The 202546-nt window shown below is 40.5% G+C and overlaps 2 protein-coding genes across 4 annotated transcripts; both read right to left on the bottom strand.

The window, feature by feature from the left end:
* Nucleotides 1–16939: 16939 nt before the first annotated feature.
* On the bottom strand, nucleotides 16940–74760 carry LOC125455707 (5'-3' exonuclease PLD3-like). The gene is made up of 11 exons (XM_048538045.2): nucleotides 74699–74760; nucleotides 51417–51497; nucleotides 46782–46933; nucleotides 44287–44470; nucleotides 40013–40136; nucleotides 32223–32350; nucleotides 26413–26613; nucleotides 23293–23432; nucleotides 23035–23197; nucleotides 22481–22577; nucleotides 16940–17528 (listed from the first exon to the last, which is right to left on the bottom strand). Exons 1-11 carry the CDS (start codon nucleotides 74714–74716, stop codon nucleotides 17323–17325), a joined length of 1494 nt encoding a protein of 497 aa, XP_048394002.1. The 5' UTR covers nucleotides 74717–74760; the 3' UTR covers nucleotides 16940–17322.
* Nucleotides 74761–78938: 4178 nt separating this feature from the next.
* Nucleotides 78939–196362, bottom strand: LOC125455549 (centrosomal protein of 170 kDa protein B-like). Of its 3 annotated transcripts, XM_059649140.1 has the most exons (21): nucleotides 196255–196362; nucleotides 192188–192349; nucleotides 161037–161180; nucleotides 153360–153449; nucleotides 152634–152712; nucleotides 150367–150425; nucleotides 150134–150284; nucleotides 136018–136134; nucleotides 126982–127464; nucleotides 123737–124521; nucleotides 116879–117073; nucleotides 113463–113583; nucleotides 111485–113359; nucleotides 104979–105195; nucleotides 96666–96795; nucleotides 92903–92941; nucleotides 92646–92786; nucleotides 87385–87473; nucleotides 84941–85034; nucleotides 82567–82618; nucleotides 78939–82314 (listed from the first exon to the last, which is right to left on the bottom strand). In XM_059649140.1, exons 2-21 carry the CDS (start codon nucleotides 192233–192235, stop codon nucleotides 82016–82018), a joined length of 5208 nt encoding a protein of 1735 aa, XP_059505123.1. In that variant the 5' UTR covers nucleotides 192236–192349; nucleotides 196255–196362; the 3' UTR covers nucleotides 78939–82015. The 3 variants fall into 3 exon arrangements, with proteins under 3 accessions (XP_059505123.1, XP_059505124.1, XP_059505125.1); XM_059649141.1 differs by lacking the exons at nucleotides 192188–192349; nucleotides 196255–196362 and adding an exon at nucleotides 162767–163057; XM_059649142.1 differs by lacking the exons at nucleotides 192188–192349; nucleotides 196255–196362 and adding an exon at nucleotides 162556–162732.
* Between the last annotated feature and the right edge of the window lie 6184 nt (nucleotides 196363–202546).

The raw sequence follows: 202546 nt of genomic DNA, 5'->3' as shown, positions 1-202546 counted from the left end.
GGAGCAGGCCCCCAGTGTTAGCAGTGCCATGCTATCTCTGGTATATGTGTGTCCACCTGCCTCCATGGACAAGTTAGTGGCCACTCTGGAGAGTGAGGTCCTGCAAACTCCCTCTCTGCCATATATACACATGGACCTGCACTCCATCATTCTAACTATGGATGTTCAATGGTGGCATAAGAGATTTCAACTTCACTCCAGAAGCCTCTTTCTCTCAGGGAGAATGGATGCTGCCAGTAGGACCGGCATAAAGACTGATCCACTTCAACTTACAGACATGGCCATTTGGCTGAAGCACATGCTGTGCGTTTGCCATATAAACTACATGTTGCGGGTGTGAGATAAATGTAGCATGGTGTTGTATAGCAACATGTCTACTTCCTTAACTGTTTGTGGATAACCTCCATGACAAGTTGCCTGCCTCTCCCTTTGCACTAAAGAGCAATGCCAGACACAGAGTCTGGCAACCTCCAACTAAGTACAAAGTGTGTGAGTGTTACATTTGGAAGTTAACAGCCATTAGCTGTATACATCTTGTTTAGATGCATATTTATCTCTGCACACAAAGCAAACTTGTAGAAGAGTGCAGGTCCTAGGTAGCTCTGAACTCCAAAGTTAAGCACAGTATTCACAGCACAAAAACTCTGCCAATTTGCATAGACTGTGAGGTACCCAATTACCAGTGGACAATATGTTATGCTGAATTCTGGGGGAGAAAGCAGAAGCAGCACTCCATGATCCATTACATGTACACATATTTCGACTCCAAGATTATTTCCCTTACCTGCCTTCCATCGAATTAGTGTGCAAGTAGGCCATTTAGCCTATCAAGTCCACATGGACCCTCCAAAGAGCATCCCTCCCAGACCCACACCCCCACCCTCATGCTGTGGCCCCAGATTTCCCATGGCTAATCCACCTAGCCTACACACCCCTGGACACTATGGGCAATTTAGTATGGCTAACTTGCACATCTTTGGTCTGTAGGCATAAACTGGAGCAAACCCACACAGACACAGGGAGAAACTCTACATAGACAGTCACCTGAGGGTAGAATCGAGCCCTGACCCGTCACACTGTGAGGTAGCAATGCTAACCACTGAGCTAGCATGCCACCCTGCTGACTGGTTTTGTGTGGTATCATTTCTTTTCAAGGCCAAACTAATCAAATTTGTTTGGATCTCCTACTGTCGGTTCCTTGACTTTGTGTCCACTAATCCTACCATTTACAAAGGTCCATTTGTTTGAATTGTGACCAACAGTAAGTAACATAAGGAAAAGACTAAACTTTTTGAGCACTGAAATACTATAGCTGCAACTCAATCCCTCCAGATTCTCAAATTTTTATTTACCTGAAAGAACACTGATTAGAAAGAAAAAGAAAGAACAAGTGAAACAGTTTTCATTCCCGAAGAATTCAATAAACAAAACAAATTTTCTACCATTATCAGAGAGGCTAACATGACTTAACAAATATTGTAATGTGATTTCATCAATATACCTCAGAAAATGGCTCAGATCTTGAGTCAGTTCAGAAAAACATCAAATCATAGCAGCCCTGACCAATCAGATGCCCTGCTTTGTTTAGAATATTTACTGTAATCCTTTGAACTGTATCGATTTGTATTCATGCCTAATATGGATTGAAGTCCAATAGACTGCTTTTCATGAGTAAACTTGGCAGGCTTAGGCAACATGCATCATGTAAAAATGTTGGACTCCTCTGCATCTCTACACCAAACTATACGGGCCTCTGTTCTGTTGTGGATCTTTTTCAGAATGCTTGTCACTACTATCAAGTTGGAAACACTGTAAAACTGCAAACAGTTGCGAAACTTCTAATATGCCCATGTTCTTGCACAAAAATGCTAAATAAGGAAATTGAGAACTGCATTCTGAAGAGCTGTTGCTTCTTTTATAAATGGGCAAGTCCATATTTAGCAATGAGTGCTTTTCAAACTATTCTCAAGCTGTTACATTTGCTTTTTGTTTAAACGGCATTGTCGGTAAATGAGAAAGCCTTCAAGAATGAAACTTCTTGTTGTTGATTCGCTCCCACATGCGCCAACTACTCAGTTAACGCTGTATATTTGTAGAATGTACAAAGTGAGTGGAATTGTAAAAAGGCATTAAACTGGAGGATATACACATTTTATTAATCATTTGTGTCACTCATGACCAAATTAGGTATGTTACACTTCTACTAATATTTACTCATTGTAATTTGTATGAGCTTCCCTCAAGATCATAGAAAATCAGAATCAACCCAAGGCTTCAGGTCTCTGGATTGTCAAAGACAGGGTTTACAACTGCAGACATGCTTCAGGGCTCTATGAAGGTACTAATGTTTGGACAAGTGTAGGAATTGCCCAGAACATTTCAGATTGGCAATATTTCCAAATCAGAGATTTGGGACAGTACTTATCTTCATAATGGCCTAAGAAACACTAAAGTTTAGAACATGGTCTGACATCTGAATCATCTCATTGACTCCTTAACCATCCCCACTCTCCAACTGGCCCCTAACCTGACCTCCATTTCAACCACCCAACTGTCCACTCGCCCACTTCAGGCATCTTCCCACTCTCACATTTAACCACATCCCTTACCTACCTACTACTCCCAGCTACCCAATGACCCACCCATCTACTATCTCACCCATCCACACACAAAAAAAACAGTCCAAGTACCAACATAGACACCTCCTCATTCACACTGACAGAATTTAAACAACCACTGCCATAGAAAGGATCTGTATTTTGTCTTCCCTTGACAATTTCCACTCCCTTGGGGATGTGAGCTAAACATTTTTTACACATCCAGAAGATTACATAAGAAATGTGCAGCAGTGTTTGTCTCGTCAGCAAATATGCTTTAATAAGCCAGCGCTCATTCAGGATGAATTAACTCGGTGGCCTGGTTTCTTTAGGACAGCAAAACACCTTGTCAGTATAATGCAGACACTTATAACAGGGCAATTGGATCCTGTGTGTGCTGCCTACTTAGGCTGGCCAGACTGGGAAGTAGGTGGAATTGCAACATTGCACATATGCAGCATTTCGAGTCAGTCCTTAGAGATAAAGTCTCTTAAAGGTAAATACACATAATACATCCACCTTCCTTCCAAAAAACATTAACTGGTTTAAAGAACAAGGAGCTTATTACTCTGTAGAATATGTTCGTGGTTCATTAATATATCTGGATCTCATGACAATGATTTTGTCTGGAGGTGCTGTTGGCTCCCATAGCCATCTGTGATACTGCCTTTTCTTTCTGATTGCTTTGCAATCTGTAACATCTACAATGCCCATGTGAATCGATTGTATTTGTATACCAGCAGTATTGATCTTGCATATAAAATCTGTGAACCATTGTATTCTGGTGTTAGATAAGGTTGAAGATAATAGGAAGTTAACAGGCACTGACAGAAACTGATAACAGGCCAAACAATGGGCTGTTTTGTGACTGAAAAGAACTGAAGGAAGTGCTACACCTGTCCCTACACCTCCCCCCTCACCTCCAACCCAGGCCCTAAAAAGACCTTCCACATCAAACAGATGTTCACCTGCACATCTGCTAACGTGGTATACGGTATCCACTGTTCCCATTGTGGCCTCCTCTGTATCGGGGAAACCAAGTGGAGGCTTGGGGATCGCTTTGTGGAAAACCTATGCTCAGTTCGCAACAAACAAATGCACTCTCAGTTATGAACCATTTCAACCTGCCCTCCTTGGATGACGTGTCCATCCTGGGCCTCCTGCAGTGCCATGATGATGCCACCTGAAGGTTGCAGGAACAGCATCTCATATATCGCTCGGGAACTCTGCAGCCCAATGATATCAATGTAGACTTCACAAGCTTCAAAATCTCCCCTCCGCTGACCAAATCCCAAAACCAGTCCAGCTAGTCTCTGCCTCCCTAACATGTAGTTCCACCTATACACTCCTCCCACCTCAAGCCCCACCCCCATCTCCTACCTACTAGCCTCATCCTGCCTCCTTAACCTGTCCGTCCTCCCTGTTCCCTCCCTAACTCCCCACCTACACTCAGCTTTACTGGCTCCAACTCTGCACCTTTGACCTGTCTGTCTCCTCTTTTACTTTTCTGGTGAAGGGCCTAGGCCCGAAACTTCAGCTTTTGTGCTCCTAAGACGCTGCTTGGCCTGCTGTGTTCATCCAGCCCCACGCTTTGTCCTCTCTAGCTATCTTCTCTTTTATCCATCTTCTATTCGCCTCCCCCTCTCTCCCTATTTATTTCAGAATCCCCTTCCCCTCCCCTATTTCTGAAGAAGTCAGTTTTCCTGCTCCTCTGATGCTACTTGGCCTGCTGCATTCATCCAGCTCTACACCTTGTTATATCAGATTCTCTTGCATCAGTAGTTGTTACAATCTCTGAGTGAGTCAGACCTGCCAAGAATTTAATCTGTGGGAAACCAGGAACTGATGGCTATATCTGATAAGGTATACATTTGGACAAAACATTTGGGATTGCTCACATGCACAGATAAGACCAAACAAGGTATACATTTCGACAAAACGTTCAGGATTGGTCATTTGTAACTACAATTCCAAGTAAGAAACATACGTGCCTTGGAGATTTGTAAGGCCTGAAGAAATCTCTTTGCTCAACAGCACTTTGAAGACTCACGTTCTAAGAAGGTACCTTGCATCAGAAGGCATCGTGCAGAGGTCGAGCAGTTTAAAGCCTGGCCAGTTGCAAACTTTCCCAGGTAATAACAATTGGGTTTAGTCACAGAAATCAGGGTGGTGAAAGACAGTGATTGAGATATCTCTAGTAGTTAAAAGTGTGTTATTCGTTTAACTGCTTATTAAATGAATTATAGTTTTATAGAACTCTTAAGTGTCTCTGCTGTTTCTTCATTTTTGTATTCAGTCTCTCGGAGGCGTGCAGCATAAATTTGGCATTCCTGGGTAGGCGTCTGTAAGAAGTAACTTTAAGTTACTTTGAGGCCCAACCAAGTAAGTTCTGAATTTTCCAACACCCTGCGTGAGCCTGAAATAAAGAGGGCAGTGACTTCACTTTAGGGCGAGGATTAAGAGGGTGCCAGGAGGGAGGTGGTGGAAATTCGGTGGCGAGAAAGACAAAAAGAAGAGTGGACACCCTAGGAAAGTTAGCACTAACAGAAAACGGTGGGTCCAGGGAACTCTGACTGGAGAGGATTTCTCCAACAATATGTGGCTGGGGATTGGCCGAAGTACTGTGAGTATACCATTTGGACCGGTACGGGAATGGAATGTGTGGGGTTATTCTGTGGAGTATGACAAAAGATGGTATGGGAGAAAGGAACTTTGAGAAAGTGCAGAAAGCTGTAGCAAATAGGAGACTGTTAGAAGACTTGGCAGAAAAGCTACAGCAAGAGCTGAAGCTGCAAACAGAGGGAACTGAGCTTAAAAAGATAAAAAAAAACTGACTGAGAAGGTCAGGAATTTAAAAAGCCAGAGAGATGTAGCCCCCTATGTGTATGACATAGCATCATATGCAATGTGAGAAATTGATAAAGGAAAAGGAGATAGGGTTAGGGTTAGGAGAAAAGTGAACAGGAAATTAAAAGGGATCATATGCAGAGCGAAGAGTTAAAGAAACTGGGCAGCAATTTGAAAACAGCTATAAACGTAGTGCATAAGTCAGCACAAGAGCTGTTCCACGCCACCCACAAGCAGCAAACAATACACAGGTTAGATGATGAGGATGAGAAAAACATTAATACTGATGCGTCTCCATCCTACTGTACTTTGCCTGAGATACAAAATGAGGGAGGGGGAGTAATTGATGAGTTAAAGGAGGCTGTACTAACGGCCATGGAAGTTAGTACAGGGAAGCCAGTGGAAGCTTTGAATAAGCGTAGACAGAAGAAACAAGGCTATGGCTATTTTTCCTGAACAGACACGGCACTGGGTGAGACCGGCAAAATGTAGCTGCACCTTTTGACAATCGATGGGTCCGTACACTGGTGGCCCATGGGACACAGGAGTCACAAAAGGTGGGTGACGTGTTTGACCCCTTCGACAACACACACACTGAGGCATGGGTTCTACAAAAAATGGTCAGTAAATGTAAATGAATACATTTACTCAGTCTGCAAACCTGATCCTGTTCTTTTAGTCACTTGCCATTTTAATTAGACTAGGTGACCACTTTGTGGAGCACCTTTGCTCCCTGTTTAAGCATGACACCCATTGCTTGCCATTTCACTATACCATTCTATTTTCATGCACATATTTTCTGCATTTTCTGTTCTTATTACTTATCTGCAGGTACTGACAAAGATTTTTGGGGACAGCAGTATCCTGACACAGTTACTGCAGTCCAAAGTACAAGCAAGGCATGTCCCTGGAGCTGCTGAACCGGTTTGACTGCATTGTTCTCCTCGTAGGATTTTTACAGTGCAGAAAGTGGCTTTCAACCCATCGAGTCTGCACCAATGCCCTGAAGAGCATCCCAACCAGGCTAAGCCCTGATCCTATCATCACAAGCCTGCATTTACCACAGCCTTAAAATTAGAGGGGGTAAATTTGAAACTGAAATGAGATGACATTTCTTCAGCCAGAGAGTGGTGGGCTTGTGGAATTCATTGCCACGGAGTGCATTGGAGGCCGGGACGTTGGATGCCTTCAAGGCAGAGATTGACAAATTCTTGATCTCAGAAGGAATCAAGGGCTACGGGGAGAGTGCAGGGAAGTGGAGTTGAAATGCCCATCAGCCATGATTTAAATGGCAGAGTGGACTTGATGGGCCGAATGGCCTTACTTCCACTCCTATGTCTTATGGTCTTATGGCTAACCCGCCTAATCTGAATATCATAGAATCGTAGAATCCCTACAATGCGGAAAGAAGCCATTCAGCCCATTGAAGAACATTCCACCCACTACCCTATCCCTGTGACCCTGCATTTCCCATGGCTTATCCATCTAGCCTGCACTTTCCCATACACTATGGGTGTATTTAGCATGACCCAATCCACGTAACTTGCACATCTTTGGACTGTGGGAGGAAACCAGGGGAGCTGGAGGAAACTCACACAGACAAAGGGAGAATGTGCAAACTCCACACAGACAATTGGCTGAGTCTGGAATTGAACCACTGTAAAGCAGCAGTGCTAACCACAGTGCAACCATGCCACCCCTGGATCCCTCCTTCAAATCGACTAGGGCCAGGATACTGAATCATAGAATCAAAAAATCCCTACAATGTGGAGGTAGGCTATTTGGCTCATCGAGTCCACAGCAACCCTCCAAAGAGCATCGCAGCCCCACAACTTCCCCACCCGGTCCCTGTAACCCTGCATTTCCCACGGCTAATAAACCTAACCTGTACATCCCTGTACACTATGGCCCATTTAGCATTGCTAATTCATCTAACCTTCACATCTTTGGACTGAAGGACTGTCAGCAGACACAGTGACAGGTAGGAATGTCTACAAAGAGTAAAGAAGTCTTAACAGTGACAAACATGAGCTATTATTCTTTGAAGTGCAGGATCACACAGTCTGAATCATGGGAATGTTTGGACTCCCAAGATCTGAAAAGAGGATACCATAAAGGAAGTAACTGTCAGAGTGGTTGGGGATATGATGTCAAGATGAAGGATGCTGCACAGCAAGTACCAATACAGTCCTTGCTGTCCTTTCTCCAGCCAATCCCATGCAAGGGGTCTTCAAAAGAGATATTGGAATTGTAACAGAAGTGGGCATTTCAAATGAGATTGCTCTCACTGACCAGGAGCACTATAGCCATTAGGCACAGAGACCCCATCCAGAGCACTGGTCTTCCTTTCTCATGATGATATACTGGTTGATCTTCCCACAGAGAGCCAGTTGGGTGGCAAGGTTCATTCAGGAAAATCTTAGTCTTCTGTAGATCGACAGGGATTTACCCCGTAGTGAGTGTGAAATTTGGGGAAAATAAAAAGGTTGTGCCAAATTTATACAAGAGTGAAGGTATCAACCACTAATCACCAGTTCTTCTGCGAACATCATGCTGAGGAGTGCAAGCTGATTGATGTCTCTTTCTTTACATGGGTCCCTGATTTGCACTGTTCCCTTGTACGGATATGTCCAATCACAGCTACATCAAGCTCTCCCTACATGTAATCAATCACACTTTTCGTTGCCTGGGGTTTCTGTAGTTTATGACCTGACAGATTCTCCAGTGGAGGAAAGAAGTTGAGAATACCCGTGACGTTGGAATTAAACGTACTGAAAAGAATTGTGACATCCTTGGACAGGAAAAATGGTGACTGCTGTGAGCTGCATTTTAAAAGGTTGGCAGACAGAGCTTGCTGTACGCATTCAAGATGTATCAACCTGTACCAGACCCCTGAATTAGCAGAAGCACCATTCCTATTCTTGAAGACTCATGCCAACCATCTTCAACTGGCCAACATGAGGCCTTGATAGATTGTCTCGTGTCACATATAACAGAGATCCCACTTGGTGTAGGCTTGGGAGCCACCCTCATCACTGTGGAAGAAAAGAGGGAGGAAAGATATTGCATGGAAAGTGAGATGGCTGCAGCTTGAGACCTGGTTAGTGAGTGCAATGGGAGTGTTAGGTAGCATAGAGATGATTGTGACACTTATCAGTGGCAGAGCAGAGAAGAGAAGATCATTAACCTTTTTCTTGTATTGCTGGGTATTCTGCTAGTTGGTTGAGAATGCACTGACTTGGGTAGCCACCTGAGTCCAGGTTGGCAGGATCTGCTGTCATGTCCTTTTCTGGCAACCTGAAGGCAAAAGATGGTCTTCCACTGCACCAACCCATCCACCAGTTAATTATTCCACCAATTTCCACTTGTCTGCATTGCAGTGTGGAAGTGAAGCCATAGTTCTTACAGCTACAGTGAGTGGAATAATTCAGCTGGCATCAGACGAAGAGGCACCATCAGGATGGGAGACAATTTTGGGACAGTTCTGATGCAAGAAAACTTGCTAGACCTCATAGAAAGGTGTCCTTTTTGAAATGCGATGAAAATAACACTTGCCAAAATAAGATGAGATTCATTTCTTTATGTCTGCCACTTAAAAAGTACCAGTTCCAATGTGGACTCCCATTCCTTAAAATTGTAGTAGTTGGGAAAGATTTTATAAAAACATCTGTCTTCTTTGCTTCTACTTTCTGTCTGTGTGCAGGATCTTATTGAGGTTTCCAGGGTCTTGCCTATTGGTTACAGAGCTGGCAAGAGATCGATGCTTCCTCTTCTAGGCAAGGCCCACCGAACTATATGCAGAGCAAGACCCTAGAAGCAGACGTCCTGTCCATCAAGGGCAATCCTTGTGTTCAGCATTGACAGACTTTGGCCACTTCTGGAATTCACAACGAAGGTAAGTGACATGGAGGTTGGCAAAGTATTTACGCAGAGGGGAGATGGGGCAGATTTGGTAGACATCCCCTGCTTGAAGTCACTCAGTTGACCCACAGGATTGGCTGAGACCACTTACAGAAGGGGTAGGCTGCCCATAGGCTAACAGTAATCACATGCCTTGCATGTGTCAGGCCAATTTTCATCTGCATTAGTCTCAAATTGAAACTCTAATGTGATCTTTAGCAGGCACTCAAGGCCCGCAATTAATCTAATTCTGTGCCCTGCCTGCCTCAAAGCTCACCAGCGCCAGGAGTTGAAGATTCTGCCTGCTTTCTTTTCTCACATTTCATCAAATGCTTGCTTCTCTTTCCTCTGCACCTGGTTTGACCAATGGACACTTCCTTCTCAGACCTTGAGAGAGATAGTAGGAACTGGAGATGCTGGAGAATCCAAGAAAACAAGGTGTGGCGCTGGATGAACACGGCAGGCCAAGCAGCATCTTAGGAGCAGGAAATCTGACGTTTTGTGCCTAAACCTTTCATTAGAAAAGGCCCGAAATGTCAGCTTTTGCGCACCTAAGATGCTGCTTGGCCTGCTGTGTTCGTCCAGCTTCACACCTTGTTATCCTTCTCAGTCTTTGCACTCAGCCCATCAATCCGATTGGTTAAGGAGACACATGGTTGTTTCCCCAATTAACTCAGGTTCCAGATGTTGCCATAGCATTATCGGCTCACACTTTCACTATCTTACGATGCAATAAAATCTCTGAACTTGCAAGACCAGGGGCTGAATGTTATCAGGCTTTTCTAGGTAGACTGGGAGATGGAAGGGCCTGCTCACTTCTTAGCGGAATTTGTTGGATAGGGGTGCCCAATGTTGGCAGCCTTTGTGTGATATATTACCAGCAGCAGAAGCTAGCTGAGCCCTGCACCTCAATGACAACGGTCAGCCAGGCCAGAGCTATTTTAACTTGCCTCGTCTTTGAAGACACCTCACAAGGTGTGTAGAGATAGTAGAAACTGCCCATGCTGAGAATCTGAGATAACACATTGTGAAGCTGGATGAACACAGCGGGCCAAGCAGCATCAGAGGAGCAGGAAAGTTTGACATTTCAGATCGAGACCCTTCTTTGGAAAGGGATTCTGAAATAAATAGGGAGACAGGGGAAGGCGGATAGAAGATGGATAAAGGAGAGGGGTGAACTGAGGTTTTTTTCGGTGGGAGGAGGGTAACTTCTTTAAGTTACCCTCGTCAAGCAGTCAAATGAAATAGCCAGCAGGTGGAAGGTCAGGTCATGCTTGTGGATAGTTGAGAAGGCAAGCAACAATTGCTCCAGTGAAATCCAGTGTAGATTAATGAAACAGCACCTCATTTTCTACTTAGGCCATTTACAGCCTTTGAGACTTACCACTGAGTTTGACAACTTCAGACCTTGAATCCTGCCGTCCATAATGATTTATTATGGCATCAGCTCTGCCCTTTGTCTTATTGTCATGGTATTGCTTCCGGCTGGTAAGCAAACAGTAAGATGCAGTTTTGTAATGACAACTGCAGGGGGACTGCAACATAGACAGTGGATCTCAGATATTGGAGCTTGACTGTACACTTGCCCCGTGCCTGGAGAGATTGCAGCATTTCTGCATCAGTAACAATGACATTTCCTTCGTTATTATTTGGCAACAAATTATGGTTCATAGACACTTCTATTATTTTGACAATATGTAACCACATAACAAAACAATCATTTCTCGTTAGACTTATGATTCAAGGTGCTGAGGGAATAAAAACAAGTCCCGCTTTCCCCACTTGAAAGTGATTGGGCTGTAGTGGGGAGGGAGCTGCAGAGATAGATAAAAAAGCAATAGCTATACCACATATGTTGCCTAAAGCAATCAATAATTCTTTAGTCTCAGGAAAAAACTGCAGTATCTTACTGCAGGGCTCACTTTAATGTATCTGTCGTTAACTTGAAACACTAATGCAGTTAATATGACAACAAAGGCTCATACTTATATTAATTAATCAGTCCTTGTAAAGAAAAAGCACTTCCAAAATTTATTTAATGCAACCTCACTTTCCTTCCATTGATTTTAAATAGATATTCACAATTTCATTCCCGTAAGTGCTTTAATTCAGAACAGAGAAGCTGGTTTCCTAGACAACTAATGGATATTAGTAATGGAAATGAAACAAGAAGCTGACTCATCTGATCCCCACAATTGCAAAGGTCACGTGCATACTCAATGTCTGAAGAGATATTGTTCACATTCGATTAGTGTTCTCCAAAGAGTTTTAAATATCTGTGATATTTTTGTTTTAAATCAAAAGGTGGAATATGATTTATTCAAACTGTGGTATAAGATCAGAAATGACAATGCTACTAAACTAATGGCAACAATAATGGTGATTTTGTACAACCAAAAAGAATTTGCATCTTATAAAGTGAATTGCAAAACACTGAAGACATTTGCACAATTAGAATGATTGATGTGCTGGTGGCACTACCACATGATTAAATGCACTGAAAGTAAAATCCAAGAAAAGAAATTGACTAATCCACACATTTGAAACAATCCTGCTCTGTGCTGCAGCCAAAATTGTGTGCCTCAATTACCAGGCTCAACCGTCATTGCAGTTAATCTATACATAGTACATACTCATAGGGTCCTCTTTTGCCCTCAGCATAACTTATAACTTTACATTCTATCCATCTACAAAATGATTTTCTTCCACCAGCCTTCACATCTATTTTCTAAGAATTATTTCTAATAATTTTCTTGCAACCTTTCGGGTATGGCCCTTCACAAATATTAACTTATGAAAACTCCACTGTTTGCATGTTATCTGACATTCACAGAATCACAGGACTGTAATGGCACAGAGAAAGCCATTCACCCTTCTGTGCCTGTACCAGTTCACCAAATGAAAATCTTAACCTGGTGCTAATCTTCTGCCTTTTTCCCGTAACTGTGCACATGATTTCAACTTAAATAATCATCTAATGTGTTCTTGACTACATTGATTGAATCTTCACATCCACACAATCCGCACTCAGACCACTCGGAGTAAAAAAAGATTTTTCTCACTTCCCACTAGCATCTTTTACAAATCATTTAAATCTCATCCCTTTTATTCTTGATTCTTTTTAAGAAAAGGAATAGTTTCATCCTGTCTACTGTACCCTGTTATGGTTTTGAAACTTTTTATCAAAGCTCTTTCCTCTCAAAGAAAAATAATTTCAAATTTTCTGATTTTTCTTCATAAATAAAGATTTTCATCCCTGGAGCTATTAATAGAGTCATAGAGCCATACAGCATGGAAACAGACCCTTTTGTCCAATCAGTCCATGCCAAACATAATCCCAAACTAATCTAGTCCCACTTGCCTGCTCCTGGCCCACATCGCTCCAAAACTTTCCTATTCATGTACCTATCCAAATGTCTTTTTTTACATAATTGTACCTGCATCCACCACTTCCTCAGGAAGTCCATTCCACACACGAGCCATCCTCTGTGTTAAAAAATTGCCTCTCATGTGTTTTTTAAATCTCCCCCTCTCACCTTAAAATATGCGCCCTTGTCGTGAAACCCCACCCTACAGAAAAGACAACTACCATTAACTCTATCTACACCTCTCATTGTTTTATAAACTTCTATCAGGTCATCTATTCTCATAAACCACTTCAGCATTCTCTCCAACTTGTTCACATCCTTCAAAATTGCAAACGATGCTCCAGCTGAGCTAACTAGTCTCTGATACAGGTTCAGCATCACCCCCATACTCTCTTACTCTTTGCCCATAGTAATGAAACCCACGATACAAGTTCCTTATTGACTGCTCCCTCTACCTTTCATGCCACCTTTAGTGACTTATGCACATATCCGCCCAGATCTTTGCATATCATTTAGAGTAGCACCCTTTATTTTATACTTTTTAACATGTCCGTTCTACCAAAATATATGTTCCATCACTGCTCCTCATTGAACTTCCTCTGCCATGCATCTACACACTCCATCAACTTAACAAAATCGTTTTTGAAAGCCAACACTGTCCTTCTCACAGTTTATAATGCTCCCAAATTTTTATCATGTGTAAACTTTGGAGTTATCCCCTCCAATCCAAAATCTAGATCATCAATATAGTCAGGAAAGAAAGGACCAAAACATCAATATCTGGGGAACTCCTGTGCAAACCTTCCTCAAGTCTGAAAAAAGGTCCATTAAGCATTAATCTCTGTTTTCTATTGTTACTGTCTCTTTTATTCCATGAGCTCCAACTTTTCTCACAAATCTGTTGTGTGGTACTGTATTGAACACCCTTCTGATGCCCATGTACACCCCTTCAAAGGATTTAAACAAGTTAATTAAACATGATCTTTCCTTAAGAAATACATGCTGGCTATTCCTAATTAACCCATACTTGTCTATGTGACTATTCTTTCTACTTCCAATTATATTTCTGGAGTTTTATCACAACTAACAGGGGACTGACTGATCTGATCTTTACAAGGGCATAATGTTTGCAATTCTCTAATGCTCCAGGACCACTTCTATTTGGGGTAAGACTGAAATATTATGATCACTGCCACTACAATATCCAGTCTCATTCTCTTCAATGTACATCACATTTGGCCCAGGTACTTGCCTACCTCAAGTACCAAACGCTTATTCAGTAGATAGTAAGAGCTGCAGATGCTGGAGAATCTGAGATAACAAGGTGTAGAGCTAGATGAACACAGCAGGCCAGGCAGCATCAGAGGAACAGGAAGGCTGATGTTTCGGGCCTAAACCCTTCTTCTGACATTTGCTTCTTTCATAAAAGCAGATGCCCTTTAGCCCTAAACCTCCTCTTACCAACCTGTTATTATTTGACAGCCCACAGAAGACTTTGGCATTTCCTTTGTGTTGGCTGCCAGTCTTTTTTCATCATCCCTCTTTGCCTTTCTTAGCTACTTTTTCTAAACATTTTGTATTCAATTTGATTATCAATTGTATTTTTCCCTCACACTAATCAGAATTGTATTTTTTCTTCTTATGCTTTAATTTCTCTGTCCTGTTTAATACAAGGAGCTCTGAAATTGTTTGCCCTTTCTTTCCCTTTTTGAGGGAATATATCTTGACTCTATCTGAAACATCTCTTCCTTGAAGGTAGCCAATTCATAGCATTTCCAGGTAACTATCAGCTTGAGTCTATCCAAGCCAATTCCATTTTTACCCCATTGAAATCAGTTCTCCTCCAGGTAATTATTCTTGCTTTGGATTGTCCATTACCCTTTTACATCATAATCCTAAACTTTACAGAATAATGATCACTGTCCCTTAAATGATCTTCCAGTGACACTTGCTCTACTTTGCCCAAGTCAATGACAAGAACCAAGTCTATCAGTGCCACCTTTCTTGTTGGACATGACATATTCTACGTAAAAAATTTTGCTCTGAACACAATCTAAAAAGACTTGTAAGTACACAGCAAACCAGGCAGCATCAGAGTAATAGGAAAGCTAACATTTTGGGGTGGGACCCTTCTTCCTCTGGTGCTGCTTGGCCTGCTGTGATCTTCCAGCTCCAAACATTGTTACCTCTGAATCCAGCATCTGCAGTCCTCGCCATCTCTCTAAAAACATGGTCCCTCTTTGCCCTTAACGCTACCACTAACCCAGTCCATATTTGGTTACTTAAAATCCCCCATTATAACTACTGTAAGATTTATGCACCCATCTGTAAACTCCTTCCAGATTTATTCCTGTTAATTCTTCCCACGAGTTGGTTGTCCATGTACTACATCAAACAACATAATTATATCTTTCTTGTTCTTTAGATAAAGCTATTTATTTTCCAGTCATTGAACCCTCCAATGCATCCTGTTTCTCCAGTACTGCAATATTTCCCCTGACCATCCAGATTCCATGCATTGTTCTGATGGGGGCCTGCAAGGAGAAAGATGGATAAAGAAATTGAGATTGATGGATTAGGGAGATATGTGGTAAAGGACTAGGGTAATAGGGTGGGAAGGGATGGGGAAATAGAGAATGCTCAAATTCCCTCAAAGCTCTACTCTCCTCCACTCGAAACTGAAACTTCCCTCTCCCCGCCCACAGATCTTATCCCAAATTCACCCTAAATCTGGTGCATTAATGGATGGTCACACCTGGAATGAGTTTGGAAAGCATTGAACAGATAATTTTCTTCAGCAGCACTTGTTGATGGATGAAGTATAACCAGAATTTTAGGTGAACTTTCAACCTCTTTTATGTCCACATTTTGCTGAACACAATTCATTTAATTATCAATTTAAGATGATGTCACTGTTAAAGCAATATAAACACAAGGACACAACATAAGGCCTCTGAATGAACTGAAGCTGATTTTAAAGATGATGTCATAAATGACACAACATAAAGAATAGTGTCACATCCTAAAAATAAATGTGATTCAAAACACAGAACCTGCTAATAGGTTTTATATATTTTATACTTTGCTAAATATTTAGGGGCCAATATATGTTTATTGCAATACACTGTATTTCCTCAAACTTACAAAACTTACATATTTTAGAGAAGGGAAAAACTTGCATTTATACAGAGGCCTATGCTTTTCTCAGGACACCTTAAAAGTCATAGGAATTATGTTAGACGTACAATTATTATTGTGTAAGTAAATATGTTAGCTAGCTAACTTTGTACATGGACGCTCCATATAAACAGTGAATGAAACGATTGACCAGTTGTACTATCAGGTTACGTGAGGGTCAGTTTACTGATGTCATTGGTTGATATGATTATATTTATGATCAATCTTTTAAAAAAATTACAAATCACATAGCATACTTAATTCATTAAACAGAGGTCTGTGTTAGTGATTAAGTTGCTGTTCTGTATCAACAACCCTATAGAGATTGGTTTCACCTCAAACCAATAACATTTCTGTTCTTCCTAACAAAAAGGTAATCGAATGTGAGCCTATGGGATGAATCATTGCATTAGAAAAGAACACACTGGACACATTCTTTCCATTCACATCGCAGTGGATAAACTGACAGTGAATCAAGCTCAACTTTGTAGAGTTTGGAGGTTGATCTACAATGATTCACGTCTAACTTGAATTTGATATATCTTGCAGTGGAACTGCTAGAAATGACAAATTGAAAACACCCACATCACCATTACAGAGCAAAGAATGCAGTCACCAGAATTTATGTAGCATGCAAAGTGATGGTCAATGGTGAAGGAAAATTGCTTGACACTTTTTTGGGGCCACATGTTGTATTCATGATTATCCTTTTAGCAACAGCTAAAAGGAGCTTGGCCAGATGATCAGCTCACTACTCCATGACACTATAATGTTTCAATTTCACCCCATCTTTTCCTGAACCTGAGCTGCTGAGGATGGTTTTAAATTTAATTGCCAGGGGCTGGGATGTGATCTGAGGTTAGGATTGTCAGTTTTTGGTCATGCAACATTTTAGAACTTCACGACAAAATGGGGATTGTTTTGATGCAACATTATTGTCGGTAGATAAATAACCTCAGGTTAATAAAACTGTGGACACTAGAGATCTGAAACAAAAACAGAAAGTACTGGAGAAACTCAGCAGGTCCAGCAGCATCAGGAGACAGAAAATGTGAATTGATTTTCAGATGCTACCAGATCTGCTGAATTTCTCCAGCACTTTCTGTTTTTGTTTCAAATGACCTTAGATTGTCTGACTCAGTGTTTAATTTGTAACTTCCCATCAGTGTGAACCTAAAGAAAATAATTCAGATAATTAATCTTAATTCACAGGGGTTGTGCTAAATGAAATGCAAAATTACATTAACAGCTTAGTTTATATTTATGCATAGTGCTGGGTGTTATTTCAACATATACCTGCCAGAGATTGCTTACATACAACAATATAATAGCTTACTTTTAATTTGCTTTCTTTATCTTCCAAAACAAAATCCTTCCAGATACAATTATAAGTGTGATTGTGAGATTAAGATGATTCTTTTTTCCTAAAGGCATCATTCTAGCCCATTTATTTTAAATGGAAAACCAGATTTATCTTTCAAATCATCCAAAGTTACAGAATAATTGGAATTCCAATCTCTTTGAAACAGATTCCTTAGCTGATGGTGAGCTGTATCACCAGCCTCTTCTGAAGTCTGATTAATGAGTAGACCCACTCCTGTTGTAGAATTGAAGTAATCAAAAGACCAATTCGAAGTACCTGGAAGCCAAGAAGAATTATTTAATCGTTTAAAATGGTATTTACATTTTGAAGCAAAGTAGAAACCCAGACCAGGCCAGAATCCAGTTGATGCGCACTTACAAATATAAAAACATTGAGTTGTAGAGAATCTGTTTTGCAAACTGAATGATTTTGTTTTCTACCACATAATGGCTGAGTGAAAATTCCACAATTTCAGAAAATGAATCCAATTTCAAACCTCCACCTTGACTGACAATTAAGCTAATTGGTGCTCATCGTTCATTTTTAATCATTTTCAGTTAAATGATCAGGCAAAATACATTGTAATAACATCGCTGAGTAAGTTGATTAGAAAGTAGGTTCAAAAACAATGGTTGGAATTTTTATGGTGGTGGTTAACACTTTTAAAAAATGCGAAAAGAAAATCACAGTGATTTTGGCGGTGGGGAAGTCATTCAGTTGTGAAAAAAAAGGGTGGGAGAGTGCTCTTATGGCACAGTGGTAGTGACCCTACCTCTGAACCAGGAGGCTTGGCTTCAAGTCCAATTTTATCCAGGGATGTTGGAATACATTGATTATAAAATACCTACATTAGGTTGAGTCATAAAACAGCAGCAGGGGACCTGGTACAAAGTCAAGATAATTAAAAAGAAAGCATGTGAAAAGGACTGTTGTTGTAGACTTGTAGTGTCCCTACCTCTGGATCAGAAGACCTCGGTTCAAGTCCCAGCCTGTTCCAGAGATTTGTGATGGCACCTCTGAACATATTAAATAGAAAATAAGAAGCACTGATTGGGAAGGGGCTCTTGTGGTGCACTGATCCAGGAGGTTCAGGTTCAAGTCCCAACTGCTGCAGAGGTGTGTAATGACATTACTGAACAGAGAAAGTAGAACATCTAAAAGAATAGGAGGAACCCCTTCCCATTTCCCTAACTGTCCCTCACGTTTGATGGCCTGCAACGCCTTTAACAGTCTTTGCATGTAAATTACCCAGTTGGTTGTGGTTAACAGATGAAAACAAAGATGAGAAATTTGATGATAGACAAAAACGTTCAGTTGTGGACATAAAAAGAAAAAAAATTGGTAAGAAAGACAGGGCTAGCTGTGGGGGTGATAAGGATTGAATATAGATTAAAGATATGAGCAATGAGGAGATCATGGTTCAGGGAGATGACATCAGGCAAATTTGAGCAATGAAGTTGCAATTCTGTACTAATAACTGCAGCTGTAACATTGGGACTCATGAATGGGTGATGGAAATTCTCACCTTGTCACTAGGAGAGCCAAGGATTACAATGCTGCCAAATGCAGCTTCCCTACTGTCACATTGCACTGTAAGGAGTTCTAACTAACTGCAGCTGAGGCTCCTGCCCCTCACTCAGAAGGAAATCCTGCTGCATAAAGCTGCTGGCCAATCTGGTGGCCACTGATGGTATGACACACTGTCCCAGGGATCCAAGTCCCAAAGCCAGGCCAGAGATAAGTGTTGGGCAATGTCAGAGCGATGATGGGCTGGGTGGCCCTGGGAAGTTGGGGAGCAGCATTAGCTGGGGGTCTTGATGGAGAGGCCTGAGTGTAGGAAACACCATGGGGATGGGAAGATGTGGGAAGAGGGGTGTGATGTGAAGAGATGTGAATGAGCATCCCCGACTTTAACACCTGAGGACTGAAGAGACTGACATACTGGATGCCCCTTCCCACTGACACCCTTTCCCTGGCCCTCATGCCAGCCTCAAAACCAAGGCCAGGCAAAAGCAGCCTATAGCTAGCCATTAGTTGGCCATTTATAGGCCTCAACTGGACACCCTAGGCATTGCATGTCCCCCATAAATTAAGGACACGTCACGAGCAGGCAAAAGGCCACCCTCGGAATTTATGTGCCCGCTCCACCCAGAAACACAATGATGCCAATCACAATATTCTGCCCTCAAGCAGTGGGTTTGAAGACGATGGGTTGAATCTTTCTATATTTTGGCAAAGTGTCAATTTGGTCAGGTTTGATGGAAGGTTTTTCTCCATGAGGGCCAGCAGGATTTTTCACGCTATCGTACTAAACTTGTTTCATTAACAACCTACCCCAGCCCTTTGATGATCCTCTTGTTCAGTGCTAGCCTGATTCTCCAATTCACCATAGCTGGAAATATTCACCACTGCCAGGGTATTTCAGGATATCCAAGGATTCCTGGCCTCAATGCATCTTTAAAAGTCTATAATGTCAATGTCAAGCACTGTCAGCTCTGCATAGACATTTGCCTCAGACATGGGTAAATTTCCACCCTGCTTTATAGACAGAGACTTGAGGTCTTGATCGATAGAGTGCTACAAAGAAAGGAACATTCTCTTCCCCAAGGACCAGCAGATCCTGACAGCCTGGCCTGAGGTTGCCACCCAGGTCAATGCCACCTCGACCATCTGGAGGAACATCCAATGTTTGAAGAAAACTAATGACTTTCTCTGCTTCACCAGGGTAGGTGTCACCATCTTCTCTCTGCTACCTCACTCTTACTCTATATCTTCTATTGCATATACACTACCATTCTCAGTATTGCCGACACCATCTTCCCTGAATAACTAGAATGTACAAAATTCCCTCACCATTAACCCTCTGCACCGTCTGCTTACTCACTTGTGACACCTCAGCACCTTTCTGCTACTTGTACCAACAGTAACAGCTGAGCACCAAACCTTCTTCTTTCTTTCTCTCAGTGCATCCCTTTGTCTGCATCCAGGCGCAAACATCCCAGAATAAGGCAGTAAAGAGCAAAGGTGGGTGGTGGATCACACGAGATTTGTCTGCTCAGTCCCTTCAAGGAGATTATCTTCGCCTGTGCTGAATAGGAACATGACTGTTCATGTTGTGATGCCTAAACCTCTATGTCCTGATAAGAATCATTGTTCATAGCTGTGTTTTCTTCAATTTTAGCTAGATTAGTTAGGACACTTGCTGATGAAGACATCACTACCGCATCAGTTGGTTGAGGAAGAAATATCCCAGGTGGCTGGCACTCAGAGTACTGCCAGAGTCCAAGTCTTCTCATGCCAGGATCTGAAGAGGTGCTAGCTTGTGTCTGCCCTCTATCTCCAGGCAGGTCTTCAGACAAACAAGCACTGCAGGGCAGCTCTGAACTGGCAGAGGTTGACCTGGTGCACAACGACATTTTTAAATAAGACGCTGGCACAAGGAATCCCAATTTCAGCAAGTACTTCTACCTCTGGAAGGGAACATAGATGGTACAGGTAGGACACCATAGAGGCTTTGTGCATAGGTACTAAGGTGAGTTTTGGAGAATATTATTAGAAATTTCACTTTGGCATGTGGAGAGAAAAAGTCCCTGAAATGTGCTAGAGTTGACACAACCAGTTCAGGTAATATTCAGCCCAATGATTTGAAGTTTTTTTTAAGATTAGATTCCCTACAATGTGGAAACAGGCCCTTTGGCCCAACAAGTCCACACCGCCTTGTGAAGCATCCCACCCAGACCCATCCCCCTATAACGCACACACCCCTGAACACTATGGGCAATTTAGCACAGCCGATCCGCCTAGCCTGCATATCTTTGGGCTGTGGGAGGAAACTGGAGCACCCGGAGGAAACCCACACAGACAGGGGGAGAATGTGGAAACTCTACGCAGACAGTCGCCCGAGGCTGGAATCGAACCCAGGTCCCTGGTGCTGTGAGGCTGCAGTGCTAACTACTGAGACACTGTACCGCCCCTAACCAAGACAGAAAAAGATTTAACCAAGATAGAACAAGCTGTAGATATTTGAAAAGAAAAAAAAATGAAAAATTATAAAAAAACACCAGATTGATTTGGCCAACTCACATTCTTAGGACTATTCTGAAGAATGCCACAGAAAAATAGATGCATCCTACCAACAGCTATCATCTATATACATATACATATATATCACCATTAACTTAACAAAATATTCTAATGTGTTTTGCCAGAGAATTATCAAACAAAATTGTACATTGACCCACTTTAACAGACACTTGGGTAGAGTCTAGGTTTGGGGGATCTTAAAGTCTAAACTATCAAGGTAGAAGGTTTAAAGAAGGAATTTCAGAGCTTGAGGTCCAGGCTATTAAAGGCTCTGACAAAGTTAAAATCATGGATGGTCAAGAGGTTGTAACTGGATGATACAGTTATCTCACAGCAATGTCAGGCTGGCGGAGACTGCAAACAAAAACAGAAATTGCTGGTGTTTTGATCTTTAGAGAACATCAGATGCAATAGTGTGGATGTGGGAACAGAAAGTATTGTGGGATGGGCCTGTGGCATCAATAGGTTTGGTAAGAATGGAACTGGTCAAGTGCTGTCCCACTCAGTTCAGGAAATGGTGAAGAAGCTTTAGAGAAGGATGTTGTGCTCAGTCACGTTAAAGGCTGAAGACAGGCTGAAATGGAGGAGAGATAGTTTGCCACTATTGCAGTCACATGGGATGTCATTTGTAACATCCTAAGTGGTCAGTACGACAGGAGTGGGAAAGTTCATATTTACCCACTTTATATGCCATCTGACAAAATTTTGTGCAATTCACCTAACCTTACATCCTTTTGCAAACTCTCTGCCTCATCTTGACAACTTAATTCCAGTAAATATAAATATCAGTAAATATAGCTGTAGTAATTTTGTTCCTCTTATTCAAATCATTTTTTGATTGAAAATAGTTTACGGCCCAGCATTGATCACTATGGCACTCCACAGATTACAGCCTGCCAGCCTGAAAGAAAGACACAACCCTACTCTATATTTCTTGTTATCAAATTAATCCTTACTCCATGCTGGTATGTTATCTCATATACCATGAGCTCTTATACAGCAAACTTTGGTGGGTCACTTTATCAAGTGCCTTTTGGAAATCCAAATACACAACTAAGGTTCCCCTCTTTCCACATTGCTTGTTAATTATTCATTTCTTTATTGCTTAGGATATAGAAGCATTGAATGGAAGATAATGCTCTTACCAATATAGGCAATGCTTTCTGTCACAAAGTATTTGGTGTGACACACTCTCGCATAAGGAATATTGCTAAACTTTCCCACAGGAACGATGAATAGTTTCTAAAAGAAGTGATAACATTTGTGAGTCACGTAACAGTTACTCAGGATACATGTGACAACAATAAATTGAATCAAAGTCAAATCTGATCTAAAAATCAACTCATTATTATTTTAAAAATGTACTTTCATTATAAAATAAATAAAATAATCCAAAGCTTAACAGAACAAAAATAAACCCCTCAAAAGTAAGTAAGCATTTGTTAGAAATTATGGAATACCCAAGAATTGGAATGAAACATATTTTTGAATAAAGCTCAAGTAAATACAATTCCATACTGTAACTTTTGAAACATTTTTATTAGCATCAGTTTCCACATCAATTTATTTCAGGGTATGAGTTAATAGTTTAAGTTTGTGTTTATCCCCACAGATAATTTGGCCTTTATTAAAACATTAGCTGAAAACAAATAAACTTACAGTAAATATTAATTATTAGTAAATATAAAACATTATTCACCACATCAAAATGGACTTTCCTGATGTTTCTTAGAGCTTGCAGTGACTGAAGATAAGCCAGCATGGATTTATCTGTATGTTTCCAGTAACCCACCAACATTTGGATATGAACATGACGTTCAATAGCTGCTTTTCTCAATGAGTCATCAATATGTGGCCAATACCTAAATAGCAAAGTCAGATTCAGCATTACACTTTTTTAAGGTTTCCAAATAAACATTGAGGATTCCTGTTGCATAGGTAAAACTGCTTTACTTACAATACATGTCGTAGAAAACGTGATGTTGGAAAATATTCCATGACAGAAATGTACAGAAACTTCTTTGCAGCATTGATACCGCTGAGAATAGCATCAAGATCAGTAGTCCGACCTTTTGGGCATATCTTGGGAGGTGAGCTCTAGATAGAATAATAGTTTCAATTGCATTTTTCCATCCAATCACAAAATAGTGACTGATTATTAAATAGCTTAATGTCATGGTCTCGGTGTAATGTAAAGGTTTTTGGTTAGGCAGTATCCGTATAAATTTCTGTCTCCATATTCTGTTTTAAATACAGCTCCTTCAAGGAACTGATCAACTGAGAGACACTAAAAAGTGTCACATCATTCATTATGCAGGATTACACACTTCCTAGTAAAGCTCTTACAGATTACTCCAAATTCACAGGGAAAAGAGCAAGGACAGGTCATGAAGGAGAAAAGGAGCAGGGAAGGATGAGAAGGAAAGTGAAAGAGAGCAAGGGAATAGAGTAGGAAAAGAGAGCAGGAAGAGGGGGTAAATGGTGGGTGTATGAGAAAGGGAAGGGGGAGAAAAGATCGGTGAAAAGGAGAACTGATGGGACCAATGGGAACAAAAGTGGGAGGGGTAGAAAGGGTTGACAGTGCTGAGCCAGGAATGGGATGGGATGAGGAGAAGGAAAGAGGAGGGCACAGAAAGAGATTTGAGAATGATTAGAAGAGTAGAGACAGAGAGATAAAGCAAAGAAACTACGCAAACAATGGGGCAGACTGGAATCATTTACAATCAAATCTTAAGTGCATTTCTTCCACTTGAATTTGTGACTGACTAAGGTTGGTAGAGTTCAGATTGTAGAGAGTTGAGCACAGCAATACCTTTTCAGAACATCTGTCTGGTACACATGGAGTTACGTAAATTATGTGGCATAAAACACACCATTCAACCCATCTATTGGTCTTTACCAATATTTATACTCTCCAATGGCCTCCTCCCAATATGATTTCCTTCTCCTGCCCTGTTTCGATATCTGAGGGTTTTCCCTTTACTATTCCAAGGCAAGTGTCATGTGAGAGAAAATATCCAGTCTGCTTGACAGGTAGCAGCTGGTAGAATTAATGGCTCGCAACACTCAGATATACAGAGCATTGCACAGAAATGTGTATCCTCAGCATGATAAAGTTAGCCAAGAGAAGGCTAGCCAGCACTGCCCTGTATCCAGAAGAAAAGTATCAAGCCCCCTCATTACTTCTTCTGACAATTTAGCTGAAGCCGAATGCTCAAACCTCTGAAAGCAACTTTTGCTCTGGCTTCAGAAGCATGTCTACATCATAGCAAAATATTCTTTTCTAATGTCATGCAAAGCTGCACCTTATGCCTTGCCAATTTAGAATCCCATAAAGCAGTCTTCATATATTACACATTTGTAAGATGAATGACACAAAATAGCCACTTGTTTCTCAACAGCCCAAGTCTGTCCTGACACCTATATGCGAACAAGAATAGGGGGGAGGAATACATGGTTAACTGAGTTGGTCAAATGGCTAGCATGTGGTTCAGAATTCAGTCCCAGTTCCAGCTCAGGTAGATTTAGGGTCTGCCTCCTCACCCTGTTCTGTTATGAAATCAAGGGATTAATTGTCATTCAGCATTTCTTGAATAATTGTGAATATTACTTGAAGGAGAAGAGCATATATAATGTTACTTATATGTTGCAGAAAAAAAGCCGCTTTTAACACCAGAGAATGTAAACTGGAAAGGACTCCTTCAGGTGAAATCCTTTACAAGAAACAGCCTGTCATGTTGAAAATGTGGCCAGAATCCAATGTGAAGTCTAGCAGGCTGGGAAATGTCAGAATTAGCAGCAATAATTTTCTTTTCTCACTAACGTGAACACTTTGCAACAAAATACCATTCAAAATTAGTTATGTTAGCTTTCCTTCTAATGATGTTTCTCAGCAATCTCTGTCAAACAGTTCAGGGCAGGACTTACACACTTAATGCTAAGATCCTGTGGAGTGTTGCTGACCAGAGACCTTGGAGTGTAGATTCATAGTTCCTTGAAAGTGGAGTCGCAGGTAGATAGGATGGTGAAGAAGGTGTTTGGTATGCTTGCCTTTATTGGTCAGTGTATTGAGTTTAGGAGTTGGGAAATCATGATGCAGCTGTACAGGACGTTGGTTAGGCCACTTTTGGAATGCTATATTCAGTTCTGGTCTCCCTGCTACATGAAGGTTGTTATGAAACTGAGAGGGCTCAGAAAATATTTACAAGGATATTGCCAGAATTGGAAGATTTGAGCTAAAGAGAGAAGCTGAATAGGTTGGCCCTATTTTCTCTGGAGTGTCGGAGGCTGAGAGGTGGCCTTGTAGAGGCTTATAAAATCATGAGGGGTCTAGATAGGGTGAAGAGCCAATGACTTTCCCCCCAGGGTAGGGGAGTCTAAAACTAGAGGGCATAGGTTTAAAGTGAGAGGGGAAAGATATAAAAGGCACCTAAAGGGCAACTTTTTCATGCAGGGGGTGGTGCGTGTACGCAGTGAGCTGCCAGGGGAAGTGATGGAAGCTGGTACAATTATAACATTTAAAAAGCATCTGGATTGATATATGAGTAAGAAGTGTTTAGAGGGATATGGGCTAAATGCTGGCAAATGGGGCTAGATTTATTTAATGTTTCTGGTTGCCATGGACAAGTTGGACTGAAGGGTCTGTTTCCATGCTATATAGCTCTGTGACTATATGACTCTGAACATAGTTTCTCTTTCATTAGCACTTGGAGGAGTTGGAGCAGGCTTACATAACAGCACCTTGAAACAGCGATTAATCTTATAATAACCTCTTACACAGATACCTCCACTACAGTATTTACATGGTCTATGTGAGATCTGCTGATCAGCTGATAAGCAAACTTGAGCTATGCAAACTACAAATGTCTCTGTTTAAAGGAAGAAGCATACATTTCTTGCAGTAAGGGGGTGCCAAGTGAAATTTGATGACCAGTCCCCAATGAGCCTCAGCAGTTGGTAATTATACTTTGAATGTTTTGGAGTGCAGTATATAAATACCATCATTTTCATGAATGTTCCAGATCATATTGTGTAAAAACTACACTTACTTGGAAACTTAATATTTACATTAACTTACTGAAAAGTATACTTTTGCAGCAGTTCCATTCAGTTTCACTTCTAGAGGTGTGTCTTGGTTAAAATTTGTTGAATAAAAAGGCGGCCATGGTGAAGGGATAGTGGCATTTGGTAGTCCGAGGCTCCAGTAAGCTTCAAAGATTTTGGAGAAATCATTGGCAAGGCAACTGCAATTGTAAATTACTGCGCCCAGTTCTTTCACCTGTAAGAAATTATAGTGAATGATCCATGACTACATCTGGTAATTTAATAAGAGACAAATAACCCACAAAATTAGATTGGCTAATATGGCAGTTATATTACCAGACCACGCTTGTAACTGATTCAAATCTATTCTCATGTTCACTTTTCACAGTATGATACTTGGGTGATCTGTTTTTACTGGAGGCATACAGAATGAGAGTAAAACATTTTACATCTGCCTGATTCACATCAACTGAAGTAAGATCAGATTTAAACAATTTGAGGGTTCCCTTAAACTTTTAACCATCATGTTGAATTGCTGCGGGCATAGTTGATGCAGAGTTGCATCTCTAATACTGTTAGGCAATGCCAATGTTTATTTAACAAAAAAATCTTTCCTACTATCTGCTATAATTAAAGATGTCTAAACAAATCAATTACTGATCTCAGGAAATATGATTTTATGTTGTAGCATAAATGCTTATTTCTGTCTGTTTAAAATTACTATCACAAATAATATAACCTGTATTTATAGCATTTTGGCAACACCATTCATGATCCATTCAACTCAGTACTTTTTTTCCCTCAATTACATTTAATGCTCAGGCAGTGTGAGGTCTAACATTATTAGAGGTGGTCAATTTCAGGAACACACATACAGTTTGCATGCCAATGTGCTTTGATTTTCAATGTAGGGTTTGGAGCCAGGTGCCAAAACTGTGCCATATCTGTTTTGCAGATGTTATGATTTCTTGAAATGCAGCTTACCCAATTGGATTGGAGGCAAGCTCAGCACACATTTATTGGTGGCAGAACCAACTCCTGAGTTCAATCCTCAGAAGCTGTTGATGGTTCTGACTGGTCATGCGATTGCTTTGCAGAATAGTGAAGGCAGGATTGTAGAGGGCTGGCCGCCTGATGGTGCAGCGTAGTGGCCAAACAGCTTACAGAAAGATACTGCATTCTCTCTAGCACAATAATACTCTCTGGCAAAAAAAAATTAGTTGCACGTTATAGGTATGTCGGTTCATGTTCACCAATCTGTGCTTTCAAAATCACCTTCTTGCCCTCCCCAGAAATGAACTGTTCACGGAGCTTAAGGACAGTTACTTGAAGGTGAGTGAGATCCCATTTTCCACCCACTGAAAACAATAATACACCCTGACTGACATCAGGGCAGTGGCCCACTTTCAGGAGCTATTTGCAAAGCACATCCACACCCATGTGTGCAACTGAGTAGCAATCATAAGAGATAGTAGGAACTGCCGATACTGGAGAATCTGAGATGACACGGTGTGAAGCTGGATGAACACAGCAGGCCAAGCAGCATCAGAGGAGCAGGAAAGCTTGATGTTTCGGGTCGGGACCCTTCTTCAGAAATGGGGGAGGGGAAAGGGATTCTGAAATAAATAGGGAGACGGGGGAAGGCGGATAGAAGATGGATAAAGAAGACGATAGGGTGAGAGGAGACAGACAGGTCAAAGAGGCAGGGCTAGAGCCAGCGAAGGTGAATGTAGGTGGTGAGTTGGGGAGGTGGGGGAGGGGGATAGGTCAGTCCAGGGACGACGGAGAGGTCAAGGAGGCAGGATAGGTTGGTGGGTAGGGGATGGAGGTTGGGCTTGAAGTGGGAGGAATGGTTAGGCAGGCAGGGACTAGCTGGGCTGGTTTTGGCATGTGGTCGAGGGAGGGGAGATCTTGAAGCTTGTGAAATCCACATTGATGCCCTTGAGCAGCAGAGTTCCCAAGCGAAATATGAGATGCTGTTCCTGCATCTTTCGGGTGGCATCATTGTGGCAATGCAGGAGGCCCAGGATGGACATGTCGTCCGAGGATTTGGGGGGGAGGGGGGGGGCGGGTGGGATGGGATTGAAATGGTTCGCGACTGGGAGGTGCAGTTGTTTAGTGCAAACTGAGCATAGATGTTCTGCAAAGCAGTCCCCAAGCCTCTGTTTGGTTTCCCCGATGTAGATGAGGCCACAATAGGAACAGCGAATACAGTACATAACATTGACAGATGTGCAGGTGAACATCTGTTTGATGTGAAAAGGACCTGGGATAGGGGTGAGGCGGGGGCAGGTATAGGGGCAGGTGTAGCACTTGCTTCGGTTGCAGGGAAAAGTGCCGGGGGTGGTGGGGCTGGAGGGCAGTGTGGAGCGGACAAGGGAGTCACGGAGAGAGTGGTCCCTCCGGAAAGCACATAAGGGTGGGGAGGGGAAAAAGGGATTTCAAGCTTCAAAATCTCCCCTCCTTCGACCACATGCCAAAACCAGCCCAGATAGTCCCCGCCTCCCTAATCATTCCTCCCATCTCAGGCCCCACCCCCATCCCTTACCCACTAGCCTCATCCCGCTTGCCTGACCTTTCTGTCCTCCCTGGACTGACCTATCGCCCCCAACGCCCCACCTACATTCACCTTCACTGGCTCTAACCCCGCCTCTTCCTATCTTCTCTTTTATCCATCTTCCATCTGCTTCCCCCTGTCTGCCTATTTATTTCAGAATCCACTTCCCTCCCCCATTTCTGAAGAAGGGTCCTGAACCGAAATGTCAAGCTTTCCTGCTCCTCTGATGCTGCTTGGCCCACTGTGTTCATTCAGCTTCACACCGTGTTATCAAATCATAAGCTTTCTTTTTGATAACTGAGTTCAGGATCTGAGCGTGAAGAAATTAATAAAACCAACATGAGACATATGAATTTAATCTCCTGTAAAAATGTGAATCTGTTCATACCAGAGGGCCCAGTAAGAAAATAATCTTACAGTAAGCTCCTTTCTAAACTATGGGTACTCAGCGTTTGAAGAATAGTTTAGTTTAGTGTTTGCCAAAATTTACAAGAATTATAATTTGATTTTCTTCATAATGTTGCATCTTCCATATGACATTTAAACCTGACCAATTAGCACTGAGAAGTGAGGCACTTGAACTGACTGATTGAATTACACTCAGAATGGATCAGCAAGTTGCTGAAAAGTTGCTAAAACTTTGTTGTTGCCATGGAAATAGCCCTGTCAATGTTATCCAGGATGACAGCTTGTGGAAATTATGACAAAGTTGGAATAATCTTTGATATTATCAGGAAAGATTTACAGTTCAGAAATCATTTGTCAGGCCAGAACTTGAGAGCAGTTTAGAATAATGAGGGGCCATCTCATAGAACCAGACAGGGAAAACACAAGATGGATGTCCCAATGACCTGGCAATACAAAACCAGGGTCACTGTTTAACAGTACACATCAGCCATTTAGGACTGAGATGAGAGAGATTTCTTCACCCAGTGAGTAGTGAGCCTGTGGAATTATCTGCTGCAGAAAGTGTTTGAGGCCAGAAGTTGTTTCAGTTGTTTGGGCTAAAGGGATCAAAGTGTATGGGGAGAAAGTAGGAACCATGGCAGACGTGATTGACCAAATAGTCTACTTCTCTTCCTATTTTCTATATTTCTATGTTCCTGCACCTCAGCTAATAAAGGAAACCATTCATTATGTCTTTTTATTTACCTGTCAATATTCACTCCAAGGTCCCTTACTTCCTCTCTGCCTCTTAACATTCTTCCATTAATTGTGAGTCCTTTTATCTTATTAATCACTCTAAGGGCATTCATGTCACACTTTCTGAGCTGATTTCTATTTTCTACTTTCTGCCCACTGAATCAGTCCAATGATACCTTCCTGCTGTCTTTAGTTTGTTATGATGGGAGTAAATATTGGCTATGGAATTACAACTTCTATGATCTTATTGTTACACCTGATGCCATTCAAGGAAAAAATGATTTTTAAAGAGGAAAAAACATGGACATCAATAGGCTGCAATAGTCACATGAGCACTGCATGCGACACGCTTTGTGAGATACACATGGAATAAATGAAGCTATATGCACTGGTATGGCAATTGTTATCAACTGACAATGAATGAGGCAATTAGGTCAGCTCTTTTTAAAAAGTTGCATCTCCTGTTTTAAATCATACATGTATGATAATTTACATATTGAGAGATGAAAAGCTTACCTAACAGATAACCAGTATGAAAGAAAATGAAGCTAGACACAGCATTACATACTGAACTATATTTCAACATGTGCTTTTGAGCAGCAGAGTAGAGACAAGGAAAACTGGGTTTGTGAACAAGAATTTAGAGACATTTTCTTCCCCCTGCCATTTCTCTCAACAGTATAAAGCTGCATACCATGAAATCACACCTAATCATCAAAGAATTAAAAATACCTACTGATTCTGCTACTGCTGATGATACAACTCAACCATTAAACAACTGTGGTCTCAGGTTAAGAAGCTAATGCCTCAAGGACTCTAAGCCTTTTTTAAAAAAACGTTTAACCTTTATTCTCCATGCTTATACTATATAATCACCTTATTTTTAAAAATCTATAACCTGTATTCTTGTCCATGCACGTGACATTGCATTTTCTCATATCTTCTCAGGATTAATAGATGATAAAATTTCTTTGCCTTTCAGTCAACAAAACTTTTGTATTTGGTTCCTTCATTTTATAACAAGCTACTATTGAGGTGTGACAGCTGTGTGATAAAAAGAGATGAAAATATTTGCCACAGAGAGAGTTACAAAGAGGGAGGTGATTATCCCTCCTCATCTCAGCGTAACAAGCCATCCACTGGAAACAGCCTTCCATGCATGAAAACAACCACCAACAATTCCTCTGAGCCAAATTCGAATCCAGCTTGCTATATTCCCTGGATCCCATGTGTTTTTATTCCTTTAGCCAGTCACTGACAGGGCCTTGTTAAAAACCTCAGTAAGTCCAGTCGGACCCCCTTCCGCTCCTCTGCTCTTATCAGTCCTTTTTACTTCCTCAAAAAATTCAAGTGGATCAGACACAAGCTTCCCTTAACAAATCCATGCTGGTTGCCCTTGATTGATCCATGCCTTCCTAAGTGACAGTACATCTTCTGCCTCAGAATTGATTCTGATCATATTCCCATTGCTGAAAATAGACTGACTGGTCTATAAGCATTTGGTCCATCCCTCATTGCCTTTTGAAATGAAGGTATAATATCTGCAGTCATCTCATCCTCCGTAACCACGTCCACATCTAACAAGGATTGGAAAGTGATGGTCAAACCTTTTTTTCTTCAGGGATGGATGTAGGGGTAGGGGAAGCTGCAGATAAAGGTGGGGGGATAGCAGAGTGCTGGTGATAGGCGGACACTGGCAGTAAGTGTGATCTGATTGGTCAATGGGACGGATGAATCCCGTTAGCGGCTGGAATGACGGGTCAGAAGGTGGAAAGGGAGGGAGGGGATGTGGCTGGAAGGCGAGCTGGGGAATGAGTAGAAAGGTTATTTGAAATTGGAGAAGTCAATGTTGAGTCCTCCAGGCTGTAAGGTGCCCAGGTGGAAGATATGGGGTTGTTCTTCAAATTTGCATTCTGACGCAAAATAATGTACTATACAACATAATGTACTACACAAACATTTTGATAACTAAAGACAAGACTTGGGTAAGACTCCTGCCTTCCTTACATCAGAATCAGGGATTGAGATTATAAAGATGTAATATCCTGTTATAAAAATTAACACATTATTAACTTGAAGGTATAAGTATTAGAAACACAATACTTAACAGGACTGCTTAATCACAGATTAGATGCTATACTTGCCTGAGTTAGTGCTCTCCAATCCATATTAGCACTGCCAATATAGATATGTTTCTGATCAACAATCCAGAGTTTTGTGTGAAGCACACCACTCAATAACTTTTGAAAGTTTACTTTTCTCACGTGGATTCCTGTAATTTAAGATCGAACAAAATATGGAGCATCAGTTCCAAAGTCTACATTATTTGACCTCCAGACAGCATCAAATAAATATAGGTTTTCAGGAAGAAGAACACATATAAATAATATTTATCTGCGATTAAATTACTTTTCTTATTTATTGTCTTTTATTAGTTAATGGCCAGAACTTTATTTTTGATATAATTTTACTACATTATGAAAAACTTTCTCCCAAATTCAAACTTCTCCCTGACTAATGTTACCATAATAATTTATCAATAAAACCGCAGCAAATTGTTCAGCTAGTTTATCATAATCCTTCTCCATCCAGGCTCATGTAGAAGGGAAGACTTTTGATGTTAAAGGTTCTTTGATCATATCTCTCCAGAAACAGAACATCAGATAAAAATGTGAATGTGCAATTTCATTTACACCTATTAATGCAGAAATATATTGTTTTCTACAAACCTGGAACTCAATTTAAAAGAAGGAAAGAATTTAGAATTATATATTGCTTTTCACAACCAATGAATTACTGTGGATGCATAATCACTTTTGTCATGTTGATGTATAATAGCAAGGTTCCACCAAGTGCAATGTGGTAATAATAGCATGAGAAATAGAAGCAGGAATAGGCCATTCAGTTCTTTGAGCCTGCCCCTACCATTCCATAAAACCATGGCTAATCTGCCCCAGGCCTCAACTCTTCTCTTGTGCCAGCTTTCTTGGTTTCAATTCCAACAACACTTCAAAAATTCTTTTATCATCTTTTTAGATACTTTCAGTGATGTAACTTCCACCATTCTCCAGAGTTGCGAATTCCAAACATTCACTACCCTCTGAGAGAAGGCCCTTCATATCTCAATATTAAATGATGTCCACTTCTTCAATAACTGGGTCCCCCACTTCAGATTTACCTATAAGTGAAAACATCTACCCTCTCAAGCCCCTTCCGAATCTTGTAAGTTTCAGTTAGATTGCCTTTGATTCTTCTAAACTCTAAAGAACATAAATCTAACATGTAATCTCTTCACCTCAGTAATATGTTTAATGAATCTCTTTTGAATTGCTTCCAATGCAAGCAAACCCTTCCTTAGAGGTGGTGATGAAACCGTACATGGTATTTCAGTGCATGCCCTCACCAAAACCCTACAGTTATAACAAGTCTTAGAGATAGTAGGAACTGAAAAAGAGGACTTTCTTTGAGGAAGGGTCTAGGCCCAAAATGTCAGCTTCCATGCTCCTATAATGCTGCTTGGCCTGCTGCGTTCATCCAGCTCCACACCTTGTTATCTATAACAAGTCTTTCCTGTTTTTAAATTTTTTAAACACCTGAGCAATAAAAATCAAAATTAAATTTGCCTTCTTAACTACTTGCTGCACTAACATGCTAACTTTTTGTTGTGCTTAATGTACAAGAATATCCAAATCACACTACACTGCACTTTTTGAAGTCTTTTTTCATTTAAATAATTATCCTTCTTTTGATTCTTCCTACAAGATGCATGACCTCTTGCTTTTGTATTTAAACTCTATCTGACAAGTTTTTGCCCATTATTTCAAACTATTTATATCCCTTATAGAGTTCTTATATCCTCACCTGAATAATCCACCCTGCCATCTTTTTTATATCCTCAGAAAATTTGACTGTATTACACACTTCCCCTCCACCAAATCATTAATATAGGTAATGAATAATTAAGGCTTTAAGACTAATGTTTGCAACACTCCACTAGTTATAAATTTCTAACCTGAAAAAGACTAATTAATCATGTCTTGCTCTCTTCTCTGTATTGATAAATCCCCAATCCACGTGAGTACATGAGTCCAAAACTGAGCTTCGATCTTGTGCAATAACCTTCTAGTGACACCTTATAGAATGGCTTCTGGAATTCCAATACAGTATGTTTCCTGGTTTCCCTTTATCGACTCTATTTGTCATGTCCTCAAGAAACTCTAGCAAATTTGTCAAATATGATTTCCCTTTCACAAAACTATGTTTGACTCTGTTTGATCGTATCAAGCATTTCTAAATGTCCTGCCATTTTCTTCCTTCATCATGGATCCTAGCATTTCGCCAGTGACAGATACAGACCAACTGGCCTTTAGGTTTTTTTCATTCATTCAAGGGACATGGACATGATTGGCCACTGTCTATTGCCCATCCCATTCCTGCTCTTTGCCTCCCTCTCTCCTTGAACAGAGGCATCGCATTACCATTTCTCCAATCCACTTGAATCCTCTTGGAATCTGGTACATTCTGGAATAGTTAATGTCTCCACTTTCTCTGCAACCACTTCATTGGATGCAGGTCATCAGATCCTAATGATTTGTTTGTCTTCACATTAGTTTGTCAGATACTTTGTTATTTGTGATAGAGACTATTATAAGAATTGTCCTGCCATGAGCACTTTGCTTATTTTTGATCCCTTTGGGATGTTTACAGTGTCCTCCATGAGACTGATATAAAATATTGGTTTACATTATCTGCCATTGTTTTTTGTTCCCCCTTATTAATTCCCAGTCACATCCAAGGGTCCCACACTCATTTTGGCTGCTCTCTTCATTTTCACTTATCTGTAGAAGCTCTTGCTGTTTGTTTTTATATTTCTTGTCAATTTGCTTTCATAATTAATTTTCTTCCTTTACATTGGCCTTTTGATCATGGAGTCAAACAGTACAGAAAAAGACCTTTTGGTCCAATTTGTCCGTACCGACCAGGTTTCCTAAACTGAACTAGTGTCATTTGCTGGTTTCTAAAACATTCCCAATCTCATGGTGTACCTCTGTAGCAGCCTTTGTAAATCATAGGTAGTTCAGCTTTCTCATCTTTTGACCCAGAATAAATTTTGCCTGAGCAATCTGAATTATCTGCTTAAATTCCTGCCATTTTCAGCTCCTGCCCTTCCTCTTAAACGATTTTCATAGTTTGCTTTAGGCAACTCTTTATACATTCCTCTGTGATTCCCCTTATCTAGGGTGAGGTCACTGGTTTGAGACCCAAGTTGCTCTCCCTCACGGTGAATTTGAAATTCCACAATGCTGTTACTGTGAACCCTTTGAGGATCCTTAACAATGAGATCTCTTATCAACCTTACCTCATTACACATTACTGATCTAAAGAAGCCTGTTCCCAGATTGTGCAATGCACTGCTGTAAGTAACAATTCTGGATGCACTCATTAAAATTTGTCTTGCATGTTATCATTGCCCATCTAATTTGCCCAGTCAATATGCAGATTAAAATCACTGATGATAATTGTATTGCCCATTTTAAACACCTCTATGATTTTCGGATTTATACTTTGTCTTACAGTGCGATGGATCCTTGGAGGACTATAGACCACTCCCATCCTGATCTCACTCTCTCACTGTATAATTTGCTTTCAGCCAAACTAATTGCCCATTGCAATCTATAGTAATTTAACAATGCACTAATGTCTTATTTTATTAACAATGCTACCCCACGCCCTTTTCCTTTATGCCAATTTTTCTACAACAGTGCATACCCTTGAATGTCGAATTCCCAGTCCTGGTCATCTTAGAACCACATTTCTATAATAGCCTTTGATGTATTCATTTTTAGTATTTTGTGTGCCATCAACCCACCTCTTTTGTTTTAATTGCTGCATGTATTCAAATAAAGAGCCTTATGCTTTAACTTTTTATATTATCCCCTATTCTGATTCTCGTTTCTGCTGCAGTGTCTGCTTTTGATTTCTGACCCTTCCTGTCACACTTTGTTTGCTTGTGTACGCTTCCCTTCAATTGAAATGTCCCACTTACTAGTTACCTTAAAACCTTATCTACAACTCTACTGTCATATTCACCAGGATACTCATTCCCTCATGATTCAAATTAAGTCTGTCTGAATGGTACAGCTACCTTTTGTTCCAGCACTGAGGGCAGTGCCTTGTCTGAATGCTTGGTACACCAACCTATCAGTTTGACACTGACAGCATGTGCCAGCTGCTAGTGGATCAGTGCCAAATGTGATCGGGGAAATCGAGACTGGCAGGGAAAACTGAGGCAGTTGGGGAGGTTGGAACAAAGATGGAGAAACTCACAATGTATGGGAGTGCTTGCAAAAAACAGCATGCTAGGCTACAAGGAGATGAATGAACATAGCAGGCCAATCAGCATCAGAGGAGCAGGAAGGCTAGGCTACAGATAGGGTGATATTGGCAGTGACCAGCATCATGCCTCCACAGGGGACACATAAAGGAGCTGGGTGGGAACAGTTCAGGACGCAATGAGGTGATGTTCAATGTTGTGTGTTTCCACATGGGGTGAATGAGTGGAAGTGTGCTGTTGGGATTGTGTGAGGTAAAAGGGGGCATGAATGTTTGATGGGAAGGGATTGAAATTACCTGCTGAGAAGGTGCAACCCATTGCTGATGGTGCCCAGTGCATTTTGAATTCCATGCCATCTCTAGCTCCCACCTAAATGTGCAATGCAAATATAAAATAGCTGGGACAATGCCTACAGTGAGCAGAGTCAGTGTTAGCTTGACGGTTGAAACCATAGGATCCATGTGTGCTGGACTTTCAAGGCATTGAAATAACAAATACATGAAGCATGCAATTGCAAACTCCAACAACATTTCATTTGCAAACATTTCCTTGCCCATTTACAGCGCATGCAGAGCGAGTGTGTTTATGTCAAATATTCATCAGTGGTGGACTGTGCCATGCTGCAGGATACGCTAGATACACTAACATTGTCATTTCAGTGACTCAGAAGTTAGCTGCAAAAACTTAAAAGGTGGTGATTGTAGCCCAAAACTCACCATCATTTTTGAAATTTGCAAGGTTGCTGTGGGATGAGGAGGACATTATTGTATCATATATCGTGTGTGTATGGCAATGGATTTTAATGAATACAATGGAAAGTTGAATGGTTGAGGTAAGTCTAGGTTGGGAAGGGGTTTGGAGCCTAGCAAAAATGAACAAATGAAAAAGTATAGCACAGGAGCAGGCCTTTCGGCCCTCCAAACCAGTGCCGACTATCATGTCCTAATTAATCTAAAAACAAACCGGACATTTTTCGATCCGGATCCCTCTATTCCCTCCCTATTCATGGACCCATCTAGGTGCCTCTTAAATGTCTTCAATGTGCCCACTTCCACCACCTCTTCTGGTCGTGCATTTCAATTGATACCACTCACTGTGTAAAAAACCTTCCCTCACATTTCTCCCTTAAACTTTCCCCCTCTCTCCTTGGCCCTGTGCACCCTTGTAATTGAAATTTCAACCCTGGGAAAAAGCCTCTGACTATCCACCCTATCTATGCCTCTCATCATTTTGTAGACCTCCATCAGGTCTCCTCTTTTCTCAGTGAAAACAATCCTAGTCTTTTTAACCTTTCCTCATTGTAAATGCCCTGGAGACCATGCTACATCCTGGTGAACCTTCTCAGTACTCTTTCCAAAACTTCCACATCCTTCTGGTAATGTGGTGACCAAAACTGCGCACAATACTCCCAATGCAGTCTAACAAAGGTTTTATATAGCTGCAACATGTTTTGCCAACTCTTCTACTCCATGCCCCAGCCAATGAAGTCAAGCATGCCATATGCCTTCTTAATCACCTTGGCTCTCTGTATTACCACCGTCAGGGAACTATGGACTTGCACGCCCAGATCCATCTGAATGTTAGTGTTCCTCAGGGTTCTGCCATTTACAATATAATTCACACCTAAGTTTGATCCTCCAAAATACGTCACCTCGCTTTTGTCTGGATTAAACTCCATCTGCCACTTCTGTGCCCAAGTCACCAATCTATCTATATCCTGTTGTATGCTTTCACAATCGTTGGCACTACCAGCAAGTCCACCAATCTTTGTGTTATCGGCAAACTCGCCTATCAGACTGCCCACAGTTTTCTCCAAATCATTTATATATACTACAAACAATGAAGGACCTAAGACTGACCCCTGCAGAACACCATTAATTACCAGACTCCATTCTGAAAAAGATCCTTCCACCACTACTCTCTGTCTTCTATGACCAAGCTAGTATTCTATCCATCTAGCCAGGCCACCCTGAATGCCTTGTGATTTTAGTTTTTGTACCAATCTGCCATGTGAGAGTTTATCAAATGCCTTACTAAAGTCCACAGAAACTATATCCACAGCTTTTCCCTCATCAATTATCCTCGTTACCACTTCAAAAAATTCAAAAGAGCAGACGCTCGCTTTTTGATGTTATATGTTGGTCACTTAGCCAACATGGCACCTTCACCAAAATGGTGCATATGCTGTGAGCAAGACTTTGGTGAAGCAGCAGACAGGCATCCTGAAGGTTTGGTTCCACAGCTTGGAGCTGTCTTGGGTTGCCCTCCAGTTTAGTCTGTACAGAGAGTTCTGTAATATCCTAGAATACTGTGCTCTGCACAGTTGGAGCAAGAAATGAGGTGAAGTGATAGATGCTCAGGAGCTGGGAAACAGGACCAGTTATCTGAGAAGGACGTGGACATTGGGCTTGCAAAAAATTCTCTTTGTGGATGATAGTGCTCAATTGCATTGGGCCCTACAAGGCAGAGAGGGTGTGACTGACACCCAGTTCCAGTAGCTGCAAGCTGGGTGGAGTCTATCTTGACCTGTCTTGATTCATCTGTCATTTGGTTCGCACTGTGATTACAAACTATAGGCTGTACCCATTTCCTTTGTGCTTTTGTTGGCTGTCAATGAAAGCTCATATTTGGACTAGTCTGATTGCTTGTGGGTGTCTGATATTCCCTTACTGGACAATGAAAAGGTATGGGTGACCCAATGCAAGAGTACTGCAAGAGTACTGAAGACTCAGGCTGTTCAGACAGTAAGCAATAAAGTGTGTGGCCTGGTGGTTAAAGAGTGACTAGTGTGAGACATTAGTGGGATTGCACATGCAAGAGTGTCATTAATGTTGACTATCTGTGTTTACCTGACTACTGTGCCAATATGTTGCCAGTTCAGGGCAATGCCAGATTACCAAAGCTTATCTGGTGGCCTCTCATTAATGACGCAAGCCATCTTTCAGCAGATATCCACTGAGTGCTAAGTTATCCCAGGAAGGATGTGTAGTAAAATGCGGGTGGAATTAAATGTGAGAGATACCATAGGGGCAGGGTGGGTGGCTAATGAGTTTCGGTCAGAAATCATGCTAAGCCTCATGATGCGAATCCTTCCATAAACATAATGCAACTTGCAATTAGGCAAAAAAAGGTAGGATTGAGCCCAAAATGTGTAAAATGTATAACTCATTCATATTATTTGCACGTAAAAGCAAGAAAAGGTGCAAATGCTAAAATCCTAAATTAAACAGAGATATCTGGAAATAAACAACAGATCATGCAGCCACTAATGTAAACAAAAAGAGTTACATTATGCAAACCTTTCTCAGAATGTGATCTTCGGAAGGCCATTGTACCTGAAACAATGGATTAAATCTTCTGCTGCACTGATTGTCAGAAGAACTAGAAACACTTAACAATGTATAACTTCAAAACACCAACGTCTGCTGGGTTCCAATCTCCTTCCCAACCCAGATTCCTCACCCATTCCACTTTCCATTGTAATCATTAGTCCATTGTCATACTTACATGACACACGATGTAACAATGTTCTCTTCACCAAACATACATAGAAACATACCAAAGAAAATTAAATGAGTTAATAAGTATTATAATTCTTACCTTTCTCTTTTAGAATTTTGAGATCAGTGGAAAGTTGATGTGGAAAGGATAGTGTACTTGAAGCAATGCGCACACTAACATTTTTTAATGGCAATTTCCCCAATTCACGAAGCAGGATTTCACCCTGCAGTAGCATAATATAAAGAAAAAATATTAAGAGCATAACATGTAAAAATAAGTCAGACGAAGTATAATATTCATGCATTGGAAAGACAAAACTAACACAATAGCAGAAAGAAGATTAGAATAAAAGCAAAATTAAAAATATGAAGGCAAGTGGAAGTGAACTGCTAGAATTTACCACAATTTAATGCAACCCTTAAGATAAGTCCGTGGTAATTCTTCAGTGATAGAGCTTCCTGGGAGCTTGTTTAATTTATATGCCTAGAGTCACCAACAGCTTGCGTTCAGCTGATGTAGTTCTTGGGGACTATCTCTTCACCTTTGATTCAAGGTGATTGTTGTGTTCTGATGGCAGTAGTTACAGTAAACCCTTAAGATTTACTGTACTTAAAAGTTCACTGCACTCCATTTTGCTATTATTCCTACCAAAATAGATGACTTCACATTTACCAACATTGTACTGCATCAGCTAGACTCTTGTCCCCTCACTTAATCTATCCCTCTGCAGACTTTCAGTATCCTCTGCACACTTTGCTCTGCCACTCATCTTAGTGTCATCTGCAAACTTTGACACACTACACTTAGCCCCCAACTCTAAATCATCGATGTAAATTGTGAACAATTGGCGTCCCAACACTGATCCCTGAGGTGCACTACTAGCCACTGATTGCCAACCAGAAAAACACCCATTTTTCCCCACCCTTTGCTTTCTGTTAGTTAACCAATCTTCTATCCACATTTGTACATTATCAGTAATGCTGCGCACCTTTATCTTATGCAGCTGCCTTTTGAGTGGCATCTTGTTGAATGCCTTCTGGAAATCAAAGTGATCAAAATGTGGTACCGTTTGCAACTGAACAGCTTAATATTAGGCCAGACACCTACATGCCTGTGATTGTAATATATACATATAAGTATATCAGGAGACATAGTAAATATCTGTTGAATCTTTCAGTACCATGGTCCCATGTCTGCTTCTTATGTTAGGTGAACCTGTTGAAGGTAAAAACGGTCAACACAATTATTGATCACAGTGATAGATCAATAACAATGCAGAATAAGTCGCAATCATCAACCCTCAGACAACAAGGACTCCACATGAAGAGAAAACCTTGTTCCACATCTTTGATAGTGTAACATTAAAAATGTTCAGTGTCAGCACAGCTGCCTCCTCGCCCAAACAAGTTGTGGCACTGGGTTGGACTGGCCTTTGGGCAGAGAACTGAGGAAGACCCAAAATCAAGAAGTACCGGAGAAACTCAGCATGTCTGGCAGCATGTGTGGAGAGCAAAAGAGTTAACGTTTCAAATCCAGTGACCCCTCATCAGAATTGAAAACAACTGGGGAAAGGGATGTGTTTATGCTGAGCACTGAGTACTGGGAGCAACACATACAAGACAAAATTTAGAGGTGTGGGGAAAGGATAACAAATATAGACAAGGGAGCTCACATTCTGAAATTGTTAAACTCAGGGTTAGGTCCTGCCTGTAGGATTCCTCAACAGAGGTGTAGTTCCTCCAGCTCATATTAAGCCTAACTGGAATGCAGCATCAGGCATGAGACAGAAATGCTAGCCAGGGACCACAGTGGTCTGTTGAAATGGCAGGTAACTGGAAGTTCAGTGTTATTTTTATGCACCAAACACAGGTGTTCCGCACAATAGTCGCCCAGTCTGCATTTCATCATCCCAGTGTACAGGAGACTACATTGTGAGTGGTGAATACTGTAGACTAAATTGGGCAGATAAATCACTGTTTCACCTGGAAAGTGTGTCTGGGACGTTAGATAGTGAGGACGGCAAGTGATGCACATTCTGTGATTGCAGAGGAAGTTGCCATGCAAGGGTAAGGTGGTATGTTGGGAGCAGAGGAGGAACGGACCAGGTGTCCCAGAGGGAACGGCCTCTGTGAAATGTTGCCGAGAGGGAAGAGAATATGTGACGGTAATGATATCCTGCTAGAGGTGCCTGAACTGGCAGAAAGAAGTCCTAATATTAAAAGGATTATAATCTGAATGCAATATGTTTTGTTAAATGATAATAGGGACATTGAACATGGAGCTAATGCTACCTAGTGGTGGAAATACTTCATTGCCATGCAGTGGAATTTTTGATCTTGTGTAAAAAAACATGCTGAGCAGTTAGAAAGACTAGACCAATAAAAGTAGTGCTAATTTCAGTTTATTGACTTACTTTGTTATCCTTATTGCATAGAATATTATAACACATTCACCTGGGCAGTCTGTGCTAACTACGTGAACAAGCTGTCTCATTTAGTTCCATTCTCCAGCTTTATTTTCAAATGACCCTACAAATTAGTACATTGCAGATTTCAATGTTTAATTGCTTTTATACCAATCCAATGAAAATTCACTTGAACCACACCTTCAGGCAGTGCATTCCAGGATAATAACTGTGAGATCAAAATTCTACTCTTTTCTCCTTTAGTTCTTTATTGCCAATCATATCAGATACAGGCTCCTTGACGATCATTTCACTCACCAGAAGAAATGTTTGCTTAGTCAAAATCTCACACACGGTGAGCCACACATACACAAAAAACAAGCCTCCTAAAATGTGGTGCCAGATTTGTAAAGACAACCCCAGCTTAGAAGTATCCAGAACTCTATACAGATATCCTTATGTTTTATATTCAGTGCAGCTTCTTACAATTTTATAGATGTATTTAGCTGTACAGCCAACCTGCCATTCACCTTCAGTGATTTTGGAATATGCACCTCCCCCATTGCTTCCTTAGCTTTCCTCCAGGTGGTACCATTCAGATTATACTGTTTCTTTCTATCAGAGTGTCTCACCTCACACGTAGCTGTATTAAAAGCATCTGTTACTTGTCTGTGCACTTTTCCATGTCTCCTGAGTCTTCTGCTATCCTGTTCACTACTTACGGTGTTGCCAATTTTGGAACCTTCTCAAATTTCAAAATTTCACTCACTAAACCTATACACAACAAGAAGTACTGTGGTCACAATAGGGAGCCATGGGGATCCATAGTACCTGTCTAGAGATAGTAAGAACTGCAGATGCTGGAGTCAGAGAAAACATAATGTGGAGCTGGAGGAGCACAGCGGGCCAGGCAGCATCAAAGGAGCAGGAAAGTTGATGTTTTGGATCGGGACCCTTCTTCAGAAATGGGGGAGTGGCCTGTTCCCCTGATTTTGCCTGGCCTGCTGTGCTCCTCCAGCTCCACACCGTGTTATATCACCGACCCATCTACAGTTTGAAATGCATCTAAGTCTTTGCCTGCTATGACTCAGCCAACTTCAAACGTAAGAGAACATCATCTGTTTAATGCCATCTGCTTCTATTTTCTGAGTAAGTCTTTTGTAGGGTACTTAATCAAATTCCTTTTGAAATTTCATATCCATAACAGTGACTACAGCCACCCAAGTTGTTACACACTTAACGTACTTAAAGTCTTTGACAAAGCTTGTCTTTGGCAAATCTATGTTAACTGTTCTGAAATAACTCCACAGAAGCTGGTATCCTGTCACCCTTTAATTGCATGTGGAAAGTCCCTGACATTGGTCGAGCTTTCTCAGAGCTAGATCTCAGAGAGATCGGAACCTCTGACACTCCTGTTCATATCTGTGAGCTGGGGCTACCTGACTGGTCCAGATTAACAGTCCCAGTCATGTAACTCATATTCTCTGATGTCCACCTAACAGCCCTTGTTACACTCACGACATATCCCTGATTAACCCATGCCTCTTCAAGTGAAAATTGTCTTGAAAATGTCTATGGTAGCCTCCTACCGCCACCCATCCCACCCCCACCCCCCCCCCCCAATGCCCCTGACATCAGCCTGAATAGTCTGCATTTACTGTATGTACTGTGTGCCCATTTTGAACAGAAGTATGTCATTTAAAGTCCTCTGGCAGAATCCTTACATTTAAGGAGGATTGAAGGATTATGGTCAGAGGATCCATGGTTTCCACACCAACATCTTTCAGCAACTAGCGTGTATTCCATTTGGTCTGTTTGATTTGATAACTTTGCCATCTGCCGTCTCCGTTCTGTCTTTCTACTTTCATCCGAATACAACATTACATTTTTGTTGAGCTCAAAGCACAGTACAGAACACAATATACATTATAGAGCTAAGTACAAGGCAAATCAGCTCAGTTTTACTTACCAGCTTGGAGGAGGGATCAGTTACATTAATATCATGACCAGTAAGAGTCCAATAAAATGAGGCAATGTCCAGACTGCTGTTTGCTATACTGATTAGGTTTAACCAGGAGTCATACGTCAATTGATACTTTGTAGCATTTTCACCATAAACTACACCATCTGGCACGCTCTCTACAACCACAAATCTGAAAAAGTAATGCAATTTTCTGTTAGATTTCTGTGTTATGGAGTGTTTTAATCCATTAAGTATATTTACCTGGATTTCCTATGACCCAACGTTGGACCACAGAGGCAAATAACCATTAACAATCCCTGGGAACAACTCCAGCTCCAACCCACCCCTGACAGGATAATTAACTTGCAGAACAGGAACAGTTTTAGGCCTCTGAGACCTGCAGCTGAGTGTTAGCTCTTCAAGAATGAGGCCTTTGTGCTGATTGTGTGCTGTTGATGGAGAAAAGCCAGAAAGCCTCAGCTGATTGGTGTAGACTCAATTGGCTAAAGGACCTTTTCTCCGTGCTCTGGATCTCTATGAATTCCAACATACTGAAGGAATCAGAAACTAGCACCTGTCCTTCTTTAGTGTCTGGCCTAAGGAACTCCGGGAACAGAGCACACTGCCAAAAGCTGCCCCTACACATATGAATACACGAAAATAATGGACGGATAAAGACAACTGCCATAATACTGAGCACCAGCTGATTCCTTTGATTTTCTTTTACTATTCATTAGTGGACAACTGTGTTCGTTGAGGAATATTCATCCATGGAATGTATGCAAAGCAACAGACACATAGCAGACATCAAATTCTAGTTCAGCTGTCACCGCATCTGTCTATCTAAGTGATCTTGCTATTCACAATGATTTGACTTTTATAGCTTGCATCTTCGAACTCAACATACAAGTAAGCAGGATGTCCCCATATTCAGTCTCTCATTTCAAAACAAAGGACTAGAGAATATGGCAAACCACAAAAAACAGCGCAATGGGTTGGGGAAGGACAGAAGAAAAAGGTTGAATTAAACCTGAACAAAAAGGTGACACTTTGAATGTAATTTAGAAAAAAATCAAAATGACAACTTTTGGGAAAAGATTTTCAAGTGAAGATATGAAAGTTTTAACTATTGGAGGACAGGATTGAAAAGGCCATATAGTATAGCTATTTCTAAGTTTCGTTCAGAGGGGCATGAAAAATAAAAGTAAAGAATTGATTTTGATTGTATACTTTGTAAAGAAACATAGAAAGGAAAATATGATATTTCAAAATCTTTGAAAGCTTTTGAGGGGATGAGCTTTCTTTTCTATTAGTTAACAAATCCGTAATGGGCCATATGCTTTACAATTGCTGAAAGAATAGTGAAGAATCTTAAAAGACCATTGTTTTGCACAGCGGTATTGAAACATTAAACACAAGTGGTTACTGAGGCAAAGATTATAAGACCAATTTTCTTGACCTTTGACACTCCTTCAGTGAATATTGGTTCTCCATGGAAAAAGGGCAAAAACATCGGAGCACAGCCTTGTTCTGAAAAGCTACTATTTCCTTTAGATTCCATTTGCATTTCTGAAGAGGAGGAGGTATGGAATGGAGTCTGAGTGGCTCAACATTATTGTGGAATTCTGTGCTCTCCTGGCTCAAAATGCAGCAGTTCAGATCTACATTTGCACCCAATGTACCTTCCCATTTTCCATGAACAGGTCCACATTAATGGCAGAGATTCCAAAATCATCCAAAGATTTGCAGGCTTTAGGTGTACTGATCTTGTCTAGTACTAGAACAGAAAGACACCAGAAAAACTGGTCCTTTGAGATAAATCGATAGACACATAATTAAGATGGAGGTGAAGAGAATTTATCCTCACATAGAGTCACTTGTGGCCAGAATTCTCATCCACAGAGAACAGTGGAATCTGAGACACATAGTATATTTAGGGCTGAGTTGGATTTTTGATTGAAAAGAGTAATAGAGGGGGCAGATAGAACGTGGATGGATTAAGGCCACAATCAGAATCAGTCATGATTTTATTGAGTGGCAGAGGTGATTCAAGGGGTCAAATGGACTAGTCCTGCTCCTAATTTGTATGCTCTTATGCAAATGCACGAGAAACATGAGAGATCAGGAACTGATTAGAATAGCTAGAACTAGTTAAGGAAAGGCACACGAGAAAGTGGAAGGGCTAAATATCCTTTTTGTTCTGCAATTTTTATGATGACAGAAAAAGATGAATTTTCTTCAGAAAGAAAGAGAGAAATTACTGGAGAAACTCAACAGGTCTGGCAGCATCTGTGCAGAGAAAGCAGAGTTAATATTAACTCAGTTCTGGTTCCACATGTTAACTCTGTTTTCCCTGCGCAGATGCTAACAGGCCTGCTGAGTTTACCCAGCAATTTCCGTTTTTGTTCCAGAGTTTCAACATCAGAAGTTCCTTGTTCTAATTACATTTTCTACAGGTTTTGTTTTGATTTCATAGTTAACTTTCAGTTGGATACTCTTACCTACAGGGATCATCACAGGTTGTACTTTGCAGCTCTTTCCAAGCTTTCTCTTTGCCTGGTAAATCATCGAGTAGTTTGCGAACCGATTGAATAAGTGCAAAGAATGCCAGGCAGACAGTCATAAGTAATACGAAGACAATTGGTCCTTTCCACTGAGAAAGCAATCACAATACATAGATACCCTTTAAAAGCAGAAGCAAGTGAATAACAAGAGCTGCAATCAACCATCTTAAGTTTATTTTTTCCTGTGTTTTTTCCCATTCTCTTACCTTGTTTTACGGCCATGTTAGTCAAACATTAATGCACGTCACTCAAGTATTAATGAGATAAAACATTTATTAATTTGTTTTAAATGCAGGGTGGAATAAAGACAAGGACAAAGCAGGGTGGTACTCTATATCGTCTCAGCCTTTCCTTCATCTGCACAGACCTCTGAGATTCGTGTGTGCCAGGAACATCTGAAACTGGAGGTCCATGCAACTTAGAGGGGATGTTGGTTGCATTGAAAGTTTGAAAAGACTATATACCCAAGTTTCATGTTGAAAATCCTGACCAAAATGAGCAGAGAAAAGGCGTCAGCTTTTGTGCTCCTGAGATGCTGCTTGGCCTGCTGTGTTCATCCAGCTTCACACTTGGCTATCTGAGCAGAGGAAAGGTTCAGTTAAAGAGAATATAGAAATTGAAAGAGAACTGTGGAGGTGACAGAGCAGTAGAGAGATTTGGATGTTCAATCGCAGTGGAGCAGTAAATGACGGAGGTCTTAATGGTAATAACGCATCAACAATGCAAATAATATTAATAGAAAATATTTAAAGACTCTGTATCTGAATGCTTAAAGCATTCACAACAAGGTAGGTTAACTTGCAACTTAAAGAGAAATAAATGGCTTGGATCTAATGGCCTTTTGAGACATGGTGGACAATTAATTCGGGGCTGAGGGTGGGGGTGGGGAGTCAGGGGAAGTGGGTAGGAGCTTGTCTGCTCAACCCTTCTAACTGTTACTCCAGAAGTCCCATTAAACTCAATATTGGCTGCTGTCAGAGCTGCAGCCAGTCTCAAATAACGCCTTTTAGATTCCCAGCCCCCTGGTAAGTAAGGAGCCTATCAAATACTGCACCATTTATTTTTTGGGGCTGAGCTTGGAGATGGGTAGGAAGGTATTTTACATGTCCCAATCTCCTGTAAAGTCAAGCCCATCGTTATAAATCATCTAAGGTTAGAAAATAAATGCTCCATTATATTATACATTATATTTAGAAATGGTAGATAGATTGGAAAAGGAAGAGGAGTAGCCTGATAGTAAATGATGCAATAGGGAAAGAAATGAGAAAGGATCTTGGCTCAGAGGATCAGGAAGTAGAATCAGCGTGGGCTGGATTTTAATGCCCCACCAGAAGCAGACTTACAGGCCAGGGATCCTCAAAAATTCCATGACACCAGATCTGTCCATGGCCCACCACAATTTGACCAGTGACAGGGAAGGTACAGGCAGTTGCCAAATTGTGGGCCTCAAAAGGGCATTATCTCACTGCTGCTAAGGTTTAACCAGTCACATGGTTTTGGGGTTAGAGTTATGCCTGCAGTTAGGGTTAAAAATAAGGTATCAATCTGATGAAGCTATACAACCAACGACTTGTGTGACAAACAGCATAAGCAGCGAGTGATAGATAGAGTTAAGCAAATCCACAATAAATGAATCAGATCTAAGCTCTGCAGTTCTGCCACATCCAGCCATGAATGCTGGTGAACAATTAAATGATGACAGGACCAGGTAGATCCTCAAATATCCCCATTCACAATGATGGTGGAGACCTGCACATCAGTGCAAAAGATAAGAGTGAAGCAGCAGTCTTCACTTAGAAGTGCCAAGTTGATGATCCATCTAACCTCCCACTGGGGTCTCTGGTAACACAGATGCCAGTCTTTAGCCAATTTGATTCACTCCACAAGATATCAAGAAGCAGTTGAATCCCTTAGATACTGCAAAACTAATGGGAGGTCTGCCAATTCCAACAATTGTACTCAATACTAATGCTTCACAACTTGCTGTATCCCCTGGCAAGGCATCCCAATACTGACGGCTACCCAATAAGGTGGATAATTGCCCAAGCGTGCCCTGTACACAGGAACAAAGGACAAATCCAACAGTCAACTACCATCCCATCAGTCTACTCTTGATCATCAATAAAGTGATAGAAAACGTCATTCTCAAATACTGACAAACAACACTTACTCAACAATGATCTGGTCACTGACACTCAGGATGGGTTACACCAGGCACACTTAGCTCCTGATCTCATTACAGCCTTGGTCAAATATGGACAACTAAGCTAAAGTACAAGGGGGAAATGAGCGTAACTACTCTTGGCATTAATTTCACATTTTACCAAATGTGACATCAAAGGGTTCTAACAAAACTGAAGTCATTGGAACTAGGGAACATCTTTATTGTTGGAGCAATACCAGCCATATAGGAAGATTGTTGTGGTTGTTGGAGGCCAGGCATCTCACCTTCAGACCATCTCTGCAGGAGTTCACCAGGGTTGTATCCTATACTTAAACATCTTCAGCTACTTCATCAATTAGCTTCCGTCCATCATAAGGTCAGACTTTAGCATTTTCTTTGATAATTGTCCAATGTTCACCACCAGTCCTCCTTTCCCAAAAGCATCAAGACTGTGTAATACTCAGGTTTGGAATAATAAATGGGAAGTAACATTCTTGCCTCATAAGTGTTAGTTAATAGTCACCTCCATGGCCAGAAGACAATCATCAGGCCTGAATATCCAAAGGTAGTGTCATCACAGAAACACCCACTATTGACATTCTAGGTGTTGCCATTGACCAAAAAATGAACTGGACTAGTCACACGAATGCTATGTCCTTAAGAGCTAGTTAGAGTTCAGGCACTTTGCTCAGAGTAACTCATCTACAGACTCCTCAAAACCTGCCCACCATGTGCAAGGCACAAATCAGGAGTGTGGTGGAATACTCACAATTTGCCTGGATGAGTGCAGCTCCAACAACACTCAAGAAGCCCAAAATCATCCTGGACAAAGCAGCCTGCTTGATCAGCACTCCAACTAATACCTTCAACATTTACTCTCTGCACCACTGTTGCACAGTGGCAGCAATGTGTACCATACATCTGTCAAGAGGACCTGTCAGAGGGAAATATCAAGAGGACTGCTCAGAAGTGTAAAATGATCTGTCAAAAGTGGCAAGAGGACATGAAAAAAATCTCCTGAGAAAGGGACTGTTAAACTGTCAAGGCGTTTCAAATTCGTGTTCTTTTGAATCTTGGAAAAAATGTCTGGTGCCTTTAAAATAAAGATTTTTTTTATTTCAATCTGTCTGTCTGTGTGTATAAGCCTGAGGCCTTCCTTTACTGGATTACTCCAGCGTGACCTGTTTTCACAATCATCCATCATCAGAATGAGATGGCTTCCATTTGGGTTTTGTGAACAGCTCTAATCAGTTATAGACTCAATGAAGTGCAAGAAGAAAGAAATTACATTGTTAGCTTTCTTGTTTTGATAAGGGATTGCGCACTTGAATGAAATATCTGTCATTGGAAGGCTTTATTTTGTTGAAGGAATATAAACGTTTTATGAATGAGACTTTTTTTGACACTGCAATGTCAAAATCAGACATATACTTTATTTTATAGACCTTTAACTCATCTCTGCATGGATCCTGGGCCCTGTCATGGTGAATGTTAGGTGAATTATTATGGCAGTGTGATGGTGGTTTTGTTTGGATGGATTGATTTAGCATTATGAAGGGCAGAGGGATATAGATTGGTCTGGAAGTTATTAGGGGCCATGGGTGATGGACAAATGGACATAGATTGGGATGAAATGCGTGAGATGCAATGCAGAGTGGTGGGTGGGCATAGGTTGGCACAGAGAGTGTGGGGTCCTGGGGTCAGCAGAGGCATTGGCATGGAGGCAAAGAGTGACAATGGCTTGATATAGATGGAGCATGGTGTGTGTGTGTGTGTGTGTGTGTGTGTGTGTGTGTGTGTGTGTGTGTGTGTGTGTGTGTGTGTGTGTGTGTGTGTGTGTGTGTGTGTGTGTGTGTGTGTGTAAAGTTCGGAGTATTCAATGCAAGAACGTTTCAGGTTCTTGTTTTTATTTTTAAACTTCACACAGTGTCAACTGACCAAGTCAAACCTCCTGTGCAGCCCACCTCCTCAGTTAGCAGCTTCCACTTTCATTCTGAAGTAGTTTGGCCTGTATCTCAGGGAATCCCATCAGCCGGAGTGAAAATCCGACTTTTGGGCCATTTTTAACCTCGTTCAGCTTTGCAGAGCTGGAAAATATCTCTACTCGTCCCTGTCAACCCAGGAAGCAAAATTCAGGCCTCCCTATCATCACAATGAAGCTTTCATTAGCACTGGTAATTGTCAAATTATAGGGTACCTCCAAATTTTAGTCATGCATTTGGGACAGGAAAAGCCTAGGCATGGAAACAAAGCCAAGTAAATTAAAAACAAAAAGCTTTCCTGTTAATCCGTCAGGTTATTAGAATAACAAATAACTGACATTCAAACAATGAAAGTGCTACTCTATTTTGTAAACATCTATCTGACTCTTAAAATGACAGTGCGTGATATAAGCCTTGTAATCTTACCCATTTGTGCTTGCATTTCCTATGACTTTTAATATACGGCGTATGAGAGATTTGATGCTCTATGTTTCTCAGGGGCTTCATCTGTAAAGCAAAAAAGGTCAAGAGTTTCAGCAATGCTTATGTTTTTCTAACACAAGCAAGGACACAAACAAAAGAACTCTCTGTTACTCTAAGTAGAGAAATATATTCCACCATTGAAAGTATTGTCTTCATGGTTCTGTCAAACAGTTCAATTTTATTCCACCTCTCAGAAACAAAAGGGCTATGCTATCCTCTAACACCAGGCTGCAGCTTGGTGCCATAAAGTATATCAGACAAAAATCTCCCAACAGGTAGAAAAAGGCCTAAGTTTTCACCTGGTTTAATGGTATAACATATTTAAAATGAACACGTTACTCAATCATCACTATTACCCATAAGACTTGGTATCAACAGTCTATTCCTGATAAATTGAAGTTGCTTAATCTAAAATTTTGTCATATATGTATTTAAATATATTTTCATTATCCTGAAAACTCAATTTCAGACAGTAGAAATTTTACTCACTGAGGAAAATCATACATGAAAAATGTTTCAATAGACATTGTGAACATTTTAATTGGTTTATTGAGCAATGTTTGGCCAAGTACAACTAACGTGAATTTTCCTATTGTAACATTTTCCATTCTGACCTATTAACATAAGATTTTGTTGGTAAAATAAAATAAGAACAAGTATAGTTATTCTGTTCAGAACAGCACAGTGGCTCAATTGTTAGCACTGCTGCCTCATGGCACCAGGGACCCAGGTTTGATTTACACCCTCGGGCAACTGCCTGTGTGGAGTTTGCGCTTTCTCCCCATGTCTGTGTGGGTTTCCTCTGGGTGATCCGGTTTCCTCCCACAGCCCAAAGATGTGCAGGTTAGGTGGACTGGTCATGCTAAATTGCCCATAGCGTTCAGGGATGTGTAGACTAGGTGTGATATAGGGGGATGGGTCTGGGCTGGATGATCCGATGGTTTGTGTGGGCTCGATGGGCCAAAGGGCCTGTTTCCACACTATACGGACTCTATGAGTGTGCACCATACAGAAGATAATAATAAACCTGTAGCATTAATCACAGTGAGTCAAAGGAAATATGGTAATATTAAATATATTCTAGAGTTATTTAATACTAATCTTAAATGTTGGTTGATCTGACACATATTTTCCCATGAGTTTCATGATTAAATATAGAGTTCATGTAAATTTGGATTAGAGATTAGAGGACATTGGAACATTTAGATAAATTCACTGATAATGGGAACTGCAGCTGCTGGAGAATCCAAGATAACAAAGTGTGAGGCTGGATGAACACAGCAGGCCAAGCAGCATCTCAGGAGCACAAAAGCTGACATTTCAAGCCTAGACCCTTCATCAGAGTGTCTATTTTAAAATCATTTTGATGTACATTGATTTATTTAATAATTACAGAAACTGAGATTTTTGAGCTACAGACAAATAGAAATGCTTGGGCTCTCTCTGCTGCACAAGCTAAAGTGCAAACCTGAGATGCTATCACTGATCCTAGGTTGCAATTACACTTGGACATGTTCAAATAAACACTTACCGTTATGAATGCAGACAGAAGATTTTATAAAGGAAGAAGTGACAAAGTTATCATAAAAATGTGTGAACATAAAATTTTGTGGATGGGAGGCATCGATAAAGTTTTTAGACACTTAGAATAATTACAGCACAAATGAAGACATTTTTCTCCTTGAGTCCGTAAATTATCTAGTTGATATTTAATTTAAAAAGCACACATATGTTATGTATGGCTTGTTTAGGATTTATGAAATGGACCAAGGATGCCATCAAAAATCATGCAGTGGAGTGCATTAAATTTCAATAGAAAATAAAAACACAATTTAGTCAGCATACTGGCTAGCAGGAGGTCTAAGAATTTAAGAATTGGCTGTCCAAAACGATCACCAAATTGACTGAGATAGCCAGGAGTGGCTTGAAATCCAAATGGAGGAATCAGAGAAAGTCAGTTACAGTAGAAAATAAGACAAGGTTGCAAAATTCAGTCCATAAATTTTGCTTACAATCGTAGAGAGAGGCATCACCCATTCTGGCTGGACTTGATGCATGGCCCAAAAGCTAAAGGTGGCTGAGCACCAAACCATCAACTAAACAATTCTAAGCCAATAAATCTTAAAATCTTTTGTCGCAATTGTAATATAACAAAGCTACATTCTACTTATGTGTCATATTCCAGCTGAATATATTGTGAAATAAAAATGAACTCCTGTTAACTGTAGCCTAAAAATAATGCTTCTTATGGGAAATGAAACAAGGCATCAATATTATCTGGGGAAATCTGGGCAAGCGACATGGGAGTGGGACTAGTTAAATTGCACTTGCTGAGAGATGGCATGGCTCAATGGAACAAATAGCCTCTTCATGTGCTTTAACCATCCCATAATTCTATATCTGATCCAGGCATCTTCCTAGAGAGATGTGTCGTCGCATATACTCATAAGGTAATGGCTTCAGCCATTTCCTAGTGTTTCATAGTTAATGCAAAATGTATACTAGATGCTTAGGATTGCACATGGAGATAAACTGATGACAGAAGAGAGCGGGAACAAAGTAGTGTGGAAGTCAGGTATCAAAGGAACATGAAATCATAAGAATGGCTGAAAAACTGCTGTTACAACCCCGCTTCTTCATTTCTAATAGTAAACAATAGAACTGAAGAATCAATTTTCTTTCTAGCAGAAAGAACTCCTTTGATGGCTTTTATGTTGAAATCTATATTTGGAGTTACTGAGATGAGTTTTCCCAGTATTATCAGTTGAATATATATTGACTGATGCAGCGGTGCGAGGAGATTTGCTACATCATCCATATACCCATTTAAAATTTTATCGTAAGATTATGATAGATCTATTAAGACCTTAAGTGGTACAGTGGCTCAGTGGTTAGTGCTGGAACATTACAGCACCAAGGGCCTGGGATCAATTCTACCTGTATCTACATGGGTTTGCTCCAGTTTCCTTCCACTGTCCAAAAATGTGTAGGTTAGGTAAATTAGCCATAGGAAATACAGGGTTACAGCAATATGTTGGGCGAGTGTGTCTGCGCAGGATGTCCTTTAGAGGCTTGATGTGGACTCAATGGGCTGAGTGGCCTGCTTCCACATGGTAGGGATTCCATGATGTTACTTTCTTTTGTTTCTGGCCAGTTTAAATAACGTGCAAATAAAATATTGGTTATTATAGTTAAGAATTAGATGCCACTTGCGTTTCTTATGTTCTGTGTTTGCATTCATTGTGAATTAGTTTGACCCTTTCTTTAACCTGAACCACTTGGTGTAGCACCATAAAATATTTTTCGTCTTGCAGTAAACTGGATTGCATTGCAGAAGATTCAGTAATCTCTGTTGTAAAATGTTAAGGTTATCGAGCAACTGAATTACATATGAAAATTAGGATAAAGGAATAGTAGGGTTTGAACATGAACATCTTCAAACTATGTGTCAAATCAGTGCGGAGATTTAACACAATCTGTTGATTTTCTTGCAGGCTGAAGGGATTAATAGTAGCAAAAATGAAATCATGCATTTTACTATCCCTAACAGTTTCTTTTTGTCAATTTTCTCCCCATGCCCTGGCTCTTTTTTTCAGATTTGATTCAAAGTTCTCTATTTTCCCTTAATACATCATCAAATTAGCCATTATTTCATCGCTTTCAGCAGAATACTCAATTTTTATGAGCTATTCATAATTGCCGCCTCTTTAGGCAAATGGTTAGAAAGAACATGGAATCCAATGTGGGTATTTGCAACCAATTGCCCATTTCACTCCAAGAGGCAAGACATGTGATAAATAATGAACAAAATATTGCTGACTGTCTTGCTGTAGTACGGTAGTGACCTTGTATTTGTAAACATTAGGGGCTATCACTATTTTGGAGAAATCACCAATAAGAGCTTAACCGTGTTTCATCATATGCACGTGATGCAAATTTTGCAACTTTGTGAAATTGGTTAAATATTTCAATCGAAAATAGAGAGAAAATACTTTGCTGGCAATCTTGAAATAGCAACTTTAGAGCTAAAATAAACTATGTAGGGACATGCAGCCTTCTTGTTTGCAGTACTCCAGAACGTGCAGTGCCAATGCTACTTTCCATTTGATACATGATAGGTCCTGAATATTTTTTGACTGTAGGTCAAATTTTCTACTTGTTTTTAAGTAGAAACACCGAACCAACTCGACATTTTATTTAACTCCCTTTCAGCAACAGGAATCCCCTGCTTTAATCTACACAGCAAATGTAGAAACATAAATAAGGTTTAACAAAACAATTGCTTCTGGACGACAATGTTCCCAGCACGCTTGTTGACTAACTTCTTCCCCTTGCTGAATCTATCTGTCTGTCTCTCTTTCTCCTCTCAAGTCTCTGACCACCAACTCAAAAGGCTTTCAGCTCTCTTCCAGACATTAGACCCATTCTCCCACTCACTTTCTGTTCTACAAATCCATCTTTTTACATAGTCTTAAAGCTTCACTTCTCTAAGCAAACCCATGGAATATATGTTGTCTTTTAAACGAAAGGTGAACTCAAAGTTCTAAGAAATAAGAAAATCTGCCTACCTTGTGACATGCACTTTCAAAGCAAAACCCTGGGGTGGAAATGAAGTCTGTGATTCTTCGTTGCAAATATGAGAACTCCTATAATATCTGAACCTCTCCATGAGAATGTTGAAATGGAAATAGTAGAGACGTACAAACAGCAAAACTTGTACTGCTTGTGGAGGACAGAGATTTAGAAATCTAATGGCTCTGGAACAGTGTCTCAGAATGAGTCAGTGTCTTCAAGACACCAAATTAGCAAATAGAGCTCCAAACTGTTACATAAAGAATAAGAAATGCCTGAGTCTGAATTACATGCTGAATGGATTCTAATAATAAAGTGAATTATCTACACGTAAGATAGGACATTCAAAATAGAAGCTTTTTATATACAGTACGCTGATTCTTAATTTGCCAGGGAAAGCAGATGTAAAACGATCCTTTAAAAAATTCCAAATGGATGTGGATTCATTTCGAAGGAAATTTGGAGGAAAAGTATCAGCAAACATTCCTTTATACCGAAGACTAATAACTGAAATGTATTCCCTAAGATCACTTGAGATCAGGGCAAAGGGTGTAAAGGGTAAAAACCCTGTAAATATAATACCTTAAGGATAAAAATAGGCTCAGCAGCCTTCTTTCCAATCCACCATGAACAGCATAGTTAAAGCACAGTATAGATTCACAAGAGCACACATTCCATCCAGTCACAGGCTGCTAGATTTTGTTTACATCTTCTAGAACTTGCTTGTTATAAGAGTAACATTTCCAGTTTCTAATCCAGCTGTTCAGCTATGCTGTGGCCTGTGGTTGGATTTGGAAGGTACTGTTCCTTACAAAATGTTGGCATTGGACCCATGTTATAATGTCAGCACACTGGAAGGGTTATGGATTTAAGGGGTTAGGTTTTTATTTCAAAACAACACTATTGCCAATTTTTGAAAGGCTTTGCTGCTGACATGGAGCTTCATCAAACACAATCAGGTATTATCCAATTATCCTGACTATCTAACCAACAATGTCTGATCAGGAGGCTCTGAATCAGTGGCTGAATCTCAGCTAATTTCATGTTTTATGAAAGAAAAAAGATGATGGATAAAACATTGCAAACAGTCCCTTGCAATGCAATGTTTAAAATCATTTATTCTAAATAAGGCAACATAAATGTCGGACAAACAGAACATACATTTTAGAGAGGAATAGTATTTTCAAGAAGATATTTAAAAGAAAACATTCATTTGACATAGAGGTTTTCAAAAGAAAGGATGGCCTTAGCAGACAAAGGGAGAAAGACAAAGAAGAGAGGGAGAAAGTGAGAGTTTTTGAACTTCAGAAGTCGGTAATGAAAGAGGAAAGTCAACTTAAACTGACAAAGGTAGAAGGGAAGAGTAGTGATGAGGAGTAAATTTTCTTATAGAATTTACCTGTGTGTGCAAGGCTTATTCGTGTGCACCAGTAGGAGTAGGTAAAGAAATTAAAATTTTAAGAGATAGAAGAGAAAGGCAATCTTTGATGGTGAGAGATGGGGAAGTGTGTACTTTGGAAAGAATATTGCCAGGAAAGGTGGTAATATGTGGAAGTCATGATTAAAAGAATAGATTTCCATTGTATAAAGTGAGTTTGGAGAGTCCGGTGAAAAGTGGTGAAGTGGTGGTCGGACTAATAGATAAAATCTCTGTGCCGGAGATACAGTTTATCCATGAAAATGATATAGCTGGATCACAGGTGGCAGTGATGCTTACTGTGGTCAAAAGGCCAGTGGGAAATCAGGCAACTGAGATGTTACAAGGAGTATATCCCGGGATATATCCTTCCTGAACAAAGTGGATATTTTTAGTTGAAAGAAGTTGGTTGAATTGCAACAAAGAAATCAGAAAATGAAGCTGTTTTAGCAAAAAGCATACACCAAAGATGAATCTGAAAATATGCCAGAATGTTACTATGTCAAAAATTAAGTCTTGGTGAAGAAATGGAGACAATTACATATTCAGGCAAATGAAAAATTGGCAGATGTTTATCAAGTTGTATTACCAGTGGGCTATAGAAAGGAGGTGTTTCAGATAGGACATAAGGTGTTACCAGTAGATTCAAGAACAGTTTCTTCCCTGCTGTTATTAAACTTATGAATGAACCACTCATAAATTAGAGTTGATCTTTCTCTGCACCTTCTCTGTAGTGTAACATTATATTCTGCACTATGTTCTCTTACCCTGATGTACTTATGTAAGGTATGAGTTGTTTGGTTAGCACACCAAACAATACCTTCACTGCATCTCAGCACATGTGACAATAATAAATCAAATCAATGTACCAGTATGAGGTCATTTGGGAGTCAGGAAACCTCAAGGCAAAACACAAAAACATTCTTACTGACCTGGACTACACAGAGATAGAACATAGAACATAGAACATTACAGCACAGTACAGGCCCTTCGGCCCTCGATGTTGTGCCGACCTGTCATACTGATCTGAAGCCCATCTAACCTACACTATTCCATGTACATCCATATGCTTATCCAGTGACGACTTAAATGTACATAAAGTTGGCGAATCTACTACCGTTGCAGGCAAAGCGTTCCATTCCCTTACTACTCTTGACTTTTGCTGGACATGTCACACATTTCAGTTAATAGGAAAACCTCTGGCAGTGACAAAACCGCCACTATCAGTATGTATTCCATATTTGAGGGACCTTTTATAAGAGTCGTAATTAATTGCATGGGGCCCCTCCCCAAAACAAAATGTGGGAATTAATATTTGTTGACCATAATGGATGTGTCTATTGGATTTCCAGAAGTCATTCCATTACACAATATCACAGCTAATAGGATCGTAGAAGAGCTACGTAATTTTTTCGCTAAACACAGAATACACGGAGACATACAATCAGATCAAGGGTCAAATTTTGCGACAAAATTATTCAAGGAAGTTGTAGATTGCTTAGGAATAAAACATTTTAAATCAATTACATACTATCCAAAATCGCAAGGAGCGTTAGAATGGTGCCATCAAACTTTGAAGACCATTTTGAGGGCATATAGTCAAGACTATCCAGAAGATTGGAACAGAGGAATTCTATATCACTTAGTCCATTCAGTCCAATTGAATTAGTTTTCAGAATGAGGTGGGAGAATGACTTAAAATAGCTAAGGAAATATTGTTAAGTCAGTGTTCAAAGACTACATATTTGGGACAATGTGTCAAATTTTAGGGAAAGATTAAATAGAGTGGACGAATTGGCAAGTCAACATTTCAAAATAGCGCAGCATATAATTAAACAGGAAGCAGGCAAAAAGAAATCAAGAATTTGTAGTTTCTCTAGAAGAGATAAAGTGTTAATATTTTTACCAGTGGTAGATGAACTTTTAAAAACAAGGTTTAGTGAGTGTTAAGAAATTGAAACGAAATTGAGTGAGGTAAATTATTTGATAAGAATGCCAGACAGAAGAAAAACTCACAGAGTGTGTCACGTGAATATATTTAAATGGTATTTTGATAGGGAAGGGAAGGAAAGCAAAGGACAATGTGGAACAGAAACATGCATTGCTTGAAAAGCTCGGCAGGTCAGGCAGCATCTATGATGAAAAAAAATCAGAGTTAATATTTCGGGTCTGGCGACCCTTCCTCAGAATGGGGTGAGTCTGAGCCGGAAGTGGTCTTGAGGAATGTGATATGGCTGTGGAAACAAGTTTTAGCAAATACTTGATCGAAAATTCCTCAGAAGCTCAGAATTTCCTCAGGGTCACCGGACCCGAAACGTTAACTCTGATTTTTTCTTCACAATTGCTGCCAGACCTGTTGAGCTTTTCCTCAAACTTCTGATTTTGTTCCTGGTTTACAGCATCTGCAGTTCTTTTGGTTTTTATTTAGTATTTAACTCATTGCCACGTCTCTTCCAGGCATGGCCACCTTGAAGAAGTTCTACTCCTCTCTCTGATGGGATTTTCGGGACAATCTTTCTTCTTGGCCACTGACATTAATTTTCCTCATGTTTGACCAGGTATTTGCTAAAACTCGCTTCCTCAGTGACTGCCTCCAATTCAGACTCACCCCGTTCTGAGGGAGGGCCACTGGACCCAAAAGGTTAACCCTGAATTTTTCTTCGCAGAAGCTGCCAGACCTGCTGAGCTTGTCCAACAACTTCTGTTTGTGTTCCTGATTCACAGCAACAACAGTTCTTTTGGTTTTTATAAAGGACAATGTGGTTTTTGTTACCACTTGAAGTAAAGAACCAAATCTGGATAAATTTGAATTGGATATTCCTTAAATTAAATTGGATAAGGAGGAACTACTCAAAAATTAGATTTACCTTAATAATTATTGATTTACCTTCCAGAAGAAAATTGAAATGATCTGAGAGAGTGATTACAATTACATGGAGAGATCTGTGGGAATAAGCCACAAGTACTAAAATGATAACGCCTGATGTAGATATAGGAAATTCTGCTCCAATTAATTAACATCCTTATAAACATAACCTTCTAAAATTAGCAAATGTTCAAAGAGAGATTGAAACAATGCTCAAATATAACATAATCAAACAGGGTTATAGTCAAAGGACTTTACCCATAGTGATGGTGCCAAAACCAGATGGTACACAACATCTATGTATTGATTACTGCAAAATCAAGGCAATGACAAAATCTGATTCACATCCTATTCCATAGCTGGAAGACTGCATTGAGCAGGTGGGACAAGCAACTTATACTTCAAAGTGGACTTGCTCAAAGACTACTGGCAGGTACCTTTATCTGAGAGAGTAAAGGAAATTTTGGCCTTTTGCAAGTTTTGGGTCCTATGGCCCTTCCTCAGAACAGGGTGAATCTGAGCCAGAAGCAGTCACTGAGAAAACAAGCTTTAGCAAATACTCGGTCAAACATCAGGAGTAACAGTGAAAGTCATGTTGGTAGTCAAGGAGAAAGATTGTAGCGAAATTTTGGCTTTTGTGACACCAAATGGAGTTTGCCAGTTTAAAATTATGCTATTTGGTATGTCAAATGCATTAGCCACATTTGAAAAACTAACTAATAAAGTCATTTCAGGATTACCCAATTGTGTGGTGCGCATAGACGATCTGGTTATTTTTAGCCACACGTGGAAGGAATATCTACAGCAATCAGAAATGTTTGATTGACTTCAGAAGGTAGTTTAGTGATAAACAAGGCTAAGAGTGAGTTCACAAAAGCCCCAGTCATGTTCTTAGGCCATAACATTGGACATGGATAGATGACGGTATAGGATGTGAAAACGAAGATTATTGGGGATTTCCCATACCATCAATGAAAAGGGAAATACTACAATTCCTGGGACTGAGTGCTTGTTGTAAAAAAATTGTGCGGAATTTTAACAGTGTGGTTGGTCCATTGACTTACTTGTTGAAGAAGTATAGAAAATTTCTGTGGGTGGAAGAATGTCAGAAAGCATTTGACAGCCTGAAAGCTGTGTTAACCTTCATGCCAGTGTTAGCCACACCTAATTATTCAAGGTGGCTATCAATGCAAGTGATGTGGGTGTCACTGCTTAGTCTTGCATGAAGACAATGAGAAAATAGAAAGGCCTATTAGTCATTTCTCCAGAAAGTTGAATATTTACCAAAAGAAATATTCCACAATGAAGAAAGTGACCTTGGGTTTGATGTGACCATTGCGACATTTCAACATTTATGCTGCCAGTAAAGTGCCTGATCATAACCCCCGAAACGTCAGCTTTTGTGCTCCTGAGATGCTGCTTGGCCTGCTGTGTTCGTCCAGCCTCACATTTTATGATCATAACCCCTAGTGTTTTTGGAACGATTTAAATATAAAAATATCAGACTGTTTAGATGGAATTATAGAGTTTGTTACAGCCATTTAATTTGAAGATTATACACATGGCAGAACAAGATAAAATGTTTGCTGACATGTTGTCACATCTTTGATGAAGGAAGGTGGTGGGAGAAATGGACTAAAATTGACTAATATTGAATGCTTACATGATTAGAATCAGTGTAATGTATATGTTTTGTAGTGTACTTACAGCATAAGACTGAATATTTTTCAAAATGAACCATGTTTATAATAATAACAAAGTGTAGAGCTGAAGGAACACAGCAGGCCAGGCACCATCAGAGCAGCAAAGCTGATGTTTCGGGTCGGGACCCTTCTTCAGAAATGGGGGAGGGGAAGGGCGCTCTGTAATAAATAGAGAAGGAGGGGTGGTGATAGAAGGTGAATAGTGGAGCGGATAGGTGGGAGAGAAGACGGACAGGTCAAGGAGGCGGGGAATGAAGCCAGTAAAGGTGAATGTAGGTAAGAAGTTGGGTGGGGGTTAATCAGTGAGATGGGAGGACCGGATAGGTGGGAGAGAAGGTGGAAAGGTCAAGAAGGCGGGGTTGAGAGGGGAGCTGGTCTTGGGGTGAGGTCGGGGGGTGGGGAGACTTTGAAGCTATTAAGGTCCACATTGGGACCATTGGATTATAGGCTTCCAAGGCAGAATCTGAGGTGCTGTTTCTCCAGTTTCTGCGTGCCATCGCTGTGACACTGAGAGTGGCCCAGGATAGACATGTTGTCCAGGGAGTCAGAGAGGGAGTTGAAGTAGTGTCACCTGCACATCTGCTAATGTGGTATATTGCATCCACTGCTCTCGATGTGGCTTCCTCTACATTGGGAAGACCAAGCGGAGGCTTGGAGACCACTTTGTGGAGCACCTACGCTCAGTCTGTGATAAACAACAACACCTTTCAGTTGCAAACCACTTCCAGCTCCTCAGATGATGCCTGGCCTGCTGTGTTCCTCCAGCTCCACACGTGGTTATCTTAGACTCCAGCATCTGCAGTTCCTACTATCCCCATGTTTGTTTATTGTTGGTTTGCTTTTTTAAGGGGGGCAAGTGTGATGATACTAAGATAAGTAGTGTTTTTTGTTCTAGTTTTTTTATGAGGGGCTTTGAGACAGAGATACTGAGCTGTTTCTTCCAAGCCAATAAGTAAACAGCTCATGAGACCCTTTTTTTTAAAATTTACAGCAACAGAAGCAGCAAGAATGGGTGGAGTGAGGCTCCCATAGAACCAGGTTTTAATTTAGCTTTCTGTAGTTGTGGTTTTGAAGTTGGCTGTGGAAGTTGCAGCAATAAGCTAGAGTCCTCTCTCTGTCTGCCAGAATTTTCTCTTGATATTCTTTTCTCATGGACTCATCGCATTTAAACAGGACAATAGAAAACAGAAAGAAATCCAAAATAAATCCATGTTTTTACATTCTAAAGTACTACCATACCAAACTCAGTTAGCCAACTAAATAGTTTGTGTCACAAATCATCAATAAGAAACCATGCAAAAGAAGAATTAAGATTTCTGCTCAGTGCTCATTAGGGCTGGGTGTCAGAGATAGCAAAGCACTTTTCTCTTCACGCAAATTAATGTTACTATTGTTACTAATAATCTAACTTGTTATATTGAAGTCAACACCCATACTAAGAAACAAAGTTATATTGAAGTCAACACCCATACTAAGAAACAAAAAGACACCATCCATAATACTATTGGAAACCATTCAACCAACAAAACTTTATCGCAACACACTTAGCAGTTATGATTTTTCAATAAAGGCATTTTGCTTTGATCAATAGACCAGTGCTAGATTAAGTCTTTATTTATCTTGAATGGTGCTGTAATTTTGTGTTAAACAATGACTGTGTTTTTCTCCTTTACTACACATCCTAATCCTCCACTCCCACGTAATTTTCTCTCCTTTGCTATAGAAAGCTACAGCGAAGTTTCAATAGTTGCATGCAGTCCTTCCATATTTTAAGTAGCAAAGGAATGAAACACGTCTTTAGGGATCACCGGAAGAATCAGAAAATTGGGCAGCCTGTTGCCAATTTTGGTCACTAAAGCTAAGTAAGTGTAGTTGAATACTTACATTTAGAATCATATTGCTCTGCATAACACAATGGCAGAGTCCAATAGTCTGGAAAATATTACAGATCTACTTGTACAAGTTTCAAGATGAGTGAGAATGATTGAAAATGAGAGTGAGATCCTTGAAAGTTGCCACCCAGGTTGACAGGGCTGTTAAGAAGACATACAGTGTTTTAGCTTTTATTAATAGAGGGATCGAGTTCCGGAGCCAGGAGGTTATGCTGCAGCTCTACAAAACTCTGGTGCGGCCGCACTTGGAGTATTGCATACGGTTCTGGTCACTGCATTATAAGAAGGATGTGGAAGCTTTGGAAAGGGTCCAGCGGAGATTTACTAGGATGTTGCCTGGTATGGAGGGAAGATCTTACGAGGAAAAGCTGAGGGACTTGAGGCTGTTTTCGTTAGAGAGAAGAAGGTTGAGAGGTGACTTAATTGAGACATATGAAATAATCAGAGGGTTAGATAGGGTGGATAGGGAGAGCCTTTCTCCTAGGATGGTGACGGCGAGCACGAGGGGGCATAGCTTTAAATTGAGGGGTGAAAGATGTAGGACAGATGTCAGAGGTAGTTTCTTTACTCAGAGAGTAGTAAGGGAATGGAACGCTTTGCCTGCAATGGTAGTAGATTCGCCAACTTTAAGTACATTTAAGTTGTCAATGGACAAGCATATGGATGTACAGGAATAGTGTAGGTTAGATGGGCTTCAGATTGGTATGACAGGTCGGCACAACATCGAGGTCTGAAGGGCCTGTACTGTGCTGTAATGTTCTATGTTCTATGTTCTAAATCAGGTGTAGCTATAAAACTACTTTTACTACCTTGTAACTCAAATTCTGTTTCAGATTACTGAGTTTTTATAATAGATAGAATCCTACAGTGTGGAAACAGGCCATTTGGCCCATCAAGTCCACATCACCCTCCATTTCCCTTGGCTAACCCACCATGTCCTACACATCTATGGACACTATGGGCAAATTAACATGGCCAATCCACCTAAACTGCACATGTTTAGACTGTGGGACAAAGCCCACATAGTCAGTCTCCCAAGGGTGGAATTAAACCTGGCCCTGTGAGGCAGCAGTACTAACCACTAAGCCACCGTGCCTTGCTTGTACTGTCCGAAGTCCAGTGAGGCCTATCTCAATATCAAAAGAAATGACATCTTTTATGCATCAGCCAAGCATTGAGGTGAGTTTCTCTTTTGGCACCAGAGAGTTACTAATTCAAGGGTATTATTTCTTGTTAAACACCTTATTAATGCTACAAAACACTTCATTAATATTCACCATCCTAAATTACCAAATGCATCAAACAAGTTAGATGTGCCGATTTTCAAAATGGAAGTCAAAACCTGGCAAATACAGCTCGCTAGTTGTCCTAAAAGATGTCCGTGTCTGATATTGGACACGAACATGCCCAGAGCACACAAATGGACACTGGCCACATACACCCCCACGTCCACACACATTGGCTCCTGATATGAGCCAGCCTTTAAGAATCTTTGTGGCACAGCTTCAATTCACTTATAGGATGTTTCTGCACTTCAATGCAGCATCTCAGGCTGTATTGGTAGCTACGATTGTAATTCTGCAGTAAGGGACACCGAGCATCATGGACATGCCCCCAGTTCATGGACCAGACCAGGCTGCATCTCCAGTCTGTTTGTTTATTCTCATAGTGCTCATTCATCCTGAGCATACATGAACTTCCACAGCATCTCTGCCCTTTCCTGCTTTTTTGCAGTCTACCCTCTCAGCCAGCGATACCAAGCTGATATTACTTCTATCTTGCTTTATCATTTAGCTCAAGTACAAAGGTGGGGAGCTTCTCATTGCTGTCAAAAGTCTTCAGTCAATTCAAGGCAAATAGCCTTCACTAAGGGGATGCTGGCACAGTAAGTCAAGGGCAGCCTTTGATACTAGTTTAGGGACTTGAACACAGTCAGTCAGCTGCTTGGAGTGGTCAGAGTCAGAATGTTCTGCCGAAAGGGGTGATGTGACGATTAGCTGATGTCATGCAGTCCACTATCTCTCTTAAGTCTTTCTGCCCTATTATGGGTATTTTCTTCCCAGATCAAAAGAGAGGCAGGGTTTTAAGGAGGCTGAAAGTGGTTGGCATATCTGTTACTTAGGGTGCAGTTAGGAAGTGTGAGTGATAGGCAGCACAGAGGGCACGTGGGGTTTCTCCCAATTTCCCATGTTGGGTCAAACGTCATGAACTGTGCAGGGCAGTTCTGAACTGAGTGATTGTCTAGGTGCACTAACTCCACCTATGCTAGCACGAGGGAATCCAGTCAATTCCAGGATATCTGGTGACTGGCAGCTTGTTCACTGAACTACACATGGTGGGATGGGGCTAGAATTGGATAAGAGGGATGCCATGTGTTTGGGCTAGATAGTTGATGAGGTGAGTTTGATGAGAGCTGGCAAGAAAAGTCATTAGGTCCTTTGGCAAAAACCCTACAAAATGTCTGTCTTTTCCAGGTATTAGTGCAGTAAACATTCTCTGAGCTATTTTCAATGCATTTACATCTACCTTAAATAAGGTGACCAGTGTTGCAAGTGTGGCCTCTCCAGTCTCTTGCATAACTGCAGGATATCCTCCCTACTTCCGTGTTCAATTCCCCTTGCGATAAATTAAAGCATTCAATTAGTTTTCTTCTAACTTGTTGTACCCTTCTACCTGTATTTTGCAATTCTTGAACGATGACACCTAGATTCCTCTACATCTCAGAGCTCTGGCGGTTGGCTGATGAGAATTTATTGCCTGTCCCTAGATACCCTTTAGAAAGTGGTGGTGAACTACCTCCTTGAACCATTGCATTCCACATGCTATAGTTGACCAATTCCAGGATTTTGATTCAGTGACAATGAAGGCACAGCAGTATATTTATGAGTCAGAACGGTGAGTGTTTTGGAAGGAGATTTGTAGGTGGTGATGTTCCTGTGTATCTGCTGCCTTTGTCCTTCTTGTTGGAAGTGATCATGGGCTTGTAAAGTGATTTCTAATGATCTTTTCTAGAGTGCAAATTTCTGGAGTGCATCTTGTAGATAGTACTCACTGCTGCTACAGGATGTTGGTGGTGGAGGGAGTTGATGTTTCTGAATATGGTGCCAATCAAGCAGGCTGCTCTGCTTTGAATGGTGTCAAGCTTCTTGAATATCATCCAAGCAAATGGAGAGTATTCCATCACACTGCTGTTTGTGTCTTTTAAATAATAGACAGGATCTGGGGAGTCAGGAGGTGAGTTAATTCTTTGATCTGCTCTTGTAGTCCCTGAAGTTAAATGGTGAACCCAGTTGAGTTTTTGGTCAATGGTAACCCCAAGGATGTTGATATTGGGTGATCCAGTGATAGTAACACCACTGAATATCAAGGGGCAGTGTTTAGATCGTCTGTTATTGGAGATGGTCATTGCCTGATATTTCTATGGTGCGAATGTTACTTGCCACTTGTCAGCCCAAACTGGATATTTTTCAGGTCTTGTTGCCTTTGAACATGGACTGCTTCAGTATCTGAGGAGTATTGTCTGCCTACACTGTGCTTCCTATTAGCCAGCCAGTCGTGTATTCATTCCAAAATGCTACTCCCACAACATGATTATTCTTTGTTTTATTTTTAAATTTCTATTTTTGTTGCAGCATTTTACAAAATGCCTTCAGAAAAGTGTTGAACATCCACAGGTTCCCTTTCAGTCACTGAACACACAATTTTTTTTAAAAACTACAACGGATTTTAAAACATGATTTCCCCTTCACAAAATCATATTAACTCTACTTGATTACCTTATCTGAGTGTGCTGCTATAAGTTTGTTAATTAAAGCTTCTAACATTCTGCATATGTTAAGCCAACTGGTCCGTTGTTTCTTGCTTTTTGTCTCCCTCTCTTTTTGAACAAAGGAATTACACTTGCTATTTTCTAATCTAATAGGACCATCCCTAAATCTAGAGAGTTTTGGAAAACTAAAACAACTGCAATGATTGTAAGACTCTAGGAGGCATTTTATTTGGATCAGGGCACGTGTAAGCTCTAGTCATCTACTCAGTAACACTTCTGTAGTGATTGTCATATACCCGAGTTCCTCTGTCATTTTCATATCTGAAATTATTGCTTCTTCTGAAATGCTACTTGTATTCTTCACAATAAAGTCTGGGACAAAATATTTGTTCCAATCATCTGATATTTCCTTATTTTCCATTATTAATTCTCTAGTCTCATTCTCTACATGATTCAATGAATTCTGGAATTAAAAGCTAGCCTATGATCACCATGTAATCACAATTGTTTGTAGAAAAAAATCCATTGGATTAGTATTGTCGTTTCGGGGAGAAAATCTGCCATTCTTACCTGGTCTGACCTACCTGTTACTCCAGACTAACAATGGTGTGGTTAACTTTTAACTGTTCCCTGAAATGAACTACCAATCAACTCAGGGCAATTTGGGGTGGGTAAATAAACGCTAGCCTAGCCAGCCATACCTACATCCCATCCCAATCAAGACAAAACTATTCTGTGTTTTTTAAAAGTCTGCCATTGCATCTCTATTGACTTATCCTTAACCTTTTGCCTAATCTACCAATTCACTCCAGCCAACTCTGCTTTCATGCTCTCATAATGCCCCTTATTTAAAGTTAAAAAGATGTCTTGAACTCACACCACTCATTCCCAAACTGAATGTAAAATTCAATTATATTAGGTCACTGCTATCTAGCTGCACTTTCACCATGACATCAACATTATTACTTGGTCCTATCTTGTTGCACAGTGCCAGGCCTAGCTTATTTCCTGGTCAGTTCAGAATATGCCGTCATAGAGTCATAAAGCATGGAAACAGACAAATTCATCCGTGCCAACCAAGTATTCCAATCTAATCTAATCCCATTTGCTAGCATTTGGCCCATTTCGCTTTAAACCCTTCCTAATAATACCTATCTGCATGCCTTTTAAATGTTGTAACAGTACCACTTCCTCTGGCAGCATAATCCATACGTACACCACCCTCTTCAGGTCCTTTTTGCATCTTTGCCCTTTCACCTTACACCAATGTCCTCTGCTTTTTAAGAAAAAAGACCTTGGCTATTCAGCCTACCTATGCCCCTGATGATTTTATTTATGATTTTATTACATTCATGTCTCTGTAGAGTCACTCCTCAGCCTCCGACATTCCAGGGAAAAAAGCCCCAGCCTATTTAACCTCTCCCGATAACTCAAACCCTCCAGTCTCAGCAGCATCTTTGTAAATCTTTTCTGAGTTCTCTCGATTTTGCAATATCCTTCCTCTTGAAGGGCCACCAGAATTGTACACAGTACTCTAAAAGTGACCTCACCAGCATCCTGTACAGTGACAACATGACGTCTCAACTCCTACACTCAATGTCCTGAACAATGAAGGCATGCATGTGAAATGCCTTTTCACCACCCTGTCTACTTGTGACTCCACTTTCAAGGAACTGTGCATCTGTACCCCTAGGTGCTTTGTTTGGTAATGCTCCCCAGAACCCTATCATTAAGTGTATAAGTCCTGCCTTGGTTTACCTTCCCAAAATGCAACACCTCACATTTATCTAAATTAAACTGCATCTGCCACTCCTTAGCCCATTGACCTACCTGATCAAGGTCCCGCTGTACTCTGGGATAATCTTCTTCACTGTCAGTGCACCACTTATTTTGGTGTCATCTACAAACTTATTAACCATACCTCTATTCACATCCAAATCTTTTATATAAATGATGAAAAGCAATGGACCCAGCACTGATCATTGTGGCACACACTGGTCAGAGATGTCCAGTCTGTAAATGAACTATCCCTAAATTATTCTATGAACTCCTCATGTAGCAATCTTTGCCTATTTGACTTTTCTTGTCTTACATAGATTAAAATCTCCCATGATTGTTGCCATGCCTTTCTGACCAGCTCCCATTATTTATTTCCACTCCCGCAAGTAACTTTTTACCTTTATTATTTCTCATCTCAACCTAAGCTGTTGCCATACCTGCATTAATAACCTTAGACCATCCTTCACATTGTGCTATATTCATTAATTTAAAAGGACCACCCTTCTATCTTCTCCTAGCTTCCTTTCCTTCAGGAATGTCCTGTATCCTTCAATGCTCATGTCTCAATCAATGTCATCCTGCAGTTCTCTCTCTGTCTTCCACTCTATGTCTCTCTCTCTCTGTCTCTCTGTAATGGCTACCAAATCGTACTTATTCATTTCCATTGGAATCTAAATTGTATTGTTTTATTTCAAATTCTGTGTGGATTCAGATAGTCATTAGTTTTACCCTTTTATTCTTTTTTGTAATTTCACACCTTGTTTAATGAGTGACTCTTACGTCTGCACTGTCTATCCATTCCTGTCACAGTCTGATAACATATTTTCTTTTGTCTTGTCTCTACTCTTTAATTAGCCACAACTTCCCAAATTTGACCCTTTGCCCCTCTGTTCAGTATACAATTTTCCCTATTTATGCTGTTGGCTAGAACACCAGTCCCACCCAGGTCAGGTGGAGGAGACCATTCCATTGGTATAGATTTCACTTTTCCCAGTACTAGTGCCAATGCCCCAAAGTCCAGACCCAAATTCTCCCATACCAGTCTTTGAGCCATGCATACATCTCTCTGATTTGGCCAATGTCAATGTGCATATGGCTTATTTAATACTGCAGAGGTTATGACCTTTTAAGTTCTGCTTTTGTATTTGGCACCTGGTTCCACATACTGACTACACAAAACCTTATTCTTTGTTGTACCTCTGATGCTGATTCCTAATGGCCATGACAACTAGATCCTCTCTCATTCACTGAAAACTCCTCCCCAACCTTGAGCAGATGTCCCATATTTTGGTGCCAGACAAACAACACCTCTGCCTGGGCTCTCACTCATTGCAGCAGAAAACAGTGTCACTCCCAATGACTATGCTGCTTCAATATATTGCTTTTCACTATCCCCTACTTGAATGGTTACTGTACAATGATGCTATGGATCAGCTAGTGCATCCAACCTGCAGGCCCCATCTCATCCAGCCAACAAATTGAAAGAACTTCAAACTTGTTGAACAATTGTAAAAGCCGAGGCTCCTCTTGCCTCTTTATATGCCTCACTTGCTGTCACACACTCCTGCCCCTGGATCATGACAAATCCATTTGGTTCTAAATGCAGTTCATTGAGGAAATCATTTACACACCATTGGAAATTATTTTCAGCAAGCCACTAACAAGTGCACCACGTCAACCACAACAATTTCTGATAAAAGTATAGAGATACGACTTTGATGTCTGCTACATGTGACCAAAATGGTCAACTCAGTTATGGTGAGCAGATTGCTAAATCTGAACAAGGGCATGGACATTCCACTGGATCTACAAATCAACAGCATGAGCATTCAAGAGGAAAATATGCTCAAAATTCATCTATTGCATTTTGGTCAGCATAAAGATACTGAACGTCAATTGGAAGCAGCTGATGGAAATTATCACCAGAGTGGCTTGACTTGGATAAAAAAGGGTGCCAGACACCTTCAGATATTTTTGTCCTTACAAAGGTGAGCTTGGCATCTTAAAGAGGCATTATCTTCAAAAGAAAATAAATGCTTGTGCATGGAGCTCTCTGCTATGACATATTGATACAACTATGCCAATGAAATATGAGCATAGAATGGATGAAATGATGGCATCTGAAGCAATCTATTGGCCAGGCATTAATAGTACAATTGAAAGATTGGTGAGAATTTGTAAGGCATGTCAGAGCCACCAGTCACAATAACACAGATAACTTCATACCCTAATGAGATTCTGTCGATCCCTTGGTCCACAATCATCATTGTTTGGTTTACTGTGTATAAAGCAATAACTTCATCTTAATCACTGATTATTTCTCCAAATTTCTAATTGTCAGACAGGTAAGGAACAGCTCAGCCATGGCTGTGGCAGATATATTTGAGTGTCATGTTCAGTCTGTTCAATGCACCTTTAGAAATTATTTCACACATATGGTCAAGTATATAAGGCAGCCTTTTCAAGGTTGTGTGTGCCAAATGGGGCCTGAAGCATCTGACGTTCTCACTACATTACTCCAGATCAGGCTTGCCCAGTTAATGGTTCATAGTATCAAATCATTTATCCTGCTTTGCCATTTTAAACCTTAGAGGTCCACCTCTGGATATTGGGTTAACATTGCGAGCAGAGATCATTTCCAGAAGGCACTGAGAAGTACATTGCTAAGTCGCCGCCTTGTCTATTGCTCCAAGATGTAGGACACACTTTTCAACAAAGGATGAAGATAATGTATAAAAGGCAAGCATGTAGAAAGAACTGCATGTAGGGCAAAAGGACAGAGTCACACCCAACAAGAGGATCATAGTTAATCTACACAGGTTTCCAAAGTGTGCAGTGAGTTCAGTCATGGAGTCATGGCACCTAACAAAGCAATGCTGAGGAGATACAAAAGCCAGCTAGGGAAAATACACAATATGCTAAATGTACACAGCAACCATGGATTACTGCGCCCAGATGGTGACTGTAATAAAAGACCAGGACAACATGAGATCAGGTTGCAGCTATACAAAACTCTGGTGCAGCCACACTTGGCGTATTGCGTACATTTCTGGTCGCTGCATTATAGAAAAGATGTGGAAGCATTGAAAAGGGTGCAAGGGAGATTTACCAGGATGTTGCCTGGTATGGAGGGAAGGTCTTATGAGGAAAGGCTAAGGGACTTGAGGCTATTTTCATTAGAGAGAAGAAGGTTAAGAGGTGACTTAATAGAGACATACGAGATGATCAGAGGATTAGATAGGGTGGGTAATGAGAGCCTTTTTCCTTGGATGGTGATGGCTAGCATGAGAGAACATAGCTTTAAATTGAGGGGTGATAGATATAGGACAGATATCAGAGATGTTCTTTACACAGAGAGTAGTAAGGGCATGGAATGCCCTGCCTGCAACAGTAGTAAACTTGCCAACTTTAAGGGCATTTAAATGGTCATTGGATAAACATATGGGTGTAATGGAATTGTGTAGGTTAGATGGGCTTCAGATTGATTTCACAGGTCAGCGCAACACCGAGGGTCGAAAGGCCTGTACTGCGCTGTAATGTTCTATGTTCTAACATTGGTTCACTTCCTGTTTCATGAATTGCAGGTGCTATGTGATAAGAAGAATGATTTTGTTTGAAAAGAGGAAGTAAGTGGCCTGAAGTTAATCATGAATGTTATTCTGGGGATGCCTGCAACTTTAAATTAGAAACATAAAAAAAAAATGAACCAGCAATGTCTAAAACTGCTGGGTGCATACATTCAGAAAGAATAATCTTCAGTGGCGAGTCCAGGGAGGACAGATAGATCAAGGGGGCAGGATGAGGTTAGTAGGTAGGAGATGACCTATGTCTTCCCTAACTCCCCACCTACGCTCACCTTTACTGGCTCCATCCCCGCCTCTTTGACCTGTCTGTCTCCTCTCTGCCTATCTTCTCCTCTAGCCATCTTCTGCCTCCCCCTCTCTCCTATTTATTTCAGAATCCCCTTCCTCTTCCTCATTTCTGGAGGGGGGTCTAGGCCCAAAACATCAGCTTTCCTGCTCCTCTGATGCTGCTTGGCCTGCTGTGTTCATCCAGCTCTACCTTGTTATTACACCTATGAGGGATTGTGAGAAAATTCATTTACGTTTATTCCTCAATGCATACAGTACAAGGTATTGCGGCAAAATGCTACAGCTCACACACAGTCAGTCTTTGAAAAGATTAGCAATTTCTCCCCATGTTGTAAATCATTCAATATTACTTCTTAACATTGATACAGAGATATGTAGAGCAACAGAGATCTCATTTGCACAGTTCAAAATAAGCTACTGTAAGAATGTTACTGAACTGTAATAAATTGATAGTCAACTTTTAAGCCATTGGTAGATCTAAAAGATTTTCTCAATCATTTTATTATTTTTAGAAGTAAATCTTGTTTTGTTATGCTGAACAGAACACAGGTCCTGTTCTCTCCCATTACCAGATTGTTAAATTGTTAAATAACAACCCACTGGTCGAGATTGGTAACAAATGGGGCTGATTACAAAATGAATTATCAAGGAAGGCACACAAGCCAAGTTAAATAACTTCACAACTGAAATGACAATTAACTTTTGGTCACAATTAATAGATAATACTGAAATTTATGTAATAATGCTAAGTAATTAAAAAATGATGGATCCACATGGATTTGTTCTAATCAGCCATTTGTCGGTTCACTGCATGGGTTTTGTGCCTTAAAATAGCTACTTTGGGTTGCAATATTACTTCCTTTAAGCTTACATTCCTTTTCCTTGTACCATTTTCAGCAGAGGCATTAATTGCAACTTTCAGGCTCTGCTGGAACATCGTATTTAACATATTAAAACTGAGCACCCTACTTGGTCATTTCTTTCTTTGAAGACGTCAGCAAGTGAAAAGGAATGAAAACATGAGTGCTTTAAAAGAGAGGTGCCCTCTCTCCATCCTGTTGAAAGTTACCTTCTTCAGGCATTGTGCAGGTGCTGCAGTGCCCAGGTAAACTGGAGGGGCACCTGAGACTGCTTGGATTATTGGGACCCTTGAGCAATGCTCATAGCCTGTCTTCACGAGGTTAATCTGGTTCCCACAACTTCAGTTGGCAGACCGAAGAAAGGGCAAGTGAAGCAGCATCAGAGCACAAGAAAAAAAAATTATGCAATAATTGTTTTAAGAAAGAGATGCATGGAACAGAATACCAACAATTCAAAGCAACTTTGCAAAACTAAAAACTAGCACTTCAACTTACCAGTTTTGAAAACAGCATGGTGGCCTTGCTGGTAACTGTGTAGCCGAGAATGACTGTTGAGTTCAGACCAAATCAGCTGTTGTGACGTGATGTAACTGTCAGTAAAACTACCACTCACATTTCCCTTACTTCCCTTTTAGGTTTATGATACTTCTCTAATATGACACCACATTACTAGGGTTCTATTATTATTACTATGACTGTTACTATTGCTATGGGCTGAGGATGGGTCACTGGACCTGAAACATCATCAACTCTTGATTTCTTTCCATAAATGCTACCAGACCTGCTGAGCGTTTCCAGTATTTTTTGCTGATGTACCATGTTACTAGAGTTCCACTTAGTTTTTTGGTATTTAGCTTCTTACTGTGTTTTGGGCTAAATCGCTGTGTCAAAGTTTCCCAAAAGACAATGGTGTCAATTTTGGGGAGTTTCACGGAGGTGTGAGTTTCAGCAAGTTTTCTCACATATCATGTATGTACCATAACTCTATGGTGCCCAGCTTGTACTCACCAGTGGCAAAAGTACTCACCTCTGCCAGGATCTCCCAAGACACTGGGCACCAGCACCATATTTGCAATGTAGCTATGTGCCAGGACAAGCTCTGTCAGTGAGGAGCTGTCTTCACAGGTCACGAGAGTGAAACCTTCATAGTTTTTGTGTGTGAATATTTCAATTGTCTGATGGGTGAAGACCTGCCTCAAAGATGACCACGAAGAGGATTTTGGTATTCTATGTCACTGACTTGAATTTGGGCAAGGTAGTAGAGAAGAGGGATATGTCCTATCCTCAGGACTGTCAGAGGAGACCATGGCATCACACCCTGCCAGCATGGGCCAAAGTTGTTACCCAGGTAACTGCAGGGATGGCAGTGCTGAAGAATTCCCAGCAGCACAGGAGCAAGTTTAATGACCTTCTGTGCTTCCCATTGGTAAACGCTACCATTCCTTCTCCATAATCTCACATTCACTCTATCACTGCTACTACTGCATCCAGCTCCCACCAAGGCTCAGTCTATTACTTATATTATCACATTCAATGCTTTCCTTCACTCACTCTCATCCAACTCAATCACCCTCACCAACAAGATCATTGCATATCCCCTGCACTGAGCACATACTCACTCAGACACCTCACCCCTTTCCCACATCTGTGCCAACATCAACAGATGTGCCAGTCTTTTTCATCTCACTCAGTCCCTTCTTTTTGTTCTTTCTAAGGGAAAATGGCCCACAGTAGGTTGGTGGACAACCCTGGGGTATTCATGACAAAGGGACCTAGATATTCTGAGTGTGTCCTGCCCAGATGGAGGTTCATCCTAATCAGCTTCAACTTCCAAAAGATAGGAGGTAGTAGGCAAGGTGGAGCCACCTCTGGAGTGTTCTAATAGGAAGCATCTGAAGGGCCCGTATGTGCTTCCTCTTCTGGCTGCATGCTTGGTGCCACCCCGTCTTCTTGTGAGGAAGTGGCCTCTGGAGTAAGGTCAAATCCCTCTTGTTGTCTTTTCACTGGTGCTGAGAGTCAATGGCTATAATGGTGGAGTGCAAGTCTGTGTTTCTAAGCAGATGAAAGAACAGGCAGATAAACAGTAACTTTCAATTGGAAGATGAAGTATTGGTATTGCTGGCTCTGAAAACAAAATCCAGTGGTCCATACAGGTCATTAGGTTGTTTAGTAAAGCGACTTATCTAACAAATACTTCAGATGATAGGAAGCAATATCAGTTATGTCACATAAGTATGTAGAAAAGAGATCATTGCAAGGAAGAGGACAAGTTGGAGCACCTGCATCATGTGGTAAGAGCCCTACAGGAGAGGTAGGTAGCTCTAAGAGTGAACCTCCCACAGTTTAAACAAGCTAACACAGAACTACTGGGATGGTTAAATACAAGAAGGGCAACCACAGAATCTTATCAGATCACTAAGGGAAGGTGATTTGTGGATGTGCTATGTTGTTGGGACATGACATGGATCTAACACCAATAAAACAGTATCTTTACTTGACTGAGCCCAGAAAAACAAGCTCAGGTAGAAATGGAAATTCAATACATGCTGGAAAATCACATGACTTAACCTACTCAAAGTAACTGGGGTTCACAAATAGTGTTAGCTCCTAAACCAAACAGATCAACCTGATTCTGTATTGACTATAGAACGGTTAGAATTCAGTACTGATGGAGTTGGCAACTGCTTATTCTTTTTAAGATTAATCTATTGAAGAGTACCGACAAGTGCTGTTCCATCAATGGCTAAAGAAATATCTGCTTTTCTCTCACCAAAGTGAGACACAAATGTTGAATTATGCCATTTAGGCTTTTAAAAAGTCTCTGTTATATTTCAGAGACTTAAGAATCAAGTCATAGCTAAGGTTTGTAACCATGTAGTCACAAACTGGGAAGAGCACGTAACCTAATGTGAAGACCTATTTAAGGAATGACAGCTGGCCGGCTTAATAATAAATTTATCCAAAAGTCAATTTGTGAAAGCAAGGATAATTTAGCAAGGGCAACAAAAATGAAGACTCTGCTAGAATTCCCAGTTCATAATAAATATTGGGAAATCATGAGATTTTTAGGAATAAGTATTTTTCTGGAAATTTGCACATAAAATCAGCATTATATTATTAAGAAATCTGTTGAAGAGATAAGCAAAAGTGGTACAGTCAGCAGAATGTCAGCCAGCCTTTTGTAAACTGAATGTTAGCCACCTCTGATTTTGCCAGATCTTTTAAAATCGCAATTGATGTTAGTGATTTATTCATGGGAATGTGGGGGTCACTGGCTGGCCAGCATTTATTGGCCATCCCTAGTAGCTCAAGAGGTGGGCGATGAGCTGCCTTCTTGAACTGTCACAGTCCTTGTGCTGTAGATTGACCCACAATGCCCTTAGGGAGGAATTCCATGACTTTAACCCATCAACAGTGAAGGAACAATGATATATTTCCATGTCAGGATGCTGAATGGTTTGGAGAGGGACTTACAGGCATGGTGTTCCCATGTATTTGCTGCTCTTGTCCCCGATGGAAGTGCTCGTTAGTTTAGAAGGTGTTGTCTAAGGATCTTTGGTGAATTTCTGCAGTGCATCTTGTAGATAGTACATACTGCTACTACAGAGTTGACGTTGGAGGGTCTAGATACTCGTGGATGCGGTGTCCATCAAGCGGGCTGCTTTGTCTTGGATGGTGTTGAGCTTCTTGAGTGTTGTTGGAGCTGCACTCATCCAGGCAAGTGGGGAGTGTTCCATTACACTCCTGACTCATACCTTGTAGTGGACAGGCTTTGGGGAAATCAGGAGATGAGTTACTCACTGCTGTATTCCTAGCCCCTGATTTTTTTTAAACCGGATGATGAGTTGGCTTCTCCCAGAAATTAAGCCTATATCAAAAGTAGTACTCCACTGTAGATACTATGAGCAATTTAGCATGGCCAATCCACCTAACCTGCACATCTATGAATCATGGGAAGTAACTGCAGCACCCAGAGAAAACCCACACAGACACGAGGAGAACGTGCAAGCTCCACACTGGCAGTCGCCTGAGGGTGGAATTGAACCTGGGTCCCTCGCACTGTGAGGCATCAGCGCTAACCACTGTGCCACCCAGTTGGTATCAAAAAAGACCTTTGGTCATAGTTAGTTCATGGTAACAGTTTCTGCTGAACCAGTGTGAACTTTCCACTTCCTTTATTTCTGGAACTCTAAGTGAGGCGAGCAATCAGGCTGCAAGAGGTTTCAGTGGTTCACTCTCAAACAAAACTAATTTGGTTTATGTTGCTATAATTATTACATTATGGAGTTTTGAGTTATAAAAGTGAAAACAAGCTTGCAGTCAATATTCTGAGCCCACTTATAATTTGGATCACAGAGCTTAGGAAACAATGTTCAAATGGATGCACTATTATTGGTTTTTGACATAAACATACCAAGTCTGTGAAGGTGATTGATAAACTAAACTATGGGTTTTTTTCCCTTGTTGAACAGTAGCAAGAGTCCAGTACAGCTCTTCAATACAGGCCAGGATGACCAGCAAAAGAAAAGGCTCATTTCAACAGAAGGAAGGGCTGGTGCGCCAAAGGGATCAGTGCTGAGACCTTAGCTTTTCCAATTTATAACAACGTCTTCAATGTTGATACTGGGGAATGCCACAGAACATTGTGGCACAGTAAGTAGAGTGTCACTGTTAACTGTAATACTATGACGCAGACATTTCACTGCTATGAAGAATGGTTTATTATAATCAACTTCCACAAAAACTTAAATAATTAATTATTCAAAACTATACCATGATGTGCAAAACAATTAAGAATCAGAAGTACTTTCATCCTAACAAAATTTACATGTCATTCATTGTAAGGCGATAAAATAAATTACACCTTTGATGCCAGCCACAAATGAAAGAAAGCTCATTATATTCAGCTATATATAACAGTGCAAAAAGTGAAATATACACCAAATTGAAAGCTGGACAGCATACAGAAATACAATAGTACAAAATTGGCATGATCCAGCTGGAAATAAGAGCTGTATGTTTTGCATTTCTTATGTAAATACGCTATTACACACAGAATAATGAATGAGTCACTAAAGAAAAGGAACATCAGCCGGCTAACAGGCGCTTTGACAATTCAGCACCAGGACACCACTTATGAACCGAGTACGGTAATTGTAAAGGAATTGCATTCACCTTCATTAGGAAAATCTAGTGTACACAGACTACAATCTGACTTTAATATCAACTAATCAATTTCAGATATATGCTCAAGTTCTTCCAGATTGTTTGGCAAAATTGTAATGTACTATTAAAATTACGATGTCCTCAGAAGCTTAAATTATGAACACACAAGAGACACCTTTTTGTTAGCAACATACAGTATGTTCCCAAACAGCTGAAGTAAGCAATACGAACCTCTCATTTAAAGCTGCTGACAATCACTTATTAATAAAGTCACTGTGTTTACTGTATGTATTCAAAGTTATCAGGATCAGGCCAAAAAGGCAATTTTTAAAAAAAACTGACAGGAAAACAAGGTACTTGGAGCACATAAAAATCAAAAATGAACCAAACTGGAAGAATAAAATTCCACTACTTTGTCACTATTTAAAACAATACCCTGGCAAAAGTGGAATATGAGAATGATAAAAGGCAATATCACTCAGTAGTTTTAAAGCCACACCCTTGACATAATGTATTCTTGTATTAACACACATACCTCAGATTCCCACAGTACACATTTGACAAAAGGGAACACTGGTAAGTGCAGAACATTAGCTACATACTGGAAGAGGAGGCAAAGAATCCACATCAAACATATAGTTGCTGTACATGTAAAATGTTAGACCCCTATAACTGCTGTCCTCCAAAATAACATGTACCAGCTCCTGTGCTATGATAAATACAAAAAATTGCCTTGACACATTGTATATGCAGCTTAGGAACTGATAGAGACATGCACAATGCATACAGTACATAAATGCAATGTGTGTTCCAAAGGTAATCTCAAGCTATTATTACTCAGTTTTTAGGTCTAGAAACTGGTGTATAAAGATGCTTAATAACTACAGAACTGTTCCATAGATCTTCGGAAGTTCTGTTAAATCATATTGATTTGAAAGGCAGACCGATTAAATAAATACGGATGCAAAGCTAAGAGCATGTCATTTGATCTTTGGCTCTAGTATTGTCTCAGGTGAGCTGTTCTGACCTAATGATAATAAGAACCAAGCATTTGAAATAATTGTGCCACTAGGTAGTATCATGGTATGTACAAACTATCAATCCAACTACATAGATTTTGCCGATGTTTAGACAATGTATTGACCATACCAATCATGAGGACATCATGAGATATTTGTAACCAATTATGACCAATCATAATGTTTACCTTTCAAAACTCAAATTGCTTTTTTCACTTATTTAGACAATAAACCCAGAAGTCATTTTAACTGCTTTGCACTGATCAACAACTTTAAAGATGGCAAATTCCCTTCCAAGTTCGGCATCACTAATGTTAAAGCATAAATGCAAACTTATATGCTTAAGCCATTAGAGGAAATAATTCTATGGCATAAATAAAACATATTTTCTAAGATCTATACCAATTTTGTTACTTTGCAAACATGAAACATTATAACACAATATTTACATGTATTACAGCACTATATTTTCATTTTCAGTTATTTTAAACTTCAACCGTCTTTGAGACAAACTCTTCCCAATTCCTAAGAGTTGGAGAGAATCCTGTGATCTTAAGCATGATAAATTAGTGGAGAAGTCACTTTGTGCAGTGCAGCAAATTTCCAGTTAAGTAAAGATAATGCTAGTAGCAATACTGACTGGAGAAGCTCATTAGCCAATGTGTGGGGTCTTCCAGCTGGTGGACGGAGATTATGAGGTCAAAACTAAGCAGACTGGTGGGAAAAATAAAATAAAATATACTTTAAATACAGATAACCTAAAATAATTCCAAAGGCAGTGTTCTGCTCATTACACCTTGACATTTTCAAATGTGACATGACATATATCTGTGAATCTCCATTTCTGATTGGAATATGTCTAATTTGCTCTCTTTTGGAAGTGATGGCTGGAGCAGCCATGTTTGTCTGAATGACTTATAGCTTACAGTGGAAAATTGCTTTAAAGGTTTAGAATTGTTATGCCATTGAAGGGATGTGGATGGACTTCATTTCTCAAAATAAAAACCTGTTCACCATCATAAAGGGTTACAAAAACCTTAAGCATGCATAGTACTATGTGACAAAATAATACAACATACTTGACCTGAATACATTTAATCACCTATTCCATAAATATTTAAGAAACTACATAAAGTTTTGGTAAGAGGAAAATTTCTCCATTCCAGAATATTTAATCAATATTTAACCCACCAACATGAGTTAAGTATTAGGCTGTCCCTGTTCTAACATTGATATAAAAAAGCAACAACTTACTAAATATGCAGCCATTGTTCAATTAGGTTTGTGCTGAATCCTGGCATGCAACAACTGTACAACCTGTGCAACTAGTATACTCTTCAGTGCATGATAATGTTATATAGTATTCAAATGGTACAGTTTGGCCTAAAACTGAAATGTTCTCAGTTTAATCATATTTTCATTTGCTTCTATGCTGAATGGATGTGACTAAAATGTTATAGCTTAACTAAAATAAGTTTTTTTGCCAACTTCTATTTTTTGAATAAGCTTTTTTGTGCAATAGATCAGTCGCACACAGCATTATTTTATACACATTTTTCACAACCACACTCTCACATAGCAACAACAATGCACGTTGGTCAAATAATGGCCAAAATAAATAGCTCTTTCAAAGCATAGTGACTGTATCTTCCATTTTTGGCTCAATCGTGGTATATTGAGTATTACACTCTGACTCAGAGTCAATGCTGTCTGCATCTGAAGACAACTGGCATGGTTTAGAATCTTGCTGGGCACATTCCTTCGGTATCTGTGCTGGTGATTTTGGCAAATCTTTTGAAGAGACCACAGTATTAGCAGTCCTTTCTTTCATATTCATTGAAGAAGTTGAAGAAGTTGAACTTGGCGAGATCTGATTACCCATCAAGGCATCCAGAGAGCCATCAGGATCAATGATCGTATTGATTGCTGTGAAAAAGTAAACACTTTAATCCATCTACACCTCTTACAAGATAGCAAATTGGTATCTGAAGAAAGTCAATCGCTACGTAGCACATATTACACCACATTGTCCATCAGATGAAGGACTTTTCAAACAGATCTTAAACTAACTAGTAATTTCGACGCATACAACTCTTAAAGGATGCCAGTTGATCGCAGAAAATTGGTTAATGTAGCAAACCATCAATTACAACAACAGTTTCAATGAATTTCACTAACCATCTAATTGCTTTTGAACTCTTCTCAAGTCCTTAAAAATTGAGGATATTTCCTGGAACAGAAAGTAAACACAGTCAGAACATTTGTTGCTACTGAAATATTTTAATGAAATTGGAATTTGAACCCAGATTTGAGGAGAAATTACTCATTGTAATCTACCCATCAGTTTTCTAGGTTATAAAATTGTGTACACCTTGCTTCTGACACACGCCAGTTCATACAGTACATATGTGGTGCTGTCTCTACTATGCAACCTTGATGCATTTCACAATTAAAATGATCCCAACCAAAGTGTGTGCTTAATCATTTAAAATAATACCACATAATCCTAATGAACAAAGAAGAAACGGCAACAGAGCTTAAGAGGGGCACCAGAGGTTAGGAGAAAAGAAAATTAGATAAAAATCACAGAATGACTGCTGCCAAGATGTTTACCACTCAACCATATCCTTACTATCAAAGTGACAAGCTCATATTATCGCAAAATATACTCCATCTGCCTTCTTGATACCCACTCACATAACACATCTATATCCCTCTGTAGCCCCTGTGCCTTCTTGAATGTCTATTAATAATCACCTCATATCCCCTTATACTATCAAGTTGTTGAGCCATCTGCAAATTTTGAAATTAGGCCATGCACAAGTCAAGGTCCAAATACAAACCCTTAGGAAGCACCTGCATAGCTTTTGAAAGTCTGAAAAAACTGCTGCTCACTAGTCTGCTTCCCATCACTCAACAAACTTTGGCTCCATGCAGCCACTTTCCCTTTCAACATGGTTCAGCTTTGCTGATGAATTTTGGGTTTGATGAAGATTGGGTTTCACTTCATGTATGCACTTTGGAAATCCATGCACGCCACATCAATCACATTATCACTCAACAAAAATTGAATAAACAGGTTAAGTGTGAGGGCAAAGCCATGGGACCAGATGCCATGTTACATTTCTCACATTTAACTAGATTGAACGGGACCCATGATTAATCAAAGAAACTAAGGGAAGATATAGCAGAGGGACAAGTATCCCTTTTAGAGTAGAAATACTGCATAGATTAGTTGGGCTGAATAGATGGTTTCTGTACTGTAGATTTTACAGAATTGAAAATACAGCAAAATTTGTTTTAACTGGCACATTATGAACCAGCACTCCCGATAAGTTTACTGTATAATCACAAACCCCACAAAGTCCAAGTAGTGCGTTGAGGGTGCGAGTAGGAGGGCTCTCTTCCGTTAAGTTTCTTAAGTGATTTATACTGTAAATAAAGTATGACTGTGATGTATCTATCCCCTGCATTATGTTTTCACTACCTAGTATATGTTTTACATTGAGCAAGAGGTCCATATAATCAACCGCAACATTTGATCAACCATCAAGCTCCTGTTCCCACAGGTGCCAGTTAAAAAACAAGTTTGCTGTAATAACGTTGTCTGTATTATGGACCATTCCAATATTTTTATTCACCCTGACCATTATGAAGAGCACGTCACCTAAAAAAGGAGCAGCACTATGAAAGCTTGTGATTTCAAATAAAACTGATGGACTATAACCTGGTGTCTTCTGATGTCTGACTTTATCATTGTGAGAGTTAGATAAATAATGAGACATCATCCAAGTGCAATGTGGTATCTGCTCAAATTAATTATTAATAAACATGACCAACATATAATCTTACAAACAAAGGTAATGTCACCACAGTCTTACCAGACAATAGGACTGCTCTTCCATTAAATAGAACTGATTGTGGTGCTTTAATGTAGGGGTCACCATGCCTAAGGCAGGGCAAGGGGCTGAGGAGAGAGTCCTTGATGTTAACTTCAGCCAGTGTGGCAACTGAACCCATGGTTTTGGCAACACTCTGCATTATAAACCAAACTGTCCAGCCAACTGAGCTAACCTAAAGTTATGAGCTCCTTAATTGTTATTTGATCAAAGTAGCAAGCAAATTAAACCTACAAAACAGAGGGCTACGGGTTTGAATACTGTTCTGTGCTTAGTCATCTACTTACAAACTCAGTGATGGAGGGGATGCTAGGTAAAAGAATAGAACACAAATTGTGAATGGCAACTGAGGAGAGGATTATCAGCTATTGCAGAGGTGACACTGGTTATCTAAACTGACAGATTAATGAATATTCAGTTGGTGTTTCAGAGACGGCCTGTGGAAGCTAGCACTTTCACAAGAGCAGGCACGTCCAGGCACAGAATAATAGTGATCAACTCTCGTGTTAAAAAAAACAAATTTGGAATCTGGATTGAGTACAGGCTTGCAACATTGATGTGGGCTAAGACCTTTTCTAAGCCACCTCAGAGTAGTGTATGAGCGTAAAATGGACAAAAAGTAAAAACAGAAAACTACATTTGAAAAAGATTACCTTATTTGATGTTTTGAGAATTGGCACTTCATTTTCAGAATTTATTTTGGCCTCAATATCTTCCCAATTTCTATCCTTGTTTTGGAACAGAATTCTATAAACAAATGACAGAAGTACATTTTACACAAAATAATAACATAATTCAGCTATAAATAAACATTTACACAATTTATTGCTATTACTACACCTTAGTACTAAACTAATCTCTAACTGTAAAAGGTACATTATGATCATGTCAAAGAAATGTAACAAGTTGGTCAAGGAGTAAGTATGAATTTGCAGCTTTGGTCTAGGGTAGCTTCCATTGATAAGAATGGAAAAGAAAATTGAGCAGCACTACAAATCATGTCAGATTCCACACTGCAGACTTTATCCTATTAGAACCAACAGCCTTGATGGGAAGGAGAAAAGGAGAAAATTTGCATACTTCGGTCTGGTCTACAGAGAAGCAAAAACTAGAAGAGGGAAGGACAATACCTTGTGTCAAATCAAGTGCCTGTCCCAATAGTCATTTCTAAGATCTGTCAATGAAGTTTGGAAAACAGGAAATTTTACATTTTGCACAGTTAAGTATTTAAAGAGACTGCAATAACTCTGCTTGGAAGTGCCATATTTGAATATAAGACAGTTAGGGTGTGTCTTTAACAATATAAAGGTGAATATATCTTCCAGCACGTGATCTAATGTATCGCTGGACGTTGAGAGAATTTAGGGAAGAAATTGCAGAGCCCCTTCCAGAAATACCTATAATTGTCAATAAGAGGCGAGGTGCCAGATGACTGGAGAGTGGTTAATGTGTGCCTTTGTCTAAAACGGGATGTCAGGAGAAACCAGAAAACCATAGACTTGAGTCTGACTTTGGTGGTGGGTAAATTGTCAAAGGTCATTCTAAAAGATAGGATTTATGCACATTTGGAGACACAAGGAATGATTAGGGATAGTCAGCATGGTTTTGTGTCAGTGAAATAATGTCTCACAAACTTGGTTTTTTTTTTCAGGAAATAAACAGAAAGATTGAAGATACAGAGGAGTAGAGGTTGTGTAAATTGACTTCAGTAAAGCTTTTGACAAGGTTCCACATGGTAGACTAATTAGTAAAATTAGATCACGTAGGATTCAGATTGAGCTTGCCAATTGGATATAAATTTGGCTTAACGGCAGGAGACAGAGTGTGGTGGTAGAGGGCTGTTTCTTGGGCTAGAGGCCTGCTACTGGCAGTGTTGCACAAGGATCGTGTTCTGAAGAAGGGTCACTGGTGGTATAGTGGACAGTGAAGAAATTTAACTAAGATTACAAAGAGATCCTGATCGACTGGGTCAATGGGCTGATGAGTGGCAGATGGAGTTTAGTTTGGATAAATGCAAGATTTGTATTACCAAAATGCAATACAAGGGCAGAACTTATATGATTAAAAGTAGGGCCTTAGTTAGTGTTGTAGAACAGAGAGACCTAAGGGTTGAGACACATAATTCTTTGAAGTTTGCATCACTTGTAGATAGGGTGGTTAAGACGGCATTTAGCAACTTTGCCCTCATTGCTCAGACCTTGGGTGCAGGAGTTGGGACGCATGTTGAAGCTGTACAGAATGTTGGTGAGATTTCTACTGGAGTACTCTATCCAGTTCTCGTCACCCTGTTACAGGAAGGTTATTTTCAAGCTGGAGAAGGTTCAGAAAAGGTTTACCAAGATTTTGCGGGAATGGAAGCTGTGGGTTATAGGGAACGGTCAGATAGGCTGGGAGTTTTCTTTACTAGAGTGTACAGGATTGAGGGGTGACCCTTAGAGAGGTTTTTTAAGATCATGAGGGGTATAACAAGATGAATGACAGGTGTCTTTTTGCCTATGGTGGGAGATTTCATGACTAAGGGATATATTTTTAAGAAGTGGAGGATGTGGGTATAACGTTTAAAAGACATTTGGGTAAGTACATGAACAATCGAGGTTGAGAGAGATATTAGCCAAGTTCAAATAGGTGGGACTAATTTGGTTTGGGATTACGGTTGGCATGGATAGATTGGACTGAAGGGTCTGTTTTCGTGCCATGTGAGTATAATTCAATTTTGCTAGTAAACTACTGAATTGGGTGAATTAATGGACAACCCAGACATCATACCATCTGGATTGTTCCTATAATATGTAAACTTCAGGAGCTTTCACTGTAACTTTGCTATGAAAGAGAATTGAAGAACAGCCTGCTAATGGCTTGTAAAATAACCTTCTCTTTGCCAAATATGCTACCATAAGTTAGAGGTACATCTTTAAAACTATGTTAATGAACATTGCAGACAGCAGGGTAGCGATTACTTCATCTAGCCTAATCTGAATACTGCCAATGAGATTACGTAACAGATTCATGCTTTGTCATCAGGGTTTGGAAGAGTATGGACTATAATTATCTACAGTGACGTGTCCTAAATCAACAAATATGGCAGTAATTTACTCACTTTATTTTTGAAGCAGTTTGCTCCATATTTTCTCGTATGAACTGTGACAGCTGGGATACTGAGTTCCACATCAGGTTATCTACTATGACCTAAAATGTGACACATGCTCAATATGTGTAAGGTAAAAACATTCAGTATCAGTCAAACATTTCAAAAGGAAATATTGCAGTAACCAAGAACTACAGGATAGTTTTAATTTAATACAGATTTCAGAACAGCTTAAGACACCATGTAGCTTTCAAAATATGACAGGGATATTGCATGGAAGCATGCAATCACAAGTACACAATTAACATCTAAAACTGAAGACATGAGGGCTAGCTCAAGATGAAACACTAAGTAGAGAGTACTCTACCGATGTTTTGCAGATTTCATACTTTCTCTAAAGTAGTTCATGAAGCTACGATTCATATCTCTCAATCTCAAAAGAACACAGGCCTGCCTGCAGGACCTGAATAGTGGGATGGAAGTCTCTTTCCATAATGCAAATGTTAGCACAACCACAAGCTGCAAACTACATTGTGCTCACAACAGACTGATGGTGAAATCTGTCAACAGAGGTCCGTCAAGAAGGGACTTCACCACGAATGCAAAACGATACTGGTAACGATATAAGCATTTCCTGACATGGAGTGGGGCACCACTCAATGAACAGCAACACTACCTAGCTGCGATACAAGGTCTTTGATATCCCTTGATTCAGTTAATTTCTAGTGCTCTTCAAATTAAAGACACCCTTTAAAACATTCAGTTCCCAGTGAATGTGCAACCAAATGAATAAAGTTGCCATAGTCCTACCAGGCCATAGGGCTGCACTTGTTAGAGAGACACAACTGGTGGTGATTTATCCTGAGTGACACCTCTCCCCAGGCAAAGAGAGAGGTTGAGAAGGAGAGCGAGTCCTTCATGGGAGCCTCAGCCAGTGCTGGAATGGATCCAATGCTTGTTGGCATCACTGCTTCACAAACCTCTTGTAAAGCCAACTGAACTCAATTTTCAAAATATAAATTATATTTTAATGTCTTAAAGAAGGAGTGCTTATAACCAAAGTAAGTACTTGAGAGTTGCATTAGTTTTCTAATTTTTGTAATTAACATAGTTTGAGTCATGAAGAATATTTTAAAACTTGACAGTACCAACTTAAAGTTGAACACGGTTAACTTTTGCAAATTCAATTTGAGTAACTGTATTATTCATGTGGAAATTCCAAACATAACCTTTCATGTTTGAATGTGAAAAAGTTGAATTTAAATAAATGTGCAAATCCTAATGTTAAACAGAAACTTAGAATTAGTCATTGACAATCCTTAAAACAGTTCTTAAACAAATTAATTCTGGCTTAGAACTCCTACACCATCAACTAATGATTAGAAATATGACTTTGATTAATATTTGGTGCACTTTCCTAACATAGTGAATCATAGTATTTATTCCTAACTCTCCGCAAAAATCATATTCTGAAATAACCTGTTTCAGGGTTTATTTACAGGGGGCGCAGTGTTTCAGGGTTTATATACAGGGGCTCTGTGTTTCAGGTTTTATTTGGGGCAGCACGGTTCCACAGTGGTTAGCACTGCTGCCTCTCAGCATCAGGGACCTGGATTCAATTCCATCCTCGGGCGACTATCTGTTTAGAGTTTGCACATTCTTCCCTCGTCTGCGTGGGCATCCTTCAGGTGTTCTGGTTTCCTCCTACAGTCCAAAGATGTGCAGGCTAGATGGATTGGCCACGCCCTTCGGCCCAACAAGTCCACACCGCCCTTGAAGCATCCCACCCAGGCCCATGCCCCATAACCCACACACCCCTGAACACTACGGGCAATTTAGCACGGCCAATCCATCTAGCTTGCACATCTTTGGACTGTGGGAGGAAACCGGAGCACCGGGAGGAAATCCACACAGACACGGGGAGAATATGCAAACTCCACACAGACAGTCGCCCGAGGCCGGAATTGAATCCAGGTCCCTGGCACTGTGAGGCTGCAGTGCTAACCACTGAGCCACTGGGCTCAGTGTGTTTGTGTTTATATGGAGGGGGCTCAGTGCTTTAGGGTTTACTAACTGCATTGTGGATGTACCTACACCAAATGGACCACAGCAGTTCAACAAGATGGCTCATCACCACCAGCTTCTCAAGGGCAATTCAGGGTGGATTACAAATGCTGGCCCAGTTGGTGATGCCCACATCCCATTAACAAATTAGGGAAAAAAAAGTTATTACACATGCCAAAAATCTGTCAATAACTGTCAAGACATGAAATCTCATGAGGAATTAAGAGTCACCCTGTGAAAATGCCTTCTTGCATTTAACCTCCCTAAGATTTTCAATAATTGTTGCAGTTACACACTGGTCACACATTAAACTTGCTCCAGAAAAATTAAGTTCAGAAATTATCAGATTTTCAACGATGCACTAATTTTTAATGAGCACCATTAACATCTCTTGCCCAGAGAGTAAATAATAGGGAATCTTCAGTTTTTTTAAAAGAAGTCTTTAAAATTATAAGTTTAAATTCTAACGATTTTCCTTAATCCATCATTTTTTTTCTCATTTCCTTCTCATTCTTCATCGTTCCACACCAAATTTGACATTGAAGGATGATGAATTAGGGTGAATTCAAGAATGCTTTTTGTGTTTATTTCTCAATCCTTTAAGTTTAATGGTTAGTGGCAGACACTATTGGCCCCATTATCACCAAGGTTCCAGCCATCTGCTGTCCTTACTGCATCGTTGTTAGCTCTCGATTTCAGTGATTTTATGTACAGTTTATTTTTAACAACCTAAATATGCAACTTTTATCCAACAGGAAACATTGCAAAATGTCCTAATAAATCTGGATTGAGGTTTGGAATAGCTAGTAACAATAAATTAGACAGAAATAAAGTAGTTAAAATAAAGAGCAGAGTGGAGACAGAAAACAACCATATGTATGAAAAGCATAGAGGTAAAATGGTATAGTTACTGCACAAGTTTGTTTTATTACTATAACATTTATTTCTGACACCTTCATTTTTGTCACTTCGGTTTACTTCCAGTCTAGATTTTCAGAATTAATGTATGCTCTGTCTATTGCCTGTAAAATTCTCCAATCTCAGCTGACGGTACATACTCAATGAAGTGCCCATAACAGCAAATTGTCTCCCATTTGACAGCAATCGGTTTTTGGTGGACGGTTAGATGGTTGGTACAAGTGCCATTCTGAGATTGGGCTGAGTCATTTTTTAAAATTTAGTCTTGGATGTGGTTGGCAGAGCCAGCATTTGCTTTCATCTTTAATTGCTCCTAAAAAGTAATGAACTGACTTCTTGAACTGCTGCAGTCCATGTGGTTGCACTGTGTTTCAGGATTTTATCCCAGTGACAGGGACTGGAAATACAAAGTGAATGTTCAATAAGCACCTAACCCTACTATTAGCACCACAATTCAAAGAGTGCAATTCCTCAATACAAGCATCCAAGAGATTGTTTTTGTTCTAAACTGAAGATTAAGCATTCACCTCTGTGCTAGAGGGTTAGCAACGAATTAATACTGCTAAACTTGCAAGCAGCTTATTTATAGGAGTTTGTTTTTGAATTGCAGTGTTAAAATTAACTCTATAAATAGCTTAGGATCTTACAATATGTATGGTAAATCATACCCTTGATGATGTAATAGAAAAAGCAGCACAATTAAGGTTGTTGGTATGGGCCTTCCAATCATTTCATGAAGTGCCCTCAGAATAGACTGTTTAACAAATTTGAACCCCACGAGCAAAAGCATTAGGAGCACGGACACTAGATTGGCCATGGTATAAAAATAGAATGTCATGATGAAAGGCTGTTTTCTAGACTGGATAGTGGTAAAATATAATTTTACCTAAGGTTCAGTACTCAGACCACTACACAATGGAATCTTAGATTTAGAATTAGAGGACACTATTTTGGAACATGCAGATACCACATAACTTGGAAGTACTGTAAACATTGAGGAAGATAGTAACAGACTTCAAATGGACACAGGCAGGTGATGAAATCAGAGGTGATAAGGCAGGTAAAAATGCAAAAAGTGTGATGTGACACATTATGGTCAGAAGAACGAGGGTAGACAATTAAATGGTACCATTTGAAAGGGGGGAGTGATATGCAAGAAGAGAGAACCTGCAGAATTTATTCTTGTGTGCAAATCTTTGCAACTGGCAGGACACATTAACAAAGCAGTTAACAGGGCATATAGATCACTAGGTTTTATAAGTAAACATTACGATGTTATCTTAAGCCTACAGAAAACGCTAGTTCAACACCAGCTGGAGTGTTCTGTCCAATTTCGGGTAGCAAGCTTTACAGGCGGCAAGAAGACTTTGGGGAGGATACAGAGATTAGATAAACCTTTACAGTTACATCACTAAATTGTAGAAACAGAAGTGCTGAAATACTTAGCAGTTCAGGCAGCGTGTATGGGGAGAGTAACAGACGTTAAATTCACTGACCTGAAACATCAACTGTTTCTCCCTCCACAGATGTTGCCTGACCTGCTGAGCATTTCCAGCTTTTTTTCTGTTTTTATTTCAGAATTCCAGCATCTGCAGTAATTTGTAAGAAGACGGGATTGCTTTCTTTAAAGCAGAGAAGGCTAAGAGAAGGTTTGATAAAAGTGTTTAAAACCATGCAAGGTTTAGATCGAGTAAAAGGAATTTTTTTGAAAACAGTTGAAGGGACAATAACCAAACAGACTTGAAGAGACTGGCAAAAGAAGCAGAAATGACAAAAGAAAAACAAACAAACTATGATGCAATGAATGGCAGGATGGTGGAATGAGATTCAATAGAAAGGAATAGCTAAAAGAGGAAAGTGGGGAAAAGGCTAGTGAGTGAGATTAACAAGATTATTTTCGAAAGAGCTTACACAAACTTGACAAGTGAATGGCCTCTTTATGTGCTGTATTCTTTTATGATTTGACGCTACAATTTTCCACAAAGTAAATCAGTCATTTATATGCATGAATCATACCTACATATATTTGCATTTATAAGTGCACTTCATTCTACACTTTGCTACCACAGTTCATGATTGACATGTGCTTCAATAGATTGCAAATATGGATTTTATATATATACCATTTTAAAAGCATTCAAGGCTTCACATAACAAACATTATCATTAGCTTCACAATTCCTTAAAAATTTAGCCCACCACTATAGTCATCAGTATAAAATGATGCACCAACACTTCTGAGAAACAAAGGCAACTCATGTCATTCTCAAATATATAGAAAACAAAGATAACCTCTTCTCTGTTCCAGCTTCTTCTTTTTGAATCTGGATCTTTGCTATCATTCATATTTTGATCCAAATCTTTCTTAATTCCTGAAGAATCTGGGGGAACCTTCTGAAAGTTCAGACTTGCTTCAGGAATGTGCTGCACCAACTAAAAAAATGTGTAAACTATGTTTAAAATCTTAGTTTAACGATGTGTGTTCTAAATGTGTAAACATATATGAAATCACATGTTCTAAAATGAAAGATGGAAACTGAATGATGCACCTGAGAGTTAAGGGATGTCCGTAATGATGATTTTGGAATCTGAGTTTTGAACAAAAAAATTTAAAAAGAGATAACAACACATTATTTAATGAGAAGTTCTATTAAAACTTAGTAATAAAAAGATTTGAATGGAATCAAACTGCCTCACAATTTGAAACATATATGCAAAACACAGACAGACTATAAAAAAGCTTTAACTCTTCTTACAGGAAGAGATTCAACAGTAAAGCAAGACAAACAACAAACTACAAAACAAAAGTCATCCATCTGGTTTCTCTTATTTGGGAATTTTAAAAAAGTAGCCCACACAGAAATGAAAATGTTTGCAAGACACGTACAAAAGTCTCTCTGTAAATGAGCACAGTTTATTAATTGGTTCTGCTTCAAATTTATTTTGTGGTACCAGTAAAGATGGTGGTTAAGAGGGAGAGGTAGGTAGGCCACAATCTGATCATCTATGGCATGTTTGAAGCTCTTCCTCAATGGGGGAGAAAAACAATTAGACAGATTTTACTTCCAATATCTCCAAATGTCCAATTCCCAGAGAATAACATTCACCCACATAAAGGCCCAGAATGTCCAGTTTCTGGATACTGGACACCGAACATACTCCAAAAAAAATTCACAGCAGTAATCCAGAGAAGTCCTGCAAAAAACCTCCACAAGAATTGTTCAGAAGCTTACACTTCCGATACACAGATACTCATATATCTGAAATGTTCCGAAAAAAAAGGGGAAAAAAGGTCTCCAATTCAGGCAGTCAGAGGCTTCAGAGGGTTCAATCGCTTTGTTTTTTGTGTGTTGAGGATATCACTGGCTAGGTTAGCATTTATTGCCCATTCCTAACATCCGTGGAGGTGGAAATGCCTTATTGTACTGCTGCAGTCCTTGAGGTGAGAACAAGAAGTTTGACCCAATGTAACTAAAGGAATGGTGACGTATTTCCAAGCCAGATTGGTGTATAACTTGGAGGAGAACTTGCGGGTAGAGAGTTCCCATAAATCTGCTGCCCATGTCCTTTGACTTGATAGGAGGAGATTTGGAAGGTGCTGCCTGAGGAGCCTTGTACAGCCACTGCACTGCAGCTGGCACATGGTACACACGGCTGCCACTTTGCATTTTTGGTGCAGCAAGTGAATGTTGAAGGTGTAGGAGAACATCAAGTGGGTTGCTTCTCTTGGGATGGTGTAAAACTTCTTGAATGCTGTTGGAATTGCACTCATCCAGACAAGTCAGAAGTATGGAAAGCTGATCACGCTCCTGACATGTATTTTGTTGGTGGTGGATAGGCTTTATGGAGTCAGGTGGTGAGTTACTCACTGCGAAATTCATCATCTCTTTGCAGCCACAGTATTTGTACATCTGGTTCCTTTGAGTTTCTGGTTAACAGTAACCCCACCAAAAATGCTGATATTGGGGAATGCTGCAATCAAGCACCCAGGTTTATGATGGTTACATTCTCTCTTGTTGGAGATGTCATTACCTGGCCCATGAATTGTTTACCTGGATAGTTATCCGGGGAATGTTAGATGGATTAAAAACAATTCTAATTTCCTGGGCAACTATACAGTTGACCCTCCATGTGGGCGACATGGTGGCTCAGTGGTTAGCATTGCTGCCTCGCGGTGCCAGGGGCCCAGGTTCAATTCCACTCTCGGGCAACTGTCTGTGTGGAATTTGTACATTATTTCCGTGTCTGTGTGGGTTTCCTCCGGGTGCTCCAGTTTCCTCCCACAGTCCAAAGATGTGCAGGTTACGTGGATTGGCTAAGCTAAATTGCCCACAGTGTTCAGGGGTCTGTAGATTAGGTGGGTCAAAGGGGGATGGGTCTGGATGGGGTGCACCAGGGGTCAGTGTGGACTTGTTGGGCCAAAGAGCCTGTTTCCACACTTGTAGGCGTTCCATTTCTAATTCATTTCCAAACACACTCTCTCTTGCCATCCTCCTAATTCTCTCATCCACCTCCATATCCTCAACGACACACCCTCCTATCCTAGCTCTCTTATTCACCTTATCCCCGGCACACTTCACGCTCTGATTCCTACATCAGCCTCTGACGCTCTCATGTCCCTGACCTGATCATCCTGCCATCTTGCCCACATTCATTCACATACGCACTATGGAAAGCTGCTTAAATATTTCAGAGCTTGATTTAAAAATAGTTGGTGGGGCCCAATTTCATCTACATTCCTCAGGCCGGCAACTTTCCCAAGGGCCAGATAAGGATGGGGGTTTAAAAAAATCTGCACCCCTGACTTGGCTGGCACCGTCACAGGGATAGGCATCTAGCATCATATATTTTTGGTAGAATCAGGGTCAGCAACTTCAGGAGCTGTGGACCAGAATTTAGATTCAGGGACCATTTGACGAATTAGTTCTAAAAGTCTTATCCCCATGTCCCCTGCCACTCCTCTTGGTTCCACATACTCTCCGTGCTATCCACTTCCACTCTGTTACTTGTATCATCAAAAGAAAGTCCAATAGGTTATCAAACGTGATTCCCCTTTCATAAATCCATGTTGATTCTTCTCAATCTTACCTTAATTTCTAAGTGTCCTATTATCACATCCTTTTTATTAAAGATTCTAACATTTTCCCTATGGCTGCCTACTTCTGTGCTCATTCACTCAGTGTACATAGCCAAACTTCAACAAGGTCTGGTTAGAGGCCAGACCAATAAATTCCAGCTCAGCAGGTATTCTGTTTTGACAAGTGAAATGAATTGTCCAGAATAGTATGAACTGCAGATGGTGGAGAATCTGAGATAACAAGGTGTAGAAACTGGATGAGCACAGCAGGTCAAGCAGCATCAGAGGAGCAGAAAGGCTGATATTATGCCTTTTGTCTACTGTGGCCTGCTGTGTTCAGCCAGTTCTACAGCTTGTTGTCTAAAATGAATTGTCAACTTTGTTAAATTGTTATGTTTAAAGTGGTTGTAATGAGTTTAGCCTCTTACGATCTCTTTTCTTAATGTCTTAATATGTATTTCCCTAAATTAAGTGTTGTGAAGTGTTTCAAACTTCTATGGATGATACTTCAATAATAAACAGTGTTTGGCACTTTTGGAGGGTTGTAAGAGCAGCATGATTTTTCTGTTCAGAAATGTTCTTTGCAAGAAGTGTTTTTCTCAGCAATTCTGAATGTGCAACTGGTATTATCTGATTACATATACAGTGCATGCTGGTGAATGCCTTTGGAAAGGATACGAGTTTGCCTGGAGAGTCAGGCACCACAGAGAGTAGGTACGGGCATAATTTGGCATGGACAATGAGGAGCCATGGAAACTGGCTTGGGGCATGAGTTGGCATTGAAGTCATGATTAGGAAGGGTAGGAGTGATGGGGCATAAGGGTGAGAATTAGAGAGCCTAAAAGATTTAATTACAACAGGGACAAAGTCTGAAAGAATTGAGATGGGCCTTTTTTCCCTGCATCTACCTCTCCCGAGGGGATAACACAGCTTTCAGGGCCCGTTAAACTGAGTCATGTTTGCAAAATTGAGAAATTACCTGACTGTCTCTGCAGTGATAATCTGAGCCTTTTGCATCAAGTTTCTGAAGCCTTTTGCAAATATTTTTGTACGGATGCTTTCCAATTTCTTTGTCCTAGTTATGATTCTAGTAACACTTTAATATTGATTATTGTTTAATCATAGAATGTGGGCATCTTAACATATTCAATGGTTTTTATTAAAGTTTAATTTTTTGACATACCTATCTGCTCTTCTGTCAGAGCACATTGGAAATAATTTACAATTGATCTTACCTCTTCCCTGGCTGAAATTGTGGAGCCAAGAGTAGATGGTGGTAACGAACTGAAAGAGTCCCCGTCTCCTGCTACATCATGAATCTCCCTCGCAAGGATCGCCAAATCTTTGGCTAAATCTTGGCTGAGTCTAAAATGCAGAATAAATGATGTTTAATATTAAACAAGAGATTGTCAGTAGACATATGTAGAATCTGGTAATGAATTTATTCAGGAAAACCAAGATGACTAACTTGATTGAGTTTTTTAAAGAAGTGACGAAGTGGACTGATGAGGGTAGAGCAGTGAATGTGACCTATATGGCTTCAAAAAGGTGTTCATCAAGGTTCCTCATGGTAGACTGGTTAACAAGGTCAGATCACACAGAATACAGGGAGATGTAGCTGTTTGGATACAGAACTGTCTCACTGGTAGAAGACAGAAGGTGGAGGAGAGTTGCTTTTCAGACGGGATGCCTGTGACCAGTGATGTGCCATAAGGATTGGTGCTGGGTCCATTACTTTTCGTCATTTATATAAACGATGTGGGTGTGAACATAGGAGGTATGGTTAATAAGTCTGCAGATGACACCAAAATCGGTGGTGCAGTGGACAGTGAAAAAGATTACCTCAGAGAAAAAAGGGATCTTGATCAGATGGGCCATTGGGCCAAGGTGTGACAGGTCGAATATAATTTATAGAAATGTGAGGTGCTGTATTTTGGAAAGGTAAATCAGGGCAGGACTTATACACTTAATAGTAAGGTCCTTGGGAGTGTTGCTGAACACTTTGTACTTCCTTGAAAGTGGAGTCACAGCTAGATAAGATAGTGATGAAGGTATTTGGTATGCTTGCCTTTTTTGGTCAGTGCATTGAACGTAGGAATTGGAAGGTCATGTTGCAGCTGTACAGAACACTAGTTTGGCCACTTTTGGAGTATCGTATGCAATTCTGGTCTCCCTCCTACAGGAAGGATGTTGTGAAACAAGAAAGGTTTCAGAAAAGATTTAGGAAAATGTTGAGAGGTTTGGAGGGTTTGAGCCGTAGGGAGAGGCTGAATAGGTTGGGGTTATTTTCTCCTGCAGTGACGGGGGCAGAGAGGTAACCTTATAGAGGCTTATAAAATCATGTCAGGCATGGATAGGGTAAACAGACAAGGGCTTTTCCCTGGTGTGGTGGAGTTCAAACCTAGACGGCACAAGTTTAGGATTAGAGAGAAAAGATTTAAGAGGGATCCAAAGGGGCAACTTTTTCACGCAGAGGGTGGTGCGTGTATGGAATGAGCTGCCACAGGACATGTGGAGGCTGGTACAATTACAACAATTAAAAGGCATCTGGATGGGTATATGAAAAGGAATGGTTTAGAGGGATATGGGCCAAATTTTTCAGTTCTGAGGAAGGGTCACCGGATGCAAAGCATTAACCAACATTGTGTAACCGTTTGAGAAAGGTGGTAAGGATAAACCAGGGAACTATAGACCAGTTAGACTGACATCAGTGGTGGGCATGTTACTGGACATAAATCCTGTCCCTCAGGATTCCATGTATTTGGAAAGGCAAGAACATGGCTTTGTGCTTGGGAAATCATGTCACACTAACTTAGTTGAGTCTTCTGAAGAAGTGATGAAGAGGACTGATGAGGGCGGAGTGGTGGATGTGATCTATATGGACTTCAAAAAAGCGTTCGACAAGATTCCTCACAGTAGGCCAGTTGGCAAGTTTAGATCACAAGGAATACAGGGAGAACTAGCTATTCAGATACAGAACTGGCTCAAAAGTAGAAGACAGAGGATGGTGATGGAGGGTTGCTTTTCAGACTGGAGGCCTGTGACCAGTGGTGTACCAGTGCTGGGTCAACTGTTTTTACCATTTATGCAAATGATTTGGATGTATGAGGTATGATTAATAAGTTTGCAATGTCACTACAACTGGAGGTATGATGGACAGCAAAAGAGGTTACCTCACAGTATAACAGGATCTTGATCAGATGGGCCAATGAGTCAAGGAGTGGCAGATGGAGTTTAATTTAGATAATTATGAAGTGCTGCATTTTGGAAAGTCAAATCAGAGCAGGACTTGTACACTTAATGGTAAGATCCTGGGGAGTGCTGCTGAACAAAGAGACCTTGAATTGCAGGTTCATAGTTCCTTGAAAGTGGAATTGCAGGTAGATAGGATAGTGAAGAAACTGCTTGGTAAGCTTGCCTTCATCAGCCAGTGCACACAGCATAGGAGTTGGGAGGTCATGTTGCAGCTGCAGGACACTGGTTCAGCCACATTTGGAACACTGCATGTAATTCTGGTCTCCCTGCCACAGGATGTTGTGACACTTGAAAGGATTCAGAAAAGATTACAAGGATGTTGCCAGGGTTGGACGTTTGAGCTAAAGCGAGAGGATGAACAGACATGGAGCTATTTTCCCTGGAGCGTTGGAGGCTAAGGGGGTGACCTTATAGAGGTTTATAAAATCATGACAGGCATAGCTAAGGTAAATAGACAAGATCTATTCCCAGGATGGGGAAGCCCAAAACTAAAGGGAATAGGTTTAAGGTGAGAGAGGAAAGATTTAAAAGGAGCCTAAGGAGCAATTTTTTTCAAGCAGAATGTGGTGCGTGTTTGGAATGAGCTACCAGAAGTAGTGGTGGAAACTGGTACAATTACAACATTTAAAAGGCATCCAGATGGTTATATGAATTGGGATATTGGCCAAATGCTGGCAAATGGGATTGGATTTATATAGGATATCTGGTCGGCATTCAGGGTGAAAGAGAGTAATGGTTTTATTGGGAACACGGGCATCAAATGTGAAGGGGAGGCTGCAGTTGAACAATCAGTCATTGCAGAAGTGTTGTGCTGAACAGAGGATGAAAAGTTTGACAGTTAAGATGTTGAAACTGCAGTTGTAAGTGAAATGGAGAACAGCTTTTCAGGCAGCGTGCAAAAGGATGCAAAGGAGTGGGAGGGGAATGTAGATGATGGGTGATAAAACTCAGCGATCAGAGATGGCCTTAAATGTCAGATTGATATGATGGAACCAGCAAAATGATGTAACATGTCAAACCACGTCAACAGGTTGGCTGTGAACATGTGTTAGGCTTATGTGGAGGGAGAGTCAATTCATGTGAAGCTGGAAAAACACAGCATGTCAGTCAGCATCCGAGGAATAGGGAAGTCAATATTTCAGGCCGAAACTCTTGGAGAGAGGGAGAGACTGAAGGAGAGATTGAGCGAGGATAAGAAGACAATGAACTCCGAGGAGACAGGTTACGAGTTGAGATTATGTTTAAAATCACAGAGGCTGAGAAGTTAACATATGCAGAGGCTGAGGGCGTAGAGCAGTAAAGATCCTCTTGGTGAAATATCATACTCGAGTAAAGCGGATGAGGGGCATACATGAGGAAAATTGCCTAAGGAAGACAGACGTAGAACACAGTCCTCTCTGTGACAGACTTAATGGGGCAACTGATGGAAAACACGGCAACTGAGGAAGGAGGCTTCATGAAGGGGAACGGTGTCATCACCATGAAGTCATGTTTACATTAGGACTGTGACAGCAATACAATCATCCACAATCAGTTCATGTAGATAAAGGACTTGTGCACAAGTGAATAGGTATTTTGAAGGGAGATTTACAGTTAGGTGGAGTGAGTTGATCCTTCGGGTCAGCTTTGAGAGGGTTGAGTTTTTAACTGCGTGTTGATGAGACGGCAGGATGGGAAAATTAGGGTTCCTGATCAAAGGGAGACAACGTTTCGAAGAATACTTTGATGGAAGCTGAGAGGCATAACTGGAGACTGAGGGCTTCCTGCAGTGGGAGTCAAGATTGGAACAGCAACAGAAGAACTGGAGTACTGAAAGATTGTGATGGGGAAAATGGGAGTGCACATTACCTGAGTATGGATGAAGTAAAAGAATGTACGATGAGGTGTCTCAGAGAGGCAAAAACTGGAAATAAAATGTCCGACTCAGGTTAAGGAGTCATACAGTCATAAAGTATGGAAACAGGCCCTGCAGGCTAACTTGTCCACGCTGACCAAATTTCACAAGCTTAACGAGAGCCAACGGCCTGCATTTGCCCCATATCTGTCTAAACCCTTCCTATTCATGAACTTATCCAACGTCTTTTAAATGTTGTAACTGTATCTGCATCTACCACTTCTTCTGGCAGTACATGCTACACACAAACCACTTGCTGCATGGAAAAAGTTGCCCCTCAGGTCCTTTTTAAGTCTTTCTCCCTTCACTTTTAAAATATGCTGCTTAGTTTTGAACTCCCCCACCCTAGGGAAAAGACCTTTGCTGTTCACCTGATTATACAACTCATGATTTTAAAAATGTCTATAAAAAGTCACCCCTCAACCTCCTAAACTCCAATGAAAAAGTTTCAGCCTACCATTATAACTCAAACGCTCCAGTCCCAGCAACACCCTGGTAAATCTTTTCTGGACCCTCTCCAATTTAATAATTTCCTTCCCGTAGCAGGGCAACAGAACTGTACACAGTACTCCAAAAGTGACTTCACCAATGTCCTGTACAACCTCAACATGACCTCCCAACTTCTATACTCAAAGGTCTGAGCAATGAAGACAAGCGTGCTAAACACTTTAACGTCTACCGCTCTGCCCTCAATCTTTTTGTTACATCCTCAAAAAACTCAATCGAGTTGGTGAGACACGATTTCCCACTTACAAAGCCATGCCGGCTGTTTGTAATCAGTCCTTGCCCCTCCAAATGCTTGTAAATCCTCTGTCAGAGTCTCTTCAAACAGCTTACCCAGTACTGATGTCAAACTCACAGGTCTATAGCTTCTCCTCTCAGCCTTTCTTAAATAAAGGCACAATATTAGCTACGTTCCAGTCCTCTGGCATCTCACCCATGACTGTAAATTATACAAATACCTCTGCTAGGCCCTACGATTTCTTCCTTAACTTCCCATAACATCCTGGGATAGGCTAGATCAGAGAATTACCAAAAACTCTCACATGAACAGACCCTCAAGATTGCATAAGTCACAATGGAACTTGAATACTATGTCAAAATAATATTCACAATTTATTAACTCCATGGTAAATTATTACAATCAAATTACAATTGGCATTTTTAAAAAGTCAGATTCTGATTGTTCACTTTCCATGAGCTGGTTCCCAGTGTTTATTCTGTTATGTCCAAATTATTTTTTCCAGCAGTAAAATCAGTTTAGTGTTGTCTTACAACTCTGAAGCTGGTGTAAGGGAGTTGGATAGAGTATTCTAAACAGTGGAATTATCTGGCAATGCCAACCTCCTGGAATCCAAATGAAGATAGCCTCAGGTTGAAAACAACAGCAAGCTACAGCCAGGACTTCTCCAAAATATTCAAATGTTTCCCATATGTTCAAATAGTGCAAGCTTGGAAGTCTAAAACTAGATTTAGTTTGGCTATTATTTCTAAGAATAAGCCAACAATTTGAATTGCTACATTGGCGCAAAGATAGAAGATGTTTCAATGTACAGAAAAATGCATACCTAGTCAGATATGAAGTATGAGAATATTAACCAAATCTTTACCCAGAGACTAGTTTTAAAAGGTCTTTTAAAGGAATGATGGTGCACAAGAAACTAGGGTTGTGGAAACAAGAGTGTTCTCGCAAAATGAAAAAGAGCATGAGGAGAATACAGAGAAAAGTTGGCTTAAAGCCTCTTCTGTTTTGACATGATGCTACAAAGTATGGCTTAAGCCTCAAGCAGTGTGTAAATGTTCAGATCAATGTCACAGCTATAATAATTTGAAATGTTGTTGTTCCTGTACAAGAACCTCTTGTTTCCCCCATTTCAGAAAATGGTCACCATTACCAGTGAGGTGGCATGACATTGTAACAAATAAAATTTTGTCATGGTTAGCTACAACATTGAAAAATAGTCTACCATCTGTTAAACTGCATCATCAATGTTGCACTATTTTAACTTCAGCAGAACGATTACAATTGTCACCTAAAATCAAAACTTAGATTATAAGATCATTACTATACTCAAAGCACAGAATTTATATCAATGTGATAGATCATATTATTTTTCATTTCTTACAAAAGGCCATCTTATTCATGGAACTATTTTTTGAGTTTAATTTTAAGAACGTCTGTATATATAGCATACTAGAAATGTATCAGATAATGGATTATGTGGCACCAATTAAACTTCAATTAAATTTAAATTCACTAGAAAAAGTATCCCAGAAATAAAAAGATTTATATTCTATTTGACTGTCTGACTTTAACCTGCAATATTGTTGCCTGCAAGTTGTCTGAAAAAAAAAAGTCACTTATGCGTTAGGGGCCTTTTAGTGCAACCTCCACTTACAAACATAATGCTAATGGGGGGAGTTTATTCCATTTGGATATATTGAGACCCCCTCTGGCTGTCATGAGAGATTCCAAAATATCAGAAAATTCAAACTGTCATAATTTTTAAAAATCTGAACAATCAAACAGGTTTCATTAAATGTAAATGGTTGAATGTCTAGTTTGTCAAAATGATAGTTGAAGACATGGAATAGTTTCTGAAAGAATGAATAATGCCAACATGTATCTGTGATGTATTTATCACCTTTGATCTATGATGATTGAAATCATGAATAAGCTATCAATAAGCAAAACGCCAATGACCAAAACCCAGCAGCCATTAAACAAGGCTTCATCGCCAGGGATTTAACAAGCCAATGATTTCTTTTTTGCTCCTACTGCTGTAAAAAAATTTTTAACAGCATTGAAACAACAAACTTCTTTACTTTCTGTAGAGAAAGTCCGTGTCAGTTTGGAAGCAACTTTAACTAGGGAAAAGAATCTGTACCACTATTGGTTGAATTACATTCTGCAGCTCTTTACATGGCAAGTTTCATCTGGGGGAGAACACACCACGAGGGAGAAACCAATAGTGCTGTGTTCCACAGTTAAAGTAGTAGTGATAGATCTCAAGATGATGTGTGCAGGCTGCTTTGCTCATCCAGTCTGAACTCTATGCGAAATAATCAGTCATAATAAAAGAAAATTATTTTTGTTCAAAGTACTCCCTTTTCATAAAACATACGAAACTTAATTCACTTAGTCTGAATGTTAGCAATGAAACAGCAGGAATCATAACTCCAAACAAGCATATGAATCCCAAACTGTGAGACCCCTAAGAAACCATTCTTTGAATCATAGCATGCCCTCCAGTACAGAAAGAGACTATTCAGCCCATCGAGTTTGCTCTGAACCTCTGAAGAGGGTTCCACCAGACACAGCTCCTCACACTATTCCTGTGGGACACCATGGCCAATCCACGTAACCTGCACATCTTTGGTCTGTGGGAGAAAATCACAGCACCAAGTGGAAACCCATACATATATGGGGAGAACATGGAAACTTCACAGAGTCATCCAAGTGTGGATTCAAACCTGGGTCCCAGGTGCTGAGAGGCAGCAGTGCTAACCACTGAGCCACAGCCCTGTCCTGTTGAGTAGGACAAGCAAAGTGATATTCAGCCATGTTCAAAGTTACAACCATTGTAAGCCCTAACGACAAGCCTATTCCAGGATATTTTCTGCAATTGAAGCCAACCTAGAAGCCTTGCACTGCAAGGTCTCTGCATCTGCAATAAAACTGTTGTTTGAAAAATTATATTAAGTACATCTTTTTGAAAAAAAAAGTTCTCCAACTTAATTAATTCAAGAGTAGGAAAAATCTAACAGCTGTAAGTATGTACAGCAGGCAGCACGGTACACATATCCTATATGTATGTACTCCTATGGTTATCTACAATAGATCAAGTTCTTGATGTCTGCCTTGCTACTGTGGCATTCTCCAGCAGATGTCAGTGCATCATATCAGGAGCTTGGCATTTCCTCAAAGAGGGAGATTTCAGAGACAAGCATTTTTAACAGCTGGTTCAATAGCAATGTTAATGACAAGCTGCAAACAGATCATCAGTCTGTGGTTTTGACTTCAGCAAGTGGCAATAATAAGCAAGGCCGAAGAGGAGAAAAACATGCAAGTACAAAGTCAAAATGATCCGGTGAACTACAAGGATGCTGGTGCGGTTGGTGACGAAGGTGAATCGGAAGAGCGGCAAAAGATGGTGCCTGAGGATCATTAGCTGGATCTGGCAAGGTGGTGGCTCAGAACTCATATGTAGATGGATTTCTGTTTAAGCTATATCTTTTCATGTCTCTTATTCTTAAACTATCAAATTGGTGCTGGAGTATGGTGACAAATGAAAGCTTTTCATTGTATTTCACTGTAAAATACATGTGACAATAATTCATTCATTCATTGTTCTTCGCACTTATATGCTTCACAGTATAAAGTACAATTCTACAATACCTTGCAATTTCAGCACTGTGCGTCGTCCAGTTTTCATATGGATCTTCATCATCATCCACATTTTGCCTTGTTCTTCCTGAACTCAAAGACTGGCCTCTACCGCTGGGTGTGGCTGTTGAAGCATGTAAGCGGTTGTGTTTAGGAGAGGTGTGGTTTGAATTATACTCTTCCTCTGAAGTAGAAGTGTAATCTGAAGTTTGTTGTCTCCATCTTGAGTCTTGTAAAAGAATTAGTTTCAAATAAAGGGAAAGGTAATACTACAGTAACAGCAATAGGCAGAGCAACCCAAGGTTTAAGACAAAGCAAATGATTCCTACAAAGGGAGACCGTTCAAAAACCTGGAGCAGAGGTCTGTGCATACTTAGCAAGAGGTGAGCTCTGAATATAAATAAAATAATGATGTTTCTTTCTGAATATTTTATAAGTTAATTTCCCAATTGAGAACATATGATAGGACTTGACCTGTGCAATAAGCCCAAGCTTACAAACAACACTTTGCTACACGTGAAAAAGATTGTTCCAGCTACTTTCTCCTATACGTTCGCAGGTTCAGAACAACTTCGGTCCAAAGAACATAAACAGGGGCGGGAGCACGTAATACTAGCCCTCTAGACTGCTTCACCACTAAGAAAGATCATGGCTGATCTGATTGTAACTTCACTTTCTTATCTGCTCCCCATAAGTTGAGCCTCCCCTGCAGTTTAAGATTTCCAAGAGATTTATGAATTTGTGTGTGTAGATCACTAGGCGGTAGTAATTATATACAGAAATAATCAAAAATACAATTTTAGCATTTACAACTAGTGCATTAGATGATACAACAGCCCTGGCTACGTCACATGTACTGTTCTGGGAAGTGCGCCTTCAAAAAGATGTACCTATTTTGATTTTGGAAGGTGTGCTGCACAGATTCAACAGTACATTACCAAGATTCCCAAGGTGAGATTATGAGGATATTAGATAAGCTAGGCTATATTTTGTGGCAAATAGTTATTTGAATTAAGTTTTATTTTTCAGGATTTGAAATTAATGGATGGGACAGAAAGTGAGAAACATTTTCTGCTGAGCTAGGCAGGAGTATGGGGATGTGGAGCTCTCTGACAAGGAAGCATAACCTTAAAGTCAGAGCAATGCCATTCTGGTCAGCAGTTGCAAAACACTTCTTCATACACAGTAAGACGACAATGTAGAATTTTCTCCCACAGGATGCAATGGATGCTAGCTCAATGAATAATTTTAATTCTTGGATTGATAAGTTTTTGTTTGCCATGATGTTAACTCACAAGGAGGCAAGGAGGTGGCTGCAGTTAGGATTATCAACTATGATCAAATTGAATGGCACGGCAGGCTCGAAGAAGTGAAGTTGTGCATTCAGTCCTATGTTTCAGCAATGACTCAGCATTTCATTGCTACAAGCCAGATGCCAAGCAAATTAGAGACAAATGGATCACAATGTTAGTCATAGAATCATGAAATGGCACAAAACAAGTGGTCATTTAATCCATCAAGTTTATGCTTTCTCTAAAACTTGGAAGCTTAAGGAAGAACTGATCAAAGTCCTCAAGATATTAACAGGAAAAAACAGGCTAGATAAAGTTAAACTATTTCCACTGGTTGGGAATTCTAGACCTGGTGGCATAGTCTGAGAATAAGAATCAGGCTATTCAGGAGAAATGTTAGGAAGCACTTCTCCACATGAAGGGTAGTGGATATTTTGAAATCCCTCCCACAAATGACAGGTGACACAAAATCAGACTTTAATTTTAAATTTGAGATTGTTTAACAAAAATTTATCTAAGGTATTAAGGGATATGAGCTAAAGGCACGTATATGGAGTTAGGCCACAGATCAGCCACGGTCTCACTGAATGACAGAACAGCTCTGACGGGTTGAATGTTCCTTTGTTCCAATGCTAGGCCTTTCAAACAGCAAATCAGTTTGCTTCAATCGCCCAATCTTCCCAGATACCCCTGTAGCATTTCACTTTTAAGTATTTTTCCCAATTCCCTTTGAAACTTAATACTGAATTTGCAATCAGCAGGGATTTGAAAAATTGTCTTTTTATGTCTGGATCTTTGGACCAATCACCTGAAATCTACGTGCTCTTTAAAACATACTCTTTTCGCTTTGTCTATGTTAGGGAAAATAATGTAACTTCTCCAGTCCAGCTACATAATCGTAATCCCTCATCTTGTAACCTTTCTATCAAACTCTCTCTGTACCCTCTCCAAAACCTTCACACACTTCCTAAAATGTCACATCTAGTTAAGTACAATAATCCAGCTGGCACTGAACTTGTGTTTCATATAGGTTCAGCCTTAGTTCCTTAGCTTTTCATACAGTTCACGTCTGTTTGGAGACTCCACAAACCCATACAGAATCCCTAAGAGTGTGGCAGAAGGCCTTTGGCCCATCAACTCTACATCGACCCTTTCGAAGTGCATCCCATCCTACCATATGCCTGCGTTTCCCACTCCTCAACACTTCAGGCAATTTAGCATAGCCAATACACCTAACCTGTACATCTTTAGATTGTAGGGAGGAAACTGGAGCACCTGGAGAAAACATGCAAACAGACACAGTCGTCCAAGGTTGGAAGTGAACCCAGGTCCCTGGCATTGTGAGGCAGCAGTACTAACCACTGAACCACAGTGCCAGCCACCTGATTTTTTACTGTTTCATTAGCTCGTCTTCAAAGATATATGCCCGTACACTTGTAACAATCTTTCTTCTTGCATCCCCCTTAAAACTGAATGAGAAAGAAATAAATTGCATTTGCATGAATCTTTACTTCCAGTATTTTTTAAAAAATTGAACCAACTGTGAATTGCATAGCTGTTGAATTAGCTAGAACAGTATTTTATAAAGTTACTCATATGGTCTAAACTTCTTTTCCCTCTCTCAATTAACCCCGGACAAATGAGGCATTTGAACAATATTTTAAATCTCTGAAGAAGAAAAGCTGCATTTAAGTCACACATAACAAGGGGGCATTGTTTTTGAAGCACAAGACCGATCTCCATTTAATCTCCAGTTTGTAGTAATCTGGTTATAAAATAGCCGGAGGAGTTAACATATGTCAGTATAAGAGAAAGCAAAACATCACACTTCAATCAAACTCCTTAAACACCCCACAGTGATTTTCCCTAGTAAGAGAATTCCAGGAACGCCCCACCAAAAGAAAAGTTAATAAACATACTTGGTCACACCCAAATCTGATTTTGTTAGTAGACCAGACATCATAAATTTGATTCAATGGTAGCATAATAAGATTAGAAGTGAGTAAAATAAAATCTTAATCTTTAACAAGACAGCTGCTAACATCCACCTTTTTGGTTTGCAACAATTTTGTTTTACAGACGTTGAAAAGATGGAGTCAATTACTGTGCATATTTATGAAGTTTTTACGCCATTGATTATAAGATTAGAAAATAATATCTAATGACTACAGAATTCAACATATATTTGTTATTTCATCCTTTACAATCATCTTCTCCACACATCATTCTCCAACTGAGACCCACATTTAGACAACCTCCTCAAAAGTCTGTTTCAGCTGTATTCTGGAATTGACAATACTCATTTATCTCTCTCCCTGTTAAGAGATGATTATGATAAATGATAACACTCCCAACAGTACTTTGGCAGGTGAACCACTACGTAAATGCATCCTACCGCTTCAGTGTACGGAAACACTGCACAGAGCCTCCCAGAGGTGCATTGTTAAGATTTAGTGTAAAATTCATCAAAATAGAATAAGCAATCCTCTCAAAATCAAAATACCACAGATGCTGGAAATCTAAAACAAAAATCAGTTCCAAAGAAGTGTTACTAAACTCAAGATGTTAACTATGTTTTTTTCTCTTCCATAAATACAGTCAATGCCTCCTGAATTTTTCCCACACTTTTACATAATGCTTTCCGTCTTTTGCTTAACTTTCCCAAAATTGATAAGAAACTAGGAGTGATGCTAACGAGTGTTAGGAAGACATTGTGGGTAACATTTTCTTCCTTATGGCTACTAAAAACAGGAAATTCTAATGTGATGGTCAATCAGACTTGTGGAAGTTAAATGACAGGTTCTGTCATCTCTAACAGCCCATGAACACCCAAACAATGCACAGGAAGGTATTTCTCAAACAGAGTCAGTACAAACAGAGATGTTGAGTCACAATTTCAGCTGCCCTCAAGAACTACCCCGAACACTAGACTTACTCAGAACTTTTAAACTGAGTGATAATTTGTTTGTCATATCAAACAGTAGCAGCTTTGAGCCTCTGTCCAGCATCAGTGTATTCCAAAGAATAGTCAGACATTCTAGAGAAAACATAGAGTAAATTTTCTTAAGGAATCCTCTGACACAGGCACAAGAAAATTTCAGATGCTGATAGAGTACCTTGCACCACGAGAGGAGAATGGCTACTGAAAATTAGTTCTCAAATGAGAATTCACTTGGGTCTCTAAGGTTCAGTGGAAATGTCATAGCATTCTGTTACCAAACCTGACATGAGCATGACTCATCAGAAGTTCTGAATTAGGAGTTCATCACGCTAGTTAACTGACAAAGGGTCAATATTATGACAAAAAGTGTCATCATAGACAAGCATAGTCATGAAAAGCAAATATTGCTTGACCAGAGAATTTCAGATTTATTTCTGGGTATGCAAACTAAAGCTGGAGAGGCAAGAGTTATGGATTTCTGTTTTATGAAGAAATTTTAAGTCATCTTTGAAAGTTAGGGTCCCTTTGAGGCTGTTGTGGATGAAATAAAGGTGCCAAGGGCCTTTGCTTGATATTTCAACATTTATTCATTAAAAGCACCTTGTTGGAATTACATCATCTGTTTTTTTGTTCTTTGCTGTCCTGAGCTAATTCCTCTCACTCCTTTACACATTCTTCATGGTGTTGGGTTGGAAACACATGCCAGATAACTTATAAAGCCCTTTATTTCTGAAATAAGTAAGCCTATCAGTCTGATATTTTGCAACAGGCAGTAAATTGCAAAGATGCTGGAGACTCCAATTGGGCTATACTACAAGGGTCCACTAGCTTTATCCAGATTGTCAACATGAGGCTCGACAAAGAGTGTGCTTAATGACAATTCTTTTGGTTGAAATTGCTTTAGTTTATCTTTTACATTGTTTTCTGTAATTTCTTGTCTCATTGGACATTGCTACAAAAAATAATCTTGATTACTAAGCTACTATCCTATGCCACCCTCATGTCTTTGGAGCACCATATGGCAGATTGTGCAACAATGCAAAGTCATAATTTCTGGGGTTGCAGGCATTCATCAGTATAATGTGATTCACATCTTACACAGAATGCAAACCTTTTACACCCAAAAAATTCCAGTTTGGTTTTTACATCTCACATTCATCTTGTTAACTGAAATGACAATTAGGAGAAAACTTCGGAGTGAAGCAGATGAGAAGAATTTTGAAAGACAGATGAAAAAGTGAAAGTCATTTAATGACATCAGCAGTGAGAGAAATACTGGGAGAATATTGTGACAATTTCTCCGCTTTTATTTGAAATATCGCAAGGAGATCTTTTCTCCCTCTGGGACTAAACACAGCCTCGGTTTAATGTTTCACAAAAAGATAGTACAAAATGGTGTACACTCTGTACTTCATTGGAGTGTCAGTTTAGACTGTATTCTCACATTTCAAGTGGGACTGGATTTCAACTTTTTGACTCAGATGACACTGTCGTAATTTAATTTCAACTGGCACCTATAAATATCCATCTATGATTTGGTGTTAAGACACACTGAATCAAATTGTCAGTGCATGTGGTAGAAATTAGAGCCAAGCGCTGAGGGGAAATATCTTTCATGAGTTCAGATATGGATGCATGAACTGTTGTGAGCAATTGCCGTGTGTTGATGAACGTACAGACAAACATTCTCAATGGAAATGCCGAGGCAGAGAACAATCACTGAATGCCAGCAAAATACAAACAAGCAGTCAGCAGTGTGTGTTTGAGCACGGCAGAAAGGCAGATGTTGAGATGGTCCTGAAAGGGTGAAGTATCAACATGAGAGGAGAATGCCAAAGTGGCCAACATCTTTTAAAAACACTGCAAGAGGCAGAGAGAACTCGCAGACATACTCAAAAGGACTCTGAAATCTACAAGAAATACATGAAGGCCAATGAGCAATGATAAGTTAAGGGAGGAATTGGTGTGGCAAGGTATCACGATGGGAGAGAGCAGATGGTGACAGGGCAGCCAGTGGTGAAGATAAAAGGATTGAGGGGGCCTGGAAAAATAAAAAGGGAGACAGAGGTAATAAACTTAGATCCAAGTGAGAAGTTGCCACCAATGCACAAAAGAAAACATTTTCTTCAACTTGTACATTAAGTGCATTAAACTGAAGTTTTTTTGTAATCCTAAATTTTCATTATGAACATTTAAACAATTCTTCACTGCGAGTTCACTTTTGAAAAGATATGCCTCAACAGTGATGTATCATCTCACGAGATGTTCTCGTGATGTATACTCACTAGAAGACGATTTTGCAACACTAGCACGGACTCGTGGCGTCTGCTTCACCGAACCTCCTGCACTTTTCTTTGATGTGGCTTTTGCGTCAATGCTAGCTGGCTTTCGACTGGTGCTTGTCACATCAATACTTCGGGCACTGAAACTGCTTCTTGTCATGGAGGTTTCTGTGTCACTGTTTACGGTGAGAGACCCTGCTCGTTTCCGCGGCAAAGCCAGCTGGTCGAGCCGTGACAACTTCTTATCTGCTGGCTGCTTGGAGGAAGTTGAGCTTGTGGTGGATATTTCTGAAGCTAACGAGGCTTTGTCCACATCAGCACTTTCATTATCTGACGCATCTCCCAGGCGAGCCCTCCGCAGTAACGAAGCTCTGGTGGGCCTGGGTGTGGACAGACTGTTGGAACGGGTCAACGTTGTTTGAACTGAAGATTTTGCGGTTTTGCTCAAGTCCTCTTTTGTGCGCACCGAACTAGAAAACTTTTTCCGTAGCAGAGATTTGCTGGTCTGAGATTGCTCCTGATCAGAAGAGCCTATATCAGCAATTGGTAAATATGGAAGGCTAGAGGATCTTTCATCATCTGTAAAGTCTGTGGAGCCGCGAGAACCTGTGCTGCGCTTCAGATGAAAGCGCCTGTTGTAATCTGGTTTGCTGGACACATCTGACAGCTGGGCTCTACGCTTCTCTGTCAGCCTTTCCCGAGCGTTGGCTGGCTGAGAGTGATCTTGTACTGATGGAGCCGTTTTCCCTTTTTGTACACTGCTCTGTCGCTGTGCAGAACTTGTGACACTTTTACTTTTCAAGCTCACAGAGCTTGTGGTGTCATTGTCTGATTCTCCAGAGGGCGATTCTCCTTGGGCGTAGGAATGACTTTCTTGTTGGCCAAAATGGTGATCTTGAGACTGGAGTTTTGCTTCCAAGGCTGCCACTGCAGCTTCAGTGTCTTTCAGAATGAGGTGCGTTTCCTCAGTGTAATCTATATTGTAGGAACCTGGTGCGTGGTCTTTGAAGGGTAGCTGGCTTGAAATATTAGGAATTTTATTGATCATGTTTTCAATACTTGGCCTGTCTTTAGTAAAACTCTCTTGTCTGATAACAGGTGCTCGAGATTCTTTTGTAAATGTTTTCTTTCTTTCTTGGGAGGGGCTTCTATGAGTTATTTGACTCACTTTACTTATGGAGTGGATTACATCTTTATTTCCCACAGCAGGCTGGACTGCATCAGGGACAGATGACCATCTTGCAGATGATGTAATAATTGTTGATTTTGATCCAAACTCATGGTCCTTTGGCTTTCGCTCAAACTTTGCTGGCATTTCTTTAGCTCTCAATTGTGCTGAAGAGCTTTCCAAATCTTTTACGGTGCCATAGGAAGCTGCTTTTAGATCACATTCCGCACCACATACTGTACTGTGCAGAGCTGGTAACTCTTTGGCTGCATTTTGCGCATTTGTTTCTGTTACCCATTGCCGAGCCTCAGATCTGCCATGATCATTCCATGTCTGCCCTTGGTGTAACTTTCTAGTGACCTTTGAAATTCTACATTTTCTACCCTTCCCCTTTTGAACATGTGAAGAATCATCAGATTTGTCATCACTCAAACTGTCAGGCTCCAAGTCTTTGTCTTCATGTATATGCAACTTTTCATGATTCTGTGGAAAAGAATGCAATTCCAGGTCCAACTTCTTTATTGATTCACTGCTGGGAAAAGCGCGTTGCTGAAGGAAATCTTTCGATCTTGGGCTATCGAGCTTTTCACTTCCTGGCAACTGTGGAAGTGTTCGCCGTTTTCGGGAAGACTGGCTCGTTGTTGATGCTGCATCTGAATCCAGAGTTTCCATATTCTTAACATAATTCCCAAGATCAACCACGGCTCCAGCTTTTGAGAGAAAAACAGAAAATCGTAGATTGCCCAAAAAACAAGGCAATATTTTATTTTACAACTTTATCAAAAACACTTTAGTGCCAAATTTAATACTCACTCCCCTGTTGAAGGTCACGCAGCGTACTAATGGGCCCAGCACCATTATAGCCATCAGCAAGACTTGCCCATCTCGAGACCCATTTTTGACTCCCCTGGGAGATCGGACCGCCTGGACGCATCTAGATGTTTGTATTGAGAGAAAATAATACATTTATTTTAAGGTTTCTATACAGAAGTTGCATGAGAAAAGGGGATTTGTGATTACATCAGATTCTCATTCATACAGGATCAAGAATTTCTTGAACTGGAATAATGTTAAAGGCAATTTCATTTTGGCAAGATCTCAGAATGTTGCTGATACTTAGCATATTCTACAATGTGAAAACAAAACAGTGCAAAACTGGTAGAAATCAGTATAAACAACTGGAACTCCAAGAAAGTGTGAAAAACACACATTGTTTCGGACTATAGCCCTCCATGCATGAAAACTAAAATTTGAAGCTAACTAGTATTTATGCACAATCTTTAACAAAATGCAACTGTAAACACCTATCAATTTCTCATACAAAGAATCAGATGTCATAAGGAAGCACACAAAAATACAAAAAATGTTGTAAAAGAGATTTTTTTCATAAACAGCACATACAAATAAATGACACTGCCCATGGATGTGAAGTAGTGCACAGGTGTCCAAAGGAAAATAAAACAGAACTAATGGAGAAGAAATATCTTTATTTTGTTCTACATTAATGTTTTCTTTTTCTTCATTCTTTGATGGAACATAGGCATTGTAATCAATGATACCAATTATTACTCATTCCTAACTGCCTTCAAACTGAGATGCTTGCTTGGGTTGGTTCAGGGGATAGTTAATAATCAACCATGTGACTGTAGGACTGCAGACACAGGGGAATCAGATCAGGTAAGATTCATAAAATTATTTCCTTCTCTGAATGGCATTAGTGAACCAGAATTATTTTTTTTTTTAATGACAATTGACAGTGGTTGAACCAGTTTCTTTTTCAATTCCGGGTTTATCAAACAAATTGAAATTTCGCCACCTGCCACAGTGGATTTGAATCAATGCCCCCACACCAATAATGGGGCACTCATCCAGTGATAACACCCCAATCAAATCCACCACTTCCCTACAACTTTACTCCAAATATTCACTCCTGTGGATATGATGCCTGCAATCACATTGACAGTGGAGAAGGCATGGAACCTCATAACTGTCTGTAGTTCAAAGGTCACCTACTTCCATCTCTGTAAGATCATCACCAACTGCTTTACCTCAAATCTTAACTTGCCAAACCTTCATCCACTCCTCCTTCATTTCTACATTAATATTCTACATTATTGTACCATCCTAAACTCTGCTTCCATTTATTATCCCAAAGCAACTCCATAAGACCATAAGTCCATAGACATAGGAGTGGAAGTAAAGCCATTCAGCCCATCAACTCCACTCCACCATTTAAATCATGGCTGATGCGCATTTCAACTCCACTTGCTTGCACTCTCCCCGTAGCCCTGGATTCCTTCTGAGATCAAGAATTTGTCGATCTCTGCCTTGAAGGCATCCAACGTCCCGGCCTCCACTGCACTCCATGGCAATGAATTCCACAAGCCCACCACACTCTGGGTGAAGAAATGTCATCTCATTTCAGTTTTAAGTTTACCCCCTCTAATTTTAAGGCTGTGCCCACGGGTCCTAGTCTCCCCACCTAACAGAAACAACTTCCTAGCATCCACCCTTTCTAAGCCATACATTATCTTGTAAGTTTCTATTAGATCTCCCCTCAACCTTCTAAACTCTAATGAGTATAATCCCAGGATCCTTAGCCGTTCATCATACGTTAAACCTACCATTCCAGGGATCATCCGTGTGAATCTCCACTGGACCCTCTCCAGGGCTAGTATGTCCTTCCTGAGGTGTGAGGCCCAAAATTGGACACAGTATTCTAAATGGGGCCTAACTAGAGCGTTATAAAGCCTCAGAAGCACATCGATGCTTTTATATTCCAACCCTCTTGAGATAAACGACAATATTACATTCGCTTTCTTAATTACGGACTCCACCTGCAAGTTAACCTTTAGAGAATCCTGGACCAACACTCCCAGATCCCTTTGTACTTGTGCTTTACGAATTTTCTCACCACTTAGAAAATAGTCCATGCCTGTATTCTTTTTTCCAAAGTGCAAAACTTCACATTTACTCACATTGAAATTCATCAGCCATTTCCTGGACCACTCTCCTAAACTGTCTAAATCTTTCTGCAGCTTCCCCACCTCCTCAGTACTACCTGCTTGTCCACCTATCTTCGTATCATGGGCAAACTTCGCCAGAGTGCCCCCGGTCCCTTCATCCAGATCATTAATATACAAGGTGAACAGCTGCGGCCCCAACACTGAACCCTGCGGGACACCACTCGTCACCAGTTGCCATTCCAAAAAAGAGCCCTTTATCCCAAATCTCTGCCTTCTGTCAGACAGCCAATCCTCAATCCAAGCCAGTAGCTCACCTCGAACACCATGGGCCCTCACCTTGCTCAGCAGCCTCCTGTGAGGCACCGTATCAAAAGCCTTTTGGAAGTCTAGATAGATAACATCTACTGGGTTTCCCTGGTCTAACATACTTGTTACCTCTTCAAAGAATTCTAATAGGTTTGTCAGGCACGGCCTCCCCTTACTAAATCCATGTTGACTTGTTCTAATCTGACCCTGCACTTCCAGGAATTTAGAAATCTCATCCTTAGACTTCCCGAGGCTGAGCACTAAACTGACCAGGAAATAGGCTGTCTCCAAACTTGAAGTCGGATCGCAGCGGTCAGAATCCCGCATGCTCACCATTACGCCGTGGCAACTGACACTCACTTATCACTGCTCTTCATCGATCTGCATTATTTTCTGTTCTCCCAGAAACAATCTGTCCCTGTCCATTTCCCCTTTAGATCTCTCCCACTACTGGAGACTGTAGACCCCAGGCTCCAGGACTCTCTCTCTAAACGTTGTTAGCTTTCCTCCAAGAAAGGCCTTAAAAACCATTTACTCTGAGCTTTTATTTTCTTTTTAGATGCACTTTTTTATGGGGTGCCTCAACATGCTTTTATACATTAAAGGTTTCCATAAGTAGGCTGCTACTGTTGGTTCATAAGCAAATGAGTGGTAAATGTGCACAGGATCCCAAAAAGAACAAAACTGACAAGTGTTGTTGATCTGTTTTGATCGTCATAATTAAGGAATAAATGTTTGAAAACCCAATTCCAGGCAGAACACTTCGCTATAATGGCAACAACACTGTCTGGCTTTCCTGTAAAGATGACAAGAGTATTATACATTAGATATTTAAGTATTATTGATACATTAGCTTTGCAATCTTTGCTGTCTCCCTATTCAATCATCACATGGTAATTGTTAGTTTAATGGCAACATCTCCAAAAATGAACTACTAGTAATTTTATTATCCATTACCTGTGCCACTGTATCTGAGCCACTAATGGTTGTATGATATGCCTGTAATGAAGCAGCTTGCTGGTAAGTGCTAGCATTCTGGTTGCACACAATATGTTCATTCTTCACTGCAGGATAGCTTTCATCATTTATCACAGGTCTATAAATTTCAGTGTTAATCCGAGAAAAGTCCGATGATTCAAAAACACCAAATACCTGGTTAGAAATTTTTTAGAAAGATTTAGAAAGCCACTAAGCATTTCAAACTAGCAAAGTGTAACACTGTAGACAGAAAGACCAATCAATCATAAAGAATACACAGTGTATTGTAATCTTTTAGGAATATAATAATTTTTTATAAGTTTATATAAAAGTCATTCTGAATTCATACTTCCATTTTTTGTAATGAAAACATACCCGAAATGTTTAAAATGTTTAAATATTACAGGTCAGGCCAGCTGTTTGGATTTGAAAAGATTACAAAATACTCATCAGTGCTCACTACTAATACGTTTCAGAATCTGAAGTTACATAGCTCTAAATTTAAAATATATCAAAACATCCACAAAATCAATGATTAAAATTTTCAAGATAATAAAGTGTGAAGCTGGATGAACACAGCAGGCCAAGCAACATCTCAGGAGCACAAAAGCTGACGTTTCGGGCCTAGACACTTCAGAGGGGGATGGGGAGAGGGTTCTGGAATAAAAATAGGAAGAGAGGGGGAGGCAGACCGAAGATGGAGAGAAGATAGGTGGAGAGGACACTATAGGTGGGGAGGTAGGGAGGGGATAGGTCAGTCCAGGGAAGATGGACAGGTCAAGGAGGTGGGATGAGGTTAGTAGGTAGGAAATGGAGGTGCAGCTTGAGGTGGGAGGAAGGGATGGGTGAGAGGAGGAACAGGTTAGGGAGGCAGAGACAGGCTGGGCTAGTTTTGGGATGCATTGGGGGAAGGGGAGATTTTGAAGCTGGTGAAGTCCACATTGATACCATTGGGCTGCAGGGTTCCCAAGCGGAATATGAGTTGCTGTTCCTGCAACCTTCGGGTGGCATCATTGTGGCACTGCAGGAGGTCCATGACGGACATGTCGTCGAAAGAATGGGAGGGGGAGTGGAAATGATTCGCGACTGGGAGGTGCAGTTGTTTATTGCAAACCGAGTGGAGGTGTTCTGCAAAGCGGTCCCCAAGCCTCCGCTTGGTTTCCCCGATGTAGAGGAAGCCACACCGGGTACAATGGATACAGTATACCACATTGGCAGTTGTGCAGGTGAACCTCTGCTTAATGTGGAAAGTCATCTTGGGGCCTGGGATGGGGGTGAGGAAGGAGGTGTGGGGGCAAGTGTAGCACTTCCTGCGGTTGCAGGGGAAGGTGCCAGGTGTGGTGGGGTTGGAGGGGAGTGTGGAGCAGACAAGGGAGTCACGGAGAGAGTGATCTCTCCGGAAGGCAGACAAGGGTGGGGATGGAAAAATGTCTTGGGTGGTGGGGTCGGATTGTAGATGGCGGAAGTGTCGGAGGATGATGCATTGTATCCGGAGGTTGGTGCGGTGGTGTGAGAGAATGAGATTGGGGCAGTTGTGGCGGGGCAGGGTGTGAGGGATGTGTTGCGGGAAATGCCACCCGAAGGTTGCAGGAACAGCAACTCGTATTCCGCTTGGGAACCCTGCAGCCCAATGGTATCAATGTGGACTTCACCAGCTTTAAAATCTCCCCTTCCCCCAACATCACAAAACCAGCTCAGTTCGTTCCCTTCCCCCACTGCATCCCAAAACCAGCCCAGCCTATCTCTACCTCCCTAACCTGTTCTTCCTCTCACCCATCCCTTCCTCCCACCACAAGCCGCAACTCCGTTTCCTACCTACTAACCTCATCCCACCTCCTTGACCTGTCCATCTTCCCTGGACTGACCTCACCCCTCCCTACCTATCTTCTTTTCTCTCCATCTTCGGTCCACCTCCCCCTCTCTCCCTATTTATTCCAGCTCCCTCTCCCCATCCCCCTCTCTGATGAAGGGTCTAGGCCCGAAACGTCAGCTTTTGTGCTCCTGAGATGCTGCTTGGCCTGCTGTGTTCATCCAGCCTCACATTTTATTATCTTGGATTCTCCAGCATCTGCAGTTCCCATTATCTCTGATTAAAATTTTCACCAATCTTCTGATTTTATTTCATCATCTTCAGCAATTCTACCCGATATCAATTTATCCATAAAATCTCAGAATTGCATTCACCATCCCTTTATATATAAAGGAGTTGTCATTACTAATTTTGGCCTAGATCGTTATTGTAGCCCCAGGCTTCACTACACAGTTTTCATTAGGCAGAATTACAGTACAGTACTTTAAGAATATAAAACAATGGCATCACTAACAACATAAGGCACTTATTTGCACAACATTTTTAATTCATTCACAGGATGAGGGTGTCACTGGCTAGGCCAGCATTTTTTGCTCATCCCAGAGGACAGTTAAGAGTCAACCACATTGCTATGGGTTGGACTCACGTGTAGGCCAGACCAGATAAGGATGGAAGTGCCCTCCCTAAAAGGACTTTAGGTGAAGTGGATATGTTTTTTCAACATTTGACAAGGGATTCATGGCCATCATTCGATTGTTAATTCCAGATTTTTAGTGAATTCAAATTCCACTGTCTGCCATGGGAGGATTCAAACCCGGATCTCCAGAACATTACCCAAGTCTCTGGATTAACAATCAATTAATAATACCACTAGGCTGTCGCTTTCTTGTTTCAAGTGACCTACAATATACTTGTGTCGGTTATGCATACAGCCATGTGTGGAAATTTAGGATACTGTTACTGTGAATATGGAATTAATTTTGAACTAGGCTGTATAGTTCATTGTGCTTTCTTGATGATCTATTTAATCGTGCTGTTCAGCTACAAAATTAAATTGCAGTTAGATCTTGTGGTGGAGGTACATAACAAATGTTAAAGCTGGAGTCCTACACAAAGTTGAAGAGATGTGAATAGCCTCTTCAAGAAAACAGGCATTTTCTCGCTACAATGTAGTGAGATGTGACTAAACATAGAGACCTTGCTAGTTTCTCCTATTCTTACTTGTTTATACACAATCATTGTGCTTATACTGTTTGGTAGATGCATTTGTTGCGTGATTTATTAAATATTTTTCTTCTCCAAACAATGCTGTGTGTGGAAGGACAGTGTGAAGTTAATTAAAAAGTTGAATATGCATTCCACAGCAGAAAACAAGAACTAACCTCAGCAAGGAAATGGGACAGTTAGGCACTGGTTAGCTGTGTTGTATGAAGATACACCTTAACATTGCTGCCTCAAAAATAATTGTACCTGTTCTGTTAACTAACCAAATCCATTTCTGTGCATAGGGTGATCCAGTTTTGATCATCCAATTATCTAAAGAACATAGAACATTACAGCACAGTACCGGCCCTTCGGCCCTCGATGTCGTCACCTCTCAACCTTCTTCTCTCTAATGAAAACAGCCTCAAGTCCCTCAGCCTTTCCTTGTAAGACCTTCCCTCCATACCAGGCAACATCCTTGTAAATCTCCTCTGCACCCTTTCCAAAGCTTCCACATCCTTCTTATAATGCGGTGACCAGAACTGTACACCATACTCCAAGTGTCACCGCACCAGAGTTTTGTACAGCTTCACCATAACCTCTTGGTTCCAGAACTCGATCCCTATATTAACAAAAGCTAAAACACTGTATGCCTTAACAGCCCTGTCAACCTAGGTGGCAACTTTCAAGGATCTGTATACATGGACACCGAGATCTCTCTGCTCATCTACACTACTAAAAATCTTACCATCAGCCCAGTACGTTGCCTTCTGGTTACTCCTACCAAAGTGCATCACCTCACACTTGTCTGCATTAAACTCCATTTGCCACCCTCAGCCCAGCTCTGCAGCTTATCTATGTCTCTCTGCAACCTACAGCATCCTTCGTCACTATCCACAACTCCACCGACCTTAGTGTCGTCTGCAAATTTAATAACCCATTCTTCTACGCCCTCATCCAGGTCATTTATAAAAATGACAAACAGCAGTGGACCCAACACCGACCCTTGCAGTACACCACAAGTAACTGGTCTCCAGGATGAACATTTCCCATCAACTACCACCCTCTGTCTTCTTTCAGCAAGCCAATTTCCGATCCAAACTGCTATATCTCCCACAATTCCATTCCTCCGCATTTTGTACAATAGCCTACTGTGGGGAACCTTATCAAACGCCTTGCTGAAATCCATATACACCACATCAACCGGTTTCCTCTCATCTACCTGTTTGGTCACCTTCTCAAAAAACTCAATAAGGTTTGTGAGGCACGACTTTCCCTTCACAAAACCGTGCTGACTATCCCTAATCAATTGATTCTTTTCTAGATGATTATAAATCCTATCCCTTATAACCTTTTCCATCACTTTACCAACAACTGAGGTAAGGCTCACTGGTCTATAATTACCAGGGTTGTCTCTACTCCCCTTCTTGAACAGGGGAACCACATTTGCTATCCTCCAGTCATCTGGCACTATTCCTGTAGACAATGAAGAGTTAAAGATCAATGCCAAAGGCTCGGCAATCTCCTCCCTGGCTTCCCAGAGGATCCTAGGATAAATCCCATCCGGCCCAGGGGACTTATCTATCTTCACCCTCTGAAGGATTTCTAATACCTCTTCCTTCTGAACCTCAATCCCATCTAGTCTAGTAGCCTGTATCTCAGTATTCTCCTCGACAACATTGTCGTTTTCTAGAGTAAATACTGTTGAAAAATATTCATTTAGCACTTCCCCTATTTCATCTGACTCCACACACAACTTACCACTACTATCCTTAATTGGGCCTACTCTTACTTTCATCATTCTTTTATTCCTTAAATATCTATAGAAAGCCTTAGGGTTTACCCTGATCCTATCCGCCAACAACTTCTCATGTCTCCTCCTGGCTCTTCTGAGCTCTCTTTAGGTCTTTCCTGGCTACCTTGTAGCCCTCAAGTGCCCTAACTGAGCCTTCACATCTCATCCTAACATAAGCCTTCTTCTTCCTCTTGACCAGAGATTCCACCTCCTTTGTAAACCACGGCTCCCGCACTCTATAGCTTCCTCCCTGCCTGACAGGTACATACTTATCTAGGACACACAGAAGCTTTTCCTTCAATAAGCTCCACATTTCTAATGTGTCCATCCCCTGCAGTTTCTTTCCCCATCCTATGCTCCCTAAATCTTGCCTGATCTCATCGTAATTGCTTTTACCCCAGCTATAAAGAATTACATTTCTACTGGAATTTTTAAAAAGCTAATTCACATGTTTTGCAGTTCTCCAATTTAGAAAACAAACTGCCAGTGAAGGAACTGGGATATTGGTAATGAACTGAGAATAAGAAGCAGGGCAGAGGGATAGGTTAATTAAGTTTCACAACACTACTCATGCATGACTGTGCAAATAGATATCGTCAACAAATCCTATAATTTTCAAAATCCTCTGAGCCTTTCCTGCCGCATGGCAACTGTCAGCAGAACAAGAAGTCTTATTTTCAAAATATTGTGTCACTAAAAAAAAAAGAGTTCCTCAACAGCGTCAATATGCTGACTATTGTAAAGGCTGTGTTATGAAACAAGGGGGCTGGAGTCGAAGCCTGGAATCTCTCAAATTTCTGATCTTATATCATTCCAGTTTTCTGAACAAGGCTCACATGATCAATCCTGCAGGAAGGAGAAAGGGAACATTTGTCGAAAAACTAGCAGCTTGTTACACAGAATAATTAGAGACAGGTTTGCAAAGTTATTTGACCTTTCTTCTCCTTTGGGGAAGGCATAGAGCACAAGACAATACCAGAGGGAAAGGCAGTTAAAATAAAAATGTGTCCTTTCAGTTCAATTCATCTTGGTTTGGACCGATTCCAAATGAAAAGAAAATGCTACCAATCACCAGCTACTGATGAATGAGCTGTTTGATGAATCTGCAAGAACAACTTACAGCTCATTACCTAGTCACAGCCTTGCAAATGACATGTGGCAGCACTTCAACTGGATTTGCCAGTCTTTGTCACCAAAATTGGAAAACAGGGTTAAGCAGGGGAAGATAATCGCTCGTTATCCAAAAGGCACACCATCCTAATGTAAATAAATATAACGGTTCATTCATTATTGCTCAGAAAAAAGGCCATTTTCCCTTATTTTACCACTGCAGGAGCACCATTGCCAAGAAGACTGCAACAGTTCAAGAATGGAACCCACCAGCAACTGAACAGAAAGAATAGCTGTGATATTTTCACCACTGTTCACATTCAGCAAACAAGCAAAAAATGTTATTCAAGTTATCGGCAAATGCTGACCAGTCCCCAGTTTGTGACAGTCTAAGGCCACTTCCTGAACTGGGATAATGTAAAGTCCCATAATCCTAGGGGACCATAGAGCTGCTCTCTCATTACACAGCAATGACTGGTGGTGCATTTAACCTGAGGGACATTGCACCTCAGGTGAGGGACACAGTTGAGAAGGTGGGACCGTTATGGTAACTTCAGACAGTACAAGAATTGGACCCACACCGTTAGTGTCACTCGACATTGCAAACCAACCGTCTGGCTGAGCGACCTAACTGACCCCTAGAATTATGCGTGTTGTTGGAATTGCTCAGATGGCGTCACAACTCAGAAAATAGATCAGGGGCAGTATTTCTCATTGGTATTATCACTGAAGTGATGGAAAATCAGTTTATGACAAATTCCCACGTACAAATGCTTTCCCTGGCAATTCCAAAGCATGAAGCAGGATAACCAAGAAAAACTAAAAGTTACATTTGCACAGGATACAATAACATGTTTCATGCTGGAACATTTCATATTCTCTTCAGGCAATATGTTCAAAAGACATGTTCATTTCTTACCTGGTCTATCATTTTACGAGCTTCTTCAACCTCTTTGTCCTGTGCATCTGTTTCAATGGTATATGTACCTGTATCACTCAGGCTATCTTGATCACCTTGTTTGGAGGCTGGTTTTGTTGAAGTTGTTGGAGATGATACTTGTGGTAGTGCTGTTGCCAGTATAGAGGGTGCTACCGTCACTTGTGCAACTGTCACTGGGAGAGACTCTGGAGATTTGTCCACAACAGTAAAACTTTTTGTAGTTTCTTTCAACAGTTCAGCAGCAAACTCTTGGCTGAGCTTACTCTTTCGGCCTACACTCCCAAAACTTCGAAGTAAACCTTTGGAGCTCGAAGTAGCAGAGGTACTTAATCGCTCTTCTGTCTTTTCTCTCTTTAGTGAGTTAGACCTCTGGGGAGCTGATGAACTAGTTATAGTCTTGTTTGATTGGACCAGAGATTGGACCTGTTGTACTGACCCTTTCTCACATGCAGAAGTGCCTTTGCGTTTTTCTAGTTTAGCTCGAAGGGCAACATAAGAGTCAGTTTGCATAGCATTTGCATTTTGAGTGAAAGAGTGTGCTCTACGTTTGCGAGGATTATCATCAAAGAATTCAATAACAAAAGCTTGTTGACCAATGGGCATATCTTGGCCCTCGTGCTGGACCTGACAGAGTTTGGAGGTTTCATTATTGTAACTTTGGAATTGCTCCAGTTGTGATTCCAGAGCAGAACCGTTTTCTTTCTGCTGCTTAGATGCAACTTGATCTTCTGAATCACTCTGTGTGCCATCTTCATGTCTACAACCTAATAATGATACAGTAAAATAATTTACTTCTAGTTAGTAAGAAGCTGTTTTATTAGATTCAAATATTGTCATTAGAATGGAAAGAAGATCCTCAGATCATAATAAGTCACTTTGAAAGTGGTGTTTGATAAAATATCTTCAATAAAGTAAACTATAGTGGTTACAAAAATGAGTTGTGGAAATACATGACAACAACAAAAAAGGCCAATGCTACACATTTACCTGAGAGTAGATGAAAGCCCAAAAATGAAAAGGTTGCATAAGCTGGCATGTTGATGAGAAACTAATCTTTGAAAGCATATTGCTACAATTTTAGTGAATGGTTTCTTGACAGTGAAGTATTCTTCTTTTCATACCTTACAAATACAGAAATGGAGTTCCCACAAGATTTCTGCCCCGATAACAGCAGAATGTAGCAAGGACACAATTAACTAGTATAACAACTCATTGAATTTTATATTACAAATTGTTCCTATAAACACTTCCAAGTTGGAATTCTGGTGACTTTTTAAGATGTTTTAAAAGTCACTTCATCACAAGCAATTTCCCGCAAAACTGGTCATTGTCTCCAGGCCAGAGTTGCTGCCAATTTCTTCCAATCAGGGTTGGTCCTGACTTTATGCCCAGATCTCAGGCACTATATGTCCCAAACCAAAATTTTAATTTAAATTCTAATCATTTTAAGTGCAGAGTAGTGAGTAGATTGAATTGACCAAATTGATTCATCGATTTACCTACCTGTGTTATACAAGGCCAGCAGTCGACTGAAGTCATACAAGTGCATTCTACTCTAATTCAGTGTATGTGACTGAAGACTGCAATGACTAAAATTAGCATAAACAAAAATGTAAATCAGTCAGCCACAGAACATTTAATTGTCTGAGAATTCTTCTCCACTTCATGTTCCTGAAGAAAGTTCAGGTTCAGTCTTTAAATGAATCAAGACTGAGAAAACAGGTTGATTTTGTTTATTTGTGTAAGTTGTGTCGTTTGGGCTTACACACGAGCTGCACAGAACATGAGTACGATTTTATCCTGTTCAAACTAGTATGGTCCAGCACATGTTCCCACTTGCAATCCAAACAAATCAATACCTTGTGTGGTAGCAGTTTAAAAAGAGGCCAAATTAATTTAGACTCTGATTGATATTAACACTTACATCTTTATACCACATTAGCTACAGTCAGTGGCTAATGACTAAGTGATAATCAATAGATATGGACAGATATAACTTTTCAACTCATTAACTCAATGTCATCTGATCGAATTGGCTGAAGCAGAACATTGATTACAGAAAAGTCGCGGCGTGAAATAGCTTGTTTCCTGAGAGAGCCTTATTTATCAGACTTCTGTAGTGAACCAGATCACTGAAAAGCAGTGAACCCACTGAGACACCTTCAGCTAGATTGTGCACTTCAGCTGTAGTAAGAAAGAGACTTCAAAAGTACCTTGTTAAAGAAGAAGTCAAACTAGGGAAGGTTTCTGTAAACTTTAAAAGCCAAGCTGACAAACAATATTGCTTTTTATGCTATTCATATTTGGTAGCAGGCTTCTGTTGTAAATGTCTGAAAGTTTTGTATTAATTACTAACCAAGAGAAACTGCCAAATGTATGAAGCACACAGAATATCTGAATCGCTAAGTTATTAATCACCTGCACATAACAGGCCAGAAGACGACATCATTGAAGAATAAATATTTACTCAGTCTCAACTGTATTTGTTACAGTTTATTTCTACACAGTTTGCAACATGCAAACTTTTCACTTTCTCTGATTTAAAACTTCATCGACGTGTGTTCTGAATTAGTCACTGGACCTGAAACATTTAACAATGCTTTCTCCACAGAGATGCAGACAGACCTGCTGAGTTTTTCCCAGCAATTTCTGATTTTATTTCATCAATATGTCTCCTTACTAAGCCACTTTCTTTGCAAAAGTGTAATTTGTAACAACAGCCAAGCATACACAAGTAAACCTTGGCAAACAAATTCAACACACTATGCGGTAACATTGAAAAAGAAAGATGTGGGAGGTTCTCTATAAATCAGTAAAATTACCTCAAAATAATTAAAAAGGTCAAATTTCAAGTAACTGTCTTGAATATTCACTGGACATTTTGTAAACAATAAAAAAATGGACAAACTCTGCAAACAACCACAATTTCTCTGGGAATTCTCTGCAGTGGAGAACTGGGAGAATATCTACTTTCAAAGCAACAGTATGGTAATATTCTTGATTTTAAAAAGATGTATGAATTATCATAAAAACAAAAACCTAGGGCTTTCATGGCACAGTGATAGCGTCGATACCTCTGAGCCAGGAGACTCAGGTTCAAGTTGCACCTTGCTTTAGACACATCTGAGACTAATATATCTAAAAACAAACATCCTATTGGTATTTGAATGCAGGATGTACTTTAAACTCTTATGAGGGTCAACATAAGAAAAGATATAAAATACCTTTCAAAGTCTTTATGTGAATCTGGTGATCACTCTTGGTGCTATATTCATCCCTTTGAGTCTGCCTTTTCAATAGGAGGCTCGGATCATTCTGAACCAGCCAGTCAACTACTTTATTCTCTGCTGACAGTGCATCCCCTTGCACAGGTAGTCTCTCTACTTGTTGTGCCTTTCTTTGTCTCGATGGAAATTTGGTCACATGGTCCTTTATTTTCATTTTGCCTGGGCTACAGTCATCAAATTCAATCGTGAAAGAAGCATGACTCTGAACTCGTGGGGACTGGATTGTATCTGTATCCTTTGTTGGAATTTCGTGAACCTCGCAGTCCGGGGGCTTGGATGGCTGTTGAAATTCTTTCGTTGGAATTTCAAAATAGCTGGGCTCTCTTCGAAACGAATAAACAGATTTTTCTCCAAAATCTTTATAATCTGAAATGTTCCCATTGATTTCCTGGTCACTTCTTGGCACATCCTTGGAATTATCTACATAATGAATAAATAAATGTAAATTAATTTCCCACGTAGCACAGGTTTTTATAGAGTCAAAGAATCTCTTCAGTGCGGAAGCAGACTATTCTGCCCAGTAAGGTACATCGACCCTCTAGATAGCATCCCACACGGACTCACTTACCAATCCTAACACCCCGTCACCCTGCATTTTCCATGGCTAATCCACCTAGCCTGCACATCCATGGAAACTACGGGCAATTTAGCATGGCCAATCCACTTAACTGGCACATCTTAGCGCTGAGAGAAGAGACTGGAGCACTCAAAGGAAACCCATGGGGAGAATGTGCAAACTCCACACAAACAATCACTCAAGGGTGGAATCAAACCCGGGTACCTGACACTGTGAGGCAGCAGTGTTAACCCTGGCTCATCATTAACTATGTTGTTCACGGACTAGGAAAATTCTGCCTGAGGGGTCAAAGTAACTACTGAGCCACGACGCCACCCCCATGCCATATTGATTTAAAATCAATTCTTCCCATCACTCACTCTCTGTACAGAACTTACTTTCTGGATTTTACTCCTCCAATCCCTTTGATACTACAAGTTTCTAAAAGATGACCAAACGGAAACAGAAAATCACAAAATACTGTGATGCTGAAGATCTAAAAGTAAAAATAGCAACTGCTGGCGAAATACAGCAGGCCTGACAGTATTTGTGGAGAGAGAGAGAGAAACAGAGTGAACATTTCAAGTCCAAAATGACCTGACTCTTCGTGGAACTTAGAACACAGTTCTGCAGAAGAATCACATTCAACTTGAAACATTAATTCTGGTTTCTCTCTCTGTAGATGCTGCCAGATCCACTGAATTTAACCACCATTTTCTGCTTTTTTACTTGTCATTCAAATAGTATGCTTTCTACATTCATTATGTCAAAATGCTTTGCAGGAGCATCAATGAATTCATGTTGAAAAAAGCACTAAAAACTTAATCACAGGAGATTGAGGAGGAAGTGATAAGTAGAGGGGTTTGGAGAATTGCGATTTACACAGGGTTGAGGATTACAGGCCAACATAAACAGCAATGGAATAGTTGAGTCCTAAGCTTACAGAAAGCATGGGTCTGACTCAAAAACTCCCATTGACAATTGTTGACTCCAAGAGCAACACACTTGGACAATAAGCATGTCGAATGCCTATGAAATGAACAGGGATGCAATAGCAATTGGAATAGTGATTTGCTTAGGTTATAGTTAACATTTGTTTCTGGCATCACAGCACATTCAGAATGACAGCTGTGTTTGTCGCATCATGATGTGTGTAATATGTTCAGCATTCACCTTTGTACCTAACAGGATGTGTTTATCATTAGGTTGTTTTTAACTGGTCGATCACATGCAGTTATTCCCAGAGGAAGTGAAAATAGGAAGTTAAAAGTAGTTAATCTTTCACTTTTAATTTAAACTCTCAGTGGGAAAAATAGACAACGATGATTGTATTTAAATACAAACTAAAATAACAATATAAATGAACATTTATGACTTGTTTTATAAGTACAGTACTTGGAATTATCATCATGTCGAAATTTGATGTTTCATGAAAGTAAAATTAGCTTTTCAGGGTTAGTGAGTTATTTGGACGTGATCTGAACTGAGTACAGAACACCTTTGAACATCCAGTTATATCTCATTAAATAAAGTGGTCCATTTTCATAAGTTTTAAAGCATATTAATAATAGAAGGGTTGAAGTTCTCATCAATTCATTGATTTTCCGTTAATTGCCATCTAGAGTGTCTCAAAGCACATTCCCTGGAGAAATGTGGTATTGTTGGGTGACTGTCTGTGTGGAGTTTGCACATTCTCTCGGTGTCTGCATGGGTTTCCTCCAAGTGCTATAGTTTCCTCCCGCAGTCCAAAGATGTATAGCTTAGGTGGACTGGTCATGCTATATGGTGTCCAGGGACATGCAGGTGACTTGGATTAGCAATGGGAAATGCAGGGTTATAGGGATAGGATAGGAGTGGTTCTGGGTAGGAAGCTGTTCAGAGGGTCAGTATGGAATCAATGGGCCAAATGGCCAGCTTCGCACTGTAGCAATTCTGTTATGACACAAAAAAGCAATTCATTCCATTCCATCAAGGCCTTGCATTGCTCTATAGAGGGGTGACAATTAGTTTCATTCTCCCGTCTTATCCCTGTAGTCCTCTATGCTTATTCCAGTCAAGTGCCTAGCCAATTTTGTTTGAATATCACTCACCACTTCCGCCACACAAAGTCATCAAATTGCAGACCATTACTGCATTCTGCATAAAAAACGTTCTTCCTTCTTTTCCCTGCCAAAAGCCCTTAAACACTGCAACAAACTTTACATATGAATCAGATCATTGACAACAGTACTGCTGAACACACATTCAGGGGTACCATGAGAATTTACCTTTAAAATGGCGTGCACAAACATTACTACAATTCATTGTCTCTGTAGTTGATGCAAATTTTCCAATGTATGCAAAGTAATTTTGACTCATTAATATTATTGATAGTCACCCACAATGCTATTTCAATACATTTAGGAAACACACATGAAATTTCTGAAATTCCCCACTTTTGTCGGATTATTCTATTTAAGATGCTTGCCCAACCAACGGAATTCCACTAGTACATCCATTTGAGTCATACTTGCATTGAAAATGTAATCAGGATTTCAAATGTGAGGTATCAAAATGCTATTTTAGTCTCTTAAAATATTTTGATACTATTAGCATGGAAGTAATTTTTAAAATAATTTAAAGTAGAAATTAAGTTACAGCTAACATTGCAAAAAGCTTGTGAAACGGAGAGTCTTCTAAAAAAGAAAATTTGGCTTTAACTGCTTTTGGTCGAAAGAAAATCCACATGTAACTTGTAGCCCTAAAACCACTTAAATAACAGGAAACCACAACCACTTCAAACAAAACATTTTTGACATACATTTTAAAAATAACCAACCAGAAATAGACACCCCTATAGATCTATCTATATAAGTTACTGAAATTATAATGGCTATTTTGCAAGCCTCATCAACTAACCAAAAAATAATTTTCAGTATGTTTGTTCAAAAAACAGATGTTCTCATTAAAAAATATGTACGGTTTACCTCAAATTTTTATTATTTTGAGAATAATAAACTGTATCCTTTAAAACTCTCTCAAAATGATATAATTAACTACATGCACCTTAGATATGCATGTGGAAGACAAACTGTTTGCTCAACATTGAATTATGACAACAGATAACTCCAGGAACTTTGGAGAGGTGACTGAGGTGGTGGTCAGGGGAATGTTTATGGATATTGTGTGCACGGGCTTCCAGAAAGCATAAGAGACTGTTAACTGACATACAGCCCACAGAATTGCAGGCAATTTATTGACAATGGCTTGGAAATTGATTGTGTGACGGGTGACAGAAAATACGGATAATGGGTAAATACTCAAATTGGCAGGATGTAGCCAATGGTGTCCCACAAGGATCTATGTTTGGGCCTCAATTGTTAGCAACTGGAAATTGGCATTAAAAGTCACATATCCAAATTTGCTGATGACGCAAAGTTCTGCAGAACCTTAGACATTATGGATAATAGCATAAAATTGTAAAGGAACATTGACAGGCCAAGTGAATGGGCAGAACTGTGGCAGATAGAGTTCAACGTAAGCGAGTGTGAGGAGATCTGTTTTGAACTGAAAATAGGATGACTATGGATACTTTCTACATTGTATGAAGTGAAATACAGCGGATCTCCAAAACAGACTTGGGGGTCAGACTGTTAAAATACATGAACAGGTGCAGAAAATAATGAAGGTGGCTAAAAGGATGCTAGCTTTTTAATAAGAGACAGAAGTACAAGGATGTGAAAGTATCCTTGCAGCAATACAAAACCCTGGTTAGGCCCGTCTTGCTGTACTGAGCAGATCTTAGGAAGGATATATTAGCCTTGAAGGGAATACAATGTAGGTTTAAAAGAATGATACCTGGACTTCAGGGGTCAGATTATGAGGACAGGATATACAAATTAGGTCTGTTTTCTCAAGAATTTAGAACATTAAAGGATGATCTGAAGAAAATCATCAAGATACTAACAGGAAAAAACAGTGTAGATAGAGACAAACTGTTCCTACTGGTTGCATATTCTAAAACTAGGCTGAATGGTCTAAAAATTAGAGCTAGACCATCCAAGAGAAACGTTAGGAAGCACTTCTACACAAAAAAGGTGAGAGGGGTTTGGAATTCTCTTCAATAAACAGCAGTTGATGCCCGATCAGTTTTCAATTTGAAATCTGAAACATAAAAGTTTTCATTAAATATTAAGGGATATGAGCCAAAGGTAGTTATTTGGAGTTAGGCCACAGAACAGTCATGGTCTCACTAAATGGCAGAACAGGCTCGAGGGACTAAATGGCCTACTCCTGTTCTTATGTTCAACTATTGTACTGATTGCAATGTCACCAGCATTATTGTATTTTGGGCAAGCATTTTTCATGTGATGAATGCAAATGATTTAATGGCACAAATGATAGCAGAAGTATGTTAACTACATGTTTCAGAAATAGTAGAAACTGCAGATGCTGGAGAATCTGAGATAACAAGGTGTAGAGCTGGATGAATACAGCAGGCCAAGTTGCATCAGAGGAGTAGGAAGGCTGACATTTCAGGCCTAGACACTTCTTCAGAAATTTCTGAACAAGGATCTAGTCCTGAAACGTCAGCCTTCCTACTCCTCTGATGCAACTTGGCCTGCTGTATTCATCCAGCTCTACACCTTGTTATCTCATGTTAACTACGTGTCTTGTCACCAAGACTTTTGATCATCGAAAAAGAGACATCTGGCCATTTATTTAATTTAGGCATTTACAGATTAAATGTTGTGTTTGTCGCAGTGACAGTTACATCACTGAAAAAGCATTCTATTGATTAAGTCCATGAATGCTGGCACAATGATCAAGTTGAATTTCACTAGGTTGAGATGCGAAAGAAGAACTAAACAAAATTTAACCAAATTTCTAAATAACGTATTCAGTATACACTGTACAATTGTTCTCCAGTAGAAATATTTACCAGATTACAACATTGCCCATGTTTATATAGATGCAGTGGATGATGGTAGAACTGTGTTTAATGTACACAAGTTTACCCATTTACTAAAAAGGTCATTATTCAAGGGCAACCTTTAGAAAGGATGCTCAAAGAGATGGCGCGATAGCATTTATCATTGTGCTTACTGTATCCGCAGCTTTATTAATAGAGGCATGGAATTCAAGTGCAAGGACGTTATGCTGTGCTTGTATAAAACGCAGGTGCAGTGTCAGCTGGAGTAATGCACCTAGTTCTGGGCATCACACGACATTTTAGGAAGTTTTCCTAGGTATGTGAGTGCTGAAGGCATTAGGTGAAGCTTCCAGTAATGAGGAACTTCAGTTATGAAGGGAACTTGGAAAAGTTCAGACTGCTTTGGAGGAGAGAAGGTGGAGAGGTAATTTGATACACGTATTCAAAATCATGAGGCATCTGGTTTGGACAGAGTGGATGTGGGGAAATCTGTGTCCATTCATGAAATAATTGAGAACAACAAGGTATAGGTTTAAAGTGCTCAGACAAAGAAGCGAAGACAATACAAGGAAAACATTTTTCACGCAGGAAGTGGCCACTGTCTGGAATGCTGTGCCTGAGAATGTGATGGAGGCTGTTTCAACCAAAGCATGTGAAAGGAAACTAAACTGTAACCTGAAAAAGGAAGAATGTTCAAAATTAAGGAGGGAAGAGGGGAATCTGGAACAAAGCGAATTGCTCATTTGTGGATGAATGCAGACAACAATGGGCCAAATGGCCTCATGCTCTGCTGTAGTCATTATGCGACTGAAGAAAAATCTGCTTCTATATGTTTACAAATTCACCTGCTTAATGTTTAGTATTAATGTATGGGGATGGAGCCAGGACAGAGGGGGAGAAAAAAAATGACGTCTTTAAGAGCTAAGATAATACAAGAGAAAAAGGGTATCTATTTATTCCCATACACGGTCCAAGAAGCAGGGGGATAACAAAATAATAATGTGATGAAAGAGGCACAATATATAATATATTTTTGGATTTGAATTTCAAAATCAGAGATAGATGGATCTTGCTGTGTTTTCTGAAGATTTTTCTAAAAATAGCTCAAATTCATTTGAACTGTGACCGAAATACATTACTTTCAAGAGAGCACAGTTAAATGCCTGGGAGAACCTGTGTAATATTAATGGATAAAATGTTGTTATTGTCGGATTTATGGCAAGCAGATATTGTAAAAAATTTTTTCATGGGAATGTGAACGTCACAGTCTGGCCAGCACTTATCGCCTCTTTAATCATGCGGTTTGCTAGGGCCATTTCAGAGGGCAGCAAAGAGTCAACCACATTGCTGTGGATTTGGAGTCACATGTAGGCCAGACCAGGCAGGGCCAGCATATCTGCTTCCTTGAAGGACATCAGTGAACCATGCGATTCTTACAGCAATAACAATGGTTATCAATGTGGTCACCATTAGGCTAGCTTTTTATTTCAGGATCTCATTGATTCAGCTATCACCACCTGCCTTGGTGAGATTTGAACCCAAGTCCACTGAACATTAGCCTGGGCTCTAGATTACTAGTCCAATAACAATACCAGCACACCACCACCTGCCCCAGAATAAACATGTTACAACAAGTTGAGGTCAGAAAGTAGAACAATTTCTCCCGGGAGGAGAATCAAATCATTCCAGGGAACCAGTCACCTCGGCCGAAGTAGTTTCTAGATAATGGAGTTTCTGCATCAGGAGAATCTGGATAGAAATCTTCGAGTCGTTAGAACTAAAAAAAGGTTATGGCCATCAGAATTATGACAGGTCCACCTGAATGGACTCAAAGAAATCATAAGACATGGTCTCGACAGTTTAGAGAGTACAAGCGCAGTGAAGTGATGTTGAACTTGCACAAAACACTTGTTAGAACACAGATGGGGTGCCGTTTTCAGTTCTGGATGCCACATCATGGCAAAAATGCCAATGCATTGCAGGAAGCACGGAAAGAATGTATAGAATAGTTCCAGAAATGAGAAACTTCAGTATTAAGGATAGATTGAAGAAATTGAGAATATTCTCCTTGGAGAGAAAAAGGCTGAGAAGAGATCTGATTGAGATTTTCAAAGTAATGAGCAGGCTGGACAGAGGAGATAGGATGGGGTGGTTTCCACTTGTAAAAGAAACAAGAATGAGAGGTCATATATTTACAGTCTTGTGCAAATGAAGTAAGCATTACGTGGGGGGAGAAAAAGCTTTTTCACACAGCAGCAGGTTGTGAGGATAAGAAGTGTACTGCCTGGAAATATTATGGAGCCAGATTCAACTGAGGCATTCAAGAGGGCATTGGGTGGTTACTTGGATAGTCATGGTACGCAAGGATTTGGGGGAAAAAGGGAGGAGATTAGCTTTAGGCACAATGTGTTGAATAGTCTCCTTCTGCACTATTAAGGAGAAGCTGTGATTACAAATTTGAGATAGGAATGATATTTCTCCATGATCGAGTCTCTGTAATGGATGGTGTTGGCAAACAGGCTGCTCTGACCCTCGTGCTAAAATCTTTTAACTGTTTTCTATACATAACTTTGTGTTCTTTATTCTGTAACAAAGTTATGTTCTGTTGTTAAAGAATATTTATTGTCTAGTGTGAATATGCTTCAGTGACTGACCGACACATTACCTAATTGCAAAAATTAAACAGATGATCTATTAAACCAAGTTTCATTGAGGATCTAACTTACCCAATAGCATCATCAGCAGGGATCCTACTCATATACAAATCATAAATCACTAGTGAGCTCCATGCTGCACAGGACCTGCTTGAATAATGGTTAAAACTCTCCTCCTTGAAAATTTTCTGACACTGGTTCTCACCTACAAAATCATTTCTGACTGTTGCTTTGTTTCAGTAGGAGATTATATGGTATTAACAGCTACTTGTCTCTCAACAGATCTGGAATTTCTATTTGTGACAGCACAGCTAACAACAGTGTAAAGGGCCTGTCTGGTAAGAGATTATGAAGAAGAGACAGAACCTTGGTCAGCAGGTGGGGTAAAAAAGTGATTCAGATCTTTTACAGTATCTCTTGAGCTGGAGTGAAGGAATTGCAGAAGAATTACAAATTGTGCCTTTGAATTGATTGTGGTAGGATCGAAAGAAGAATATCTCTGAATTTACACAAAAGGGATGCATGGCTGGCTGGGTAGTTCTTAGTTAAACAAACTGTTCAATGCGTGAAGATCCAAATACTATCTTTTTAATTAAATTTAATTGAATTTAAAAAGTAAAACAAAAGCATGTTTGAAAACAGCCCTAATAGATCAATCTACTTTTTAAACATTCATCATATAGCCCCTTGAGTGATAATTGTCTAATGGCTCCTCCTCCTACTTAAACTGATAGCAATCTCAACTTTAAAATGATGAACATTTGTTGAAAAGATTCTCAGTAATCAGATGCAATTTTGCAGAACTGAAGATTACAAGTTGATTTGACTTAATTTTATAAACTGTCAAATACCATTGCTGGGATCTTCTGCTTTCTTGGGTTCATCTCTTTCTCCTTTGTTATCCATGTCATCATCGCCCCACCATGATGGCTGGCCATATAGAGGCGTGGGTCTAAGTGTGGCACTGTCTAAGGCAAAAAAAAAACACAAAAGCACATAAGCAAAACATACTGGCGTTCATAAAACAAGAAATCTTAAGAGCTTATTCTAAATTAAAACCGAATAAACCTTGCACTTTCCCAATTTTCATTTGAATATTTGAAATGACTATATGAGCTAGCAATTGCTTTTTTAAACTCAGAATTCACTAATAACAGCCAAACATGATACATCTCTTTATATTTCCCTCCTGTAATAAGCAAAGATACACAAATAGAGTCTCAAACAATGCTGATAAAAGGCACAAAATGCTTTGATTTGACAAGAATTAGCATCACACCCACATGGGGTCATTACCTCTGGGCTGAGTGAGCTTTACGGAATGTCAGGTCAGCATGTTAATATAACGAAAGAAAAGGTCATTTGTAATGAAAACATCGTCTGACAACATAAAGTTGGGTGAGTCTTGTGATGTGGATTAGATGCCTTCTTAATTGGACTGCTCATCTGTCTACTGGCAAAAAGTAACCTTATGATGCAAGAATGCAGGCATAAAACACCAGTAAAATAAACTCCCAGGCTTGCACAATCGCAATCTGTCTGCTCCAATTTCTAGTTTTCTATGTGCTGGCTACATGCTATATTAATCGATAAGCCAAATGATCAGTCTACTATCCCTCAGAAACAAAAGGGACCACAATTTTAAAATGCAGTTTTACAATTTATGATATAATTGAGGGACAAAGTTACAGAGGTCCTTCTTGATCTCCTGGAATCCGACGAATGTTACAAGTTCCATGGGATAATTTATATTCCAAAAGAGATAAAATTGCAAAGAGTGAAAAGCTAATCAATCTTTTCAAAGCAGGTACACTCAGCATAAGAGAAGCAGGTTAGCATTTTTCTGAAAAAGCTCATGTGCATTTTTGGCAATTTCTACGTCTGATAAAATTGCCTAGAAATTTGAGCATGTCTGCAAAGGAAATACCTGAGAATCCAAATGGTAAGGTCCAAGGTACACCCGATAATCAGTTTAATTTCCACTGAGCCTGCTCTGGAAAAAGTGGTGGTTAGGGGAAGATACAGGTGAAGGGGAAAGAGGACAGCAACTGGAAGGAGATGAGAAATAGCAACAACATCCAAGAAATGGTGGACTGCAGCAGTCGACGTTGTTTGAAAGTGAGGCTGTGGTTGTTCGTTTTATTATTGTTAAAAATAAATAGACAGCTAGTATTGAATGATCAAGTAACTTGAGCACAGAGATAGAGAGCGACTTGAACGGTCATTGTACAGAGGAACATAACACGGACGTTAACAGACGATATAAAAAGATTGCAGATTCTACAATCAGTACTCTTACGTAAGTTGCTGGATTTTGTTGCGCTGCTACATACAGATAGGACTACAGTCTAAACAAGCATGTAGTTCTCAGAAAGAGATATTCTTGTTGCATCAACTACCCACTGCTTTAAATAAAAAGCAAGGGGAGGCAGTCACTTCCAGAAGGTGTTGTGGTATAAATGGGACATTCCACAGTGGCACAAAGGATGGAGGGCTCAATGATTGCAACCTTTTGAAATCAGCTACTGGATGCTGGCATCAGTACCATAGATGTGTTACAAACAGAGGGAATGAGGACAAAGCTATTTTTAGTAGATACAGATACCATACCAGGTAACAGGATTGGTTGACTCATACTCAGGAATGCTCAGGGAACAGTTAATCAGTGCTTCAGATATTTTGAGTCATATCATAATGAAATGAACAGCCAAAAGCTGAACTGTACAGTACTGAAAAATGCATGTTACACAGTTTTCCACACAATTTGAGGAAATAGAACTGATCAAAGAAGCTTTATTTTGATTAGTTAACACTTTAATCCCAGATTCAACTAATTGCACTGCGTTAGATAATGGCTCAGCCTCAATGGTCTGTGGAACAGGTTAAAATGTTACTTGATCCAATATTGTGAAGTATGAAATTTTCACTTGTTTCACAGCCGGGGATAACAATATATCAAGGTCACTAAAAAATAATGGTGATTCTATGCAAAATTGCCAGAATAAGCTATTTCCTATCGATGTCTCCAGTGAGAGACATAAACTTGCTGAACAAGCTTGTCTTAAGATACATACAAACTGCACCTGGAATATGGTAAAACAATTGTTCTTGAAAAATTCAGTGAATTTTCAGTTTACCAAATAAGAGCATAATTGCTTCCTCATGACAAATCCTGACATTCCTATTCAGAATTCTAAAGAGGTATCAATAGCACAGAGAGAAAGAGGCACAGTATAGGGATATCATGTGTATTTAGATCAGGTACTAAGATGACATATAGTGGCTAGTGAATGGAGAGATGTGACTAGTGTATGGAGAGCAATGAAAATATTAGTTGAATGTCTAAGATGGCAGAGATCAGAAATCACACAACACCATTTTATAGTCCAACAGGTTTATTTGAAAACACAAGCTTTCAGAGCCTCAGTCCTTCAGGTGTTAGTGACAGAGGTAGTATCAGACACAGAATCCATAAAATGGCGGACAACAAGCAAGACTTAGGTATTGGTAAAATGAGGTGAAAGATTCAGAAGAAAGAAAACATAGTGCTAGTTTTCATTGTATCCGGATTGACTCTAGCACCAGCAACTGATCAAGTAACAACAACAGGGTTTTTTGTGGTAGGAAGAGATCCTGTCATAACAATCCAGAATGATAGCAAAGTGCAAACTGGGGCAGTAGCTTGGTCAGATCATGCAACAAATTAAGATTTTGCTGGACAATCTAGAAACATTACTAGAAGTGGAAGTCCTTACAATCAGGAATGCTCGGTTGCTGCCATAAATTAGAATAAACTATTTTTGAAAAAAAGACAAAACCAAAATTTTTGATAGTTGAAGGGAATATATATGTCGACTCTCAAGTGCCAACCTCAGCATGTAGATGCACAGAGGAAAATGTTCTGCCAGGTCGGGCTTGAAGGATCAAAATGAAATGTGAGATTCAAAGAGTGAGTTTTGGGGATTGAAATAGTGGTTTGGGCATCCCCCTGGCAAGAAAAAATAATCCAGAGTTTTCTTTGTTCTGGTAACTGCGTGTTTGCGGGCAGGGCCCGGGACTGAAACCCTGGGTCCTGGGGCTGCTGCTGGCTCAGGTCGACCTTTCCCCTCATCCGAAACCCATGGCTGTTTGTGGGCCCTGATGTACCCTCAAACCACAGCCCAGACCAGGCCAGGCCAGGTGAGTAGAAATTTAGGTTGATTCATACAAAAGCTGCATCATTGCACGGAGAAAAAATTCGTAGAGAGGTGTTTGTAAAACCACCTAGAGGCAGGCGTTACAGAGGGAAGCTGTGGAAATTAAACAAATGTATTTATAGATTGAACAATACATGAAGGATATGATACCCTCTTACTAAAAGTAGACTGTGCTCAATAGGGAGTAGATCCCGCAATGTTCTGCAGCTATTGAAAAGGAAAATTGTCAGGTATCTTTGTGATACCTGGTCGTGAATGGTTCTGCAGAATTTGAAGAATTTGTTAAGCACAAGACGAAATGAAAACTAATGACTGGATAACCAGGTGTAGAGGTGGATGAACACAGCAGGCCAAGCTGCATCAGAGGAGCAGGAAAGCTGACGTTTCGGCCAGGGAATTGAAAGTCTTGGAGGAGGTGGAGGGAATAGGTAGTGTCCCGAACGTAGGTGGGGAGTTCCTGGTCCGGGGTGGAAAATGACTGGATGCCTGGTTTCAGGAGCCTTTAAATATAATCGGTTCAGGGCATTATGCAGAATAAATAGTGTGGAGCTGGGGGAACACAGCAGGTCAGGCAGCATCACTGGAGCAGGAAAGTCAGAGCTCTAAGGACAAGTTTCGTCAGACAGATGAGGGTGTTGGTGGAGGTGGGCCTGCAAGAGAGGAAGAAGCGGAGGGCTTTCAGACCATCTGCATGGGGGGATACAGGTGTGACAGGGACTGGATGTCCATGGTAAAGATGAGGGTGTTGGGGGCTGGGGAATTGAAAATCTTGGAGGAGGTGGAGGGCTTGGGTAGTGTCCCAAACGTGGGTGGGGAGTTCCTGGGCCTGAGTGGAAAAGACAGAGTTGAGTTAAGCGGAGATGACATCAGTGGGGCAAGCGCTGGCAGGGACAAAGGGCCTACCGGGGCAGTCAGGTTTGTGGATCTTGGGAAGGAGGTAGAAACGAGCAGTGCAGGGCTGGAGAACAATGTGGTTGGAACCTGAGCTGATGAGGTTATTGACGGTCTGGTGCTCAAGGGTAGGGTCATCGAGGGGGCAGTACGAAGTGGTGTCAGAGGTGTTCCTCCAGCACCACACTGTAATGATTCTGGCTCCAGCATCTGCTGGTCTTGCTATCTGCGATTAAGCAGAATAAGTCTAGAGTAATCTTAAATTAACAAACTTTTTTAGAAGACAATAACACATCCTGATCAATCACGCTAGATCATTATACAATGATGATTTTACATGTAAAGAAGAAATAGAGCAGTTAAGATGAATAGACAAGGATACTGAACTGGCTCAAAGGTGAAAGGGTGGTGGTGGAGGGTTGCTTTTCAGACTGGAGGCTTGTGACCAGCGATGTGCCACAAGGTTCGGTGCTGGGTCCGCTGCTTTTTGTCATTTATATAAAAATACTTTGGATGTGAACATAAGATGTATGGGCAGTAAGTTTGCAGATAACATTAAAATTGGAGGTGTAATGAACAGCAAAGAAGGTCACCTTAGGGTACAATGGGCTGAGGTGTGGCAGATGGAGTTTAATGTTGATAAATGTGAGGTGCTGCATTTTGTAAAGTACATCAGGGCAGGACTTATACACTTAATGGTAAGATGCTGGAGAGTGTTGCTGGACAAAGAAATCTTGGAGTGCAGGTTCATAGCTCCTTGAAAATGGATTCGCAGGTAGATAGGGTAGTGAAGGCATTTAGGATGCTTATCATTATTGAAGAGTGCATTGAGTTGGAAGGTCACATTCCAGATGTACAGGACATTGGTTGGGAATACTGTGTGCAATTCTGGTCTCCAGAGTAGAAAGGATGCTGTGCAATTTGAAAGGGTTCAGAAAAGATTTACAAGGATTGTGCCAGGGTTAGAGGGTTTAAGCCACAGGAAAGGCTGAATAGGCTGGGGCTATTTTCCCTGGAATGTTGCAGGCTGAGGGGTGACCTTATAAAAGTTGATAAAATCATGAGGGGTATGGATAGCGTAAATAGACAAGGTCTTTTTCCTGGGGTGGGGGAGTCAAAAACTAGAGGGTACAGGTTTAAAGTGAGAGAGGCAAGACTTAGAAGGGACATAAGGGGTAACTTTTTCACGCGGTGGGTGGTGCTTGTATGGAGTAAGCTGCCTGAGGAAGTGGTGGAGGCTGCTTCAATTACAACATTTAAAAGACATCTGGTTGGGTATAGGAATAGGAGCATGGGGCCAAATGCTGGCAAATGGGGTTATCTAGGATGTCTGGTTGGATGAGTTGGATGAAAGGGCCTGTTTTCATGCTGTATGTCTCTCAGTCTCAATGATGGTATAACTGAGTTGGCCATACATTAGAACTCACATTCGACCTTGTCTGAAATCAACGGAAGGAAGTAAAATGATTAAACACACTACAGTTGAAAATGGCCTTCAAACTTTTTTTTAAAATATCATGGATAAATATGCACTCAATTTCCAGCACTGGGTTCACCTGAAGAACGTGAAATTAATCATTTTAGTGGCATTTCTGACACCAAACATCTGAAATGGTAAGCATGTTTTTCTAATATTCTTGGTGGGTGAAAATGGAAAATGTTAATTCTTGGCCCGGGAAACTAAAGAAATGCGAAGATTTTGCTAAAACTACTTTAGCAGTGGAAACATTGGCTCTTGTAAAAACGATAGATGTGGGGCTTTACTTGTCAAATATTTTAAGGAATATTTTATACAAGGGACATTCTGAGAATAGTCGATTGATGTTACATAATTAAATCCTTCCTTGTACAGTACGTACATTCAGCAAAGATTGAGAACTAACTTTGCTAGTGTAAAAGAGATTCCAGAAAGAAAAACAAAACAAAGCAGTCTCCAAGATCAAATAGGAGATACAACCATTGGCTTGCTTTACAAAAGAAATGCTTGCACAAAAGGACTACCTGTAGATTCCAAGAAAAGGATCATCTTGCATCCTGATACAATATAACAAATATGGAAAAATATCCTTCTCCCTTTACCTTTGTTTTGAAACATCATTCACTCTAACATTTCAATTTAGATTCAGGGGTATGTTAAATTAGATTACAATGGTTAAGGATGTACAGGTGGAGAACACCGATCGATTAAGTTTGTACTACAGCCTTTCAATTCATCTTGGATATCTATGTGGTGCTAATATACTGGAGGTTTGCAAGTCATACACCCTAATAAAAAACAAAGAGAAATTTGGTGGTTGTCATTCAGTGATATGAAAACTACAGGAGACCACAGTAAATAGCAAAATGAATTCTGATTTGGAGAAAAGTAGATTAGCAAGGGACAGTTAGCACAGATTTGTTGTTGGAAAATAGTGCTTAACTAACTTAGTTTAATCCCTTGATGAAGAAACTGAGGGGACTGGTGAAGGTAATGTGGTGGATGTTTCATAAATATGTATTAAAAGTAAATAAGAGTAAATCACAGCAGAGGTGGTGTTGGACATTTTAGAACGTATGAAAGTGGATATATTGCCTTGTCCTGACCAGATATATCCAAGAATGCTGCAAGAGGCTACAGAAGAAATTGCGGGGACCCTGGCTGATATTTTGCATCATCGTGAGCTAGGGGTGAGGTCCTGGAAAACTGGTAGGTAGTGAATGTTGTGTCCTTATTCAAGGAGGGCTGCAAAGATAAATTTAGCAACTATAGACCAGCAAGCCTCCTCTGTGGTAGGTAAGTTATTTGAAAAGATTCTGAGGGATAGACATACAATGCATTCGGAAAGACGGGGTTTAATAAGGAGTAGTCAGCATGGTTTCCTGCTTGGGAGATCATGCCTCTCAAATTTGTTAGAGTTCGTGGATGAAGTAACCAGAAAAGGTTGATGAAGGTGGGGCAGTAGGTATAGTCTGCGTGGCTTCCAGTAAGACCTTTGATAAGGTCCCGCATGGTAGGCTGCTCTGGAAGGTTAGATTGCATGGAATCCAGGGAAAGCTGGCAAATTGGATACACAATTAGCTTGATGGTAGGAAGCAGAGGGTAATAATGGAAGGACGCTTGTTGGACTGGAGGCTTGTGACTAGTGGTGTGCCTTAGGGTTCAGTGCTGGGCCCATTGCTGCTTGTACCTGTATTAATGATTTGGATGAGAAAGTACAAGGCATGATGAGTAAGTTTGCAGATGACACTATAATAGGCAGTATCATGGACAGTGAGGAAGGTGAACAGAAATTGCAGCAGAATCCTGATCAGGTGGGCAAGTGGGCCGAGACATGGCATATGGAGTTTAATCGAGATAAGTGTTAGGTGTTGCATTTTGGAAAGTCAAATCATGGTAGGAGTTTCACGGCGAATGGTAGGGCCTTAACGAGTGTAATTGAACAAAGGGACTTTGGTGTTCAGCTGCACGGTTCTCTGAAAGTGGAGCCACAGTTGACAAAGCAGTGGAAAAGGCTTTTGGCACACTGGCCTTCATCAGTCATGGCAATGAGTGTAGAATTTGGGCAGTTACGTTGTAATTGTACAGGACATTGGTGAGGCCACACTTGGAGTACTGTGTTCAGTTTTGGACACCTTGCTACAGAAGGATGTTATTAAACTGGAAAGAGTTCAGAAGAAATTTGTAAGGACGTTGCCAGGACTCAGAGGACTGAGTTGCAGGGAGAAGTTGGACAAGCTCGGACTTTTTTCTTTACAGTGTAGTAGACTGAGGGGGGGGGGATCTTGTAAAAGTATATTAAGATCATGAGGGGCATGGGTAGGGTGAATGCACTCAGTCTTTATCCCAGGGTTGGGGAAATCGAGGACTAGAGGGCATCAGTTTAAGGTAGGAGGCAGCCTGACGGGCAACATTTTTACACAGAGGGTGGTACACATATGGAATAAGCTGTCAGTGAAAGTGGCTGAGGCAGGTACATTAACAATATTTAAAAGGCATTTGGACGAATAATACATGGAAAAGGACAGGTTCAGAAGGATATGGGCCAAGTGCAGGGAAATGGGGTTGGTGTGGATGGACATTTTGGTTGGCATCGATCAGTTTGGGGAGAAGGATCTGTCTCTGTGCTGTAGGAGGCTATGACTCTATGGCAGACATATTTGGAAAATAAACACAGCGTGCCAATTTACACACAGTAACATCCCACAAACAGCAACATAGCATAAATCTGTTTTGTGATGTTAATTAAGAGATAAATATAATCAGCCAAGACAATGGGAATATCTCTTGACCTTCTTCAGAATAGTGCCAATATAATCTCTTACATCCATCTGAGAAGGAGTAAAGGGCCCTGGTTTAACATCCCAATGAAAGACAGCACCTCTGATATTATGATACTAAGGAGTGCCACACAAGTTTGAAAGCATGTCAGACAGGTTTGAAAGCTCACACCCTGCAGTTAAACTTGAGCAGCTAACCTGCTGATTCATAGGCAAGATTTCAAACGATTTACATTGAGTAAGCCTCAGAAGCTAGCACTTTTTACATCTGATACTCACTTGCACTGACCTTTTCTAGACAGAACACTTGATCCTAATTCAAACAAAAGACTTTGACCTTAAATGTCAGCTCTGTGGCCATCCCCACTTGCCTTCTGACTTACTGAGTGTAAGATGCAGCAGCAAAATAGACAGAGAGCCAACTGAATCTAACCATTTAATGAGATTATGGCTGATCTGATGATTCTCGACTCCATTTTCATGCCTTTTCTCTATAACTCTCAATTCCTTTACTGATTAGAAATCTGGCTATTTCAGCCTTGAGATGTTTAAATGACATAGCCTCAATAGCTGTCTGCAGTATAGAATTCCATGGATTCACTACCCTCCGAGGAAAAAAATTCTCCTCCTGTTTTAAACGTGCAACTCCTTTATCTGAGATTATGCAATTGGGTCAAACACACTTGCACATGGAGAAGCAACTGTTCTGTATGTGCCTTGCTAAGTCCACTAACAATCTTCTGTTTCAATAAGGTTACCTCTTATTCTTCTGAATTCCAAAAAGCACACACCCAACCTTCTCAACTTCTTAGAAGACAGTCCCTCCATATGGGGTGCAAGCCTAGTAAACCTTCTCTGAACTACCTTCAAATGTCAGTTTCTGTTCCTTTAGGTAAAAGGGATTAAACCTGTTTGCAGTACTCCTGCTATGGTCTGACTAGTAATTATATGCAATGTTCGCAAAACTTCCCTATTTTGTACTATTTTCCCTTTTGAAATAAATTGCCTTCCCTATTAATCCTCAAAATTCATGAGCAAGGATTCCCATGTCCCTCTGCTTTGTAGCTTTCTGCAGTTTTTCTCCATTTAAGTCATATTCAGCTCCTCTATTCTTCCTTCCAAATTCATAAACTCACATTTTCCCACATTATATTCCATCTGCCTAATTTTTGTCCCCTTAACATATCTATATCTATGTAAACTGTTTATATCCCTCTCATAATCTGCCTCTGGCTTCTATTAAATAGCCAATCCTCAATCCATGCTCATACAATACATCCAACAATATGGGCTCTTATCTTACTAAGTAGCCTAATGTGTGACATCTTATCAAATGCTGTCTGAAAATCTAAATATGTTCCCCTTTATCTATCCTGCTTCCTACCTCCTCAAAGAATTCCAATTAATTTAGCATGCATGACTTCCCCTTCATGAAGCCATCTTGTTGTGTATTTCTAAATGCTATGCCTTTACATCCTTTAAAATCAAGTCTAACATGTTCCCAATAACAGATACTAAGTTAACTATGAGCCAATTAGCTTTTTTTCTTGACTGCTTTCATTTTCAAATAACGGTGTTGCACTGGTTGTTTTATAATCTTCTGACTTTTCCAGAACCTAAGGATTTTGGAAAATTACCACCAGCGCATTCATTATCTCTAGAGCTACTTCTTTTAGTATCCTAGGATACATCCCATTAGGTCCAAGGGACTTATCATTTACCCCCATTAGTTTCCCAATGACATATTTTTCCTAGTCATAGTTATTATATGTATTTCCTTTCCTTATTTTACTGCTGGGTTATTTAATAATTTCAGAATGCTATTAGCGTCTTCTGTTATGAAGACAAAGTGCTTGTTTGCATCCTCTGCCATTTCTACATTTCCCAACTTCATTCTCTTAGAAGCCTACAGTCACTTTGGCTTCTCTCATCCTTTTTTACATATTTAAAGAAGCTTTTGCTGTCCGTTTTGATATTACTTGAACATTTACCCTCAAAAGTTTACCATCTCCCCCTTTAGTATTTTTATGGTCAGCTTCTGTTGGTTTTTAAATTTTTCCCAATCCTCTGTCTTACGACTCATCATTACCAGATTGTATGTTTTGTTTTCTTCAGTCTGATGCCAATCTTAACTTCTCTGGTTATCTATGATAGGTTTATCCCCTTCCAATAATCCTCCTTTCTCATTGGAATATGTCTTGCTGTAAACTATGATCTATTTTCTTGAATGTGCATGACTATTCCTCAACCATCTTTGTTCCTTAATTCCTTCCCGACTCCATTCCAGCTAGCTTTGTCTACATTTCTTTGTAATTATCCTTGTTAAAGTTTAGCAGTGGTTTCTGACCCAAGTTCGTCCTTTTCAAACTAAATGTTAAATTCTACCATGTTATGGTCACTGTTTCCTTGGAATTTCTTTTATTCTGAATTTGTTAAACCTGCCTCATTAAGAACCACCAAATCCAAAAACTGTCTCATCCCTCATTAAATTCACAACACATTGTTCTCAGAAACTGTCCTAAATACATTCTTACAAATTTTTCCTCATAGCGTCCTCTGTTGATCTGACTATCCCAATCTACATGAAGATTAAGTCATCCATGATTAATGTACTGCCTTTGTTGCTGCCATCATTATCTTCTTATTTTTTCCTCCCTCACCATACTGTCAGGGGGCCTACAGACTACACCTACTGGTGACTTCTTTCAATTTTTATTTCTTACCTCAATTCACATGGATTCTGAGTTTTTCAATCCGAGATTATTCCTTGCTAGCATACTTATTCCATCACGTACCAATAACGCTATGGTACCACCCTTAAATGTCCCTGAATATTTAGTTCCCACCTCTGATTTTTCTACAGCAATTTTCTGATTTTAAAATCCGGGGCAAAAACATTCCTTTTTAATGTTAGGGAGAGGATAAAAACTTTACCATGGCGTCACACTCTTCATGGTTGGAGTTTTGACTAATTTATAACAATACTCTGCTCCAGATAACATCAGCACCTTATACTGAAAATATGCCAGTGAACTGACTCAAAAATTCTGTGGCAAACAAGTTTTCGTTATCTGAGAAACACTTGCTCATCAGGGTCCCTTGCAGAACTGGATGAACACAGCAGGCCAAGCAGCATCTTAGGAGCACAAAAGCTTTTCTAATGAAGGGTCTAGGCCCGAAATGTCAGCTTTTATGCTCCTAAGATGCCGCTTGGCCTGCTGGTGTTCATCCAGCTCCACACTTTGTTATCTCTGATTCTTTAGCATCTGCAGTTCCTATTATCACTTGCAGAGTGACAGTTTTATAAAGATTGTGTTGCACCAAACTATTAGTAGAAATGTTAATTTTGTGAGGCTACATTTCCTACAGTTTTCCCTCCAGCTGGCACTGACTCTGAGAGAACCTTAAATGTAACTCTTCTCCACAGATGCTGTACACCTGGAGCGATTTCCAAAATTTTCTGCTTTGATTTCACATTCCCAATACTGCAGAGTTATGTTTTTAATGTGACATTTTGAAAAATGACTAGCAACATTATGGGAAGTGAGAAAAGGTCAAGGAACAATGGCCAATATTTAGTGCTATCGCTTCACATTTATAACATGCACTAGTGAGGCATAAGACATCAAAAATTAATCAAAAATATTTTTGAGTGATCTAAAATCTAACAGGAAGAATATTCCAGAGAGTTAAAACTGGTCAAATAGGTACAAGGTCAAAGTTATTTTGTTAATTTTTACTCCCTCAGTATAAAACAAAAGTATCTTGTGTGGGAGGGAAGGTTTAACTATTGTTTATGACAGAATGCCTAGTTCTGCAACTCCGAATCACACTCCTACATGTTAAATTAAAACCAACAGTCAGAACAGTGCTGCCTTCATACTCTAATCTTAAGATGTGTTCTACAGTCCCCAGCAGCAAGGACATTATAAACCCCAGATAATTAAGCTCTCTGATCTGCTTTTTAAAGTATTATTTACTCAGACACATTTTTTCCCCCAAGTCTTACTGCGTTCCTTGCAATGCTGCCAGTGAATAGAAAAAACATATTTAGGAATCAGATATTCCCTTCCACAGAAGGCCCAATGTCAATGACCATTTTTAACATAAAGCTGGCCAAGTTAAATGGTGATAGACACCCGGGTAGAAGATTAATTTTGAAACAAATAGGTTTTCCATTTTTTATAGTTCAGAAAATATATTATCTATGGAAATTATTGATACCTTATACATTTAACAAACACTTCATACACTTTTGGTGTACAAGAAGCAAGAAACAAGAAACAGTGCATGCAAATATGGTATTTAATTAAATGAATCATTCAAAGTGATAGTGAATGGATATCTTCAATTTAAGCAATGAAAATGACAAATTTATTGGTATATGCCAGAGTTTGCCTTTTCGAATTAAATGAATTTTTGTCAATAGAAAATCGATATTAATCCAATGATTTATGAAATTTTCCTGAAAACACCAAGGCAGAGACCAGTCAAAGAAAAGAAAATATGGAACAGCTCTTGTTTATACTGAGGAACTGGCTTTGCTATGATGAGATTACATTGGCAGCAGAACAACTGCGGCTCAGAAATTATTCTGGCCACTGCTTCCTGGTATTGAAGAAGGTCAGTGTTAAAATTGATGTTTGGCAACTACAGATTCACTCAACGTTCAGTCTGATTAAGACTAAAATGTTCTCTCCATTCAAATACAGCTGCAATATAAATAGGATATCATATACATCACACAGACACATAATGCAGAGCACAGTCTGTGAACATGACTGTTACTTAAACCCAATTTATGATACAAAATTGTTCCCAGTAGAAGAAATTCTGAATATGGAATGACTTTGGATGTTATATTTTCCAATTTACACTGCATCAATGCTCATATTGAATGAACGTGCAAAATCTGTAAATGCTAAGTGGTTGAACACGTTACATCAAAATTACAAAAGCAACATGAAAAAATGTGCATATCTCATTTCTTCATGACTGAAGAGTCTTGATTCTATTGTTACTCTAGTTAATGTATTACTTCTTGTGCAAAACACAAGAATGGAAGTGTTTGTAGAGGGAATTAGTTGTGGTGGTGGGAGGGTTGAACTGGGTCAAATGGGGTGATTCTACAGCAGAGAAACACAAAAAACAACGGAATGTAAAATTGGGGACATATTGCATGCTAGTGTTCACTCTTTCCTCATTTTTTGAATGTATAGAAGTTTAAAGAGACTGCATTCTTAAAGCCATCAGGAGTTAAACAAAACTCTGTCCAGCACTGCCACCCAGTGATTTAGTAATGCAGCCACGTGGTGACACATCCTTTAATTTTGAAGATCTAACTACAATTCCAGGGCTGGTTTCTTGGCCAGTGTTATATGACAGACCCTTTAACATTACAAATGATTACATTCCACTTCCAGGCATATTAGACACATTTTGACTCTTAAAACTGAATATCCATTGACAAAGCCTGATATCGTTGTCAATGGATTTTCAGCCAGAACATTGTGACCCAATAAATAACGTTGGGGCTAATTCATGTAGTTTTCCTGCACCACCAACCATTATATAGTATTACAAAGCCAGAATTACAATATATTATCAAAACATAATCAAATACCTGTAGGTCCTTTCTTTTCAACTTTTTCAAAATTTTGTCTGTGGGACTCTAATTTTGTACTTGGCTGATCGAGGCCCAGGTCAGGCTGCTCAATCTTCTTGTCTTCTGCAGCTTTCATACATATTTGAAACTGACTGGTGTATTTTTCATGCTGACAAAGCATAACAAAACACAATGTGAGGCAGTGTTTCCAATAGTTTTCTGAAAATTAATGGTTAGTGAGCTCCACTTACTTTTAGGGCCTCTTCAGGAACTGTATGTACACTTTTTTCCAATATATACATATTAGGATTTGAAGACTTTGTTAAGAAAGCAAAATAATGTAAACATATCAGTAATAGCCTCAACAAAAAAACCATTAAACTGGTTAACCAGAGCCCCTAACAGCCAAGAATTTATTATACAAGCACACTCCCCATCTGGGGTCCCCTTTCAGTCAATTCAACTCTGAGCGCTTTGAAATGTATATATGTAAATGTCAGTGTAAATGTATACCTGTAAGGTGGATATGACTATTCTCCCAACCAGCGGTATAATAGTTCTAGAAGGCTCATCTTCCTGCTTCCATGGCAAAATAATAGAAAGTGACAATGGACCATAAACCCCTGCAATTAGCAACCGACATTAATTACAGTTACACTCACTACTGACGCTTGTATCACACATCAGTAAAACAGCATAGAGATGTCAGTGTCACTTCTGAAACCTTGAATTTATTATGCAAGTGTAACGATTTACCTTTTTTGCCAAAGAAAGTTCAATAATAAAAGTGTGAAAGACAGATAAAGGAATAGGGCAAATTAGAGGTAACAATGTACAATGATAGAGATAAAGAGAAGAAAAAGGAGAATGGACCAAGAGACATTCAAAAAAAATAGTGCAACATGCTTGATGAATATGCACCATTATCGCTAATGAGGTTTTCTTTAATTCATTTTAAAGCACTGAAATTTTCCAGAAATTCAAAATGATGACATTTTAGCAGAATGCTTTTTCTTACAGAAAATTAATTTCTGGAATTAATCTAAAATGATTGCATTGAGCAGACAAAACAAATCCCTATTGACAAGAGTTGTAAAAATAATGTTTTTGTAGTTCATTATGCCAAATTATTTCACATTCTTTCTAAGCCAGAGAAATGAGAAACAAACTGTAAAGCTAAGGCATGAACTTGTTGATCTACAAACTAACATAGGTGGCGAAATCAGTTTAGATGCAAATCCAAAAGAATATATAATATTTTACTGCATTTTTAAGTAGCTGAGATCGCATCTGGAACACTATAGTGCAGTGATGTGATTCTGATCAGGCTCCTCTTGAAAAAATATTTATTTAAATAAATTTCATCACTGGACTTTTATCACTTCCTGTGAACCAATACTATCTAACATCACCAGAGTTCAATCACATGAAATACATTTCCTTATTGCTTCCTGAATCCACACAAATCATATGCATTGACATTTGAAATGCAAAACCTCACTAACATTGCAGTAAGATGAATAGCAGTTTTCAAAAATAGCTTACTGCTCCTATAAACCTCTAATTGTCACCAGCATTTGCAACATGAGCAAATGAACCCTTCTGCATTGTGAGTGTATTTCCTCATGTTATTTCCCATCAAAAGTTTGAGGACTTCAATTACTCACCTCAAAGTCTTCAAAACGACAAAAATTCCAAGCTTCTTTCAGAAACATAAGGTTATAATATTAAAATAAAATCTGTTTGTTAGCTTCTGTATGAAAGGAAACTTGTGGCTCCACAGACAAAAACAGAGTGCTGGAGAAACTGAGCAGATTTGGCAGTATCGGTAGGCAGAAAAACAGAGTCAACACTTCGAGTCTGATGACTCTTGCTCAAGAAGGACCTCCAGCAATTTCTGTTTTTGTTTCAGATTTCCAGCATCCACAATTCTTTATTTTTATTTTAGTGACTCCATTGAGTCTGAGCAATCCCTTGCACCGGGTTACAGACTTCTTTAATTTGCATGTCATCTGATTATACACATTATTTGCATGTTTATTGTATCCAAGCACTAGATTGACAATTTCATTGATATTCTTACTCAGTACTGTTTTAACGCCAGCCAATACTTTTGTGACCGAAGTGGTGCAAAGAAGAGAACATGGTTCACCTTTAGTTTTTGCATTTTGTAAACAGGAGGGCAAAATTGCCAAGACTAGACTTTCTGGCAGAATCAGCCTTTTTCAATCATTGCAATTGTTTAATTTTTGTAGCTATCATTGCAAACAGAAAACAGAACAAGTCTGAAATGAATGACATTGGCAATAACAATCAAGAAAATTCCACTGGCAAAAATAATCAATCATGAGATTTTTCTGTCAGATACTTTTCTCCGTTAAATTACATTTTATATCATTCTTTTTCTTGTTTCACTTCCATCTTTGAACAGAGGGTTGATTTATAAACATTAAAAGGACGTACAATAATTACAAGCAAAGGCTTCGTACAGATCAATGAGATTAAAATGAAAGGATATCATATCCAAAACGAATACTGTCTTTCACTTTTAGAGTTATGTACATCTGGTCAGGAATCCTCACATCATTCACAAATGTCTGCAGAAATAGAATGCAGATAAACATCACTGTTTAAATTCAAAGGTTTTACATTCAAAAATAAGCCACTTGCAACCTACTCAGTTAATCAAAATAAAGAACGATGTAAAAAATGTATTAATAATTTCATTTTTAAAATTACTTTCTTACATGTTAAATAAAAATCATATTATGGTGGTTTCTGAATTAACAGTATATGCTTTTAGAAATACAATTTTTTTAAATTACCGTAGGATGATGCCATTGCTACATAAGCCAGAACTTACTGCCCATCCTGATTGTCCAAGGACAGTTAAGAGTCAATCACATTGTCTTGGATCTGCAGTCACAGGTAGGTCAAGCCAGGTAAGGACTGAACCATGTGGATTTTTACTACAAACAGTGGTTGCATGATTGCCATTAGACTAGCTTTTAATTCCAGGGATTCTTTTAAAATTCAAAATTCACCACCTATCATGGCAGGATTCAAACTGATGTTCCCCAAACATTAACCTCGGTTCCTGGATTACAAGTCCAGTGACATTACAACTGCACCATCGCATCTATCTAGCTAAATGAAACATTTTTGTAACCCAGTGAACTGTATTAACAACATGAATGCCTGCGTAGACAGAATAAAACAGAAGCTTTATTGTTTTTCTACATACCCCATTCAGACTTCCAAGATCCTTTACCCGGTGCTCATCTGTAGCTGTGTCATAGTTGATTACTGCGTGCTGCTTGTCTACACTGCGAGACTAGGAAAACAACAGAATGAATTCTAAGCTGTTCAGAAGAAAAACTGCCTTCATAATTGTGTTAATTGATTCAAGACTAACATAGCTACTTCCTTCGGATTAGAAATATCCATGACCAAAAAAGAAATTACATGGTCTGTGCAATTCCCATTTGTTGTACAATTACTGGTTAACGCCATGTACTGTTATTTACCTTAATAACCAACCGCAATACTGAAGTGCAACTGGAAAGCTCAACTGACGTATGCTTTGAATCAGACAATACATAATTGCTAGATGTTCTATTTGCACAGCTGTGAAGGTCAATCTAACCAATTTTTTTTTAAATTGTATGATGCCAATCAGCATCTTAGAGAAAATGACAGAAGTTAACTTTCAAAATCCTTAACATCAAGAATTACTTTCCCTTTCAAGATGAATGGCCTGTTAGTATATTTTATCTCCAGCAATTACACTTTCTTTTTGTATCTGTGAATAAAGTTCAGTCCAAATTTATAATGCTTTAAAGCCAGCCGAAGATGCAATGTTATTTCCCACTTTAATTTGTGTAATGGTACTTCCAATATGAAAACCAGCTAACAGTGAGGAGATGCAACTCAAAATGTCAAAGCTCACAGGCTGTGTCAGCATGTTCTGAAAAACTAAGATTGCAAAACCTATACTTATCACTTACGGTCCAGCTCAATACTAAAATCTTGGTTCAAATAACTTTTGTCAAAAGAGCTTCAGCTGGCATTTTAGATTCAAAGCCTTTTTCAAAACAGTTTTATCAACAGCTACTCAAAAATCCTGATCTAGCTTCAAGCTCTGAATGTTCCACTCCCGCACAACCCAGATATCCTTCTATTTCAAGGACTGCAACTCCCCTCCTCCAGTGATCAAAAATGCAACTGCATCTCGTGCATTTCCCGCAACTCTGCCTTCACATCCCATCCCCCCCAGGAAAAATAAAGACAAGTTCCCCCTTGTGCTCACATATCACCCCAGTTAACCACTGTGTCCAACATGTCATTGTCCACCACCTACAATCCAACCTAAAACCAACGAGATATTTCCCTCCCCACCCCATTTGCCTTTTGTAGGGACCGCTCTCTCTGCAATTCCCTTGTCTGCTCCACACTAACCTCACCGCCCCCCACCCGCACCTTCCCCTGCAACTGCAGGAAGTGCTACACCTGCCCCTTCACCTCCCCCCCACTCAACTCCAGTCAAGGCACAAAAAAAAACCTCCCACATTAGACAGAGGTTCACTTGTACATCCATCAACGTGATCTACTGCATCCACTGCCCCCGATGTGGTTTCCTCTACATTGGCGAGACCAAGCGGAAGCTCTGAGACCATTTTGTAGAGCATCTGCGCTCTGTTCGCAACAAACGACACCATCTTCTGGTTGCCAACCATTTTAATTCCCCCTCACACTCCCTGGATGACATATCCTGGGCCTCCTTCAGTGTCACAATGACACCACCTGCAAATTTGAGGAGCAGCACCTCATATTCCGCCTTTTGACCCTACAGCCCAATGGCCTAAACTTGAAATTTACCAGTTTAAAAATCTCCCCACCCACAGCCTAATCCCATGACCAACCCTCCCTCTCATCCCCACCTCCCTGAGCTGACGCAACCTGCCCATTTCTCTCTCACCTATCCACCCCTCCCACGTCACTATCCAATCCCCAACACTCCCTTCCACCATCCCACCTACCTTCTCCAGCCCCACCCCCCTCTCTATTTATTTCTGAACTCTCTTCCCCTCCCCATTTCTGAAGAAGGGTCCTGAACACCAACTTTCCCGACCCACTGATGCTGCCTGGCGTGTTGTGTTCCTCCAGCTCCACATTGTGTTGTCTCTGACTACAGCATTTGCAGTTCTTGTTATGTCTGTTTACTATTACTTTCCTTTCGTATTGGACATTGTCCCCTTTTGAGTGGCCCTGTTCCTATTTGTCACATACTTGATATTGTGCCTTTATTGCTTTTCTGTCCAGCTTATCAGATCATAAACCTGCTCTTTTTTAAGTCAAAAACAAAACTTGTAATTAGCTAGTTACTGGTATAGTAAAAAAAAATCAGTTAACATGACTTAAAATTGGAGAAAGGTATTACTATGTACTAAAAATAACAACAAGTGTTTGTTGTGAATAATTGAAGTAAATGACGGAAACTCATTCAGCCCTTCTCTCGTGGTCTCAACACAACAATGTATGCAATTACCCATGTATATGGCAAGTGCAATGAGAAATACTTAAATGACCAGCAATTAAAGGAGAGGGAGAGGATAAAACAAAAAAATCAACAGTTTTCCGAAGGCAATTTTAGAATGCAAAATAAAAGTACAAAATTATCCTGAACATTTTCTGGGAAAAAGCTTAGTATAGTGTTCTTAATATACTTGTTCATTCAAAACTAACATGATCCAATAAGGGTTTTATCCACTGGAATGGGACAAAACTTATGTGATATCTACTGACAGCGACAAGAGGTTGTACCATACCGATTGAAAGTTTAAAAAAAAAATCGCAATTTATTATAGAAAAAACATTTATCATGTCTGGCCACAAATCAGACATTGCAGCTTGGAGAAACTTTGATCCTACAAAGGTTTGCATACACCCACTAGACTTTAAACATGCTGAGGTAGAAATTCTTGCTTTCTCAAGAGTCTAGATAGGAATTCCTACTTTCAATTAAATAAGTTATGCTCAAATTTATGAAGTGTCCCAGAGCTAAACAACTCCCAGAATATTTTAAAATCATAGTTCAACTACGCAAATTATATTTCATATGAAGTCAAACTAGAGAACTAAGAGTTGAGTTCCATAAATCTCCTAACAATTCTGCACGCTGGTTCAAAAATTACAGAGTCAGACGTTTACAACACAGAGAAAGGTCCTTTGGCCCATCAAGTCTGTGCCAGATAAAACAACCACCTAACTATACTAGCCTCGCTTTCTAGCACTTGGCCCATCGCCTTGTGCGCTTCTGATTTTGAGAACTACAGGCAACTTGGCTGTGCTAAACGAATTGCCAGTTTTTTTTTAAATGTAAAAGGATTAGTAACTTGGGTTGTTCTGTATGTGATCCCTTCAACAGAACAAATGTCACAACAGAAAATTGACTTAGTCTGCTAATGATCATCGTGCTTAACAAGCTTTACGCTAGAATTCAAATGTCAGATGTACATGAAAAGACAGAAGTAAATAATTCCTAAGTGCTGCAACAAAATGCTAAAATGTTTGATAAAGTGAACTAAATTTAAATTAAAACTGTAAGAACTGCTAATGCTGTAAATCAGAAACAAAACCAGAAATTGCTCAAAAATCTGTGCAGGTCTGGCAACATCCGAGTAGAGAAATCAGAGTTAACGTTTCAGGTCAAGTGGCCCTTCCTCAGATCTGAATTTACACTTGGCCCACATGGGGAGATAATTAACGTACCTAGGATTCAACTCTATAGAACATTCCTTTATTAATGCCAAGTTATGCAATCACAGTCTCAGGGTACTTCTGAACTTTGAGAAATAAATTCATGAGCATACTAAAATATTTGTATTCTTAAGCTTTTAAGAACTATGGAACAACCATTCTGGCGTGTGCTTGATACAGGAATAAAGAAACGTATAGCAGATTAAAATCAGAGGTAAAGTCGAGAACTTTAATGCATTTTATTCAAGCACATGTTTACAACTGAGTATTTTGGACATATTTTAATTAACCATTAACCTATAGTAGTTAGTGGTCTTAAGAATGCATATGCACATCAGAATGACATTTACAACTAAGACCACAAATTAAATTCAACCTGAACTAATGTGGTGAAAATATAATGCGTCCCTTTGATGTCTGAAAAAAAATTTGCTACAAGTAAAATTTGGGCAACCTCAATCTAGTTCCTGAAGGAAACCTCAACTGTAAAAAAAAGGTACTGACCTCACTCAGAGGTCACAGAATGGCTGATGTGGGAAATAAAGTGGTGATAAAAGAAATGCTCCTCAGAGGCTGAATCTTTAAGTAGAACAAACCACATTCTTAGCACCGATTCCATCCCAGCCCTCACTGTAGACAACTATGAAATGATCCACTTTTATTTTACTTTTTTGCCATTACTTGATAAAGCACCCTAAGTTTACTAACTTGTTTGCTTCACAATAAATTAGTGCACTATTATAATGTAAAACTGCAAACATCTTGATTATGCTGAACTGGAGCGTATGTTGTTGAAAATGAAAATGAGCATTATACCATGTAACATACAATGCTCTGTTGCACAATTGTGTGGAACTGTTTGTGCCCATCTGAAATCACTATGGGCAGCTTTTGTGCTTTGGAAAAATTAGCTTTTAATTGATCACTAAGCCAAAGCATTGAGTCAGATTTTATTTAAACAAATAAAAGGTGGCTTCTAACATCAAGTTATTTTTGTTTTAAGTCTTTATTGCTAGGAGATTTCTCTGGAACTATGGAAACAATTAGCATGCATGGTCTTTTTCTAAACTCTTTTATACAACACCTAAGCATGTGATAGACCCATACTGGATTGGACACAGATGTTTCCAAAGGCCTCAACAGTTGATAGGAATGAAAGTTGTTAAAATAAATCTAAGACATTGTTCAAAAATTACTCATAATTCATAGAATCTACCCTTTTTTTTGTTTGGTGCTCTCTGTTACAAACGTAAACCAAAATGTTGTTTCATCTGTCTCTTTCAAAAGAACATACTGGTCACTCATTGCTTCCAATGTGTTACAAGAATTCAGAGCAACAACATCTGCTTAATGGCTTGAAGGACCACAAAACTACACTCTACAATCCTTACAAAACAAAAATCATTCTGACTTGATATCAAAGTATTTCTTGTTTTAATCACAGAATCCCTACAATGTGGAAGCAGACTATTTGGCCCATTGAGTCCACACTGACCATCGAAACAGCATGCTGCCCAGACCCAGCCCATCCCGATCACCCTGTATTTCCCACGACTAATCCATCTGACCAACAAATCTTTCGGCTGTGGGAAAAATCAGGAGCACCTGGAAGAGACCCACACAGACACGGGGAGAATGTGCAAACTCCACACAGACAATTGCCGGAAGGTGGAATCAAATCCAGGTCCCTGGCGCTATGAGGAAGTGCTAACCAGTGAGCCACGATGTCTTCCACAGAATAACATGGATAAATGGGTTCTGGTCATGTGATGTACATTCTTGGAATTTTGTCTTTCTCGTAATTTATTTTATTCATTCATGAGATGTGGATGTCTCTGGCTGGTCCTGCATTTATTGTCCATCTCTAATTGCCGTTCATGAGATTGTAGTCAGCTGTCTTCTGGAACCACTGTAGTTCATTTGGTGTAAGTACACCACAGCTGTAAGGAAAGGAATAGGATTTTGACCCAATGATAATGAAGCAGTGAGTGGCTTGGAAATCCTTGCAGGTGGAGGTATTCCCATGTATGTACTGCCCTCGTCTTTCGAAATGGTGGTGGTCATAGGTTTGGAAGGTGCTGTCTAAACAGCTCTCGTAGATAGTATCATTGCCTGCTTTGTCCAAGCTAATGTCAGCTTCGAGTGTTATAGTTGCAATCATTCAAGCAAGTGATATTTAATCACTCTTGATTTATGCATTGCACATACTGATGATGGCTTTGTAAAGTTGGGTGTTGAGTACTCACTGCAGATTCCAGGCTCTATCCTGCTCTTGTCACCATGGTATTCATTTGGCTAGTTCAGTGCGATTACTGGTCACTAATATCTCCCAGGATGTCAACACTGTCAGTGTGTGTCAAAGGGTGATGGTTAAATTGTCCCTTGCTGTAGGTGGTCTTGTCTGTCACTTGTTGGGGTCAAATATTATTTGCAAATTATCAGATCAAATCTTTGCATCGTCCAAGTCTTGTTACATTTGACCATGGACTGGTGCAGTACGTACACTTATAAACAGCGCTGAACATGACCCGACCGTCAATGACCATTCCCACTTCTGACCTTACGGCAGAGCGCGGGTCATTGAAGTAGTGGCTAAAGGTGACTGGGCCTAGCACAGTTCCTTGAGGAACACATGCAGAGACATCCTATAGCTGATATGACTGACGTCCAACAATCACAACCATCTTCCTTTCTGCTAGATATGATCCCAAACAACAGAAAAATCCCCTCTCCCACATAGTTCCTATGAAACCTCATTTTGCTAGGGCACATGGAGTTACCTCTTTGCAGAATTCATGAAAGAAGGTCTCCATCCATTCTGTAATCTATTCAATGAGTAGCACAGTAAAATCTAGGAATTGGTGACTGTAGAAAATAACCTCACAAGGTTAATTGCTACTTTGAAGTCAGAGGCAGTCACTTTCACCTCCCTTCTGGAATTCAGCTCTTTTGTCCATGTTTTAACTGAGGCTGTAATGAGGTCAGGAGCTGATGGGCCTGGTGGAACCCAAACTGAGGGTCAGTGAGCAGGTTATTGCAAGGCAAGTGCTGCTTGAGAACACTTTTGATGACTCCACCTGTTAGCTGCCTGATGATGGAGAGCAGAGTAATGGGCATTAATTGATCGGGTTAAATTTGACCTGCTGTGTATAGGTCATACCTAGGCAATTTTCCATATTGTCATGTTGATGATGTGTTGTTGTTGTAATGGTACAGCTTGGCTAGGAGCACAACAATTTCTAGAACACAAGTCTTCAGTACTTCTCCTAAAATATTGTTGGGGCCTACAGCCTTTGCAGTATCCAGTGTATTCAGCCATTCACCTAACATGGGCATTTCTTGCTGCGAACAGTCGCAACAAAAGCGAGAACAAAGAGCCCTCTCTTATCCCAGTATTTATTCCCTATGAAAACACGCAAACTCCACTACTCAGGTACTTTTCATGCAATTTGTCCTGGTGTAAGGAACGGAGGTCAGGTAGTCCTGTTCTATTAAACCAGCCCACCAAGTTTAGGCAACAATTTTGGTAAAGCTTAGGCCTCACCCTGATGTGAAAATTAACCTAGCATTGACCTCTTCTTACTGTTTGGACTCTTCTGTCAATTAAAAACAATTGTGAAGAGTTAAAGCTAGAATGTTCTATTCTTTTGATCTCAAACCATAGTCACAGGTTCTGCTAAATATATTAAAATGTTAACCAGCCATCCCTTCTATCAGCATTCTGATTCTGTTGATGGCTATATGATGACCAGTGTGAAATATATGTGTACATTCATTTAAAAGCATATATTCCCATCTGATAGCAAAACATTTAAAGGAACCACCGGACCTACAAAATTACATTAAAGTTCTATGGTTTATAAATAAATCAGTAATCTTTACAAACTATTTTTCAAAACTGATAAGAAGGACAAAGACAGCACAGTGAGAAAAAGCACATTCAGGCACCTCTTTGCAGAATTCATGAAAGCAGGTCCCCATCCATTCTGTACACTATTCAGTGAGTAGCACAGTAAAATCTAGGAATTGGTGACTGTAGAAAATAACCTCACAAATAATACTCATTATTTTTAGACAACCATCATATTTTAAGTGACTGTACAATGCACTCTCTGCAGATAATTTGTTGCAATAAGTTAGCTGATTATTTTATAATATTTACCTGAAGCATTAGTTCACAGTCTTCACGTCCAACAAAAATCATCTCTTTTGGGAGTCGGTGGCGAGAGCCACAACTGCTCACCAGAAACCAAGATGTCACACTCATTCTTGGTGTCTTCGAACTTAATTTCCACAACTTAACATTCTAAACAAAGAGAAAAACACAACAGATCATTCCTAGTAATTTGTTATTTTTTCAGTTATGATTATAAAATAATTAAGGCAAAGGGAAAAAAGAAACTATTGTCCCTTTGAAATGCTGAAGTAATAAGCAACAGGAACTAACAACAGTTCAATATTTTACAGTATTTAAATTGTTTGTTAAATATGCTGATTAAAATAGAAACGCGCCATAATTATAAAACTCTGACACTTTAAACAATGACTAAAAAAATTAAAAAGAATGGTTTGTTCCTAACATTGTATTTCCAATTGAAACATTTATATAAATGTAACAAGATTAGTATAACATTTGATTTCTTGGAACCATCACATACAGAGCATTCCCATCAGGCATTAGGGTTTTGAGACTGCACCATTACTGTCCGGTATTCATTCAGATTTTTGTATTGCATGTGTTTTCCATGGGTCAATTTTTAGTATTCTTTGCCAACAGCTGATGTGGTGAACAGAGTTTTGGGGCATTTGTACTTTCTGTTCCACAGCCCAGACACAGCATTTGCAACCACTGTGTTCATACATTAAAATAGGTCACTAACTTCAGTTCCCACCCAGATTGTTTTTTTCTGATTTAGTTATTACAACTAAAAGAACACTAACCCCATCAGATGGAAACCTACAGCTCAATTATTACTCAAAACGATGATGAAAATGTAATACGGGTATTCATTTTAAATACATACATATATTTTAAACATCTTATTCAGGTTGATTTAGATGATTTTGTATAAAAGTGAAACTGAGGAATATGCTGCAATAAAAATTGAGAAACCTCTCACTAGATGAATCCTCCATGTATATGGCTTTTTAGGTTTTAATTAAAAAAGGAGCTTTGTGTTGGATAAATCTGTAAAATGTATGAAAGGTCACCCGCAAATATAACTGATATAAATATAACTCTCGCGAAAATGTTGCTAAATCAAGGTTTACTTTAATATATTAATGCATATTATATATAAATCTAAGGTCTGGGCGTTTCAAAAATACAAAAGGAAAAGCCAGATCCTCTTCCTCCTGAGAAACACAACCTACAAATCTTGATTCTCTGCTGGCCTTTTCTTTCATTGAATATTAAAACGATTTGACTCACGAACAAAACACGCACTGGCCTTTTTAGACAGCAACAAGGATCAGCAGCAGCACCGGGACACCGCTCTATCCAGGCTGAGCCCTGCCCCAGGGAGTGGGGGAGGAGGTCAGACAGGTGATGCTTGCTGCTGCTCAGGGGACCCATCCCCAAAACCAGGAGCCCTCACCCACCCACCCGCGAGCTGTACAGGCCAAGCCCGCGGCAAGGAAAGCATCTGCGAGCGGCCCCGGCCGGGCTACCCCGCTCCCACCTTCGCTCGGAGATGAGCCGCTCCCTACTACCGGGCCCTGACGGAAAGACAGACCACGGTGCCACATCGCCCCTTTCCCCACGGCCCGGGAGCTCGCAGTCACTCCCGCAATTCCTTACAGCCTGGGGGACGGGGGAAGTTCGGGTCCAGGGTCAGCCAGACCCTCCCTCAAACCCCTGCTTGTGCTGCAGCCTGAGCCACGGCGATTTACCTGCTGTGCAAGATGCAGAGAGCACTAGGGAAATCTGAGACACCACAACACGTACACGTACAAAGCGTTGCCTCAGTCTGATTCAACACAGCACAGGGTAGGATGCTGCTTAATGCTGTTGGACTTCGCCCTGCAACCACTGTACATATGATTATGCTGATCAACGCCGTGGCCCAGATACAACGTCGTGAGCTCTCCTGAGAGTATTTGTCAGTCTGCCCAAAGGAACCTTTTTGTTTGCCGGCGGATGATACTGTGGCGAGAGATTCACATCAATCCCCGACTGTTTATAATCCCACTCCCCCAACCCCCACCCCCACAAGACAGTGAATAATGTCAGCGCGGTGTGACTATGAAACTAGAACCAAATCAGCATTGCCAACGGTGGAAATCTGCAAATACTAGAACAGACATCAAACCCAACAGCGTCTGAAAAGGTGAAAGTGTTTTTGTGGTCGACAATAAGCGGATTAGAGTCGTCTTGTTTAGGAAAAGTGGACGAACCGAAGACGTTTGTTGGAAATCCTGACAAAAGCCAGAAGTATGCTTAAAAAAATATTTTCTCTGATCCGGAGAAAGAATCTATTACAAAACTAGAGTTTAGTCAATCATCCATTGAATAGATTCGATAGATGAAAACTACCAGTTCGACTTGTTTTTCTGCTTCAGAGCTCCAAGTTACAGTGTCATATTACATTGGAGTCTGGCTCATGTCCAGTACACAGCTATCGACCAGGCTGAATGGGGACAAGGTTCTTCGGTTTTAATAACCAGCATATCGTTTATTAACGATAGATTGTGTCAGGAAAAAATAAGTCACCAAGATCACGATTAGTCCTTCAGCGAATCTGCATGATGTCCGATTTTACAGAATGTAGTAAATCAAAATTTCAATTTTTCACAGCAGAAACGGAAGCATTTAACTAACTAGCCCTAATGGAGTCATTGAGTTGTACAACATGGAAACAGACCCTTCGGTCCATCTCATCCATGCCGACCAGACACCCTAAATTAATCTAGTCCCATTTGCCAGCATTTGGCCCATATCCCTCTAAACCCTTCCTATTCACGCAGCCATCCAAATGCCTTGTAAATGTTACAGGTGTACCAACCTGTACCATAAAAAGGATCCGATTACAGGATTGGTATAACGATGTTTTTCTCTGTTATCCCCCATATGAAATCCTACCTTGGGCCTGTGTAACAGCAATTATAATCCCACAACTTTCTCCAGAGCATGGGACGCGAGGCGTATCAAACAAGAGAAAATTGAGCTAACGCGTTTTGTTCGTACAGCACGTTGGCTGTCTTAAAATAAACCCTATCCTGAAATTATGGTCTCCAAAATGAAAAACATATATTACTACTCTGAACCACAACTTGAAGATGTCATGACAATTAAACTTTTGCCATAATACTTGGCTTCATGAGTTACTCTGCAATCAGTGGTGTGCCTAGCGACAGGAAGTGCTGGTTCAGGGACAGATGTCTGTTCTGGAGCAGATTCAGGCAAAATGATGTGACCTTACAGCGGAAGAGATTCCAATGCATTTTCTAAAGTGAGGAGCAGTGTAGCAAATGTATTCAGCCACGTTAGTTAGGTGTTGCAAAAGGATACGCTTACAAAGTGCCTCCAACCTCAATGCATTTTTTTAAAAAAAATCTTTGTTTTAGAATTGCTCGTCAGAAGTAGGCTAGGAATTATTATACAAGCAGTTTTTATGTGGTGAGGTAATGATGTTCCACCCTGCTGTGTATTAAAAAGGGAGCGGCATTCGTCACTGAGAGAGAGGTGCCAATATTCTCATTCAAGTTTTCATCATTCAAGCTTTCAAAAACTCTCCCTGGAGCCTCCCAGTTAGACGCAGAATTTTGCAGCCTATAGGTTTACTTTAAAAAATACTTATTCCAGACAGTTTGAAACAATACTTTTCTGAGTGATAAAGCCACGTGTAAGTCAATTGTTAAAGAGATGGAGGGAAAGAAAAGGAAATTATGGTCTATCTGTGGGCAAATCATTGGAATCTATAATTAAGGGCAGAGGAGTTAGTTTCCGTTAGTTTGTGCTGGTTTTATTGGCACAATAGACCGAACCTGTGCAAAGAAAATGCGGAAACAGCAGCATAAAATACTATAAGCATAAATTGAATTCCTGCGATCTTCACCCTGCTTTAAACGTGATTTTCCCTGCAACTCGCCCCACCTACATCAAAATAACGAGGGACGAGTTTCTAATAATTGCAGCAGGTCGGAGAGACTTTTGAGCTGAAGCTAGAGTTTATTTGGCGCACATGCACTAAAAACACATGTTCAAAGGTCTTGTGTACTAAAAAGATTGAATCTGTTGAGAACCCAGCTAACTTACCCCAGTGAAACTAATAAATAGTTCAGTATCGCTTTAAAGTAGGTTCCTTATAATTGGAGCTTAAGCATCCAATTTTTTTTCTGATAAACCTACTTTCTGCGGTATTAAACCGGACCAGATTCCTGCTACCAAATACAGCAATATTTGTAATGCAACGAAAAATAAACAATCTATTATATTTGCATGACTGATTGCACTGGTTCATGGAAGAGTTTACGTTTGTGTTAATGCACAGGCATGTTAACGGAAACCTGAGCTAATAATCTCATCAGTTCAATTTCAAATGTGCTCTGTTTATCAACCACCTGTGTTCCCGAAGCTGAAACCTTACTCTGATTTTGATGGACCAACGAGAGATCTGTTCTGATTGGAGGACCAGTTGGGGTTCTCAACATGATTATTTCCGATAAGACCATTTTTTTGTGAGGAGTTAAGTAATAGAAGAATTCCAATAGATGTAGTTTTTACGGTCTCCTAGAAAGCACTCAATAATGTTTCACGTGATACTCCAATCAACTGTAAGTAAATCATTGAATTGGTTCCATGGTGGAAGACAGAAGGTAAGGATGACAGACATATACTCAAATTAAAGAAAATGACCATGGTGCCCTGCGGGGATCTGTGCTGGGGCTTCCACTCTTCACTATTTTAATTATATTGACAACATAGAGAAAGATGTCAGAGATAAGGGAAACTGCAGATGCTGGAGAATCCAAGATAACAAAATGTGAAGCTGGATGAACACAGCAGGCCCAACAGCATCTCAGGAGCACAAAAGCTGACATTTCAGGCCTAGACCCTTCATCAGACAGGGTTCTGGTCACTGGTCCTGACACAAGGTCCCAGTCCCAATATGCCTGGTAAAGGGACATGGGCATGTGACCTCAATTTCCCAGCAACTTGGTATACTGCAAACTTCATTGCTAAAGTCATGCCTTTCCCCAGCAGTAGTCTGGCCCGATATTCCTCAGTAGCTCTACAGACTGGTTTGCCCCACTGTTAGGAAATGTGGCCACCAATATGGTAACTCTCAGGAATTTGTTTAATTTCATCCACACTGTCAGGAGTGTCTTTGCAGAGATTCGCAACCACAATCAGACCCACAGCCTGCTCTGCTATATGCACTGACTGACTTGCCTTTTTTTTGCATGGGGTGAATGTGCCCTGCTATGCGCCACTGATTTTTCCCATAGCCTCCAGCAGTTAGCAGTTAAAATACTCAGGCTTCTTGGTCTCACTTCATCTTAACTCCAACCTTTCTGTTGTTGGGAGGGCTCCCAGCATTTCCCTCTGTCCCATGGGTGCTCAGTTTCCTATCACTGTCTCCACCTCTGTCCTTTCCAATTGGTTAAGGGTGACTAGGGAGAAAGGTGTTAGTCTATGGTCCCCAGATTGGTGGCATAGTCGTATAGATGTTATTATCAAAACTACAAAGAGACCAAAGGATAAAGCAAGTGGAGTAAAGGACCTGCAGCAATTAGATTTAAGTGTAGGTACATGTGAGGCCATCTACTGTGGACGAAAAAAAAGTTGAATTCTATATTTTTAGGTGGTAGAAAGGGAACTAAGGCATAAATCCCAAAAAATGGGTTCATAGAGTCAGAGTCATATAAACTAAACTAGTCCCACCTGCCTGCTCCTGGCCTGTGTCTATCCAAATGTTGTAATTCCTTTATTCATTCAGGGGAAGAAGCATCGCTGGCTAGGCCAGCATTTATTGCCCAGAGGGCAGTTATGAGTCAACCACATTATTGTGGGTCTGGAGTCACATGTAGCCCAGACCAGGTAAGGGTGGCAGTTAGCTTCCCTAAAGGACATGAGTGAACCAGATGGGTTTTTCCTAACAACGGGTGATGGATTCACGGTCATCATTTGACTCTTAATTCCAGATATTTATTGAATTCAAATTCCGCCATCTGCCATGGTGGAATTCAAACCCAGGTCCCCAGAACATTATGCAGGGCCTCTGGATTAACAGCCCAGCGATAATACCACTGGACCACTGCCTCCCCTAGATTGCACTTGCAGCCACCACCTTCTCAGGAAATTCATTCCACATGCGACCCACCCTCTGGAAAAAAAAATTGCCTCATGTCTTTTTTTAAATCTCTCTCCTCTCATTTTAAAAATGTGGCCCCTGGTCTTGAAATCCCCCACCCTCTGGAAAAGGCAACTACCATTAACTCTATCTATACCTGTTATTATTGTTATAAACTTCCATCAGATCACCTCCTGACCTCCTATGCTCCAGTGAAAAGAAGCCCCAGCCTAATCAGCCTTTCTTTATAACTCAAACCTTCTATATCTGGCAACATCCTGGTAAATGTACACATTACTCAAGTGTACTGTGTCAAGTGCAAACAATAATCAAAATGGCAGCTATAATTTATAATGATAGGACCAAATCATGAAGGCAATGAAGTTTTTTTTTACATTTAAACAAAGCTTTTGTTGGCTTTGGAAGGAATGCACTGGAATACAGGTGCACCAGGTAGTAACTCGGGCTCCCACGTTTATGTTAAGATGAGAGGTTGCATATACAAGACTTTCATTTTCTGGAATGTAAATGTTTACATGATAATTGAGTTTTTTTCCCAGCATTTTTTGAAACGGATCAGTGTGAAGATAGACATGTTTTATACTGGGGAAGTGTCTATGTGAAGGGAACATGACCTAAAAATCACATTCAGGAGAGAAGTTAGGAAAAGATTCTAGATGCAAAGTTTTTGTTGCAGTGTGGAGATCTTTTCCATGAAACATTGAATGCTAGCTCAGTTTATCAATGAATCTGTTCAAGGGGATTGAACCAGAGCAGGTTAAGGAAGGTAAAAGTAAGGAGATGTCAGAGTAATTGTGTCGATAGCACAATATGCTTTGAGATGGTGACAGAAGCATATAAGTTTGGTGAGAAGCAAATTGATAGATTGGAGAAAAGCTGAGAGTGAAATTTGGGAAAATAATGCTATGGATGATAATAGGAAACATTTTAAAAGGTGTACAACAAAGTGCAGGGAAAATATATTTCCATAAAAATTAAAGAACAAATAAAACGGTTGTGGGATTTAATGGATTGGAAAAAAACACAAAGGAACAATTGAAGTTTGGGGACAGGGCCTACATTAATTACAGCAAAAGAGTGCACAATTAGAGGGAATATATGAGATTAGAAGCCAAAAAAAAAGATTAGGAAGGCAAAGAGAATGTATAAAATTAAATTATCATGGAACATAAATTATAAAATATTTTGCAGATGTAGCCAGAGAACATATTGCTATAAAAGCAAGGTACTGTGTATGCTGGAGATCTGAAATAAAATCAGAGTGTGCCGAAGAAACTAAGCAGTTCTTGTGTAATCTGTGGAGAAAAAAAATGTTAATATTTCAAGTCAACTTCTTTTATGTGGAGAATTAATTCAAATACAAGTAAATAATATCTTTCTCAGCACTGTGTCTTTCTGATGCACACAAACATGAGCTGCTAAAGGTGAGGGATCACAGGTAGTGTGATTTGTTTGAAAAATTATACACAGTTCTGAAAAATGTCTTTGCTGCTTGCCCTCTTGAATCCTTACAAATAATTTTAGGAAATTAATCCAAACACAAACTGCAGGAAGCTGGTGGAACTACTCCAACAGCTCAGGTCCCTGAATAATCCTGTATTATCAAGGCAAATTTGCACAGAACAGAATCTGCCATGACTAAATGATGGGCAGGGCTGTGATGCAGTGGTAATGTCATTGTTTTAGCAGTGCAGAAGCAAAGGCTAACATCCTAAGCACGTGGTTCAAATTTCATCATACCAGATGGCGAAATTTGAACTCAATAAAAATTTGAGATAAAAATGCTGTTCTAATGGTTACCATTTAACTAACGTTGATTGTCATAAAAACCCATCTGGTTCACAAATGTCCTTTAGGGACGGAAATCTGCTAATTGCTACCTGATCTGGCAATGTGGTTGACCCTTAACTATCCTCTGGGCAGTTAGGGTTTGGAAATAAATGCTGGTCTAGCCAGTGGTGCCCATATCCCACGAACTCCAAAAGAACGTTTCACAGACCACGTTAAAATGTCAAGTCTTTCTGGCAAGTAATAGAAAACTTAAAGACTTTAAAGCTCAAAATACTGCTGTTTTGCCTTGTTGTTTATTACAGATACAAAGTCAGCCTGATAATCAGTCACGATCAGTACGAGAAAGTGCTTTCCTTATTGAAAGCATTCAATGCTTTAGCCTGAACCACTTTCAGAGAATTTCAGAGTGGCAGAGAATTCCATAGGCTCACTACTCTCTGGGTGAAAAAAACCTCTCCTCAGTCGTAAATGGCCTGTTCTGTATCCTTAAACTGTGACCCCAGGATCTGGACTCCTGTCATCAGGAAATCCTTTCTCTATATTTACACTATCCATTTCTGATAGAATTGTATAGGTTTCTATTAAATGCCCTCTTTAATCTTCTAAAGTCCAGTGAAAATTGTCCTAACTGAATAAATCTCTCTTCATATGTCAGTCCTGCCATCCCAGGAATCAGTCTGGTAAACCTTTGTGGCACTCCCTCTATAGCCAGAACATTCTTCCTCTGATAAGGAGACCAAACTGCATACAATACTCCAGGTCTCACTAAGGCCCTAAATGATTACAGCAAGACATCCCTGTTCCTGTACCCCAAAACCAAGGTTTCATTGAGTTTTCGAAGTAGTGAGATTGTTGTTTTGAGATTGTGTGGTTGAGTGGAGGAACACTTCCTGATAACAGTGCTTAAATTGGTTGTAGTGGAAAGGCAGCGAGAGATATCCCGAGTCTGTGAACTGAACTCCTTCTCCCCCATTTCTTTATGAGGGTGAAAAGACAGAAAAAAACCAAGAAAGCCTAAAATAAAGAATTCCAACAAGAAAGGACCAGATCAGATTGCTCCATGTGGTGGAGATATTGGGGTGGACAAGGTCACATGTCACACGACACCTGGTTATAATCCAACAGGTTTATTTGAAATCAAGCTTTCGGAGCATTGCCTCTTCATTAGGTGAACGCTGGCAAATTCTTTCTCACTGAGTTCAAAATGAAATAATCCTACCTCACTTACAAACTGGCCAGGTGATGTCTCTGAAAATTAACCAGACAGTAAGATTCCATTCAAAATTCCTGTTCATTGCAATTACAGCGTTATTGAGATTATACTCATTGTCCTTCCCTTGGAAAAGTGACCTTTTGTTTACAAGTTCAAGATTAATTTACATGAGTCTGCATAATCTTTTACAGACGAATATTTAGACCACACCTCTTCATTCCAAAACACAAACTAATGCTCTTGTGAAGTCAAACAATTAACCTGTGTCATTCCTGAAAGAGAACAGTAAGTAAATTTTCTGTGGCAGATGAGAAAGGGTTACTAAATCTAACGGGACATATTCCAGAAGATGTTGTCACATGACTGTCAACTATGTTTCCTCCCCCCAACCTTCTCCACATTGTTAATCAGACGGGTCAGTCATCGTAAAGACCCAACTACCCAAGATGTCCTGGTTTTGATTTTTGAAAATGTAGTCACCCTATCACAATCTTAATTCTGGTTTCGAGAATGGGTTCTGGATTCTCCTCCAGTTCTTCTGCCCACGAGCAACCCGATCAGTAAGTCTCTGACGTGCTAAGAGAGACAACTGCAATTAACCACGAACAAGACCAGATGAAGCTCTTTACTGCCTTCATTAGGCCTGATATTGATAGCTGCTTGAATGTTGGTAGTCATGTTTAGTTTTCCTCTTTAAATTGATCTGTTTAGACATGTTATGAAACCCTTCCAGAACAGGAGAGGACTTGAACTGGGCCAGACATAACGTCGCTACCACTGCACCACAAGAAAAGCATAACTGCACCTGGTATTCCCAGGCAGTCTATCCTCAAGTATCAATCAGGCTTAAATCTGCAATAGCTTAAGGTTTTGTTTTATCCTCAATTTGCAATGTGGCAGGTTGCTACTTTAATTGTTAACCATAGTGATTTGTAGCCGTTGTGTTGGAGATCAGTCGTTGTGCTTAAATTGTGGCTTGACTGTTGCTTTAATCACAATAGTCTTTTATGAATTTCTGTAGTTGCATGTGCTAACCTCAAGAGTAATCAGCAATAATAACAGCTAGTACATTGAACCGTTTGCTTGCACAATGTTATGCATAATAAATTGTTGCTTCCAATGATTCATGGCTTTACAGTCATTCAGGATCCAGGTAAGGCAGGCAGCAAACAAGTCCAAGCGCTCAGACTCAGGAAAGCAATGTGTTTGGGCTAGCCACAATTCCTCTGCAGTCAGCTTTCTTGATCAAGTCCAATGTGTGTGTGGTCACAACTTATTGAGTGTGGTCATGGAGTCCTGAAACCAGTATGTTGTGGAGAAGAATTGATACGCTTTCCAAATAATCATTCTGCACAGTTTTAGGATGCTTTTGATTGTGTGTGCAGGATAAATAGAAAATCCGCCAGAAACCTGCTTCATTCACCAACTGTTATGGACCAGCTCAAACTGCCTCAAACTCTTCAGAAGGTAGCCTCAGCCCTAAGTTTTCTTATTTTGAAGGGAAATGTAAGGTGTTGCATTCCAGATGCAATTTAATTGGTTAAACTATCAGATTTAAAGCAAAACACACTTTTTAAATTCACATTAGTTAAAATACAATGAAAGGAAGAAGGAATTGAAATAACAACTCTATTGGAAAACATAACAGAATAATAGATTAGAGATAATGGGAACTGCAGATGCTGGAGAATCCAAGATAACAAAATGTGGAGCTGGATGAACATGGCAGGCCAAGCAGCATCTTAGGAGCGCAAAAGCCTTGGGCCTTTTCTGATAAAGGGTCTAGGCCCGAAACGTCAGCTTTTGTGCTCCTAAGATGCTGCTTGGCCTGCTGTGTTCATCCAGCTCCACGCTTTGTTATCTAGAATTATAGAGTACTATTGTTAATTAACTGTTCCAATATAGTAACATCAAACAAATACACCCTTGGTAAAAGGCAAATTCAGAAAATGGATTGACTCACATTGTAACTCCAGTAGCACAAAGAGAACACCCAGCTTTTGGCTGTAGCCACGAGAGGGAAAAATATCTTCCACTTTTTGAAGATTCCAACAGTAACTGCTGAAAACTAAAACTGAAAATCCTGGTTCTGTGGGAACACTCATTCAGACTGCTTCTATTGTTCCAACTTTTTTTTTTTGAAAACCCAAGGCCTCACAAGCTGTTTACTATAGTGGCTCTGGTAGACTGCTCAGTATCTCTGCTTTAAATCCTCTCTTAAAACAAACAGGACACTATACTTCTTAAAGCCACAATATCATCACATAACTCCACAAATTAGAGATGGGTGGCTGGTGAACATGATGATCTGTCCATTGCGGCAGAAGTCACAATTCATAGTCCATAGGATTTATTTTTTAATTGCTGGAATGTTTTTGTGTTTTTTATAGGGTTCCGATTGGAGATTAAATAAACCACTATAAGGTTAAAGCTAATTGTCGATTTTGTGCCAGTTTACATTTGAAAACTAATTGCCGCTCAGAATCTTTTTCATCTTGAAGAGTTTGTCTCTTGATTCATGAGAAATAAGGATGGACTATCTGCCTAAATGAACATATTTGCCTGGCTTTCCAGTGGGAGGATGGAGTTACAAAAGGGGAAAGAGTAGAGAAAGATAATACTTATTTTTAAGGAGAATAAGAATATTTTTATTTCAAAGAATATGAAGAGTGCCCTAAATTATTGACAAATACTTGTGATAAGGAGCAAACACAGAGCATTGAACAAACACAGGTGATGGCCTGGTGGTATTATTGCTGGACTGTTAACCCAGAGACTCAGTAAATGTTCTGTGGAGCTGATTTTGAATCCGTGGCAGATGGTGGAATTTGAATTCAATAAATATCTGGAATTGAGAGACTAAAGATCACTGTGAAATCACTGTCAGTTGTCCGAAAAACTGATCTGGTTCTGCTCTCCTTAACAATGTGGTTGACTGTTAACTACCCTCTGGGCAATTGGAGACAGGCAATAAATGTGATGCTCTCATCCCGTGAATTAATAAAAGAAATGTTGGAGGAACTCAGCAGTTCTGGCATTATTGTGAAGAGAGAGGCAGAGATAATGTTTTGAGTCCAGTATAATTCTTCTCATTTATTTCAAAAATATACTTTATTCACAAAAGAATCTTTGTATGTAAACATAAAAGCAGAGATAACAAGGTGCATGAACACAGCAGGCCAAGCAGCATCAGAGGAGCAGGAAAGCTGATGTTTCAGGCCTGGACCCTTGCTTAGAAATTTCTGAAGAAGGGTCTAGGCCCGAAACTTCAGCCTTCCTGCACCTCTGATGCTGCTTGGCCTGCTGTGTTCATCCAGCTTCACACAGTGTTATCTCAGATTCTCCAGCATCTGCTGTTACTACTATCTCTTGGCATAAAAGCAGTTTGGTTCTGCACAGTTGCATATGAAGTAAACAGAACACTGGAGTTTGACAATATATAAAACCAAAGACTTCTCTAACACATACAATACTTCTATTATATACATACAATGCTACATACATTTGATACACTAAGACCCCTGTTTACCTTCAACAAGAAGACCTCAGATGGTGGTCTCTTCCCATTGTGCCTTGGCGGCAGCTGCCCCAAGCTTTAGTGTGTCCCTCAGCACATAGTCCTTGACCTTGGAATGGACCAGTCTGCAAATCTCAGTTGGGGTCAACCCCTTGTTCTGGAAGACCAACAAGGTTTGGGCAAACTAAGCAGCATCTTCCACTGAGTTGATGGTCCTCCAGGCACGTCCGATGTTTGTCGCGGCAGGTGTCCCTGGGAACCGACTATAGATTACAGACTCCCACATCACAGAGCTGCTTGGGACGAACCTTGACAAAAACCCTTGCACCTTCCTTCAGATTTCTTTTGCAAAGGTACATTCCAGAGGAGATGTGTGACAGTCTCAACCCCACCACAGGCACTCTGAGGGCAGCGTGCGGTGGTGCAAGCTGACCACACATACATAAAGGATCTCACAGATACTGCCCTTCTCACCACCAACCAAGCGATGTCTTGGTGCTTGTTAGAAAGTTCTGGTGATGAGTCATTCTGCCAAGTAACTTTGACAGTCTGCTCAGGGAACTATATGATGGGATCCACCCTCTTCTTTTCTTGCGGGATCTCGAGGATGCTACGTCCTGACCGCTTCCTGACAGATTTGTGGTCGTAAGTGTTTTTCTTTGTAAATTTCTCTACGAAAGACAGGGTATATGGAACAGTCCAACTTCTTGGAACGTTCCATGGCAGTCCCATCCTTCGCAACACCAAGGACAGGTAGAACCTCATTACATGGTGAAACTTGATGTTTGCATACTGAGGGTCTGCACACAGTTTGATGCAGCTGCACACAAAGATGGCCATCAGGATGAGGGCAACGTGGGTATGTTCTGCCCCCTGCCCCCCCTCTCCAATCCAGAGTTTTGCACATGGAGTCCCTGTAGACCCGGTCTATCTTAGGCTTCCAGATGAAACAGAACTGGCTCGGGTGAATGAAACAGCACAGTTTCAGGGGATGGGCTAGACCTCTGCGACATGCAGAGAGAGTGCCTCACACCTGATGATCAGGTTTTTACCTGCAATGGAGAGGGAGCGGTGCTTGCAAGGGACTAGTTTCTGCTTTACTTTGGTGATGCACTCATCCCAAGATTTTGTGCTTGCTCTGGCCCCTCTGAACCATATTTCCAGCACCTTCAGGTAATTCTGTTCTGAAGGTGAAGGGAATGAAGGATCTTTTGGCCCAGTTCCCAAAGAACATGGCCTTGCTCTTGCCTCAATTTACCTTGGCACCGAGGCTAGTTCGAATTAGTCACAGATGCTCATGAGTCTGTGCACTGACAGCAGATCTAAGCAGAAAACAGTGACATCATCCATTTACAGGGAGGCTTTGACCTTCAGGCCAGGCAGCCCTCTCAGGCTCGCATCCTTCCTGATGGACTCTTCATACAACACACAAACAAGGCAGGAGAGAGTGGACAGCCCTGTCTGATTCTGGATCTAGAACACAGAACATAGAACATAGAACAATAAAACGCAGAACAGGCCCTTCGGCCCTCAATGTTGCACTGACCTGTGAACAAATCTAAGCTTCTCCCCCTACACTATCCCATCGTTATCCATATGCTTATCCAAGGACTGTTTAAATGCCCCTGATGTGGCTGAGTTAACTACATTGGCAGGCAGGGCGTTCCACGCCCTTACCACTCTCTGATCAGGAAGCTTTCAAATTCCCACCTATTGATTGAGACCGCACTAGTGATATTGGTATAGAACATTATGATGGAATTGCCAATTCCCTCCCCAGTGCCCATTTTAGAGAGCATGTCCCACAAGTGCGATATCCTGTCAAAAACCTTCTCCTGGTCCAGGCTGATCAGGCAAATGTCCACTCTGCTGTCCTACATGCAGGCAATCGTGCCCCTGAGGAGCGTGGGTCCAGTATAACTCTTCTTCAGAACTCACACAGAACTCAAAATGTTAACTTTTGTTGCTCTCTCGGCAGCTGCTGCCAGTTCTGCTAAATTGCTCCAGCATTCTCTGTCTTAGTTACAGATTTCCAGTTTCTGCAATTATTTTGCTTTCTTGTGATATGGGCATCGTTAAAGCTCAGTTTGTTGATCATAGATCAATATGATATAAATTCACACACATTCCCTACAAAGTACATTTCACTATCTCATTCGTGCTGTAACTAACAAGTGAGAGGTAAAGATCAATTACATCTCCAAGGGAGGAAGGTAAAATAACAGGGAAGGTCACTACATACTGTTTTTTTTTAGCAAGCACCCACTAGTTTGCATTAATGAAACCTGTTCTTCAGGTTTTCCTCTCAATTAGAGAATATATGTAGAACAAAGTGAAAAAGGAAAGACTAACACTTACATGGGCCATTTCACAAACACTGTTCCAAATCACTTCAAAGCAAATGGCGAACTTTTGAAGTACGGTCGCTGCTATAAAGCAGGAAACCTGTCAGCTAATTTGCACGTACTAAGCTCCCATACTCAGCTAACTCTATTTCTTCAAGAAGCGTCAATGTCAGACACCCCTCACCAGTGATCAAAAATGCCCTCAACCACATCTCTTGCATTTCCCGCACTTTTGCCCTCACACCGTCTCCCTCCAACAAAAAGAAAGACAGAATCCCCATTGTCCCCACATATCACCCCACCAACCTCTACAATCCAATTCCACAACTACAAAAGATATTTCCCTCCCCACCCCTGTTTGCCTTTTGTGCGGACTGCTCTCTCCACAACTCCTTTGTCCGTTCCACACTCCCCAATAACCCCACCACCCCCAGCACTTTTACCTGCAACAGCAGGAGGTGCTATACTGTCTGTACATCTTCCCCCCCTCACCACTGTTCAAGGCACAAAACAAACTTTTCTTATTAGATAATAAAGTGTGGAGCTGGATGAACACAGCAGGCCAAGCAGCATCTCAGGAGCACAAAAGCTGACGTTTCAGGCCTAGACCCTTCATCAGAGAGGGGAATGGGGTGAGGGTTCTGGAATAGATAGGGAGAGGGGTGAGGCGGACCGAAGATGGAGAGAAAAGAAGATAGGTGGAGAGGAGAGTATAGGTGGGGAGGTAAGGAGGTGATAGGTCAGTCCAGGGAAGACGGACAGGTCAAGGAGGCGGGATGAGGTTAGTAGGTAGGAAATGGAGGTGCAGCTTGGGGTGGGAGGAAGGGATGGCTGAGAGGAAGAACAGGCTAGGGAGGCAGAGACGTGCTAGGCTGGGTTTGGGATGCAGTGGGGGGAGGGGAAGAGCTGAGCTGGTGTGTGGTGCAGTGGGGGGAGGGGATGAACTGGGCTGGTTTTGGGATGTGGTGGGGAAAGGGGAGATTTTGAAGCTGGTGAAGTCCACATTGATTCCATTGGGCTGCAGGGTTCCCAAGTGGAATATGAGTTGCTGTTCCTGCAACCTTCGGGTGGCATCATTGTGGCACTGCAGGAGGCCCATGATGGACATATCATCTAAAGAATGGGAGGGGGAGTTGAAATGGTTCGCGACTGGGAGGTGCAGTTGTTTATTGCGAACCGAGCGGAGGTGTTCTGCAAAGCAGTCCCCAAGCCTCCGCTTGGTTTCCCCAATGTAGAGGAAGCCACACCGGGTACGATGGATATTGCGAGCCGAGCAGAGGTGTTCTGCAGTGGGTTCACCTGCATATCCGCCAACTTGGTCTACTGCATCCGCTGCTCCTGACGTGGCCTCCTCTACATTGGTGAGACCAAGCTTAGACTTGAGACTGTTTCGTAGAGCATCCGCGCTCTGTACATGACAAATGACAACACCTTCTGGTCACCAACCATTTTAACTTGCGCACCCCCCCCCCCCCCCCCCCCGCCATTCCACTCTCTGAGTGACATGTCCCTCCTGGACCTCCTCCTGTGTCACAATGACAACACTTGCAAACTGGAGGAGCAACGCCTCATGTTCTGCCTTGTGAGCTTCCAGCCTGATGACCTAAACATGAAATTCACCAGTTTCAAAATCTCCCCAAACCAGACTCACCTCATGTCCACGCCTCCCTGACCTGACACAACCTATCCATCTTCTCTCCCACCTATCCACATCACCATCCCACTGACCAATCCCCACTGCTCGCTACCTGCACTCACCTATCACCATCCCACCTACCTTCCCCAGCCCCACCCCTCCTCTCTATTTATTTCTGAACTGTCCTCCCCTTTCCCATTTCTGAAGAAGAGTCCTGGCCCCAAACGTCAACTTTCTTGCTCCTCTGAGGTGCCAGGCCTGCTGTGTTCCTCCAGCTCCACATTGCTTTTACAAGGGATAAATTATCCATTGTTCTTCGAAATAGTCTAGAATAATTTATATCCACCTAAGAGGGCTGATAATGTGTCACTTTAACTTATTCCCCAAAAGGTGGCACCTCTGACTGCAGAACAACAATGGAGCAGAGGTCTAGAATATGTTCAACTTTCCTCAGGTCCTAGGGCGAGACTTGAATGTATAACCTTCTAACTCAGAGTCAAGTGGGCTACTAATTGAGACATGGTTGTCATAAAGAAGAAAGGGAATATGAGCAACAAGGCTACAACTATTAAAATTAGTCCCACTCAGCAGCCAATGCACTGGGCATAGTGTAATGTATTGGCTTTACAAATTGACTTGTATGGCTATAACATCTTTACTTTAACCCCTATATCATTAGGATCTGTGTGAATTTCCAAATCACTATAAACATCCAAATTATTTTTTTTCCAGAATCTTTTCCTTCTCTGTATCTCACTGCTGACCATGTATTTTTTTTTAATCTTCACTCTTTTCCATGAACGAACAGTTGGATGAAGAGGAACAAGAATCTGTAGTGCCCAGATTGGCATCAGATGGGCCTATTAGAACATATGTGGCCAACTGGAAATCTAGATTTGTCTAATTATATATCTGACTAGTAAATAAAACATAAGTAATAGATACACTCATTCAGATTGTGACTTCAAAACTCAAGTGGAATATGAATTTACAAATTCTATAAAAATTCTGTTTGATTATTGGTTAAAATGGTGCAATGAAAAGAGAATATGCAGAATTGTTTTTACAGTCTATGTCTACTTGGTCAGTTACTGATTGGGAGGAGATGTTAAACAAACGTACACATGCGGTGTACAGTAACTTACATTGAATGAGTATATGACGCATTTTCTCCCAAAACTGATGCTTAGAACTACATAGAGCTCTATATACAAATACACGTATATCTCAAGTCAAACAGAAACATAGCACAGAGCACAGCAACAGAAATGTGTGCTTGGGCCTCCAGCCATCATTCCGTGTCAAGGCTGCTTCAATGACACAGGTCGCGTTTTATCAGCTGAATGGTAACCCTGATGGTGTTGGAAAGCAGCTCACACTTGCTGCAGTGGGACCCACTTGGCAATTTACCCACAGGCAGTATTTTAATTGGCTCCCAGTGGGCCCACTGGATTGGGGCAGCTGCTGTCAAGGTGCAGTGGGGAAAGACCACCGTTTAAGGTCCTTCTCCTGAAGTTAAATGTGGGTCTGTTCAGTTTTCGGACCCTCCAGTGCCTCAAATATACATAAGTATAGTCATGCGTAAGTAAGAAATGCCTTTGGTTTGTGTGCTGGATCGTCATGTTTGTTTGTTTCTTCATATGCTGTGCTACAAAACTGAACTGCTTTAGTGACTATGTGTGTATATAAAGATACTTTATGAATAAAGTATACGTTTGAACTAAAATAAAGCCTTGGGCCCACTGTCCATGAAAATTTTGTGACGTGTTTCCATATTTTTGCAGACCGAGACAAACATCAACTGTGATAACAAGGTGCAGAGCTGGATGAGCACAACAGGCCAAGCAGCATCATAGGAGCAGGAAGGCCGACTCTTCTTCAGAAATGGACGGCATTTAGAGATGAAGAGGTCGAGGGAGGGTAGGAGGCCTTGGGGTGGTGTCCAGGAGGAGGGGGTATGTTAGAGGTGGGAGAAGGAATCAGTAGAGGGAGGGTTAGTCTCATGGTTAAAGAAGCAAGCGCGGAGGCGGAGGCAGCAGAAAAACTGCTCAACATCCAAGCGTGACCAGTATTTGTTAATGTGTGGGTGGAGGGGTACAAAGGCGAGCCCTTTACTGAGGACTGACCATTTGTCCTCAGTAAGGAGGTGGTCTGGAGGGATGGTGAAGGCTCAGCAGGGCTGGGTCCCATTTCTGAAGAAGGGTCGAGGCCCGAAATGTCAGCTTTCCGGCTCCTAAGATGCTGCTTGGCCTGCTGTGTTCATCCAGCTCTACACCTTGTTATCTCAGATTCCCCAGCATCTGCAGTTCCTACTATCTCTGAAACATCAACTGTGCCTGGAGGACCATCAGCTTCGTGAAAGACTCTCTGGTCTGCCCAAAACTTGTTGGTTTTCCAGTGTAAAGAGTCTTTCTGACAACTGAACAGACCCTCTTGGTGCTGCAGTAGTTTCTTGCAAAAATAGAAAACACATTTTTTTTTGCAACTGGAGCTAAGCTCTGAGAAATGTCTAAATTCCGCTGTTTTGCTTACTTTATGCTCTCTGCAAAGGCTGTACAGAACTAATTTACAATCTTTGTACGTACTTTTAGATGATGTTTAGGAATAAAATATATTTTTGAAATGAAAAATACACCAGTGAGCCCACTGTCCTTATGTGGCTGGCCCAATCACAGAGTGGCAGCTCTGGAAACCCAGCACTCCACTGGAAGGGGTGGTCACTGTTGATCTGCAAGGTGACCTCTGGATCACAAATTTTACATTTCACACACCCAGGATTGGATAGGATGGGAAACCATTCCAGTGACGTTGTAGCAGCCACAAATGCTCCCCTACTAATAATCACTTCTTTGGCTCATGGGGCCTACCCTCTGGGCTGTCATTTGGGAGGACAGAACTGGTGGTCTCCCTGTACTGCAGGAATTTTCTTCACTATCAGTAAGATGTCAAAGGCTTGATAAAATGGGCCTTTTATTATGGAAATTGACTGCTGGCCTCAGCCTGCCCACTTCTGGTCTCAATGTCAGTGCGAGGCCAAATGGAGTGACTATGTTAGGGAGCTGATCTGACTCAGCTACCCATGATTTTTCTGAAGGTTTTGTAAAATTAATTCCCACCTTCTAAACCTGTGTTCTCTACCACCATGGAGGCCAAGGGTCGATGGTACATGGGAACGTCTGAAAACTAACCTTCCAGCTCAGCGAGCAAACTCACATCCAGAAACTCAACCTGACCTACAAATCTTCTCAAAACTCGCTAACACCACCATGATAAATTTCCCGTCCAAGTCACACACCATCCTGACTTAGAGCCTCATCACTGCCCCTTCACTGTCACTGGATTGAAAGCCTAGATCACCATCCCTAATAGCACTACGGGTGTAATACGCTAGGATAGACTACAATGGTTCAAGAAGATCACCAGCTCCTCAAGGGATATTACAGATGGGCAACAAATGCTATCTGTCTCACCCTGTCCCAATAATAAAGAATTTCACATATTCATTGGTCTCAGATAAAATAAGTCTCTTCTGAATCCTTATTTTTGTTTTGTAATGACTATCTTATACTAACAGCCTCTACGTTTGTTCTTTGTTACAATTGGAAATATTAGGTTGAATTTTACCAAAAATTGGCAAAGTGTCAATTGCAGGGAGTTTCCTGGAGGATTTCTTTCCATGGGCTCAGGCAATTTATCTCATTTTACACAGTTCACCTCATTATCTATGAACATCACTGCATCAGCTTGTGCGTGACAGCAGGGGATCGCTACCAGGACCTGCCAACTTTCCACTGGCAGAACTATATTTATACACCAGCTGTGTACCAGGTCAATCGTTGCCAGCCAGGAACTGCCCATCACATTTGCATTGTGAAAAGAATTGCCGTGGAGAATTACAGAATCCCTACAGTGTGGAAGCAGGCTATTTGGCCCATCAAGTTCACACTGACCGTCTCAAAAGCAGCCCACCCAGATCCACCTCATCCCTGTAATCTTGCATTTCCCATGGCTAATCTCAATAGCCTGCATGTCCCAGGACACTATGGGCAATTTAGCATAGCCAATCCACCTAACCTACATGTCATTAGACTGTGGGAAAGAATCGAAGCACTCACAGAAAACCCACACAGACATGGGGAGAACGTGCAGACTCTGAACAGACAGTGAGACCGAGGCTGGAATCGAACTCAGAGACCCTGGCGCTGTGAGGCACCAGTGCTGACCACTGAGCCACCATGCCACCCCAAGCAGGAAGAAAATTAATAACATTCTGAGCTCCACAAAGGTAAGTGACACCACGTTCTCTCTGTTAGCTCACCGTCATTTTATCTCTGCATCCATTACACCTACCAAAGGCCTGGTCTACGTCTCACATTGCATGCAGCATCCTCCTTCATCGGCACTCACTCATCTCAATCTCACACAACATGAACCTTGCAAGGCCCCAGCCCTATTTCCTTACTCACTCAGGACATCTCACCGCCTACCTCCAGGTACTCTGCACCAACAGCCACTATCATCTCATTCAATCCCTCCCTTTGTCTTATGTCAGGAGAAAACAATGGGGTAGCGAGGGAATCAATACAGGTAGATGCCAGGCATTCGACTGCTCAGCCTCTACAAGAAGTGAATCCTTACACTAGTGGGAGCTCACATTATGATGTTGAGACTGCTGAAGCTGCTAAAGTTATTAATATTTTGACAAAATGTGTATCGGTGGGAGCTGGTTTGGTTGATGCATAAATTTGGCAACAAGCATTTTCACTTGCTCATGTCTGGAAACAGGCGCATTCGAGATTCTTAAGGGGCTAAAGAAAATTCATGAGAAACATTTTCCTGTTTCTCTGATGCTGCCTGGCCTGCTGTGTTCATCCAGCTCCACACTGTGTTATCTCTGACTCCAACATTTGCAGTTACTACTATCTCTGGATTTTTTAAAGTTCCTTGTGATTATAGGATCATATTTCCAATCATGTGTACCCTCAGCTATCCTTTCGTATTTCTAAAGAGTGACCTTTTGTGATGGGAAAGGGAATCTAAGAATCCAGGTGTGGGAAGTGTGAGGGCAGATAGATTTTGTTATTTATAAGAAGGCTTAGAATGAGATGTCTGAGTAAAGGGAGAGGACAATCAGTGATTGAACAGAATGAAAGAAGTGATAAATTGAACGGAAAGCATGTGCATGGCAGCATTCTCCTTTGTGTTATGTACTGAAATAAACAGACTGCTTCAAACATTGTGAAAATTCAGGGTGTTCTAAAATTTGAGGTATCTATGGATAAGGAATTAATACTGAGCTGAGTTTGCAGCCAAATACTAAAGGAAAATTAAAGGGGAAAATTGGTTATGATCAGGCTTATTTCAAAAACTACAAATTACTCTCATGAAATATTATAAAATGAAACTCTGCACTAATAGGTCATGTTACTGGACTTAAATATTTTTTGATTTTTTGCATTCTAGTTTCTCTCATTTTGTTAGAAACAAAAAAAGAAGTTGCTGGAAAAGCTTAGCAGGTCTGGCAGCATCTGTGAAGAGAAATCAGAGTTAATCAGTGACCCTTCCTGAGGACAGATGGTAGCTCGGTAAATGTCGATTTATATATAGGAGGGTTCAGGAGTACTCAATAGGTAAGGATAGAGCTCAAAGAGAGAGAAGAACAGTTGGACAGACAAAGAAGTGGATAACAGTCTGGCTAGGAGGATGAATAACTGTTAGACACTGTCTAATAATGGGTAGTGTGAAATGGCAGGCCATGTGATAACAAAGCCTGGTGTGTGAGGTAAAGTGCCAGGACTTGGGAGAGTTTAGGCCCTAAAATTATTGAACTTGATATTGAGTCCAGAGAGCTGCAGGGTCCCCAAGTGGAGCATGAGATGTTGTTCTTCCAGTTTGTGCTGAGCTTTGTTGGAACACTGCAGCAAGTCTGTGACAGAGATGTTGGCCAGGGAACAGAGTAGTGTGTTAAAGTGGCAGATACTGGAAGTTCAGGGTTCTGTGAAGTGGCCACCAAGTCTACACTTTGATTCCCCAGTGTAGAGGAGACCACATTATGAGCAGCAAATGCAGTGGACTAGATTCTGAGAAATGCAGGTGAATTCTTGCTTCACCTGGAAGATATGTTTGGGCCCTTGGATACAAGGTAAATGGGCAGGTGTTGACCTTCGTTGGTTACAGAGGAAGGTACCATGGGGCTGTGCAGGGTGTTGGGAGTGAAGGAAGAGTGAACTGGGGTGTTCCGGAGGGAATTGTCCCTGCAGAAAGTGGACAAGGGAGAGGAAGGGAATATGTGTCTGGATGTGGCAGAAATGATGGCTGCTGATCTGCTGGATGCAGATGCTGGTGGGATGGTAGGTAAGGAACCCGATCACTGTTGCAGGAGGGAATACAGCGAGCTAGGACACAAGTATGGGAAATGGGCTGGACCCGGTTGAAGGCCCTGTCGAAAATGTTGCCGGGGAATCCTCGGTTGAGGAAGAAGGTGGCCATTTCGGAGGCTCCCTTGTCGATGTTGGCCTCATCTGAATATATGCAAAGGAGACAGAGGAACTGGGAGAATGGAATTGGGTGTTTACAGGAAACAAGGTGTGAGGAAGTATAGTCGAGGTGGGTACGGGAGTCGTTGGGTTTATAGTGAATATTAGTGGCCAGCTCACTTCACTTTCCACTTGGGAACTCTGCAGCACTCGACTCAATATTGAATTTAATAATTTTAGGGCCTGTTCATTCTCACATCCTAAGCCCCCTACCCCACACACCAGGACTTATTATCACATAGCCTGCAAATACACTTACCAATTGTTAGCCACTAACAGTCTGCAATAACAGCTATTCACCCTCCTAGCCAGATTGTTATCCACTTCTTTGTCCATCCAACTGTTCTTCTCTCTCTTGGGGCTTCATCCCCACCTATTGTTTACTCTCGATACCCCTCTCTCCACCCTATCCTCTACATATAAATTGACATTTACCTAGCTACCATCAGTTCTAAGGAAGAGTCACCGAATCTGAAACATTAGCTCTGATTTCTCTTCACTGATGTTGCCAGACCTGCTGAGCTTTTCCAGCAATTTCTGTTTTTATTTGTGATTTACAGCATCCGAAGTTCTTTTTGGTTCTCTCATTCTGTTATTGTGTTTGTCCATTACAAATTTCCACTTCCAAGAGATGACTTTAGTACTGCCTGTGTTTGTGTCTGCATGCTTGTTCTCTCAGTATTCACAGGGAGTAAAAGTTTTTGCTCAACTTCAGCTGAGCAGCCTTGACCAGCAAATCCTGAACATAATGCATCCCAACTATTTATCAATCACCAAGTCAAAATTCCAAAATTATTTTTAATCAGAACTCAAAGATTTAATTCAATTAAAATCATAACATTTCTATGTATATATTATTCTTTAAAATGCAACATTTACAGTATCTATTTTTCAAAATCTTCCTTTGGAAAAATAATCCTGGAAGGAATTTCAAATTTTGGCGAGGTATAAAATGGAGTGTAGCAGATTTGCCATCTGTTATACAGCCTGCCCGATGTTCCCTTCTGTCGTGTAATGAACAGCTGATCCACTATTGCTCATTTAACACTGGAGTTCCTCATACTGCCCAGTGTTCCTCATTATGTAGATATGCCTGCCCCCAGATGCTCGACCGAGCCTGGATGAATTAAAGCAAAAGAACACGTACCATTTTCCACTCCACAATTTATTTCACACAGGTATTTGCCTCCAGAGTGTCTGAATTATAGATACAGACATCTTGATCTACCAGATTTTGTTCACATTCTGTATGATTATTGTTTTTGTAGTAATTATTCTGGTTAATTTACCTCATTTCATGAATAGTATTTTAAATTGCATTTGATATTTCAATAGTATTTGCTTTATATGATAAAATAACTTTTTCTGACAGCTGTTTAGAAAATATTGGAATATTGAATAAGTTTTAGCTCCTAATGAACAGACTCCATAGGTTTCTGTAATCAGAGCAGGCCTCAAAAATGAGAGATAGTAATCATTGCATTTAGTCATGCTTTAATTTTAAAAAATTCAAATCAAAGTCTCTTGAGGCCTTTTAGAGGCTGCATAGCTCACAGCACAATGCAAATGTTAATTGGTATTGCAGAATGCAAACCAGTAATACAATGTTATTAAACTGTGAATATATTATCCTAATATAGACTTGAGAATATAACCCATGCCATATAATTACTGACTACATCTTATAAAGCTATTTATGAAATTTACTGTTTCAATGAACATCTGAAAAATTAATGATAACAAAGTGTGGAGCTGGATGAACACAGCAGGCCAACCAGCATCTTAGGAGCACAAAAGCTGACGTTTCGAGCCTTTTCTGATGAAGGGTCTAGCTGCTTGACCTGCCGTGTTCATCCAGCTCCACACTTTGTTATCTCGGATTCTCCAGCATCTGCAGTTCCCATTATCTCTGATCTGAAAAATTAATGTTTTGACAGGCAGTACGACTTCACACTAACTATGGGAAAAATAATTCAAAGTACACGTAGTTCCTTTTGTAGATTTCAAGTTATAACCTGCTTATTATTCAAAGAGATCATAAATTACAAGTTAGTATATAAAATAAAATAATGAAAGTACTGATTCCCCTAATAGTTTTCTGATTGCAGCATTCATTAAATACACAAGTCACAAACTCATATTGTTTCAGAGATAATGGGAACTGCAGATGCTGGAGAATCCAAGATAACAAAGTGTGGAGCTGGATGAGCACAGCAGCATCTCAGGAGCACAAAAGCTGATGTTTCGGGCCTAGACCCTTTATCAGAGAGGGGGATGGAGAGAGGGAACTGGAATAAATAGGGAGAGAGGGGGAGGTGGACCGAAGATGGAGAGAAAACAAGATAGGTAGAGAGGAGAGTGTAGGTGGGGAGGTAGGGAGGGGATAGGTCAGTCCAGGGAAAATGGACAGGTCAAGGAGGTGGGATGCGGTGGTAGGTAGGAAATGGAGGTGCGGCTTGAGGTGGGAGGAAGGGATGGGTGAGAGGAAGAACAGGTTAGGGAAGCAGAGACAGGCTGGGCTGGTTTTGGGATGCAGTGGGGGGAGGGGTAGAACTGGGCTGGTTTTGGGTTGCAGTGGGGCAAGGGGAGACCCTAAAGCTTGTGAAGTCCACATTGACACCACTGGGCTGCAGGGTTCCCAAGTGGAACACGAGCCGCTGACCCCGCAACCCCCGGGCGGCACCACTGTGCCACCGCAGGAGGCCCATGATGGACACGTCGTCTGAGGAATGGGAGGGGGAGCCGAAATGGTTCGCGAATGAGATGTGCAGCTGCCTGCTGCGAACCGAGCGGAGGTGTTCCGCAAAGCGGTCCCCACGCCTCCGCCCGATTTCCCCAATGCAGAGGAAGCCACACCGGGTACAATGGATACAATACACCACATTGGCAGATGTGCAGGTGGACATCTGCTTGATATGGAAGGTCATCTTGGGGCCTGGAATAGGGGTGAGGGAGGAGGTGTGGGGGCAAGTGTAGCACTTCCTGCGGTTGCAGGGGAAGGTGCCGGGTGTGGTGGGGTCGGAGGGGAGTGTGGTCTCTCTGGAGTTCTTCCCCTCCCCCCACTGCATCACAAAGCCAGCCCAGCTCATCCCCTCCCCCCACTGCATCCCAAAACCAGCCCAGCCTGTCTCTGCCTCCCTAATCTGTTCTTCCTCTCACCCATCCCTTCCTCCCACCTCAAACTGCACCTTCATTTCCTACCTACCACCTCATCCCGCCTCCTTGGCCTGCTCATATTCCCTGGACTGACCTATCCCCTCCCTACCTCCCCACCTATACTCTCCTCTCCACCTATCTTGTTTTCTCTCCATCTTCGGTCCGCCTCCCCCTCTCTCCCTATTTATTCCAGTTCCCTCTCCCCATCCCCCTCTCTTAAAATGTCAGCTTTTGTGCTCCTGAGATGCTGCTTGGCCTGCTGTGCTCATCCAGCTCCACACTTTGTTATCTCACAAACTCATATTATTTAGTTTAATAAGTAAATTTTGCTGCAGCAAAAAGTTTTAGTAGTATTTCATTAATCACAATTTTTTATTATACTGTAATGTGTCATCTCCTGAATGATAATTCGTGTAGTTGTTATTATGACAATTTCTTACCAATAGTGTGTCCCTTTTACTCATGTTAGATTACTGACGGTAACAAATGGTTTTAGAAGAAGCTGTGACCAATTGGTTTGTAATTCCCAGGATATCCTATGAATTATATCGGTCTCTATTTGGATGAACTGCATTGAAAAATAAATAAGGCCCATATGTGTCAATAGAAGAACATCACTTACTTCAGTTAAAAGGTGTTCAATGGATCTTCACCATAGCTTAAAAACAGTAGACCTACTTGTTCCATGTTAGCTACTAAAATTGTAGAATCTAATTGCTGGGTAGGTGATATTTGAATAATAGGGCATATGATCTATTTTAATAAATAATTAGCCAAATAAATTGAAACCAATCTTGAATCTGTTTAATGAAATCCTAATGAAATACATCTGACTGTACAGCTTTTGTTTTTCATTTATCCTTTTTTTTTATTATATAGAGCAATGTATATTTTATTTATGCAGCATGCGCAAGGGTGTTTTATGCACAGCCAGTGAAAAGAAGCATCTGTATTAAAATATTTTAGCAAGTGACAACTAACGAGTACTTCAGGAACATGTAAGTTTATAAGCCTCTCCAATAAACAAACTGTTCCTGGTTCATCACCACCCCATGACATTTTTATGTTAGATATAACTGTCTGATTGTACTGCATGTGTAAATACTTGTGATTATCAAGGTCAGGGAGATATACAGAGAGAGAAACAGAGTTAACTTTTCAAGCCTGATATGACTTGTTTAGAACTTCAATTCTGAAAGAGAGTTATTGGACTTGAAATATTAGCTTTGTTTCTCTCCCCACAGATACTACCAGGTGTGTTGAGTTTCTCCAGCATTTTCTGCTTCTATTTCAGATTTCCAGAATCTGCAGTATTTTGCTTTCCTCAGAGATATTTCCATTGACTTTTTGTAGAAGTGATGTCAGAATCTGTCTCTATTGAGAAATAACGTAATGTTACATGTGCGGGATTTTACAAGACAGTTATGTTTTAAACATCTGCCTAATTTAAGGTGAATAGAATGTTCTGGAGAAGGAAACGGTCATGATACTAACTCTGCCTGGTGACAACCTCCTAGATGATCTGGTTGTTTCAGCAAAGAAACACAAACCAAAACCAACTGAAACTCAAGTGACGGTTTTCACACTTTGATGTAAAAACACAGGATATTGATGAAATCATACCAAAGGCATTACATGGAGATTTTTGTCACCTCACATATGGAGGGTCATTCTCACATTTGAGGGGTAGCAAAGAGGATCCTCTAGACTTATTCCTGGGGTGAAGGGTTGGCTTAGGAGGAAATGTTGAGCAAATTGGAACAATACTCTTGCAATATACAAAAATGAGAGGTAACCTTACTAAGTCAACACAGTGTAGAGCTGGAGCAACACAGCAGGTCAGGCATCAGAGGAGCAGAAAGATCAATGTTTTGGGTTAGGACCTTTCTTCAGAACTGGGGAGGGGGGAAGGGAGCTGGGAAATAAATGGAAGTGGTGGGGGATTGGGGGAAGGTAGGAGGGATGGTACCCCACCCCTACTCCCTCTATTTATTTCCCAAGACCCCTCCCCTCCTTAGTTCTGAAGAAGGGTCCCAACCCGAAACATCAACTTTCCTACTCCTCTGATGCTCCCTGCTTGCTGTACTCCTCCAGCTCTATACTGTGTTGACTCTGACTCCAGCATCTGCAGTTCTTGTTATCTTCAGGTGACCTTATTGAGATGTATCAGATTTTCAGGGAACTTGACAGAGTCAATGCTGAGAAAATATTTCCCCCGACAGAGGAATCAAGAACTTGAAAGGCACAATTTCAAAATGAGTGATCTCCCATTTAAAATGGATTGAAAAGGAACTCATTATCAAAGAGCACTGTTGGTGTTTGGAATTTTGTCCCACAGCAAGCAGTGGAGGTTAGGTCATTGAAAATATTCAAGGGTGAGTTAGTCAAAATTTTGATTAAAAGGGATTTAAGAGTTACAGGGGATGGGCGTGAAAGATAAGGCCACATCAGGCCAGCCATAATCTTATTGACTGCAGAGTAGACCTGAATGTCAAAATTATGTTCTGTGCAAATGCATCAACTGATTTATTATCAAACTGTAAGCAATTTTGTGCTGTGAATCGAGATCCTATTATTCCAAATTATACTAGAAAGCAACTTTTCATGCTATTAATCCATAATTCAAAACTCAGGTCCTTGAGGTAGGAAATTGGAATTCCATCCAAGTTGATGTGTCACCTAGGCATCACTCAGGTATTGATGGAATAGGAAATCAAAACACTGATGATGTATTCCTTACATAAAACTTTGAAAAGTTAGAACCAGCTTGAACTGGCTGACAATTAGCAGAAGGAGACCTATTAGAGAATAATATGTTCATGTCTAAACCAAACATAATCAGCACATTGCAAAACATTCAGCAAACAGGAGGAGCTTGAAACCCACACTAAGTTTGTCCTTGACCCTCATCATCACAGTTACATAGATTGTGAGTTTCTTGTATAGAAACAGAAAGTTCTGGAGAAACTCAGAAGGCCTTGTAGCACCTGTAGAAAGAACAACAGAGTTAATTGTCTGAATGTGACATTTTTTGCAGGGGGTGGGGAGACGAACTGGGCTGGTTTTGGGATGCGATGGGGGAAGGGGAGATTTTGAAGCTGGTGAAGTTCGTCCCCTCCCCCCACTGCACCACACAACCAGCCCAGCTCTTCCCCTCCACCCACTGCATCCTAAAACCAGTCCAGCCTGTCTCTGCCTCCCTAACCTGTTCTTCCTCTCACCCATCCCTTCCTCCCACCTCAAGCTGCACCTCCATCTCCTACCTACTAACCTCATGCCACCTCCTTGACCTGTCCGTCTTCCCTGGACTGACCTATCCCCTCCCTACCTCCCCAGCTATACTCTCCTCTCCACCTATCTTCTTTTCTCTCCATCTTCGGTCCGCCTCCCCCTCTCTCCCTATTTATTCCAGAACCCTCAGCCCATCCCCCTCTCTAAGGAAGGGTCTAGGCCCGAAATGTCAGCTTTTGTGCTCCCGAGATGCTGCTGGGCCTGCTGTGTTCATCCAGCCTCACATTTTATTATTATAGAGGGATTTAGTATCTTGCTTTTTGGGTGAGGACCTGGAGGTCCCAGTGGACAAGATATGCAGAGGCAGCATGCCCTCTTCTACTAGGACTAACAATGGAGGCATGACATTAGACCATTGCAGCCTGGTCCGAGGTTGCCTTTTGGGTTAGAGCAGTCTCAGGCATCTGGGGGAATGGCCAGCAATGTAGGAAGAAGGTCAATGTCCTTTTCCACTCAGAGGATAAATTCCACCGTCTTCAGTCTCATACCTCACTTACACTGTCTCTGCTATTATAGTCAGGTCTCACCAAGGTTCATGCTCTACCAATCTCACTACCGCCTGCAACATCTTCTCTCACCCATTGTCATCCACCCCGAACCTGCATGCTCTCTGTGCTACCTACTCACTCACTTGGGACACCTCCTCACCTGCTTAGAAAGGAACAGCTGTATCACCCACTTTCGTTTCTGTAATCCTCTCTCCCATTCTAGGATGAGAAAGGTCCTGATAGGAGCAGAAAGAGCCAAAGACAATTGGCGTGTTATCCAACATTTGGCTCCTCACCCTTTACGTGGACAGCAACCTGACTCTGACCACCCTGGTTGGCTGGCTGTATCCATTGCTCTGAACGCTGTTCTTGGCTCACTGTCATAGGACTCCCTCTCCCCTGGTCTTGACTGGGGTCTGCCGACAACCATGACATGCTTATTGCCTTTGTGTCTATACTAAACAGTAAGGCAAGCCAGAAGTAATATCCAGCCAATATCTCTGGCAGAGGGGGCAAAGTTAAGGCAAGGCAAGGTGGGGTTGCTGCGAAGATCCAGGTATGCTCATTGTGAGTAAATGCACTGGCATGATGCAAACAGACTGGAGATGCAGCCTTGTCCAGCTCATGAGCTGGATATATATCCCTGAGTGCAGAGTCCTTGCTATACCATTACAATGATTGTTGCTGGTACAGCATGAAGTGCAGCATTGAAGTGCAGAAGTGTCATCTAAGTGAATTGAAATGTGCCGTGAGGGTTCTTAGAGACTGGTATATATCAGATGCCAATGAGGCCAGTGACAACAGAGCATTGTTGAGATGATAGTTACTGATACTATCATAGATTTCCTACAGAGCAAGCAGCAGGCTGTATTCTGCAGGTCCTTACAGTGATTTCCACATCAAGTTTGCTCGAGGTCTAACTTGTTTGGCACATTTGGTAAAGTAGCAAGCTGAATATTAATATGTCATTAACAAGTTTAAAGAAAGGTAAATCCACTTAAATGGTAATTTGTGAGAAACTCACCATGCCACTGGTCAAAGTATAAGAGATGGAGTGAGATGCTCCCAACATTGAGATTGGACTTCTGATCTGATTCTGCTCTGTTGCCAATGTTACTTCGACTCCTGCAAGATACCTCCGATTCTAGTCAAATGACTCTTCTTTAGAGAAATGGATTGGATCTGACTTAAAATAGAATTGTTGTAGTGGCGTGATAGGAAGTTTAAACAATTAGATGCAAGACATATACAGCAAATAGTAAATTAATGTAGAAAGATTCAGATTACTTTGAAGCTCATATAGTTTGATTCATGCAGTTAAGCACAGAAGCTTTCGTCAACGTTGATTTTATTGAACTATAAAGCAGTTTAGGATTTTCAAAGGTATAAGTATTTTGCATGGAAACATGTCCTATTCAATGAGTGAATAATTGTTAGAAAATAGCATATGAAGTAAAAAAAAATGTTGAGTATGTAATGCAGAAAACTAAAAGATGTTAATTAAAGTAGAAACAAAAGAAGAAAGGTAATTCAAATTGAAAAATGTAATTAGAAAATGATGATCAGTAAGAATAAGTAAATTCAACATAAGAACGGTGAACAGGTTTGCACTTTAAGCCCTTTGAACTACTCTGCCATTCAATTAAATCATTACAAATCACCTACTTCAACATTATGTTCCTATAAGAAATAGGTAATACATGGTGAGGTGTCTGACCAACACACCCTCCAACAATTAGACCTTGAATCATTGTAGTCTTATGATCTTGTCCTCAGGGAATATCACTTAGAAGGTACCCCACCTATCTGTCCATTTTCTTCTCAGTTAGAACTCCTTACATTTTAGTGACTTGAATATTTAATACTTATTGGCTGTAATATAATCCTGTATTTCAAACAAAGCTTTCCTTTTTGTTTCCCAGTTTAAATAACGAACAGGGTGGAGTCTTCCCAGCCACAGCACAGTGTGGGCAATGGTGAGTCAGTTGTGAAAATATGGTGAGAGCAGAGAAAAAGGAGACTGTTGACATTAAGAAAAGAAGTCTGATTCTCCATAAGGTTTTGAACAGCAAAATGAGCCTTGCTAGTAAACAACGCATAACCTTTTTGCATCCTATTACTAACTAATCTAACCTCATTGATATGTGGTTTTCTACATGTGCCCGATAGAACCTAGATGGTGACAATTCCCAACAGGAAAATCATAGTGTCATAGAGACATAAGCACGGAAATAGAACTTTCGGTCTAACTTGTCCATGCCGACCAGATGTATCCTATGTAATTCTGGTCCCATTTGCCAGCATTTGGTCCACATCCCTTTAAACCCTTATTCACGTACCCATCCAGAAGCCTTTTAAATGTTGTAGTCGTATCAGCCTCCACAACTATCTCTGGCAGCTCATTTCCATACACACGCCTCCCTCTGCGTGAAAAGGTCCCTTTTAAATCTTACCCCTCTGCCTTAAACCTATGCCTTCTCATTTTGGACTCCCAGAGTAAAACCCACTGCATCCCAAAACCAGCCCAGCTCATCCCCGCCTCCCTAACATGTTCTTCCTCTCACCTATCTCCTCCTCCCACCTCAAGCTGCACCTCCATTCCCTACCTCCTAACCTCATCCTGCCCCCTTGACCCGTCTGTCCTCCCCGGACTGACCCACCTCCTCACCTATACTCATCTCTACAGACTCCATCTCCACCCCTTTAACTTGTCTGTCTCCTCTCTACCTATCTTCTCCTCTATCCACCTTCGATCCACCTCCCCCCCTCTCCCTATTTACTTCAGAACCCTTGCCCCCTCCCCCTTTTCTGATGAAGGGCCTAGATCCGAAATGTCAGCTTTTGTGCTCCTAAGGTGCTGCTTGGCCTGCTATGTTCATCCAGCTCCACACTTTATTCTGTATCCGAAAGGCTAGTTCTCCCTGTATTCCATGTGATCTAACCAGTCTACACAGCAAACACAATGCATATGCTTCAACCAAATGCCATATCTTCAACGCTAATAACAGCGGTCCTTGGTCAGGTCAAGCATGGCTGTCATGATGGCATCCCATCTCACTCCATACCAGAGAGTGCTGCATAACCCTGGAATGCTATGCCCTGCACAACTGAAGTTGGCAAAGGAAGGATGTGATAGATGCTGACAAGTTGGGTAAGTAGCAGCAGTCATCCGAGGGGGGCAGATGAAAGCATTGAGCAGGAGCAACATAATGTTCAACACAACAGAATTGTATGTGCTCTGGCACAACAAGCCAGAGAGGGTATAATTGATAGCCAGTTCCACTAGATGTGAGTTCAGTACACCCATCACTCTGACTGTAATTTATTGTTGCTCAAAATGCAAGCAGTCAATTGCACTTCCTCAAGTGCGATTATGGATAGGCAAGGCAGGTAATACTGAGTTAGGTGGGAGGGTGAACTGTGATGGGCTGCAGAGATCCTTCAGCATGATCTGGACAGGTTGGGTGAATGGGCAAATCAATGGCAGGTGCTGTATAATTTGGATAAATGTGACGCTATTCACTTTGGAAGAAAAACAGAGAGGCAGACCACTACCTCCCTGGTAAATTAGGAGAGGGGAGAATGTAGTGGGACCTGGGTGTCCTTGTGTACTTCTATTCAAATTTCTGATACACTGTAACTTCTCCAATTTGCATTGGTTTGGATCAAGGTTTTGGAATTTTGAAAGTGCAGAAGTGAGCAGGTTCACTAAATTGGTTCCAGAGTTGAGAGGGCTGGGTTGTGAAGAGCGATTGAATAGACTGGGACTATACTCATTAAAATTTGAAATTTGGAATTTTGGAATTTTCTTGATTGTAGAATAAAGTTGGAATATATAATCGCTGTTTATGAACTGAATATAAATATGTAACTAGTGACAAAACATTATAAAATAAAAATGAAAATTAAAAATGGTAACATTATTCTGCAGAGATAATGGGAACTGCAGATGCTGGAGAATCCAAGATAACAAAGTGTGCAGCTGGATGAACACAGCAGGCCAAGCAGCATCTCAGGAGCACAAAAGCTGACGTTTTGGGCCTAGACCCTTCATCAGAGAGGAGGATGGGGAGAGGATTCTGAAATAAATAGGGAGAGAGGGGGAGGCAGACTGAAGATGGATAGAGGAGAAGATAGGTGGAGAGGAGAGTATCGAGCAGTTTAAAGACCGAAGAGATTACAAGAGAGTTGCAGTGGGAGAGAGATTCCCTGAAGTTGGTCCGGAGGGAGGAGGGTAACTTTTTCAGGTTAGGCATCCTGGAAGAGGCTTCGCAGCGAGGTTAAAATTGTGATCAGAGATAATGGGAACTGCAGATGCTGGAGACTCCAAGATAACAAAGTGTGGAGCTGGATGAACACAGCAGGCCAAGCAGCATCTTCGGAGCACAAAAGCTGATGTTTCGGGCAGAGCATCTGCAGTTCCCATTATCTCTGACACAGTGCACTTACATCTAAAAGATATAATACAAAATTGCTTCAGTTTCTACCTTTCACTAAATCGTGAGTTCCCCATAATTTCAGGCATGTTATTTGTGTCCTCCTTTTTGAAGGCAGAAGTAAATTATGAGTTTAGTTCATCGACCGTTTCTACGTTCTTCATTATAAAATGATTAATTTGCCTGGCTTTAACTGCTTTTTAGGGTAAACAACACCAGTTTCACTAGTAAGCAAAAAAAAAATAACTATTATAAACAAACATATCCTTTTATAAGTGAAAAAAATGGAATATTAACTACTACAATGCAAACTTAAATTATATCCTTTTAAATCCAAAGACTCTCAAAATCCCTGTACAGATGAACAAAACCAGACTGACAGCTGTACAGAAATATCATGTGTGGAAAACATAGCCAAAAAGGAACAAAATCCATTGATCAGGAATCTAAAATGCATGAATATATTGAGTTGATTTTATTAAAAGTTCTTTTGGTTTTTGGTGATAATATCATTGCTGTTGACTGGCTACCGAATGAAGTTAGTCTGCAGTCAGTCGGGCCTAGGTGTTTGCTTAAATTAGTGGGTTTGCTTTACACTATTTGAGTGATGTTTGTTTTTCCCCACTTATAGAGGTTGTGCAATAAATAGACCTACCTTTGCCTGCAGGTATTTTCGAGGCTCGAGTGCAACCGCTTCTCAGGTTTAAGATAAACTACATTTTTCAAAACCAAAATCAGCTGCTAGACAACTTTAAAACCAAAGATACCTGTTGCCAACTAGTCACTCAAAAGATTCAAATCTAGCTTCTCCAAAAGCTACATGACCATGTGATAACTGAACTCCACACAACTCCAGTGTTGACCTTGAAGTAACAAATAAAACACACCTGGCACATTCTCTGCAACACTGCAGTGTCAAACATTCCATTCGCTTTATTTTATGTTCCAAAAACACATATGTCTAGTGTTTATGACACATACACTGCAGAAGAAAGACCTTGCTCCAGCAGAAGTGGAATTTGTTTGACATCAGCATCAAGTTCGTATGGCCATACTGAGTTTCTATTTCTCCCATGTGTGAGGCATAACCTGCCCTGCTCCACTCCTGCTGAAACAGGGATATCAGAAATGAGTGAGAGACTTCTGGATCCTGATATCCAGTGCCATTTTGCTGTGGAATCTCCACAATTCTGTGAAAATCTATGCCTTAAAAGCAAATATGTATCATTAGTTCATCTGTTAATGAGTTGAAATGTCTTAATCTTTTAGGTCACAGGTTTTATCCCCGGTGAGAGTTGAATTAATTGACCTGAGCTCAGACAAAGTTAAAAAAAAATGCCACCACAATTTTCTTCAGGGTCCAGCGATTAAGGAGGGGCAGTTTAGGTCACAGTCACCTCTAATGCTTTTCCCGTCAAATAGATTGCCAGCATTCATTGTCAAAACACATGCATGAACGTTAACCACTTGTGTGACTGGCATTTATGAGCTCTGCTCCTTAAAGACATTAACATCTTCAAGAGAGGGAAGAAGACTGGTTAGAAAGGTCTACATAGCCTATTTCTGCATCTGTTTCTTATGTGCTGATATTGGTTAAGGTGTCCATCTCAGGTATAGGGATCTCCACAACCTGGAGATGAAAATTAATGGATTAGCCACTTTATGGCTTGTTAAGACATTGACTCAAGCTCGTTCAAGATAAGAAGAGCTTCAGGTGAGGAAATGCTGTATACGACAACCAAATGGTATGAATTTAGAAATCTGGAAAAATGGCTTTAAACCATTATCAACAGTATATTTTAAATGAGATAAACAATGCCTGCAACTGCCTGTACATGTTACACATAATACCTTGATTAAGTTATAGTGAAAGACTGTCTAAGTATCAAGTCATTAAGTTTACAGACCATCTTTTTGTATGTTCATAAATATCTGGAACATTTTGCTGCATTTTCCATAACTGACTTCAACAGGCACATGTACCTGTGTTGTGATTGTAGTCTAATGATCATTACTCATTGGTCTCATTGAGCTTATTATTGCAATTCAGCCAGAAGAAGATGAAATATGGATAACGACACATTACAGATCACCTAACTGAAATCCACAGAGGTCAGTATCCTATCACCAAGTCACCCTTCATTTACACGTGGAGAGTCTTTGACACTGATCCAAGTCACTCAGAGCCAGCTCTGAGTGAAAAGGATGTCTGACATTCCTGGTCTTATCTGTCAGCCAGAGCTCCCTGATTAGACCAGATTAACAGCCCCAATTAAGGAACTCATTCTATGGGTCACTTGGCTCATGACAATCATGACACTAATACAACAAAATCCCAAGCAGGATCATTCTATAGTTTAAAGAAGCAGTTTGAAAAGCCACCCAAATATGAAACAACAATAAATGAATACATATAAAAGCAACATGAACTAGAACACAATACCACATGAAACATAAAACCTCACAATGGCTTAAAAACAGCCAGTTGACTTAAAAATACCATTCCTGGACTTCTAGTGTTTAATTTAAAATATCAGAAATGACAGAATAAAATACCTCTAGTGAAAATTACATATTCAGTTTTAACAGGACTAGCCAGGATAGATGTAGGAAGGATGTTCTCAATGGTGGGGAATCCAGAACCAGGGGGTCACAGGCTAAGGATATGAGATGAGGAAAAATTTCTTTACCTAGAGTGGTAAGCCTGTAGAATTCACCATCACAGAAAGCAGTCAAGGCCAAAACAATGTATGATTTTAAGAGTACTTGGGACTGAGGGGATCAAAGGTTATGGAGAAAGACAGTTGATGAAGGGTCTAGGCCCGAAACATCAGCTTTTCTGCTCCTAAGATGCTGTTTGGCCTACTGTGTTCTTCCAGCTCCACACTTTGTTATCTCCAGTATCTGCAGTTCCTATTATCTCAGGTCCAGGCTATTGAGTTAGATGATCAGTCATGATGATAATGAATGGCAGAGTAGCTTGAAGGGCCTGATGGCCTACTCCCGCTCCTCTTTGTGAATGCTGAGAGTAAAAATCCCTTAGTAAATTGTCAAAAAAGACTAAGAAACATGCATCCTCTCTGATGAAGGGGCTAGGCCCGAAACGTCAGCTTTTGTGGTCCTGAGATACTGCTTGGCCAGCTGTGTTCATCCAGCTTCACACTTTGTTATCTAAGAAACACGCAACCCACAATTTAATAAAAGCACCAGAAATAAGATTCCACAGTGCAATTAAGCAACCTCCTCTTAATGTGACAACAGCAATCACATTATACATCACTCGTGACTACTAATATAGTGCATAGAAGTACCTAAGTTTGATTGATTTTCCAGATTCAAACCAAACAGACAGGACATGCCTTAGATCCATGCTGCTGAATTACTTGTCCAGCTGCCAAGTGCCATAAGACAACTTGTGAAAAAGACTGTGTACAGAAATTTAAAGGCACGTGTACACTAAATTATACCAACTTCTGATTAAAAGAGTATCCATTTTCATGTAGAATTGAAAAGCAATTGTACAATGAAACTTTTTCTATTAAATGTTTTGCTAAAACAAGCCATTTTACTGGAAACAATGTTACCCCTTTGTCTCCATGTTAACAGTTTTGATGAAATAGTGTGTTAAAAAACCTGGAGAATGCTATTTTGCACCGAGAGCCTTAAACATATGCAGCATGGAAACAGATCCTTCAGTCTAATTTGGTCTTGCCAACCAGATATCCTATATAAATCTAGTCCCCTTTGCAAGCATTTGGCCCATATCCCTCTAAACCCTTCTTATTCATATATCCATCCATATGCCTCTTAAATGTGTTCATACCAGCCTCGACCACTTCCTCTGACAGCTCTTTCCATACATGCACAACCTTCTGCAAGAAAAAGTTGCCCCTTAGGTGCCTTTTAAATCTTTTCCCTCTCACCAGAAACCTATGCCCTCTAGTTTTGGCCTGCCCCACCCCCAGGAAAAGACTTTCCCTGTTTACCCTATCCATGACCCTCACAATTTTATAAATCTTTATAAGGTCACCCCTTATATATAAGGTCTGATGCTCCAGGGAAAATAGGCCCAGCCTACTCAGCCTTTGTGTATAGCTCAAACTCTCCAACCTGGGCAACATCCTCGTAAATCTTTTCTGAACCATTTCTAGTTTCACAACATCTTTCCTACAGCATGGAGACCAGATTGCATAAAGTATTCCAAACATGGCTTGACCAATTTCCTGTATAGTTGCAACATGACATCCCAACTCCTATTAAAGGCAAGCATACTCAACAACTTCTTGCCTATCCTACCTACCTGCAACTCCATTTTGAAGGAACCATGAATCTGCACTCCAAGTCTCTTTGTTCGGCAACACGCCCCAGGACTTGCAGTTAAATGTATAAGTCCTGCCCTGACTTGCCTTTCCAAAAAGCAATACCTCACATTTATCTAAAATAAGCTCCATCAGCCATTGCCTGGCCCATTGTTCCATCTGATCAAGATCCCATTGTACTCTGAGGTAACCTTCTTTGCTGTTCACTACACCTCCAATTTTAGCATCATCTCTAAACTTATTAACCATACTTCCTATGTTCACATCCAGATCGTATCAATATGATATAAATGTCAAAGAGCAGTGGACCCAGCACTGATCCTTGTGGCACATGGCTGGTCACAGGTGTCCAATCTGAAAAGCAACCCTCCACCCTCACTCCTTACCTTTGAGCCAGTTCTGTATCCAATAGTTCTCCCTGCATTCTTTGTGATCTAACCTTGCTAACCAGTTTACCTTGAGGAACCTTGTCGAATGCCTTACTGAAGTCCATACAGATTACATCCACTGCTCTGCCCTCATCAATCCTCTTTGTTCAGTTTTTTGAAAAAGCAATCAAGTAAGCGAGACATGACTTCCCATGCATAAAGCCATGTTGACTATCTCTAATCAATCCTTGCCTTTCCAAATACATGTAAATCCTGTCCCCCAGGATTACCTCCAACAACCTGTCCACCACAGATGTTAGGGTCATTGGTCTATAGTTCCCTGGCTTTTCCTTACAACCTTTCTTAAATAGTGGCACCATGTCAGCCAATCTCCAGTCTTCCAGCACCTCACCTGCGGCTATCAAGATACAAGTATCTCATCAAGAGGCCCAACAATCTCCTCCCTCACTTCCCAGAATTCTAGAGTACACCTGGTCAGGTCCTGGGGATTTAGTCACCTTTGTGTATTTTAAGTTGTTCAGTACCTCCTTCTCTGTAATATGGACATGTTTGAAGTTGCTGCTATTTATTTCCTCACATTCTCTATCTTCTATATCCTTCTCTACAGTAAACACTGACGCAAAGTAGTTGTTTAGTATCTCCCCCATCTCCTGCAGTTCCACACATTGACAGCCTTGCTTATCTTTAAGGGGCCCTGTCCTGTCTCTCGTAACCCTCTTGTCTTAATGTATTTGTAGAATCCCTGTGAATTCTCCTTAACCCTGTTTGTCAAAGCTATTTCATGTCCCCTTTTTGCCCTCCTGATTGCCCTGTGAAGTATATTCCTATTGCCTTATACTCTTCTATGGATTCACTCAATCCCTGATATCTATACCTGACATCCGCTTCCTTCCTTTTCTTGACCAAAACCTCAATTTCTCTAGCCATCCAGCATACCCTGCACCTGCAAGGCTTGCCCTTATCCTGACAGGAACATCCTGTCCCTAGACTCTGGTTATCTCATTTTTTAATGTTTCCCATTTTCCATCCCTTTACTTGCAAACATCTGCCCATTATTAACTTGTGAAAGTTGTTAATTAAGACTGTCAAAATTGGCCTTCGTCCAATTTAGAAGTTTAACGATTAGACCTGGTCTATCCTTTTCCATCTCTGTTTTAAAACTATTAGCATTATGGTCTCTGGCCCCAAAGTGCTCCCACACTGACACCTCAGTCACCTGCCCTGCCTTATTTCCCAAGAGTAGGTCAGGTTTTGCTACTAGGAGGTATATCTACATACTGAATCAAAATTTTTCTTGTGCATGCTTAAAAAATTTCTCTCCATCCAAGCTTTTAACACCGGCAGCCTGAGTCTATGTTTGGAAAATTAAAATCCCTTGCTATAACCACCCTATTATTCTCACAGATAACTGAGACCTCCTTACAAATCCGTTTCTCAATCTCCTGCTGACTACTGGGGAGTCTATAGTACAATCCCAACAAGGTGATCATCCCTTTCCTATTTCTCAGTTCCACCCAAATAACTTGCCGGAAAGAATTCCCAGGAATATCCTCCCTAAGTACAGCAGTAATGTTATCCTTAATCAAAAATGCCCCTCTCTCTGTCCTCTCTTGTTCCCCTTCCTATCCTTCCTATAGCAGCTATAACCTGGGATATTAAGCTGACAATCTTGTTCATCCCTTAGCTATGTTTATGTGATTGCTATGATATCCTAGTTCCTTGTTCCCAACCATGCCTGACTTCACCTGTTAGACCGCTTGTGTTAAAATAAATGCAGTTTAATTTATCAGTCCTACCTCACTCTCTGCTTTGTTCCTGCCTGTCCTGATTGTTTGACTTACTTCTTTTCCTAATTGTATCAGCCTCAGACTGCGCTTTCCTCACCACCTCCCTAAGTCCCCCCTTTTACTAGTTTAAATCCTCCTGAGCAGCTCTAGCTTCCTGCAGACATAATCATCAGTAACATGGAAACTCTCTCTACTCTTCCACATTCGACAGGAAGAGCATATCACCCTAATAAAGGCCATCTTTACATTTTAACAATCTACAGACCCAGAAAATAGCACAGACTTACTGCGCTGAAAACACTGCTCCAGGCTAACTTAGTATCTATTCTTTATATTCTTAAAGCTTAATCAAGAGACTGATTTCAATGAAAACACAATGAAAAAGGACACTCTCTACACATCATTGTAGATTTATGAAAAAAAAAGCCATTTAGCTGCTCCCTGCCGTGATC

The sequence above is a fragment of the Stegostoma tigrinum genome, chromosome 10, assembly GCF_030684315.1.
Source record: "Stegostoma tigrinum isolate sSteTig4 chromosome 10, sSteTig4.hap1, whole genome shotgun sequence".
NCBI lineage: Eukaryota > Metazoa > Chordata > Chondrichthyes > Orectolobiformes > Stegostomatidae > Stegostoma > Stegostoma tigrinum.
The sequence above is the reverse complement of the archived record's forward strand: the minus strand, read 5'-3'. Positions and strand labels throughout refer to the sequence as shown.

Bases quoted from the DNA above. Each gene is read 5' to 3' on its own strand.
- LOC125455707 (XM_048538045.2), bottom strand. The intron at 32,351-40,012 runs GTAAGAATTATA...CTTAAATTACAG, and splicing joins CAAAATTCTAAAAGAGAAAG to GAATCCACGTGAGAAAAGTA. The intron at 22,578-23,034 runs GTGAATAATGTT...CACTTCTTTTAG, and splicing joins GGAAAGTCCATTTTGATGTG to AAACTATTCATCGTTCCTGT.
- LOC125455549 (XM_059649140.1), bottom strand. From the start codon at position 192,235: ATGTTGGGAGCATCTCACTCCATCTCTTATACTTTGACCAGTGGCATG. The intron at 161,181-192,187 runs GTGAGTTTCTCA...CTCTTTGTTTAG, and splicing joins ATACTTTGACCAGTGGCATG to AATGTTAAGTTGTGGAAATT. The intron at 150,285-150,366 runs GTAAGTGGAGCT...ATGCTTTGTCAG, and splicing joins TTCCTGAAGAGGCCCTAAAA to CATGAAAAATACACCAGTCA.